Raw genomic sequence first — 287558 nt, forward strand, 5'->3', positions numbered from 1 at the left:
TCTGTCTACACATACTGTCCACACATACTGTTGCATACTGAAACATATCAGACAAAATATGAATATCAGTTCACAGAGACAGTCCTGTCACTCCACAAATACCTCCTAAATTCTAACATACCAGTTCTAGAATTTTAAGTTTCACATATATAAGCTCCTTTTTTCTTATATGCCATTACAAATAACACATTTTGTAGGCAGAATTTTATATCTGCTCTTAAAGATAAGAAAGAATAATTTCACTGAAACAAGAAAATAAATAAAAGTATTGTTTTGTGTCTATACCACCAATACCACCATTGTGCAGAACAGAATAGCCAGCACTATGCTTCGTCATTGCTGAGTGTGTGTTCAGTTCACCAAACATCAGCAATGACACAAAGTACATCATACCCATCAGTAATCTCACACAACAAACCAACTTAATCAGTGGCATCATCTTCTCACCACCTGCCAGAAATAAATACAACACAGCTAAGACAGTGCTATTTCAAAGACTGTCGAAAACATCAGAGCAACAATTATGAGCCTGGTATGGTGAATATTGTGGTGTCCCATTGTATCTTCTCTAAAACTTAGAGCTGCGTTCATTGGACTATCAGTGTGAACTTACTTGAATGCCGGATACAGGCTCAGCTTCCCCGCAGCTCCAGCGTCTTCTGCTTGCGTCAAACTCTTCTCCGAAGATTCTGTATTTTGAAGAAGGTGAAAAATCATCTACTATTCCAAAATCCTATTATCTAGTCCAAATAAAGGCTCTCTCAAAATTCAGTTGCTATTAACATATTCTATATTCAAAATTCAATACACCATTTCACTGCCACATTAAACAGTAAGCCCACACTTTCTTAGGGCATTCGCACACGACTGAATTCAACCAAATTAAATAACATTTTTTTCTCAATGATACAATACTAATATACACGTCTGTCTGCTTGAGACCAAGTCACTATTAATAATAATCTTTTTTTTTTCTTCCGTTGTCTCTCCACAACACACAACAATCACCAATGTTTTTCGTGCATGAAATTCGTCCGTGGAATTCTGAGCCGGAAGTTTTTCTTTTCTCTTTGCTGCAACCGAGCGCGTCACTTGTTGGCCAGGTTTTGCTCTTCTTTCTCGGTTAGCCTGCACAAATAACGTTCTGCGGCAGTGTGTATCTATTCATGCTACAACCCACTACAAAATAACGTGTGTTTCAAGCAGCTGGAACACACGTGACTCCACACTTACGTAAAATTCTGGGGGCACTACATATCCCTCCCCTTAGGTCAAACACTTGTTATTTTAGATACAACATATAATATCTTTTGCACTTATTATTCACACAAAACTTTTAGCACAGAAATAAAAAATACATTTGTCTCATTGCTATCGTTGCCTCAGATGGTCAGTCATTTTACCAATAGACTTAATAGTACAAGCAATTTAAGCTACAACAAATCTTGACCAGTTAATCAAATATAAGCCTTCCTTCGAGGCTATTTTAGGATTGTGCAAAATAAATTCCTCCCCTTAGCCAGTCACAAATTTCAGGTGTTGTTCTCATCAAATAACTCTTTCCATCTTTACTCTACGGCTGCAACAGTAGCCACCTGTTCTTTCAGAATGCATCGTCTCTAGATAAGGAAAAAAAGAATTCAAAATTACCAGGGGAAACTTTTCCACAATAAATTAGAATTACGATACCTCCCATTTCCTGCGGGTACAGTATCTATCAATGACATAAGGTATGATCCTATGAACATAATTTTCTTCCTCACATACAGGTAGGTATGCCCCTTCCACTTACTTAAAACTATGGTGCAGGTCAATCCCCTTCTGGTGCCCCTGCCCGCACAGTATAGGTCACAGCCACCTCCGGGTCTGCCTACCTGTCACTTTCTCTCATTTCAACAATATCAGATGCACCCTCCTTATCCTCTCTCAACAGTGTTCATAGTCACTCCTCTGTCATATACCTCTTCATACAATTCTCTTTAAAATTACCTGGTCAAATATACATGTCCTCCTTGATTTTTTTTTTCTTACAAATTGCTTCCATAGCTTTAACACTTAATTATCCTCCACCTATTTTTTATTACTCTATTGTTTCTTATCATGCTATTCGGGATGCACAATCCTCTTCTTATCCTCAGAAACTTATGAACTCCATCTGTTGATACAGGTTCTGGTAGTGTTTTTCTTCTCTGGCTTAACTTTTATCTTCCCTTAGCTCTACTTATTCTACAAGGTACTACCACATCTAGGAACAGTTTATTTTAATTTACTCTAAACAAATCATAGGAACAGTTTATTTTAACTTACTCTAAATGCATCATTCCTTCTGAGAAGTGCAACCGTCATCCTCATAACCAAGTGCTCTAGTCCTTGACTTTACAACCTTGCTTTTCTTTCCTGTTATTCCGACAATATATACTCCTGTTACAGGTAATACTGGTAAATTATTCTTAGTCCTTAACGTATCAAAATATTCTTTAGAAATTAAAGACACTTCGCTTCCAGAATCAATAAATATTTCTACTTTGTGTTTCTCTATTTCTCCTTCTATTATAGGGTGCGGTGTTGTAGCTATTTCATTCGTTTCCTCCTGCAACAGCCACTCTTTTGAAGGTACTTTGTGCATAAAGGATACCTGTAACCTCCTGTTTAGGCCTCTCGATGAATTTCAACGATCTGGGCCCCGGCCCTGGGTCCAGATCGCTCCATGTTTTCCTCACGGGTAGCAACCACAGGCCTATTTCCAAAGGTCGGTACAGCGTTACCCATACCACAGCTGTTGTTGGGCACAAATTCCTGCGTGGTTACTGGACCGAGGTTAGACGAGAATTGTGCTCTCGAGCCACCCCCTCTATTACCATTTCTCCCTGGTCGGTGAACTCGGGCAAGGTTAGTTTCATATCGTTTTGATTGATTATTATTATTCATGTTACCCCTCCTAAAATTCTAATTTTCTTGTGCATGTAACTTCTCATTTCTAACCTTATTAATGGCATCTAATGCATCTACAAAAGATAGCAGCTCCTCTACTGTCTTCCACCCACTACATAAGATATCTTTCCATGCATAAGTAGGTAAACGTCTTATTAAAATTCTTACTAAACCTTCCTCTTCCATTGGTTTGTCTAAATACTTGGCCCTCATCAAGTGCCAGTCGAAATACTTACGCATTGAACCCCAGGCGTTGCTGTAGTATTTCGGGTCCCACAAATCTGAAATTAACTTCTCTTGTGCACTGGAACACCAATATCTTTCTTTAAATTTTCTTTGAAAGTCTTCCCAGGGCATGAAGTTCTCTTATGTTTACTGTGCCCCATACTGACTCTTCACCCTCCAAATAACCTATCACAAATTCTATTTCCTTAGCCTCTTCCCAACTTTTAGGCATGGCCTGATCAAATCGTTTTAGGAAATGTGTAAGTTGTACCTCCCCGTCTGGTTTAAACCTAGGGAACTGTCTGGAAAAGCCTGAATTTGATCCCCATTGCAAATCGTTAATTATTTTTTTATTTAGAACAAGATTTTGAGACACTGTACTCTTTTCAAGTTTCTCCTGAATAATTTTGAATTCCCTTCTTAGGTTATCTAAGTCTTTTTTAGTTTGATCTAATTTGGAGGTCATTATAGGCGAAGGAACGTCAACGCTTAATTTTTCTTCCACTTTTTATTCTATTAGCTCATCCACCTGTTCCTCTATACCGGTTAGATTGATCAACTCAGTTGTAGTTAACTTTTCTTTGAGATTTTGTTCTACAGTTTCTAAACATGAGCTAACTCCTGAAATTTGCACCTGAACTAATGGGAGCACTTTATCTTGTTTATGTACATTTGTTTTAATGTTACTTAATTCCTGTTTAACCACATGAAATGTGACCTTACAGACATCTTTCAAGTATTCAAAATTTTCGTTGACTCTGGTTTCTAGGCAATTACATTTACACTCGACATCATACTCTAATTTCTGGGCTATTTGCCGTAAATTTTTCTCCTGTCTCTCCTCTAAGCCTTTAAACAAAATATTTACTCTTTCACTTAGAGAGTCAGTCAATTCTTTCTTCAAGTCTAACTTGAGGTGTTGCATTTGAGTGTTCTGCAAATCTAATTTAGACTTTAATTCTGAGTTCTGTAAATCTAGTTTAGAATTTAATTCTGCCTTCAGTTCATCTTGTCTTGTGTTCTGTGACTCAAACTGAGTTTTGATAAACTTCATTAATTCACCCAAATCAGGTCCTGGGTTTCCTATCCCCATAGCCCCAACATGCTCTTCTGATTGTTGATTATCTCCTTCCATCTTATTCTTCTAAGCCTTAAGTCAAGTCAACATTTACAGTACCTCCTACTCACAAGTCTTACACTGCACAATTCAACAAAAGTCAAAGTTCGCTCACCCGGTGTGACTTGACGATCTGCTACCGGCGGCGACGGAGGCGTCATTGTAGACAGTCGTGGTGGCGTTGTAGACGGCGGCGGCATTGTAGACGGCGGCATCGGCGATGTTGAAGGTGGCGTCGGCGTTTGTGAATTAATGGATTGACTGTAGCGTTCATTCTACTTGATTTCCTTGCTTCTATCACCATTAACCAACAGAACAATTTTCGTTAATATCTTCGAATCTTGTTTGCTGTTAATCGTTGCTATGGCAACACTCATCAATCTTTTCAACTTGATTTCATTAATCTTCCGCCTTTTTCACAAGTCCTTTCTTTACCAGTTGCCATGTTATGCAGTGCCCCGTTGTATCTTCTCTAAAACTTAGAGCCGTGCTCCTTGGACTATCAGTGTGAACTTACTTGTATGCCGGATACAGGCTCAGCTTCCCCGCAGCTCTGGCGTCTTCTGCCTGCATCAAACTCTTCTCCGAAGATTCTGTATTTTGAAGAAGGTGAAAGTTCATCTACTATTCCAAAATCCTATTATCTAGACCAAATAAAGACTCTCTCAAAATTCAGTTGCTGTTAACATATTCTATATTCAAAATTCAATACACCATTTCACTGCCACATTAAACAGTAAGCCCACACTTTCTTAGCGCATTCACACACGACTGAATGCAACCAAATTAAATAACATTTTTTCTCAACGATACAATTCTAATATACTTGTCCGTCTGCTCAAGACCAAGCCACTATTAACAATAATCTTTTTTTCTCTTCCGTTGTCTCTCCACAACACACAACAATCACCAATGTTTTTCGTGCATGAAATTCGTCCACGGAATACTGGGCCGGAAGTTTTTCTTTTCTCTTTGCTGCAACCAAGCGCATCACTTGTTGGCCAGGTTTTGCTCTCTTTCTCGGTTAGCCTGCACAAATAACGTTCTGCAGCAGTGTGTATCTGTTTGTGCTACAACCCACTACAAAATAACGTGTGTTCGAAGCGGCTGGAACACAAGTGACTCCAGACTTTCGTAAAATTCTTGGGGCACTACAATACTTCAAGGACAAGTTGCAAGTTTGGTGATATCTATGATCCACAGTTGACAGGAATCTCATGATGAATGCCGCTTTATGGATGTTCTGGATCGTCAAACTGCTACAGCAGTTACAACTGATGTTGGTACCACATGAAGTGAAAGTGCTTGGTTCTTGCTGATAGGCTGATCATGCTATTAAAGCACAGACATTGTATCAGCCAGCTAGCCACATCACTCTACAAATCGACAAGCTGCCTCACACACAGGACAGCTCTGAGTGCAGCTGAATTCCACCAAAGTTGACCAGCACCGGACAATATAACAAAGGTCGCAACAGTCGATTCAGTGTTACTAGCCTGCTGATACCACAACCAGTTCAGCAACACTGTTTGCAAATGGCATAGCTCATGAAGTTTCCCAAACTGCAAGTGTGAGCCATTGGAGACGTGCTGGCTTGCACAACTACATCACCACCACCAACCGCCACATGTGTCACAAATATGCTCTTCCTCATATGATCATCAAGGAGACAGGTTATACATCCTCGATCTCAACCCTGGTGAATACTTCCTCATCAACATCAGTATGGATATCAGTTCCATGTCATGAAATGACTGCTGACTGCACACAGTCACTCCAACTGCATGCAGCCGACAACTCCATGATCTGAGTATTTGGATCCATGACATTTAATTTACACATTGCAAGTCAACACAAACTCCCATGGACATTCTACATCAGTGATGTTACCAGATGCATTGTGCATTAATTTTCTTCACCATTTCCAATTCTTGCCTGACATCCAACCACCTTTACTCATACAGGGTGATACCAGATAATGCATCCCAGGGCTTCTAGCACTGACTGCACCTCAACCCCTTGATTCAGCATGCATCCCTACCTGGCAAATTGAAAACTGTTCTGTGCACACTGACATACTCTGCAACTGTGTCACACGGGGACAGGAACTTCTCGTAAGTCATCAGCGTTACAAGAACTTCCACACAGATAAAGTTGTGCTCTGCACACGAAATGCTTCTCTACTCCAACGCATCAATGAAACTTTTGACTGTCCTCGCATTAGTGCATGAAAAGCTGCCGTGTATTTTGATCAAGCACAGCATCACATATTGTGCAAATGCATCCAACTGCATTTCATTGGTGCCACCATATAGTACAAAGGTTAGTGCTGGATTATCTGCTTCACCTTGTACCACCTTGCACTTTGTCTCTACTTCATTCCCCAGACCTCACATAATTTAGGCATGCATAATCTGTTTGTATGGCATAAAACACACCACCACCACCACCACCTAATCTGCATGCTACTGAAAAAGCAACTGATGAAATGCTTCCAGTTGACATTGTTCATCCGCCTGGTAGCCCATGAATGTTGGCTATCAAATTAGTATCAGAGAAAGATGACAATCTTTGCCTCTGTTGCAATTACAGAGCCCTCAATAATTGTACAGTGTATGACAATTACCCAGTACCAAATATACAAGAGTTTACTCATGTAATGGCAGGCACATCCACCTTTATCGTACTTGGCTGCTAAAAATACTATTTACAAATCCCTGTGCACACTGGAGATACCATGAAAATGGCAATTATCACCATCTTTGGCATGTGAGAAAACTTTTTCATGCCTTACAGATTGAAAAGTGCACAGACTTGCAAAAATTTATTGACAACAACCTCTTCCACCTCAATCAATGTTATACATATTCTGATGACATCCTTATTTTTCCATCATTCCTGAAGAATATGAGACACATCTCAAGCAAGTTCTCAGAACCTTACAAGAGAGTGATGTGTTAGTCAAACATGACAGAATCTCAATTACATAAAAAAGAAACCACTTTCTTTGGATACTTAGTCAGTGTCACAGGCATCAAACCAACACCAGACAGGGCTGACACCATATGACAGTTCCTATTACCACTAACTTACAATGAACTTTGACATTTCCTCAGAAGTTTAGATTTCTGTTAACGCCCACCTGCCACAAGCTGCTGCATTACAAGCACCATTCACAACAAAAACAAAAAAGTAGAGTTGAGTAGATCTAAGACTATTAAATACTTTTGATCACACAAAAGAATGTCCCCCTAATCCAATCCCATCCTGGATGCTCAACTGACTGTTACCACTAATGCCATAGGCATTGGTGGGCAGTGAAGCCCGAACACTCTGGTTTTCCTCTCACAAACTAACAGCTTCCCAATCCAAATGGTCGGCATTAGACAGGGAACTCCTTGTCCTTTATGAGGCAGTTAATTACTTCTGCAAAGACATTGAAGAGCAGAACATCACTGAAGTCATGGACCACAAGCCACTTGTTGATGCTATAAAATACCTGCAAAGGAAGTCATTTCAAGACATTTTCAACATCTGGATTTCACTTCACAGTACTCAACAGATGTATGGCTCTTACACAATGCAGACAATATCATTGCCAATTACCTAGTGAGGGTGCCGTAAATACGACAAATAGCTGTCACCCACAAATTGACATTAGCATTGCTGAACTACAACACAGCAATGACAACAACCCCAAAACTGAAAGACACACAATCCCTGGATGTGGATCACAGATCCTTTGCGATGTCTCTCTCAATGAAATTTGACCAATTGTACCACCAACAATGCGACGTGAAATCTTTAACCCATTGCGCGGCCTTTCACATCTTGGCATTCATCCCAAGTCCACCTCATCACTGAACATTTCGTGTGGCCTAGCAGTAAGAGGGACTGCTGCATCTGGGCACAGATGTGTGAATCTTGTCAACATAGCAAAGTAGGGCGACATACCAAACCACCACTCAGGCAATTCAAGATACCCATGCTCACTTCCACCATCTTCACATTGATCTCGTGGCCCCCTTCCCTAGGTCAGAAGGTTACAAATTCCTCCTTTCCATGATAAATAGAGCTTCACATTGGGCAGAAGCAACACCCTTTAAAGACATTACAACTGAAATGACAGCACATGCTTTTGTTGACACATGGACATCATGCTTTGGCACACCAGAAACCATCACAACAGACCAGGGCTGCCAACTTCAGTCAGCACTCTTAAACATACCCACTCCACAGACAACACCACCTGCAGAGCAACAGCCTGGTCAAGAGATGGCACAGGTCTCTTAAGGCTGCTATCATGTGTCATGGCAGATACCGGACAGAGGCTCTACTATGTGTCCTTCTTGGAGTGTGTTCAGCCTACAAAGAAGACCTACAAGCATTGTTGATGGAAACCTGCTTATGGTGAATCTGTGGTCCTGCCAGCAGACTTCATACTACCAACACAAAACAACAAATATCCAACCCCACAGGACTTATAAAATGTGTCAAAGAACACATCCGATGTTCTCATATACTGCCCCCCAACCCTCAATCTACATCTTGAGTATTTGTACGCAAAGCCCTTTCAGACTGCAGACATGTAATTTTATGCTGTGATAATTGCGGCCTGCACACCAACCTCTTCATTGAGGACCATACAAAGTCATTAGATGAAACATGCACACTTTTGACATCAATGTCAATAATAAAGTCAGTATTGCCATCATCAGTCGACTGAACCCAGTGTAGATACTTCATGAGGACAGCATCCCAGATGATTCCAATAGCCCTGGGTGTCACCTATCTCTAACTATGATGCAGAGGGCTACATTCAAAGCAACACTGTCTCTCATCAACCATCTCAATGTCACTGTCATTGACTCTAATCATGTTTCCGCCAAACCCTTGGACAACGGTATAACAATAATTGTCCTAACAGTGACTCACCTCCAAATGATGCTGCACATATCTGATGACTGGAACAAGCCTGAAGATATGAATTACATTCTCTTCTATACACCTAAGGGGTGCACAAACCTACACGACGTGCTACTTAAGAAAACAGCAATACATGAAGGGGCTTGCTGGAAGAGCCACACGAGCTGCTTCTAACATACAAATCCAAAAGCTAACAACTACAGTAGCATTCAAAATGAGCTAATAGCTCTTAGATGAGGAGGGTCAAGACATGGTGGGCCCTTGGTGGCTTGCAACCTTCATTCAGCAGAATCCACTGGCATGGGAAAAACCTCTTCAGTGGTGCACTTCGTGGTAAAGGAGCGCCAAACAGCTGGGGATAGGATAGTAGTAAATCGGACTGCTAGACTTGGCGAGCACTGCACTTCACTGCACTATTTGCACCACACTACATGGAATACTCCAATTGCTGATAACCAGGGTGATGAACCGGGCATCTGGCACAGGCTTTGTACTCCTGTAGCCAGCTGAATAAAAAAATAGGAGCATGGATAAGTTACTACAAACAGCATAGTGAACACGTTATTGTAGCCAAGATAGACACGAAGCCCATGCCTACCACAGTAGTATGAGTATATATGCCATCTAGCTCTGCAGATGATGAAGAGATTGAAGAAATGTATGATGATATAAAAGAAATTATTCAGGTAGTGAAAGGAGACGAAAATTTAATAGTCATGGGGGACTGGAATTCGATAGTAGGAAAAGGAAGAGAAGGAAAAGTAGTAGGTGAATATGGAATGGGGGTAAGGAATGACAGAGGAAGCTGTCTGGTAGAATTCTGCACAGAGCATAACTTAATCATAGCTAACACTTGGTAAAAGTGGCAGGTCACTATGCGTGGGTAGGTTAGAATTCCTGGAGATCTTGTGGAATTCCAGACAGAGCATTAGGGAACAACTGACAAGAACAGGGGAAAGAAATACCATAGAAGAAGAATGGGTAGCTTTGAGAGATGAAATAGTGAAGGCAGCAGAGGATCAAGTGGGTAAAAAGACGAGGGCTAGCAGAAATCCTTGCATAACAGGAGATATACTGAATTTAATTGATGAAAGGAGAAAATATAAAAATGCAGTAAATGAAGCAGGCAAAAAGGAATACAGGTGTCTCAAAAATGAGATCGACAGGAAGTGCAAAATGGCTAAGCAGGGATGGCTAGATGACAAATGTAAGGATGTAAAGGCATATACCACTAGGGGTAAGATAGATACTGCCTACAGGAAAATTAAAAAGACTTTTGGAGAAAAGAAAACCACTTGCATGAATATCAAGAGCTCAGACAGAAAACCAGTTCTAAGCAAAGAAGGGAAAGCAGAAAGGTGGAAGGAGTTTATAGAGGGTCTATGCAAGGGTGATGTACTTGAGGGCAATATTATGGAAATGGAAGAAGTCGTAGATGAAGATGAAATGGGAGATATGATAATGTACGAGGGGCGTTCAGAAAGTAAGCTCCGATCGGTCGCGAAATGGAAACGACTATGAAAATCCGATAAAGCTTTGCACAGATGTGTTGGGTAGTGTCTCTAGTATAACCCCAGTTAGCATCACGTCGCTCTTCTCATTTCTGAGCTCGCAGTGAGTGCATAAAGATGTCTAGAAAATAGTGTCTGCCGCCAAGTACGAGGGCCTGGTGATAAATTTCGCCTGAAGCTATGCAGCTAACATTACATAACTGTCGTGCTGTTTCTTCTTCAAGACAATTCTCAGCCACATTCTTCAGGGGCAATGAAGATGCTCCTGCATCGTTTTCAAATGGAAATGTGAGATTACCCACAATACAGTCCGTAATTGTCTCCCCCTGAGTTTCATCTCTGGTCACATGAACCGCTGTCTTTGAAGACAACATTTTGACACAGACAACGAGGTGTAGGCCAGCGTGGAGAATTGGCGGAAAGCACTGGCGGCTGCCTTCTATGATGAGGCTATTGAAAAGTTGGTACAACGCTATGACAAAAGTCTAAGTCAGAACGGCGACTACGTAGAGAAGTAGCTGAAAGGTGTAGCTAATTGTTACAAGTAAAACATTTCTGATGTTCACTGTAGTTTCAATTTGGCAATCAATCGGAGCTTACTTTCTGAACAGGCCTCGTATGAAGAATTTGACAGAGCACTGAAAGACCTAAGTCAAAACAAGGCCCCAGGAGTAGACAACATTCCATTAGAACCACTGATAGCCTTGGGAGAGTCAGCCTTGGCCAAAATCTACCGTGTGGTGAGCAAGACGTATGAGACAGGTGAAATACACTCAGACTTCAAGAAGAATATAATAATTCCAATCTCGAAGAAAGCAGGTGTTGATAGGAGTGAAAATTACCCAACTATCAGTTTAATAAGTCATGGTTGCAAAATACTAACATGAATTCTTTACAGACAAATGAAAAAACTGGTAGAAGCTGACCCTGGGAAGATCAGTTTGGTTTCTGTATAAATGTTGGAACATGTGAGGCAATACTGACCCCACGACTTATCTTAGAAGATAGGTTAAGGAAAGGCAAACCTATGTTTCTAGCATTTGTAGATTTAGAGAAAGTTTTTGACAATGTTGACTGGAATACTCTCTTTCAAATTCTGAAGGTGGCAGAGGTAAAATACAGAGAGCAAAAGGCTATTTACAATTTGTACAGAAACCAGATGGCAGTTATAAAGAGCCAAGGGGCATGAAAGGAAAGCAGTTGTTGGGAAGAGAGTGAGACAGGGTTGTAGCCTATCCCCGATGTTATTCAATCTGTATATTTAGCAACCAGTAAAGGAAATGAAAGAAAAATTTGGAGCACGAATTAAAATCCATGGAGAAGAAATAAAAACTTTGAGGTTTGCCAATGACATTGTAATTCTATCAGAGACAGCAAAGGACTGGAAGAGCAGCTGGATGGAATGGACAGTGTCTTGAAAGGAGGATATAAGATGGAACTTCAACAAAAGTAAAATGAGGATGATGGAATGTAAATCAGGTGATGCTGAGGGAATTAGATTAGGAAATGAGAAACTTAAAGTAGTACATGAGTTTTGTTATTTGGGAAGCAAAATAACTGATGATGGTCAAAGTAGAGAGGATATAAAATGTAGACTGGCAATGGCAAGGAAAGCGTTTCTATAGAAGAGAAATTTGTTAACATTGAGTATAGATTTAAGTGCCAGGAAGTCTTTTATGAAAGTATTTGTATGGAGTGTAGCCTTTATGGAAGTGAAAAATGGATGCTACAGAAGAATACTGAACATTAGACGGGTAGATCACATAACTAATGAGGAGGTACTGAAAAGAATTGGGGAGAAGAGGAATTTGTGGCACAACTTAACTAGAATAGGGGATCGGTTGGTAGGACATGTTCTGAAGCATCAAGGGATCACCAATTTAGTATTGGAAGGCAACATGGAGGGTAAAGATCATAAAGGAAGACCAAGAGATGAATACACTAAGCAGTTTCAGAAGGATGTAGGTTTCAGTAGTTACTTGGAGATGAAGAAGCTTGCACAGGGTAGAGTAGCTAGCTGCATCAAACCAGTCTGTGGACTGAAGACCACAACAACAACAACAACATCGTCAGCGTGGACTTTCTGATGAAGAAGTGTTACATCTCTTAGAGAGTTCCAAAATTCAGTTGAAAATTGACATCACTGATGAAGATGATTATGTACCTGACACAAGTGAAGATGAAGACTTGTGAATGAGGAGTGATTAGTGGAAGAGGATTCAGATGCTGATAGATGTCAATCACCACCTCTTTCACCATAGCAGGCACAGTTTAAAGCACTACAAAGATGATTACAAGGGATGGAACCGTGTGGGGGATTGGAAATTATTCATCTTGTGGAAGGTGGTCAGCTATGAATGTTCTGAAAGAGAGAGGAGGTCCCACTGCTTATGCTTGCCAATGAGTAGACAGCTCTGCCTTCCATCTTATTTTTGACGAAGCAATGCTACATCTCATGAAGAAATACACAGAACCAAATGCACAAAAAGTACAAAAAAACAATGACTGGTCTGTGTCACTTCAGGAACTGGAGAAACTGATAGCCATCATGTACATTTGGGGTGTATTTTACACAAAAGGTACGTTTGTGGATGATCTCTGGTTGCACCGTTGGGGGCGTACTTTTGTTAAGGACATTATGCCAAGGGACAGATTTCAGGAGCTTCTCAGATTTCTCCATTTTGATGAAAAATCAACCTGGGCGAATGCCTGGCAGCCAACAAATTCGCCCCTGAACCTGAAATTTGGGTAAAGTTCATTGAAAACAGTATTTGCACTTACCATCCTGGAGAAAATATAACCACTGATGATGAATTCATGTGCAACAAACCAGACAATATATAGTATCAAATTCTGGCTGGCTGTTGATGTAATGACAAGGTACATATGTAATGCTTGCCCATACCTCAGCAAAGAGGACTTGTATAGAGAGCAACAACCACTTGGAGAGTATGTCATTCTGCGTCTCATGGAGTAGTTTGTAAATCAAGGGAGAAATGTGACCACAAACAACTTCTTTACATCTCTTCAACTTGCTAAAAAACTCAAAGAAAAGAAGACTTCATTAGTTGGTACAATGAACAAGATCTGTCATGAAATCCTTGATGAAGTAAGGAAGCCGAATGCTGAAACACACTCCACCACCGTGCTGCACAATAGTGGCAACACAGACTGTATCTTTATGTATACCAATGTAAGAAGAATAAAAATGTCATTCTTCTGAGTATTCTGCATTCTTAAGTAGCAATAAGCAAAGAAGGAAAGAAAAAAACCTGAAATCGTAACATTCTGCAATGCAACAAAGTACGGGATGGACATGGTTGATCAAATGACCCGTAAATATACTACGAAGGTTGCATGTAGGAGATGGCCAATGCATGTCTTCTACAACATACTGGAGATGGTGCCAATAAATGCATGGCTCATCTATAACACAGTATCGAACAAGAAAATGGAAAGGAAGAAGTTCATACTTCAACTGGCAAATGAATTCAAGGGAACGAAAGAGCAAGAACATCAGGATATGCGACTGAAGTCACCTATAAAGTGGATGAAGTGCCAAATCAGCCTCTGGAAAGGCAACAAGACCAGCAAAAACTGTGTAGAGTGCCACAACGCTGTGTGCGCAAAATGTGCGCGTAAAACTGAAATCGCCTGTGCTAAGTGTGCCTAGCAGCTTTCAATGACTTGAGTGAAAAGAAATACAGCTGTTTGTAAAACAAATATGAGAGTAAAAAGGCCCAAATATACTAAATGTGTCTAAAATCTATGGTTAAGAATCTTGTTAGCAGGAGCCACAATACATTTGTATGATACATTGTTGTTCATATAAATTAGTAATTATTATTTATAATTGTAAATAATTGTTGTGGGATGAAGAAACACTAAAAAAAGTACTTGTTTAAGTCATGTGGGGTCAAAATAACCCCTTTCTGTCGTTTTAGGAATGTCAGAAACTCCGCCGTTCTAGTGTTAATATAAACTGGCTTTCAATTTTCTAGGCCATCCTCTAATAATTTAAGACTAAACACATCATCTACACATCATCAGCCAGATTTTTAGCAGTACAGAGATTGTGTTTCCAAAGATATGTGCTCTTTTATGACTATATATCTATACAAGAACACAATAGTAATGAAATTCACAAAGAAGCTATGAACAAGTAAATCTATTACTTTATATTCTAAGATTATAAGTATGAAAATGTGTAAGCCAAATCAGCATACAAGAGAGCATCAGCACAGACTGTGATGTTGTATGGACCAAACAACTGGTTCATCATCACATGATGAAAATGCTAAAAAAGGGGGAGGCAGAGGGGAGAAATGGGTCCATGAAATGTGAGTGGGAAAAATTTTATACCTGTGGTAATTCCAGGTGGCAGAAATGACACCCAAGCAGATTGCAGATTAAGATTGATGGTATTTTATCCATAATATTGCTGAGAACATGCAAAGTACTTTGACACTACAGTAAAGCAACGAACATACTCCTCTCACACAACACTTCAAAAGCACAAATCAACTCAAAGAAAATGTCTGAAAAAGATAATTGCACACAGAGTTTATGCAAAATATTTGTCACTTGGAGATGAGGTCTCCGCATACTATTTACACAAACATGAATTATGATGAAAAAAAATTAAACAAAGAAAAAAGAAGCAAGCATGAATCTAAATGATAACACAACTCAATAATGGTCATTATAATTGCCACTCTCTTAATTGCTAATGTCAAAGCAAGACATATGCATGTTGTAATAGTTCGTCATGAGCTATGAATTGATAAGAGATCTGTTCAACTAACGTTGGTATTGTTATATCATTTTGTAGCCTCAATACTTTGAAGGCCTCTTCCAGCTCTTGACCCTCAACAGAAGGTGACAAAGTCACATGGCAAGAGTTGATGGCAAGAATAACAGGTCCACTACATCAAGAAAATTTAAGAAAGGCAACCATACTGGAAAGTAATTAAAGTAAAAAGTGTCACAGATAATATCTGGGTGACAGGTCACTGGGAAGCCAACACATCTTATTGACTCAGTCCAGCTATAGAACAGTGATGATACATTCCAGTTTGGTGACCACGACAGGACGCAGGTTGTAATGTGCAATAAGCCATTTAGACCATCTATATTCTCAAATTTACAACCTTATCCTTTTTTTGTTCTTACTTGGAATGTTTTAAACTCCACCTGTATAATATGTCATGCTAACACAATTAACCCCTGTGACTAAAGAACTAATTTCATAAAATTACTGTTCTACAAAAAGATATAGATATATTTGTTTATGTGATATATATTATCATAAATGTTCTATTGTATGAATGAGTTAATTTCATTTTTTGTAAATTATTTTTGATTTAATGTTTTATGTTCTATGTTTCAATCTTAGTATGAATATATCTTTACTGATGTAATTTGGAATGAAGTTAACTCAGTGTGGTTGGCTTGCATGTCTATGTGGCGGGAAGGAAGGAAGGAAGGAGAAGTGTAAAGTTTCCTGGAGTTGCATATAAATGGAATGTATTTCACTCAGTGAACATTGTAAATTTGTGGTAGCAAGGCATCTAGGACTATTAAATATGAAAATTACACGCAAATCAGTTTTGTTATCTACATTATTCTACAAACACATTAGCCTATAGGGCTTCCAGACCTACAAGAGAACCTGGCTTCCAGACAGAAGAAACTCAAGCAACAGATTTAAGGAGATCCTCAAGAAACAAGATGAGTACTTTTAATTTAAAACTACCACTAGACCCAGCCAATATTATTTTAACTCCATGAACAATTATTACAAATAATCATTATCCAATGTATGTAACAAAGGAGGTCGTTAAAAGGTAAGAGGTGTGAAGCAAGAAATATGACATTGCCCAGAGAAACAGAGCAAAACATTAAGGATATGTCAGTGATGACATGATTTACTGTTGCCCAAAGTAATTTAAATATTTAAGAAAAAATAATTTCCATTTGGTGGCAGCCAAAGGAAACTGAATTGTTGCATGGAATTGAATAAAAGGAAATAGTTGACCATAGTAACCAGGTCAGAAGCAAAACATGTTCATGTTCTTAAATGAAAACTTCTGTCACTTGAGTCAAGAAGCAGTACACCAATGATACAGAAGAATCCTGAGTGTTGATTTCAAGGCTATGACTGCAGCAGCAATCTCCGAGAGAGTCACTGTGGCAACCAACTAACACAATGGCAGCGCTACTTCACTTCACAGCATGACGGTTGGTCAGCTGACTAAGTGATTATTGTAAATAGCCCACACATGATACATTGGCAGCACAGAATAGCTTCCACCCCTTCAGGTGAGTTATAAAAAGCCACAAGTTGAGTTTTTTGTGATTTGTTATGGGGAATTGTGAATATATATTTTTCTAGACTTGTGCAGTGGTGTCAAAGCTGTGTAATGATATGTCAGTGCTATTTAGCAGATATACTGTTGTTATTATTGTATACTCATAATCACCCACAAAATGGAAGAATTATTAGCTCTTGTGAAGGCTCAAGCAGAAAAGCTAAAGCAATTGGACTAACTGTCTAACAGCATTCAAGCTGCTAAACAAGAGTTTTTTGATAGTATGAAAGCTAATAAAGAAGAATTTAGCAGAATTACCTCAGAAGTTATACTCTGAACTAAATAAATAGGTCTGAAGGTACAAGATTTCCCAGAAGTTTTGTGGTCAAAGTTTTTGCAAATAAATCATTTTATTTACTTAGGGAAAGCTCAAGCTGATTTTGAATATCAGTGAACAAGCATTGTTACCAGAAGATCTGTTCAGTTGTTCATGTAGAAAAACTGTACAGAGGTTAAAAGATTAATTATTTTGTGGGAAGATTTGGTGAGGACATGTTTTGTCTCATGTGTTTTGTTATTTTTTGGGAATATTCTGCATGAGCTTTGTGTTGCCCCAGGACCATTAAAGTGGTGATTGGTGTTATGATGTGTGGAATGAACAACCACAGCAAAGAATCTTCTGCACGAAACATGACATCACAGAATACCAGAAGAATAATAATGTAAATGCTGTTGTGTATACTTTTTTTTAAAGCATGGAGATGGTCATGGTAGATTGTACCTAACTGATTAAGTTCAAATCATGTTTGTAATAAAAGGCATAACAAAAGCCTTCATACAAATCAGAGTTGTTGAGTTCAATAAATCAAATGAATGAACAGTTTACAGAGGTATATGATGAACCTAAGATGTTATACATTCAAAACTTGGATACAAGGAATGGATAGAGCTATTAAAGCCAAATAGAGATTTTAGTGAAATAGTTAATGACCCAAATACTTCAACTAGTTTGGAGGAACACCTGCACAAACTAGTTGAACCAAAAGTACAAAAGACTGTCAATTCTACTGACACTACCACAAATTCTTTCAGAGGTAGTGTAGCACACCAGAAGGAATTTATAAAGTTTAAATGTGATGGTTCTGTACACCCTCTGACATTTTTAAAGCAATGTAAAGAAGTGTTACTGAAGGGTTAGCCAGATATTACCAAAATCAACTTTATTGTTACGCATTTACAACAGGAAGCAGTAGACTCGTGTTCCAAATATAAAATTAAGTTTAAGATATTAAATCTATTTGAAGTAGCATGTAAGAGAAAATTTGTTTTGTCCTAGTGAGAGTACTCTTGAGTTATGTTTGTACGCCTGCTTCTCAAAAGTATATAAAAAATAATGAATATTTAGAGGAAGAATTACACATTGAATGCTGTGTGCTGAGTACTAGTGTAAGTGGTAAGATGTTTATTATTGATAAGCTTATTTAAATGAGTATATGAACATTAAGATATATTTGGGTAGAATATTAAACTATGAATGCACTTTATGTAATGTATTAAGTCATTATAATCAGTTGAAAGAGGAGAGTTTATTAGCAGTGAGCCATGTGCGAGTTCAGGCATTCTGCATTACGTACATGCACAGTTTTTTTTTTTTTTGGATGCAGTGCGCCTCACATTGCTAGTCACATAGCCAGGAAAGGAAAATTTATTTATTTCAAAAAGTTATACAATGATAGCTACTTTAATTACTTACCTGAGGTGAAGTTAGCCTATATTTATTTGTTTCTTAAATTGGTTTGTAAATTATGGGAATTTGATTGAAAAGTTTATAAACTTACACAGCATTATGAACGTATTGTGTATTCATTTGTTGTCATTTGCTAGAACTGAAAGTCTGTTATATATAATCTCTGGATCAACAGGAGAGCATAAGCTTAATTTTGAACAAATTTCTTACAGGTGCTAATGTGTTGCTGTGTATTAACTTTAACAATGGAAAATCAAGGTTGGAATGTAACAATATTGTGAAAAGGAAAGTTACTACACACACACACACACACACACACACACACACACACACACACACACAAAAAAAAAAAAAAAAAAAAAAAAAAAAAAAAAAGCAGTGTGGCTTCAGTTGCCAGTGTGTGTGTGTGTGTGTGTGTGTGTGTGTGTGTGTGTCTGAAATATTACATGTATGATATAAGAGTTGCAGTAGTTTGCACAGAAAGATATTTTACTCTAAACTAAAAGATATAAATCAATAAGAAACATTGTATACTACTGATATGATAAAGAAATTTAAATCCCAGAAAAATTTGCACCCTTTTGTAAGTTTGGCAGAGTGATGTCCAAGTTAATTGTTTCATTACTTCATATTTACTTTTCATGAAGCAATTCCTACCCCTTCAGTTTTCCTGTTGTCTGTAATCCATCATTTACTGTCCTCTCCTAAAGCATGAAAGTATCAGGGACAGCTTGTTATTTGAGCATAAAGAATCCACATAAGTGAATAATGATTATAAGCTTTATTTGAGTAAAACAAACATGATTCTGTATGTATGATTTCATGTCTTTTCTTTCCACTTACGAATAATGGTTGGGATGACTCATATGTTGTTACCCAATCTCTACTGGCTACACATAGAGGTGTAGTTAGGATCACTTTTCAGTGCCTGTACAGAACTGTTTGTTCTGTAGGGTATGACAACCATAATTCGTCCTACAGTGTCTCAACAAATAACTCATGAGGAAGATACCTTCGAGTAACAGCGCCCATGCCAGGGGGGAAAACTCCCATGGAAAGGAAAAAGCATATTGCAGTCAGGTTTTTTTCTTTCAAGAGAAAGATTGAAAAGATGGTATTCTTCAGGCTTTTAACAGTCAGGACTGGAACTTTTTTATGGCTACTTACAAGTTGCCATTCATCTTCCAATAAATTAAAAGTACTCGATGCTCCCCTTCACCCCTGGGGCCCAGGCATAAGCCGCCCCCGCCCCCCCCCCCCCCCCCCCCCCCCTTGTCTAACTATCATATGGGTGGGATTGGAATCTGTCTTTGGGGATCTATCTTCTTATTTATTTGGTTCTAATGCACTTATTCTTTCTATTTCTGAAACCCTTTTTTTTACCCATGCTGCTTCTTTCCTTTGTGTGTACTAATCCAGAAGATCATTTGTATTTTGATCTGAAATACATGTTGTCAATGCCAATTACATGGGGAGGAGGGGAGGGGTTATGGATAAAGAAAGGGAACTAATACTTGTACCTAAAGGACATAGTGACATGCTAGAGTGTAAGTAAAATTAAAACAGTCTGGCAAGCAAAGTATTTTGCCAGTACCACAGTAGATGGAATTAGTGCATGAATTATAAGAATAAAAAAGGGAGAATGAATGTAGAATGAGTAACATGAGAGAAAGAGCTTCAATATGTAATTCAAAACAGGAGTCAATAGGCTATGGAGAAATTTTGTCATTGGAAGCTATAAAGGTAAGGTTCAGTAGCTAGGCATATGATTAAGATTTTTAAGATGGGGTGGACCTGATTTATGTCGGTAAGGGAGAGAGGAAGGATAGCAGCCAAATGAAACAGATGGCCTAATACTTGGTCAGGGTAATCCACAGAAGGAATGACCTGTACCATATTATTAAAGTATTCTAAAATAAAGGGTATGTGGGCCAGGAGAAGGGATGGCCCATGCCTAGGACAGGTAAATCCATAGTAGGAATGACCTGTATTGTTTCTTTTATGTAGGGGAGGGGGGGGGGGGGGAGAGGGGTAAGAAGAGGGATACACATATCACAAACTTGACAATGTATATATACAGTACCTGTGCGAAGGATAAGGTATAACCACAGCTCTTACAGAGGTATGAAGCTGTAGAGTGGTGGTTAGTTATGCTGTCAAAGTGTTCTCAAAAACAGTTAAAGTATAATAGATTTACTTGAGCAATGACTGATTCTTCGAATCTTTGTTGCGGTGCATGGTCACTTACCACAAATCTGAGATTTGAAATTGTGGAAAATAGTGCAGAGTGAAATATCAGCATGATAAGTAAAGACTGAAATGATTTTTATCACAATAAATGTGAGAACCTTGCACTGTTAACGACAACAATTTAAAAAAAAAAACTGAATTCCATTTGAGAGAAACTAATGAAATAATGATTGAGCCTTGTCAAATAGGACAGGCATGTCTCAAGAGTTTTCTTTACATATGAAATAGCATCAGGGTTAAGTCAATACTCGCTAGGAATTTGAACAAATAATGTTAATAAAGAAACAAGGATATTAAGAAAAGATACAATAACTATTTCCCAAGTAAACTGAATTAGATAACAATATTTATCTAACACGAAAATGATGATATTACTATTGTTTAATCAAATACTTATTAGTTAAAATAACTGGTACAAGAAATATAGTCAGACATGTTACTAAGTGTGTAGTAAAGGAATAAAATTAAGTTTAGTCTTGTGATATCTTAAGTTTAATAATGATAACAATTTAACAAAATTTACAGGTTATAAAATAATTGTAATTAGTTATGTGAATCACGTCACATGATGTCTTTCATATGGGCTCTGTGGTGTAACATGGCATTCTTCAGAATACCATGTTCCACTGTTATCCTCTTAGGTCGACAAAAGATGTTCATAGCAGCTGAAAACATAATTTAGATAGTTTGTAAGTGGTGGGACATCCCAATGTGGGGGATATTATAAACATGCATACGGATGAGGTGCGAAAGCCACCAGCTCTGGACTTTGGCAAGGTGTGACAGTGATTGTGTTTCTCCATCTACTAAGGAGACTCACTCGTTCCGTGGACATCATAGCACGATGGTCCCTTGGCAAACAAGGAACAAAAAGAAACATGCAAGAATGTAAACAATAAAACAACTGGATAATTATTACTAAACCTGTCTCTCTTTGAATCGCTACTGTCAACATGAGACATGTGCATGTTGTAATAGTCTGCCATGAGCTATGAATTAATAACACATCTATAACATTGTAATTGTTACATAAGAGCACCAAAATACAGAAGAGTTATTTAAAATGCAGTTACATCATTTTGTAGCTTGAATACTTCAGAGCTCTCTTCCAGCCTTTAACTCTCGGCAGAAGCTAACAGAGTCACATGGCAAGAGCTGGTGGCACTGAATAGTAGTTCATTACATTAAGAAAATTCAAGAAAGTCAGTTGTACTACATCAAGAATTCCAGAAAGTCAGTGGTACAAAAAGGTAATTAATGTAAAAGTGTCACAGATAATATCAGGGTGACAGACTGTTTGGAACACATCTTTTTGGCTCAGTCTGACTATAGAAAAGTGTCATTACATTCCAGATGACAATGTTTGCTCTGCTCAACTTGACAACCATGGACACAAGTTTGATACCTTCCTATTTATGATAACACAATAAATCTGTTTAAAGTTGATCTCCATTATAAATGACAATCTAGATAAATATTTTCAAAGTAAAGTAACAATGGCCACACTAATGTTAGCCAATACATTGTGTCTGCTCACTGAAAGATAAAGATGAAGTCTAAGACACCTTGAATTTGGTACTTACAAACTTACCTCACTAAAATAGGCTGCATTGGCTGAAACATAAGACAGCATAAACAGTTCCAGCAATTCTTGTATTATGCGACCAGGTCAGTAGTTTAAGATTGAGTTACTTATTTTATTTTTAAGTTATACCTGTTTGAAAAACAATGACAGTGGTTCCATTTTTTGGAATGCGAAGGACATTCTTGTAGTTGATGTCATGGAACATGGGTCAACAATTACAGCTCATGTGTACCAGTACTGCAAAATGCTCATCAAATTGAGATATGCCACTGAAAATTGTTGGCGTGGAAAAGAATCATTCAAGATAGCCCCCATCCATGATATGCACCTCCACACAATGCTGATAGTACCACAGATAAAATTCATCCTTTCCATTGGGAGTCTTACAACCATCCACCCTACTGTAATGATTTTGCAATGAGACTATTACCCTCTCTTGTGTCTGAATCAATAGGTCAGTGTACATTGGTTTGAAGATGTTGGGGAACTCAAGACCACTGTTGCCAACTGGTGCAATTCCCTGGTGAAAACTTCTATATCAAGAGACTGAAGATGCTAATGCAGCATTACAAAGAGTGCTTGGAACGGATCAGAATAATTGCTGGAGCCCACCCACGGTCATCCTGCAGACATCTATTTAAGGATCTAGGGATCCTAACAGTAACCTCACAGTATATATATTCACTTATTAAATTTGTTGTTAATAATCCAACCCAGTTCAAAAGTAATAGCAGTGTGCATAGCTATAACACCAAGAGAAAGGATGATCTTCACTATGCAGGGTTAAATCTGACATTGGCACAGAAAGGGGTAAATTATGCTGCCACAAAAGTCTTTGGTCACCTACCAAACAGCATCAGAAGCCTGACAGATAGCCAACTAACATTTAAAAATAAATTAAAAGAATTTCTTTTAATAGGCTTGTAGTGAAATGAAGACAGTCAAAAAGTTTCCCAATAAAGGCATAGGCCACAATATTTTATTTGTTACAACTTCAAAAAAGACAATGAATGACAAACGTATTCCAGAACCAAAACGGTTTCACAGGTGGGTCGAAACTACATGTTGCTTAAACTTAGGGTCAGTTTTACACCTCTCTCCTTGCAGCGTGGCTCAAACTCTTGCTGAAGATCATCAATTATGGATGTGAGCTTCTCGTCATGTGGAAGAGATTCCTGAATGGCGATGCTCATGCGACGCAGACCTGAAAGTTGAAAAGAATAATAATAATAAAAAAAAATTGTGTGAAGTTCAGAATTACTAGTTCATTGTGCTACAATTATAGATACAAATTCTTGAAGTTCTCTCAGATATATTTCTCCAAACAAATAAGGTACCAATTGCTTGTTGAGAATTTCTTGCTTGTTACCCAAGAGAGAGTGGGAAATGGCAGACTCTGCCCGGCACAGTTGACTGGAATCAGTAGAGTTGTGATGTGCAGAACAGGTTTTGCCTTTCTCAAGCAAAGCTGGGACCACACATGAGCTTGTTACTTGATACTAAACATCAACAAAAGTAGCTGTGACCTTGTAAACAACAACTACTTTAAGGTTCATGACTGCAAGGAGAAGAAAACAGCATCCAAGATTGGTTCATACTTGCTTTGTAATTTATTTTTGCACAAAACACAATATTAAATTCACTTCCTAATTATCAACACCATACTTCACATAATTTTGTTATTGTTTGATCTGTGATGTTGGCAATGACTGAACATGATAACATACCATCCCGGAGTCTTCCAAATTCTGCTGATTCAAAAGTATGGAGAAGACCAAACCAATGCATGAGCAGAATGAATTTGGCAAGAGAAAATCCTATAACTTGGTGTTATAATACTGTTTATCAGCTGTTGCCTGTAATTCTGATGGAACTGTGTGCTACAGAGTAATGCATAGGTTTCTGAGAAATTGATAACTAACTCCTCCCATTGCACAATTTTTTTTTCCTGCCTTGTATCCACTCACTCTTCATTTCTTCATTCATTCATCATGTTGTGTAGATCCCATAAATGAGGAAAACCTTCAGGTGAATGAGCTGTGATACACATTAACAAAAAGAAATCATTTCTTTTAAACTTAGTCTGCATGCTGTATTGACAATAAACTATTACTATAGAGCTTATGCTGCCTAAACATGATCTAGTAACTAGCAGGAAAGGCACTACTTTGAAAAAGCTGCTTCCACAGTTACATGAAATATTTGTTGTTTATGTTCTACTGGTAGCTAAGTACTAACTTGAATAAATAACATGTGGCTTGGAGGCTTGAAGGTAAAGTGCCAGACCATAAATCCAAAGGTCTTGGGTTTGATTCCCAGTCAATTGTAGGATTTTTTGGGTGTCACTTATCACTTCTTTTAGAGCCCTCAATGCTTGCTGATGTGAAGAATGTCAATTTGCATCATGGTTCAGAATCTATATAAAAATATAGGCCTCCCTATAAGTGGCTGAGTAAGTCAGTTCAAATGTCGGAGGAATGCAACAGCAAACCACCTCCAACAGTACCATGTATAGTAAAGCTCTATGGTGTTCTGAACAATCTTCAGATTGATGACTGCTTTTACTGTTACATCTAAGAGGCTTGTTTACTGTACACTGTTACCTGCAAAGCTTTAATAAGAACACTCCTTCTTGCCATGTAACTAACATGAATCTGAAATTTTTGAATCTGGATAATCAGATAATTTGTTGAAGAAGGGGATAATGAAGTATGTTTTAATTTTCTTTTCAGTTGGTAGGAATAGCCCATTACGTGCATTACGTTAAGCCTAGTGTGTGGCAAGACAGGTGATTCAATAACTAAAAGTAAGAGATACATGAGTTCTCTTATTCCTTGTGTTCCTGTTGTCTGCCTGAGGAGAAGCCTTCCCCTTGGTCCATGAGTATAAACGTATGCTGTTGTCTTACAGTCATTTCAACAGTGTCATTTCATTCAAGTAATAACAAAGAAACTACTGAACAGATGCCTATCACTACCTTGCACTTGATTCACACAGTTGCCACCTATAGAGCTTGCTCATACCCATAGTACTGTAGGATCTCAAAGATCAGTAGGTGGGTGATCAAGCAAATATGCTGTATGCCTGAAGGCTTCCAGGTTTTTCTGATTTCTGCTGACTGAGGACTGGAGCAAGATGTTATGATGGAGGAAGCCATCAAAAAAGATGTAAGGTATAAAGTAGCAGAATGGGATGACTATTAACGAAAACTGTGATTCTGATTATATCAAAGTACCCAAAACTACCTCATGATGATTATGCGAAGTAGTATAAACACATGAGCACACGCTGTTAACACTGATGTGATTAGAACACCTAGAATGTAATTATGGTGAAATATAACCAAAATTTGACAAAATATATCTACTGTCTGAAAATATGTACAGAAAATGTTAAAACCTGTACTTACAAAGTTCATATACAGAAATCTGATTGTAATTATTGCTTAGCTAAGTGTAAAGATGTAGGATTCATGTTAGTATCAAAATCAAACCCATATTTAAAAAGTTATTAAGATTTGTAAATCAGGTGTTAATGTAGAAAGGTATTTCAAGTAATTTGTCAGCGACCACTGTACTATTTCAGCATGTTAATTATTCTGGAAAAATAGTAACAAATTGTAGCTCATACAAGAAAGGTATTTGCACTTGTGAATATGGACAACCATCAGTTGTATAATGGAATGACGACAATGAAAATTTGTGCCAGATCGGGACTTGAACCTGGATTACCTGCTTATCGCAAGCAGTTGCCTTACCATTTGGCTATCTGAGGACAATTCATGGCCAGACTCCAATTCCATATATCATCAACCATGTGTCTACAACCTATACTCATACATCCATTATGTATATTCACATACAGGGGAGACATTTTACTTAAAAGTCACTTGCTCAGTGTTGGCACAAATTTTCACTGTCAACATTCCCTTATATAGCTGATAGTTGTTCATATTGCCAGCTGTGAATACATTTCTTGTATTTCATAATGGCTGTAGTCACCACAGTGTGTTCCTTCAACATGCATTTGTGTCTGATGAAATTTTGCACATAATAACAACAGCACTGCAGTATTGAATGGTTTTTTATTTGATTGTTAAAACATATATCAGGACCAGCAGCAAGAGCTGTGGGATGGCTAGTACTGTCTCAGATTTTGTAGGACCAATGTCACATCATCCTTGTGGTACAAAAAACAATTTTATTTAAACCAATTAACAATTAAGAGGAGTCAGTCCTGACATACGAAGGGCCCAGACTTTCATTTAGGGTTGAGTTAATTTGTAGTGAAGAGAGCCACACCTCAACTTACGAACTTCAAGAAACATTAAGCTAAGTATCCAGTTCTAGTAGCCATAAGAGGTGGTTACATTTTAAGGGGAAATGAAATTTACTTGCCCCTCCAGCCATTACTTTTGCTGTTCTCAAATGTGAGTTGGTACGATCCGCAGTGTAAATAAAATGAATTCAAGAATAGGCCTTCTGTGGGTGAACAACAATACTATTGGATCTCTTGTGTCTGTGTACAACTAGTCTGTGTTCATCTAAGTTGAACCCTTATGTAAGCAAATCTATGCTTTGTCCTGCCATTCATTATCAGCTGCATTTCCCAAGCGTGTGGTGTCATAAGACCACTAGAAGGGGTCTTTATTCATGTGCCAGGTATTTCACTGTTATTTTAGTGCAAATTCAACTCTGACACAGGCTAAAACATCAACAGTTGTAAATTTCATTGCCGATCACTGGCTAAAACTTGAAGCCAGGTAATTCTTGTATCAAATATCCATTTTTAGATGGTTTTGCTATAACTGAAAGTCATACCCATGTGGATATGTTATTCATGTGGATGAGTGAATTGGGTAAGTTTGGCAGAGCTGCTGCAGGTTAAATGTTTTGATGATTCGTGGATTTGTTTTAGAGATTGGTGGAAAACATAATTTCAGGTAACTGAGGAATCTGTTCCCAAGAATCAAAAGGAATCAATAATTTATCTGAGAAGTAGAGCATCCAGATTTTCATTTATTTATTCTTTTAACAATTCACTCACGTAATTACAATGCAGTTACAGTAGCCCAACTTTTAAATTAAAACATAAATAAATAAAAACATGGTGATCTTCTCAGAATGAATTTCAACAGATTAACCAAACAAATCTTTTACTTTGTCCGTAACCGCTAAACAAAATCCAACTGGTTTAAAGAAACTGAGAAAGACCTAGTAGAATTAAAGATTTCAGAAAGTTCACTTGTCGATCGAACAGCTAAATTAATTACTAAAGATGAAAACATAAGGTTCCAAGACAAATCTACAAAAAAGTCCAAACCCTTCATCTCAGAAGAAGAGAGGAAAAGAAGATCAGAAAGAATGAAGAAATACTGGGCTCTAAGAAAAGAATAACACACAAAGAAATGGTTGATCCAGCATGCCGCAAAGAGGATGAAATGAAGGAAGAAGAAGAAAAACATTACCAGTACATTCATTTTCAATGGTCTTGAGAAGTTCAGGAGGATGTAGGATTAAAATCCAATGATCAGCACATACACCAAGTATATTCTTCAAAACTTTTAGTGCTCCACATTGACAATAAATTAAATTGGTCTTGTGATATTCTGAATTCAACAAAAAGACTTACTTCAGCAACTTATGCACTACACACAAGGTGAGTCAAATGAAAACCTTAAATATTTTTTAAAATATTATTTATTGTGCAGAAGTGGTACAGAGCTGTATCACTTTTCAACATAAAGACTTGCGCCATAGGGTGGTGGGTTTTCGGGTTCTGCTGAATAGGTCAGGAGTTCACTACACTCAGCTGGTGGCTACATGGGTAGCGGAGGCTGTGTGGCGTGAATTGGGCGGTTTTTTAGTTTATAAGGTCTCAGGAAAGTACGGGGTGGGCTGCAATCTCAAAGGGTGCATGGCAAATATAGGACCTGCTTGGATCAAGGAACAGTCAGAATTGTAGCTGTAAATTTGTAGTTGTGCTGGGAAAGTTCCTGAGCTTCAAGCGCTAATAGAAAGCACAGAAGCTGAAATCGTTATAGGTACAGAAAGCTGGCTAAAGCCTGAAATAAGTTCTGCGGAAATTTTTACAAAGTCTCAGATGGTGTTCAGGAAAGATAGATTAGGTAGAATTGGTGGTGGAGTGTTTGTGTCTGTCAGTAGTGGTTTATCTTGTAGTGAAGTCGAAGTAGATACTCCGTGCGAATTGGTATGGGTGGAGGTTATACTTAACAGCCGAACTAAGTTAATAACTGGCTCCTTCTACCGACCCCCAGACTCCGATGATATAGTTGCTGAACAGTTCAGAGAAAATTTGAGTCTCGTAACAAATAAATACCCCACTCATACGGTTATAGCTGGTGGGGACTTCAACCTTCCCTCGATATGTTGGCAAAAATACTTGTTCAAAACCAGTGGTAGGCAGAAAACATTTTCCGAGATTGTCCTAAATGCTTTCTCCGAAAATTATTTCGAGCAGTTAGTCCATGAACCCATGCGAATTGTAAATGGTTGCAAAAACACACTTGACCTCTTAGCCATAAACAATCCAGAGCTAATAGAGAGCATCATGACTGATACGGGGATTAGTGATCACAAGGTCGTTATAGCTAGGCTCGATGCCGTTTCTTCCAAATCCACCAGAAACAAACGCAAAATAATTTTATTTAAAAAAGTGGATAAAGTGTCACTAGAAGCCTTCCTAAGGGACAATCTCCATTCCTTCCGAACTGACTATGCAAATGTAGACGAGATGTGGCTCAAATTCAAAGATATAGTAGCAACAGCAATTGAGAGATTCATACCTCATAAATTGGTAAGAGATGGAACTGATCCCCCATGGTACACAAAACAGGTCTGAACACTGTTGCAGAGGCAACGGAAAAAGCATGTGAAGTTCAGAAGAACGTGAAATCCCGAAGATTGGCTAAAATTTACAGACGCGCAAAATTTGGCACGGCCTTCAATGCGAGATGCCTTTAATAGGTTCCACAACGAAACATTGTCTCGAAATTTGGTAGAAAATCCAAAGAAATTCTGGTCGTACGTAAAGTACACAAGTGGCAAGACGCAGTCAATACCTTCGCTGCGCAGTGCTGATGGTACTGTTACCGACGACTGTGCCGCTAAAGTGGAGTTATTGAACGCAGTTTTCTGAAATTCCTTCACCAGGGAAGACGAATGGAATATTCCAGAATTTGAAACATGAACAGCTGCTAGCATGAATTTCTTAGAAGTAGATACCTTAGGGGTTGCGAAGCAACTCAAATCGCTTGATACGGGCAAGTCTTCAGGTCCAGATTGTATACCGATTAGGTTCCTTTCAGAGTACACTGATACAATAGCTCCCTACTTAGCAATCATATACAACTGCTCGCTCACCGATAGATCTGTACCTACAGATTGGAAAATTGCGCAGGTCGCACCATGTTTAAGAAGGGTAGTAGGAGTAATCCATCAAACTACAGACCTATATCATGGACGTTGGATTGCAGTAGGGTTTTGGAGCATATACTGTATTCAAACATTATGAATCACCTCGAAGGGAATGATCTATTGATACGTAATCAGCATGGTTTCAGAAAACATCGTTCTTGTGCAACGCAGCTAGCTCTTTATTCGCACGAAGTAATGGCTGCTATTGACAGGGGATCTCAAGTTGATTCTGTATTTCTAGATTTCCGGAAAGCTTTTGACACTGTTCCTCACAAGCGACTTCTAATCAAGCTGCGGGCCTATGGGGTATCGTCTCAGTTGTGCGACTGGATTCGTGACTTCCTGTTAGAAAGGTCGCAGTTCATAGTAATAGACGGCAAATCATCGAGTAAAACTGAAGTGATATAAGGTGTTCCCCAGGGAAGCATCCTGGGACCTCTGCTGTTCCTGATCTATATAAATGACCTGGGTGACAATCTGAGCAGTTCTCTTAGGTTGTTTGCAGATGATGCTGTAATTTACCGTCTAGTAAGGTCATCCGAAGACCAGTATCAGTTGCAAAGCGATTTAGAAAAGACTGTTGTATGGTGTGGCAGGTGGCAGTTGACGCTAAATAACGAAAAGTGTGAGGTGATCCACATGAGTTCCAAAAGAAATCCGTTGGAATTCGATTACTTGATAAATAGTACAATTCTTAAGGCTGTCAATTCAACTAAGTACCTGGGTGTAAAAATTACAAACAACTTCAGTTGAAAGACCACATAGATAATATTGTGGGGAAGGCAAGCCAAAGGTTGCGTTTCATTGGCAGGACACTTAGAAGATGCAACAAGTCCACTAAAGAGACAGCTTACACTACACTCGTTCGTCCCCTGTTAGAATATTGGTACGCGGTGTGGGATCCTTACCAGGTGGGATTGACAGAGGACATCGAAAGGGTGCAAAAAAGGGCAGCTCATTTTGTATTATCACGTAATAGGGGAGAGTGTGTGGCAGATATGATACGCGAGTTGGGATGGAAGTCATTAAAGCAAAGACGTTTTTCGTCGCGGCAAGATCTATTTACGAAATTCCAGTCATCAACTTTCTCTTCCGAATGCGAAAATATTTTGTTGAGCCCAACATACATAGGTAGGAATGATCATCAAAATAAAATAAGAGAAATCAGAGCTCGAACAGAAAGGTTTAGGTGTTCGTTTTTCCCGCACGCTGCTCGGGAGTGGAATGGTAGGGAGATAGTATGATTGTGGTTCGATGAACCCTCTGCCAAGCACTTAAATGTGAATTGCAGAGTAATCATGTAGACGTAGATGTAGATGTAGATCTTCTCCACACTCAATGCAAGTCCTCCAGTGCTTACATAGTGCATAAATTCCTTTAGCAAAAAATTCTTTTGGTAGTCTGCACAACCACTCATGCACCGTGTGACGTACCTCTTCAACAAAACGGAACTTCTTTCCTCCCATTGCATCTTTGAGTGGTCCAAACATATGGAAATCACTTGGGGCAGGGTCTGGTGAGTATGGTGGATGAGTTAGACACTCAAAATGCAGGTCTGTGATTGTTGCAACTGTTGTACGGGCAGTGTGGGGCCTTGCATTGTCATGTTGCAAAAGGACACCTGCTGACAGCAATCCACATAGTTTTGTTTTGATTGCAGGCCGCAGATGATTTTTTTAGGAGATCTGTGTATGATGCACTGGTGACAGTAGTCCCTCTAGGCATGTAATGCTCCAAAATGACGCCTCTTTCATCCCAAAAGACAGTCAGCACAACCTTCCCTGCTGATGGTTCTGTTCTGAACTTCTTTGGTTTTGGTGATGAGGAATGGCGCCATTCCTTGCTCGCTCTCTTCATTTCTGGTTCATGGAAGTGAACCCAGGTTCATCCCCAGTAATGATTCTTGCAAGGAAGCTATCACCTTCTTCTTCAAAGTGCCAAAGAAGTTCTTCACAAGCATCAACACGTCATTCTCTCATTTCAGAAGTCAGCTGCCATGGCACCCATCTTGCAGACACTTTGTGAAACTGGAGCACATCATGCACAATATGGTGTGCTGACCCACAACTAATCTGTAAACATGCTGCAATGTCATTCAGTGTCACTCGGCATCCTTCACTATGGCTTCAACTGGTGCAATGTTCTGTGGAGTCACAACTCATTGTGCCTGACCTGGACAAGGAGCCTCTTCCACTACAGTCACACCATTTGCGAACTTCCTACTCCTATTTGTAGATTTGCTGCTGTGACAAACATGCATCGCCATACTGAACCTTCATTCATCGATGAATTTCAATAGATTTCACACCTTCACTACGCAAAAACCGACTAACAGAACGCTGTTCTTCACTGGTGCAAGTTCCAACTGGGGCGGCCATCTTTATACTGATACTGCGATAGTATGTGTGCATCTGCATGATGCTGATACCTACAGGCCATTCTACATGCTGTTTGTAGCATGCTTACCAACATACAGGATAACGGTGTGAAATTTCGATTTGTTATCACATATTTAAGGTTTTCATTTGACTCACCCTCGTATTATAGCACCAAGTGTTGAAACAGATGCTGTTAATGCTGCTTATTTTGGTTATTTTCATTTATTGTTGCCCTTTGGCATTATATTTTGGGATAACCAACCATAGGCAAAAAAGTATTTGTTGCTCAGAAAGGAGAAATCCAGATTATAAGCAGAGTTAGAAATCATTCACACAGAAATCTTTTTTTTTTTTTTTTTTTTTTTTTTTTTAATTAATAATACTCTTAATGACCTCACAGTATATCCTATACCTTACATGCTTTGTAATTAAGAACCACTCCACATTCAAAACCAATAGTGCCTAATGTGACCACAATACAAGATCAAAACACGACTTGGCTATTTACAGTGAAAGCTTCATTCTTCTGCAAAAGGGGTTACATTAGTCAAGCACAAAGGTGTTCAACACACTCTTATCTGCCATAAAATGTCTTGCCAATGTAATGCCATAATTTAAAATTAAATTAAAGGAATATTTACTGGAAAACTCCTTTTACTCTCTCTCCACTGTAGTTTAGGGATGATACATTGTACATGTAATATTTGTTATTATCACTTTGTAAATGAATACTTAGCCTACTACATCACTGAAATTTTTTATGCTAAGTTTGTACTTAATTTTAGTAACTTTGTAACTTAATGTGTGGAAGAACTGTACTGTATGACTTTATTGTTTTACACTTCAGTTTCAGTACAGTAAACGCTCACATTTGCAATTATTGGCACATTTTGTTCCTGTACACATGTTATGTTACTGTTTCTAATTGTTAGCTTATTTAATCCACATGTATGGTTACAATATCTCAATTTTTAATTTTTAATTTTGTTAATTACTACATGTTCCATATACATTCAGTTCTTTTGTTCACTAGATCAACAAAACAGGAATAAATAAATAGTTGTACCCATTTCTGCAGTTAAATGAATGATGTATACCTTCAAGATGTGGTGTTTTGCATGGCTCACTGCACTGCCACCATCAAAATTGTGAAGTGCATTGTCAATTATATACAGTAAACTGCAGCTAATTTTCTGTTCAAAAAATTAAAGATCATATATGCAGTATTCTTAGACAAGTTAAAGATTGTATCCAAGGAATTTGGGTGGAAGTAGTTTCTAGTTAATAAATGTTATATCCATTTATGTCTAATAGGAAGACGAATTTTGTTTGGGAACATGATGGGATAAAACATGTCTTCCGTTTCAGTTCCTTATCAAAAATTATAAAGTGTTTTGTTCATCTGAAAATATTTTCAGAATATTTTATTCAACTAAATTAAGGCATGTTACCAATCAGCTAAGAGGTCCTAAAAATGACTATTTGACACTAATATCAGCCATTTTTTAAATATGCAAGTCCTTTCCTACTGCCACCGCCACTCTCCTCCACCTCCAAATAAGTGTTCTAGGACAGTCTTATCATCACAGTACTTCTGTTCAGAGAGCAAGTAGTCTGGCTAATATTGCTTCAAGCCTTCCAAAGGTACACAGAAATATACACCCACACATTCATTTTAATGAAATTACATATTGTATGCTATGTGTTCTTTCTATAAGCCTCCTTTATACAGATGGATGGAAATGAACACAAGCGAACAAGGACTCACTGATACATTGTCAATGCTCATTGTTAACTATCATTTGCTTGACTCAACATTAAACTCTGTGCTTTCTGAGGCCACAGATCACAACATCAGGCTATCAAGTACCTAGTGCTGCCAATAGATGTTACTCTCAGTAAGTCATTCTTAGAGAGCCTACATATGTAGGGAGATTGGCCAATGCTGCTGTGGCAGCAGTATTTTTGTATCCTTTGTAGTCCAATTTCTTGTCTGTGTTAATGTAGATGGGCCATGTGGAATGGTGTCTTGAATGTACTGCCTCTTCAAATACACTGTTCGGTACTTCCTATGACTCTGCACACAATGTTATTGGTTATAGGAAGCATACCCCTAGACCACAGACGCCTGCTCAGTTGACACATGGTGTCTCCTGGACAGAAAGCAAATCAAACACCATGACATTTCCCAGTGGCTTCTACCCATATTTCCTGGCCACCCACAGAGATTGTTACCACTTCCTATTTCATTAGTTATTAAACATCTTCATTATTTTCATCACAACTGTTTGATTTACATTTTACCTACTTCCATTTTCACAATGAGCTTTGAAAGTTAATGGAACATTTCATTCCGTAGTTATACGTATCTGTTCTTGGAAATATAAAATATTTTACAGACTCTAAGATGCTATGGGCTGTAAGACGCACCTTAATTTTTAAACATTTTTTTTAAAATAACATTTGTACCATTTTTATTACCAACTGCAAAGCCAGAGTAAAAGAAGTTCTTAGTTCATAAAACTGACCTGACCTTTCAAATCCATGAAAATCATCATCTGAACTTTCTTCTTCTTTATCTTCTTGTTCTTACTCATTGTCATCATCACTGTCCGCGCCATATATAAAATGGCCTTGACTGCCATCAAGAGAATTACTTATGCTGCACTTTATGAAAGTTTTAACAATAATGTCTTCTTTCACTCTAGACCATGATTGTCTTATCCACTGACACACCTGTTTGATTGTACATCATTTTGAAACTCCCTTCGGTGTAACTTCATGTTGGGTTTCATCCATCATCCATTTGTTCCATTACTCTCTCTTATATACTTCAAATGGTTTATTTATTGGGACATCAACAGGTTGCAGTTGTGAAGCAAATCCTCCTGGAATAACAGCAAGCTCTGTATTTCCCTGTCACAATTTCTCTTCCACAGAATTTTTCTAATGGCTATTAAACTGATTTAGTATGAGAAGAGAACTTTTCTTCAGTAAACCGCCTTTCCTTCTCTCCCACACTCTATTAACCCACAATTTCATACCAGCCCCGTCCATCCAACCCTTGTCATGTACATGAACAACAACACTTGGAGGTATTTCAGAAGGTTTTGGCATTGTTTTGTGCTTGGGAATGGTCACTGGATTAAGTTTAGTACCATCAGCACAACATGAAAGGACAACAGTGTAGTGCATTTTTTATGTCCACTTGTTTTTATAGTTATATCTAAAAACAAAGATGTTGTAACTTACCAAATGCAAGCGTTAATATGTTGATAGAGACAATAACAAACACAAACACACACACAAATTTCAAGCTTTTGCAACCCACGGTTGCTTCATTACGAAAGAGGGAAGGAGAGGGAAAGATAAAAGAATGTGGGTTTTAAGGGAGAGGGTAAGGAGTCATTCCAATCCCGGGAGCGGAAAGACTTACCTTAGGGGGAAAAAAGTACAGGTATACACTCGCACATACACCCATATCCAGTGTCTGTGTATGTGTGGATGGATATGTGTGTGTGTGCGCGAGTGTATACCCGTCCTTTTTTCCCCCTAAGGTAAGTATTTCCGCTCCCGGGATTGGAATGACTCCTTACCCTCTCCCTTAAAACCCACATCCTTTTGTCTTTCTCTCTCCTTCCCTCTTTCCTGATGAAGCAACCGTGGGTTGCAAAAGCTTGAAATTTGTGTGTGTGTTTGTGTTTGTTATTCTCTCGGTCAGCATACCAACGCTTGCATTTGGTAAGTTACAACATGTTTGTTTTTAGAGATATTTTTCCCACATGGAATGTTTCCCTCTATTATATTCATGTTTTTATAGTTACAGTTTTAGCACCTCTCACGGCAACAGTTCTGTTACTCAGCACATCAGATGTCAGAGTTGTTTCGTCCATATTCCCTATTTGGCTTAGTTCCACACTAGTTTTCTATTGGTGATGAATAATAAAGTGATGGAAAGATAATATCTTCTCTTCATTTTCTATTGGTATTTTCTGAGATATTTTGGTTTCTGTTTGCATGGTAAGTCCATGACTTTTTATAAACATGAAGCACGAACCAACTCCACCATTAAAGTCTGTAGAGTTCCACTGTAGTGCTAGTTTGTGAGCATGTATTTGAATCTTTTTTCTATTAATTCCAGTGCCATTTTGACAGTGTGCTTCAATCCATTTCAATAAGTCATCTTCTAGTTTTGACTTTTTTGCAGTCAGTCCTCTATTTGCACTGTTAGTATTCCTCATTTTTTCATTTCTTCCTTACTAGGCCACCAATCTGTTGGTGGAGGGCTGAAGTGTCACTCAGCTGCTCTGTTTTCGTGTTCTTTTGCATATGCTATTACTTTCAATTTATAGCCCATATCAAAATATCAAATGAATACCTTTTTTTTCCATTACGAAACTAGCTACTAACAAAAGCATTGGACTGTTACAGATAACACCAATCACTGTTGATTCAAGTTCACTGCCATGGCAGACTGCAATGACGTATGACGCATCATGAGCTAGACAGTGTTCTGGGATTGTGGCGAAGGAAAGGGGAGGGGGGCAGAGACAAGGTTAGCAAGCTTGTGAATCCCTGCAACTCATGTCACATTGGTGCACTGCTGCTGCCAGTTGAATCCAATGTTGCCGGATAGAGATAGGTTTCCTGCAGCATTGAATATATGGCCATTTTTAAGAATGGTGGGAATTTTAAATCAAACACTGGACATTTTTATATTAATTTCGAGTATGAGATGCATGTGAATTTTGGAGGCATTTTTTTTTTTTGAAGAAAAAAACTGCATATTGTAGTCCGTAAAATGCTGTGTTGTATGTTTTAATACATATATTTCAGTTCCACTTTATACTTTGTTTAACAAATGAAGAAGTCGATGGCATTCCCCAAATTGCCATTTTAAAGGCAGCAGGCACAAAATTAAAACAATTACAAATCTGAAAATCGTAAACTTCGGTCTTTTATTGTTCAGTGGAAATCAATACACAGGTGAGAAATGAGAAGCAAGAACCAAGAAGTGACAACCTAGAAGCCAGAACAATGAAATGAGAATTAAGAAGTGAGACCCAAAAACTGAAAATATAAAAGTGAGAATTAAGAAGTGAGACAGAAAACAGAGAACTTAAAAGCAAGAACTGAGAAACAAGGACTAGAAAGTAAGAACCAAGATCATCCATCAAGAAAAACAGTAACTTTATTAGAATCAAGAACTTTGTAGTTCCTGGTTTGCCCATCACTATTTGTTTCATCAAGAGCCAGCAATGAGGCTGCAGTGTAAACATCCATAATCCTACAGGAGTAGGAGGAACCATTTGGGCTAGAGTATTTGATAGAATAGCAAGTAGAATGGAAAAGAGAACTCAAATTTTTTGTCACAGGGTTATTTGGTAAGTGTGATAGCATTACGGAGAAGTTTAGCAAACTCAATTGGCAGACTCTGCAAGAGAGGTGCTCTGCATCATGGTGTAGCTTGCTGTCCAGCTTTCAAGAGGGTGCGTTTCTGGATGAAGTATCAAATATATTGCTTCCCCCCACTTATACCTCCTGAGGAGATCACGAATGTAAAATTAGAGAGATTTGAGCGTGCACGGAGGCTTTCCAGCAGTCGTTCTTCTCGCGAACCATACGCGACTGGGACAGGAAAGGGAGGTAATGACAGTGGCACATAAAGTGCCCTCCGCCACACACTGTTGGGTGGCCTGGGGAGTATAAATGTAGATGTAGATGTAGAAATAATTGCACCATTTAATCTGCCTTTAATTCTCTGTTAGAACATGCCATAAATAAAAGCTTATATAGTATCTTGAAAATTGTGCAGTCAGTTTTTCTCAGAGATATTGATACAGTGGAGCTGCTTTCAAGTTCCTTGTGAAAGAATTGATGAAGAGCTTTGACATGGCTTCCCATTTAGATTTTTCAGAGATCTTTCAAAGTATGGACTAAGACGTGCTTTTTTATGATACCAGTGGCTGCACCATCTTTTGAACACAGTTTCAGCAATCACATAATTTGCTAAATCTGTGTACAACAAATTGCAGAGAAGTAATTTTACAGGTCCAGAGGGAGAGAATGGTAAGGGGGAGGGGGCACAGCTTTGGAAGTTCTGTCAAGGCCGTAGAATTACCTCAGTATGGCTCTGTATTCAGTGGGATCCTATTTAATCTCTTTGCACCAGAGTTCATAACTCCACTATGAACACTAGACAAGGAAGCAAAGTCTGTATTAAAATTTATTTTGTGTCTTGTTCTGATAGTGCAAATTGCATTTCAAGTGAAACTGATTTTTATTATCAGTAAAAGACCTCTTTCATGCAAACATATGCTGTCAAAAATAAATCTTAAAAGAGAGTACACACTGAACTATATAAAAAATTCCTAGCTTATTAAACAATGACCTTCATGAAGCTCATGAAGTAATATTATTGATGGTCCTGATGGCAAGCTTTTGAGCTAACAATTAGTCTCAAAGGTAGTGGCATTCAACACCCCTACAGTGTCATGAGAATGTGCCTCATGTGAGCTTAACATGCACTCAATCCCGGAAATATGACATCTTTCTCTTCATTAATGTCACCTTTGTGCAGATACATTAAGTCATCTCATAAAGTATTACACGGGGAGAAACAGAATGTGTTGGGTTTTATTGCAACAGTACACTGGAATTGATTCTGTCTAGTATAAGAGGAGACTTAAAAACATAACTTACACATTATTCTGGCAGGCACAGACACAATCATTGAATGCTGCATTAAATTTCAAAGTGACGTACATACATCACAATCTTTTTCATCATAGTCATGAAGTCTTTGTAAGCAATGGTTTATATCAGTCGTTCACTACCTCAATAACAATAATCATCCTCTGGTCATGAAGACATTTGAAAACGGCTGTGTGAACATCCTCATCATTGGAAAATCTCTTTTCCCACCCCAGATGTTATTACTAAGTACATCACTCTTATTCTTTTCTTCAACATTATCATAAATTTTGTTCATAATTTTATTCTTTATTTCCAAACATTCAGTTTCAGTATCTGCAAAGGCATTACTAACATGCTCTTTAATTACCCCCACTTTCTCAATATTAACAGTAGCCATTTGCTTTGCATTGTTAATTATTTCATTACTGTCATACAAGGAACATTTTTTTCACTACTTCTGTTACATCATCACAACAAGAACTGAGAACATCAACTTCCATCTTCTTATTACACTGGTTTTCAATTATGTGTTTGCTCAATAGCTTGTCAGTACCAAAACTGTTTAATTTTGATGCTACTTTTTTGACATTTCTTATAAATTATTTTCTAAACATGTTTTCACTGAGTCTACCTTTCTGTCCACATTTTAAGGTTAACATTAATTACACCAGCTTCTTGGTTAGTATGGTCTAGTTTTGAACCCAGACTACTAATGTCATTCTTAAACTCCTTTTTAATGTCACTACCATCCTTAATCATTTCTGCCTTTAAACAACTTATGTAATTGGATAGATTAAAAATCTACTTACTAAGCGACAGCAGGAGACACACATATAAAAAAAGGTTTTACTCATGCAGGCTTTTGAAACCAGTGCCGTGCCTCCATCTTCCAGCAGAAGGATTGAAGGGGAAGGAAGAGGGCTGAGGGAAAACGACTGGATAGGTTTAGGAAAAGGGGTAGAGTTTGGAAAAATCCCCCAGAATCCAGGGTCAGGGTAGACTTACTGGATGGGATCAGAAGGAAGGACTATTTCCTTCTCATCCCAACTGGTAAGTCTCACCTGACTTGGGTTTCTGCTGTTTTATGGCCATAGCTTCACAGTTATGCATTTACAACTCAAGGTTCTGGAAACATACCCAAGGCTTTGGATCAGCCAAATCTCTGCAATATCCTTTCTTCCGGCACTGCTAGTCCCGCAAGTCACCCAAAGTGACTTCCACAGCCTCCCTACCAAAAAATCCTTAATCCAGTCACATATTTTGCTTGATATCCCATATGATCCTACTTTTGATAATAAGTGCAAGTGTGGTACTGAGTCAAATGCTTTTCAGAAATCAAGTAATAGTACATCTACCTAACTGCCTTGATCCAAGGCTTTTAATGTGTCATATGAGAAAAGTACAAGTTGTGTTTCACATGATCGGTGTTTTCAGAATCCACGATTGTAGGCTCGAGGAAATATATTCAAAGGTTCTACAACAAATGGGTTTCAAGCATACTGCATGGTATTTTGTGGGTCACTTCTGCAATCCTTCTTGTAGGTGGGTGTGCGGCTTTCTTCCAACTACTGGGCTTGGCTTTTTGTTTGAGGAATATATAAGTATAGTTAAAACAGGAGCTAACTCAGCCACAAATTCAATATAGCATCTGGCAGAGATTCGATTGGGCTCTGGAGCTTTGTTCAAGTTTAATAATTCCAGCTGTTTCACAATGCCACTGACAATAATATCTATGACAATAATACTGACAATAATATCTATGACTGACAATAATATCTGGTATCAGAAATTGTGACAAGACTCCTTAGTTTTCCTTTGTAAAGCAACATTTAAAAACAAGAGTCAAGCATTTCAGCTTTTACTTTGTTACCCTCTATTTCAATTCCTGTCTCATCCACAAATGACTGGATGTTTACTTTACTCTCAGTAACAGCCTTTACAGGTTACCAGAATTTCTTTGGGTTTTGTGGAAGATCGTTTGACAACATTCTGCTATGGTAGTCATTGAAGGTTTCACTCATTGCTCTCCTAGGAGTTAAATAGGTTTCATTTAGCATATCTCTTGTCTCTGTTTCTTTAGAAGTTTTTGTACAGTGACTGTATACAATGGAGGATTCCTCCATCATTAACTATCCAGTTAATGGTCAACTATTCTTTTAAACTTGAACCACAATTCCTCTACATGCTTCTATCCTGTGCTTAAAGTTCCTTTTTCCTCATTGAGATATGAATCTACTGATTTTATTTAGTTTACTGAACATATAAATCTTTCTACTTGCTTTAGTTGTCTTTGTACCTTGGTAGTCATTGTTATATACAACTGCCTCATGGTCACTGATACCAATTTTAATGTGGACATTCTCAAAAAGGTTAGGTCTGTTTGTTGCCATTAGGTCTAATATATTTCCATCATAAGTGGGGTTCCGAACTATCTGTTCCAGGTAGTTTTCATAGCATTTAGTACTGTTTTATTGGATTTCTTGTCATACTCACATCTAACAAAACTGTAATTTCTCCAATTTGTTGTTGAATGACTGAAGTCTCCTCTGATGATTACAGGACAATTGGAAAACTTACATAGTAGTGAACTGGCATTTTCTCTAACATCTTCAGCCATATGAAGAGGTGAGTCTGGTAGTTGATGGAAGGACAGAATTACAATTTTATACCCATCCCTGACACTGAGTTTTTTCCAAAGAATCTTGCATGTAGCATCAATTTGTATCCCTGTGGATTTGAATTCCTTGTCTATTGTGTCAATTACACCACCTTCACTTTGCATCAGCCTACTGTTTTGATATACACTTAAATTTTCCCAAAAAATCTCACTCATATTTACTTCAGATATTTAAACAAGCTTTCTGTACCTATTTCAATGTGAGCTTCACTGCTTTCCAAAAACACTTCAGACTCTGGCAGTTTGTTGTGAATTCTTCAGCTGTTAACTGCTAGGATTTTTTATGCTGTCACCTGGGGGGGGGGGGCATTACTTTAAATCTTACTTTAATGCTTTTGGGTCTCCTACAGCAATCATTATCTGGGCTGGACAGAGAGCTGCCTAGTCTAAAAAACCTTTGTGTGCATTCCACACACAGTCAGCTACCTGGGTATCAGCCTGTGATGTGTAGTGCACACCTGACCCATTTACGGGGACCCTACAGTTCTCAACCCCGTGGCACAAGTCTAGGAAGTTGCAGCCTAGCTTGTGACAGAACTGTCAAAGTCTCTGGTTCAGTCCTTCCACTTGACTCAGAACCAGGGGGCCATGATCAGTTTTGGGGTCAATGAAGCAAATTGTGAGTCTTGTTGAAACTCCACATGCAAGGCCACTCATCTCGATCTGCTTGCAGTCACTAGAATGATCCAACTATTGCGTTAAATAATGATATTGATTTGTTGCAGTGGACTGTTGTTTAACAGAGTCATTTTTTGCTTATGAAAGAAAGCAAGGATATTCCTGATTAATGATTGTATGATGATGTGGTAATGAAGCAATGGTAATGATGTAATGAATCAATGAGTATTGTATGTGAAGCAATAAAATGTAATGGAATATTTGAAGTAATAATGGGAAATATGTGAGGTATTGTGTGAAGTAGCAAGAGTTAGGGACCTTGTCTTTAAAGCAGTTTAATTTGCAAATGCACTTCTTCAGTTAAAGAAAGTATTTAATGAAGATACAGGCATAAGTGAACAATACATCTGGCTGTGTGAAGATAAAGATGGTTTTGATATGGTAAAACATCTGTGTGAACTAAAGCTATATGTGAGCAGCACTGGCAGTTTATAGCACTTTAAAGAAGAAATTGAATGAAATATTAAAGTTCTGACCAATTGCTAACCATTTACTTCTGCATATTTTATTTTTCATTATTCTAAAAATTTGCTGTTTATGTCTTTGGTGTTAATGATTTCAAGTAGCAATGCACTAAGAAAAGTATGCTGCTAATTAACCACAGTCAATAAACAAACTGAATATGTGGCATTCTGACAGAATTAAAGCCTAGTAAAATTGTCATTTCAGAGACTTTCAGTAAAGTTTGGTAAATCCAGTAATTCTGATTTTTGTGTGTAATGACGTTGTGTATGGTATAAATGAGATAAGGCATGGTACAGTAGACTTACATTTTATTGAGTGAATATATACACAAATAAAAGACACACAAATGTTCACCATGGACACTAAGAATGAACTAGAGCCTCTGATCAAGTCACAGATATTACACTCACAACATGTCAGTGATGTTTATCGCAGTGGTTGTCCTCACAAAGTATAGGTTTGACGAACACCTTCCAGGCCCTTTAGACTGATTTATGCATGATAATTTAAAAAATTCAGCAAATATTTGGAATCTATATTTCATACATAGAAAGATTGGAGCCATTATGTTCCAGGTGTAGAAGTAAGTATTATTGCTTTACTTAGAGTGTGTTTCATGTATTTTTCCATATGTCTGAATACCTAGAGCTAGTGAACCAAGGTGTCTGGGATATGGATCCACAGTCTGGACCTTTGAAAGGAGTAGGCAGGTCACAACAAAGTGTGTGTTACGTGTTTTAAACAAAACTGTGAGTTACATAATCAAATTTTCAGAATACGTGTAAGACAAAAAAAGAAAACTATTGCGAAAAGAACCATTTTTATTAATCTTTTTCAAGTGTGAATGTGTGCAGTTGCCTATAAAACTCTACAGCATGTCCTTAATTTTTATATAATGATGATGACCACATGACGTTATTATAGGTGCTATGTCTGTAATGTTTTGGATGTCAGATGATTTAAGTTGTAATTATTTTTATGATTATGGAGAAATGTTTAACAATCACTCATATACCACTGAATTATCAAGTCAGCTACTTCGTAATATCTGTCTGTACAACTCCTTTTTCTGGTGGGTAGAGGGAGGAGGGGGAGGGTGTTATGAATTTCCCAATTACTCTCATTGCACCTCTAATTATAATTAATTTTTTAATTTTACTATTTTTTGATTTTTGAACATTTTTTGAGTAACATTCATGTGACAGGTGCCTAAATATTGCAAAATCTTAAACTCATCATTAAAGGCATTATTTTTAATGTACTGATTCTAATCGTACATGTAGGTTTACTGAAAATTCCATTAATCAAAAGTTATGACTAAGTGAACTTTTTACTACAGTTCCATTCAACTTCAAAATTTTCATGTTAGCTGGTATCTATTTGTGGACTTGGTGGCAAAACTCATTAGAAATACTGGCATTCCAACTTTTCAGAAACATATTTCTGTAAAACTAACTGAAGTTCAGGAGTAGCTGCATTTTCCATTACAGATTTTGCGTCTGTGCATTTTAGATTCTGACCTTTATCACCATATTTTTGCTGAGCTAATTTTTATACAACAGATGGCATACTTTACCGTTTGACTAAGTCATCAGTTAATATTTTTGCATAATTTACCATAATTCTCCATATGGACCTTGTATTCATAAACAGGATATTACCAACGTAGATGTATAAAATGGTTTTATAAACTTTTCTAATTTCCTAGACCACGACATATTTCACAAACAAAATCACTGCTGATAGTCCATTCTGAGTGGCAAGATCTAACTTAGCCATTTTTGAAATGATTACGTAATTTTCGAGATCATAATATGTTCTGTCCAGTCTTTAAACACGATGGGCATTCAATAACCACTGCAACACATTTTTTCTCAACCAGTTTCAGTTGAAAAAATTAAGAAATTTTTGTGGGACATCGTGGAATATTCCCACTTCAGCCCCTGTAGTTTCATGAAGTTCTGACAGGTGGTGGTGCTATATGTAGCCTTCAAAATTGCATCTATAAGGAGGTCATTCCTAGCAAAGAGCAGTCATTGAGTTTCGTTTGGTGGAAAACCGTATCTACACAGATATTCATAAGCACTTGCAGAATGTCTATGGAGACCTGGCAGTGAACAAAAGCATGGTGAGACGTAGTGGGAAACGCCAACAAGGTTGCTCAAAACTGTCCAGTCTCCCACATGTCAGCTGGCCGCACACAGCTATGAAATCGAAGAAATGTCTTCAGCGTGTCCATTGCTACACAAATGCAAATGACCTTCTCCATGCCGCAATAAGGCCTCACACAAGTCTTCGCACCCACGAGGAGCTCACAAAACTTCCTCATCCACCCTACAGCCCACATTTGCACCTTTCAACTTTCATTTGTTTGGCCCAATGAAGGATGCACACTGAAGGAAGTAATACATGGATGATGGGGAAGTTATTGCTGACATTGGCTCTGATGTCAACAAGCAGAGTGGTACCATGCGGGCATACAGGGCTTTCTGGTAAGACAGAATAAGGCTGTTGAATTTCATGGAGATTATGTTGAAAAATAGGGTTTTGTAGCCAAAAGAGTGGGGGAATGATATTGTGTAGTAGGATCCTGAATAAAACCAACCAGCTTTCATAAAAAAAAACCTGTTGTTTTACTTACTGAGCACCTCTCATAGTTAAACACCAACTAAAATTGTGTCTGGCCTCAGACATAGCATCAGTAATATCTAAGTGCAACTAGTCTGTAAAGAGTCTGCAGCTGGGAAGTAAACTCATAACATCTGTGCGTAAATTTATTGCAGCTGTTGGAATATATGTAAGAGTCATGTATTGAAGTTGTAAATATCATGTCACCTCATATATTATATCTTTGGAAAGCTCTCAGTTAAATTTCGATTAATGCCTAAACATTGATAGGGAAATGCTTCAAAGTTATTATCCGTTTATGATGTTTAGATGTTTCCATGTCTAAAAATAATCTCTGTGTTTTACTACCTGCCATCATGCAACTTAAGATGTCCATTAACAAGTAAAAGTATACTGTGATTGTATTTGCCACTGAGGTATTGTGTTATGGATAGTGTAGATATCTGCTTCACAAAAACATTTTATGTGAAAATGAATATGGTCACAATAGTGTTTTTGGTGGTAATAAATGTGGGAAAATAAGCCATATCATTTGGAAACCTGTATAGTGTATTTCATTTGCACAATTCCTAGAAATAAATTTACAGCTGTTTCACCAGACTCTGACGGATTAATGGACAATGCAGATAGGCACTGTCACAACCATTAGCCCATTTAACAAGTAAAAATACAAAAATCATCTTTACCCATTACTGAAAAAGTGTTAAACCACTCAATAACAATACCTACTCACAAACAAAAGGATATTAAATCTATTTTAAAAACTGATCAGAACTAGTAATAAGATCATGCTTACCAGCAATCACGTTACAAAGCAAAATGTTGTCAGTACTTTATAGAAATTTACCAAACTTGTTGTCGGTTCACCCTTACTGGCAAAATGAACTTATTTCAAGAATATCTAACATAGAGCAGATCACTCACAATCGGCCGTGTGGTCTGAGGTGCCACGTACCGGACTGCACGGCTCCTCCTGCCAGAGGTTCGAGTCCTCCCTCGGGCATGGGTGTGTGTGTTGTTCTTAGCATATATTAGTTTAAGTAGTGTGTAAGTCTAGGGATCGTTGACCTCAGCAATTAGTTACCTAGGAATTCACACACATTTGAACATATGAACTCACAATCGCATCGGACACTGCAGGCAAGCCGGCAGAGAAGTCGCAGGTACCGCCTCGGTGCCTGCCTCAGGCAACCATTGAACTCGAGGCAGGCCAGTCGAGGGAAAGAAGCCATGGCCTCCGCCAGCACACCACCCATTGCTTCTCGGTTCCGGAAGAGGTGCAGTGTCAGGCCCTCTGCACACAAAAACACATCATCTGGGATCACATCTGCTTTTCCATTACAACTTTGTAATACGTCAGTGTAAGAGTATGCTTTTCCATTACAGCTTTGTAATATGTCAATGTAAGAGTATGATATCAAGTAGCATTCAGCAGATGTAAAAGGTTAACTGGTGGCAGAGAAGTTATAAGAAGCGACTGAAGTCAATTTTGTAATGTACAACAGAGTAGCAGATGATAAAGCAACTACTGTTCATGCAGCAGCTTCTTTGAAGTGCACTTGAATGTTTTGCTCACAGTGCCATATCCGTACTCTTTAATATGAAAGGTGGGCAGGTAGCATTGTGACATGAGACACAGTGGTATAGTGTTCCAGCACCTCTGGCAACTTCAGGCGGGATGATTCTCATAGCCCAGTCAGAGATGAACACCGATCTTAAAATGGATATCAGTACCATGCAGACAATCATTTCAGCCAGGACCGTGTGGTACTCACCACCATCTCTGAATGATAGGTGACACACCAAATCGCATGGGCAGATAATATGATCCTGAGCTGCTTGAACCCTACTACCAACTCAGCTGCCTCACTGTGTGATTTCATTTCAAATCATACAGGTCAAGTCAACTTGTGGTCATGAATTTCTCTGGAAAAATATATATTAGACCTCTATAACATAAGTTTAAAAAATAAAGTATTTTCATTTTATCTTAATTTTTGTAAATTGTACGGCCCATTGAAAAATGCATATTTTGTAAATAACTCTTAAAGCAGCGGAGAACAAAAAATATAACTAATAAACTAAAAGTACTGGAGACGTGGCAGATGTTTTGCATTAAAGCTCCTTGTTACTGTGTTGAAATTTAGTTATGGGCTTCCTTTGACTTCCAAATTTGAGACAAAAATACGAGATTTAAGTCAATTGTTCCACTTTTTTTTCTAATTTGGAAAGTCACACAATGCTATCTTTTCTGTCATGTTGGCAGATACTATGATGTAATTATAAACAGTATCTTCTCTGCTCCAGCTATCTGTATCATGTAAATATTCATTACTAAAAATGTAAAAAAATTACTTTCTTATGAGTTTTTACAAGTTATTTACTCAAAAAACCCCATCTGACAACTTTTAGGAATCACACAAAATATAGTTTGGTTAGTATGTTAGTAGTAGTGCAAACACAGTGAGCAATATTTTTCTGTGTAAAGTGTTAAAATTTTCCAACACTTCACATATTTCACATCACTGAATTTCTAGAGTAAAATATGCATATTGGAAACACTGTTTCCAGTGCTCTTCTGTTTTTAACAAACGAATGAGAACTTGTACAGAAACCATTCTGCTTCGATTTTTGTGTTTGGTTTGAAATTTTTGTCAGATTCAATGTCAGTGGGGAAATTCAGTAGTGAAAGAGTGAGGTTTGTGGACTATGAAAAAAAGACACAAGATGGTGGTGTTCAAGAAAGCTGAAAAACAGTTCATAGTTGTTGGAAATCTGTCAAGGGTACTGCATAAATATCTTGGTCCTCAAGTATCGGTATTAGCATCACATCCATTGTGTGGGAATTGCTGCAAGAAGAAATTTAGTGACAACCTACCTGAATGATTACCATCACCTAAATGTGAAACTGCAGAAGCCAGTGCAGATATTTATATTCCTGAGTGTGCTGTAGCTCCTAATATGTCCTCCTTTAAATGTCCAGGAAAGGTAAGAAGCACAAGAAGAAAAAAGTATGTAAAAATAAAAGTGGAACAAATTGAAACAAGTTTTACACAAGCAACATCTTCATAACTTTGTGAAGTGTATAATGTAGATGCACTTGATGCAGGACCTGAAGATAGTGATATGGGCACAAAATGTGATGTATGGTTTCAACACCTAACCACTGCTATCTCAGCAGCCACCTATACTGACACAGTTACTGACACTGAAATGAGGTAGCTACTCTAAGCAGCAGATACAGACATACATACCCACTTCTTCATATTATTTGATATCAAAAGCTCGTAAAACAAAGAGTGAGAAAGGTATTTGGACTTGCCCATGTTCTTACTGTGGAAATCTGTTGCAAGATGATATGCTTAATCTTGCTCTGGAATATTACCTAAGTGATGACAAAAGATTGCAGCAGCAAAATCCTAACCAGGCTGGTGTTATCTCTGCTAGAGAAAATAGTAAAAAAGGTAAACAGATATAGGACAAGATCAATAAGAGAAGCATATCTCCTAATGAAAAAGGAGAACTCAAATTTAAAAATTGGTCTCATAAAATTCTACTCCTTATGATCAAAATGGGTAAAATTCCAGCCAGTGAAAGAAATAAGCACATGTATTTACTGCACTAATTTGAAACTTGTTTGTTTCACCATAAGCAGTATCACAGGAAAGAAGTAAACAGAGATAGACCCGATGCTTTTGTGTATATGTCAAGAGCTGCAAGATAAATTTTGGTTGCAGAAGTGTGCAATGTGTCCTGGTGCTAAAGTGATGACTGTTGAAGCAATAAACCTTCAGTATACTGACAGTGACATAACCTATGCATTGTGGGAGGGAGAAGAGTTGGTGAGAAGTTTGTTACAGAGGTTAGGCATTTGGACATGAAAGGAATAGCTCACCATCATATCTGGAGGATTCAGAGATAGGCCATAGCAGAAGTAAAATCAGCCACATCGCAGAAGACTGAGGCATTAGTTCTTCGTTTTCCGACTTTGCTGAGAACTGTCTGTTGCTTTGCAGAATGAAATTCGAAGTTATCACTGGCACATATCACAGGATCAATATTCACAGGTGTTGCCCACTTCCTTGGAACATCACACTGTTTTGCTATTGTCAGTGATGATCTCATTCATGACAGTGCACATGCATGCTACACTGTCAGCATCATAATTGATGACATAGCATCTAGAGGCCATGCATTTCCTAAACATGTGTATGTGACAGACGAGCATCTGATTTCGAAAACCGCTCTCAGCTTTATGAGCTTGGTCAACCCTGTAGTACGGGAATTAAAACAAAAATGGATATTTTCAGAAACTTGTGGTAATTTCCAAGAATGATTGCCTATCAAAGTCCTGGGTTGCATATCAAATGTGCAATCATAAATCGATCATGCGACTCTGGTGGCGGGCGTTATGACTATGTTTAGGGTGGTCACTATGGCAACGACAAAAGAAGAGCATTACAAAAATACTTGTAATTACAAAGGAAACGACTTACCTTACTCGTCGCTGGTGTTGTCATCATGTGACAGTCCATGGGATGTGTATGCTACAGGGACAATTTCCTTTTTGCCGTAGCCTGAGTAAATTCTGCCAATATCATGCAAGAATATGGGTGGAGTGTCACATGCGTTAACTTTTCCCTGAAAATGCGAGTTGTGGAAACAGAGGTACTGAAACAAGTGTAGTTCGTCTCTTTGTCCTGGACACCTTCTCTTTTAATGAGAGACTTCACAGATTTCCACAGCCACTCAAGTGTTCTGTGTGTGCACACTGGGGTCATCCGAAGACATGAACCGTACAGAGTGGTTGACGAACTCGTGGTAGAATCCTTCTGCTCTGAGTGTCTTATAGGACTTAAACCCATCTGCAATGACTTTACTACAAGGTAGTATGAAGTGCTTTATCAGATGCACTAAAGTGACCTCGTCTCTGGACAATACTCTGACAATGAAACACCTCCGGGACTCTTGTTCTCTTCCACCGAATACCCAAATATGATCGTTTCACTCTTTGAAGGTCATCCTCTCTGGTTCTTCCTTCTTGCTATGTGAGAATCGTCCACTTCAACAACTTTACTTGGTCCACCGATTGGTGCACTGTCATCCGTCACTACCACATAACACACTTCTCTGCAAAACCTGAAATAGTCGCACACGGTATTAGCAGATAAGTCAGTTTCCAATGCTGTTGCTTGCAAGGTGTACTCTCAAATCCAGCAAGATAGAAGAATTATGCTAGTCTGGATGGATAATCTGGAAGAGTCAAACCATGTATTCTTCCTGATACTAATTCGTTTTCAGCACTGTCCGCAATGAAATAGTAACAGTATTTCAGCACTGAAACTCTTCTTAAGAAGTTTTACACACTTTGAACCACCACAGTCTATACAGTCCCTACTTTCCTCATCTGGGAGTACTCTATATTTGCGACAAAAAGTCAAACAATTTTCTATGCTGGATAAGCATGGAATTAGATTTGTCCATGTGAAAGAATCCGCTGAAGAAATGTCAAGAACACCAGACATCCCACTCACTACCGGCATAAATCGTCTGGGTTTCGAAAGCAACTCACAAATAATATGTTGTGGAATGTAATTTAGAGCAACTAAGGGAACGATGGAAAACAGATAAAAATGATGATCACAAATAATTGATCATAATGGCCACTACCAGATGATCAATTTACGATCGCACGTTTGCAACCTGTGACATTGATAGGCAATCATTCTTGGAAATTGCCCAACTGGTCGTGGAAAAAGTGCCTTTTATTGGGTAGGCGGTCTCTGTAAACACTTCGCAACAAGATTTAATCTCCAGCATGAAGCTGTTGACACTATGCTACTGGGTTTGTACATACCATATCAACATTAGTAACAATCATATATCTAAAAACAAAAATGATGAGACTTACCAAACAAAAGTGCTGGCAGGTCGACAGACACACAAACAAACACAAACATACACACAAAATTCAAGCTTTCGCAACAAACAGTTGCTTCATCAGGAAAGAGGGAAAGACAAAAAGATGTGGGTTTTAAGGGAGAGGGTAAGGAGTCATTCCAATCCCGGGAGCGGAAAGACTTACCTTAGGGGGAAAAAAGGACAGGTATACACTCGCGCACACACACACATATCCATCCGCACATACACAGACACAAGCAGAATCATGAAACTTTTAATTCTAAATGAAGGGAATTCCATTTAAAAAAGAGAGAAGAGTCATCTGCTATGAAGCCTGTGGTAGAAATTTAATCAAGTCACTACTCAGTTGCATCCCAAAGTGGCACACAAATTGCAAGAATGGTTCACCATGAAATGCAGCCTGTTACTGTGTATGAAATGCAGAGACCACAGAACACATTAAAAGACTTTGTAGTGAACCATTTCATTTCTTATGAGTATGACAATCAGTGGTGGGTGAGACAGATAAAAAGTGTCTCTCATGAGCTACAAGATATAACTGTCTTCTTTTGACACCTCATGGTCCTGCTAATGCTTTCAAATGGCCATCATCAGAAGATCAGTGTGCAGTTCTGATTTCCCAAGTACTGCTCTTGTTGGATCATCCTTGTCTGTGTGCAAATTCAGCTCAGCTATACAAGTTCAATGAGAAACAGATGAAAAAACAAAATGAACTCTTTTCAACAGTCCAGTATTGAGTGTTACATTGTAGGCAATTTTAATTCATGGGAAGTCATGAAGAAGTAAAATCTTGACAGTACACAATAATAATTAGTGAATAATACCATAAAAAGAAAAATGGGTATAAATATTCTATTTTTGTTATAATATGCTTTTGAACAAAATTATGAATTGTTTTCCCACTCACTTATAATGTTGTAAAGTAATTATTTTGATTCAGAAATACCAGTTTTGCATGACATTTACTTAAAATCAGTGATCAATTTAAATATTTAAGAGCCCACACTTTTTTAATGTTGAGAGTGGAGCTAGGTCTACATAAAAAATTTCTCACATTTTGTACAGACAATTATTGCCCACTCTGATTGTACATTCCCTAAGTACAGTGACCAACTAACATACCATGAAATTTTTAGAACGTTTAGGATGGGGGTTTTAGAGAAAATAATTTATAAATAACCAAGAAATTTCAGATTCTTTCATCTTTATGTACAAATATTGTGACTGTTTAAGAATTTCATGCATTAATGTCATAGCTGACAGTTAGCAGTCCTTCCACTTTACCACTTATCAAGACAGTTGATATCCTGTGACTATTCATATTTTCAAAACATAATTTTGAAATCTGTAAAGTTACACATTTTCATAGTTTATTTAAAAAAGAAAAAGAAAGAAAGAAAGAGAGAAAGCTCAGAAGTGTATATGAATTAAATCATGTTTCATAGTATTGGGAACAAAACATTTACTGAAAAGAAATTCAGATCACCATCACTTACTTTTGGTTCCTTTACTACAGTTTTCCATTTTTCACAAACACTCTCATTTAGAGAGGTCTGTAGCGTTTTAACAAATAATCAGAAAATCAAAATAGTGTCATGTGGAACTTCAACACATATCAGAATACTTTGAAATAGTGATGTGACACATTAACTCCTGATCAGTATGATTTGACATGAAATCACCAACTGGAATTTGAAGTCTCTACCAGAAATCCCTTGGACTCTTCTAAATATTGTAACTGCACAAATCTCTATCAGACCATAGACTCTCATTGTATGCCTCATGACAACTTGGCCAATCCACGGATCTGATTGTGAAATTGTGCAGTGACTGTATTTGTTGTACTGTGTAAATGAAGGAGTGTCTAGCAATAACTTCACATGGCAACTGAAATGTAATTGCCACACTAGGATTTAATGCTATATCTGATCCACAATTTTAATAGGTATTTAAATCCCTGCATATTTCATGACCTGAAACTTGTCTTTTTGGGAGTATGGCATATGCTTATGTCACATATGTTGTACACATATTATGTCCGATTCTGTGCTGTTTTACACCATATAACTGCAGGAAGGGTGTTAAATTTATCTACAGTGTTCAGCCATGTGGTACAGTCTTACATTCTGAAACATGTTGTCAAAGTTATTGGCTTTCTACAGAGCTTATTCTCACAACCTGACTGACACAGTGAACAGCACAAATAAAGACAAATTGCACTTTATACTTTCAAAGTATTCCAAGGTGGAAAAAAATTCTTAAGTGTAACCCCCCCCCCCCCCCCCTCCCCCATATACACGCAAAAGTAGGCACAAAGAGGCACATTTAGGCCCAGGCAACTGCCTATGGTGGTGGGAATGCAAATCTAACAGTGAAATGTATATAAATAACATGGGCGACAATCAGCTCAAATTTCATGAATGTTTTGGTAAGGCAGTGGAAAAAGGACAGGTTTTGTTTTAATAATGACATAACAGTATGGCAATGTGTCCAGTATTCGCTTTATTCAATGTCATGTCTTATCAAGTGGTATGTATTAGAAAGGCAAATCTCTTTGCTTGCAGTTAAGCTTTTTGATGGGAGATGCACTAAAACTATCAGAGCAGTAACCAGTGTCAACACTCAACAATGCCCATTCAAATTCCAATAAAATAGTGCCAGTCATTCTAGCAGCCAGCCAATTGGCTGGCAGTTCTCTTTAATTTGAAACTGTGAACAGTGCAATGATTTAGTGTTTAGTTTGTGATTTATAATTCATTGTTAATTAACATGAGTGTCAATCAGAACAGAGTATGTGTTTCCCAATACTGGGAACTTGCGAAAGATAAGGCTTTAAAGAAGGAGGAAATTGTGATAAAGAGTGCAAAAATCAATCTGCTATTTAAAAATAAAACAAAGCCAGTTAGTTTCAGGCTAATCTCAAGTCTAGAGATGCCAGAGTGTACAAAATGTGGAAGTTGTGAACAGTATCGAAAATGGGCAGTGTGTGGTTTACCAGAGCCAGTCATTTCCCATATTTGAAACAATAATGACAATATGGAAACAATCATTTCAGTTGACCCAAATGATGTATATAAAGTGAGCCATGATAATGAATCAGTTTCTGATGATCCTGCAAAATGGATTACAAATGAATTACTTTGTGATCATTTTGCTAAATCAGGACATGTGGCATGCAATATGGATTGTGATTTCAGTAATTCATACAGGCAATATACAGCATTTCCAAGCTACTTAAATAAAGGTTTGTTTTTGAGTACCATGTGTTAAGAAACAACAAAGATTATTTTTATTTTACTCTCAAAGCAAGGATAGTGTATTTTATGTATCATGTTTGTTGTTTAATGGAACATCTTACTTTCCAACACCTAATGAGGGATTTAGTGACTGGAAAAATGGTCAGTTCTGATTAACTGTCCATTTAAATTCAGCTGATCATAGAAAATATGTGTTAACTTTAGAAGCTAGACAAAAAAATCATGGGGAGAAAAGGTAAGAAACTAACATCTCAGCTTGAGATGGAAGTAAAGTACATGAGGTACATGTTAAAATGAGTCGTTGCTGTGGTCAAAAACTTTGTCATACAAGGCATGGCATTCAGAAGTCACAACTATGGGGTTTGGGTCAACATACTGCTGAAATTTCGAGATGGCACTACAGCTAATAGTAGAAAATGACCCTTTTCTAGCTAAAATATAGAACCTTACAAAGAAAAAGGAAGTTCATCATAGCTTTCATTTCAAACATGTGAAGAGTTTATATTAGTTATGGCATTAAATGAAACAACAAGTTTACAGTTACCAGTCACCATTTTGTTTATTTCCATGACGCGTTTCAAAGGTTTAAACCTCCATCATCAGGTGGATTAACATCAGTTAGTCTGACATTTGTGTGTGTTGTGTTACGATTTTTTGGAGGAACTTGTGGCACTGTCTAGTGGAGAAACAAGACACTATTTCAGAACATGGTTTTGGGTTTCTTCTGACAAAAAATTAATTCCTGAGTCAATGCCGTGCAATTAAAAAGCTCGGTGTGGATTTTTATATCATGTGGGGCTTTACCCCCACGTACCAGATATCTGAAAATATGTACGTATGCATGTATGTATGTTCAACATCTCCTCCTTAAATGCTGTATCAATTTCAACCAAACTTGGCATACATATCACCTGTTATTTGGAAAAAAGCACTGCGGGGTAAGAACCACCTACCTTTCAAAGGGGTGGGGGTGAGGTTGACAAAGAAGTGTAACACACCATGAGAAAAGACCCAGACTATATTCATCTAGTATTTGGGAATGTGAGCACTTAGCAACTTGCAACAAACTTTACACATAATTTCAAATGTTAATGAAGCTTTTTTCCTGACACTTCTCACAAATGATGATAAGAAAAGTTTATTGCTTACATCTACATCTACATCCATACTCCGCAAGCCACCCGACAGAGTGTGGCGGAGGGTACCCTGAGTACCTCTATCGGTTCTCCCTTCTATTCCAGTCTCGTATTGTTCGCGGAAAGAAGGATTGTTGGTATGCTTCTGTGTGGGCTCTAATCTCTCTGATTTTATCCTCATGGTCTCTTCGCGAGATATACGTAGGAGGGAGCAATATACTGCTTGACTCTTCGGAGAAAGTATGTTCTCGAAACTTTAACAAAAGCCCGTACCGAGCTACTGAGCGTCTCTCCTGCAGAGTCTTCCACTGGAGTTTATCTATCATCTCCGTAATGCTTCCGCGATTACTAAATGATCCTGTAACGAAGCGCACTGCTCTCCGTTGGATCTTCTCTATCTCTTCTATCAACCCTATCTGGTACGGATCCCACACTGCTGAGCAGTATTCAAGCAGTGGGCGAACAAGCGTACTGTAACCTACTTCCTTTGTTTTCGGATTGCATTTCCTTAGGATTCTTCCAATGAATCTCAGTCTGGCATCTGCTTTACCGACGATCAACTTTATATGATCATTCCATTTTAAATCACTCCTAATGCGTACTCCCAGATAATTATGGAATTAACTGCTTCCATTTGCTGACCTGCTACTTTGTAGCTAAATGATAAGGGATCTATCTTTCTATGTATTCACAGTACATTACACTTGTCTACATTGAGATTCAATTGCCATTCCCTGCACCATGCGTCAATTCGCTGCAGATCCTCCTGCATTTCAGTACAATTTTCCATTGTTACAACCTCTCGATACACCACAGCATCATCTGCAAAAAGCCTCAGTGAACTTCCGATGTCATCCACCAGGTCATTTATGTATATTGTGAATAGCAACGGTCCTATGACACTCCCCTGCGGCACACCTGAAATCACTCTTACTTCGGAAGACTGCTCTCCATTGAGAATGACATGCTGCGTTCTGTTATCTAGGAACTCCTCAATCCAATCACACAATTGGTCTGATAGTCCATATGCTCTTACTTTGTTCATTAAACGACTGTGGGGAACTGTATCGAATGCATTGCGGAAGTCAAGGAACACGGCATCTACCTGTGAACCCGTGTCTATGGCCCTCTGAGTCTTGTGGACGAATAGCGCGAGGTGGGTTTCACACGACCGTCTTTTTCGAAACCCATGCTGATTCCTACAGACTAGATTTCTAGTCTCCAGAAAAGTCATTATACTCTAACATAATATGTGTTCCAAAATTCTACAACTGATCGACTTTAGAGATATAGGTCTATAGTTCTGCACATCTCTTCGACGTCCCTTCTTGAAAACGGGGATGACATGTGCCCTTTTCCAATCCTTTGGAACGCTACGCTCTTCTAGAGACCTACGGTACACCGCTGCAAGAAGGGGGGCAAGTTCCTTCACGTACTCTGTGTAAAATCGAACTGGTATCCCATCAGGTCCAGCGGCCTTTCCTCTTTTGAGCGATTTTAATTGTTTCTCTATCCCTCTGTCATCTATTTCGATATCTACTATTTTCTCATCTGTGCGATAATCTAAATGGTTCAAATGGCTCTGAGCACTATGGGACTCAACTGCTGAGGTCATTAGTCCCCTAGAACTTAGAACTAGTTAAACCTAACTAACCTAAGGACATCACAAACATCCATGCCCGAGGCAGGATTCGAACCTGCGACCGTAGCGGTCTTGCGGTTCCAGACTGCAGCGCCTTTAACCGCACGGCCACTTCGGCCGGCCGTGCGATAATCTAGAAAAGGAACTACAGTGCAGTCTTCCTCTGTGAAACAGCTTTGGAAAAAGACATTTAGTATTTTGGCCTTTAGTCTGTCATCCTCTGTTTCAGTACCATTTTGGTCATAGAGTGTCTGGACATTTTGTTTTGATCCACCTACTGCTTTGACATAAGACCAAAATTTCTTAGGATTTTTTGCCAAGTCAGTACATAGAACTTCACTTTCGAATTCATTGAACGCCTCTCGCATAGCCCTCCTCACACTACATTTCGCTTCGCGTAATTTTTGTTTGACTGCAACGCTTTGGCTATGTTTATGTTTGCTGTGAAGTTCCCTTTGCTTCCGCAGCAGCTTTCTAACTCGGTTGTTGTACCATGGTGGCTCTTTTCCATCTCTTACGATCTTGCTTGGCACATACTCATCTAATGCATATTGTACGATGGTTTTGAACTTTGTCCACTGATCCTCAACACTATCTGTACTTGAGACAAAACTTTTGTGTTGAGCCGTCAGGTACTCTGTAATCTGCTTTTTGTCACTTTTGCTAAACAGAAAAATCTTCCTACCTTTTTTAATATTTCTATTTACGGCTGAAATCATTGATGCTGTAACCGCTTTATGATCGCTGATTCCCTGTTCTGCGTTAACTGTTTCAAATAGTTCAGGTCTGTTTGTCACCAGAAGGTCTAATATGTTATCGCCTTGAGTCGGTTCTCTGTTTAACTGCTCAAGGTAGTTTTCAGATAAAGCACTTAAAAAAATTTCACTGGATTCTTTGTCCCTGCCACCCGTTACGAACGTTTGAGTCTCCCAGTCTATATCTGGCAAATTAAAATCTCCCAGAACTATAACATGGTGGGGAAATCTACTCGAAATATTTTCCAAATTATCCTTCAGGTGCTCAGCCACAACAGCTACTGAGCCAGGGGGCCTATAGAGACATCCAATTACCATGTCTGAGCCTGCTTTAACCGTGACCTTCACCCAAATCATTTCACATTTTGGATCTCCGTCTATTTCCTTCGATACTATTGCACTTCTTATCGCTAGAAACACGCCTCCCCCTTCACTGTCCAGCCTGTCTCTGCGGTATACATTCCAATCTGAGTTTAGGATTTCATTACTGTTTACATCTGGTTTCAGCCAACTTTCTGTCCCTAGTACTATACGGGCGTTGTGACCGTTTATTAATGAGAGCAGTTCTGGGACCTTTCTATAGACGCTCCTGCAGTTTACTATTAGCACATTAATATTGTTATTCCCTGTTGCATTTTGCCTACTCCCAGCTTGCCGCATCTCAGGAGGCGTCTTGTCGGGCCTAGGGAGGGAATTCTCTAACCTAAAAAATCCCCGTGTGCACTCCACACGTACTCCGCTACCCTCGTAGCCGCTTCCGGCGTGTAGTGCACGCCTGACCTATTCAGAGGGACCCTACATTTCCCCACCCGACAGCGGAGGTCGAGAAATTTGCACCCCAGATCTCCGCAGAATCGTTTGAGCCTCTGGTTTAAGCCTTCCACTTGGCTCCAAACCAGAAGACCGCGATCGGTTCTGGGAACGATACTACAAATAGTTAGCTCTGATTCCACCCCGTGAGCGAGGCTTTCCGCCTTCACCAATTCTGCCAACCGCCTGTACGAACTGAGGATGACCTCTGAACCCAGATGGCAGGAATCATTGGTGCCGACATGAGCAACAATTTGCATTCGGGTGCACCCAGTGCTCTCTATTGCCGCCAGTAGGGGCTCCTCCACATCTCGGATGAGGCCACCCGGCAAGCAGACAGAGTGAACACTGGCCTTCTTCCCCGACCTTTCCGCTATTTCCCTAAGGGTCTCCATCACCCGCCTAACGTTGGAGCTCCCAATAACTAATAAACCCCTCCCCCCGTGTGCCTGCTCGGACCTTGCTGAAGGAGCAGTCACATGTCCACTCACAGGCAGAGCGGGCGATGCCACACAGCCAGCCTCCACATTTACCCTCCGCCTCGTGCACCGCGAACACTGCTGAACCCGCCACTCCCCTTGGGGAGAGGGTGGCCCAACCGCGCCCAGTACCCGCAAAGATGTCTCGACAGCAGGGACAGTGGGTGAAGCACGTAACACCTGGGGTGTACCATGCGACACACCAGACTCCCCACTGCCGCTTCCCTCCGAGGCAGCAGCCTGAATACGGTTGACCGCGGACATCAAAATGCTCAACTGTTTGCGAACAGTGGCCAGCTCCTCCTGCGCCCGTACACAGCAGTCACACACCCTATCCATCCTAAGGAATCAATTTACTGAAGAGAGTTAATCAACTTTTAACTAGACTGCTAATTCACTAAAGGCGGCTGATTATTGACTAAACTGTGATTGCTAGCCACTTCTTGTAGAAAACAATGAAAATAGCACTACCTGTCTCTGGACTGTATTGAAAACAAACACTAACACTACTGGCGCTATGGTTGACTAAAGGGACTCTCTCTGACTGTATTCAAAACAAACACGAAATCTATGGAACACTATTAATAGCACTCGACAATTATAGCTTCCTAAAAGCAAAAACACACGGAAGAAGAAGTGACAAGTAAGACAAATATAGTTAATACTTAAATTAAGGTAGCTCGCTGCACAGCAGACGTGAAGCAGACGGTGGTTAGGAAGACACTGACACTACTGGCACTATGGCTGACTAAAGGGACTCTCTCTGACTGTATTCAAAACAAACACGAAATCTATGGAACACTATTAATAGCACTCGACAATTAAAGCTTCCTAAAAGCAAAAACACACGGAAGAAGAAGTGACAAGTAAGACTAATATAGTTAATACTTAAATTAAGGTAGCTCGCTGCACAGCAGACGTGAAGCAGATGGCGGTTAGGAAGACACTATATTTTCTCTGTTCAAGCAGTAAAACTGTGACAGTTATGACATTTTAGTTTATTACTTCTTTACTATTAACGCCATTTACAAAACATTTTTCAGACTGTACGCATATATACCACTGAATGTACTAGTTCAGGAGATATGATGTCATAAAGATTGAGATGCATGAAAAACTACCACATCCCGCATTAAACTTTAATTTATTACGTATTCTCTATTAATTCCATTCCCGAGACAGTTTGCATGCAGTATCCACATATAACACTGAATGTATCTGACAAATTACAACACTGTACAACATGTAGTACAGGAGATATGGTGATGTAAACACTGAAAACTGTGAAAAACTAAGTCTTCTTAATCATCATCCTCATCATCATCGTCATCATCACTAGTGTTCTCCCCTAGGGCAGGTCTTTACATGTAGCTCTCCATGCAGTCCCGTTGTTTGCTACCCCTCTTCATTTTCTCATAATTGATTTCTATCCTTATCATATCCATCATCTGGTATCTTCTGTGTTTTCTTCTTCTTCTTCTTCTTCTTCTTTTTCTTTCATTTACCATTCCTTCCATAGCATCTATTAGTGAAGAATCTATTCCATCCAGTGTCCAAACTTGTTGCGTTTCCTTTTCCTAATTACCTTTAAAATTTCTCTCTACCTCCTCATTTCTCACTTTGGCTACCCATTTTATCCCATCCATCCTCCTCCAAATTCACATCTCATCTCAGAATAAGAATAAGAATAAGAATCTTTATTAGCCGTTCAGTATTTTCTTATACAATGGGCTTCGTCAATAAGTTCAATTACAGTATAGAGATGGTTATATTCTCATAACAATGTATATATAAATCATGTGAAATTTAGTGTAGTACAATAGCACACATTTGGAATTTTATATATTATTAATTTTACAATAAAAAGGAAAGCATTATACAGATTTAAATTAAGCAGGGAGTATTCATGTTGATGACACTGTGTCATTATCATATACATGTTGATAACACTATGTCATTATCCTAAGCTATTGATACAAATTTAGGTCCTACCACAGGCAGAGGTACCTTTCTCTATGTTAAAACAGCAAATCTTCCATTTTACAATCTTTAAATTCATCAACTGAGTAAAATGCTTTACCTTTGAGCCATTGACCCAATGTTGTCTTAAATTTACTTTTAGATACTGTTTGTACAGTTTTAGGGAGCATATTAAACAGTTCGAGGCCTACATATTTATAACTATTATGTACCTTAGACAGCCTAGAGTATCTAAATGATTAATGGAAATCTCATATAAGATGTGAAACAAATACTAACAAAGAGATAGAGGGGCTGGCCAGTACTTACCTCAGCTCAGTACAGCCGATAGATACACATAAAACAGAACTGAAAATTTACATTCCTAGCTTTCGGAACTTTGTTCCTTCATCAGGGAGGAGAGAGGGGAAAAAAGGGAAGAAGGGAAAGTGGATTCAGTTACTCACAACCCAGGTTATGAAGCAACAGGGAAAGGTAAACAGGGAGGGTAGCAAGGATGTACTGAGCTGAGGTAAGTACTGGCCAGCCCCTCTATCTCTTTGTTAGTATTTGTTTCACAGCCTAGAGTATGGCAGATCAATTGTGTGGTTTCGTCTTGTATTGTGGGTGTGGACAGATGACCTAAGGGGATATTGAGCTATGTTTTCTTTTACGTGTAGTAAGCAATAATAGATGTACAAACAAGGAACTGTCATGATGTTAAGTTTTTTGAAATGTTCCCTGCATGTATCCCTGGGAGATAAACCCACTACACATCGAAGAGCCTTTTTTTGCCATCTGAAAATTGATATTGAACTGGGAGAATTTCCCCAAAGCAGAATACCATAAGAAAGATGGGGGTGGATATAAGCAAAATATGAATGCAGCAGTAAGTTTTGGCTGACATTACTCCTAAGCTTATAAAGTAGGAACATAGCACGTGCAAGTTTAGAACAGACGTATGTGATGTGTTTATCCCAGCTAAGTTTCTGGTCAATCATCATTCCTAGCAGTTTAACGGACTTATTTTCTTTGTTTGATACCTTCAAATTAAAGAATATTTCCTCAGTTTTTGTTTCATTTATGAATAGGGAGTTTGCACTAAACCAATGAACTGATTTTTCAAATATTATATTATTTTTTTCTCGTACAGATCAAGAGTCTGTCCTGAATTGATAAAAGTTGTATCGTCTGCATAGAGGACTGTTTTACAGGGTAAATACTGTGGCATATCATTAACATACACTACAAACAGGAAGGGCCCAAGTATGGAGCCCTGTGGCACACCTCTTTTTATTGTTTGTGGGTTTGACAGCTGCCCATTTACACTAACAAATTGTACTCTGTTGCTTAAGTAGGATTCTAATAATTTCAGGGTGTCCTCTTCCATGCCGTAGTGTCTTAATTTCATGATCAAAGTACTATGAGATACAGTGTCAAATGCTTTACTCAGTTCTAGGAGAGTAGCACATGAGATTAATTTATTTTCAAAGCCATCATATATATCACTAACAATATTTTCAACTGCTTTAACTGTGGATAGTTTAGACCTGAATCCATACTGTGAGTTACTTAACAAATTATTCCTCTCAAAATAGTGATTCATTTGTTGGTGAACACAGTCTTCGATTATTTAAGATATTATTGGGATTAATGAGATAGGGCGATAGTTACTTGGATTTGATTTATCTCCTTCCTTAAATATGGGAATAGTTACTGCTATTTTCAAACAGTCGGGGAAAATCCCTTGCTGTAATATATGATTAATGAGAGTGGTTAGAGGGGGCAGAAGATCACTTGATATCTTCTTTATGAAAAAGTTTGACAGACCATAGAAGTCCTGTTTATATTCTTCTTTCTTCCTCTTTCCTCAGTTTCCATGTCTCAGCTCCACATTATGCTATGCTTCATATAAAGTACTTCATGAGTCTTTTCCTCAGGTCCCTATCCATGACCCCATTCACATAGAGGCCTCCTATTTTTATTAAATGCCTCCTTGCAATTGCTATACACATTTTCATCTCCTTATTGCATCTCATGTCTTCTGTAATTATGCTTCCCAGATATTTGAAAGCATTAAATTGTTCCATATCTTTCTGTCCTAACCGTATAATTGTTCTTACTTTTCTTGCATTTATCACCAAACATTTTGTCTTTTTCTTATTAATTCTCATTCTGAATTCCTCACAGGTCTTATTTAATTCTTTTAACATTCCAATCATAGTTCACCCACTCTCTGACAATAACACCACATCATCTGCAAATCAAATACATTCTATCCTACTACCACCAAACTGCACTCCTCTTTTCCATTTCACACATTTCTGAATAACATGTTCCAAATATATGTTAAACAGTACTGGGGAGAGACAGCAGCCTTGTCTCACTATCCTCTCAATCGTGCTTTCCTCCATCATCTCATTCCCAATCTAGACTTGTATTTTCTGTTGTAGCTATAGATTCTTAATCAACCCATCCCTCCAGTCAACTCCATTGTTCCTCAGACTGTCCATTAATTTATTCCACAGTACTCTATCAAAGGCTTTCTCCATGTCAATAAAAACATGGAGTGCACATCACCCAGATTATGTTCAGCCATTGTTTGATAATGAGAGCATTTAATGGCTTCCAACAAAATATAAACATAAGTTCAAACTTTTCCTAACTGTTTCTCACTTACAAACTTAACATCAAATATTTACCTCATTTTGAAGTAATCACAAGTTTGAAGCTGCTTTATACAGGGAGTTCAATTCCTTAAAAAAAACTGGGGTTTACGAGAAACAAGCAATGGGGGGTTAAGAACCACCTACATCATATATGAATGGAAATGGAAAGGTGTTGATCTTGAAGCATAACTCAAGATACTTGGAGCAATTTCAACCATATTTGTTTGGTATTATTTACATTAAAATACTGTGGGAGTAATATTCCCCACTACCACTAAGGGTGCAGGTGCATGAAAAAAAGGTGACGGCAATATGTTCAATGACGTTATGGTACATTTATTTCCCGTACTGAGTTGACTTGGAAAACTTTTATATGTGTGAAGTACAATTTCTCTCTTATTCATGCTGTTCAGTGTGTCAAACAGAATGCAAGAAAGAACACTGAAGTGACCCAGTAATTTTGTCAATGTGTTTTGGGACCTACGAGCAAGTCACACACTGCACACCACACGTGAATTTAAAATCTCCTCTGGGGTTGTATGGTGTAAAACAGCAGGGAATCAGACAAACGTGTGTGATATATGTCACATACGTATATGTTTAACATTTCTTCCTAAGGCCCTGGATTGATTTCGACCAAGCTTGGTGCACATATTTGTTGTTATTTGGAAAGAAATAACTCCCATTAGGGTGGGTGTGGGAGTGATAATGGGGTAATGCACAGAGAAGAGAGGGAGGAGGAATTGGATGGGGGGGGGGGGGGGGGGGAGGAGATGAGCAGACAGAGAGAGTGGGGAGGAGGAAATGGACAGAGAGAGGGAGGGTAGGAGGCACTGAACAGAGATGGGGGATGGATAGAGAGAGAGGGAGGAGGAGATGGACCAAGAGAGGAAGGAGGAGGAGATTGACTAATAGAAGACTGGAATAAATACATACCCATGCAATGAGAGAGATAGATAGATAGATAGAAGAGATTATTTTTTGTAAATGTGGAAGTTGATAGTTTCAGATAAAAATGTGCACGCAGAGGGTACATAGGCACGCAAATGTTAAAAAATGGAAGAAGATGAGGTTCTAATGTCTACATCAAGGTCAGTAGAGATGGAGTATAAGCTCACAATGTTTCAAGGATGGGCAGGGAAATCAACCACGCCCTTTCGAAGGTACCATCATGGGATTGTGAGTGTTAAACCCCTTTAAAAGTGGAATAATTATTATGTTGACTAATAAATTATGAGACGGAACTGCTGGTCATTACATTCAAGAGGCTGAGAGACACATAAAAGTAAAAATGATGCACTACCTAGCTTTCAGAACTAATAGTTCCATCCCCAGGGAGGAAAGAGGGATTGATTGGGCAAGGTTAAAATTAAGGGCAGGACACTGAAACTCCAGGACAGAAGGGACCCCATCAGTAGTGAGGATGAGAATAGACAAATATCCTCATCGACCCTTGTTACTCACTGAACTACATTCTCAAATGTTGCTTTTGTATGGAGGATCCAGCTGCAAAGGTTTAGTTTAATTTTCAGACCACTGCAAAGATGAGTGATCCACATATTGAAGGCAGTGGCACTGAGACTCAGCCAAACTTAAAAAAAAAATTTACACGGTTCCAGGCCATAATCAAATACGTACACAATCTGCAGCTGAATTAGCTCCAATTTTAATCATAGTATACCTAGATCCACTGAACAAAAGTTTTGCTCTTTAGTTGGAAGAAAGCAATGATCACATCCAGCTACAAGAAGTGTAACAGTAGTGATCCATAAAACTATGTAATATCCTTGACATTTGTCTGGTATAGAATTTGGAACATATTCTGAGCTCAAACATAATGAGGTATCTTAAACAGACTGACCTGCATGTTGAACAGAATGACCTGCTCCATTTCAACCAGCACAGATGCTGAAAACATTGCTAATGTGAAGACAACTTACACTTTTCTTGCATGACATGGTGAAAGACAATCAGGCATTTGCAGTATTTTTTGACATTCAAACAGCATTTGACTCAGTTCCACACCAATGTTTGTTAATGTAAGTACAGACATAAGGTATATCAAACAAAATTTTGTGACTGGACTGAAAATTTCTTGGTACGAAGGATTCAGAAAGTTATCTTGGATGTAGTCTCTCTGAGAGAAGTACAAGTACCAAGAGTCATGCATCAGAAATTGTTCTGTTCATGTTGTAAATTAATGACCTGACACAGTTCAGACTTATTGCAGATGGTCAGTTACCTATGTTGGACTGTCTGAAAAAAGCTGTGCAAATATTCAATCAGGTCGATCAGATATCAAAGTAGTGCAATTTTGTAACAATATTATGAAATCAAACAATGAAAAATCCAGGAATATTGTGAAAAGGGTAGCTGCTACTCACCATATAGCAGAGGTGCTGAGTTGCAGATAGGCACAACAAATCACACTGCGAGCAGCAGTACCAGTGCATGATGCAAGTGCAACTGGGTGTGGGTAAGGAGGAGCTGGGGCGGGGGAGAGAGGGTGAAGGATAGTAGGGTAGGAGAGGAGACAATGAAGTGTTGCACGTTAGACAGACGGCAGGGGAGAGGTGGGGAGGAAGGGCTTAGCAGAAAAGAAGTAAAAAGCATTGTTACATTCCTTCCTGGATTTTTCCATTGGTTGATTAGTGCAAATATTGGAAACTTGCTTTAAACATACAGTAACACAAAGTTATTTACTTCACAAAACAAAATAAAAAAATGTAGTCTACAATGACTACAATACCACTGTTTCACAATTAGAAACAGTTGACTGGTACGAATACCCAAGTGTAAAAACTTGTAGGTAAGGCAGCCGGCACATTTAGGTGCTTTGATAGGACATAGGGAAAATGCAGTCTGTCTACAAAGGATGAGGCTAACAAATCACTTGTACATCCCACCTTAGAGTGTTGTCAACTGTGTGGGATCCATAACAAATAGGACTAACAGGAGATATTAACATATTCAAAGAAGGGCAGCACAAATGTTCATGGATTTGACTCGTGGGACAGCATCACGGAAATGTTGAGAAACCTACATACAAACCATGAAGACAAGCTTAGAATAATTACAGCATACACAGAGGCATTTAAGCAGTCATTCTTCCAGTGTCACATACACAAGTGGAATGGGAAGAAACCCTAACATGTTGTTCTATGCCACAGTTCTTTGACTCAGGCTTGTGATATTGCATCTCATTGCCAGGCAAGTGCCCTGTGGAGACCAGCAATGGTTTGCACTGGAGTCATTAGGGCTATTATCTTTCGGCCTTTGGTGTTTCATGTGTAATTATTCACATTTATGACCTGGGAGTGAGCTGGGCAGTTAAGACCCAAGATGTTCCACTGTTTCAGGAACTAGCTCACCTGTAAGGTCAGACATCATGATCTATAACACTCAAGCCAAGTCTATGTGCATCAACAAAACAGGTGTACAAATCATTGAAGGATACATACGGACTACAAGCTGCTGCTGTAGGCACGGGCACTGGTGCAACTATACCTAACCCTTTCCAAAACAATGACAGCCTGGTAATGTGTCCCATGGGCACAGGTGGTGAAGGGAACTGGAAAGTGTGGTGCCACAAGAACAAATGACAAGAACCACTCTCCATGTTAGGCTAGGCATCATCTGTGAATAAGGTACTAATTCTCCGTTCCTGGGTCCAGTCACAGTGAGTTAGACACTATATTCACTGAGCCATGTGATGCTTTTATCAAAGGGGAATGCACCGCCAGGTTTATTCCAAATCCCTCAGGTTGTACTTGATAACAGGCAACATCACAGATATCAAGAACATATATTGTTTTGGTTGAAGAAAACAAATTCTAAATGACAAAACACATGACCAAGCAAAAACTACTATATACTGTTGAAAACTAAAATATCAAAATTTGTGTACACTGTGGACACGTTTTTGAATATGCTTTCTTTCTGTGACTGTCTACCTACCATTATGGCATAAATCCATTCTAACTGACATGGAATGTATTTAAAAAATATCAGAAAGAGACATCAACAATCTTGTTTTGAAAATTTTGAAAGAACTAGCAAAAAATTGGATTAAATAAGTAACTATTGAAATGGGTGAAAGTATGAGCTTATGTTAAAATTATTGATAAGGAGCATTAACAATGTGATGCTTTAGTGGAGTGGCAACTTGAAAATGTTGTAATACAGTGTGATATATTTAAGAATAAATAAACATACGATAACGTGTTTGTTTTATTCAAATCTCAATATCACCTCAAACATCAAATGAAGCTCTGGATGAAATTATATTAACACAGGTAGAGCTCAATAGAGTGGACTTTAAAAGAAGGAAGGAGGATTAGTGTTTAACACTTTATTGACAATGAGATCATCAAAGACAGAGCACAAGCCCAAATTAAGGAAGGAATGGGAAGAAAATCAGTCATGCCCTTTCAATGGAAACATCTCAGCCTTTGTTTCAAGCAATTTAGGAAAATCACAGGAAACCTAAATCTGGATGACCAGATGTGGATTTAAACCACCAATTTCCCGAAAGCGAGTCCAGTGTGCCAACCACTGTTCTACCTTGCTCAGCATAGACTTTAAAGTATTGATGAAGAGAGTTACCATGATACTGATGTCCTCTCAACCAGTCAACTCGAAGAAGACTCTAATGATACAGTAACAGAATGTACACAGTTTTAATGTGTTTGATGATTTTTCTGATGTTTCACCAGCATGAGTGGCTGGCATTGTCAAAGCTTCACCCTCCATTGCTGGTGGTGGACTGAAGTGGAGCTTGCAGCTGCAAGTTATATGTACCTGGCACGCCTACATACAAGAGCTTTTCTGTGGTCATTTCCAGTGTGGTTGTTCTCTTGCTACCTGCAGCAGTTGTTGGCTGCAGCACAGGAATCCAGGATCCATTCACCTTGAGGCTTTCTTCTTTCTTGTTGAAGCTATTCTCATGTTTGTGTGTTTCTATAGCTTCTCAGAATGAGTGGGTGTGATAGCTCTTCTCCACAGCCAGAACTTCCATCTCAGAAAATTTTACTATGAGGTCAGCTTCACATAGCACTTGCTCTGTCACTGCCAATTTCTCCAAACTGCCCCAAACAGCAATGCCGCTTATGTTCTGTGATTCTGGTGTTGATTGATCATCCAGTCATTCCAACATAAACTTTTCCACATGTGCATGGTATGCATTATATTTCTGACATTGCAATATTGGAAATATACCGCATATTCCCAACATAGCAATGTGCTCTACCACTGCCAATTTCTCCACCTGCAATGCTGCTTATGTTCTGTGCTCCTGGTGCTGATTCATTCAGTGATTCCGACATAAACTTTTCCACATGTGCATAATATGTGTTATATTTCTCATAGCCACAAGCTCCTCTTCAGTCCACCGTGAGTAGGGGGGAGCTTTGACAATGCCAGCCACTCATGCTGGTGAAACATCAGAAAAATCATCAAACAATCATCGGCTGAAGAACCCGAGACAGAAGCCAGCAGGCAGTTTGTCAACAAGTGGCCATGAAAGCCTTAACAATTTTCTACAGTTTAAATACTTAAAGACAACTACAAAATTTCCGACTGTATACATTACCCAAAAAATAATTTTAAGTGAGATGTTTCTTCTTATGACTTAAAAGCATGTGATATGTACTCTCAGATTTACACAGTTGGAATAATGTTCTGAAATTGAGTTTACCTATAGCAACTCTCTTGCCTGATTCCACAGCAGTGGTGCTACTTCTGTGTTAAACACTGGCACACTCGCTGCCTAGTGGTAAAAGTTATGTCCGATGAGTAACATACAAGAAACATCTCTATGGTGTGGGCAGTAAATGAAAGATACCTTACCCAGTGAGAAATGGTACCATTTCTGCAAAAGCCGCAACACAAGGGCAGTGTGGCGGTGCTGCTGCGGACCCTTGTCAATACCAGTCGTCAGGTGAAAGCTTTTCAGCGGCATTGATCTGCTCAGGAACAGCCGTATCTGGTCATAGCAAGGGACATTGCCTGGTAATATGAAAGCAGAAGTCACATATATATGTATGAGGCAGAGGTTCTACAGGGTTAAATGAAAAAATGCACAAAATTTAGACTTTCTCATAGTTTTCTAGGATGCAAATCACTTCAAGAAATTTAAGCAGTAGACCATTACAGACATAAGTAAAGATAACACATATGCTCCCTAACAGTATTTGTGGTTGACAATAAGTGATTTTAGGGTGAATTGTGCAACTCATGGCCACAATACCAGAAGTAAATATAATTTCCCATATAGATAAATGACAGAGTAAAGGTAACACTTCTAATATAATTGAAGTGCTGAGTGACTGATAGTCACATAAACAAGACTGAAAAATTGCTAATTTATCAGATATTATTCTCCTTCAGAGCTGACTAATACAGCTACACTGTCTCAGCTGACTACATTGTACTGGCATTGCAGCTTGATTGGGATAAGGATTGTGTTGCATGGAGTATGTGATGAGAGGAAGGACATTAGCAGGGCAGAGGAAGAATGGAGGGAAGAGTGGTTGATGGCTAGGAGGGAAAGGCAGCAACAGCTTGGAGAAGGAATGTGGCACCTGAGGATTGCAGGATCATAAGATGTGTTGTAAGACAGTCATTATCCACACAGTTCAGAGAAGCTTATATTGAGGGGTGGGGTGGGGTAGGGCGGGGGTTTATCCACGTAGCTTGAGCTGTGAAGCAGTCACTGAAGTCAAGTGTATTGTGCTCAGCAGCACATTCTGCCACTGCGTAGTCAATTCTGCTCTTGGCCATTGTATAGTGATGGCCATTTATTCGGGGGTGGACGGAGGGGTGGGGGGGTGGGGGAGGGGGCGGGGGACAGCTGTTTGGGTGTCAAGCCCACATGAAATACATGCAGAAGTTAGAGTTGGTTTATGATACAACTGCTTTCACAAGTGGTCCTGCCTCTGATAGAGCAGTATATGCTTTTGACAGGACTGGAATAGGGTGTGCAGTGGGTATATAGGTAAGGTCTTGTATGTGGGTCTTCCATAGGTGTATGATCTGTGTGTGGCAAGTTGTTGGTAGTAGATGTGGTGTAATGATGGACTGATATATTTTGTAGACTGGGTGGGTGGTGGAAAATCAGTCTGGGAGGGGTGGGAAGGATTATGGATAGGATTTTTCTCATTTCTATGCACAATGTAAATAATCAAAACTGAGGAGAAGGATATGATTGTATCCACTTTCGGCTGATATTGGGTAAGGGGGGCGGGGGGGGGGGGGGGGGGGGGGGGGGAAGAGTTCTTTTTTGCAGCTGGTTCATGGTGGTGGTCAAAAGATTAGAGCATGAAAGATCTTTTTGCAGACTAAGTTTGGAAGGTAATGTAGAGGCACAAGAAGGTCTTCAGCAATCTGGGAAAGGGATCCCTCTTCTACATCTACATCTACATCTACATGTATATCTACAGCTACACTCTCAAAACCACTGTGAAGGGCATGGCAGAAGATACATCCCATTGTACCAGTTATCAGGGTTTTTCCCCGTTCCATCAAGTGTGGAGTGTGGGAAAAAATGATTGTTTGAATTGAATGAAAGGTACATAAGTAAGTCTGTGGCATAGCCATGGACATCCAAATGGCACCTTCCTATGCCAACTTGTTTATGTGCCATCTAGAGGAAACCTTCATAGCCTCCCAAAACCCAAAACCCCTTGTCTGATTCAGGTTGATTGATGATATCTTCATGATCTGGATTCAGGACCAAGTCACCCTATCCTCATTCCTTCACAACCTCAACACCTTCTCTTTCATCTTCTTAAGCCAGTCTTCCTCAATCTAGCATACCAGCTTCCCAGACACTGATCTCCTCATTTCTGATGGCTCCATCCACACTTCTGTTGACACTTAACTCAGAAACAGTACCTGTATTTCAACAGCTGCCATCCCTTCCACACACACAAAAAAAGAAATCGTTCCCATAGAGCCTAGCCACCCAGGTTATAACATATCTGCAGTGATAAGAGCTCCCTTGCCCAGTTTGCTGAAAGCCTTCACATGTGCTATCCCTCAGACATCATCTGCAAACAAATTTCCCATGCCATACTGCCATACTTTCCCAATCTTCCCACCACCCCCAAGAACAAGCTACAAAGGAGTGCCCCTCCATCACCCAATACCACCCCAGGCTGGAACAACTGAATCACATCCTACATCCGGACTAAAATAAGGGTCACCCCACCAAAGACACTTCCCATCACCCCTAAGGTGGTGTTCGGTTGCCCACCAAACTGCACAGATGGGAGTTATCCTTACAACACATACTCTCCTCCTGAGATCATTCCGGTCTCAGCCTACAGTAACCTACTGTCACCACACCCTCCACACAACAGTTTCCACCCCGTTCATCGTATCACCTTCTCCCAATTCATGTCCTCTCATGCTCGTTTTGTACTGCTCTCTGCCACACTCGCACCAGTCTTTCCCCCTTCTCTGCTCCTCTCCTTTTCTGGTGCCTGCTTGCCACATCCCCTCACCTCCGTCCCCTACAGCCCCCAGATGCTGCATCTGCAGCAATATCTTATCACCGTCTAGTCACTACATGCTCCGCCAGGCAGCACTCATTTCTCTCCCTCTCACCCCTACTCCACTATCCCTCCCCACCCCTGCACCTCACCTGAATTGCTGCTTTGTTTGATGCAGTTCCATTCAGGCCAGAGCAGCATGAGAGAGCAACAATGTGTGCATGAGGTGTGATTGCTTCTGTGTGTGTTTCCTTTCTGATGAAGGCTTTGATCTGAATCTTAGTGTGTAACAGTCTTTTCATTGTATCTGTCTGCAACTCCATTTGTCATCTTCTGGTGAGTAGCAATGTATCCTTTTCAAAATAATGTTGGTGTTCCAGTGTGGACTTTCCATTGTTAAGTGAGGAAAATAATGAGTCGAAGAGATGGAATGCGTTGTAAATCTTAGTTCAAGCAGCAACATTTGTTGAACACAAACAACTTGTTTAACAACAACATGAATTGTCAGTTAGTCTGTGAACCAAACAGTAAAAGTCTTGGTAAAATATTCATCTGAGACAACACAAATATCAAAATTATTCCAAGATAACTCCAGAATAGATGAATTATCCGAGTCCACTTAGCAGAATGCCAACAGCCTTGCCGCAGTGGTAACACTGGTTCCCGTCAGATCACTGAAGTGAGTGAGCATCCGGTCTGCCGAGCGCTGTTGGCACGCCAAGTGCACTCAGCCCTTGTGAGGCAACCTGAGGAGCTACTTGATTGAGAAGTAGTGGCTCCAGTCTCATAAACTGACGTACAGTCAGGAGAGCAGTGAGATGACCACATGCTCCTCCATGTCCGCATCCAGTGACACCTGTGGGCTGAGGATGATACGGCGGCTGGTCGGTACCATTGGTCCTTCCAAGGTCTGTTCGGATGAAGTTTAGTTTAGTTATTTTTTTACTTAGCAAAATAACACATATGTTGTAATTGAAGTTCCCTACAAGCAAGAGTTGGCGGGAACCTCAAGTTCATAATTCATAGCACTAATATAAAGTTAATAGTCAGGGAATTGCACATTCCTAATGCAGAGATGAGTTTGGTAATAACCAGCCACCAGGCTGCTTCATATTTGGTTTGCTATGGAACCCCTCAAGTATAGCTTTAAGTGTCAGAAAGTCTTTTCTGAAAGCATTTGTACGGAGTGTCGCCATGTGTGGAGTGAAGTATGGTCAGTAAACAGGTTAGACAAGAAAAGAACAGAACAGAAGCTTTCAAAATGTGGTGCTTCAGAAGAATGCTGAAGATTAGATGGGTATATCACATAACTAATGAAGAGGTCCTGAACATAATTGGCGAGAAGAGGATTTTGTGGCACAACTTGACTAGAAGAAGGGATTGGTTGGTAAGACACATTCTGAGTCATCAAGGGATCACCAATTTAGTACTGGAGGGAAACATGAAGGGAAAAATTCATAGAGGGAGACCAAGAGATGAATATAGTAAGCAGATTCAGAAGGATGTAGGTTGCAGTTGTTATTCAGAGATGAAGAGGCTTGCACAGGATAGAGTAGCATGGGGAGCTGCATCAAACCAGTCTCTGGACTGAAGACCACAACAACAATAACGATAACATGGAACCTCATGTGACTGGCATGTGATGTCAGCCTTGTTCCTTCCGCAGGTACCCTCACCAGACAAATGTGATGTTAATATGTGCTGTTACAAATACTGATACATCATTAGTCTGTATGTTCAATGGGGTTTCTAAAGAATGGTTGGGCACATATTTGCGATGAGTCACTGATTGCTGAAAATTGTAATTGTAGGATGGAAAGAATGAAACAGAGAAGTTGCGATATGAGGATAAAAGGTGCATTACTGTTGATGTAGGATTCATCAGTTGTGCTGAAATGAACGGGATGTCTGACATGTCACAGGAATGTAGAAATGCACCAAAGCAGTCTTAATGTTGAAGAACAAACAACAAAAATGCAAAAAGTCCATCCTTTATATGACTATTCTTTCTTGCTGACATTTCACACTCATACAAGCTGTTGTATCTTTTCCTCATGTTGCATGTTTATACTTGTTCCCCCTGACGCTTTAAGTGCTTGAGACTGACATATGGATCAAGTTGCATGTTTATAATTGCTGCCTCTAAAGCTTCCAGTATTTGAGACCATTACATGGGCCCTCTAAGAAGGCATTGCACATGGAATCACTGCTTAAACTGAAAAGGATGTGGACTCACAGATAATGATCTTGACGGTGAGCTTGGGGCAGCAGCGACAGACCTCCCTCCAGGCGGACTCTGGAATGCGGCAGCCACCCTGCAGGCCTCCCACCTCCCAGACACGCTCGCGGTCTGGAAGGTCTCTCTCCTCACACAGCAGCTGCAGCTCACGCAGATTACCTCGTGCCACAGCCCCCACACACAGCAGCGCCACACCACATGCGTCGCTCACATGTGAATACCTCAGCGACAGCACCACCAGTCCACTCAGGCGAGATAGGGCACACAGGAAGCCTGCCTCCGATGTCATCCGTGTCCGGAAGGCACCTTTGCCTACATTTATACATTCCTCATTTTCTGTATCTCTAATTGAGAAGGAGAACCTTAAGGGATGTGAAATCAACCCACAACACAGATAATTCAATAAAATGGTTAGCATCTGATAAATGTAACGTAATCATGATATGATAGGCAAAGTTACTCCCATCAAAGTAGTATCAAAACAGTGCATTTATGAGCACCAAAAGGCACAAGAAATCTGAGTAAATATTGCTTGTTTTAACATGGGGTAAACTGCCCAGAAAGCACATTTTACAGTTACTAAGAAAATTCCCAGTATTCCTAGTGTTCACACTTACTATGCAAATACTTTGTTTATGTTAGAGTTCAGAGGCATTACTTCAGATGATATTTCCATAAGACAGAACAATGAAGGTCACTTCTAAATGCAAAATACACTCCTGGAAATTGAAATAAGAACACCGTGAATTCATTGTCCCAGGAAGGGGAAACTTTATTGACACATTCCTGGGGTCAGATACATCACATGATCACACTGACAGAACCACAGGCACATAGACACAGGCAACAGAGCATGCACAATGTCGGCACTAGTACAGTGTATATCCACCTTTCGCAGCAATGCAGGCTGCTATTCTCCCATGGAGACGATCGTTGAGATGCTGGATGTAGTCCTGTGGAACGGCTTGCCATGCCATTTCCACCTGGCGCCTCAGTTGGACCAGCATTCGTGCTGGACGTGCAGACCGCGTGAGACGACGCTTTATCCAGTCCCAAACATGCTCAATGGGGGACAGATCCGGAGATCTTGCTGGCCAGGGTAGTTGACTTACACCTTCTAGAGCACGTTGGGTGGCACGGGATACATGCGAACGTGCATTGTCCTGTTGGAACAGCAAGTTCCCTTGCCGGTCTAGGAATGGTAGAACGATGGGTTCGATGACGGTTTGGATGTACCGTGCACTATTCAGTGTCCCCTCGATGATCACCAGTGGTGTACGGCCAGTGTAGGAGATCGCTCCCCACACCATGATGCCGGGTGTTGGCCCTGTGTGCCTCTGTCGTATGCAGTCCTGATTGTGGCGCTCACCTGCACGGCGCCAAACACGCATACGACCATCATTGGCACGAAGGCAGAAGTGACTCTCATCGCTGAAGACGACACATCTCCATTCGTCCCTCCATTCACGCCTGTCGCGACACCACTGGAGGCGGGCTGCACAATGCTGGGGCGTGAGCGGAAGACGGCCTAACGGTGTGCGGGACCATAGCCCAGCTTCATGGAGACGGTTGCGAATGGTCCTCGCCGATACCCCAGGAGCAACAGTGTCCCTAACTTGCTGGAAAGTGGCGGTGCGGTCCCCTACGGCACTGCGTAGGATCCTACGGTCTTGGCGTGCATCCGTGCGTCGCTGCGGTCCGGTCCCAGGTCGACGGGCACGTGCACCTTCCCTCGACCACTGGCGACAACATCGATGTACAGTGGAGACATCACGCCCCACATGTTGAGCAATTCGGCGGTACGTCCACCCGGCCTCCCGCATGCCCACTATACGCCCTCGCTCAAAGTCCGTCAACTGCACATACGGTTCACGTCCACGCTGTCGCGGCATGCTACCAGTGTTAAAGACTGCGATGGAGCTCCGTATGCCACGGCAAACTGGCTGACACTGACGGCGGCGGTGCACAAATGCTGCGCAGCTAGCGCCATTCGACGGCCAACACCGCGGTTCCTGGTGTGTCCGCTGTGCCGTGCGTGTGATCGTTGCTTGTACAGCCCTCTCGCAGTGTCCGGAGCAAGTATGGTGGGTCTGACACACCGGTGTCAATGTGTTCTTTTTTCCATTTCCAGGAGTGTATATTGAACTGAGCTTCCTGATTCATTTACCTGTCATTACTCTTTATTTATGGAACTTTAAAAGCTATTTTCATTTCTTTGGAAATGAATGGGTCTTTGCTGGATAGCCAGCTGTAGGACTATTTAGCTGTCATCTAAGTTAAGTCTGGTCAAAAATGATTTCTTGTTACTGGTGAGGTTTTGTTTCTTTTCATTTATAAAGTATATGTCACAGTTCTCAATGATGAAGAGACTTAAGGCCGATTTGCAATGGATGCCAAAGGAACAGCATGTAAAGGAAGGTAAAATGATGGCATGTTTGCACTATATGAAACATCAACAGCGAATCATGCTATCTACACTACCCAGTAGTGAATACTGAAAGTGATGAAATGAGCATCTCTCCATCACACTAAAAGTCAGAACATAATTTCAAGTACTAAGCATAAATTCACAAAAGGAGCACAGTTAATGTACAGTTGACTGTCAAAGTGCTCCTCTTCCTTTTTGATGAATGGGCCAGCAATCTACTTTTTCACTGGTTTTTTTTTTTTTTTAATGAAGCAAACTTTGTTGAAAAATGATATACTGCTTTTGGCTTTTGCCATTTTTATCTGTCATCAATAAACTCACAGAAAAAATCCAATTTAAATTTTAATAATACTTGTAAAATAGTGTCTACAGTAAGTGAGACTCATGCACTGCAGCTCACCGCGGTACTGGAGAGGCGTCTCATCCAGGGTGAGAGGATTCTGGTCACGTCGTACGAAGTCCCACAGGAACAGACCACGCAGTGTCTGTGCTGAGCCTTCTAAGGCATCCAAAAGTGCCACAGCCTCTTGACGTTCCAGTCGTGCTCCCTCCAGGCTCACTGATACCAATTCGCATTGCTGCCTGTACACACAGCACTCATGCAAATGCTATATGATTTTGTTTCCCTCACAACAATGTCAGTTACTTTAATGACTATACGGGACTATCGAAATCATGAGAATACCCGAATTTGGTCACTTCATTACTGTTTCAGAATGACTCTCTTAGTCATATATGCCAATCAGAACTTGACCCAAACCTTGTCTTTTGCAGGCAATATTTTTACCATATACGCTTGGAACTATACCAACTTGTTTTGTGCCTCATATGCGTCATCAGTTCTCATCTTCACCAATATTTTTCCAGTGATTGTTAGGTGCTTTAATCAGTGAATAATGATTAAACGTAACACTGCCAAGGTTACTTTTCATTTGATTTATACTCACTGCTTTTAAACACTTGATGATCAGATTGTTTCCAATGAATTATATAAATTTAACACCACTGGTTGGTGATCTCCATAGGCTATGAATGGTCTAAAAAACTTCACAAGAAGCACAGAAAACTAACATAGTAACTTTGTTCTATAAGTGCTAGTTGCCAACTGGCTGACATAGGATTTTATGTATTGAATGACAGGTGGTGACTGACTGACAAGTAACTTGATATGCTGAATGATGGGTGACAGCTAACTTTGTTTGGAGCACCTATTTTAAAGACACACATAGGACAGATGTTACAAAAAATTAAAATACACATTATTATGTTTTAGACATTAACATAAAAGACAGGAAAAGATGCACACATATTAGACAGTGAAGTAAATTTGTTTTACCATAAGCTGTATCCTCTTACATAAGTATAATTGACGCTTCTATTTTATCAGGTGAAAGTTTTGGATCAAACTGGAATCTACAAAAGCCCACCAGAAATTACTGGAAAATTACAGTTTCTGATTTGAATATTTCACAAAGTAACATGTTATTTTAGTAAATGTATACATTTTTAGAATCAGAAAAAATAGGGCTACAAGGAGATGACACTTAAATTTTAAAAGGATTAATATTGGAACAGTCTAGAATAAGATAATTTTGAACAGGAATAACTTCTGAAATACTAAATTTTGGAAAAAGTAAAATGTTTGTTCAAAAGAGGATCATGAGGGATTTCAAATAATGTAAGTCAATCTTAAAACCAACAGATTTTTGGGGGTTGGATTTTAAAGTGCTTTTTGTTTATTTGACTTAAATTGTGAATATTTCTTTAAATAAAATGTGCCCTCAAAAATAATTACACTATACATGTAGAATAAAAAGGTTTTGAAAATTACTGCCTAAGTAAGAACTTGGAGCTTTCACACATTCAAAGTACATATTTTATGTGTGGAACAGAAAACTGAAAAGAAAAACAATATTTAAGGAATGGGATTATAGCAAATGGAGCTACCCCATCTTGCTTCGTTTCACTCTGCCAGTTCATCTTAAAGCTCTCATTTGCCACTACCTGCAATATCCATTTCAGGATCTGTGCGATACATCCTAAAGTGTGCTCTAACAGTCCAATCTGAAAGATCATAGCCTACAAAATGCAAAGATGCAGGTTCAAATCCTGGTGTGGCATTGTCATTCATGACAACTTAAAATTGGGTGTCTCTCTTACAATCCTGATGAACGTATGTATGGATCATTCAGTACAATTAAGCACATGTCCAGCAAGATCGCTAAGTGTTTCACAGAAGGATAAACCTGATGGTATTGGTCATATGAAAGAACACACGTGGTGCATGTAAGGACTACCACTGACTGCCATGATTTCACTTTTGACTCAGTCAATGTTTACAGCAAGTTGTTATTATATCTACTGATGATGACCCTGTGTTGCTTGGATTCCCACTGAACTGTGCTCTGGATTTTGTTGTTTCTGACTAATCATGTTTGACTAACATACAGATTTGCCTGTTTGCCTAAAGCACGAATGTCTTCATTCCAACCATTGTGTTTTCAGTGAACAAACCTGTAGCACATCACTCTACCAAGAGCATGGTTTGTAACTAAGTGTTTCCCAATCCAACCTACAAAAAGTGTTCTCCAGAACTGACTTGTAAGTTATTCAGTAAACATTCAGAGTACTGTACTGGCCACGAGGTATCTGCCTCCAGAAGTCTTTTGTGTATTTCCAGAAGAGTCTGTTATTTCATTAATGATAAGGTGAATTTAATAAAATCTGTGTTGTTGAAGAAGCAGGCTCACAAAAGTCTCAAAGCCAAATCCCAATTTTCTGTGGATGGCATGCAACAAATTTCATTATCTAAGCATGCCTCACAGATTGACCCAAAGCTTCAACTTATCTCTAGTTTCTCTCCATAGCCTCCAACCCCTACAGAAGTGCTCTATAAAAGACCAGGGATCCAAGTTCAAGTCTCAGTTGACACACTTTTTTAACTTGTCACAAATGTTAATTGTAATATGTAGTCCACTCAAGACCCTCCCAGGGGGCACCACCTTAATGGGGCGAGAGGCTTTGCATGCTTCGATGAAGTCAAGGGCTATGCCGATGGTAGCGAAGCTACCAGTAGGGCCACCCGAGTTGGACAGGCCTTGACAGAGGAGCCAGACAAAGCGTGTCCCACAACATAGGGCAGGGAGGGCTCTAGAGGCATAGAGAAGCCAGCTTTCCTACGGTAGTAAACCCTTACAAGAAAATCAAGTATGTTGGAAGGCTTTGAAGTGGCAGCCCCACTATCCAACTATACTTTCACAGCCCCTGGAAGGTGGCCAGGTGAAATAAAAAGTTACTGGGAAGCTACATAGGGAAAGCCGGACAGAAAACCATACAACAAACCAGAAAAGGAAAAATGTTAAAGATTTTGGTATAGCGGAACATGTAAACTTAATAATGTGGAACGTCAGAGGGATATCAACAAAGGAAGGAGAACTACATAAAATATTAGAAGAGAGGAGTTGTGATATAGCATTTATCACAGAAACTAAAAAGAAAATGAAGGGAACTAAAGATATAGGAAATTATACTATGATATACAGTGGAGTAGAACAGAGCAAAAGAGCACAAGCTGGCATTGCCATAATAATAAATAAAAATGGACAAACAGATTGATAAGCTATGCATGGATAAACAAGCAGATACGCAGCATAAGATGCAAAATTTCTAGAGGATATCTAACCTGTATAGCAGTGTATGCCCCAGAGGAAGGGAGGACTAAGAAAAGCGAGACATTCTATGGAGATCTACAGAAAACATTAGACAGGATAAATAAGAATGACTATATTGTCATTGGTGGAGACTACAATGCAAGAATAGGAAGGGAAAGATAATTAAGTTGGCTATGCTAGAGAGTCTACAGTCACCAGCAATGGAACCATGTTAAGGCTTTTTGCAGCTCTCAACAACTTCAGGATATTAAACACTTTCTTTAAACACAAATACATACACAAATACACATGGCCAACCAGAGGATTTAGAACCATAATTGACTACTTCATAGCAAACCAAAAAACAGCTGTTCTGATTCAGGATTGCGTGTATATAGAGGGTATGACATTAACACAGACCACTTCCTGCTACAAGCAAAAGCTGTCCTAAAGCAGAGATGGCATAAAACATAAAAAATCCCCAGAACAACTACGGGAGGTACATAAAGTCTACTTACTAGGACATGAGTCAATCAGAATCTTTATCAAAAACGCTTTGAAACAATAATAGGCACAGCTCCAGAATCAGAGAGTATTGAAAATGAGTGGGAACAGATTAAGATAATGTTAAGAACTGCTGCCAGTGAAGCTTTAGGTAAAACAAAACACAGGAAGAAGAAAAAAGGCCGCATGATTAGGGCAAAAGAAATTGAGGAGGCTGTTGAAATAAAGAGCAAACTATATAGAAAATATCTACAACACTCAACTCAGGAGAATAACTAAGTAGACAAGAAGCACACAGCAGAAGTGAAAAAACTAAGCAGAAGTGAAAAAACTAAGCAGGAAGCTCCATCAAGACAGTTGGGATAACTTTGTTACCATGATCAAAAAAGATGTCCATGGGAGACAAGCACTTGCATATAAAATGGTAAGACACTTGAATAACAGTGAAAAGGATGTGGCAGATATCAATGTAATAAAGAACAAAGACTGGCTGCACAGAAAATGATGGATTTTGAAACAAATCCAGATCATCTAGAATTCCAAGAATTAGAACATATTCTCAGATATAAAAAGAACCAAAAGACAGTAGGAAGTGATGGCATTAACAGCAAACCAATAAAATATTCTTCAGTAGCATTTAAAAAAAAGTTCCTCAAATTTTGAATCTTTGCTGGATAACAACGGTAATACCAAAAGAATGGAAGATCTCACTTATAAAACCAATACTTAAAAAAGGAGACAGATCAAAACCTGAAAATTATAGAGACATATCACTATTAAATACAGCATATAAGATCTGTGCTACAATAATAAGTAAAAGACTAAAACCCATAATGGAGTGCCTGCTGCCAGAAGAACAAAATGGATTCAGAAAAGGGAGAAGCTTTACAGACAACATATTTATGCTACAGCAAATTATAGAAAAACATTGTGTCTGTATGTGTGGATGGATATGTGCGTGTGTGCGAGTGTATACCTGTCCTTTTTTCCCCCTAAGGTAAGTCTTTCCGCTCCCGGGATTGGAATGACTCCTTACCCTCTCCCTTAAAACCCACTTCCTTTCGTCTTCCCCTCTCCTTCCCTCTTTCCTGATGAGGCAACAGTTTGTTGCGAAAGCTTGAATTTTGTGTGTATGTTTGTGTTTGTTTGTGTGTCTATCGACCTGCCAGCACTTTCGTTCGGTAAGTCACCTCATCTTTGATTTTATATATGAAAGATAAAATAACGTTACAAGCCAATGAAATGAAATTCCTCAGGTAAATAGCAGGATATACCAAGCTAGACTACAAAAGAAATACAGATATCGGGAAGGAATTAAATATTTTCGATATAAACAGTAAGGCTGACGAATACTGACAAAAATGGATATCCCATCTGTTACGAATGGACAAATCAAGATTACCACTATATTTTTGGTGATGTACTCTGCAAGATAAAAGATGTATTGGAAGACCTGCAAAATGATGGAAGGACCAGGTGTAGCTGCAATGGACTGAGGGAAAGCCTAATGCATGACGGAAGAAGAGGAGGAAGAAGAAGAAGAAGAAGAAGAAGAAGTCCACTCAAGAAAAGTCATCTCCGTGTTTCATCTCTATTCTAACTTAATTGTTTTTCTTTCTATGACATTACAACAGAATTGTCCTGACCATAAGTAGATCTGAAGTCACTGTTGTGCTGGATTCATCTGTCATCACGTCAAACATTACAGGCTCCCAATATGCATGCAATTCAGGCTGTCTTCTTCTAATTTTGAAACAAAGTAGAATTTATTTCTTGGTCTGCACAGTCATATCAAGGTTTTCAGTGAGTTCCATGGTCAAACTGAAATGGAAGTTAACTAGTAAGTTCTGTGGAACAATCTGAGGTGGTCATGTTCATTCAGTGGTGCAGACATTTGTTCTCAGCTGAAGACTTCCCAAGCAAGGGCATCATCCATACCCAGGTGGAAAGGGCACATCCATACCCAGGTGCAAAGGGGGCACCATCCCCCACCTTTCTCCCCCCCCCCCCCCTCCTTCCTAGCTCTCACGGAAAGGAAGTACAGTGCCATCAGGTGTTTTTCATTCAAGAATATGATTTGAAAGTCATTAGTACACAGGTTTTTTAACAGTGCTGGAACTGGAACTTTGTTATGTCTACTTACAAATCACCATTCTTCTTCCAAAATATTAAAAATACTCTATACCCCAGGATTAGCGCTGCCCCCCCCCCTTTCCCCAATAAACTATCCTATGGGTGCCCTTGTTTCCAAGATGCTGCTGATGGGCATGTAGGGCAAATAACATGCCTCCAAGAGCTGTGTCATTCAACAATGGCAAATCTGAATAGACTGAATCATTGTTATCTGTACTGCAAAACAAATTTAGAACCAGACACTTTCCTTTCATTTTCTCCCAAGAAACTGGAGCAAATTCTTTGTTATGGGTTGTACAAAATCCCATTGACTACTATGCATGATATATGTAGTCCTCAACCCCTGGAGAATTCAGAATTCATACTTGTCAGTATGACTTATTCAGTAAATATGATGATGTTGATTGTTATTATTATTATTATTATTATTATTATTATTATTATTATTATTATTTTGTTCATTCTCTACATCTGTCAAATAAATTCCACTCAGTCTTACTACTAGAGTGCACAGTTACCTTAAGAAAGTGCTATATTAAAATTTAGTAGTTACAAGGTCACGTTGTCTGTGGTTAGTAAAGAACTGAATTGGGACTTCTTTTACATGTATAATGTAGTACTTTATCCATCTTCAGCAGCTGTAAGTGCATTTGTTGAAAATTACCAGTTGCTGATTTTTTCAACAAACCTGTAATGTACTTTGACAAATCCCTCTAGCAATAAGTTTCACCTCACAGAAAGCACAGTGCCAGCTGCGAAAGTGTTCATGTAGATGGAACTTCCTTTCAACCAATAAGGTTCTCTGATACATCTCTCTAGCCATAAGACTCACCTTAAAAGATGCACAGTTCCGTCTATGAATGCGCAACGTGCAGGTGCATCGGCCTTGTCCAGCTGGAAGAGTTCATTGCACCAGACAACATGTTGTATAGTATGCGGTGGACGGATAGCTTTGGCAGCACTGATTGTAGCAGCAGCAGCAACACTGACATAGCGGCGGTAGGTGGACTGAGGTACAGCACGTGCTGCGTGCGCCCACCACAGATGGCGACCCCTGGCTGATGGTAGTGCCAGTACGGGGTACGGCTGTGGCACAAGCAGCAGCTCACAGTGCCCACGTAATCGCCAATGGCACCGCACTGTGTCTTCAGACCATGGCTCTGGGCTGGATGTGAAACAAGAGAAGCTTAAAGGTGATTGGCCAGCAGTGGGGAAGGTTAGTTTTGTTGTATTTTCTTTTTATACCTAATTAATTTAATTTAATTCTTAGTATAGTTGCATAAATTTTTTCTCAAGCACCTGTAGCTGGCACAGCTATAACCAATGAAAGTAGCAACTGATAACTGAAAGTAGAGTGCTCTTGCAATGAGTGTGATTATAGAAGTATAGATCCCTGTTCAGTTACAGATAAACTTCAGAATGCATGGATATGAAATGAACAGATGCATTGGCATAACAAGCAATATTTGAGAGAAGAATACAATGCAATGTTTGTGTGGTACACACCACTTCTAACAAACACCGAACAACGCGCTCCAGTACGCGGCCACCAAATACATCGCTGGCCGTCTTCACACGCACACTCCCTTACGTGGCCGAGAAATACATCACTGGCCGCACTTCTCCGGCGGCTCGTGGCTACCATTGCTGGCCGCCTTCGCGCGCGCGCGTTTGTCAGCACACAGCAATTGGCTACGCCAGGAAACATTGCGATTGGTTTTCCCTGAAAAACAGCAACCCCAGCCGACGGCTCCATTAACTAGCAAGCCTTATATAAACCCAGCCGCCGCCGCCGCAAATGACAGTTCTCATCGGGAAGTCCAGTACACCGTGTTCCAGCTGCTTGTGGATGACTCGCCGCCCACTCGAGGTTACCTGGCTGCTCGGCAGAAATCTTGCGACTTCACTCGGAGAGACTGAACTTCACTGGACTTGGGAATAATTACGGAATGTGCACCCCACCATGCACATTTGGACATTGGTATAACCAAAATTTAATTATGCATTACTTCTGAGTGTGAGCCTGGGTAGACGCTTGGCTAACATAATTGTTAAAAAGTGATTTGTGATTTAATAAAACAGACTGAAGAGGTTATTGTGTTATTCCTGGTTATAACAGTTTGCAAAGGGGAAACATGTTCCAGTGAGCCACTGAGAAGGCCTACAAATAAATAATTATGTAAATTGTGAACTAAAAACTTACTGATAACATTTAAAGTAAAATTATTGAATATTGGCAGGTTAGACAGAGATGGAAAATTATGTCCATTATGTCCAGCTTCAGTCAACTCACAATTTGGAAATTTCACACCAGTTGGTCTTGATGTAGTAAAGCTGTCTTCCAGTATACTTTAAGCTCAGCTGTCTTTTAGGAGTGTATATGTTTCAAAGTGTGTGTGTTTAAACATGTTCTAACCTTTTACCACAAAAAGTAATAAAAATTATATAACTTTTGTTTTATTTCTAAATACTGTAATTAAATCTGACATAAATATTAACTCTGTATTGCTAGCTACTTACAATCTCTGATAGCTGGCTCAAATCAAACTTGCTAGTGTTGGTTTCTCAGACTGTGGCAGTTGTTCACACATGTAAATGTGTTAAGACCAACTCTAGGGCTTATAGCAGGAGGTCTTAATAAAGTCTATATCTTATTTAAAGTGCTTTCCCTGTATTCACCTCTAGCAGTTTAGGTAAAACCAAGGAAAGTATAAATTTGTGACATCAGAGTATTGTAGTGCCAGTACCCAGTATTGGAGCAAAAGTTATGTCTTTATCAAAAGTAATAAAAAGTAGTGAGGAAGCTGCTGTAGAGCATGGCATTAGCAGCCACAATCTAATACCCAAAATTGTGATGACATGTGACTCACATAAAGACACACAGAGGATTGCAAACCAAGGATAGCTGACAGCAGTGAGCTGCACCACACAGCGGGAACCTGCAGCAACTGGGATGGTGTCAGCACATCAGGGCAATTCTCTTGTTATGCGTCACATGACTAGGTACCAGGTTTTAGTGAAACAAATGTTCCCCAGAGCCATATGAATAAGTTTGGGTTTTGAGGCAGGGGGCATTTCTCATTTCCAGAAACCAGACACATCACCATGATGTCAGAGCTATGTTGGGCAGCATGACTATAGGGCACCACCAGCAGCAGCCATGGGTTCAAAACTGGGCTGCAAGCTTGAGACCGGACTGTGACTGGTGCCAGCAATACGTTCTTCATAGGACTTGGCACCACAGCCCTGCTGACCTGCCCTCCATGTCTACTGCTGCTGATGCTGAGTTCCTAGTGTGACTCAATGCCACAGCACCATCAGCCATCTGACTCCTGCCAGATGGCAGTGAGTCATTCTCCACAGCCATTTTCAAGCACTGCAGTGGAGACCTGAGAAGAGTGAGGGACTAATTGAAAAAAGCAGTCCACTGCTGATGTCAATGGCCATGGTCTCTAAAGGCTGCTGACTTACCACAAGCCTTCCACCAACATCACAGAGCAGTGGCTCAGCAGTTTGGGCAGGAAACACCACCCACACATCAGCACTGACTAGGGACAACAGAGAAAGGCAAGTTTGCCTTGCTACATCATGTATTAGAGTTAATACAAGCCATTCTTAATTGTCAATGGTGTTCCCACTGGGCCCACGAGCTCACCACTCATCTTACAACCCCTTCAGTATGAATTCAGTATCTTCCTCTCTGCACCACTATATAATAGAGGGAAACATTCCACGTGGGAAAAATGTATATAAATAACAAAGATGCTGTGACTTGCCAAACGAGAAAGCGCTGGTAGATAGACACAATAAAAAACACACAAACAAACACACCCTTAAGGTAAGTCCTTCCGCTCCTGGGATTGGAATGACTCCTTAACCTCTCCCTAAAACCCACATCCTTTCGTCTTTCCCGCTCCTTCCCTCTTTCCTGATGAAGCAACCTTGGGTTGCGAAAGCTTGAAATTTGTGTGTGTGTGTGTGTGTGTGTGTGTGTGTGTGTGTGTGTGTGTGTGTGTTTTATTGTGTCTATCTACCAGCGCTTTCTTGTTTGGTAAGTCACAGCATCTTTGTATATATATATATATATATATATATATATATATATATATATATATATAGTGTGTGTGTGTGTGTGCAAACTAGGAAAAAAAAAAATCATTAAATTGAATGCAGACTTTGTGAATTATTTCTAGGTGAACTACTGAAATACTAAAACACTGTTACACCACCTTTCCTCAGCAAAGTAAATCATGTGTCGTCATTCATCACTGTGTTCTGTAAGTGCCAACAAGAAGGAAAACCTTCAGGAATGTCAAACAAGTCAAGGTATACATTAACAAGCGATAAGAAAATCACTGAATCCTAATCTGCATAATGTTTTAACAACAAAATATCACTACACTGCTTAATGTAGTCACAGTTATGTAACAATATAATAAAAAGGATAGTTGCTACTCACCATATAGCGGAGATGCTGAGTCGCACAAAGGCACAACAAGAAGTCTGTCAGAAAGTTAGCTGTCGGCCAACAAGGCCGAAAGCTAAATTTCTGACTGCCTTTTTGCTGTGCCTTTCTGCAACTCAGAACCCCAGCCAAGATGCTTCTAAAGACAAAAAGACACTGAACAACCCATATTGTTTCTGCTTTGTTCTTGAAGTGTGTTATTTTTTGAGCATAGTGCATCAATTTTGCTTTTTCTAATAACAGGATGGAAGGTTTCACAATATCAGTGGTAATGACATTTCAACTCTTGACTACATCTTGCCCTCTGAATTAGATGGAGCTCTTTCTTTCTGGAATAAGATTAATCCCAGGAGCTACCCATCCCTTATCCTTACTTTTGTTTGATTTTATACCTAGTTGTTTTAAAGGAAAATAAGGCTCAAAGAGCTATAACAATATTTTTAAGAAAGAGCTCAATTTTTCATCTACGCTGTCTGCTTTATAAATTTCTCACCCGCATTCTTCATCTATTTTCTCTCTAAACACTGTAATCAACTCTTTTTGTTATGGGCCTGCAATTCAGTACTGTTCTTCTACGATCTGAATAAAACTGGAAAGTATATTCTATTGTTGCATTTCAGTATCACGGTCAGATAAGGTATTGACTAGTGATTTTAGAGCTAAATCATTGCAAGTTATTGCACTTAAGAACAACTGTCAGTGGCTTTTATACCATGTACTTCAATCCATATAGGGAACTTTAACTTCATTATGAAAAGGATCCAGATGGCACAGGCTGTAAAGCAGTCATTGAAATGAAGAACATCATGTTGCGCAGCTTGCTCAACAACAGTGTGGTCCAGCTGTTTCTTGGCCACAGAACGTTGGTGGCCATTCATGTGGACAGACAGCTTGTTGGTTGTCATGCCCACGTATAGTGCTGCATAGTGGTTGCAGCTTTACATGATTGGTTTCACAGGCAGTCCTGCCTTTGATGGGATAGGCGATGTTTGTGACTGGACTAGAGTAGGTTGTAGTGTTAGGATATGTGGGACAGGTCTTGCATGTAGGTCTATTACAGGGATAACAGACATGAGGTAAGGGGTTGGGAGCAGGGGTTGTGTAGGTGGGTTGTTTGGGGAAGGAGACCAGACAGCGAGGTCATCAGTCTCATCGGATTAGGGAAGGATGGGGAAGGAAGTCGGCCGTGCCCTTTCAAAGGAACCATCCCGGCATTTGCCTTGGAGTGATTGAGGGAAATCGCGGAAAACCTAAATCAGGATGGCCGGACGCGGGACTGAACCGTCATCCTCCCGAATCCGAGTCCAGTGTCTAACCACTGCGCCACCTCACTCGGTGGTTGTGTAGGGATGGACGAGGATATTATGTACGTTTGGTGGGTGGTAGAGTACCACTATGGATAGTGGGTATACCTGTGAAACTAGTCATGTGATCTCCACATTAAGCTGCATCTTATATGGACATGACAACCAACAAGCTGCCTGTCAGCATGAATGGCTACTGACAATCTGTGGCAAAGAAACAGCTGTTGCTGAGCACACTGCCCAACGTTACGTTTTCCATTTCAGTGACTGCTTTGCAGCCTGTGCCATCTGGATCCTTCTCACTAACATCAGCTTTTCAGAATTGTGCAGGTGGGACTCTCCCTGAAATATATTCTACATTCCCGTAACACTCCTTACCTCAACATTCGTTAGTCATTGTCCTTACCCATCTAGCCACTTCCCTGTTCCCATTCCAGCATTACACAGCCCTCTATTCCACCAATGCACCCAGTTTTTCTGCTTCTCTCCTTTTCCACTACCCCTGCTCTCCCTAGCCCTCCATCTAACCTCCCGATTGCACCTAGCTGCCCTAGCCTCTCTCCACCTCATCCCTGCTCGCTCCCACAAGCAGCACTTCACTGTCGCCCACCCCTACCCTATTATCCCTTCCCTCCCTGCCCCAGCTTTGTCCTTACCCCCACCACCCAGTTGCCCCTCCCATCATGTGCTGTTGCTTGCAGTCTGGCTTCAGCTGGAGAGACAGTGGTCATGTGCATATGAGTTGTGTTTGCATGAAAGAGAGAGAGAGGGAATTTGTCTTTTTTTAAAAAAAAGGCCTTGTTGGCCAAAAGCTCACTTTCCAACAATCTTTTTATTCTGCCTTCCTGTGACTCAGCATCTCTCCTATATGTCGAGTACCAATTATCCTTTTCATAATATTGTTATATTCCATACTGGATTTTCCATTGTTTGAACTTTAACTTTAATATGAAAAATAATCCGAAGCCGGACATCAACAAGTGCCCTCTATCAAAACCATCTGACATAAAGACAACATTTATATGTCTACATACAATGATAATCTAGTTCATTCTGCACAATTTCATTAAAACTGTTTCTATCTGATTTACAGTGGTTAAGATATTTGCTGCTTGTGGCCAGTAAAGTATCCATACTTCAATGTTGAGTGTTCCCTGATTCACTATTGTCGTGCATCATTGAAAGAGTTGTCCAAGATAATATTCAATAACCTGAAGGGACTGCGTACTACCTCCATTTTTCAAACAATGAAAACTCTTGGGAATATCAACAATGTAGGAAAAAATAGATTGGTACTTACCATAAAGACGACATGTTAAGTTGCAGACAGGCACAATTTAAAGACACACATAAGCTTTTGGCCACAGCCTTCATCAGAAAAAGAAAGAGAAACACACACTATTCATTCTCAGAAATAAGCACACCTCACGCACACATGACTGCCCACTCCAGCAGCTTGGACCAAGCCAAATTCTTGTGTGTAAGTGTATTTTAATTGCATCTGCCTGCAATTTAACATATCATCTTTATGATTAGTGGCAATCTATCCTTTCCTACATTGTTACAATTCAAACTCCATTTTTTGCATGTAAATCCACTCCCCTTTCTTCCTATTGGTTCAACAATAATATGATGTTAGCTTCTATTCAACAAGGTGAGTATGTTCAATTTCAGTGATGTTCTGACATGCACAACAAGCCTGGTGGAATCGCATATGTTCCTCCATTTGGCTGATTGGATATGAGAAGTTAACAATGTTTATTAATGAGACTTCTGATGTTTTCAAGGAAGACACTAAATGAATTTTATTTAATATTTATAGTTCTGTCCAGACTTTTGTATTTAGTTTCATTACTAGCTGTTTGAACCAACTATTTATCCTGTAGCTCTCGCTTTCTGACAGATTTGCTATATAAAAGGCCTAGGGAACAGACTGGAAATCACAGTGATAGGACTGAATGAAAGGTTCATGGGCTTCCAGCTCCGTCAAGTGGTTAAAATGCAATTAGCTTTTGACCAACCACTCATTGGCCATTCTTAAGTGGAATGACTGCTGATGCAGTGGTGGTATGCCCTTACATGCGCCAGCTGTTGCTGTGCTGTCACTGGTGCTCACGACATCACCATATATAGGCATACATTGACGCCACCTGCTTCAACCTCATGATCACTGTATGCCAGGCCGTGCTGAGCTGCAGACCACTGTCTCTATTAAGGATGTTATTACTGACTTTAATTTCAATGGCTTCTTTGATTTCACAGTCCCAGAAGCTGCTAGTACCCCAGTTCTCTGAAAGTGCCATGTTTGAGCTATTTAAGTACACACTTCATTTTATTTTCTGTACAATGGCCAATATTATGATCAGCCAGATTGCACTGTGAAGGGAAGCACATTAGCTCCAGCTCTCACAAACCTTTTTATGAAGAATTTAGAGTATTGCCTTAGACGTGACGTAATTAAAACCTAGCTCTTTCTTATGTTGGTGATAATGTTCATCATTTGGACCCACAGACATGAAAAATTTGGTGAGTTCTTGGAACATCCCAACAGCATTGACAGTAACATCCCTTTCACTATGGAATTAGAAAAAGACAATGAATTGCTCTTCCTTAACATGTTTGTCTGCTACAAATGAAATTGATGCCTTGACCAAAGCATGTACAGAAACCATAAGCACACTGATCTGTTCTTGCAACCATCAGCCTTCATCATCATCCTGCATAGAAGTGCAATGCCCTAAAAACATTGATACATTGTACAAAGACAATATCAGACGCCAATGACCCCCCGCCCACCCCCCCCCCCCCCCACCCCCCCCCCCCCAATGACCTGAGCCTCCTACGAAAGGTCTTCTGGAACAATCCAGAATGAAATTTTCACTCTACAGCAGAGTGTGTGCTGATATGAAACTTCCTGGGAGGTTAAAACTGTGTGAAAGAGTGAGACTCGAATCAAGACCTTTGCCTTTCATGGGCAATTGCTCTACCGACTGAGCTACCAAAGCACGACTCATGACCCATCCTCACAGCTTCAGTTCTGCCAGAACCTTGTCTCCTACCTTCCAAACTTCACATCAGTTCTTCTGTGAACCTTGCAGAACTAGCACTCCTGGGAGAAAGGAGTGCTAGTTTCTATCCACCATGTGATGTGATCTTCTGCATTTACTATAGTTGAATTCTTTTATCTTGGCGGCTCGCGCATGCCCGCCCAGACGTGGGAGATTGCTGCGTTGCCAGTTGCACACGACGCACGCGCCAAGAGAAGCAGCGCCATAGTATAGTATAGTTCGCAAGCTTACGTTTAGGGGGGAGCGCGCAGTTTATGAAGTAAAGCCACCACGGCCGCATTAACCCTTTCGCTGCTACAGAGACGTGCTCCCCGCATTCCACGCTGTGCGCGATTTTGTCACTGCACTGCTCGCCTGTGCTGACACATGGTGTTTCCGACTGCTTTCACACACTTATCATTCGATTCCACAAAAACTATTTGGCCCAAAAATTAGATTTTTACACATCTTCTTGACTGATACCTTCCCCCCACTTCCTTTGACTGATTGAAGTGCTTTAAAATAAAGCCAAACGCGCCCAGTGTAAATAAAACTTTTATTACAGTCGCGAAAGACGGAATATTTCTCAATATTACATACTATGTGGTACTTAAATTAAATGAGATATTGTTATACGGTAAATTTTATATGAAATTTAGGTACCTTGTCCACATTTCATTCTCAACATTGTGGCAACTAAAATCGACCATACGGGAAGTATATGCTATGGACTTTTACCTCTGCAAACTCTTCAGAATTTCGTGCAATGGTTTACTAGATTTAATGCTGCACAATAACTGGGTTGAACATCGAAACAAAATTAAGTCATTTATGGGGGGAAGGTATCAGTCAAGAAGATGTGTAAAAATCTAATTTTTGGGCCAAATAGTTTTTGTGAAATCGAATGATAAGTGTGTCAAAGCAGTGGGAACACCATGTGTCTGCACAGGCGAGCAGTGCAGTGATGACAAAATCGCGCACAGCGTGGAATGCGGGGAGCACGTGACTGCAGCAGCGAAAGGGTTAATAAAGAGACAAAGCACTAGAAATTAAAATTCGTGAAGTAAGACACTTCGACATTGTTTTTAAATAAAGAAAATATTTAGCATAGCACAAGGTTTGAACTCGTCACCTTACGCTTACTTACCCAACTCCTTAACCGTTACGCTAGCGCAGCTCGTCCTGCGATATCTCACCATAAGGACTCTAACAGGTCACGCAAAATTCTGACAAACACTGTTGGTATGTCTATGAATTACTTGCACTTCGTTGAAGTACAATAGGAAACAAACAATTACCGCTGTTCTCTATTGCGACAAAGCAGTTCGTGAAATTGATACAAACACCTTTCCTTGCTATCGCCTGAATTAAGAGTCTTATTGCTTGTTTGGTTTAATTAATTAATAGAAAATGAAGCAATTGGTATAAAGAATGGTTTTTCCAAACTTTCAAAAAACAAAGTCTGCTATCAAGACATTGCTTTTGTTCTATTACTTTATTTATGACTGAACGTTTCTAAAACTGAAGACACTCGTCCGTGCTCTGCTCTGCAGTCGAGATCTGGCAACGTCGTTCTCTGTTCATTGGCTGACTGTATTTTTTGATGTCAGATGCGCAGAACGAACCTAAACTCGGCCGCCAACATAAATGACGTGCACTTTTAGTAGAGTGGATCTATGTTTGCACCCAAAATCCACCATGGTAGCCTATCTGTTGTTGGGAAAGAAGATGATGGGAGTGTTGGGGGGAGGGATGGAGGGGGTCATCATGTGCACTCATTGTGTAAACTCCCCATGTATGCCGCAGAGCAGGTACCTGTCCAACTGGGGCAGCGGGACTCCAGGCAACAGTTACTACTCTGGGTAGCCTTTGCCTTGCTGGGGTGGCACCTGTGGGGAGAGCCTCCAACAGGACTGAGTGGCATCATGATGGATGATCCACAATGAAATGGATAAAATTCAGCCATACCAATAGCCGTGACAACATAGCCATCTCAGCAGATACAAAACCAGATGTTATCACAGAGGTTTACAACCCCATAGTGTTTCTGTCTTTGGTCATGCCATGGGATGAGAGTCAGGTAAGGAGAAATAGAGGTGGAGAGTTCACCCGGTTCCTAGTATCCTCTAGAACTCAGAGAATCACAACAATGAAGCCACTGTTTTCATTGAAAACATTAAGTGTTGGTTCAGGGACGTCACTGGAAAAGAGAAGGTGAGAAATGGATCTTTATTGATCAAAACTTTGAATGCTAACCAATTAGTATTCAAGATATCATCTTCCATTGAGACCTAATGCTACAAACAGACAAAGAACTACATGCTAATACAGAGTGGCCTAGAGTCCATTTTGTCGATCACATCCAGAAAGGACCTAAGGATAATAGGATGGTCACTGGAGCTTTCATCCTTGCCTTTGATCTTCTGATGTAGAAAGTTAATGTCATGGTATACAGCTGTGATATCAAGCTCTATTTTCCTCCTCCTATGAGAGCTCCATGTGAATGTGGTTCTTTCTTGGTATTACAAGGCTTGACCTCTGGGGGGGGAGACATGCTGTGGAAAGGGGTGGGGGGAGCAATCTAAAGCAACAGCAGGCCAGGAATTGCTGTATGAGACCTTGCTGTCATACCATGTGCAAATTTGACACAATGTTTGCAAACTTAGTTATCATATCTAGCAAGTGGAGTCATTTAGAGTTTTACTTAGCACCTTTATAAAACAGGTGGTCAGGTGTTTTATATTCCTGGATTTTCTTCTTTCTCTTGAAAACTGAACTGGTCAGTGGATGAGGGGAATGATGCTCTGGGCAGTTTACACATTTACGGGGTTGTCTACAATGGCTGCCCTCATGTATTGTCCTGCCATATGCCCCACAAACAGGCTCATTAGTACAACAGGACATGTGTCCCAAGCCTAGCACCAAAAGCATCTCATAGGAGGAGTAAAATAGGGCTTGATAGCACAGCTATAAATCTTGACATTAACTTTCTCAGGTAAAATATTTCCATTGACGGGTAGGATGAAAGCTCCCGTATCCACCCTATTATCTTTAGGCCCTTCCTAGATGTGATGAACAAAATGAACACCATGGCGTCCTATATTAGCATGCAGTTCTTTGCATGTTTGTAATGATAGGTCCGAATGGAAGATGATACCTTGAATCCTATTGAGTTTGTTATGAAGAGAGCCGGTTCATATCACTCGAGCTTAAGGCAGGCCTGAAAGTTTGTCATTGGTTAGCGTTCAATCTTTTGATCAACAAATATGCTTTTCTCATCTTCTCTATTCCAGCAACTTCCTTGAACCAATACTCAATATTTTCAATGAAAAACAGTGACCTCATTGTTGTGATTCTCCATCAGTTCTGGAGGACACCAAGAACTGGGTGAACTGTCCACCTCTGTTTCTCCTTAACTGACTCTCATCACATGGCATGGCGAAAGACAGGAACACTACTGAGTTGTAAACCTGTATGGTAAAATCTGGCTTCACATCTACTGACAGCGGTATGTTGGCATGGCCACTGGTATCAGTGAGTCTGATCTGTTTCATTACAGATTATTCTCCCTGATGCCACTTGCTACTGTCAGAGGCTCTCCCCACACGTGCCACACTGCCATAGCAAAGGCTACCTGGCATAGTAACTGTTGCCTGGAGTCCCAGTGTTTGAGACTGGACAGGTGCCTACTCCAGAGCATACACGGGGAGGTTACAGCTCAGGCATCAGTAGTACAATCCCTGCATTTGGGTGCAAATGTAAATCCACTTTAATAATAGTTGCAAAAGATCATAGCACATTGTGGACAGTCTATGCACGACATAAGGTGCTCTCCAGCAAACAGCCCATACTTCAGTGAAATTTAGAAAAGTGCAGGTCAAACCCAACAAAAAAAACCTAAGTAATTAAGCCAAAAAGGTTGAGGGAAAGATTATGAAATGACCTGAAATGGATGGGTGTCATAAAATGGCTGAGTCAGCAACATAAAAGCTCCACTAGGTGTAAGACTCCTTTTAGTTGGCTCTAAGAAGCAAGGAATAACTACAGGTCTATTCTAGCCCACCAAAACCACAGAGGCATGATGGAGTGGACAATCAGAGAATGGAGGACATCATGCCAGTACATCTGCCCCATAACAGATCCCTGTTATTTGTCAGGTGCCACTGACAAAGTAGAGTGTGATGATGCTACCTTGAGAAAGAAAGGCAGACACATCATCCACATCCTTTGCACAAAGCCCTTTTACAGTCCTAGTGTATGATTAACATCAGGGGCTTCCAATACATAAAACATAAAGATTTAGTTCCACAATGGAAGTAGCTTCATCTGAACATCATAACCAACATGAATATGCACTATTGTTGTCATGTGGAACACTGACTAGACCCAGATCCATAGAGCTTTAGTCTGCTTTGAAACAGTGGGTTGTTTCAAGAGGAAGGAGAGCTGTGTCACATGCTGTACATCACCCGCCATAATGTAATAGATATAGTTACTGACTGGAGATGTTTGGGCCACTAGTACAGTTCTTGTCTCCCACAATTACTAATCATTTAACAAAGGATATTTCTGGAACGTTTTGGGACTGACTTATCTGTGGAATATCAAAATTTATTAGAACATTCTATGTATGTAAAAAAGGAAGTAGGAAGTTCAGCTCTGTATATATTTTTGTGTTCGCATAATAATTGTGTTTTCAGTGTGAAGTTTTAGTTCATTTTTTATGACTATGCTCTCATAACTGGTACTTTATTTTAGATTGTACAGCACAATATTAAGGCCTGAAGTCATCTAAAAGTTAACTATATATTTTCAGAAATGCATGCGCACACAACTGAAAGCAACAGGTGGAAAAACTTATCTTTTTGATCAACAGAAAGAAAAAATGTATCTGTTGCAAAATGACTATACAAAAAAAGAATGGAAACGTGATGGAACTGTCATGCAGTGACAAACTACCAGTACTTGGAAGTTGTGGGGTTATTAGACATTTAATAAAGATAAATACAGTAAGAATGTTACCACAGTTTACAGAGATAAATGGGCTTTTTCTCTGTACTGTAACTAGACAATGACCATTACACAACATATTTGTGTGCAGGCTCTTGGGTGGAATGAAGTCTTGTGTAAGGATTACATCCAAGTTAGTGGCCCTTAAGAAGATTTCATTTTCATGAACAGTTTGAAAAACAGGTAACTGAAACTAGTTCCTTTGTTTCAGTTTGTTCAATGCAGCTTTCCATTTATGAATTCCTGTCCTTCCACTGAAGTACATCTGTCTCTTTCCCATGGATTCCTGCAATTCATAGTTTCCATAAAAATATATTTCCTCTCTTTAACCAACAGAGCAGTGTTCTCAATGTGCTGGGTGGTTTCTCATGCAAGCCATGTGAACTGTGAGGATATAGCAATGCTTAAATGTAGATCAGTTCACCCAGTGAAACTACTGATGCATACTGGAATTCCTGTTCTGAAGGGAAATGCAGTAATAAAAGTTACTCCTGTTCATAAGTACAGTAGCCCCTGAAGTTGTCGCAGTTACAGGCAGGTGTCAGTACCACCTAAAGTAATTGAAGTTGTATTGAATACACAAATTGTAAACTACTTCAAATAGAACAAGATCTTCAATAATAGTTTGGTTTGAGATCAGGTATGAGTAAGTCGGATGCGAATGTGGGATGCAATATATAGGACAGACGCAGTGAACACATCAGGGATGTACACTTGGGTCAGACCAACAAATCTGCTGTGGCGTAATGTAGTATTGGCGAGAAGCACACCTTTGATTTCGATGACACAAAGAAAATATGCAGTACAAACGGATTTTGGGACTCAGTAATCAAAGAGTCCATAGAATACGGTTACACAACAACCTAATCAACTGCAACAGTGGCTACCATCTCAGCACAGCCTGGGAGCCTGCAATCAGGAAAATCAGAGAAGAACGTTCCATTCCACCAAGGGCCATGCACGGAGCAGACAGAGACGACCGCTGGGACTCGAACCCTGCGCACACGTCCCCCCCACCTCCGGCCGATCCAGGCACATCGGACGATTCCGCGGGCGCATGATTGGACGGCCGCGGGAAGCAGAGAGCGGTCCAGCAGAGATATAAGCCCGCGACCGAAGATATCCCGACACTTCGCCTGAAGATGATGGCAATGCATTCCATCGAAACATTGCTACGAGACAACAATGCTGCTCGGCTGACAACCCGTGAAGACTTCATGTTCCATGAGGCATTATTTAATAAACTGCAGTTCTGTGGTTTTACAGAATATGCTTTTCATTTAGTGAAATCTTATTTAAATAGTAGAATACAGAAAGTGATTGTCAATGGTATAGAATCTAGATACTTGCCAGTGCACATGGATATTACTTACGGTTCGTACTGGTTCCTGTCTTATTTATATTAATGACCAGCCATACAACATAATGCAACCATTTACATGGAGTTATTTAAATGCTGATGATCTATCAGTCTGTATGACACCAGTGACAATAGAGATGTTGAAATATGAAATAGATGTAATTGCTGATAATGTTGAAGTGTAGTGTAAAGCAAACTGCCTTATCAAGATAAAGTGCAAGACCTGCGTATTATATTGAATCATGACACACATTGTAACAAGAATCAAGCATTGCTAATTTCCTTGGGATAACAACTAATTTTAAACTGTCTTGGGGATAACAACATTATGAAAGAGGCATGTAACATTAGAAAAGGTATATGAGCTCTGTAGAAACAGCTCAGTATTCCAGGGCTGGAAGTTGTCTATTATTCCTTCATACATAATAATATAAAGTGTCAATATTGTGAAAAGGAAAGTTGCTACTCACCATAGAGTGGAGACGCTGAGTCACAGATAGGTACAACAAAAAGACGTCACAAATAATAGCTTTTGGTCAGTAAGGCCTTCATCAAATTATACGCCCCCCCCCATTCCCCCCCCCCCCCCCCCCCCCCACACACACACACACACGTGCGCACGAGCAGCAGCACCAGTGCATGATGGGAATGGCGACTGGGTTGGCCAAGGAGGAGGCTGGAGCGGGAAGGGGAAATGATAGTAGGGTAGGTGTGGTGGACAGTGGAATGCTGTTGGGGAGTACAGAGGGATGGTGTGGAAAGAGGATAGGGCAGCTATGTGCAGTCTGCAGGTTAGATGGAGCAGAGAGATGGGGGTTAGCAGAAAAGGAGAGAAGTAAAAAGACTGGGTGCAATGGAGGAATGAGGGCTACATAGTCCTGGAATGGGAACAGAGAAGGGGTTGGATGGGAGAGGACAATGACTAATGACTAACTTTGTTAGCCATTGTCCTCTCCCATCCAGCCCCTTCTCTGTTCCCATTCCAGCACCACGCCGCCCTCATTCCTCCATCACACCCAGTCTTTTTACTTCTCTTCTTTTCTGCTATCCCCACTCCCTCCCCCGCCCCCCACCCCTCCCCACCTCACCGCTCCCTCCGTCAAACCTCCCAACTGCACATAGCTGTCCTGCCATCTTTCCACCTCGTCCATCCATGCTCCCTAACAGCATGTCGCTGTCCACCATGCCTACCCTACTGTCCCTCCCCTCCCTGCTCCAGCCTCCTCCTTACCCCCACCCACACACCACTCCCATCATGCACCAGTGCTGCTGCTGCTCGCAGTGTGGCCTAAGACTGCAGTCATCTGTGTGTGAGTTGCATTTGTAGAAGTGTGTATATGTGTGTTTGCTGTCTAATTCTGATGAAGGCCTTACTGGCCGAAAGCTATTATTTATGACAGTCTTATTGTTCTGCCTATCTGTGACTCAGCATCTTCACTATATGGTGAGTAGCAACTTTCCTTTTCACAATAGTGTTACACTCCATTGTTTGATAATATAATGCATGGTACTATAGTGGGCACCCATCAAAAGGAAGCAGCTGAGTATTTAAACAACAAAAGAAAGAGATGAGAATAATATGCAGTCTGGCACCCACAACTCACTGTACATCTTGCTTCAGAAAACTAAAGAATATGACTCTGGCATCATTGCATACATTTCAATGTGAAATGCATATAGAGAACTACTGTAGATACCAATGGTACATGACTTTTGTCACAAGTACAGTACTTCAGGCAAAAATGATCTGGTATTATGCCACTGTAACAAAAACAAATTATTTGTACATAAATCAACTAAACTCTTCAATATTGTACCTTAATGCATCAGGGAACTACCAGATCGACAATTCCAAAGAAGGAAAAAAATCAAAGATTTTCTACTAGAACTGAGACATTGTGAAACTGACGCATTTTTAATTGAAGACATGAAATGACCATAACATATTTATTATTGTGCTTGTAGTATTACAAAGTGATACATCAGTGACCAGTAATATAATGCACATTTATTTGAGATATATGTATCTATGCTGACACTTGTAATGCCTAATATGAGCTCTGGTGTCTCCACAATACTAAAAATTTAATTCAGTTCAGTTTGATAATGAGAGTATCTAAATAAATTATCTAACAAATTTATGCTGTAATTATTACTTGTTAGTTTCATTATTCTTCATATAAATAAATGGAGAATCACTGAACATAAGAACCTGAATTCTGATTTGATGCCAGTGCTTATTATCAGCATGTAAAGCTATTATTGTTTTTTGTTGGGTCCCACTCCATTACTATTAATGGATATAAAAAGCACGCAATGTGGCAGCCATCCACATTACTTATTTCACCATGATAGTGAAAAATCAACCACCAAACTTGCTCATCAGAAAAAATTTAGTCAATGAGGACAAATTTTATGAAAGAATACAACATAAGTTACAAGATTTTGAATTTTGCCATAAATTGTCAACATTGAGAGTCATTCATAGATTGATATGTGGTACAATGGGATGCATCCTCTGCCCTGTACTTCAAATAGGTTTGTAGCATATGGGTGTACATGTAGATGTAGACCATTTTTATGCTGCATATTCTACCATTAAATTTTGTTTGAAGATAAAAACAGTGTATTGCATGACATCTTGAGATGGTAGGTATTCTGCTGGATATCAGCATATTTCTTGCATGATAATTTGATGATGTGACTCATTATGAAGAAGTCACACTGTCCAAATATCAAGCAAGAATGACACTGATAACTGGCAGAATACCCAACATCCCACGATGTCAACAGGCCGCTAGGAAAATCTGAAGAATTACAGTATACTGCATCTTCAGGAGATCCTAATTAATAATAAGGTTAATAGTCTGTTGAGTCATATGGTGCTTCAAAAACCACACACACTAGTACATATTTAAATGGTCACAACTTTGATTTTAAATATAAAGAAAAGAATTATTGGTTCAAATGTTAATGCACAGGCTCATGTCAGCTTCAGATGAGGATCTTCTGCAGACTGAAGTAAAGTACTTGAACAGAGTTCAAAGTAACAGCTCTAGCCTACTTGAGTTCTGAGTGAAAGTGACTGTGAAATCTAGCTACAAATACACAGTCTGTTGGACATAGAAAGAGGAAAACCGAGGTGTTAACCTCCTCTTTTGGTATTCAGTGACAGCCAATGTAGTATTCATATCAAATAAACCCTGCATCAAAGTACATTTTTATTCTCTCTTTAAATTAAGAAATACACTGCTGAAAAAGATGATTTGAACTATGGAATGCTAGATTTTTACAGCGTTCCTTGCAGACATGGGCCAAAGAGCACAGGCAGTGCAGATAATTACACTGAACATTCCCAGCACATTAACCCTTCAACTGCTCTGGACATGTTAATGTGTGCATCTTTGTACCTGTCCCTGTGTGCCCTGAACATGTTTATGCACGCCACCAGTGCTTCTACCTAGTACTCTGAATATGTCACCCATAAAGGAGGACTGGTGGCGCGCATAAACACGTTCAGGGCACACAGGGACAGGTACAAGGGCACGCGTGTTAACATGGCCAGAGAAGTTAAAGGGTTAAATACGTGGAATGGACAAGTCTGGTCTTGTGAAGCATGCTTTCACGGCAGATCATGAAGTTTGTGTGGAAGGGAGACCTGCTTGTTTGTGTTGGTGAGTGGGGGTGGGAGGATCTTTTACATGTGGTTAAGTATGCCCCCAGCCTTCATCTGCAGGAGTTTTATCCACTGTCAACATTTTTTAAATCTTTTTTTAGGATGCAAAGAGTTTTCCTTTAAGTAGGCAAAACATATAACGAATCAGTTACAGATGTGACTACACACTGAGAAATGCCAGCACCACAAGACTTTTTTCACAGTTCTCTGAAGACAGGTAAAAGTTTTTCAGTAAAATACAATAACATATGTGCTTCTGAAACATGATTTAAATGAGACTGTCTGACCTTGTACACATGTAGCAAGTACAGATGTCCTGCCAGCCATAATCTTTCAGTTCAATAAGCACTTTAATAGCTTGACCTTGATGTTTAGCATCTTCACATTCACATATGTATGGACATTCACATACAGTTTTCAAGGAATGTACATCTGATTGTTCTGTCTGCATAATTTTCTCTAAGTGTGGGATCTTTATAAAAATTGAGGACTTTGCAATTTTAAACTACTAAAAAATTTGTTGTTTCATTTCCATGGAAACCATTGAAACAATGAAGGGTTGTAGTTGTATCTTCATATTAGCTTTCTGTCACTTCCATGAGAGGAATGCAATAGTAAAACTGTGCTATCTGTCTGAAAGTAGGACATATGATGCCACTGGAACTAATGCATCACAATGCAACACATTTAGTTATTTGTGTATGGGTAGAGAATTAGTGTCTACATCAACTCATTTGAGGAGAATTGTGTTATTATCAAGCAGGTTAAAATAGGCAAATACTGATGATGATAATATAAAACATATAATAGAATATACAGTTGGTTTTGCTACCTGGGGACAAACTGCAAAACACAACCCTTGAGAGGATAAACAGGAATTGCAGGTAAGGGGGCCAAGTGCTGGAACAGATTCTGCCCATTTGCTTTGACTGGGGATGTTCTGTGTGATGTTTTGAAGTAAGTGGTGTAAATTATGCTGTTTGTACCAAATACCTTATGATTTATGAAAGTGTGGCATGAACCTGAGAGCACTCCTTAAATAGTTGCTAGAGAATTGAGTAGTGACCACATTTACAATTTCAGTTCTCACAAATATGTTTTTGTTTCTTTATGTATGTGTCATGATTTATGAGGGTAAGATTAGGCAGGAACCTAAAAGTACTTTGACTGCAAGTGAAAAAATTAGTGATTACATTTATAACCTTGTTTCTCACAAACATTTTGCTGTTTTTTAATTTGGCACATTTTTTGAGGGGTAGGTTAGGCAGAAAGCTAAGAGCACAGCTTTGATTGGAGTGAGTGAAATGAGTGGTGATCATATTTATAGTCTTTTTTCTTACAAATATTTGGCTTCTTCTTTTTTTAATGAGACATATTTGAAATGGAATGCTTTTGTAGGGGGTGTGTTGTTGTCCAGTTAAATTTGAGATAATGATTAGTACGGTTCTTTGTGGAGGGGGGGGGGGGGGGGGGAGGGGGGGGAAGTGGGGTGTGCGGTGTAACGACGTATTTGGGTTTTCGTTTGATATATGTATGACCATGTGCAGACTTCGTCACCTACGTCAGTTACAACCCACTTCAAAAATGATTCATATTCTTTTTAAATTGTCATAGAATGGTTCTTGAACGAAACTGTAAAACATCAGTTGAGTCGTGTGCAGAGAATTACATCACTTGGGCCAATTGGTTTTTGTAACTTTTCCGAATTTAAAATTCGTTTGTTTCTCCTCAGAAAATTATATCGACACACGTTATCTTGATCTAATCGATATCAGAATCACACATTAAATAAACTTTTTAGATTCAAAGTTTCGGCCAACGCTGTCTGAATCAATAATCTTGTCAAATATATTATTAATCCATTCACATAACTCTTCATAAATAAATCTTCAAGACACGTGTTTCACCTTTAGTAACATACACTATTTTATTAGCTTCCTACACATACAGATGTGAACTTGAGCGTTGACAGACAGTGACTAACATTTCAATAAGACTAAGATCTATTTGATGTCATTGTTGTACAAAAAGAGTATAAAAATTCATTTTTAATTTTTTTAGAAACACGACGCAACAACTCGGTTCCAGGATCTTCTGTTGCTCCTTGGCTGTCGACCCGCGACGTATAGCGGCCAGCAATTTCCTCTCTGGTCGCGGCAACGAAGATGCTGTCCCCGTTCGTTGCGCCGATCTCTCCGTACATGAAACACATAAAAAAATACAAAACTTTTAGATAATTCACATCTATTATAAATAATAAGAAAACACATAAGCAAAACTAAATTAAACTTATAGTCACCTGCAAACTGGGCTGACTTTGGTGGATGGGTGACGCTTAATTTCGTCCCACTACAGGTGTCTCATAACACTATCTTCATTTGAACTATATAATTCATTTGAGCTCTATAAGTCAAGCAAAGTATTTGGTTCCAATTGTGTGTTTCTGTATTTATTTTTGTCCCGTTAGTTTCATTTCATTACGTGACTGAATATATTGAATGTTTTATTTGTTTGTGCCCATAATTGTCATCTTGTGGTCACCATCTACCAGGATGTAAGTGACTTGTTATTAAACATTATCTGTGATTGCCTTAATAGCTGTTATGAACTATGCGGGTCAAAACAGATGGAACAATCAGACCATTCACTACTCTGCAGATAAGCATCACCTTTGAGGTACTGTGTAAGGATGACTGGTCTCACGAGGTGGTCACCAATAATTCCCACCTATACATTGAGGTTGAACCAGTAATGATGATTCACTGCCACCATGCCGTAGGGATTCCTTCCATAACCCACAGTTGGGTGTTGTGAAAGTTGACATTATCAAGCCTTATTAAGGTGGCCTCATATCTGAATAGTATGAATGACAGAAATCCCAGCATCATGGTGGTGTTTGCAATGAACCAGCAATAAAATTGTTAATGCAGAGACAAGTCACAGATAATAAGGCCTGCATGCATTGGAAAAGATATGGAGAGTGGCAATTGTCATGGAGAATACTCCACATTGTCATCTGGCTTAATTCAAACTGGCAAGCCACTTGCTTGGTGATGATACCAGGGTCATAGTCTAAACCAGTGGCCCTGAAAATGCTGCCTGTGGGGTTCATGCAACCCGAATATAGTATTCAGGTGGCCCATTGTTCTCAGCTGTATTAATTAACAATAAGAGCTCTTAAGTGGGTAATTTTCCTGCTCATTAACAAACAAAAATACTTACACAGGCAGCAAAAATTTAGGACATGCTTAATTTTAATTGACATTGGTGAATTCAACCAACAGATAAGTTAAATTGGCCACTTACTTCAGGTGCAGAGCCTCTAAGAGATTAGAGGATGTCAAAGGGGAAGGCTGAAACGTGAAGTAGAAAGCTCTGAGATGTTTAGTGAGTCATGGATCGTATATCGAAAAGACAGATTAGACACCCACAGAGCGGCGGTGTTCATTGCAGCTAACAAAAATACAGCATGTGGCAATCAAACCTGCATTTATTATTAGTGTGCAGAAGCGGTGTAAGTATTTGGGGGGGGGGGGTAGGGGGGGGCGAGTAATCAAGGTCACCACTGCGTTCCCCAACACAAAGCATTTCAGCAGCCAAGGAGCTATGGACTAAGCAATAATGGTTGTTTGCAGTGAAAGCGTTCTACCAAAGTGGTAGCTATGTAGCCACTCAGCGTCATTTCTGGGCACATTTTCAAATTAATCGTAACAGGGCAGTGCCTTCGGTTAACTCAACAAAAACTTGGGCCGAAAACTTTGAAAACATCAGTAAAACAACAAGGAAAAGAGATGGCAGAGCGAAGACTGTGCGTACTCCCGAGAACGTAGAACGTGTAAGAATTGCTGTGGGAAGAAGTCCCCAGAGATCAGCGTCTAGACAGAGTGTTGGGCTTGGAATTTCTGATGGGACTGTCCAAAGGATTTTGAGGTTAGACTTACATCACCACCCATACAAAATCCAATTGGTTAATGCTTTTAATAATAACGACTTCATGGTCCAACAGAATTTCTGTGGAAGTCTTTTTGCAAATTATTGAAGAAAATGAGCAGCTTGTTCACAACCTCTGGATGAGTGATGAGGCAGATTTTCACCTCAATGGATTTGTGAACAAACAGAACTTTAGATATTTGAGTGACCAGAACCCTCACCAACTCCGTGAAAAACTCCTGCACTCAACCAAGGTAACAGTTTGGGGTGCAATGTCTTCATCGGGAATAATAGGCCCTTAATTTTTGGAGAACGAAAGAGGGCAATCTGTTACTGTGAATGCTGAGCTCTATTCAACAATATAACTGAGTTTTAAACGACTTGCATAGATAACTGTAGTTCGGGTGGGCAATTGCAGTTTAACATTGACTGGTGACGTGATCTCAATAATTTGATAAGAACCTCTGTAGTTTGTTACAAATTTCTTCATTTTTCCTTTCGCAATGTATGGGGTTGACAGCATCACCCACTGACCGATTTTGTAATTTGGGTATTTAGCTTGGGCATTACCTAATCTTTCCTGTTGTTCCAAAGCCTTTGTATTAGATTTCTGAACCTTTTTCCCTACATCCTTCATCATTCGACAGAAATCTTTTACTGTTTCTCCGACTTTTCCGTTTTTCTGCCTGATTACATCAAAAGGGGACGGCATTTTTCTCCCATAGACCACTTCATAAGGTGACATGCCAGTTGCTTCATGCATTTTGGCGTTGTACACCGACACGATTATTGGTAAATACATATCCCAATTAGAATGTTGTTCGTTAATATAATAACTAAGCATCTTGCAAATTGTCCGATGAACTCTTTCTGTGCGTCCGTCGCACTGAGGGTGTAACGGAGTTGTGCGTAATTTACGTATTTTTAGTAAGTGGCATACTTGTTTCATTAATTCAGACATAAAATTAGATCCCTGATCTGTGATAATAGCTTCAGGTACGCCAAATTTAAGTATCCAGTTGTTAACTAAAGCTTGGGCAACTGTATTTGCTTGCTGATCTGGAAGACTCACCATAGCTAGATAGCGTGAAAAGTGATCTATAATCATAAGAACATACTTATTACCAGCAGGTGTTTTATGAAATGGTCCGTAGAGATCCATTCCACAGATTTGAAATGGGCATGAAGCCTCGGGGAGCCTCTCTAAGGGTATTTTTTAACGAGAAAGTTCAGCTCGTTGTGCGCACACAATACAATTAAGAACGTACTGCGTAACATCCTGCTTTCTGGTTTGCCACCAAAATCACTCTGCTATGCGTCTTTCGGTTGTCCACTGTCCACCGTGTCCTGCAAGGATATGATCGTGGGCCTCTGCCATTAATTCTTGTCTAAGGTGTTGGGGAACAACAATTCGCGGTCCAAGTTTTGTTTTATGTCATAATACACCATCTTCAAAACAAAATAGTTTTTGAGTTGCGTATTTTTTGCATTCTGTATCCTCATCTTGTGCCTTTCTCCAGTCCTCAGTATCTCGGCCTGTTGCTTCCAAAAGTGCTATTTTCATACTTAGGCAATCTGCATTTGTGTGTTCTTTGCCTGGTTTATGGATAACTTCGAAATCCATTTCGGAAAGACATAGGGCCCAACGGGTGAGACGACTAGACGGATCCTTTAACCCAAGCAACCATTTTAAAGCTGTGTGGTCTGTAATAACCTTGAATTTCCTACCATACAAGTAGCATTTAAAGTATTTGATGCCATAAATAACACTTAACAATTCCTTCTCCGTTGTGGAATCATTTGTTTCTGCCGTTGTTAGTTGTCTCGAAGCGTAGGCTATGGGGTGTTCCGCGCCATTAATATTCTGACTCATAACAACTCCTACTGAATGACCACTTGTGTCACAGGACAAAATAAATTCTTTATTATAATCTGGGTAGGCTAATACTGGACTGTGTGTTAACTTATATTTAAGAGTTTGAAATGCTGATTCACAATCTTCAGACCAATGAAATTTTGCACCCTTTTTCAATAATTGGGTTAAGGGTCGGGCAATTTCAGCAAAATTTTGAACATATTTTCAGTAATACGATGCGAGACCAATGAAACTTTGTACTTCCTTAACGAGTTGTGGTGTTGGGAAGTCCTTAACTGCCGAAATTAAACGAGGACCTGTTTTAATTCCTTTTACACTAATGACATGCCCTAGGTAGGTAACCTCTGTCAATGCAAAACTACGTTTTTCCATATTTAATGTTAATTTCTCTCTTCTAAGTCTCTGAAAAACGTTACACAGATGCACAGCATGTTCATTAATGTCTTTGGAGAATATAATAATATCGTCTAGATACACACAACATTGCTGAGTTTTGAGTCCTCGCAATACTCCATCGAGTAGTCTTTGAAAAGTTGCTGGTGCATTTTTCAACCCGAAAGGCATTCTTTTAAATTGCCAGTGGCCTCCAGGGGTAGAAAATGCTGTTTTATGCCTGTCTTCAGGTGCAACTTCCAATTGATGATATCCACTACGTAAATCAATTGTTGAAAAGTATTTACTGTTACCCAAACTGTCAATGATATCTGTAATGTTTGGAAGAGGATAAACATCTGAGATAGTTTGTTTGTTAAGGTGTCTGTAGTCACAACAAAATCTATATCGTTTCATACCGTCGGGAGACTTCTTTGGAATAATTACAATATTTGAATTATAAGGCAAATCAGAATATTCTATAATTCCATCTTTTAGATGCTGTTCTAAAAATTCATCCAGGACTGGCTGTAAATGATGCGGAACTCTATAAGGTTTCCTATAAACTGGGGGCTATTTCCTGTTGGGATCCTATGCTGTGTGATATCTGTTGCTGGCAGTGGACCTTCTGCATTAAATAAATCTTGGAACTCAAATAAACTGCTTATATTGTGTGTTTATAATTTCCTTTCAAATGCTCAATCTTCTGGTGTAATGCGGTTTTATAGGCGTCTGGTTTCTGACCATCAGTAATATCTGACCAAATGAAATCTTCTTCTTCAAACGTACTGACTGTAGCTACGAATATTCCTTTATGCAACTCTTTGTCCTCCACTCCGAAACTGTCAATATGTACCGGTACTTTTCTTTCACCCTCAACGTCTTGAACACTTCTACATACAAAACAATGTGATACATCTAATTCCTCATTTTCCTCTAATGGCTCTATTAGACACACTGTATCTGTAGGTACCTCGGGGTCAACGGTCATCCAGAAAAGTTTTCCTGAGCCAAATGGTATCTTATCCCGCGAATCAACCTTAAAGGACGTTGCACGCAGTGTAGTTGATTTCGCCTTCCGGTTGGGGAAATCTTGCGGCAGTGGGCCCTTTGCAGCAGTGTCACCTAGCTGAAACACTATTCCACTAAGTTCTACAGTTTGCTGTCTGAGGTTGATCTTAGTGTGATGTTTAATTCAGGAAATCCAGCCCTAGGATCGCGTCGTACCCGTCAGCTACCTTTGTTACCACTTCTATGTCTTCTTGAAATTGTACACTGTGAATATAGAAAATCAGTGATGTACATCCTAATGACTTCACTGTACCTCCTCCTACCCCACTCAATCTATACCTTGGAGGGTCGTATTTCTTTTCTCCAATGCATTCATTACTCACTACTGATACGTTTGCGCCTGTATCCACCAGTATCCTTGCCTCTTTATCCTGTATGGTGGCAGATAATCAGCATTCCGCCTTCACATTCGCCTTAATGGCATGAAATTTTATTGGGAACGCCTGGCGGCGGCTCCGACATTCCCGTTTAAGTTTAACTGATTTCTATTTCCAAAAACTTTCTTAAACCTGCATTTCTTGAATGTGTGACCTATTCTTTGATAATTAGTCCACTGAGGTTGTCTGCAGTTTTTTGCTATATGTCCCTGTCAATCGCACTTAAAACATCTTTATATCTGGTGGCAATTTCTATTTCTTCGAAGGCATCGCCACAGATACAGCTTCCGCTAAATTTTTAGGAAACTCTGCCCTGACACGACGGGATGTTTCAGGAGGTAACCCACATAAAAATGTATCCAGAGCTCTATCTTCTGCCTCTTGTAAAATAACTTTATTTGCTTCATCACTAGTTGTCAACTGATAGGTGTTAATATTAGCTTTTCTAATCCTATCTACAAAGCTTTCTAATTACTCGTTTTGCCTCCGAGTGATAGTGTTTCATTTTTCCCGATAAAACCTACAGCTGTTCTGTTTTTTAAAACATTTAAGTAATCCTTTCTTCAATTCCTCAAATGTTTGAGCATTCCGTAATTCTTCATGGTATAATACGTGTGCTTTAGCCTCTCCTATCAATCTTAACTTTGTCATTTGTAAGAGCTGTTCATCTGACCATGATCCTAACTTTGCAGCTGCTACTAAATCATCAAAAAAGGCTGTTATGTCCTCACCAGGTTTACCTGAAAAAGGAGTTACCAAGGCTGCTGCTGAGGAATCTAGGGTGGGAGGGATTGAACCGGGTTGCCTAATCTCACACAATTGTTTAAATAATGCATTATCATCATTTTTAAGCTGTGCTATTTGATTAACTAAGCTCTCAATAGCTTCCTCAGTAGAAACCGCTTGTGGTGCTGACTCTGACTTTGTATGATTTCGTGTCATCATTTTACAACTATTAGTTTCACAATCTTACTACACTGAATTGAAAAGATGTTTAAATATTTTCGAAAACTCTTCAAATTATGAGAGAAAATACACTTCTAAATAAAGAAAATATTACGACTGCTATGCAAACCTCTATCCTTTCACACATTAAACAATACTAACTGTGGACCTTTAGTGACTGTCATTCACACCTCATATTGAGCCAAGGGTTTTTTCTCTGACACCAAATGTAACTGGGTTTTCTCTTTTGATGCTAGTCAATTGTCAGGATGAGCATTACTGCAAAGGGCATTTAATTCTAAAGCATTATGTCAGGGTGAAAAACACTAAATAAATTACTTTATCTTTCTTAACAACATGTGGGCATGGTGGGTTCTTCCTTGGCTCGGATATGAGGTAGAATGAAACAGCATTTTTACATAAGATAACTTTTATTGAGAGTTTTGTGCAACTGTTTCCTTACTCAATTGTTCTGGCTGGGAGAGCGGCAGCTGTGTTGTCTGCGAAGCCTCTGCTGCGGCAGTGGCGGCGTCTGATTACGCCTGGTGGTGTGTATCTCGTGTCACTGTCTCGTCCAGTTGACTGGAGATGCGCCTCGTGTGGTGGCCCGTTTAATGATTGAGAACGAAGTTGTGAATCGGATACCTTGGATGTGGCATCCCAGTGTTTCTCTTCTCTAAGCGGCCGCGTGTGTTGTGCCTCGGCCAGTGGAGCGGCATGCCAGGGGAAGGCCAGTGTCCCGGACTCGAACAACGGACTCCAGCTCGCCAGTCTTCGGCTGTCCGATCTTCATTCCAGCTCACAGGTGACCGCTGATGTGAGGCCGTCTCCTTCCCATCCTCATGAGTCACCCTGGTACGTAGAAATCAGTCTTCAAATACCTTATAACTTCTGTCTTCTGGCGGTGAGGCTGCTGCTTGCTAGTCCATCACAGCAGCGGACTTGGTACTTCTGTGTACGGTGTAGTCTCTTCCTGCATGACGATCTTCAGCTCCGAAACTGAACTGAAAACTACTCTCTTGTCGGGCGCACTGCGTCTCACGTATTTATTCACTTCAGCTCGCTGGAGGTGAACGACTTCACGGTCATTGCCTCTTCTGTCATGTTGAAAAGCTTCTTGAAGAATCTTCTTAACGTCGGTCATTGGCTCTTGCATTGGAGGCGAGGGCCTTTGATCACATGTGACAATTGAGAAACACGGGAGCCGGTCAGGCAATGCCCTGACGGCTGAATCGACAGCTTCTGCTTATGTGGGGAGGGCGATGGCTTCTCCTGAACATGCTGACTTCATGGTCATTGGCTCTTCTGTCACTGCTGCTCTGCCCGCTGTTTGCCAGTATGTAATTCTTCTAAAGTAAACTAAGATTTTCATTTATTTTCTAATTTCTACTTCACTTCACATTGATTTCACTAATTTATTTACCTATCTTAAGTACCACTCAACAACAATGTTAAGGACATTCTTCATACCTTAGCTTCGTCAATATGCACTGAATGACAAAACCTTATTTCAACAAGATGGAGCAACAAGTCATACAGCCCGCGTGAGCATCAATGTTCTTCCTAACCAGGTGATCTCCAAGAATGGAGCGATTGCTGCACCCCCCCCCCCCTCCCCCCATTCACCCGACCTTACAGCTTGTGATTTTTTCTTAGGGGGCTACCTTAAAAGCAAAGTGTACAAGGAAAGACCTCATAACGTTGGTGATCTCAAAGCAAGAATCTGGCTGGAGATCACTTAGGGTATACTCCATCATGTGATGGACAGCTTTGTAAATCGCCTGCATGAATGCCGTGATCAAGAAGGATGCCATCTTGCTGATGTTATTTTCAAACAATGAAAAAAAATGTGTCAATGTTTCTTAAATGCTTTTTAACCTAAAATAAAATTGTATGAATAAAATTTTGATACCTGCATCTGTGTTTATTTTACACTCATTTAAAAAATGCAGGTTTGACTGCTGCACTCTGTATTATTTCTATTGAGGTTGAAAGTGAGTTTGACAGTGAAGTTATCCAATTGTATATAATGGCCTAGGTGAAACCAAATTAACTGTTGGGCCTTTTTTGCAGTCCATTCAGTTCTATTTTGACAGATGTAGTGTCATTCGAAGAAAGTCTACAGTCAGTAGTGTGTAACTACCAAGATCATACAGTACTAGTTGGAGGCAACTTTAACTGCCAGTTATGGAATGGACGTCTATGGATTCACTAAAAGGTGTCCAGACAGACAGTCTTGCAAATTACTTTTGAAAACATTTTCCAATAACTGTCTTGAGCAGCTAGTGTGGCAGCCCAGATGCAATGGAAATACCTTAGAGCTTGGAGCTGCAATAGGCTACACCTTATCAGTGGCATCAGTACAGAGATGGGGATTAGTGATCACGATATCATGGCGACTGTGGTCACAAATGTCAGTCAAAAAGATCAGAACAGTGTTTGTGCTAGAAAGAGCAGATAAGGAGTTGTTAGCATCTCACTTACAAGGAACCCCTTGAGTGCGAGGTCGCAAAAGGCTCATGATGCTTAAGGCATTTGACACCCCAAATAACATTTACCATGCAACCACAATATTGGCTGTTAATCGCAACAGGGGACAGGACAGAAGATATCTAATGATGAGCACTGTCTGAGGTTACAGAGCGAAACTGAACCACTTAGTCGATAAGTGACTTACAACAGTGCTACAATGCAAGTGGTGTTGATACAAAGCAGGTCAATTGTAATGATAAACAAAGCAGACATTGGATTATACCTACAACAATTGCCAAAGTTGACATTCCATCAGAAAGGAACCAAAGAAATTTCACAGAGTGAGGAAGAAGTGGCAGAGGAAATATTAGTGTTCCTGCAAGAGGAGTCAGTGGAATGTGTGGTGACGTATAGTCTCGACTGTGCAGACATTGTACATGAGGAAAACAATCATTATTATACATGCTTAACAAGCGAAAGTGATACTGAAACAGGCATCAAGCCTTGTAGTTCACTAGTTCCCATCTCCAGTGAAACATAGTAAAGAATAATCATCACCCTAGGAGAGGGTACTAAATGTTATTATATACAGAGTGATTATAATTAAACTTTCAAAATACTGTAGAAATAACACCCATGGTCAGAATGGCGTCAAATTGCAATGGAACATTTTCGGAGGAGGAAAATGTATGGCACAAGAAAAAATATAGTGTGAAAATTGATCAATAGATGGTGCTGTATGTGTTAGAATATGTAAATGAAAACACCCGTCATGCGCACGACTCATTGAAGTTGGTATAAACATGACGTGTACATGGCTTTTTCTCCTTTCGCATCTGTGACGTTCGCCATGACTGTCTCAATGCACAATCATGCTCTGCTTATAAAGCTGTATTACAAGAAAGATTATGGTGCTTATGTCGCTCTGCACAAGTTCCGGACACTGAAGGGCTAAAAAAAAGGCATTGGTCCAATGACTGCCATGGATCTGGAGAAAATGATTTGGAAATCTGAAAAGACGGGTTCTTTTGGTATGCGACCTCGTAGAGGGAGGAAATGAATTGATTCAACGTCAGTGGAAGCAGTGGTCACAGCAATACAAGAGGAGACGGACGGTGGTGTGCAAACTTGTAGTGCACAGAGACTTGCCCGAACATTGGACATACCCGTGAGCATGGTGCATAAAATCCTAAGAAACATCCTTCTTTGCTATTCATTCAAAATTACGCATGTGCGTGAGCTGCTTCCTGTTGAGCTGCCAGCAAGAGATACCTCTGCTTTAGAATGTCTTGCTCGTATGGAAGTGGACAATGATTGGCTGTGGAAGAGTTTATGGACAGGCAAAGCGCACTTCCATCTGACAGGATATGTCAATACACAGAATTGTCAAATATGGGCAATAGAAAAACCACACGCAAATCAACCATTACCATTTCATCTTGAAAAGGTCACTGTGCAGTGCGCGTTTTCACTGTGCAGTGCGCGTTTACAGCATCATTTATGAAAGGGCCATATTTTTTCAAAGAGACAGGTTTTTACGATTCTGTTACCTGTACCATCACTGGTAAGCACTACAAGTGCCTTTTGCACAACCCCATCATTCCAGCTCTCCAACAATGTGGATGGGATCATTTTTATGCAAGATTGCGCACTTCCGCACATTGCAAATCAGTTAAGCAGCTGCTGAAGCGCCATTTTGGAAATGCTAGAATTATCAGCCGCCATTTCCCTATAGCCTGGCCATCCTGATCACCTGATCTTAATCTGTGTGACTTCTGGTTGGAGGTTATCTGAAATATGTTGTGTTTAGTGTTCCAACTGCAAACTTAGCTGCATCGAAGGCATGCATTGCGCAACACATTCTGAACATGACCCTGGAAACACTTTGATCACTTGTGGAACATGCTGTTTCTTGATTTCAACTTGTTGCAGAAAAAGGTGGACAGCATATTGAAAATGTTTTGCACCAGTCACATAGAAATTAATAATCCAATTTGATTTTGATTGATACTTTTTATGAAGTTTTGGGCCTTGGGACGATTAAAAATCTATGTGATTGATGCTTTTAATGTGGTGTTTGGCCCCAGGACAATTAAAAACCGATATGAGTGATGATTTTTATGCAGTTTTTGGCCCCATGACAATTAAAAACCGATTTTTCTCATCCGATGTAATATGGCCTTGCCGCGGTGGATGGTCTTACACGACTAACAGTATCACACCTGTATACCCATGCACACTGAGTAGTACAGTTTAACATCAGACGTACATCTTAGACATTGTTGTACGATTCATTTGTCATTTGTAGTTGACCACTATTAAACTGTTATGCTTACAGCACAATCTGTTACTACATTTTGTAACTATTTATTTTTCTTCTGCCACACATTACCTCCCCCCCCCCCTTCTCTGATTGTATTCTACTGCAATTTGAGGTCATTCTGACCAGTGGTGTTATTTCTACAGCTGTTTGAAAGTTTAACTTTATTATAATCATCCTGTATCTGGAAAATCATCCACAGCATAGTAAAGGGTGCTTGATACAATTTACAGGATGTGCATCATAGTGACCTAATACATTATACACATCAAAATGAGAGTGGCATAGATTACAGTGATTTCAAGGGAAGCAGAGGATGCTGCATAACTTCAAACAGTGCTACAGAATTGGAAGACATAAGATATGGAAATTTCAAACAAAGCATCAAATTGATGATTCACAGCAAACTGCGGAATCAGTCCAAAAATTTGTAGATGAAATAAAAAAAATTATCCCATCACTCAGTAAAGAATTTGTTTTCAACTCTGATCAATCAGAATTTGAAGAGGAACTGCATGTGAAAGGAATCCCGGAAATTAGAGATACCAAGAGAGTTGTATCAAAATCAACTAACATTAATGCCTTAATGCATTCATGTACAATTACTCTGACAGTTAATCTGAGTGGTAAATTGGCTGTAAAGTTACTTATTGCACTGTGAGAAGTTGGAGCTGCTCTGCCCCCTACAATTCTTTCTCATGTGATTGATCTTGCAAGGGCAGTAGGGAATATCTATGTCACAGAAAGCGAGATTGGAAAAATGGGCATAAGAGAAGTACAACTACGATATAAACACTGCTTCTGACCAATAGCCGGTCAAAATAATTTGATTTTGCTTAATTCCTGGTCGGTGCATTAAAATTATACTCCTTTAGAATAGCCTATACCACCTGAAAAGTGAGTGACTTTGCGATTCACACCACCTGGAACCACTGGACAAATTCAGCCTCCAGATGTTTGCTTTTTCCGTGCCTGTAAAACATATTACTGGACTGCCTGCCACTACATCTTAAGGGATATCCAGTTTTACAACAAGCTCCATGAGAGTCTGTTTCACATTCAGTTACATGCCATCATATTCCATCAGTTCTTATCACCCCATTACACCACTATGTTCTATATACATTCTTTAAGAGTGGATACCTAGCTAAATGTCCTGTACGGTTTGTAGCTCCCAAAGAGTTCACCTTCAAATTTGATGGTGCGAACCTGTGTGTTCACTGTGGCATGTCATTTTTCATCCAGTGCTATGGTGCAAGTTAATACTTTATTTTGAACACTGAGTGTTGACAATGTCCTTTTTGTCAAATGTAATACATATATCCCATAGAAAGTTGATCTCTGCACCTCCCAGACACCCATTTTCTGACACCCTTCTCCAATATTTTTCTTGTCATAATTGTTAACACAACACTTTTAAATGACCCTTAGTAAATATTGAACTTGTGACCTCACATTCAAGGGGTTCCTTGTTAAATAATGAATTGACCACATTTAGTTCTAGGGTGACGCATTACATGAATTATGGATAAACTGCAAACAGGTCATAAATCATGCTCTTGAGAAGTATGTGCTTACTAAATAGATTAAGGGTGGGAAACACCCACTGTGGTTTAGCAACAAAATTCGGAAAATGTTGACAGAACAAAGGCTGTTGCACTCTTGGTTCAAAAACGAACATGCAAATGATGACAAGCAAAGGTTAGTAGAGATGCATGCATCTGTTTAAATATCTGTGTGCAAAGCCCACAATTACTGCCACCATCACACCGTCATACCTCAGCAAAAGATCTTGCCGAGAACCTGAGAAAATTTTGAGCCTACATAAAATCACTAACTGCAGCTAAGGCTTCCATCCAGTCAGTCATGGACCAGACAGGTGCAATATGGAAGATAACAAAATGAAAAGTGAAGTTTTAAATTTCTCTTTTAAGAAATTGTTCATGCATGTGAATCTTACAACCATCATTTGATGATTGCACAGGGTCCTTGTGGATGACATAGCAATAAGTATCCCTGGCATAAATAAATAAATGAAAGAATTGATACAAATAAGTCACCAGGTCCAGATGGAATCCCAGTTTGGTTTAATTCGGTTTGGTACTTTACAGCATTTGCCCCTTACTTAGCTTGTATTTATCATGAATCTCGTGCCCAGTGCAAAGTCCCAAGTGGCTGGAAAAATGCAAGGGAACATATTGTGAGTTTTATTATATTAAATTTCCTTGAGACTGAAAAGCTTCTGTCCATGAATCAGCACAGGTTTAGAAAGCATCTCTAAGGTGAAACTTGCTTGACTTTTTCTCACATGATATACTGTGACCTATGGATGAAGAGAAACAGGCAGAATCCATATTTAAACGTTTCCAAAAAGCGTTTGACATGATGTCCCATTGCAGACTGTTAATGTAGGTACAAGCACATAGAATGGATTCCCAGGTATGTAAGTGGCTTGAAGTCTTCTCAAATGATAAAACCCAGTATGTTGTCCTTGATGGCTAGTGTTCATCAGGAGTGCCACACAGATGTGGGACAGGATTGCTATTATTTTCTATACACACAAATGACCTGGCAGACGGGGTAGGCAGTAATATGTGGCTGTTTGCTTAGGATGCTGTGGTGCACAGGAAGGTGTCAAAGTTGGGTGACTAAAGGAGGATACAAGATGACTTCAACAAAATGTATAGATGGTGTGACGAATGGCAGCTACAGCTAAATGAAGGAAAATGTATGTTAATGTGGAGGAGTAGATAAAACAAATCCATAATGTTCAAATACAGCATTAGTAGTGTACTGCTTGACATAGTCACATTGTTTAAATATCTGGGTGTAACGTTACAAAACAATACGAAATCGAAGGGCATGTGAGGATTGTGTTAGGGAAGGCAAATTGTCGACTTTGGTTCATCAGCAGAATTTTACAAAAGTGAGGTTCATCTGTAAAGGGCACTGGATATAGAATGCTAGTACAACCTATTATTGATTATTGCTCAAGTGTTTGGGATCCCCATTAAGTTGGATTCCATTGAAGCAATTCAAAGGTGGGACGTAGATTTGTCACTGGTAGGTTCGAACAATGCACAAGTGTTGCGGAGGTGTTTCGGGAAGTGAAATGAGAATCCCTGGAGGGAAGGTGTTATTCTTTTTAGGAACACTATTGAAAAAAACTAGAGAACCAGCATTTGTAGCTGATTGTAAACAATTCTACTGCACCAACATACAAGAGTAAGTAAAAAAATTATCCACATTGTTGACATAATTATTCTTACCTTGTTCATACTGACCTCTGCCTTCATTTACTTCACTGTTATGCTGTTGTGGTCCTGCGACGCAAGTTTGATCCTAATTCCTCCATTTGTCTTCCTTTTGTCGCAGACAGATCATGGCCACTCCATTAAAAGTTTGCACCACACAATAACAAAGAGCACTGAACTGGTTTTTGTGATCAAATGGTGTATTGGGGGCTACAATCCATTAAAGACTTTTGGCGCAATACAGGAACAGTTTCTTGCCACAATAGAGTGTCTATGAACGGACTGCAAACTTAAAAAATAATCACACAAGTGTTTCACATGAGGAAGGAGCCGGACAACCATCCACTGTCACAAATGATGACAACATTGAGCGTGCATGTGACATGGTTCTGGTAGACAGACAAGTGACTATTGATGAAGTGACACACTGTCTGCAAATTACTCATGGTTCTGCCTACAAAACCATCCCCAACAGACTTTGGTTTCATACAGCTTTGCATGATGGGTCCCAAAACAATTCACAGTGTTGCATACACAAATGCATTTGGACATATGCCAAAAACATTTGGACTGCTGTGTTAACAATCATGACTGCTTCTCAGACAGAATCATGGTGACAACATGTGGATCTACAACTATGAGCCAGAGAGTAAAACAGCAGAGTATGCAATGGAAATATCCACAATTGCCAAGCAGGAAAAAGTTCAAAACCCAACCATCCACAGAAAAACTGATGCTTGCCATTTTTTGGGATGCACCAGGCCCAGCACTGGAAAATAACAGAAGGAAGGCATAAAAATAAACAGTGTGTGTTACCATGAGAGTCTTACTGAAAGGCTAAGGCCTGCAATTCTAAGCAAACACTGAAGACTACTGTTGTGTTGTACAACAATGCCCGTTAACATACCACTACCCACACGGTTAAAATGCTCCAGAAACTTAGAAACTTAAGTCTGAAGTAATGGTTCATCCTCCATAAAGTCTTTATCTTGCCCCTTCTGACTACCACATGTTTGTTCCCCTCAAAGGGGCATTAAGGGACTGTCAGTTCACCTTGGACCAAGAAGCAAACGACACGCTGCATGCGCGGCTTGCAGCCCATCCAAAAAACTTCTTTTCCAAGGGCATCAAGAAGCTTGTTCATTGATTGACCAAATGCATTGGGAAGCAAGGGGGTTGTATTGATAAATGATGTTAATTTGTGTGTCCTATTTGTATTCCAATAAAAAGTTACAGCTATAGTGCATATAATTTTTGGATTACCCTTGCATACTTTATGTAAGGACCACAAATATAAGATACGAGAAATTAGGCCTCGAACTGAGACACATGAAAGCCAGTGGCATATAGCATCTAACAGTATGAGTGTATTAACACACCAGCCATCAAAAAGTAGCTAGTTCTCACAATGGCACTTCAGCCCTCTTTAGCAGCTTTGTTCCACACCATGTAAGTGCAACGTCTGGCAAGTGGTGTATCACAAGAGGACCAATTGATTGATCACAAAGATCACCAGATTTAACACCAGTGTAATTAGTTTCAGTGGCCCCATGTGCAGAATTTGATGCATTTCAGACCTATGGAGAGAGTGGAAGATCTCATGGTTTGAATTTCAATGGCTTTCAAAATTGTCTGTCAGTGGGTTTGATTATAAATAACTTTTCTCTACCAGGTACGATTTTCTTTCATTCGTATTTTACACGAGATGTTTTGGGAAGTGATTCCTATTTTCAAGTGTGTTTTCTCCTTGTACCATGCCTTTTTCATGAAATGTTTTCAGTGTGTGAGGTCCTGCTTTATTTTTAAATGCGAACATTTTTAGGTTAGGCTTTACCGTGACTGTTACTGACATTAAATGAAACAACAAGTTTACTGTTACCAGTCACTGGTAACAGTAAACTTGCTGCTTTATTTTGTTGACTGTACGGTAATGTATAGTAAATTCACTATTTTTTGTTAGTTATTGATGTTTATGCAGTTAGTGGTGAAATTTGGAAGAACTTGTACTTACTGTTTTCTTATGGTCAATTTGTGCAGAGTCTCACACATATTAAACACCACACACAATTTTCAGTGCACAGTGTACATCGAGAATAATTTACATAAACAAACAGTTACAAAGATGTTTTTAGAAACAGTTGACAGGGATAATGTTACAGGTTTTCCACAGAGTATGATACACTTTCATACAGAGGATATTTATCTTGACAGTATGGATCATAATTCTGTCAGTACCTCTTCTTCTACCTTCCAAACTTTACAGATGCACTTGTCCGGGAAAGGCAAAGGTCCCGAGTTCGAGTCTCAGCCTGGCACACAGTTTTAATCTTCCAGGAAGTTTCATATCAGCGCACACTCTGCTGCAGAGTGAAAATCTCATTCTGGAAACATCCCCCAGGCTGTGGCTAAGCCGTGTCTCCGCAATATCCTTTCTTTCAGGAGTGCTAGTTCTGCAAGGTTCACAGGAGAGCTTCTGTAAAGTTTGGAAGGTGGGAGATGAGGTACTGGCAGAAGTAAAGCTGTGGGGACAGGGCGTGCGTAGTGCTTGGGTAGGTCAGTTGGTAGAGCACTTGCTTGCGAAAGGCAAAGGTCCCGAGTTCGAGACTCAGTCTGGCACACAGTTTTGATCTGCTTATATCTATTTTAGAGTGCTGCTTATTTCTACATGTTAATATTTTTATTTAAGTATATTGTCAAAGCATCTGAAGAAACTGACTCATTCACCTAGAAGTTTTTCATTTAACATTTTGTCTTCATATTTTCTGTAATGTGAATGTATCTCCAGTTCTTTTAACAAATCCATTTTGTGCCCTTTATTTTTTGTACACTGCAGTACCGTCAACAAAACAAAGTAGAACCTCCCACATCGAAAACATTTATAAAAAAAATGGCAGGGTACAAAGGGAAAACATTTGAAAATGAGAGTAATTTCCCAAAACATGTCATGTAAAATATGAATAAGAGAAAATCATGACTGGTAGCAGAAAAGTTATTGATAAACAAACCCACTGTTTTCACAGCCACAGGCTTTCTCAAAAACCATTTACAATGGACAAAATCAGATTGTGCATCACATTTCAGATATCTTTGGTTGATTCTAACACTACATATTCAGCAGATGTAATGCCCATTTGCTAGCTGAAGATAGAGACATTGCAAAGGAAAAGGGTATATCAAGGCCTTACATCCACTGCACAATGATGTAAACAACACAATCCTTTCAAAATTATGTGTTTTGCCTACTTACAGGGAAACTCTATGCCTCTTTTAAAAAAAAAAAAAAAAAAAAAAATATATATTTAAAATAATGACAATCAATCATACTCCTGCAGATGAATGCTGAAGGCATACTTAACCACACGCAAGAGATCAATCCCCTCCTCCCACCCCCATACGCCAACACAAACAAAAGAGTGTCTCTTTTCCACCCAAACCTTGTGGTCACAACAGCAAACTTGCCCATTCCCCTAATTTAACGTGTTGGGAGAGTTCAGTACGATTATCTGCACTGCTTGTGCTCTTTGACCCATATTTGCAAAGAAATGCTGTAAAAGCCAGCAGTCTGTAATTCACATCGTCTTTTACAGCAGCGTACTTCTTAATTTAAAGAGAGAATAAAAATTTTACTTGACGCAGGATTTATTGAATATGAATACTATATTGGCTGTCACTGAATACCAAAAAGGCAGTTTAACACCTTGGTTTTCCTCTTCCTATTTCCCGCACACTGTGTTTTTGAAGCTAAATTTTACAGTCGCTGACATTGAGAACTCACATGGGCTAGAGCTGTTACTTCAAACTCTGTTCAAGTACTTTACTTCAGTCTACAGAAGATCCTCATCTAAAGCTGACATGAGCCTGTGTACTAACATATGAACCAATAATACTTTTCTTTATATTTAAAATAGAAGTTGTGGCCATTTAAATATATACTAGTGTGTTGGGTTTTGAAATATCATATGACTCAAAGACTATTAACCTAATTATTAATCAGGATCTCCTGAAGATGCAGTATACTGCAATTCTTCAACTTTTCTAGTAACAAGAAAAATGTTGAGTCATTACTGCTGTGGCAATGTCTTGGGAAATAAAAAAAATAATAAAAAAATTTACAAAATAATGTATATTCAAGATGCAACAGTCATTGACAATATTTAATTTTCTTCTTCCACTCTGACATTTAGGTTCCTGGGGGCAAAACTGTTGGTTTATACCACTACTTTCTTATCCAAGCAGGTATTTTTGACATACTTTAGCATCATTTGAAGTTTGTGAAAGCAGTTTTGCTGTATCCTGTGCGATGAAAGAGTAATATGTTAAGTAGTAAATAGTAAGAAAGTGATAGAATTGAACAAGTCAGATTTTCAGTGAAAGTAATTATTTATTCCTTGATTGTACTAAACAACAAGCAACTAGTGCTTGATAAACTTTGTACTACACATAAACAGCAACTTGGTACTTCATGTAGGATTTGCAGGAAGTAAACATATAAAATCCCACCTGTTCCTCTGATACCAGCATCCCTTCTCCCCTCCCGCCACAAGAAATACCAGGTTATGGTACACACATACTTACAATAATGTAGTCATGCCTATTATGATTCTCTTTAAAATGACAATTATTTCCAAGAAGGCATCTATGCACACTACACAAATCAACATTATACACGTACAACAACACAATCTCACCATTGTTAGATCACACAGAAATTCCCGTTGAATTTCCTTTCTAATGTCTTTCTTAATTTTCAAAGTAAGATGAATATTTGTGTGACACTTCCAAAGCTTCATAAAAGGCACTGTTCTGAAGCTTTTAATTACTTTATTAAAAGGCAAGCTGTTGAAAGCAGATATTATATACATCTGTCACTGCCCTATTTTACAGTCACCAGTTTAGATTTTTATCACTGAAATTATGAAAAAATACATCGTTCTCATTGCTAACTTTAAATGCTGAATAGTCTCTCCTGAACATTTTTTTTCTTTCTTTTAATTCAGTAATCCCTGCCAACATCATATAGCAGAATTTGGCAAGAATTTTTGGGGGAAAGAGAGACCTTATCACTTAAAGTAATACAAGCTATCTCTTTGGATATGTTCTACATTTTATTAGTAACAATTATGTAACACTTTCTGATGAAAAAAAAAAAAAAAGCAAAAATCATCGGCTAACAGTAGGCAGATTATACTTATCTGACTGCATACAGTAGTTTCAGTGAGTACACAACATCACGATATAGGCACAAGGCTGAAGACTAGTTATGGAAGATGAATAAGTATTGCAATTGACACTCGTGGGAACATGGGTTTTCAGATTTTCAGCTTGGTCATCTACCCAAAGCTCTTAAATTCTAATTTTCTTGCATAAAACACAAGCACAGGTAATTTTTCTGGTGGGGTACCTACAATTTTCATTTAGCTGTGAGTAGTGTTGGAGGAATTGCTGCGTAAACATCTTCAGGCTGGGGTCTTTAGAGACGGACTGCAAGGTTGGATTGGGAAAGGATAAGGCAGAAAATTGGACACTGATCTCTTTCAGGAAAGCATCCTGGGCTTCCTCCTGATGTGATACAGGACAACTATGGAACATCTGTATCTGCATGTCTGCACTTGCCCCCTTGATGTGTTAAGAGTGTAGCCCTTCTATATACCATGGCATTAGGAAGTACAATTAGAAAATGGTGATGATAAAAAAGTATCTGGCTGCAGACTAAATTAGTGCACTTACGCAGAAAAGTGGCGAAAGGTACAACTTACATAATATCAAACACCATTGTTCTTGTTAAATGTTATTTACCATTACCTAAAGACTCACTATCTGTGTGATTTTCACATAAAGCTTGTATTACAGCTATCTCTGCATACTGTGAAAACCATTAGTAGACGTAACCTTCTGGTCCACAAAGACAACTAAACTAAATTATAAGACAGCTACAATCGTAATAAATGCTATATGACGGTCTCATAATTTTGTTTGTTAGTGTTGTTCTCAATAATCAGCATGTCTTGTTTCTTTAGGCACAATAGCTAAAAAGTATAAACTGCATAAAAGCAGCAAGTCTGTCAGAAAACCAGTATATAAAACTCTAAAAATGAAAAACAGACATTATCTGTTGCATTCATAGTTTAGAACACAATATGCTGTACTTTTAGGTCCGCTTATTTTATGTTCTATGTTGAGAATATTAAATGAAGCTACTATTTCAGATGCTGTATAGTACATTAAATAATTTTCTTATGGCCATTGTATTAGACAGTTACATTTAAGCAAAAAATGTAAATCTCGTATGTATCCACTAGTTTTTTCCACACTGGCATAGAGTACCTTATACACCCCAGTATTAAGCTAAATACAGCATTCTACTTATTACTTATTAGCATAATCATTAGTACCCTTCACTGATACTTGTTTCTTTTTCTTGTTTCCACATTGTTGGATAGTCTTCTGTTAAGTATAATCCAGCCCAGAATAATGACTACAGCAACTGATGTTCAATAGTCAAAAGTGCACGACCCTTCTTTCTCTCTCACTTTTTATATCAGTCACAAAAATGTTTAATATGTCAACAATGATGAGCACATAATATTGCATAAATTTAGGTTAGAGCCAAGTTCATACACCTGAACAGGAAACAGACATAACTTGTAGAGTTGTCATTTATAATTCTTGTCACAGTGGACAAATCCACTTCTAATATTTGCCAAAATTGCTTAATGTCTTGTGTGACAGACATAAGTAACATTTTCTACAAAATACAAATATTACAAATCATTCACACCTGAGACACTAAAAAATTCCCACAAAATAGCTCTATTACAGTAGCAAATGTATGTATAATGTATTGACATTACCACAATTCATTACAGAGAACAGTAGATATTTAAGGTGCTTGCTCATTGTTGGACTTGGCCTCAGGTAACTGTTTGTGATTTGCTTTTTCTTCAGCTGAACTGACGCTGTTATCTCCTTCTTCAGTTTCCTCAAACAGTTTTTCAGACAACTGGTCAGCCTTTAGTAATTCAACTAGTTCTCCAAAAGTGAGAGCTTGACGTTCTGGTGCAAGACGACGGAATAGGACATTAGAATTGTTTAGAGGTGCATCCAACAAAAGATCTTCAGCTGAATGAGTAGTCCCTTCAGATAGCAGTCTCACCATACAAGATTTGTGAGTTTCATCCAAAGACTGAACCAGGTCTTTCTTTGTTCGCTTCAGCTTCAATCTAGCTAGTTTACTCTCTGAAATCAAACAAACATGTCATAAGTTCAAATATTTATATGTGTACAATATGCCACAAAGTCTTTCATAATGGTTTCCTTTTTAATTATTGTAAATAACTTTGGTCTCCTACTGCTGAACTATTAAATGGAAGACACAGCAATCAACATCCATTAGTTGGTAGCAATGCCACTTTTAGCAGGTGAGCAGTGTGTCCATGCATGCAGGAGTTCCAGTTTTGACGGTAGACTGAATGACCTCATTTCTGCACTCTTCAAAGTAAACATATCATTCAATGTTTTTTCAACAGGGCACTTAGTGATGGAATACAGAACAATGGAAAATTTAAGAAAATTATTATAATTATCTTTTACTGTTAGCTGGTAGGATTTGATTAACCTTGTAGCAAATGTAAGTAAATGTGCTATTAGAACTGTGTTTATGAGGGCACTGCACTAAATGTTTGTCTGCTGGCTAATGCAACAATGTTTTATAATCTTACAACGCTATGGATTCTTACTTTCATTTTGTTTTCAAAAAAGCTTCAGATACCCACTCCTCTTAGTTTTATCACCCTACTTTTATTGCTGCAGCTGTTAGAATCTAGGCAACAAAGGGCAGTAACAATGAAGAACTGAAAGTACCGTTGCAGCTGACAGCACTGTTGGCTGCACAATGGAAACTTGTTTGGAAATGTCAGATGCAAATGAATAATTGGTAAATAAGGAAGTAAGAAGGATGATTAATGTTTTAGGCCATGCAAAAACATATTACACTGCATAACACTTCTGTACTGTTTTGTTTCAATGCAAATTACAGCATATTTGTGAACATTGTAAATACACAGCAGTGCTAAAAATATTATTATGACAGACAGTTACACATATCAATAAAAATAGTATCCCAATCACAACTAGCTTGGGCATTTCATTGCATATTTAATTACTTGTACTGGATATCATTGTTAGTTGCTATAAAATGTAGCAAGCAGGTGACTACGAACCCAGAACCAGGACTGCCTGAAAATAAATTAATAATCAGTGATAGGATTTTGCTTTCAAGGTGCTTTTATGTGTACAGATGTTTATACTGTTATTATATGACTCTGAATTTGTAGAGTATTATTTTGTAGTTGACTCTCTTTACAACAAATGCAAACAACAGTAAAAGGAGTAAGGCCTTATACATTTTCTTTGCATATGTATAAAATATATGCTCTTAATTTTAAATTCTAGCATCTACAGGCCTTCAACATAAGCCAATAAAAATTCACTCTGCACAGTGCATCAACCATAGCAATAATACAAACTTGATGTATGACACATTGTATTCCATCTTCATGGTCAGCTTTGCCACATATAACACAAGTTACTTGCTTCTTAGTGATCAAAGATTTTTGACTTGAAATGTTAGCATTTATAACACCACATAGAAATGCAGTTGGAAGGTTGTATATTTGATGCAGAGTCAACATGCTTTAATACATTCTGACAGTATTGACATGCTAAACACCATTAAGAATGCAGCTATTTCTTCCAGATTCTACTGTCTCATTAGTAGGTGCCACAATGCAAACCATGATGAGTAACAAAATGTAGCACTTTCGAGATAAGTCCTTCATACAGAGTATGTCAGGTAGCCATAAATAATCAGTAGCATGTCAATACCTAATATTGCCATGTTGCCAGAGCTACTTCACATATGTGAACTGTCTAACTCTGCTATCAGGTGGAGAATTGTAGAGTGCTAATCTATAGATATGTGTGCACTACACAAAGGAAATGGTTATTCTGGTAACATAGTATGCGTGGTGAGCACATTGGGGCTATTTAGTTAAAAGAACCTCTCCTTAGTGTCAATACCAAATTACCTGCTAATATCAAAGATGGATTAGCCAGATTACTCTCAGAAGAAAACTTTATTCCTTGCAGATTGGGAAAAAAAAGTTAATGTGGTATTAGTAAACTGCAGGAGCATCCACGTTAAAAGTCAGTGAATTAATATCACTTATTAAAGGTAATGAAACCCTCATAGCATTAGCACCGATTTGGCAGAAACCAGAAGTAAATCCTAAATTCAAAAATCCTAATTTCAAATTGGAAGTTTCCTGATTATGCTGTTGTAATAGGGGAAGACTTCAACTTGCTATTCATACAATGGGAGAGACACACAATTGAAACTGGTGCTGGAAGTAGCAATTAGTGAGAAATTGTTCTGAATGTCTTAGGTGAAAATTACTTCGAGCAGAAAGAGTGCCTCCTCATGAGGGCAAAGTCTTAGACCACACAGTATGAATCAGATGATGTAGAGAAGGGCGTCAGTTGTTACTAGGTTGTAATAACATCAATGACTACAGGTGTAATAAGGAATGTTAAGAATGGTAAGGAAAATATTTTACTTTAGTAAGATGGACAGGATACACACTGCAGAGTATTTAAGTTGTCAATACCAAATGTTTACCTCTGAGGATGAAAATGTTTAGCACAAAGAGAAAAAGAATGAATAAATTAATTGGTTTTAAAGTACCAAACTTCAAGGGTCATTGGTCCCTTCATACTGGATATGTCACAAAATTGAGACATGAATTAATAAAAGAGTCATGGGATTAAAGATAATAAGGTAAGGCAAACATCAGGCAGAAACAGCTGTAGACTCATCACACAGTTTGTCATGGGGTGGAAGATTGGGGCCATACTGAGGGCATGGCAAGATAGACCTCTGCAATGGCATACGCACATAGGGGGCATAAAAACTTACCTGGGGGAAAAAAAAGCTCTGAGAGAGTCCTCACACTGCTGTCATAGTGTCTTTCCTAAGGTGCAATTTTGTCATAACAGCACAATACAAAAACGACTTAATCATAAGAGGTCTATTGCTAACACAGTTTATGTGGCAACAGTTCATTTCGGCATGCTGTATTGCAGCATACTACTTGACCATAGAAGGCTTCTGACTTGTCAGCTTCTACCAACTGAGGACTGGAGTGAGAAAGAGACAGAATGCTTCGTTGTATCTGATTGATATGAAAAATGGAATAAACAGATTTCACATAAATCACACCATTACACCTGACTAATTTCCTATCATGAAGCACATTAAATGTAGCTCTATATTATTTTCAGAAATGTGCAGCTGACTTTGATGTCAAATATAGTACAGTTATTGGTACAGCAGAGCTAATTAATGAAACAGCTTATTTCAAATTCTAGATGAAAGAGTTGCTGAAGAGCAGTGACACAGCTTCCCATTTAGATATTTCAAAGAATTTTTCCAAGTATGGGTTAAGAAACACATATGCAAACACTCAAATGGCTTTGAGGATATTTATGAGAATGCCAGTGATTGCCGTTTCAGCAAATTAAAGGTGATAAAAGACTACTTATGATCAAGTATGGTTGGAAGCAGACACTCAAATTCAGCTCTCTTGTCAGTAGAACACAACAAAGTTGGCAAATGTTGCTTCGATGACATAATCAATGAATTTGCTTCGCTCAACAAAAGAAAATACAAAGTCAAATTTATAATTTAAAAAAAATCCTGGAAAGGAATATTTTCTAAGCTCTTAATTTTAGCCTTTTTCTTTTATTTCTAATTAGTAACTTGAACACTCAATTACTGACAAAATTATTTAATTGGATAGATAAAAAAAATTTCACCAAGTGGCGGCAGAGCACACACTTAAAGGACGGTTGTAATTGGCAAGCTTTCGGAACCAGTGGCTCCTTCTTCAGGCAGTGGCTCCTAGCCCTTTTCCTAGACCTCTCCAGTCCTTTTCCATCAACCCTCTTCCTTCCTCATCTGCCTGAAGGAGTCACTGGCTACAAAAACTTCCTATTACAGTCATCTTTGATGTGTGTGTTCTGCCGCCGGTGGGTAAGTAGATTTTTTTTATTTACCAAATTAAATAAAGATATATATTTTGTTTTATTTTCCATTTTTTAGATAGTTTATACAACTTTCAGTTTATTTATACTGTAATGATACGTTTAATTTGTTTTTTACAGTATTTTATATTAAAACAGTTCATTTACTATATGTGATATTTTTCAACAATGTTTCATTTTTATTAAACCTTACAAAATTTGTCAAATCTGTGAAGATGAAATGGATTAATGTAGTTTTATGTGGGAGGTGGGGGGGCAGCTTTGGCAATTTTGACAGGAGTGCAGGATCCCATTCGTAAAACTCGGCAAAAGACCAACCTCCACACCAAAACAGCCTCCCTCACCCATTGTACCTATGCAATAGAGTCAACAAGTAAGCTATCTAATATGAAGAGCACAAAACAATTTTTAAAAGCAATTAAAACTCATGGCGCTATTAATGTTGAGTAGATGTGTCATGGTCCATATCAGCCTTCTAGTCTTCCGCTTGGGACAGCCAGAGGTCCTCCAGGGCTAAAACTGCACCAGAAAATGACACGCCACCACTGTCTAACAGCCAGCAGGACCATAACAATGAAAGGTTCAGATGAAAGTATACACTCCATTCTGGTGGATGAAATTTAAAACCTGACTCACCACCTCGACATTATCACACAGGATTTCGGTAAGTGACTCAGTCAGTTGTGAAACACTACGCAGCAACAAAGGTGGGACACCCAACAGGACACAAGCGGCAACCACGGGAGTGTCTCAAGTACAACAAGGTGGGGTAGCTTGTCACGGAATAGATCAGATTGGTGTGATCAATACACAGACAACAGAGGATGGTGGACACACAGCAAGATGATCATAGGGAAAAACTGCCACAAATTCATAGACTCTTTTATAGTCTGTAACTCTTTGTGACCCTGAGACTCCATTCTCTGTTTCATCCTGTCAACAGTCAGTGATATAATGTCGTCTTCATGTCAGATCCTGGTATCTTTAATTCCAGAGCACCCTGTCCACTAGCTTTTTGCAGTGTGGCAGGCTTGTGGTTGGGGATAACAATCTTCCCAGTAGTGGATGCAATAAGGCATAGAGAGCATCTTCTTGCAGTGGTCATCTGCAGTTATCACATTCATACACTTAGAAGATAATGTGGCCAAATTTAATACCTTGAAGCACCACAAGGTGAGTATTGCATAGGATTTTATGTCACACAGTTTACTTTATTTGGCAATAAGTCACCCTCAGAACTCAACATAAATGCTTTGGTGTCTACTTTGCTACTTTTAGGCCCTAATTTTGGACCAGATGGATAAAATGGACACCACTTCCTTCTAAATTTGCATATATCACAATGCCTCATCCATTTGAAGTATATATTGACCATACTTAGATTCCTTGGGGAGGCAGGGAGATGGACAGAGGGGGGGGGGGGGGGGGGGAGGGATGGGGGGAGGATTTAATTGTGACTGAGACATCACAAAGCTAGTCACAGGTTAGCAAAGGGCATGACCGATCAGGGACACTGTTTTAATGAGCATGGATCCATCCCGTAGTCTTTGTCTTCCATTACCTCCGTAAAAACTTAATGGCTCAAACGGCTCTGAGCACTATGGGACCTAACTTCTGAGGCCATTAGTCCCCTAGAACTTAGAACTACTTAAACCTAACTAACCTAAGGATATCACACACATCAATGCCCGAGGCAGGATTCGAACCTGCGACCGTAGCGGTCGCGCGGTTCCAGACTGTAGCGCCTAGAACCGCTCGGCCACTCCGGCCGGCTAAAAACTTAATGGCTTAGTATTTAAGAAGGGTTCACCATCTGTCCTGGTACAGACCACAAATCAAGGCACGTATCTCTCTCCTTTAATAGGTTGCTTTCCATTATGATTCTTATCTAATAAGGGAAACATATTGAGGTTATATCTATCTGTCTTAAAGTAACTCTATTGCTCTGATGAGACTGCTGGGGAAATGCAGCCACCAGTGTGGTTCAGTTTGATTCTGTTCATTGTGACTAGTTAATTCATCACGGTGCCACCCACTCAACCAGGAACTCTCCACATAGGTGCCACTTCACATAAACAATTGGCCACTGGCATGGATGTCAGTGCCTGGATTGCTTGTGCTCCAGAAAGTTAGACACATTTTCCTGTAGTGCAGGTACCAACAGCGTATTCCCTGCATAGTCAGGACACCACTACCATGCATATATCAGGTGACGTATCCTCCATCCCCCTTCTGCCTGGGTGTTGGAGTGACATTCCCTACATAGCCTGCCCTACTGAAAATTTTTGAAAATAAAGTGGAAGTCAAACCCATTAACGGGCCCTTTGTAGGTACTGGTCATCCAAAAGAGGTGCAGGATTTAACAGAAAGAAAAGAAAACTGAGTAACCGTAAGCAGAAACTGGAGGTACGCCTGAGCTGACATTAACATCACTTGTTTGTGAATCCGCAATGAAAAATCAATTTTTTGTTATTCATCTTACACCAAAGTTTAACGTGTTTTGAACAAATTCATAGTTAAAAGAATTGAATTGGACACCAGGAAGTTGTTTAAAAACCAACTTGAAAATCCCTTGGTGTGTGGCCACACATGTTTCCGGTGCTTCCACACGTCAAATGTCGTCCTTGGACCCCCATTGGAGTTAGATATACTCTACATCTACATTTACATCTATATCTACATGGATACTCTGCAAATCACATTTAAGTGCCTGGCAGAGGGTTCATCAAACCACCTTCACAATAATTCTCTGTTATTCCTATCTCATACAGCACACGGAAAAAACAAACACCTTTATCTTTTGGTGCGAGCTCTGATTTCCCTTATTTTATTATGGTGATCATTTCTCCCTCTGTAGGCTGGCATCAACATAATATTTTCACTTTCAGAGGAGAAAGTTGGTGATTGAAATTTCGTCAGAAGATTCCACTGCAACGAAAAACACCTTTGTTTTAATGATGTTCACCCCAAATCCTGTATCATTTCAGTAACACTCTCTCCCCTATTTCACGATAATACAAAACATGCTGCCTCTTCTTGAGCTTTCTCAGTGTACTCCGTCAATCCTATCTGGTAAGGATCCCGTACCATGCAGCACTAGTCCAAAAGAGGATGGACAAGCGTAATGTAGGCAGTCTCTTTAGTAGATCTGTTACTTTTTCTAAGTGTCCTGCCAATAAAATGCAGTCTTTGGTTAGACTTCTCCACAACATTTTTCTATTTGTTCCTTCCAATTTAAGTTGTACTTAATCATAATTCCTACATATTTAGTTGACTGATTTATCGTGAACCTAAGTTTAATGGATTCCTTTTGGCACTCCTGTGGATGACCTCACACTTTTCGTTACTTGGGATCAAATGCCAATTTTCATGCCATACAGATATCTTTTCTAAATCATTTTTCAATTTGTTTTGATCTTCCAATGACTTTACTAGTCGAAAAATGACAGCATCACCTGCAAACAACCTAAGACAGATGCTCAGACTCTCTCTCAAATCATTTAAATAGATAATAATACTAAATACAAAAAGCAAAGTTGCCACTCACCATATAGAGGAGATGCGGAGTCACAGATAGGCACAAAAACACCCTCTCACAATTATAGCTTCCGCCCGCTAAGGCCTGCGGGTCACACAAACGCAACTCACACACACAATTGCTGTCTCAGGCAAGTGAAACCACTCTACAAGCAACAGCACAAGTGTATGATGGGAGTGGTGACTATGTGGGGCTAAGGAGGAGGCTGGAGTGGGAAGGAGGAGGGATAGAATGGTGGAGGTGGCTGACAGCATAGTGCTGCAGGTTAGACTGAGGGCAGGGAGAGAGGGGGGGGGGCAGTGGAGAAGGAGAGAAATAAAAAGACCGGGTGTGATTGTGGAATGGCAGCTATATAGTTCTGGAATGGGAACAGGAAAGGGGCTGGATGTGGGAACAGGAAAGGGACTGGATGGGTGAGGACAGTGACTAATGAAGGTTGAGGCCAGGAGGATTACAGGAACGTAAGATATATTGCAGGGAAAATTCCCACCTGCACAATTCAGAAAAGCTGGTGTTGGTGGGAAGGATCCATATGGCACAGGTTGTGAAGTAGTCATTGAAACGAAGGATATGTATTGCAGCTAGTTCAGCAACAGGGTTGTTCCCTTGTTTCTTGACCACAGTTTGTGGCTGGCCATTCATGGGGACAGAGAGCTTGTTGGTTGTCAAGGCTACATAGAATGCAGCACAGTGGTTGAAGGTTAGCTTGTAGACCACACAAGTGGTTCACAGATGGCCTGCCTTTGATGGGATAGATATAGGTGATGTTAGTGACCAGACTGGAGTAGATGATGGTGGGAGGATGTATGGGACAGGTCTGAGCCATTGGGAGCAGCAGATGGACGAGTATATTGTGTAGGTTCGGAGGATGGCAGAATATCACTGTGGGAGGGGTGTGAAGGATAGTGGCCAGAACATTTCGCATTTCAGGGCATGACAAGAGGTAATCGAAACCCTGCCAGAGAATGTAAAATGACAATTGGGTAAGGTTAAGGAATGTGTGTGAGGCGTTGTCCTTTAAGATTTCAAATTGTTTCTTTCCTCACAAGCAGATCCACAAGTACACATGCAAGAGTTCTTCCAGATCAATAACAGACCATATTTTTGCAAAGAAAACTTCCAGTGTAAGAACAAATGATGTTAGAGTCTACAGGGGCACAGAAAGTGGCTCAGACCATATCCTGTTAGGTGCAAACATGATAGTAACATCCACGGCCCAAAGACAAATTAAAGAGGAAAATATTCCCACAAGAGCAGTGGACACTATGAAATACAACTTCAGATAGCTCAAAACAAGAGTCTGTACAATATCTTTATAAATTATGGTTGTATAACAAAGTGAGGCACTTAGAAGAAGTAGTAGTGGAGCATATGTACCAAGGAATTAGAAAATGCATACAAGAAACAAAATTTGAAGCACTGGAGAAGCAAGAAGAAAAACTTGTGGCTCCCACAATGGTGGGCTCAAACCATCGAAGAAAAAGTAACTCTAAAAATAACGTTCTATAATAATCAGCTGAGAATACGGCACAAACATGATTGACCTTTGTATGTGAGAATGAATAGAGAAGTAAAAAAGGACATCTGCAAGAGGAAAAATCAAATCTGGGAGAATAAATGCGAGCAAATCGATCAATGCATGGGTGGCACAAAAATTGGCGGCAGCATGGAAAATGGTTGCAGAGCCAAGGAAAGAAGTAAAAGAAAGAGCAACTTGCTGATCATGAGTTTGACAGAGGAGGGGAAGCATTTTAAAGGCCTACTAAAAAAACAAAGGCCAAAATACAGGAGAACCAGAATGGTGAAGAGGTAGAGAAAAGAGGTACAGATGGCAGCTACACAGATAAAAATTGGGAAATCACCAGGGCCTGTAAATGCACCAACAGAATTAGTTAGGTATCACCCAAACATTCTATATGAATATCCAAGCAACTTATTTAATAAATGTATCTGGTATGGGGAGCAAATTCCAGCAGAGTGGAACTTGGTGTATCTAGCCCCCAACATAAAAAAGTAAGCAAGAAAGTGTGTAGCACCTATATTTTCAATTAGCAGGCTGCATGGGAGGATTTTAAAATCAAGAATGGAAATGTATGTAAATGAAGTCGAAGAATGAAGTGGCTTTAGAGGACATAGATCGTGTAGATAATGTCTTTACTCTAAGACAGACCATGGAAGAGAGATTGAAAAGGAATCTAAGCAGTCATTTGTTCTTCATAGATCTTGAGAAACCACACAACACAGTGCCACTAGAACTATTGTTTAAGGTGCTTTGATCAGGGGAATTGCCAAAAATTTCTGTAAGAAGTACTATAAATCGCAACAAGTTGGCAGAATGTGTCATGAAAGTGGGGAAAGAAATTTTTGAAGAGACCTTCAGAGTAACTGCGGACTGAAACAAGGAGGCTGCCTGTCTCCCACACTCTTTAAGATGTATGTGCACAAGGCACTGCTCTATGGTATAGAAAGTGCAAGAGCTTGCGGACTGAGGTAGGAAGCCACAGTATGCACACACTTTCCTATGCTGTTGGCCTGGTTGTTGCAGCAAACAATGAGGAGGATATACCTTACATGCTTAGGAAGTTGTTGGAAGAGTATAAAAAGTGGAGTTTGAAAATTAATTCTGAAACGATAGAATATCTACATCATGGAGAAGAGGGAAGTAAGAGGGTGGTTTGAAAAATTCTTAGAATCACCACAAGAGGGCAGTGCTATGCAATGAGTTGTTCACGTGATATTCATTGGACTGTTGCCTGTAAACACGTGTCACGCCAGTGCTCTTGGAAGACAGGTGTGGCGGTGACATGGCTCTGTTGTTGTTGTCGCATAGTGATTTGCAAAGACGGGGGGGGGGGGGGGGGGGGGGGGGGGGAGATTTGAGCAGTGATCAAGTACTTCATAAAGAAAGGTATGAAAATGAAGGACATTCACACCGATTTGCTGAATACACTGGAGGATTGTTCTCCTTCATATTCAACTGTTACCAAGTGGACAAATGAATTTAAATTTGGTCGGGAGATCTCAGATGATGATCCGCGCAGAGGTTGGACAAATTTTAACTGAAGAATTGGAAATGAAAAAAAAAAAAATATCTGCAAGATGGGTGCCACGACTCTTGATGCTGGATCAAAAATGCATGAGAATTGACATGGCACAAACTAAGGTATGAATTTTTGCCACACCTGCCTTACTCATCTGATATGGCTCCGTCAGACTTCCATCTCTTCACAAAACTGAAAATTTTTCTTGGTGGATGAAGATTCACTTCAAACAAAGAATTGATAGCCAGAGTCAACAACTATTTTGCAGGCCTGGAGGAAACTCATTTTCTCTACAAAAAGACTACCATGAAAAATAAAAAAGCTTCTATGATGTGAGAACTTTTTTTCTAAAGTGTGTAAAGAGTTTAACTACCTGGGTAGTATCCTTTCGTGCGATGGACAGTGCGACAGAGATGCCCAACAATGGATCCAGCAGTGAAGGGCAGCTACACAAAAATCTTGTGTTCTGGTCCTCAAAAATGAGTCTAAATGTTAAAAAGCATTTACACAAATCCATTGTGGAACCAATAACAAGCTACAGAAGTGAGTGCTGGGCAATCAGAGAAAGAAATACAAAGAGCTTTTGAAATGAACCACTTAAGGAAAGCATGTAGATTTTCCCAACTTGACCACATAAGAAATGAGGCAATAAGAAAAAGGATGCACACTCATTACTGTATTACAGACAGAATTGAAGAAAGACCACTAGGATGGTTTTGGCATGTCAAAAGAATGGATGAAGACAGATGGCCCAAGAGAGAATTTTCATGGAGAAGAGGAGGAAGACCACAAAAAGTGTAGCTAAAGACTATCCAGGCTGGGGCGGGGAGGGGGAGCGATAGTACGATGGGAGTGGCGGACAGTGAGGTGTTGCATTTTAGACGGTGTGCAGGAGAGAAGGTGCGGAGGGGGGAGGGGTAAGTAGCAGAAAGGAGATAAATAAAAATAAAATGAAAGACTGGGTGTGACAGTGAAATGATGGCTGTGTAGTGCTGGAATGGGAACAGGGAGGGGGCTGGATGGGCGAAGACAGTGACTCATGAAGGTTGAAGCCAGGGAACGTATGATGTATTGCAGGGAAAGTTCCCACATGTGCAATTCAGAAAAGCTGGTGTTGGTGGGAAGGATCCATATGGCACAGGCTGTGAAGCAGTCACTGAGATGAGGGGTATCATGTTTGGCAGTGTGTTCAGCTACAAGGTGGTCCACTTGTTTTATGGCCATAGTTTGCCGGTTGCCATTCATGTGTTGTTAGACAGCTTGTTGGTTGTCATGCCTCCATAGAATGCAGCACAGTGGTTGCTGGTTAGCTTGTAGATCAGACGATTGGTTTCACAGGTAGCCCTGCCTTTGATGCAATAGGTAATGTTAATGACCGGACTGGAGTAGGTGGTGCTAGGAAGTTGTATGGGACAGGTCTTGCATCTAGGTCTATTACAGGGGTATGAGCCATGAGATGAGGGATTGGGAGCAGGGGTTGTGTAAGGATGGACGAGTATATTGTGTAGGTTCGGTGGACAGAGGAATACCATGGTAGGAGGGGTGGGAAGGGTAGTGGGTAGGACATTTCTCATTTCAGGGCACAACGACAGGTAATCGAAATCCTGGTGGAGAATGTAATTCAGTTGCTCCAGTCCCGGATGGTACTGAGTTATGAGGGGAATGCTCCTCTGTGGCCGGACTGTGGGAGTTTGGGAGGTGGTGGGAGACTGGAAAGATAAGGCACGGGAGGTTTTTTTTTTTTTTTTTTTTTTTTGTACAAGGATGGGAGGCTAATTACGGTCAGTGAAGGCTTCAGTGAGACCCTCGGTATATTTAGAGAGGGACTGCTCATCACTGGAGATGCGACGACCATGGGTGGCTAGGCTGTACGGAAAGGACTTCTTGGTATGAAATGGGTGGCAGCTGTCGAAGTGGAGGTATTGCTGGTGGTTAGTAGGTTTGATATGGACAGAGGTACTGACGTAGCCATCTCTGAGGCAGAGGTCTACATCTAGGAAGGTGGCTTGTTGGGTTGAGTTGGACCAGGTGAAGCAAATGGGGGAGAAGTTGTTGAGGTTCTGGAGGAATGTGAATAAGGTATCCTCTCCTTCAATCCAGATAGCAAAGGTGTCATCAATGAATCTGAACCAGGTGAGGGGTTTAGGATTCTGGGTTCTTCGGAAGGATTCCTCTAGATGGCCCATGAATAGGTTAGCATAGTATGGTGCCATGCAGGTACACATAGCCGTACCATGGATTTGTTTGTAGGTAATGCCTTCAAAGGAGGAGTAATTGTGAGTGAGGATTTAGTTGGGCATAGAGACTAGGAAGGAGGTTGTTGGTTTGGAATCCACAGGGCATCTGAGATTCTTTCAGTGGGGGCACAGTAACTGGCCACAATGGGGTGTCCTGGGTCGTTGGGTTTATGGACTTTAGGAAGCATGTAGAAGATGGGAGCGCAGGGAGTGGAACTTGAGCAACACCACCTCAAAACGCTCTCCATCCTGCTCACTTCCTACTCCCACCTCGGAGTACCACTGCCCACCACTTCTACAACAAGCTCCAAACCTCCCCCACACCCCCTCATAGCCAACAAAACTTGTCTCGCAGAATTACTACACTTACCCCACCCTCCGAAACTCCCTCTCACCACCACAAAGAACTCAAATCCTAAACAGACCCGCAACACAGTCATGAACCTTTCCTCCAGAAGCCTTATTCCTACAGAAATATCAGTCCTTTCCAAAGGCCTCACCTTTTGCCCCACTCCCAAATTCAACCATGCAGGACTAGTTAAAGACCTGCTCTCTTTCTCCCGGCCCCTACAGTGGAAACACTTATTCGCCACTAACCCGACCAATCAGACTCAACCAAAGACCAACATTGAACCTTGCCTAACTCAGTTCACTCCTCCATCCAACCATGATCCCCCCCCCCCCCCCCCACTGCCCCCAAACCACCCCCTGTTAACTTTCCCGCATTTCTTATCCTCGAACCTTGCCTCACCATCATTCCCCAAATCCCTCAACATGCACACTAACCTCACATCCGCAGAAAGAACCACAGTCCACCATCTAAAAACTGATCCCCATCTTATAATCCTACATGCAGACAAAGGCTTCATCACTGTAGTTTTGAATCACAAGGATTACGTTGCAGAGGGACTCTGTCAGCTGTCAGATACTTCCACCTACAAAACATGCCACAGTGATCCCATTCCAGCAATCCAACTACTCAAATCCTTAGGCCCATCCCAGAACCTCTCCCCAGAGTCCATCTCTCTATTTACCCCTACCACTCCCCGCACTCCCACCTTCTACATGCTTCCTAAATTCCATAAACCCAACAACCCAGGACGCCGCATTGTGGCCGTTTTCTGTGCCCCCACTGAGAGAATCTCTGCTCTCGTAGACCAACACCTTCAACCTATTACCCAGAACCTATCCTCCTATATAAAAGATACCAACCATTTCCTCGACCGATTCTCCACAGTTCCTCTCCCTTTACCACACGGTTCCTTCCTCGTCACTATTGATGTCACCTCCCTGTACACTAAAATTCCTAATGCCCATGGCCTTACTGTTCTCTAACACTACCTTTCCAGACGCCCTATGGATTCCAAACCAACAACCTCCTTCCTAGTCTCCATGACCAACTAAATCCTCACCCACAATTACTTCTCCTTTGAAGGCATTACCTACAAACAAATCAACGGTATGGCTATGGGCACCTGCATGGCACCATACTATGCTAACCTATTCATGGGCCATCTAGAGGAATCCTTCCGAAAAACCCAGAATCCTAAACCCCTCACCTGGTTCAGATTCATTGATTACATCTTTGCTATCTGGATTGAAGGAGAGGATACCTTATTCACATTCCTCCAGAACCTCAACAACTTCTCCCCCATTTGCTTCACCTGGTCCAACTCAACCCAACAAGCCACCTTCCTAGATGTAGACCTCCGCCTCAGAGATGGCTACATCAGTACCTCTGTCCACATCAAACCTACTGACCACCAGCAATACCTCCACTTCGACAGCTGCCACCCATTTCATACCAAGAAGTCCCTTCCGTACAGTCTAGCCACCCATGGTCGTCGCATCACCAGTGACGAGCAGTCCCTCTCTAAATATTCCGAAGGTCTCACTGAAGCCTTCACTGAACGTAATTAGCCTCCCATCCTTGTACAAAAAAAAAAAAAAAAAAAAAAAACACTCCCGTGCCTTATCTTTCCAGTCTCCCACCAACTCCCAAACTCCCACAGTCCGGCCACAGAGGAGCATTGCCCTCATAACTCAGTACCATCCGGGACTGGAGCAACTGAATTACATTCTCCACCAGGATTTCGATTATCTCTCGTTGTGCCCTGAAATGAGAAATGTCCTACCCACTACCCTTCCCACCCCTCCTACCATGGTATTCCGCTGTCCACCGAACCTACATAATATACTCGTTCATCCTTACACAACCCCTGCTCCCAATCCCTTACTTCATGGCTCATACCCCTGTAATAGACCTAGATGCAAGACCTGTCCCATACATCCTCCTACCACCACGTACTCCAGCCGGTCACAAACATAACCTATCACATCAAAGGCAGGGCTACCTGTGAAACCAGTCATGTGATCTACAAGCTAAGCTGCAAGCACTGTGCTGCATTCTATGTAGGCATGACAACCAACAAGCTGTCTGTCCACATGAATGGCCACCGACAAACTGTGGCCAAAAAACAAGTGGACCACCCTGTAGCTGAACACACTGCCAAACATGATATCCCTCATCTCAATGACTGCATCACAGCCTGTGCCATATGGATCCTTCCCACCAACACTAGCTTTTCTGAATTGCACAGATGGAAACTTTCCCTGCGATACATCCTACGTTCCTGTAACCCTCCTGGCCTCAACTTTCGTTAGTCACTGTCCTCACCCATCCAGCCCCCTCCCTGTTCCCATTCCAGCACTAAACAGCCGTCATTTCACTGCCACACCCAGTCTTTTAATTTCTTTTATTTTTATTTTTATTTATCTCCTTTCCGCTACTTACCCCCTCCACACCTTCTCTCCTACCCTCCGTCTAAACTGCAACACTTCACTGTCTGCCATTCCCACCATAATATCCCTCCCCCTCCCCACACGAGCCTCCACCTTACCCCCACCCAGTCGCCACTCCCATCATGCACTGGAGCTGATGCTCACAGTGTAGTTACAGCTCTCTGAGACTGCAGATGTGTATGCAAGTTGCACTGGCGTGAGTGTGTGTGCGCGTGCGTGTATGTGTGTCTACTGCTGACAAAGGCCTTAATGGCCAAAAGCTATGATTGTGTGAATCTTTTTATTGTGCCTATCGTGGTTCAGCATCTCCGCTATATAGTGAGTAGTAACTTCCCTTCTCTCGTATTGTTGAAGACGAAGAATGGCAAGATCAAGGATTTGGGCAACAGAGATGCAGTATGAAGCAACAGCTGTAGGATCCCCACAACATGAAGTAGTAAAAAAATATGCATCCAACGGAAATAACCAAGGGCCTGAATTAAGAACAGAGAAAGGAAACTGTAGAACTATTACACATGTGAAACTAGGGAATGCCCAGAAGAATTCCTGGTTACACTAATTATCCAAATACCAAAGAAACAGGGCATGGTACCAGAAAATTCAGTGAGAACAAAAATGTCAGTTCCTTAATCTTATGCTGTCTACATAGTGGTGTGGATCATAAACAAAAAATTGGAAACATTGACTATACGTGAAATTGCCTTTCTCACTGGCAGAAATGCTACTCCATGTTGTGTGGAAGTACAAACAACAGTGGGTGACAGGATATTGCCCTTCTGAACAGCTGTACACTGGGTGGAGGCTTTCCAATGTGAGCACACAGCAAAGAAAATGGTGTTATCCAGATTCACCATGTTGACACACGGTGTGACAGACCCCATCGCCTCTTAAGGTAATATCCATTTTGCCACAGGACAGTCAAAGTTTTCTAGAGTGTCACTCTTTTATGGACGGCCACACCATCAATGTCCAATACTACCACAACTTTGTGCTGTACCATCTGCAACATACTCTTCGGCAAAAACATCCGGGTTTACTGCACAATACACTCTTATTCCATGGTAATGCTACAGCCCACACTGCAGACATCATCAAGAATTGTGTGTAGTGGTGGAGGTGGGAAATCCTCTCTCACCCACCCCATCCACCAGACCGCAACCCATGCAACTCCGACCTCATTCCACAACTGAAGAAACCATTGGTTGGCAGGCACTTTGCAAACAGAGCGGATATCCTCACAGCATTTTGGTGACAGGTGGCACACACTGGTGGTAGTGGTGGTGCCAATAGCACTCAATGCCTTTCCCACTTCCCCATAGTTGGCAATGTTGTGCGGATGCACAGTGCGACTAATTTGAAGGACAGTAGTTGATTCATTCTTGTTCCATCTGTATTTGTACACAATAAATTCACATGTAGTTCCAGTGCATTTATTTCTTTTAACTCTTTGCCATGACCTACTGTACTAGAACCCTACTGTAATCGTACATTGGCAGATACACTATGCGCATCATGGAATTCCCATCTTTTTGCATTAATGCAAGATATACCACAGTTGCCATGAATTATGGGCTGACCCCCTTATATTGAAGGAAAAATGAATGGACTGGAAAGACACACAGCATCTGTCAGTAAGGGCAATCCAGGAAATAAAGCAAAAGAATACATGCAAGAATCCATGTTGCATACACCTATGCGGACAGCAATTACTCCCTGCTATGCCTAAGAATTTAGCAATGTAATTAACTATCTCACAACCAAAAAGTGTCAGAGTTTATAATACCTCACGTAAAGTACTAAAATCCTATTCTTCATACATGGAGTAATCATAAAGTTTCAATTATCACCTCAAGAAACTCAAGTTTCATCCACAAAACTTGGTAATGAGTTTGTCCTTCTCCAGATATTCAATCTTCAATGTGACACTTTTTTTCCCCAATGATTGCTGACTTGTTTCAAATGACTCTGAGCACTATGGGACTTAACATCAGAGGTCATCAGTCCCCTAGAACTTATAACTACTTAAACCTAACTAACCTAAGGACATCACACACATCCATGCCTGAGGCAGGATTCGAACCTGCGACCATAGCGGTCGCCTGTTTCCAGACTGAAGCGCCTAGAACTGCTCGGCCACACCAGCCGGCAAGGCTGACTTGGTCAAGGCTTTGGTTGGAAGTACGTGCATTTGGCTGTTCACTTGAACTGTTAGTCTAATCAGCTCATGTACATTTGCTTTCCATTTGTTTTACTTACAGGAGACATGAAAAATTTATATTACAATAATTTTTACACTAATAAATAATAATATAACAGTAAAATGATACTTCTATTAACTGCTATATATTTTAGTGTGTTATAACAGGTTTTACCTGGCTCAAATTACCAATTTGTCCAAAATGAATTCATATACTGACAGCATTTAGTATCAGTGCCTCATGTAGCTTTCTTTTCAATAAACCTAAATTCATCTGCATTGACATGTTCACTTTTAATTTATAATAAATTTTTGTTCCCATGTATTGAGGAGCCTGGGCATACAGTTTGAACTGGTGGGTAGCAAGCATGAAGTTTTCTTTCTTTCTTGAGTCGTGTGTGAACAAACTGATTATCTTTGAATAATTCCTGTTTTGTATGCATAACGATAATAATCTCATAAGTATATTAGGATGAGAAAATTAATTACTGTAGTTTTACAAATAATGGACAAGATGGTTCTTTATGACGTAAGAACATGTTCCAAAAGATTTCTTTTCTGAATCTTTAATATGCACACTATAGTCAAGTTTCCACAAAAAATATACCAGACCTAATAACAGATTAAAGGTAAGCTGTATATATGTTGCTTTTAGTGTGTCCATGTCAGTTGCAGTTGTTAATATTTGCATTGCAAATGAAAAGGTGCTCAATTTGTTAGCTAGTTCAATGTGTGCCTGCCATCTCAATTTTTTATCCAAATTTAATCCTAAGCTTTTAACCAAGTTAATTTCTTTTATATCTTGGTTGTTGCAAATAGTCTTATTATGCTCGCATTTTGACTGTTTGGTCTTGAATTTCATCATGTGGGTCTTAGAAATGTTTAGATTCAATCCATTTAGCTGAAACAAAGCTTCTAAGGCACTATGGATACTGATCAGTCACACAAGAATCCTCCCTGCATCCTGATTTTCAACACAGTAGTATTACCTGCAAATATAACTGACAGGTAGCTGATATTTAAGGGTAAACCATTCACATAGAACAAATAATACTGGGCCTAGTATGAAGGATTTTTGGGGGGGGGGGGGGGGGCACAGCCAATACTTTCCAGTCAAAATAATAATTTGACCATTTAAAGAAATGCTAATTCTTTCCTTTCTGTTCCATAATGTTTGTTTTGTTTGTAAATAAGGAAGGCATGGTTTACAGAACCAAAGCCTTTGTGCTGTTGCCGAAGCTTTCTCGCACCTTACTGTTTTTGGCCAATTATGTACTCATTTTCCAAGCAAAAATGGTTAGTGTATGTAGTGTATTTTCCCTGGCTGAAAACCAAAGCGATTATCTAGGATAATAGAATATTTTGAAATTAAGTTTTGGATTTTGGTATCACCAACTTTTCTGAAACATTTTAGATATCACCACTGTTATGGATGCAGCATGTTGCTTAGTTGGGAGACCATATTGAACTCACAACTTTCTGACTGCTTAGAGAGCCATTTTCTCACCTGGTGGCAAAAGGCAGAACTATTTTTTTTCTGCATACTCCACAAGCACACCGATTAATGAACAAACCTACAATGTTTCAGCATCCTGCAATGTATACAGCACGTACTGCAGCACTCAGTACCCAATCAGTTTAACTACAGCCTCCCGACATATAACTTAACTACCATCGTACATCCAAAATGAAGGAATGGTCCTCTTTTCTGATGAAGCTAGTATTATAATGAAGCTTAATGGAGAAACTTCACTACTTGGAAATAAAAATATTTTCTTTAAAATTAATAACCAATTTCCTGCAAATGGACTGTCAATGAACTTGGATAAATCACAATAAATATGATCCTCACTAGTGTGATGCATCTTAGGATATTTCTCAAGTGTGTGGGACCTGTACCAGATAGGACTATCAGGGTATATTGAATGAATACAAAGAAGCAGCACGAATGGTCACAGGTTTGTTTGATCCATGGGAGTGTGTCACAGAGATAACGAAGGAACTGAATTGGAAGCCTCTTGAATACAAGTTTCCAGAACCGGCTTTAAATGATTACTCTATGGATATACTACAGCCCCCTACATATCATACACACAGAGATCATGAGTATAAGATTAGAATAATTATTGCAAGTACAGAGGCATTTAAACAATCATTCTTCCCATGCTCCATATGTGAATGGAACGGAGAAACACTTAATTGGTACAATGGGACCTACCCTCTGCCATGCACCTCCTATTTGTTTACAGAGTATAGATGTAGATGTAGAATAATTCAATAAATGAAACAATGCTCTAAGGTCTTAGGTGTTTATGTTTATAAGAACTAGAAATGTAAGTCACACATTACAAATGCTCTTAAACATCCAAGATCCGCAATTTGTATGTTATGGATGGTATTTAGGAGGTGAAAAATGTCAAAAATTTGATTTACTTTTCTTATTGTCATTCACTAATGTCTTATGGCATCATACTCTATTTAATTTCCCAGTGACGAAAAAAAAAGTTTATTGCACAAAAGTGAGTGGTATCCACTCTAGAACCTCTTGTACACAGCTCTTTATACAGTTATGCATGCTGGCAACAGCCTCACAATACACTTACTCCCTTATGAAGTATATTGTCAACAACCAACCACAGTTCAAACCAACAGTATCATTCATCAATGTAATGTAGAAGGAGAAATGAGTTACACTATCCATTACTTTGCATTAGTGTAGCACAGAAAGGAGTGAACATTCGCCCATAAAAGCCTTCGGGTCAATTGAATCTATCAATAACAGGCTTTGGCTTTGATCCGTGATGTAACGACATTGTGGCATGTGACATTGTGCATGTGCAAACAGAAACAGAACAGCACACTGACAGTATTTGTTTTTGTGTTTACGTTATTTTTTTTACTATTTGTGTAGATGATAGTAAGCTTTAGTGTACCCTGATGTCTAGGTTAGGCAGAAAGATGAAAGTCTGATTGGGTTCTGGCAAAGCCAAAGAAAGTGAAAACAAAATCTTAGTTGGGATGACATACTGATCTGTAGAATAGTGTGAGGTCTAGTTTAAGCTGAAAGATGACACGTTGGTTTTGAGATGGTTAAGCAGTATCAAAGAAGTCCAATTATGATCCACAGAAAATGCAACCAACCAACCAACCAAGGGTGTCTGCAGAAATGAATCATAGCGGGGGGGGGGGGGGGGGGGGGGGGGGGAGAGATTCTAAAACTAACGGTTCTGATATAACTGACTTGGTAAGTTTAAGAATTTGCAGTACCCAAGTACTAAATTTGACAAGAAGTACATAAAACAAATAATAGATAGTTTCAAGTCAAAACTGTCTGAAGAATCATGAAAGAAGGTTCTATACATGGAAGAATCCTGGAGATACTAGAAGGTATCAGATAGATTATATAATGGTAAGACAGAGATTTAGGAACCAGGTTTTTAATTGTAAGACATTTCCAGGGGCAGATGTGGACTCTGACCACAATCTATTGGTTATGAACTGAAGATTAAAACTGAAGAAACTGCAAAAAGGTGGGAATTTAAGGAGATCGGAACTGGATAAACTGAAAGAACCAGAGGTTGTACAGAGTTTCAGGGAGAGCATAAGGGAACAATTGACAGGAATGGGGGAAAGAAGTACAGTAGAAGAAGAATGGGTAGCTCTGAGGGATGAAGCAGTGAAGGCAGCAGAGGATCAAGTAGGTAAAAAGACAAGGGCTAGTAGAAATCCTTGGGTAACAGAGAAAATATTGAATTTAATTGATGAAAGGAGAAAATATAAAAATGCAGTAAATGAAGCAGGCAAAAAGGAATACAAACGTCTCAAAAATGATATTGACAGGAAGTGCAAAATGGCTAAGCAGGGATGGCTAGACGACAAATGTAAGGATGTAGAGGCTTATCTCACTAGGGCTAAGATAGATACTGCCTACAGGAAAATTAAAGAGACCTTTGGAGAAAAGAGAACCACTTGTATGAATATCAAGAGCTCAGATACAAACCCAGATCTAAACAAAGAAGGGAAAGCAGAGAGGTGGAAGGAATATATAGAAGGTCTATACAAGGGCGATGTACTTGAGGACAATATTATGGAAATGGAAGAGAATGTAGATGAATACGAAATGGGAGATACAATACTGCGTGAAGAGTTTGACAGAGCACTGAAAGACCTGAGTTGAAACAAGGCCCCGGACGTAGACAACATCCCATTAGAGCTACTGATGGCCTTGGAAGAGCCAGTCCTGACAAAACTCTACCATCTGGTGAGCAAGATGTATGAGACAGGCGAAATACCCTCAGACTTCAAGAAAAATATAATAATTCCAATCCCAAAGAAAGCAGGTGTTGACAGATGTGAAAATTACTGAACTATCGGTTTAATAAGCCACGGCTGCAAAATACTAACACGAATTCTTTACAGACGAATGGAGAAACTGGTAGAAGCCGACCTCGGGGAAGATCAGTTTGGATTCCGTAGAAATATGGGAACACGTGAGGCAATACTGACCCTACGACTTATCTTAGAAGAAAGATTAAGGAAAGGCAAACCTATGTTTGTAGCATTTGTAGACTTAGAGAACGCTTTTGACAATGTTGACTGGAATACTCCTTCAAATTCTAAAGGTGGCAGGGGTAAAATGCAGGGAGCGAAAGGCTATTTACAGTTTGTACAGAAACCAGATGGCAGTTATAAGAGTCAAGGGGCATGAAAAGGAAGCTGTGGTTGGGAAGGGAGTGATACAGGGTTGTAGCCTATCCCTGATGTTATTCAATCTGTATATTGAGCAAGCAGTAAAGGAAACAAAAGAAAAATTCGGAGTAGGTATTAAAATCCATGGAGAAGAAATAAAAACTTTGAGGTTTGCCAATGACATTGTAATTCTATCAGAGACAGCAAAGGACTGGAAGAGCAGCTGGATGGAATGGACAGTGTCTTGAAAGGAGGATATAAGATGAACATCAACAAAAGCAAAATGACGATAATGGAATGTAGTCGAATTAAGCCGGGTGATGCTGAGGGAATTAAATTAGGAAATGAGACACTTAAAGTAGTAACGGAGTTTTGATATTTGGGGAGCAAAATAACTGATGATGGTAGAGAAGATATAAAATGTAGACTGGCAATGGCAAGGAAAGCGTTTCTGAAGAAGAGGAATTTGTTAACATCGAGTATAGATTTAAGTGTCAGGAAGTCGTTTCTGAAAGTATTTGTATGGAGTGTAGCCATGTATGGGAGTGAAACATGGACGATAAATAGTTTAGATAAGAAGAGAATAGAAGCCTTCGAAATGTGGTGCTACAGTATAATGCTGAAGATAATATGGGTAGATCACATAACTAAGGATGTAGTATTGAATAGAATTGGGGAGAAGAGGAGTTTGTGGCACAGCTTGACAAAAAGAAGGGACAGGTTAGTAGGACATGTTCTGAGGCATCAAGGGATAACAAATTTAGCATTGGAGGGCAGCGTGGAGGGTAAAAATCGTAGAGGGAGACCAAGAGATGAATACACTAAGCAGATTCAGAAGGATGTAGGTTGCAGTAAATACTGGGAGATGAAGGAGCTTGCACAGGATAGGGTAGCATGGAGAGCTGCATCAAACCAGTCTCAGGACTGAAGACCACAACAACAACAACATTGTCTAAAGGTAAGTTACTTTAATACCTAAAGAATACATATGCTTCACTAATGTATGCAAAATAGGCCCCACCTTTTTGAATTTCAGCATGAATAGAAATGTTCCCTTCACGATTGGAAATTAGATCCCTATATGATTAAATTCAATGAACCCAAAAAGTTAGGAAATAAAACCAGACAAAATTCAGAAAAGATATTTTTGTTTATATACCAGTCTGTTTTGGTTGACCATGAAAATTAAAAATGTGGAAAACAAAACCTTCAGAAAATGCTATTGTTAGCAAAAGAAATGGCTTGTTCAACTGATTCTTGAGTATTGTTGATCAATCTTACCAGGTTTATTTAATATGAGAGAGAGAGAGAGAGAGAGAGAGAGAGAGAGAGAGAGAGAGAAACTCCAACAAATATCCATGCAAATTTAGCAAGAGCAAGGGAGAGCAACAATTAAAATCTAAGTTTCTGGCACAGGTTCATTTAGTCGGTGCGTGAGCTTTACAAAGGCACTCAACAGACTCCAGTAGCAGGCACTGCAAGAGAGATAGACAACACAGTAAGGTTTACTATTGAAGTTCTGAGACAGTATGCTCCAGGAGAGTTGTGTAACATATTATGTCTTACAACATACATCTCTTAAAATGATCACAACAAGAAAATCAGAAAAATTAGAGGTAAACGGAGGTTTAACACAACAATCATTACTCCCACACATCATTCATAAATAGAGACAGGGAGGGGAGAAAGAAGAGTGGTACCAGAAGTACCCCCTTCACACACTGTAAGGTGAGCTGGAGATTGTAGATGTAGATGTCATCGGAAAAACTGCCACTGATTAATACGTGTCATAGTTGGGTAACAGAAAATAAATTTTAAAAACATTTATTGAACATTGGACAATAAATAACACCCTCCTTGCTCACAATATTTGCATCTTTGCATCTATGTTTATGGATTTGTTGCATATTTTCATGCTTTTTTTAAAATTTTACTGCCATAGCTAAAGTTCAATACAATATGTTTTGACAACTACATTTGTTTTGGGTTACTAGAGTACACTGTAACATAGCCCAGCAATGGATGAGATGCAGGTGGAGAAAACTAGCAAAACACCCCCAAATGTTGTTGTTGTTGTTGTTGTGGTCTTCAGTCCTGAGACTGGTTTGATGCAGCTCTCCATGCTGCTCTATCCTGTGCAAGCTTCTTCATCTCCCAGTACCTACTGCAGCCTACATCCTTCTGAATCAGCTTAGTGTATTCATCTCTTGGTCTCCCTCTACGATTTTTACCCCTCCACGCTGCCCTCCAATATTAAATTGGTAATCCCTTGATGCCTCAGAACACGTCCTACCAACCGATCCCTTCTTCTAGTCAAGTTGTGCCACAAGCTCCTCTTCTCCCCAATTCTATTCAATACCTCCTCATTAGTTATGTTATCAACCCATCTAATCTTCAGCATTTTTCTGTAGCACCACATTTCGAAAGCGTCTATACTCTTCTTGTCTAAGCTATTTATCGTCCACGTTTCACTTCAATACATGGCCACACTCCATACAAATACTTTCAGAAATGACTTCCTGACATTTAAATCTATACTCAATGTTAACAAATTTTTCTTCTTCAGAAACACTTTCCTTGCCATTGCCAGTCTACGTTTTACATCTTCTCTACTTCGACCATCGTCAGTTATTTTGCTCCCCAAATAGCAAAACTCCTTTACTACTTTAAGTGTCTCATTTCCTAGTCTAATTCCCTCAGCATCACCCGACTTAATTCGACTACATTCCATTATCCTCGTTTTGCTTTTGTTGATGTTTATCTTATACCCTCCTTTCAAGACACTCTCCATTCTGTTCAACTGCTCTTCCAAGTCCTTTGCTGTCTCTGATAGAATTACAATGTCATCAGCGAACCTCAAAGTTTTTTATTCTTCTCCATGGATTTTAATACCTACTCCGAACTTTTCTTTTGTTTCCTTTATTGCTTGCTCAATATACAGAATGAATAACTTCGGGGAGAGGCTACAACCCTGTCTCACTCCCTTCCAAACCACAGCTTCCCTTTCATGTCACTCGACTCTTATAACTGCCATCTGGTTTCTGTACAAATTGTAAATAACCTTTCGCTCTCTGCATTTTACCCCAGCCACTTTCAGAATTTGAAAGAAAGTATTCCAATCTACATTGTCAAAAGCTTTCTCTAAGTCTACAAATGCTAGAAATGTAGGTTTGCCTTTCCTTAATCTTTCTTCTAAGATAAGTCGTAGGGTCAGTATTGCCTCATGTGTTCCAACATTTCTACGGAATCCAAACTGATCTTCCCCGAGGTCAGCTTTTATCAGTTTTTCCATTCGTCTGTAAAGAATTTGCGATAGTATTTTGCAGCTGTGACTTATTAAACTGACAGTTCAGTAATTTTCACATCTGTCAACACCTGTTTTTTTTGGGATTGGGATTATTATATTCTACTTTAAGTCTGAGGGTATTTTGCCTGTCTCATACATCTTGCTCACCAGATGGTAGAGTTTTGTCAGGACTGGCTCTCCCAAGGTTGTCAGTAGTTCTAATGGAATGTTGTCTACTCCGGGGGCCTTGTTTCGACTCAGGTCTTTCAGTGCTCTGTCAAACTCTTCACGCAGTATCATATCTCCCATTTCATCTTCATCTACATTCTCTTCCATTTCCATAATATTGTTCTCAAGTACATCGCCCTTGTATAGGCCCTCTATATACTCCTTCCACCTTTCTGCTTTCCCTTCTTTGCTTAGAACTGGGTTTCCATCAAAGCTCTTGATATTCATGCAAGTGGTTCTCCTTTCTCCAAAGGTCTCTTTAATTTTCCTGTACGCAGTATCTATCTTAGCCCTAGTGAGATAAGCCTCTACATCCTTACATTTGTCGTCTAGCCATCCCTGCTTAGCCATTTTGCACTTCCTGTCAATGTCATTTTTGAGACGTTTGTATTCCTTTTTGCCTGCTTCATTTACTGCATTTTTATATTTTCTCCTTTCATCAATTAAATTCAATATTTCCTCTGTTACCCAAGGATTTCTACTAGCCCTTGTCTTTTTACCTACTTGATCCTCTGCTGCCTTCACTACTTCATCCCTCAGAGCTACCCATTCTTCTTCTACTGTACTTCTTTCCCCCATTCCTGTCAATTGTTCCCTTATGCTCTCCCTGAAACTCTGTACAATCTCTGGTTCTTTCAGTTTATCCACGTCCCATCTCCTTAAATTCCCACCTTTTTGCAGTTTCTTCAGTTTTAATCTACAGGTCATAACCAATAGATTGTGGTTCTTCCATGTATACAACCTTCTTTCATAATTCTTAAACCAAGTATTAGCTATGATTAAGTTATGCTCTGAGCAAAATTCTACCAGGCGGCTTCCTCTTTCATATCTTAGCCCCAATCCATATTCACCTACAATGTTTCCTTCTCTCCCTTTTCCTACTGACGAATTCCAGTCACCCATGACTATTAAATTTTTGTCTCCCTTCACTACCTGAATAACTTCTTTTATCTCATCATCATACATTTCATCAATTTCTTCGTCATCTGCAGAGCTAGTTGGCATATAAACTTGTATTACTGTAGTAGGCATGGACTTCGTGTCTATCTTGGCCATAATAATGCGTTCACTATGCTGTTTGTAGTAGCTTACCCGTACACCTATTTTTTTATTCATTATTAAACCTACTCCTGCATTACCCCTATTTGATTTTGTATTTATAACACTGTATTCACCTGACCAGAAGTCTTGTTCCTCCTGCCACCGAACTTCACTAATTCCCACTATATCTAACTTTAACCTATCCATTTCCCTTTTTAAATTTTCTAACCTACCTGCCCGATTAAGGGATCTGACATTCCACGCTCCGATCTGTAGAACGCAAGTTTTCTTTCTCCTGATAACGAAGTCCTCTTGAGTAGTCCCCGACCGGAGATCCGAATGGGGGACTATTTTTCCTCCGAAATATTTTACCCAAGAGGACGCCATCATCATTTAATCATACAGTAAAGCTGCATGCCCTCGGGAAAAATTACAGCTGTAGTTTCCCCTTGCTTTCAGCCGTTCGCAGTACCAGAACAGCAAGGCCATTTTGGTTAGTGTTACAAGGCCAGATCAGTCAATCATGCAGACTGTTGCCCCTGCAACTACTGAAAAGGCTGCTGCCCCTCTTCAGGAACCACACATTTGTCTGGCCTCTCAACAGATACCGCTCCGTTGTGGTTGCACCTACGGTACGGCTACCTGTATCATTGAGGCACGCAAGCTTCCCCACCAGCGGCAAGGTCCATGGTTCATGGAGGGGGGACCCCCAAATTAGCTGGTACAACTGAAGATCTTTTGAAATTTTACACTTTCTTCTGCTCTTACAGCACAGAAACTAGTATTTTCTATTCTCAGTTGATGCATTTGCTTCCACAGATGGAGGACAATTGTACATACCTATGACATGACAAGACCATGGTCTTCAGAGTCTACTACACTTACTCTGTCATTTGAATACTCAATGCCTTCTCAGCAAGTGATGACAGATTTTCTTTGGTAAACTACTGCTGTGATTAATTCGTGTGCAGCATGAATGGACATTGGGAATGGATGTAAGGCAGGTATACTGCAGTCATGCATATTTTGTAGTTGGAATACTTTTATTTATTTAATCTGATAGATGACAACATCCATGCTCCAAATTGGAATGGTCACTTTTAGCAGCTCAATAAGTGGCGTCCGAGGTAGGGACAGAGAACAGGTTGGGGATTCTATTTTGGAAATGTTCTATAAATCTTCGTATCAACGATGAGTGCCAAAATCACACACAGGAAAGAAGAATAATTACCTGCGAACAGCTGTTATTCAAACAAATCACAGTTACATCGTAAACGCTCAGCAACAGTAGATTGTGGTTTAGTACACAAACAATGTTAATCGTAACTGAAATGTGTGAGAGTTTTGTAATAAATAAAATGTCTGTAGCAAAGCTTCCACGAGGGGGCATGTGTCCTTTGTTGTCCTCCAGTGCAGACACCTATGTCACTGACACTCACAGCTTATAACTTCACTATATCCATACAAATATGCTTCAGTAAGATAACTGAGAAAACAGCAATATGGCAGAAAAAAGAAAAGGTTTGAGACTGTTATTTGTCTCCTACAGCCTTAAATATATATTCAGAACATTTGACTGAATGTTGTTACTATTGGACAAGGGGAGAAAGGGGGGGAGGAGGTAATTGGTTAAAGCAATTAGCATTTAAGGTTTCCAGACAATGTGGTTCTTCTAGCCAGGTATGGAAAAAGATCTCAAAAAATGGCAGTGCAGATCAAAACTACTAGGAATCAAACTAATAGGATGAAATTAATTGCAAAGAAAATAAAAATAATGACAACAGGAGGAGATGAAAGGATAAAAATAATCTTGTATGGATTAAGAGCATGCTGTGTTTTACACACACACACACACACACACACACACACACACACACACACACACACACACACACACACACACACACATTCATAAAAGAAGTGTGTGTAACCTGGGGGAGGAGAGATTTATCAATGATGGGAAATAGTTGTTGCAATTGATTTTGTTATTGCAATATATTCCTGGGATGATGGTCTTACTGAAATTATTCCTGTAATCCTGAAGCTAAATAAGTGACTGATACATGTGATATAAATATCATGGACTTCCTTTGCATCTGGTTAGTAAAACACTATTATACCCCACTACACTGTCTACTCTCTCAATGAAGTCCGTATCTCTTAGAGATCAAGCCCCAAAGTGGTAGGTCAAGAAATGTAGCTAAAGAAGATGCACGATGAAGTCAGACAGAAAAAAATTACACAAGGAAAAGGAAACACACCTCAAAATTTTTCAAATGAAATAATCAAGGCAGACATGCCTGAGAATGTCAATGCTGGAGTAGGCTCACGCAAAGAATCACAAAGGTCAGAGAGCAATTTCTGGGATACGTGAAGGGAAAAATCACAAAAAAAGCATAGATCAAACAAACAATTATTTCACAAATGGAAGACAGAAGGATCTACGGAGAGAAAGTGAGCAAGTTAAAAAGAAGTGTCTTTAACAAGACTGCAAGAAAACTGGACAACTTGTAAGGAAAGGAAGATATGATATTCTGTATGAAATAATAAGGAATAATTATGGCTTACAGAAAGATAAGGGACTTTAATAGGCCTATATAAATTTTCAGCAAAGATGAACTGAAAATGTCAAAAATTGTGAGGAAGCCTGAAAAGAAGGGAAACAGCAAGAGCCAGAATTGAAGGATACTGGGCACAAACCCAGAATTTGAATCTCTAGATGATGTGGATACAGATGACAGGGCCATCAACATTCGTAGAGGAAGTACAGACTGCAGTAGTTCCAATAAAGATTGGAAAAGTAGTAAAACACCTTCTTAGGAGACACCACATTACCGTAGTACCGTCTGTGTGGGCGAGAGGGTTTGCATGTTTCAAAGAAGTAGCATCAGCGTAGCTGATGGCAGAGTCTTCCAAGCTGGCCTAGTCTCTGCAGACAAACCATACGAAGAGAGTCTCACAATGTCCCATTTTTCCCACTTCCAGTCTTCGTGTTTACTTTCCCTGTTCTATCAGGTGTGCTAAGCTTAAGGCCCTGGGGAGATACTGTGGCTAGGGAATTACAACCTGATATATTGCCCGGTCCTACAGGGTGAGAGTTGAATCAGTGGGCCAGCTCCTCAGCATCCGTAAAAAATATTTTCTCAGCTTAAGATCTCAGTCAAAAACATCAGGAAAATAGCCAGAGTGTATCATCAGAGAGACAAAAATGGCTAAGGAAAAGGACTATGCATGTAACAACATGGAAAGTGCACAGTTTGGGTACAAAGAAAAGAGACTGTATTCCAGGAACTAGGGAGGTTGAAGGTAGATGTGTGTGTCCTCAATGAAACAAAACTCAAAGGTATGGGAAATAAAAACATAACAGATTTTTACAGTGGCATTAAAATGGAGGAAAAGATAGGATAATGACAATAGAAATTTCAAAATATGGCCACAAAGTTAATATTGTCGGTGCTGATTCGCCTACAAATGATGTTAACACAAAAATCAGTTGAGGTTTACAGAAAATATTAGAAACGGGGCTTAGGAGCCGTTGGAGGTTTTTTAAACGTGGACATAAGCGAAAACAGAAAATCAACAATACCGGTACACAAAGGGAGAAACGTAGAAAACTAAATTGGATTAGGCGTGTACTGAAAAAAAACATGACAATTTAGAAAGGCTTTTAGGATAAGAGATGAAGCGTCACGTACCGAAGACGACACAGATATTGGCGATCTGATTAATGGGTTTAAACAAAATCCAAGGACTTGTTCCGAGGGCATAAAACTGATGATGATGTCTAGTAAACAACCACACAATACTTCAATGTCACTGTATACACTAAACATTGTCATTCGAGTCAAAATAATTTCAGATTGTTTTACGCATTTATGTGGCAGTTGCTATTACATTGCGCGTAGATACGGGCGAAATTACCTAGATTGGCTAAATATTCCACAGAGTCGGGCAGCTTGCCGTCAGGCTCAAAATTATCTTCGAATGTCATAGGGCTGTTCTCCTGCGACTCTACAGCTGGCCACGGATCCATAACAAGATGTTGACAAGCGGAGAGGCGTACTCTTGTCAGTACGCACGTGTCACAAATTAAACAGAGTGTTCTTTTATCAGTGCTACCAGTAGAAGTTTACGATTACAGGCTGTCACAGGAGTTTAAGTGTGGAACATTTAAAATAGTTTGAAAGCAGTTAAGAGACTGTATTACTTTCAAAATACTTCGGCATCTGCATTAAACCCTTTCATCAGCAGTGTTATCCTAAATGTAGTTCGAAATGGCAGTGTCAGGAACGGAGAAAAGCCACAACGCATCCGGTTCGTCGTTTGCTGTTTACCTGTGTAATATTAACAGGTAACGTTATGTAAACATTTTATACATTATTAAAAAATAAATTGGGACATAGACGATGAAATCAGGGTGTTTCTAATCATAGCGCATTGTATTTTTTAATTGGTGGAAAACATTTTTTTCTTAGAATGTTGGCAGAATAGACTAGTTCTATACTGTATGTCAAACAGATTACGATGCGTGAACTATTAAAGAAGTCCTAACAATTGTTGCGAATTACGTCATTTTGCCTCATATAGCTGTCACTTTTTCCTATATTTGCGTATGCGGTATATAAAAACGGTAATAATTGTAGAATTTCCTTCGTAGAACATTTTTGAAAATGACTGAAGTTCATAATTGTACAATAGTATTCAAAAACTGATAGCTGCAGGCGGCATCAAATCTTTCAAATGTGATGTACATGGTATGCCATTAGTACTGAACTTCAGATTTCAGTCATTTCTTGGGATAATGATAGCGACTATAATAATGCAAGTATTTTCCACATATCGTGATGGAATACACCAGTAGTCTTCCAATTCTGCCCATGTACCCTCCACGTAAGTTGATAGCTGTTGCCTGTGAGAAAAATCAAAATACGTCACACACAATATGACAAAAAAATCGTATAAAAAGAGTTAAAGTGCATCTGTGAAATTTGTAATTAACCATCTTAATGTAGGTCCTATAGACACTGTAAATGACAGGTGTTCAGTCTAGAATCTAATACACAGCAGATACTTAGCAAGTCATACACAGTGGATGATTACAGACAGCCATTATTTCGACAAGGTATCATCCACATAATTTCCACCGCATTGAGAAAGGCATTTCTCCAGCTTCCACCTGTAAAAAATATAAACAGAGAAAAAACCCAGGCATTACTTAGCATGATACAACTGAATGTGTGCAGTACCCTTGAAAGAAAATCAGTATCTTACAGGTATTTGTAAACAAGCATTCGCCACAAGTGTTAGTATTAATTGAACATGGTCTAAAATGTAATGAAATTGCCCATTATAAACTAGGTGGTTATGTCCTGGTAAACAGTTATTGTAGGAAACAGCTTAAGGGTGGAGGTATGGCAAATAATAGGCAAACTAGTCCCAATGACCTTACTGTACTTGGACACCTTAACGTTGGTGCAAACTCCAACAACATAGCTAACATGAAACTTGTAGATATATCAGCTTAATACAATCTTAGAAATGTAGTTACCAGAGTCTTGCATTCTAGTTCTACCAGGATAGATTATGCAATTATTAACAAAACTGCTGAAGACACTGTGAAGTATAGTAACAGATTTTCATTACTCAGATCACCGTGCACGACAGATAGAGTATAGAAAAACAATTCCTAAAATAATACCAAAAACTTTTGAAAAGAAACAAGCCAGAAGCGATAATAACATCAACTCTCTGAAAATTAAACTAGCTGAGGAGAAGTGGGATAGGCTCTAACAAGTGGGAGGATCAGATAACAAATGGGACGAGTTTTATATCATCATTTTGAGACACTTTGATTAAGAGTAGAAGAAATAAAAAACTCGGACCTCCAGCCAACTTTGTTAAACTCGAAGGCAAAATATTCATGACGTGTATGTCCCGCACAAATGAACAAGACTGGACATTTTCAAATGAAAATATAACACAGCTAAGAAAATCTTTAAAGCGAAACATTCAAACCTTAGAAAACAATATCCATCTTTTGATTTGCAGCTCCTTGTATTGGCCATGTTTGCAGTTAAATGTTTTTTGGATTTGAGGTCTGCCAGTTATGCAAAACACCATTGTTCTCTGTACCCAAACATGTTTCGGCACCACTGTGCCATCATCAGTGGGTTTTCGTTTTTATTTATTCTTTACATTTGGTGAGCATGAATTTTCTGGACCACTTTTGTGTTAATTATTACAGATAGCTTGTCATGTTTTCGTGTGGCAAGCACTTCCATTCTCCGCATCATGCTGAGATGTTGTGATGCATACGTAGCTATAACAAGTATTTTCCACAAATAATGTAGTAAAACACTTTTCACTACACCAGAACACAGTGTGATTCATGTTCACCAAATGTAAAGAATAATTAAAAACGAAAACCCACTGATGATGACACAGTGGTGCCAAAACATGTTTGGGTATTGAGAAAACTGGTGTTTTGCATAACTGACAGACCTCAAATCCAAAAAATTCATAGAAAACAAATCCGCGGTAATGAGATCTCACAATCTACAAATGTAAGCAAGTCATTGTGGAAACTGATAATAAGTATCAAAAAACCTCCACAACTAGGGACAACAAAACCGCATGCATTACCCAGCGTGTTAATGTTATAAGAGAACCAAAAGCATTATGTAACCTTTTTAATAAACATTTCATATCACCAACAGGAAATCAAACACACCCATTAGAAATGTACTGAGAGATACTGAATCACACCCTTCAAGCAGTGAGTTTGGAATTTGATGAGGTTAAAGAAAATGATAGCAGTAAGAAAATCCTCACATTAAAGAACAAATACTCAGCTGGGTGGGATGATATGCTGAGTGTAGTAGTTAAAAAATGTATAATAGTTAAATCACTAATGTATCTCATAAACTTTAGTATTAGAGAAAGCACTTATCCTAGTAGTCTAAAAATAAGCATTGTTAAACTAGTGCATAAGAAGGGGACTACAAAAGAGGTTTCAAACTACTGCCCAATATAATTGATCACTACCCTTAGAAAGGATTTTGAAATGGTTATCCTTTCTCAGTGCTCTGCTTATTTTACAAAAAACAAATTGTTAACAGAAACACTGTATGGCTTTAGGAAAGATCGGTGCACAACTACTGCAGTTGCTGAATTTCTCCATAAAGTGTACACCCACCTAGACCAAGATATGAAGACAGCAAACATATTCTTAGATCTTTCCAAAGCCTTCAACTCAGTCAACCATGGGTTGCTCATTAAGAAACTGAAGGCTTACAACATAAAGGGCTCATCTATGCAATTACTTACTACATACCTGACAAATTGCAAACAGTGTACTAAACTTTCATGTAAAATACATAATAAGGTAATAGATTTCCAGTCTTCTAGAGATACAGTAATCCAGGAGGCACCACAGGGATCGATCCTTGGCCCCTTTCTCATCTAGGTTTATGTCAATGCCATGACAGAACCCTTCAACTCACATCTAGTAACCTACACTGATGACACCCACTTATTTTATGATAAAGACTCAGCTGCAACTAAGGGTGTGACAGAAGGGACCACACGTTTTCTGGATCACCAACATCAGTAAATCCAAGCTGTTGTTGTTGTTGTTGTTGTTGTAGTCTTCAGTCCAGAGACTGGTTTGATGCAGCTCTCCGTGCTATTCTATCCTGTGCTAGCTTCAACATCTCTTAGTACCTACTGCAACCTACAGCCTTTTGAATCTTCTTAGTATATTCATCTCTTGGTCTCCCTCTACAATTTTTACCCTCCACTCTGCCCTCCAATACTGAATTGGTGATCCCTTGATGCCTCAGAACATGTCCTACCAACCGATCCCTTCTTCTAGTCAAGGTGTGCCACAAATTTCTCTTCTCCCCAATTCTATTCAATACCTCCTCATTAGTTATGTGATCTACCCATCTGATCTTCAGCATTCTTCTGTAGCACCATATTTCGAAAGCTTCTATTCTCTTCTTGTCCAAACTATTTATCGTCCATGTTTCACTTCCACACATGGCCACACTCAACACAAATACTTTCAGCAACGAATTCCTGACACTTAAATCTATACTCGATGTTAACAAATTTCTCTTCTTCAGAAACGCTTTCCTTGCCATTGCCAGTCTCCATTTTATATCCTCTTTACTTCGACCATCATCAGTTATTTTGCTCCCCAAATAGCAAAAATCATTTACTACTTTGTGTCGCACTTCCTACTCTAATACCCTCAGCATCAACCAATTTAATTTGACTAAATTCCATTATCTTCATTTTGCTTTTGTTGATGTTCATCTTATATCCTCCTTTCAAGACACTGTCCATTCCATTCAGCTGTTCTTCCAGGTCCTTCGCTGTCTCTGACAGAATGACAATGTCATCGGCGAACCTCAAAGTTTTTATTTCTTCTCCATGGATTTTAATTCCTACTCCGAATTTTTCTTTTGTTTCCTTTACTGCTTGCTCAATATATAGATTGAATAACATCGGGGATAGGCTACAACCCTGTCTCACTCCCTTCCCAACCACTGCTTCCCTTTCATGCCCCTCGACTCTTATAACTGCCATCTGGTTTCTGTACAAATTGTAAATAGCCATTCGCTCCCTGTATTTTAACCCTGCCACCTTCAGAATTTGAAAGAGAGTATTCCAGTCAATATTGTCAAAAGCTTTCTCTAACTCTACAAATGCTAGAAACGTAGGTTTGCCTTTCCTTAATCTGTTTTCTAAGATAAGACATAGGGTCAGTATTGCCTCACATGTTCCAACATTTCTACGGAATCCAAACTGATATTCCCCGAGGTCAGCTTCTACCAGTTTTTCCATTCATCTGTAAAGAATTCGTGTTAGTATTTTGCAGCCGTGGCTTATTAAACTGATAGTTTGGTAATTTTCACATCTGTCAACACCTGCTTTGTTTGGGATTGGAATTATTATGTTCTTCTTGAAGTCTGAGGGTATTTCGCCTGTCTCAAACATCTTGTTCACCAGATGGTAGCATTTTGTCAGGGCTGGCTCTCCCAAGGCTATCAGTAGTTCTAATGGAATGTTGTCTATTCCTGGGCCCTTGTTTCGACTCAGGTCTTTCAGTGCTTTGTCAAACTCTTCATGCAGTATCATATCTCCCATTTCATCTTCATCTACATCCTCTTCCACTTCCATAATATTGTCCCCAAGTACATCGCCCTTGTATAGACCCTCTATATACTCCTTCCACTTTTCTGCTTTCCCTCCTTTGCTTAGAACTGGGTTTCCATCTGAGCTCTTGATATTCATACAAGTGGTTCTCTTTTCTCCAAAAGTCTCTTTAATTTTCCTGTAGGCAGTACCTATCTTACCCCTAGTGAGATATGCCTCTACATCCTTACATTTGTCCTCTAGCCATCCCTGCTTAGCCATTTTGCACTTCCTGTCGATCTCATTTTTGAGATGCTTGTATTCCTTTTTGCCTGCTTCATTTACTGCATTTTTATATTTTCTCCTTTCATCAATTAAATTCAATATTTCCTCTGTTACCCAAGGATTTCTACTAGCCCTCTTCTTTTTACCTACTTGATCCTCTGCTGCTTTCACTACTTCATCCCTCAGAGCTACTCATTCTTCTTCTACTGTACTTCTTTCCCCCATTCCTGTCAATTGTTCCTTTATGATCTCCCTGAAACTCTGTACAACCTCTGGTTCTTTCATTTTATCCAGGTCCCATCTCCTTAAATTCCCACCTTTTTGCAGTTTCTTCAGTTTTAACCTACAGTTCATAACCAATAGATTGTGGTCAGAGTCCACATCTGCCCCTGGAAATGTCTTACAATTTAAAACCTGGTTCCTAAATCTCTGTCTTACCATTATATAATCTATCTGATACCTTCTAGTATCTCCAGGCCTCTTCCACGTGGAACTTTCTTTTATGATTCTTGAACCAAGTGTTAGCTATGATTAAGTTGTACTCTGTGCAAAATTCTACCAGGCGGCTTACTCTTTCATTTCTTACCCCCATTCCATATTCACCTACTACGTTTCCTCCTCTTCCTTTTCCTACTGCCGAATTCCAGTCACCCATGACTATTAAATTTTCATCTCCCTTCTCTAATTTCTCTTGCCTCAACATACATTTCATCAATCGCTTCGTCATCTGTGGAGCTAGTTGGGATATAAACTTGTACTACTGTGGTAGGTGTGGGCTTCGCATCTGTCTTGGCCACAATAATGCATTCACTATGCTAGTTGTAGTAACTTACCCACATTCCTATTTTCCTATTCGTTATTAAACCTACTCCTGCATTACCCCTATTTGATTTTGTATTTATAACCCTGTATTCACCTGACCAGAAGTCTTGTTCCTCCCTCCACCCAACTTCACTAATTCCCACTATATCTAACTTTAACCTATCAATCTCCCTTTTTAAATTTTCTAACCTACCTGCCCGATTAAGGGATCTACATTCCACATTCCAATCCAGAGAACACCAGTTTTCTTTCTCCTGATAACAATGTCCTCCTGAGTAGACCCCGCCCGGAGATCCGAATGGGGGACTATTTTACCCAAGAGGACGCCATCATCATTTAACCATACAGTAAAGCTGCATGCCCACGGGAAAAATTACGGCTGTAGTTTCCCCCTTGCTTCCAGCCTTTCGCAGTACCAGCACAGAATGGCCGTTTTGGTCAGTGTTACAAGGCCAGATCAGTCAATTATCCAGACTTTTGCCCCTGCAACTACTGAAAAGGCTGCTGCCTCTCTTCAGAAACCAAACGTTTGTCTGGCCTCTCAACAGATATGCCTCCATTATGGTTGCACCTATGGTACAGCTATCTGTACCGCTGAGGCACGCAAGCCTCCCCACCAGCGGCAAGGTCCATGGTTCATGGGGGGAAGCTACTAACATTTAAAACAACTGGTTATCACGAGACTGAAATAAACAATATTTGAGGTATTACATCAGCAGAACAGATAACATTAAATTTCCTGGTGTCCACCTAGACAAAAATCTCGATTGGGTAAACTACATTACATCTATGTTATCTGAGGCTTTCCCCTGGTGTCCTGTTTGAAGGGTTCTCATGTGTCCAGCCAAATATGATCATCAAATGCCCATGATGTTTCGGCGAATAACCATTCTGCCATCATCAGATGGTGCTGATGCAATGGTCTGTGTGCTGCCTGCTGTTAGTATTTATGCCTCATGGGTGTAGATGCAATTCAGTGCACCAACAGCACATGGTGTGTCTGGTGGTGGGGGAAGCAGAGGCTGTGGTAGGTGGTGGGTCTCGCGTCTGCTTGCACCGTTGCTTCTTGATAGAGCTTAGTATTGGTTTCCAGGCCTCACAGAGTTAGTAACAAGGGCCCCTATTGATGAAGTCATCTGTTAAGTAAATTTCCATGGCTTCTTTGAAGATGCTGTCCCAGTAGTTATTTGTGGAGGCCAGTACTTCTGTCTCGTCAGACTTAGCTGTGTGTGCGGTGTTTATGCTATGTTCTCCTTGCGCATAATGGTGTGGTTGACGTAGGTGTTTGTAGTGTGGTGTTCTTTCCATCAATCTTCCACCATATGAACTGTTTGGCCAATACACCTATAATAACATACAGTTCACTGTGGAAATCAAGGTAGATGCACAACTACCTTTTCATGATGTCCTGGTTAAGACGTGTGCCTTACTAGGAATGGTGAAAGACAATGTTGAAACCAAGCCAGTATGCTCAAGCAGAACATTGCATGAACACTGGACATACAGCGAATTATGATAGACAAAAGTACTGTCCTCCACAAATAACTACTGGCACTGCATCTTCAAAGAGGCCATAGAAATTTGCTTAGTGGACAACCCCGTCGACAGGGGTGCTGGTGACCAACTCCTGGAATCCAGTACTAAGCTCTGTCAAGGATCAACAAAATAAGCACGCATGGGATCATTCCACCATGGCGGTCAAAGAGAGACCGCGCTCCCCCTCACCACCACCACCTGCCGCAGCCTCCGCATCCCCCACCACTGGACACACTGCACACTGTCGGTGCATTGAATTACACCTGGATCCGCAAGGGATAAATACTAATGGTAGAGAGTGGACAGACCATGGCATCAGCACCACCTGATGACGGTGGAACAGTTATTCACTGAAATATCATGATTGTATCTGGCTGGACATCCGAGAACCCTTCAAACACAGAAAATTAGCAGTAGCTTGTATGTGGTAAGTCAGCTGACAAAAATAGTCCCAAGTCAAACACTAAAAGTTTTGTTCTATGGAACAGTATATCTATTTCTTAATTATGGTACTGAACTGTGGGCTAGGCAGCAGACCTGCACCTGAATAGGATAATAGTATTGCAAAAAAGAGCCATTAGGTTAATGCATGGACTAAGTCCAGAGAGTCCTGTCATGAAACCTTTGTCCAACATAAATATTTAACAGTATGGTCCTTGTATTTGTATAAACTTATAATATTTTTTCTGAATACTAAAAACAAAGTAAATAAGTGCAGCGATACATATAATTATGATACTAGAAGTAAGGGTAACTACTTCAGGCAGAGGACAAAATTAAAAGTAACTGACAATAGTCTTTATGTAAATGGGCAGAAATTGTTCAACAAGCTGCCACATGATTTGAAAACTGATGAACAAAAGCTGCTCCACATGGAGTTAAAAGCCTTCTTAGTAAATAAATTTTTATATTCACTCAGTGAAGTCTAATCAACTTGCCCTCTGTTTTACCATGTAATATAGTTAGAATATTAAGATGAATGTATGTACCACTATTGTATGTAAGTATTCTCTGTATTAATCTACTCAGCCTGATGTTTGCAGAAGTCATCAGCTTGATGGCCTATATGCAAAAAATGTAAATAAATAAATAAATGTAAGTTGGTTGGAACCAAAGTCATTGCACTTAGACATAGATGGATTTTTTTGTGCTGAAAATTATCTAATAAGAGCAGTTGCTTTATAGGAGTATTCTTTATGGACCAAATAATCAATTGGTAAGCTCACTACCAGTCTCTAGGAACTGATATACTAATATTTAAAGATCGTTTACACGAGCTAATGACACCGTGGATACAAGTATCTCAGCTTAACCAGAAATCTAATGTGGCTCCCAACACATGAACTTGGGATCTTACTGCAGTTAATACATAAAATCTACATTTCATTGAAGTTTGATGGAAATTGTTGATTTGTGAGTGGGACAATGGATGACTTCTCTAGTGATATTTGTGTACCGTAAGAGTAAAGAATCCCTTCAGTATTTTCAGTGGTCCTGCAGAGTGTGATATGTTATTGTATTTAGTGAGATATCATCTGGATATTGCAACATCTACATCTATACTCTGCAAACCACCATGAAGTCCATGGCAGAGCGTGTGGTGTCACCACCAGACACCACACTTGCTAGGTGGTAGCCTTTAAATCGGCCACGGTCCATTAGTATACGCCGGACCCGCGTGTCGCCACTGTCAGTAATTGCAGACTGAGCGCCACCACACGGCAGGTCTAGAGAGACGTCCTGGCACTCGCCCCAGTTGTACAGCCGACGTTCATAGCAATGGTTCACTGACAAATATGCTCTCATTTGCCGAGACGATAGTTAGCATAGCCTTCTGCTTCATTTGCTACGACCTAGCAAGGCGCCGTACTCAATTGATATTTATTATGTGAAGCATGTATCATCAAGAGCGATGTTCTACAATTGTGGATTAAAGTTAAGTATTATATCAACTACATACTTTATTTGCAATTCTCAAGATATTGTCCTGTTCCAGACCTCACGCCAGTCAGCGTGTAATTAAACGCGTGCATTTCGGCCTCCTCTAAAAAAAACAGTGTTGGCTCTTCTGCCAACACTACAGAGGGTATGTCCCTTTGTACCACTTATTAGGATTTCTTCCCATTCCATTGATGTATGGAGTGTGGGAAGAATGATTATTTGAATGCTTCTGTGCAGGCAGTAATTATTCTGATCTTATTCTCATGGTCCCAATGTGAGCGATATGAAGGTGACTGTAATATATTCGTAAAGTCATCATTTATAGCTGGTTCTTGAAACTTTGTTAATAGAATTTCTTGGGTTAGTTTATGTCTGTCTTCGAGAGTCTTCCAGTTCAGTTCCTTCATTACCACTGTGGCACACTTCCATGGATCAAACAAACCTGTGACCATTCTTGCTACCCTTCTCTGTATACATTTAACATCCCCTGCTAGTCCTGTTTTTTACTTTTGGTGAAATATTTCATTCTAGAGGACACACATATAGGAAAAAGTAATGAGCACAAAATTATTCCTCGTTGTATAACAGTCTAAGCAACTAAGGTCCAATTACTTCTCTTTGAACTATACTTTTCTCTTAAGACCAGATAGTATTCCATAAGGAATTCCAATCTCCTAAATTTTGCAGTAACATTAGTACTGGTACGTGAACATTAACATACACCCATTGTTCCTTTGCTTTTTCGAAAATCAGACTTTGCAGTTGGAAGTAGTTTTCTTGATTCAAGCCACCACTGCATATGTTGTTTGATAAGGCAATCTAATTTGTGAAGATAGTGAAGTTCTGGAAGTTTTGGTAAAGATTTTCAATGTGAGGTTAAGTGCAGCTTCTGGAAGATTTTATCATCATGCGGTAATTTGGTCTATCTACTTCAGTGAGTTATTTGTCACTTACTGAGTGATTTCCTTAGTTCCTTGTATGAAAAAGGAATTAGAAGGGAGTGATCTCTTTTCATTTACTTTGCCACTTCAAGCCCCTTATTGTAAGTGGTCATTGTTGAAGTTTTGTCCGGTCCGTGAATTGTTCAGTATCTGTTGAAATCAACCTTGGGCTTATTTATTGTTCATGAGTGACTTTGTTTCACTCCATATCTAAGTTGAACTAACCAACTTATTTTGCAAAGAACAGAATTGTTTCCAGTTTCCCCTCTCTTTTAGAGCTTTTATTTTTTTTCTTGCTTGAATGTTTGTTCTCAAATAATTTTTTTAAAAAAATCTACATTTTTATGTTTATGTATTGACTGGATTTTCCTCACAGCTGCCCACATATGCATTTGCCACATCTCCTCCTCCCCTTCTCTGTGTCTGCCTCTTCCTTCCTCTGTCTGTCCATCTTACTCTCCCACCCCTCCCTCTGACCATATCCTCCTCCACCTCCTCTTTCCATCTCCTCCCCTCTCTTTCCATCTCTGTCTCCTCCTCTTCCTTTATCACCTGCCCACCACCCCTCTACACCTTCCACCTGCCTCATACATTTCCCTCTCCTCCCCTCTCTGTTACATTTCCTCCTCCCTCAATCTGTATGTAACCACCTCTATTGACATCTACATTTATACATACATGTGTCTGTATATGTGTGGATGGATGTGTGTGTGTGTGTGTGTGTGTGTGTGTGTGTGTGTGTGTGTGTGTGTGTGTATGTGTGTGAGTGTATACCCGTCCTTTTTTCCCCCCAAGGTAAGTCTTTCCGCTCCCGGGATTGGAATGACTCCTTACTCTCTCCTTTTAAAACCCACATCCTTTCGTCTTTCCCTCTCCTTTCCTCTTTCCTGACGAAGCAACCGTTGGTTGCGAAAGCTAGAATTTTGTGCTTATGTATGTGTCTGTTTGTGTTTCTATCGACCTGCCAGCGCTTTCGTATGGTAAATCACATCATCTTTTGTTTTTAAATATACATACATACATACATACATACATACTCCCCCACCATACAGTGCGTGGCGGAGTGTTACCCGGTACCACTACTAATCTTTTTCCTTCCTGTTCAACTTGCAAATAGTGATGGAAAACTCACTGTTTGTAGGCCTTTGTATGAGCCCTAATTTCTCGTATCTTATCTTCGTTGTCCATACACGAAATGTGTGTTGGTGGCAGTAGAATCATTCTGCAGTCAGCTTCAATTAAATTTTGTCAACAGAATTCCTCAAAAAGAAAATCACTTTCTCTCTAGTGATTCCCATTTGATTCCTCAAAGCATAATCATGATACTAGCATGTTGTTCGAACCTACTGGAACAAACCTAGTAGCCTGCCTCTGGATTGCTTTGATGTCTTTCTTTAATCCTATGCAGTACGGATCCCAAATGCTCAAGCAGTGTGCAAGAATAGGTAGTATAAGTGTCCTATAAGCAGTCTCCTGTACAGGTGAGCCACACTTTCCCAAATTTGTCACAAAAAACTGAAGTTGGTCATTCACCTTCCCTACCATCTCAGCATGTCTCCAGCTATGCACATCAGCACTTGTAGACTCTGGAATGCAATTGCAGACTGACATAATTTTTCCAAATTTTTGAGACAATGTATTCTAGAATAGTATCTCACCTTAGCAACAGCAGTATTCTCAGCAAATCAGTTTGGTTCTCAGAAGGGTTTCTCAACTGAGAATGCCATTTACATGTTCACTCACCAGGTTTTACAAGCATTAAATAATGAAATAACACCAGTTGGTATGTTGTTACTATCTACAACATTTGTCTGTGTGAATGACATTATCCTCACAAAGATATTGAAGTTTTATGGGATTGATGGTATATGCAACCAATGGATAATGTCACATTTAACCAGAAGAATGCAGAAAGTTGTACTTAGTAATTCAACCATTAGTCGGCACGTTAGCTCAGCATGTTCATTCAGAGGGATTGCTGCCCTCTGTAAAAAAAAAAAAAAAAAAAAAAAAAAAAAGAAAAAAACTGAGTTAATGGATCAACGATAACCTTGAACAAGTGTCATGGGATATCTGCCCCAAACAAATACCATGAACACCAAAAGGGAAGAAAAAATAGTCTGGGAAGATAATTCTGACTGTGGAAAAATCACATATGCTGTTCCACAAGGTTCAGTCTTATGTCCTATTTTCCCTCATACCATCTTCCATCTAATATGTATATTAGAATTGGTTCTTTTTGCAGATGTAATCGATCTAAGCATACATATAGAAACAGAAGAAATGGTAAACAAAGCTCTTAAAAGTATCATTGGCTGTTTTTATGTGACTGCTCTCGCTCTCAATTTTCAAAAGATATAACGTATTCAGTTCTGCATATACAGGAGTACTACACCAGTGGTAAGTGTAACACATGGTGAGGAAATGATAAATAGGTTGGAAACTTCAAAATTCTTAGGTGTCCATAACAATGAGAATTTAAATTGGAAAAATCACATTTTGTAACTCCAGAAACAATTCATTCAGCCATATTTGCACTTAGAATCAATGCAAATCATGGGGAGACACAAATCAGTAAGTTGAGATATTTTGCATATTTTCATTCTCCCTAATGTCATATGGAACAATGTTCTGGGGTAACTCATCTTTAAGAAAGAGAGTCTTCATTGCACAAATATGTGCTGTTAGAATAATATGTGGTGCTCACCCTCAATCATCTTGTAGACATTTGTTTAAGGAGTTGGGCATTCTGACTTCTACTTCACACTATATTTATTCCCTTATGAAGTTTGTTGTAAATAATCCACTACATTTCAAAAGGAACAATGATGTACATAATAATAATACCAGATGGAAAAGTGACATTCATTACTTCATACTTAAGTATGTTTTTAGCACAAAAAAGTGCGCATAATACTGCATCAGAAATTTTTGTCACTTACCCAGTGATATAAAATGCCTGAAAGATGGCAAAGTAAAATTTGAGAACAGTCTGAGAAAGTTTCTCCTTGACAGCTCCTCCATTCTGTAGAAGAACTTCTATTGATGTAATGTGTAGAAGGTGGTGGGAAGGATTTACTAATGCATAACATCTGTATATCTTTTTTCTTTATGGAAAAAAATTATAAATTTTAAGATCGACATACAAATTAAATTACAATGTGAACATAAAATGATTTATTCCACATCATTACAATGTGTTGTGCAAAATGATCCCTAGAAGTAATTAACTGACTAATCAATACTAATCCCACAGCACACCTGTCATGCAGGGCAGACTACACATCAGGGGCTTGAAAATCATTTAGTTGCCTCTGACGTATAAGCCACCATGCAAAGCAGGTCAGTAAAACAGGCTGATACTATTCCATCACAACACCCCTGTCACTCTGAGCAGCCTATATGTCGGGGCCCAGAAAACCATTTCTTGCGCCTGATAAGTTTTTTGGAAATTTGTGGTAAGGTCTTAATGGAACCAAACTGCTGAGGTCATCAGTCCCTGCTGATGAGTAGGTTGTCCTGCAAAGCAGATTGATTGGGCAGGCTGGTACTGTTCCCACACAACATACCTGTTGTACAGAGCAGCCCAGTATGCCAGGGGCTGGAAAAATGAGTATTTTCCTGTGCCTCGCTCCTATTTATGCGAGGATATTATGAATCCTATAGTGCTTGTACCTGTGAAGCCTACTGTTTCTGTGCCAGATTTGTTTTAACTCAATCTAGGCATATGTGAGAGTAGGTCCTGGCCATACACTCAGCTTTATATATATATTCATATAACAGATTAAATGTATTTTTTTCTCTTAGCTACAGCTTGTGAGTATTAAAAATTTCATTGTATGGAGGAGGTTAATAATAACCAGATGATTTCATTTTCCTGGACTGCAGCTCCACAAATTATTGTTTTAAATTAATGCTTATTGAGTTTTTATTATATATCTGAATACCTTATTTTCTCCTGGATAACATCAGTACACAGTGTTTAGTCTGCATGCCATATCCTCCATTTGCTGCTTGGGTATTCAACATTAGTGGATTCTGTGGGCATATCTACTTTAATTTCTGCCCCAAGATGGCCTAAGCCCAGTGAACGCTGTTTAACTGACCAGTTAGTTATTTGCATGAAATCAGTCAAACACATTGTGGTATCATTAGTTTTTGTCTTTTATGCATACTGGTGATTATGCTTGCACTTCCATCATGCAGTACCACCAGGTTGTAAGTATCCATGAGTGCCATCAGTATCGTCCCACCTGCGTCATTTGTTGCAGAACCCTAAGTTGTGTGATATGTTTGAAATCTCCACAGATGATAAATGGAAACAGTAACTGTTGATAAGTTGATGTGTTAATAGTACGTCATTAATACTGGGGGTGGCTAGTAAACAGAAACAATAATAAAATTGCCTGTAAATGTAATTACTTCTATGGCTACTAGTTGATATGTCACTGCTTACAATGGCCCAACATTTTTATTTTTTATTTTTATTTTTTATTTTTGTTAAGGCCAACTGTTCAACTGTTTTTCATGTTAACACTGCAGCAGCACCTCTTCTATCAGATCTATCATCCCTAACTGCACAAAATCCTTTAAAAATTGATTTATTTCACATTCAAACCAGGTCTCAAGAACTGGTACTACTGACATTTTTTCAGACATAATTACTTTGTGAAACTTTCTCATGTATTCCACTGCACTATCTTAATCCTCATTGACATCCTTTTATCAGCTAATGGAGCTTCTGATTCCTATTGTGAATTGCAGGTACATTTATTCTCACAATGAGTGACTGAATGTAGATATAGTAGGCCAAGAAGTTTTGATTACTGTTGTGAATCTATGCTGCTTATTTTGTGATGGTGGGAAATCATGTGGCTGATCCAGATCCCTATTATGGTCTCCTGCCACTGCTGCATAAGATCCGCATCTTGTACATTTCTCCACTTTATTAAACAAAATACTGTGGGTAGCTGCCATTTTGTTAACTCAGTACTGTTTGAGGTATTCTGGACAGTTTTCATCCCTCCATGCATGGTTTTTCTGTTGCAGTAAACACAGTGTAATACTTGACTTTTAAAGTGAATTGACTCGTGGCTACTTTCATACTTAAAACATCATAATACTTGCCAAGATTATCACATCTGAGATATGAAAGCAGTGGCAGAATGTTACGTTCTACGGCAAATCGCATACCATGTACATTGTCCAGTGGCATTAATACGATCACCTGTCCAAAGGCTGAATAACCCACCTTTTGCAGTGGAGACCACTGCGAGATGTGTAGCAAGAGGTTGAATGAGGTTCCAGAAGGTATCAACAGGGATATGATGCCATGCCGATTCCAGTGCCATCACCAGCTCCATTATGTTTCTCAATTCAGGATCCATTGTGTGAACGGCCTGTTCCAGGTGGTCCCACAAATTCATGATTGGATTTAAATCTGAGAAGGTTGATCAACAGGGGCTGCAGTAAACTCATGCTGGTGCTCTTCAGACCCCACAAGTATGGTGCATGCATTGCCCTGCTGGTAGATGCATCATGCCGAGGAGAAACAAACTGCATGTAATGGAGGACACAGTCCTTAAGGATAGATGCATATTCCATCGTGCCTTCCAGAATGATGAGATCACCCAGGAAATACCATTAAAACTTTTCCCAACCATACTGCCCTTTCCTCTGGCCTGGCCCCTTCTTATAATCCAAGCCCGTCTGTTCAGTGGCACATAAAACGTGATTCATCTGGAAAGGCCACTCTGTGGATGTCAAATTGCAGTACTGGCATGCACATTCCAGTCTTCATCACTGACAAACAGCTTTCCCAGGGGGCTCGCCACTCTTTGGTGGGCTCGTGCTTGGCTACCACAGGGGCCCCAGCTTGTGCTGCATTTTTTCCCTTCCGCTGATGCAATTGCTGGCCCTGTAAAATCCTTCTCTCGTTTACGGAATGACACTTTGCTTTTGGAGACCACTTCTGATGCTCAGGCACAGCAACTGCTTGCTGCCTCGCTTCTCGGTGGTTACCCTGTTCTTGTTGAGGCCCATAGAACTTTGAATTCTTCCCGTTCTGTAATTTACATCAGGCTGCTCAACGGTCTAACCGATGCCAAAATCCAATCTTACCTCTCTGATCAGGGTGTCATTGCCATCCATCGTGTAATGAGAAAGGTTGATTCCTCCTTAGTGCCCACCTGCGCTCTCTTTCTCACCTTTGGTGAAGTGGTGTTTCCGTCCGAGATCAAAGAAGGCTATGAAATTATCACAGTCCGGCCGTACACTCCGAACCTGATGTTTCAACCACACTATAACGTCTTGTCGATGCCCAGCCAAATGTGTCACCTGTGGTAGGGATGCGCATGAGGGCGATTTTCCACCTCCTTCTCCATGCTGTATCAATTGCAATGGCGGCCATGATGTCACCTCTTGGGATTGTCCTATGTATCTTGACAAGCGGGCTGCTCAAGAGATCCGTGTAAAGGAAAAGGTGCCTTACACAGTCCCTCGCAAGTTACTGGCTAGTCGCAAATCCTGCGTTCCCCCTCTGGTACCTATCCTGCATTCCCCCTCTGGTACCTATAGTTCTGTTCTTGGTACCCCTTGCTCCATGAAGGACATGGCCACAGAGACATGTGACCTCCAATTCAGATCTGAGGTTGTGAAATCGCCCAATGTCAAGGTAGCATCACCATCCCCCCGTCCAGCTGTGCAACAAGCTGTCAACTCTCACGTCAAGGGCTGGCCTCAGTATTGCCAGTGCACACCACCAACCGTCTTTCAGCATTGGACTCCACAGACTGACCACACAAGCATGCCGATGCTTCTGTGGAACCCGTGGAGCAGGATCCTCCTGCTTCTGTGCCCTGTAGTAGCGATTCTACACTGGCTGTCACCTGGCGGCCGCCCTACATCTCTTCCTCCTCAAGACTGTCCTCCAATGGAACGTTTGTGGTGTTCGGTCCCACAAAGAAGATTTACAGCTGCTTTTAGCATTGCAGGATCCCCTTGTACTCTGCCTTCAGGGAAACAAAATTGCGCCCTCATGACCGGTTTGAGTTTTCACATTACTTACCGGTTCGTTTTGACCTTCCCCCTGAGGTCAGCATTCCATCTCATGGGAGCGTCATGCTGCTCATATGGGATGACATCCATAGTGAACCCATCTCCCTGAGTACCCGTCTTCAAGCTGTTGCAGTTCGCCTTTTCCTTCCCCGTCTGACTTTTTCCCTCTGTACCATTTATGTCCCTCCATCATTTGATGTCACCAGGACAGACTTCCTTCAGCTTATTGGGCAGCTGCCTCCCGCATTTTCGCTACTCAGTGACTTTAATGTGCATCATCCCCATTGGGGTTCTCCCAGGAACTTTCAGAGGTTTGCCCTCTTGGCTGACCGTCTTAACCAACTTAGCCTCTTCTGCCTTAACACTGGAGCACCCACATTCCTTTCCAACTCCTCACACACCTATTCCCATTTGGGCCTATCCTTTTGCCTATTCCCATTTGGACCTACCCTTTGCACTGCCCAGCTTGCCCATTGTGTTGAGTGGTCCATTCTTTCAGACACCTACCTGAGCAACCACTTCAAGTGTGCTCTCCATTTGCTGACTCCTACCCCATGCACTCCCAAATGACAGCTTACTAAGGCTGACTGGCAGCTTTACTCCTCCCTGGCGACCTTCGAAGAACAAGATTTCCCCTGTTGTGATGACCAGGTGGACTGTCTCACCAAAGTTATCCTTACTACCACAGATGTTCCATTCCTCACACTTCCTCTTTACCATGTTGTGTCCCCATGCCTTGGTGGACTGAAACATGCCATGATGCAATTCGTGCACGGAAACGTGTTCTTCGCATTTTTAACCATCATCCTATGGTGGCAAAATGCTTTCGTTATAAACAGATGCGTACAAAGTGTCGTCGCATTCTTCGGGATAGCAAACAAGCTAGCTGGATTTCATTCACTAGCCATTTTAACAGTCCCATCCATTCCTCTGTCTTGTAAGCCAACCTCCGACAGCTCTCTGGGACCAAAATCCATTCCCCCATTTCCAGCCTCACAATAGCAGCTGATGCTATCGTGGACCCTATTTCTATCTCCAACAACTTGGGCCACCATTTTGTGTAAGTTTCAATCTCTTCCCACAATCACCCTGTCTTCCTCTATTGGAAACGAATGGAGGAGGCTCGGGTGATAATCTTCTCTTCTCTGAATCATGAGTGTTACAATGACGCCTTTACTATGAGGGATCTCAATCATTCTCTCAGTTCATCCTGATCCCCGCTCCAGGGCGGGATGCCATCCACATTCAGATGTTGCAGCACCTTCCTCTTGTGGGCAAGCACTTTCTGCTTAGTACGTACAACCACATCTGGGCAGAGGGCGCTTTCCCCAACATTGGTGTGAAACCACCGTCATACCCATAACTAAGACCGGTAAGGACGAAAACCTTCCTTCGAGCTACCACCCCATCTCCCTTACCAGCTGCGTTTGCAAGGTGATGGAACGTATGATTCATGCCCAAATGGTATGGTGGCTCAAGTCTCACAATTTACTGACAGATGCACAGTGTGGATTTTGAGTGCAGCGTTCAGCAGTTGACCATCTCATTACTTTGTCCACGCACGTCATGAATGATTTTCTGTGGAAATCCTAGATTGTGGCCGTGTTTTTCGATTTGACGAAGGCCTACGACACCTGCTGGAGAACTGGTATCCTCCGTACTCTTTACACATGTGGCTTGCATGGCTACGTGCCCTGTTTCCTTCAGGCATTTTTAAAAGATCAAGTTTTTAGAGTGCGTGTGGGTTCTGACTTGCCTCGGGGCTCCATCCTGAGTATCGTCCTCGTTGCTATCACCATTAACCCTATCATGGCCTGGCTGGCCGTTGTGGCCGAGCGGTTCTAGGCACTTCAGTCTGGAACCGCTGCGACTGCTACGGTTGCAGTTTCGAATCCTGCCTCGGGCATGGATGTGTGTGATGTCCTTAGGTTTGTTAGGTTTAAGTAGTTCTATGTTCTAGGGGACTGAGGACCTCAGTTGTTAAGTCCCCTAGTGCTCAGAGCCATTTGAACCATTTTTCTATCATGGCCTGTCTCTCACCGGGAATCTCTGGCTCCCTTTTTGTAGATGATTTTGCCATTTATTGCACTTCTCGACAGACCTGTCTCACTGAGCAGCATCTTCAGCAATGTCATGGTTATCTTTACTCCTGGAACATCGACAATGGCTTTCGCTTTTCCATTGACAAAACCATCTGTATGAATTTCTGGCTACGCAAGTGATTTCTCCCACCATCTTTACATCTTGAGCCTGTTGCCCTTCTGTTCATTGAAATTACGAAATTCCTGGGGCTCATGCTTGATAGGAAACTCTCTTAGTCGTCCAGTGTGTCTTACCTGGTTGCCTGCTGTACGTGGTTCCTGAATGTCCTACATGCCCTCAATGGTACTTCCTGGGGTGCCGGTCGAACCACTCTCTTCCATTTGTTCCAGTCCCTTGTCTGTTCTAAACTTGACTATGTGTGTTTTGTTTATGTGTCTGCACACCCATTGCTCTTATGCCATCTCAACACTGTCCACCATCGTGGCATCCGTTTGGCGATGGGCGCCTTTTACACCAGCCCGGTTGAGAGTCTGTTTGCTGAAGCTGCTGAACTACCACTGTCCTACCACTGTGACTTTCTCATCAGCAGGTATGCATGCCGTTTTTGCGCCATGCGTGGCCACCCATGCTATGCCTCCTTCTGTAATGATTCCTTTGATCATCAGTATGGGTCTCATCCTTCTTCTCTGTTACCTCCTGGAGTATGCTTTCGGCACTTGCTACAGTCACTTAACTTCACACTACCTGCACCTTCCCCGGTGGGTGTGAACCTCTCCCCACCTTTGCTTGGCCTTCATTTGCTTCCTAAGGACACTACTCCAGCCTTAGTCTATCGGCTTCAGTTTCACGACCTTCGCATGGAACTTCATGACAGTATCTTTGTATACATTGATGGCTCTCGGACTGACTGTGGGGTTAGATGTGCTTTTCTCATTAGCAACCGTGTCTTTTATTATCATCTTCCAGCCCACTCCTCAGTATTTACAACCGAGCTCTTCGTCTTGTATCAGGCCACACAGTACATCCGGCAACACAGCCTTTTCAATTGTGTCCTCTGCACAGACTCACTCAGCGCCCTTCAAAGTCTATCTGTGCTGTTCTCCGCCCGCCCATCCCTTAGTGCAGCGGGTCCAGGAAAACTATCACTTGCTCACTCTTGGTGGAGCCAGTGTGATGTTTCTGAGAGTTCCTGGTCATGTCGGTCTGCGAGGCAACGAGGCTACTGATGCTGCTGCTAAAGCTGCAGTTCTCATACCTCAGCCCGTGAGTACCTATGTTCCGTCCGATGATCTTTGTGTTGCCATCTTGTCAGGAGGTGGTGCCCCTTTGGCATCGCCAATGATCCTCCCTTCCCGGGAATAAGCTCCGGCTGATTAAGCCTCTCCCAGCAGCTTGGACGACCTCCTCTCAGCCCTCCCTCCGGGAAGAGGTTATTTTAACTCAGCTGCGTATTGGGCATTGCCTTTTTAGCCATTGTCATTTGATAAGTGGCGCTACCCCACCGCTTTGTACATATTTCACCCAAGTTTTAACTGTCTGCCACTTCCTGATGGAATGTCCATTTTTTAACCTTTTACATTTCCATTTGGGTTTGCCGTCTGAGTTATGGGCCATTTTAGCAAATGATGTGCGGGCTGTTGACCAGGTTTTACTTTTTATGTGCCAAAACAATATGGCAATGACCATTTAATTTTTAGTTTTGGACCTCTGTTTCTGTATGGTGTCTTTTTTAGCCCTTTTTCCACGTGCCTGTTTTTAACTGTCTTCTATTATGTCAATTGGGACTGATATATAGTCGTTTTTCATCTCCTCTCTGTCTTCGTGTTCTATAGTTTTGATTTGAGTGCATGTGACCCCAGTTGTTTTTGCGCCGTAAAGCATAATGGAACCAAAACCAACTGACAAACAGCAGTCAGCATGGATCGATGAATGAAGTGCCTGCTCCAGAGACCCATACAAAGCAATGTTCACTGCATGGTCATTGAGGAGACACTGATGGTAGCCCCTTGGTTCATCTAAGCAGCCAGTTGCATATTTATTCATCCACACACATCTCTGCAGCTACTGTTCACTCATGTCTTCTATGGGTCATGCTGCACCAGTTGCCTTGGCACTAGTTTTGGATACTTTAACCATGGCGCCATGCAAACAGTTTATAAACCTAGCCATTTTGGAAATACCTCCACTCTTGGGCTGAATGCCAGTGATCATGCCCATTTGGAAGTCAGACAAATAGCTCTATTTCCGCATTACAACAACAGCTGCACTATTTTCCACATCCCCCCCGATATGCTTTATATATTCTCAATAACTAGTGCTGCCTTTTCTTGTCCATGAGCGGTTATTCCATGTTGACATCTAACATAGGTGGTGGTCACATGAATATGACTGGACTGTGTATATTTTTAGATCACTCTTTGAGAAGCATAGGACAACAGATATTAATATCTGCAATTATAAGATTCTCAGTTTGTCACAATTTGGCATATATGTTATGGTTTGGACCCTTGATCAGTATTCTTGTCATCAGCTAACATTACAGTTTTTGTGTTGCCATGTAAAGTCATTGGATGATCATTTATGTAGGATAGAAATAAGAGTGAGCCAAGTACCAGTCCTTGTGGCCTTTTGCATGTTATGTTTCTCAATTCTGAGATTAGTTTCATGCCTGAGAGACAGCCTGTTACAGAGAACCTCAAAGGCTTTGACAGTCGCAGAATAATTTTTCTTTTCTTTTCATTTTTATGGTCTGTTAATACTTTTCTGGGGAGAATCTTTTATGAATGTCAGAGTGAGAGTCAATTAACAAATTCTGAATTCTGGTCAGTTACATGAGTCAGTATTTTTATAAAAAAGAAATAAAGAAAGAAAACGCTTTTGAAAGGATAGGAAGAAGTGAAATATGTCTAAATTTTACAATTAGAAGTGATTTGTTTATCTCCACCTTTGTCGATGGGTGGTACGACAGCTTATTTGTCTGTCTGTCTGTCTTATTTGTGTATCTCTGGGAATATTTTCAGTCACTGATTGATTACAAAAACGGCTTAAGGATAATCCTAGCAAATCAACACACAGTTTAAAATTGTACTAGAAACACCATCACATCTAGCATAATAGTTGGTTAGTTCCTTGTTTCATAGATGAAATTCACAGTAAACATTCCGATTTGGAATGTACCAGTAGAAAAAGTATGGAACAGTCATATACAACTTAAAAAGATATAAAAAATAATATTTATATGGCTACGTGCTGACCATAGAAAACTTTTTTAGTGACTCATTATCTCTATCCAGTTAACCAGTACTTCTTATTGATGTGATGAATTTTTTAATCTCCTTTGCAGTTGTATATTTGAAACTAACACCTGTTGGTGATGCATGCACTGTCTGCACACATAGATCTAATACCTATATGTTTGTTTGTTTATTACTGGGTGCAGTGCAAGAGCACACATGCCTGGGGGCTAAGGAGGGGGGAGGATGCCTCCCCCTCCCCTTCCCATCCTAGTTCTCTGCCAAAGGAAAAAATAGAGTATAGTAAAGTGTTTCTTCTTTTTTCGAGACAATGATTTAACAGTCGGTAATAGAAAGGTTTTTTATTGGGTCATATCTCTAATTTTTTTATGTATGCTTAAAAATTGCCATTTGTCTTCCAAAAATTAAAATGCTTCATACCTCCAGGTGTAGCATCCTCGCCTCCTTACAAACTGTAACCATTCCTACCAGGGCCATTTTGTTCTAGTAGCTTTTTCAACTGTTCAAGACTTGATGAGAGCAAGGCACCTGCCAGATTTGGGCACCCTGGAGTGGATAAATTTGAGGGAATGATAAAATACAACAATGGATTGAATTTCAAAAACTGACTGTTGTGCCAGGTTTATTCCAGAAGTCTACCTCTAAGGGATACAAGTGGTGACTCAGAGGACACTAACAGACTGAGGGGCATACTGCTTGATGGAGGGATGGAGAGAGAGGCACTTCTGATCAGGTTGAAACTTGGCTGCTAAGAGAGTGCCAAGTTGCTTCTGGCTTACTGTCATCAGCCTGCTCTGCAGCTCCCACTTGACCATTCGCTCCCCTTTGGTTATTGGTAGAGGGTATGTTGGAAGTGTATCTTCATCAGCGATGTCCATCTAAGCATCACATCATCAGCCTGTGCATGAGAACAAGGCAAGCATTGCTCACAATATCCAGTGGTAACCACTGCCGAACCAGCCCAAGTCTTGGCACAGATCTGCATTGAAACACAGTTCCTTAATCTAGCTTCTAAGATAAGTCGTAGGGTCAGTATTGCCTCATGTGTTCCGATATTTCTACGGAATCCAAACTGATCTTCCCCGAGGTCGGCTTCTACTAGTTTTTCCATTCGTCTGTAAAGAATTCGCATTAGTATTTTGGATCTATGACTTATTAAACTGATAGTTTGGTAATTTTCACATCTGTCAACACCTACTTTCTTTGGGATTGGAATTATTATATTCTTCTTGAAGTCTGAGGGTATTTTGCCTGTCTCATACATCTTGCTCACCAGATGGTAGAGTTGTGTCAGGACTGGCTCTCCCTAGGCTGTCAGTAGTTCTAATGGAATGTTGTCTACTCCCAGGGCTTTGTTTCAACTCAGGTCTTTCAGTGCTCTGTCAAACTCTTCACACAGTATCGTATCTCCCATTTCATCTTCATCTACATCCTCTTCCATTTCCAAAATATTGTCCTCAAGTACATCGCCCTTGTATAGACCCTCTATATACTCCTTCTACATTTCTGCTTTCCCTCCTTTGCTTAGAACTGGGTTTCCATCTGAGCCCTTGACATTCATACAAGTGGTTCTCTTTTCTCCAAAGGTCTCTTTAATTTTCCTGTAGGCAGTATCTATCTTACCCCTAGTGAGACAAGCCTATACATTCTTACATTTGTCCTCTAGCCATCCCTGCTTAGCCATTTTGCACTTCCTGTCGATATCATTTCTGAGACGTTTGTATTCCTTTTTGCCTGCTTCATTTACTGCATTTTTATATTTTCTCCTTTCATCAATTAAATTCAATATTTTTTTCTGTTACCCAAGGATTTCTAGTAGCCCTCATCTTTTTACCTACTATATCCTCTGCTGCCTTCACTACTTCATCCCTCAAGCTATCCATTCTTCTTCTACTGTACTTCTTTCCCCCATTCTTGTCAATTGTCCCCTTATGCTCTCCCTGAAACTCTCTACAACCTCTGGTTCTTTCAGTTTATCCAGGTCCCATCTCCTTAAATTCCCACCTTTTTGCAGTTTCTTCAGTTTTAATCTACAGGTCATAACCAATAGATTGTGGTTAGAGTCCACATCTGCCCCTGGAAATATCTTACAATTTGAAACATGGTTCCTAAATCTCTGCCTTACCATTATATAATCTATCTGATACCTTTTAGTATCTCCAGGGTTCTTCCATGTATGTAACTTTCTTTCATGATTCTTAAACCAAGTGTTAGCGATGATTAAGTTGTGCTCTGTGCAAAATTCTACCAGGCGGCTTCCTCTATCATTTCTTACCCCTAATCCATATTCACCTACTATGTTTCCTTCTCTCCCTTTTCCTACTACCGAATTCCAGTCACCCATAACTATTAAATTTTCGTCTCCCTTCACTGTCTGAATAATTTCTTTTATTTCATCATACATTTCTTCAATTTCTTCGTCATCTGCAGAGCTAGTTGGCATATAAACTTGTACTACTGTGGTAGGCGTGGGCTTCGTATCTATCTTGGCCACAATAATGCGTTCACTATGCTGTTTGTAGTAGCTTACCCGTATTCCTATTTTCCTATTCATTATTAAACCTACTCATGCATTACCCCTATTTGATTTTGTGTTTATAATCCTGTAGTCACCTGACCAGAAGTCTTCTTCATCCTGCCACCGAACTTCACTAGTTCCTACTATATCTAACTTTAACCTATCAATTTCCCTTTTTAAATTTTCTAACCTACCTGCCCGATTAAGGGATCTGACATTCCACGCTCCGATCCGTAGAACGCCAGTTTTCTTTCTCCTGATAATGACATCCTCTTGAGTAGTCCCCGCCCGGAGATCCGAATGGGGGACTATTTTACCTTTGGAATATTTTACCCAAGAGGACACCATCATCATTTAACCATACAGTAAAGCTGCATGCCCTCGGGAAAAATGACGGCTGTAGTTTCCCCTTGCTTTCAGCCGTTCACAGTACCATCACATCAAGGCCGTTTTGGTTAATGTTACAAGGCCAGATCAGTCAATTATCCAGACTTTTGCCCCTGCAACTACTGAAAAGGCTGCTGCCCCTCTTCAGGAACCACAAGTTTGTCTGGCCTCTCAACAGATACCCCTCCATTGTGGTTGTGCCTACGGTACGGCTATCTGTATTGCTGAGGCACGCAAGCCTCCCCACCAATGGCAAGGTCCATGGTTCATTGGGGGTGGGGGGTGTTCTTACAGTGTGGAAGGATATCACTGAATAAACTTGACCCACAACTTCAAGAGTAAAAGACAGATCAACCCTTTGGAATGACAAGGTTCCTGCAGACAATTGTGAAGAAAATAAGTTGTTAGTCTGACAAGGTTATATCTGACATCTGCTACAAGTATTATGTACAGATTACTGCAATTAGTGGAGAAACAGTTACAAAAATGCCGAACTTGTAACTGAAATCACTTTGTTAGATTCGTTGGGCAGATGGAACCTAAATTTTTATTATTTATGACAAATAAAGTTGAACATTTGTACAATTATTAGTTTTCATTAATCAAATCTTATCACTCTAACAAACATTAGGATTTAAACAGGGAAAATTTCAACCATGTAAATTGTTCGTTTTTGGGAGAAGAAAAAACAAGAGAAAGGAAATTTGCTCTTATAAACTGACTGAAGAAACAAGAATAGAGGCAAGTAACATGTGGAAATGCATGAGATGCTTGAATAACACAATAAGATGCAAATTTCATATAGTTTTCAGAGGTCATTTGCAGCAGCAGTTTTATAAACAAAGTGGTAGGGGAAAGCTTAACACAATTATGTTGTGTTTCTGTAACATTGCTTTTGTAAAAGTTATTTACAGTTCATTATGACAGTAATTGACTAGTACAATATCAAAAAAATCATGACTATAGGTAAAGAGACAACTGAATAAAGAGTTCATAAAATTTTGATATCGATATATGAAGCAAATGAAATTTTAGTTGGCATATTGCCATTTTATTGGGTTGAGATGGTGACTAAATAGCTTATCATAAAATGGAAACTCGGGATAGGATAAATGGTTTTTAGTTTTTACTGTAACTGGTTAGAAGCTGTAATGTCTCTAATAATTTTTAGACCTTCAGAACAACAGAATGTATTTGTTCCAAAATATCTCTTTCTATAGTACTCTGATATGCGTTTTGATGCTAGAGACTAGTTTTAATGTTGTCCAATATTAACAAGAAATCCTCTTGGAATCTTATTTTGAATTGTTTAAGTGTTTGCTGGGAAGTAAGCGGGTATGCTGAAAAGTAATGCCTCCAAATTTTTTATGTAAACACTCCTGAGTGTGTGTGTGTGTGTTTTTTTTTAGCATGACAATGGTAGACTACACAGAAGTGCTGCGACATCTGCAAAAATCCAACACTGGGGTTCATTGTCATCGATCGTCCTCTATACAATTCTGACTTGGCCCCATCCAATTTTCATCTGCTTCCAAACTTAAAGAATACCTTCGAGGTCTTTGCTTTGCTAGTGATGAAGCGGTGCAAGCAGAGGTGGGGTTATGGCTCTGTCAACAAAGTCAAACATTCTACAGTGACAGTGTCAACAAACTGGTCTTTTGTAGGGAGAAATGTGATCGTCACCATGGTCACTATCTTGAGAAATAAATATGTAGCCGTGAAGAGTAAACGTGTGGAAAGTTAGTAACATTTGTTTTGCGTATAAAGGCTTAAGAGTTCGCACATAAAAAATTTGAGGCATTACTTTTCAGCACACCCTTGTAATCTGATTTTGCAATGATAAGTAAGTCATTGACATGTGCTAGAACTACAATTTGGGAGGAAGATTTTTAACTTAATTAAAGTGTAATATAAGTTTCCTTTAATTTACATCTATGGTCACAATATTTTCTGTTTAACAGATTACCAGTTTCGGTCTTTAATGACCATCATCAGATCTGTCTCATAAAAACAAAGTCCTAATGCACTGCAGTCATAGTGGCATGGTCAACTGTTAAATGCAGAATCAGCACCAGCATCGTCAGATACATATAAATCACATCACATGCACGAGTCATGTTGTCAGTAAAACATTAGGACTTTGTTTTTATGAGACAGATCTGATGATGGTCATTAAAGACCGAAACCGGTAATCTGTTAAACAGAAAAGATTGTGACCACAGACGTAAATTAAAGGAAACTTATTACATATACGGGTCACTGTGTTTTGTCGCCACAAAGTCGCAGCTTGTGGAAGTGTAATATGTTCACAAACAAATTTTTACTCTTAATTAAGGAGCATGTAGTATTTTAAAAATGAACATCAGAAGAATATTTGTAAGTGTCTTGAACTGGAAAGTAATGACCTTATTCTTTGTTGCAGGGCAAATGCAACATCATCATTATTGTCATCATCATCAGCAGCAGCACCAGGCAATATTCAGGAAGGAACATCACAAATTAGTACAGAGGAGGAAGCTTTTGGGTATGAAAATTTGATAATTTAATAAAACTACATAAAGAAGGTTTATTCATACCTATTACCATTTTTTATCTTTCTACTATTGCATCTCCATTTTCTAGAAACAAGTTTTAATTTCAATTACACTGTCAGCAGCAGCTTTTCCCATTGGTACAAGGTCTAAGGTTTGGAGTGTGAAGAGCTTTTGACATGCCGGTATATGAAATATGTTAGCTAAAATGTAGGATTGTACATGTGCATCTGTTCTCTTTCTCTCTCCCTCCATCCCTCCCTCCCTCCCTCCCTCCTCCCCCCCCCCCTCCCCCAAACACACACATCCTTCCTCCACAGTTGTATGTTTCACCTTACTGATATATCACTGACAGATGCAGAGAACCAGTCAGCTTAGACAATGAGATCAAATGTAGCAACAGTTGTAGTGTTGTAGAAACATACAATAGAATCACAACAGATGAGTAGGACACAACAGTAGTGTACTGAATACACAAATAACAATAGAACTGGTGAAGTAAGAAAGTGTTGATAACTGAATAGAGATGTAGCAGAAATGATTGTCATGAATAATTTAAAAGAAAGAAATTAAATGTCATCAGCACTGTAGATATTATTTATCATATCAAAAGCGTCTCCTTTGTTGCAGGGGTTAATTACATCATTGGTGCAACTACAATGGAAGGGTATTTTTTGAGAGGCCAGACAAACATGTGGTTCCTGAAGAGAGGCAGCAACTTTTCAGTAGTTGCAGGGGCAACAGTCTCAGTGATTGACAGATCTGGCCTTGTAACATCAGCCAACATGGCCTTGCTGTGTTGGTACTGTGAACGGGTGAAAGCAAGGGCAAACTACAACCGTAATTTTTCCTGAGGGCATGCAGCTCTACTGAGGGCATGCAGCTCTACTGTATGATTAAATGATGATGGCTTCCTTTTGGGTAAAATATTTCACAGGTATATTAGTTCCTCATTTGCATGTCTGGGCGGGCATTACTGAGGAAGACGTCGCCATCAGGAGAAACAAGACTAGCATTCTATTGGTCAGAGCATGGAATGTTAGAGCCCTTAATCGGGCAAGTAGGTTAGAAAATTTAAAACAGGAAATGGATATGATGAAGTTAGGTATGGTGGGAATTAGTGAAGTTTGGTGGTAGAAGGAACAGGGCTTCTAGTCAGGTGCATACAGGGTCATAAATACAAAATCAAATAGGAATAATGCAAGAGTAGGTTTAATAATGAATAAGAAAATATGAATGCAGGTAAGCAACTATGAACAGTATAGCCAGTCTCAAGTACCATTTTCTGTTCTTGATTGTTATCTTGTACAAGGGCAGAAGAGAGTCTGCTTTACCTCCTTCTCCCATCAATTCATTGTCACTCTTTTTTTCTTGCTGGCCCATTCATGGGTATCTTCTCTTTCTTTTTGCAGTAATTCCTGCTGCATGTCCCAATCAGCTGAATACCTGTCTGATTTGACTCCATATGTACTGGACAATTATCATTCCATTTGACAATGATGAACTTTTTATCACTATCAATGCAGTTATTGTAAGCTACTCTTCCAGCTTATTTTCAAATTGCTATTGCAAAAAAAAAGGTCATCCTCTGATCTTAGTTTTGTTGAGTGTTCAGGATGCATAAATGTTCATACTCAACAAATGGGGTAATCAGTTCAGGAGAAGAAAAGAACTATCAAAGAAAACTTTTAAGTTGTAGGTGAATCCTGTGTAAGTTGAAGATTCCTTCTCCCAAAGGAGGTATTCCTGGTGGAGGTCTACTTGCCCTTCCCATCAAACATTTAATGCCTGTGAACATAACCACTAGTATCTGGCCTGCACCAGCTCTAGTGATAGCTTGTGCAAAATTTTGCCAGTGTGCTGCGATATAAACAAACAGATTGTGTTTCACTGTATCAACAACTTAATATTGTTGCGATATTAGCTTTACCTTATGCACTAAGATCAAGTTTATTGTTTATGTGTTTATGATTTTGGCCATGGTTTTCCAGCAATGCTTTAACATTTCCTAGGTCTTTCACACCCCCTTTACCACACACAACAATGACAACAGTAACTGCCACATTGCAGGACTTTGATACATCCTACGATTACTCATTTTCACAATGTTCATAAACAAATGATTCTTATAAATTTCTTCCTTTCTTTCCCTTCAACAGGTCAGATATGTTTGCTAGTGGTTTTCTGTCAAATGAAAAGATTAATTTGAAGTATTGAATTTATCTGAATGTCACTGGCCAGCAGTTTTCATAGAATTTTATTGGAGAAGTAGTCAGTGTAAGATTTGGGTCACTAGGTTTAATATTCATAACATCACTAGAGTGAGGTCGTTCTGGAATATCTCTTTCTGCCAATGTCATACAATGTTCCTTTTACATGTAGGTGTTTTTCCACTAACAAGAGAGTTGTTTGCTTCAGGCTGATGGTCATTGTGTAATCAGGTTTGGTTTAATAGAGCTGAATGCTAAAACTGGCCTAGAGGATGATCTATTGGTACTTTCAGATTCATTATTTTCAGTCTCAGAAGAGTCACTACTTTCTACTTCATCCTCCAGTGTATATTCTTCACTAGAGTCACTGGAATCCTCCAAATTATCTTCACTATTCCTATTTAGAATTGGACCTAAAGTTCCCAGCTGTTGTACCATAAAATGGCCTGCAAGAGAATACTAGTTTCAGATCAACTGATTGTATAAGACAAAAGATTGACTGAGACTGACAGTAAATGCCTTATGTCTACATTACTAGCTTTCAAATATGACACCTGATTTCTACCACATTTACACTGTTTGCTTATCATCTACAATGAAAGACATAAACTTTAGATCATGATTTTTCACCTAAAATAGTGAAGCTGCCGAACTACCGCTTACGTACCACCTTGACTTTCTCCTCAGCAAATATGCATGCTGTTTGTCTGTCATGCATGGCCGCTCATGCTATGCCCCTTCTTTGATGACTCCTTTGATTACCAGTATAGGGCGCGTCCCTGTTCTCTGTTACCTTCTGGAGATCGCTTTCAGCTGTTGCTCCGGTAGCTTAACTTCACGCTATGTGCAACATTCCCGGTGGGTGTAAACTCTTCACCACTTTGGCCCATGTTCACATTGGCCTTCATTCATTTCCTAAGGGCACTACTTCAGCCTCGTTCCATCATATTCAGTTTCACGACCTTCGCGTGGAACTTTGTGATAGTACCTTTGTGTACACTAACTGCTCTCAGACTGACCGTGATGTCAGGTGTGCCTTCATCATTGCCACCAATATTTTTCAGTATCAGCTTCTGGAACACTGCTCAGTATTCACATTAGAGCTCTTCGCCCTGTGTCAGGCCATGCAATACATCCATCAACACAGGCTTTTCAGTTGTGTCTTCTGCTCTCAAAGCCTCTGTGTGTTGTACACTGTCCATCCCTTAGTGCAATGGTCCCAGGAAAGCTGTCACTTGCTCACTCTTGATCGAGCCACTGTGATGTTTATGTGGGTTCCTGGTCATGTCAGTCTGACAGGAAACTAGTTCGCTGATGCTGCTGCCAAGGTTGCAGTCCTTATACCTCAGCCCTTTAGTTCTTAGATTCCCTCCGGTGATCTCTGTGTTGCCATCTGCCAGCAGGTGGTGTCACTTTGGCATCACCACTGGTCCTCCCTTCATGGGAACATGCTCCAGGTTATTAAGCCTCTCCCAGCAGCTTGGACAACCTCCTCTCGGCCCTCTCACCATAAGGAGATCATTTTAGCTAGGTTGCGTATCTGGCACTGTCATTTTAGCCATTGCCATTTGGTATGTGGTGCTCTCCCACCACTTTGTCCTCATTGCACTCAACTTTTGATGGTCTGGCATTTCCTGATGAAATGCCCTTTTTTTTAATATCTTTCGTTCTCGTTTGTGTTTGCTGTCTGAGTTATTGGCGACATGCAGGCTGTCGACCGTGTTTTACTTTTTATCCATCGTAGCAGTATGGCGAAGGCCATTTAATTTTTAGTTCATCGCCTCCGTTTGTCTATGGCATATTTTATAGACCCTTCTCCATGTCCCTGTTTTTAACTCTCTTCTCTTTTGTCGATTGGGATTAATGTGTAGTCTTTTTTAACTCATCTATTTGTCTTTGTATTCTACAGTTCTGATGTGGGTGCATATGACCCTAGTTGTTTTTGCACCCTAAAACAAAACAAACAAACAGAGATGTGTTAACCTGTTCTGTCCACAGTTTAGTTGGAGTCCAAACAGCAAGCAACAAAATATGCACTCGACACATAATGAAGACTGCTAGGGGAGTTGTTGAAATATTGCAGAAAGAAAATGACACCATTAACTCTGCTGCAAACCCAGAAACTTTATGAATGATGGAAATTCTTTCTGTGTCTTCAAAATGAGCATTTTGCACTTGCGCAAGCAACCTCTTCATTTGATGAACTGCTCTGTATATAAGCTTCAAAACGTCTTAAAAGATATAATGAAACTTTAAAGATAAATAAACTCAAGTGTTCGTGGGCCTTCAAAAACAAGCTTAAGTACTACACACCTTTATTATTTTGCTTTCAGGAAAGAGCACTAAATTGGAAGCTTCAAATGTAGAAGATTGTAAGATTTTTACAGAAGTCAGACTTCAAGCTTTTGTTCAGCACAAGTAGTAACCAATTACAAAGATGATTTAGTCCTGTGCTTTCTGCATATCTTAGACATCATTTGTTTTTTATTCTTGAAATACTTTATGTGCAAATAAGATTATTTCTTGGACAAACCTTCACTTTAGCCAATTCTCATGTAGTCTCGCATAAGGACTAAAATAAAAATAACTTTTGTTTTCAGATTGAAACTCCTCTCATCATCACTTACATCAGAGCAAGAATGTCTGCTGCAATTATTCCTGATAAGACGTCTGAAGAAGGGTGCTATATACACTGGGACAGGGAATTTTTCTGGAATGGAGTTTAGGTAAAGACTAGTGCTGCTTTTTTCCAAAATCTGCTTTGTACACAGATTTATTTGCCAATAAACACAATATGAGTAATAAGTGAATTGTAATGTAAATAAGAATTAAATTTTGAGAGTCATTAACTTAGTGTATGAAAAAGACATCTAAATGTTGGAAAAACTGTGACAGAGGTGTTTTTTTTTTTTTTAACATTTGCAGTCAGTTATATTCTGTTGCTGCAGCATCTATTTCAATACAAAGAAAATAAGATGAAAAAGCATGTTTTTGGGGACATACTTGTTGAAAATAGTGATTTTTTTTCCAAACTGGATACTTAAGTTCAAGAATATCTTGAAGAGCATAAAGCTTTGGGAAGTGCAAAACACTGCTCACCTTGAAGAGTAGGTGCAACCCAAAAGTAAAAAATGCTCTTACTTTGTCATAGTGGGAACCAATGCATAAATTTATATTGCAACCACACTAAATATCACCACCAGAAATGGAATAGTACAAAAAATAGAGACATGGAATTAGTTAACATTCTAGAAGAAGAAAAAAATTAATGTAAAAGTTTTCTTTCTATGGAAATTCCAGGTTGGAATATGAGCAATGTAAGTAAAAGATAGATTGCTACTTCCTTTAAAGGTGACATGTTAAGTTGCAGATAGGCTTAATAAAAGACACTTACACATTAGCTTTTGGCCACAGCCTCCATCACAAAAAGAAACACACACACACACACACACACACACACACGAGGACCATCTCTGGCAGCTCGGACCAGAATGGTATTGTGGTCTGAGCTGCTGGAAATGGTATGGCAGTTATGTGTGCGTGAGGTGTTCTTACTTGTGTGTGTGTGTGTGTGTGTGTGTGTGTGTGTGCGTGCGTGCGTGCGTGCGTGCGTGTGTGTGCGCGCGCGCGCGTGCACGTGTGTTTCTCTCTCTCTTTTTCTGACAAAGGCTGCAGCCGAAAGCTAATGTGTAAGTGTCTTTTAATTGCGCCTGTCTGCAACTTAACGAGTCATTTCTTTCATCCACACCTGTCAACAACTCAACACTTCTGCTTCTCTGTGTCTGGTCTCCTTTACTACAAAAAATTGATTTAGTTAATATAACACACTAAAAATACACTAAAGTGGCTCACAATACATGATTAATAAGATATTGAGAAACATTTAGAGTACTTTTAAAATACAATCAACTGTACATTACAAACATGTTTTTTTTAGTAAATGTGACACCCATAAATACACCTGCTAAGCAAGAACTACGATATCTGTTACTGAATACATCATAGTAAAACTAAAGCTGAAGAGCCATGTCAGAGATATAAGTGTTTTCAGAGGTTATAATATAATTTTGACCATTCTGTAGTCATAACAATATTACCATTTTTTAGTTTACAAAATAAAAACATTACCCAAAAACCTTCAAAAGTCTACTTGATAGAAGGACAAGGAATGATACATCTTTATCAAAGGCATCAGTCAGCTAACCTGTCAAGTTCAATGATGGTATCAAAGTAGAGTGGTGAAATTTGGACAATCTATTGGAAGGAGGCTGCTTAAGAAATTGTTGAAACAAGAAACTGCTGTCACGAGCAGAGGTCTCTAAAAATTTGAACAGGCTACACAAAAAACTGTATCCAGCAGCTACCAACCTTAATTGGGAAACATGCAGAAGAACAAAAAGTGAACCAAATGTGGTTGTAGATTTAGTACACCACAAGTCACAGAACAGATCCATTAATAATATTGAGAATTACATACATCACACCCTATGAAAGTATTGAACTCTGCAGATCAAGAATGAGTAAAATTGGATTGTGTCAGAGTGACTGAGTGCCTTATATGTTATGGAAAGCTCTGATCTTATGCTAATGCAACAGTGTGTAGCCTCTAGGTGACTAGGTAATATTGCTACAGTGATACAACAAAAGAAAAACTACAAGTAGTCACAAGAGTAACTGAAAATCATAAAACAACATAATGTAGAACTTCTAAAGTACAGTATACCAGCATTTAAGTACAAACTTTTATTTCTATTTACATCCAATTAAGTTCCAAAGAACTGGAATAGGATAGTGATTTCCCTTTTTTAAAAAAAGAAAGTAGAATGAATACCGAAAATAAGCCTCTTAGGCACTGGCTACAAATTATATAGTGTAGGTCTAAACAGCAGTCTAAATGCTATAAAAACCGATTTAATTATAGAGGAGCAAATAGAATTTAAATTGGAAAAAGCATGCATAGTGTCAGTTTTCACCCATACACAACTGATCAAAAGATATAGAGTTCAATTGAAGGCTTTGATATGCCATTTATAGGCTTCTAAAAATCTTCCAGTAACATATCGAAAGCAAAACTATGAGCAGCAATGCAGAAGAGAGTGTGTGTTGCAGCATTTCAAAGCCACACCATAATACACCAATAACTTTAAATCTAGATGGGCATACAACTAAAGAAATTATGACTAGCAAAAGAGTTGTCACACTGCTTAATGTTATACAATACAACATTGTGTACACCGTAGCTGTGCAGAGTGCAAAGCTTCATAATGCAGAGTTCCCCCACCACCACAAAAAAAAAAAAAAATCTGCATTATGAAGCTTTGAACTCTGCACAGCAACAGTTATCTTGTATTTCACAAAATAATAAAGGTATATATTTGTAAAACCCAGAAGTAAAAAGTAATTTATAACATTGACACTCAAACAAACAATTAAATCATAGAAGACATTTTTATTTGACTGAGTACTGTTGTTAACTTATTGTTCATAATAATCTGTACATTCATTCTGATATGCTATGTATTTCTGAATAATTTTTCATTGTGTATATGTAGTAGATAATTATCTCATTTTCTTTTGTAAATACATTCCAGCTTGACAGAGAAACCAAGCTCACCAGCCGTTTGCTACTACATCCTGTTACCCTGTGGTTCAAGGAATACACAGTCAGAGCAAGCTTTAATTTGTCTGCTTGCAGACACTGACACAAATCTGGAAGTATTCAGGCCAGAACTGACTCTATATTGTGAAGCATTAGCTCAAAGGATTCCACAAAATGCAGTATGTATGTTTCAAGCATGACTGTTCTGGTAAATTATTTGTTTAGAGTTTTGGTATTGTTTGTAGGCTCACAAAATACTGTAAGTCAAGTGTGTTCAATATTTGGTTTCTAGATAAAATATGACAAGGTCCAGTTTGGACTTTGAGAAACAAACAAAATGAGTACAGCTTTCAGCATTTTACACAAGTGTGCTGTACCCATACAGAAAACAGTTTGTCAATAAAGAAATCTGACATCTGAAAGCAGATGAGGCTGTTGTCTTTTCCAACTACATTCCAGTGAATTAGAAGTCATTAATACTGAGGGAAGTTCACTAGAAGATCTTTTCAGCTCTCCGATGTGACCTGCCACTTTGTGTATACACCATGACTAGGTGACTAGTGGTGCCCCCAAGTTGCATTTAGTCGCAAGCATATAACAGCCATTTCTAAAGATGAAACTGTTCGCAAGTGCAGTTCACACCATTATGGGAAACCACATTAAAGTAAGGAATTTTTTCTTTGTGACTAATCAAACTGAAAAATGAGAAGTAAATGAAAATACAACTGTCACAGAAGAAACTAGTCTGCCGTGAAGAGAAGAAAAGTGCTGCAGATTCTGGTACTCATTACTGCAGCTCATCAGTCAAAAATTTGTAGTGCCTATTTAACTACAGAAGGCTTCAGTATTCTTCAGTACTCTCTATTGAGTTCCTATAGTAGACTTTTTTTTTGTACAAAAAAGGATCAGCTGATAATGTGGTGATATTCTACAACTAAAGAGATCAATGGGGCATGGAATGACATGTTATTGGTTCAAACTAATGATGAGAGTCATTGAGTGCAGAGAGATTATTACGGAAAAGTAAATTAATGGGGCTGTAATTTGATGCCCCTAGTACTCTTTGTACTTCTTGAATATTAGCAATCATTGAAGGCTTTGTGAAATTCATATAAGGTTTCTACTTCTGGCAGCACTAGGCTGCAACGGCTGATAGACTCCTGGAACTTGGGGTTCCATCATCTGCCAAATGTTAGAAGGAAAATATGAAGTATATGAGAATATTCTGGGATTAGGCACAAAAGGTACATATTTATGATAGATGGAGAGAAATAGAAGAGAAAAGCATAATGAATGATATTGTTATTAAAAAGTTTCCTCCTCCATCTCTGAGCCTGTCATTCCACGTCACATTTTTTTCCAGTTCTTGTACAATTTTCTCATCAGATTCTCGAGTGTTTCCATTAGCCTTCAACCTTTCATTGTTCTTTTGCTGGATGAGGCACCCCAAAGTTTCAACACTAGAGTCCTTCAGTTTTTTTGTCTGTACCTATCCTGAAAAATGAAAATCCACAATCAGCTTGTGATTTCTGGTCAATCAACATCTTAACCACCCCATCCAAAGCCCTGGAATATATTTTTCGTGACCAAATTACTGAATACTTATGGAAATTCAATTATCATGACAAATATCAGTCCAGCTTTAGTAAACTCTGTAGCACAAACACTGCGTTAATTAAGAGTAACTGATGACCTGAAATATGCCATGGACAATCATGAGGCCCCAATATTGATACTGCTGTACTTCAGCAAAGCATTTGATACTGTGAGCTGTGACATACTGCTCAAAAAATTATACATCTAAAGAAATCAAAGTCTTGTGTGTACGAATTTTTTCCTCAAATTAGATTGTTCTTTTACTTTGTTGTCACAATTGCTGTTAACTTTACATTCCAGCCACTCATGTGAAAATTTAAGTGCTACATCCCTTTGTGTTCCCATACAGGTGCACTCATCTCATGGCATATGCAAAATCTAAGAAATTTGTTTTTCACTTCAAGTCAAGAATTTTCAGAAGTTAAATATTGGTACTGTTCTTTGTTCTAACAAACAGGAAAATCTGTAGTTTCAAAATTCACCACATTTGCATAACTTTCATCATTAGTCACATGGATTGAACACTGATTTTCAATAACTTGTGCACTATTTAAGTTCTCAACATACTGCTTTTTACATATAGTTTCATCTATCTCTTCTGTGGTTGGTCTTTTCTTCAGCCAATTCATCAAACTCGTGATGACACAGTAAGTACATGATATACAAGTAAAGTTACGTGTCCTTTAATCAGCACATAGGCCACTTCACAAATGCACATACTAATTCCGTTTCCACCCTCCAACGAAAATGGACTTAATACTTACGCTAATAGTGTTGCTCCCATGTAGCTGTAGACTGTAGTTGTGGGAAAACAGACTTGCACTCAATGAATTTCATAATTGTTGATTTCAATAAAACTTACATAGATATGCTTTGGGATAAAGATTTCCAGGAATGCCATTCTCACTCGTCCTCATTCAAATAAAGCACTATCTGTAGGGAATAAAAGTGTTGCTGGAAGCATGTTCCCTCAGGAATGCAATGGGGTTCAATTCTGGACCCACAGTTGTTCAAATGGCAATGGTATCTCATGAGATTTGTGCTCCTATATCATTTCTATGCTGACAAACTCCAGCTTTGCCTAAATGCCAGACATGAAGACATCAGTACTGTGATTTTTCAAATGAATGATAATCTGTCTTCATTGGTAAGATGAGCACAAAATGTGGGACCAAAACTAAATACAAAAAAGTCCCAAATACTTTTTAGTATCCCATCATAAATTAATAAGTTATGAATTTAAAGAACAGTTACATCCAATTCAAATACCATATCAAAAAATAGTGGAGAACTTATGGTGCAACTTTAGATGAGCATTTCAACTGGATGTAAAATACTGTCACCTCACGTAGGAAGACTTCTTCTTGCCCCTGTGCTCTCCAGAAGCTTTGGAAGAGATTTCCACAGAATGTGAAACATGGACTTGTGCCATCATTTGTTCTACCAGATCTCCACTATTTCGATGTAATGCAACACTGGGAGCAGTGAGAACTTTAGATGGTTAGAACTAATCATGCATGGGTGTGTGCAATATATCTGCAACATCTGTCAGATTGACCATGTCTGTGCTTCATACACCCTGTTAGGTTGGTTGCAAACCAGACACATTACTTGACTACTATACAATATGTTTAATTCATTGCCTTCTCAGTGTGCAAGTGCCTCAGAATCTCATGTCAAAAGTTAAGCATCTTTTATCTCATCATAATCATAACACAATGTCTGACTTACCCAGTAACTAAGCTGCACCTGTCCTTAAAACAAAAACAGTAAGAAACTCCTCCTCTGTAGCTGCAGTTGTAAAATTACAAACTATCAGAGCCACAATGAAATCAGAGACTATAGTTTTGTCTGCTGCTTCTTTGAAATAATGACACTGAAATTTTCACAAATTGGATAACATTGGTAGTTGCACGTTACTAAAATCTATACATATTATAAATTAAGATTCCCTGCTGTGTTTTTTCTGTCTGTATGTTTGGGCTGATCTCAAGAACTACTGTAGGGATTTTGATACAGTTTTCACTAATAGACTGATTCATGAGGAAGGTTTGTGTATATTATTTATTAGTGATATCATATGCCAGATAATTTTTCCATCGGTAGATACTTAGTGCTATGTATGTGAAGCCAGAGCATCTCTCTAATAAAAAATAATACTCATCTTGCATGTCATCATTATGTTAACAATGGGGGTTACCCCTCTCCACTGCAGCCTCTGCCTATCTGAGTTTTTAGTACGTGGAATGTAATGGCGACATTCTAAATGGAAAACTGGTTCCACAAATGTCATTTTTTTAGATTTCCAGAAGGCTTTTGACACCGTTTCTCACAAGTGACCTCTAATCAAATTGTGTGCCTACAGAGTATCATCTCAGTCTTGCAACTAGAGTCATAGTTTCCTGTCAGAAAGATCAACTGACATAAAGTCGTCGAGTAAAACGGAAGTAATATCTGGCATTCTCAAATGAAGTGTCATAGTCCCTCTGCTGTTCCTGATCTATATAAATTATTTAGGAGACAGTCTAAGCATCCCTCTTAGATTATTTGCAGGAAATATTGTCATTTGCCGCCTTTTAAAGTTAGCAGATGATTAGATTAGATTAGATTAATACTTGTTCCATAGATCATAAATACGACACTTCGTAATGATGTGGAACGTGTCAGGTTAATAAAAGATGTCTGTACAAGATATTACATTACACAAAATATTGCATGACACTAATGTTTAAGTTGGTTCCCCCCCCCCCCCCCCCCCCCCTTAATTTATATCTAAAAATTCAGCCAATGAGTAGAAGGAGTTGTCATCTAGAAATTCTTTTAATTTATTTTTAAATGTTGGTTGGCTATCTGTCAGGCTTTTGATGCTGTTTGGTAGGTGACCAAAGAATTTTGTGGCAGCATAATTTACCCCTTTCTGTGCCAAAGCCAGATTTAACCCTGCATAGTGAAAATCATCCTTTCTCCTGGTGTTATAGCTACTTTTGAACTGGGTTGGATTATTAACAACAAATTTCATAAGTGAATATATATACTGTGGGGTTACTGTGAGGATCCCTAGATCCTTAAATAGATGTCTGCAGGATGACCGTGGGTGGGCTCCAGCAATTATTCTGATTACACGTTTTTGATGAATGAATACTTTTCTACTCAACGATGAATTACCCCAGAATATGATGCCATACGAAAGCAGTGAATAAAAGTAGGCATAGTAAGCTAATTTACTGAGATTCTTATCACCAAAATTTGCAATAACCCTAATAGCATACATAGCTGAACTCAGACGTTTCAGCAGACCATCAATGTGTTGCTTCCAGTTTAACCTCTCATCAATGGACACACCTAAAAATTTTGAAAATTCTACCTTAGCTACAGACTTCTGTTCAAAGTCTATATTTATTACTGGAGTTGTGCCATTTACTGTACGGAACTGTATTTACTGTGTTTTATCAAAATTTAAAGAGAGTCCGTTTGCTGAGAACCACTTAATAATTTTGTGGAAAACATCATTTACAATTACATCACTTAGTTCTTGGTTTTTGGATGTTATTACTATACTTGTATCATCAGCAAAAAGAACTAACTTTGCATCTTCATCAATGTGGAATGGTAAGTCATTAATGTATATCAAGAGCAGTAAAGGACCTAAGACCGAACCCTGTGGGACCCCGTACTTAATAGCCCCCCAGTTTGAGGAATCGGCTGTTGTTTTAACATTACATGAACCACTTATTTCAACTTTCTGCATTCTTCCAGTTAAGTATGAATTAAACCATTTGTGCTCTGCCCCACTCAAACCATAGTGATTTAGCTTATCTAAAAGAATTCCATGATTTACACAATCAAAGGCGTTTGAGAGATTACAAAAAATACCAATGGGTGATGTCCGGTTATTCAGAGCATTTAATATTTGATCAGTGAAAGCGTATATAGCATTTTCTGTTGACAAGCCTTTCTGAAAACCAAACTGACATTTTGTTAGTACTTTATTTTTACAAATATGGGAGGCTACTCTCGTTGGATACATTACTTTCTCAAAAATTTTTGATATAGCTGTTAGAAGAGAGATTGGGCGGTAGTTGTTGACATCCGATGTATCCCCCTTTTTATGCAATGGTTTCACAATGGCATATTTCAGTCTATCGGGGAAAACACTCTGCTCCAAAGAGCTATTACATACATGGCTGACTGCACAGGTATGGCCTCTTCTATTAGTAGCCTTGCCTCTTCTAGTGAAGATCTAGATCCTATTTTCTCCACAACATTTAAAAAATGATTATTGAAAATATTTTCAATTTCTGATTGTTTGTTAGTACACTTATCATTCAGTTTTATGGCACTAAAGTCTTCCTGTGCTCTTGGTTGCCCTGTTTCCCTTTCAATAATATTCCAAATTGCTTTAATTTTATTATCAGAGTTACTGATCTCAGACATGATACACATGCTTCTGGACTTTTTAATAACTTTTCTTAGTACCGCACAATAGTATTTATAATATTGAACAATTTCGGGGTCAGTACTCCCTCTTGCTGTTAGATACAGTTCTCTTTTACAGTTGCAAGATATTCTTATTCCTTTAGTTAGCCAAGGTTTTTTGTATGTTTTCTTGGAATTATGTTTAACTATTTTCTTGGGAAAACAGTTTTCAAATACCCTTAAAAATGTATCGTGAAATAAGTTGTATTTCAAGTTTGCATTGGGTTCCTTATACACTTCATCCCAGTCTAGCTGCTGTAGGCTTTCCCTAAAGTTTGCAATATTTATATTGTTAATTGAATGCACTGCTTTGAAAGTCTGATTTGATATACTGCATGGAGCTATGTCATGTATTGTAACTAGCTGTGCACCATGATCTGAAAGACCATTCTCAACAGGATAAGCATTTATGCCCTTAAACTTATCTTGGTCTATAAAAAGTTATCTATCAATGTACTGCTGTTCTTTGATATCCGAGTAGGAAAATCAATGACGGAGCTCAAATTGAAAGAACTGAGTAATACTACAAGGTAATTCTTCCTATTACACTCTTTCAGGGAATCAACATTGAAATCCCCACAAATGATAATTTGCTTCCCCCTGTCTGACAGATAGCACAACAAAGCATCCAAGTTTTCTAGAAATAGCTGAAAACCAATTGTAAAATGATTTAGACAAGATATCTGTTTGATGTGAAAAGTGGCAGTTGCCTCCAGATAATGAAAAGCGTGAAATCATCCACATGAGTACTAAAAGGAATCTGCTAAATTTTGTTTACACGATAAATCACACAGATCTGGAGGCTGTAAATTCAACTAAATGCTTAGGGATTACAATTATGAATAACTTAATCTGGAATGATCACATGGAAAATGTTGTTGGGGAAAGCTAACCAAAGACTATGTTTCATTGGCAAGATACTAGGAAGATGCAATAGGTCTACTAGAGAGAATGCCTACACTACACTTATCTGTCCTCCATTAGAGTATTGCCATGTGATATTATCTCCTTACCAAGTAGGATTGATGGAGGACATTAGAAAAGTCCAAAGAAGGGAAGCTCATTTTGTATTATCACACAATAGGAGAGAGAGTCACAGATATGATATGCAAGTTAGGGTGGCAATCATCAAAACAAAGGCTTTTTCGCTGCGGCATAATCTTTTCACAAAATTTCATTCACGAGCTTTCTCCTTTGAATGGGAAAATATTTTGGGAGAAAAGACCATAGTGATAAAATAAAAGAAATCAGTGCTCGCACGCAAGTACTTAATACTTGTTTTTGCCGTGCACCATTCAAGAGCGGAACGGTAGGAAAACAGCTTGAAGGTGGTTCGAAGAACCCTGTGCCTGGCATTCAAATGTGAATCACAGAGTAATCATGCAGATATAGATGTAGATGAAATTTGTGAACACAACTCTCTTAGTTTTGACTGAAATAGTCCTTTAGAAAAACTAAGTGATTTTTCCAAACAATCTGAACAGAAACTATATTGTACAGTGTGAAATGAGGTGCCTACATGCACTGTTGTGGGCTGATGTGTACTGATTTGGTGGACCCAGCCACCATCTGTATTTATCTTTTTAAAAATCAAAACCCTTACACTTTTTATGATATTACAAATTTAATAATGTTATAATTACTAAAATTAATTACAAATAAAATAGGTCACACTGTGGCATACGTAATAAAGTACAAAAAGACTGGCCACTCATGAGAATAAAAAGTGTAACATTTCAGTTTCACATTTACAATATATTTTTTAACAATCTCAAGTTATTAGTTCTTAATTTAAAATATTTCCTTACATTATTTGCTAATGTTCCTGGCACAATATAAGATTGGATATTTCCATTTGGTTTGCTTGTTTTTTGGCATCTAATCGAATTTAATCTAATCGAATGAATTTGTGTGTAGCCTGATAATATAATAATGTTTACGTAACAAACACATATAACTTTATCATAATTCATTAATAACAGCATTGTCTGTATTCAAACACAGCTTATTGACCGAAATTAGCAGGAATAAATAAATAAATAAAGCCATTAGTCAATATTTACAAATGTAACAAAATGTAGCTTGACTGGTATACTTTGTGTGTTATTGAATATTTCAAAATATGCTTTTGGGTCCATTACATTACACTGTCCACCTTTAAGACAAGCTACACCACACTCTATGCACTGTTCAATACCATGTTGCTTTTAAGGAGAAGCTGGACAATTTTCTTCTATCTACCTCATAAAATTTCCCCAAAAATTATTGTATGTGGCCAGTTTCCCCTCTCATCTCCTCCCAGTTACACTTCTTTCTCTGTACATTTCTCAGTCAATCACTCCACTTTCTTTCTCCTATCTTCAGTGTTTTTCATCACTTTCCTCATTCTGTATGTTATATGTAGAATCCAACATTTAGAGATTACAGTAGTGCAGGAGAAAAACACACACACACACACACACAGCTACAGTCATTTATGAGAGGAACAGAGACAAAGGCAAATGTACAGGCAGGTAGGTTTAAACTTCGAGCTCTAGCAGCAATGCACATGAGAGAAAGGGAGAGGGGGAAGGCGGCATGGACCTTGCCATTGGTATGGTGGCTTGCATGCCTCAGCGATAGAGATAGCTGTGCCACAGGTGCAACCACAGCTGAGTGGTATCTGTTGATCTGTTGAGAGGCCAGACAAACATGTGGTTCCTGAAGATGGGTGGTGGGCTTTTCAGTGGTTGCAGGGGCAACAGTCTGGGATGTTTAACTGATATGGCCTTGTAACATCAATCAAAATGGCCTTGCTGTGCCCTTAATCGGGCAGGTGTGCTAGACAATTTAAAAATGGAAACGGATAGGTTGGAGTTAGGTGACGGGAGGAACGGGACTTCTGGCCAGGTGAGTACAGGGTTAAAAATATAAAATCAAATAGGGGTAATGCAGGAGTAGGTTTAATAACGAATAAGCCTTTCAATTATATAACAACTCCCCTAATATGAAATTAATCCTGTGTTTCAAAATTATTATTTTAACCATGATTGCTTTTCTCACGTACATATTTGTCCTACTCGTGATGGCTCTGGTGTGACTTGCTCACTCTTCCATGCCCAATGATCTCCACCTGCAAATCTATCCCTTCTAGGACTATGGGTCAATTCCCATCAGTGATGCCACTGTGCTGTAGCGAAGAAGCATAGGGGCGAGTCATTGTCACATACAGGATAAATACTTGTAATCTTACAGGGGCCAAGTTAAAGTGTGTGATCTGCAGGTAGACAGGTGGCAGAGGTAGCAGTGAAGAAGACAAGTCACTAAAGATATGGCAATGGATTCTTAAGGGGAAAATTAACACAGTTGTGAACTTTGCCTGATGAAAATCTCACTTGAAAGATCCATTCCCAATCTCAGTACTTATTCTGTACTTTATTTTTCTCTCATTGGGAGCTTTTGAGACCCATTTGTCAGTGCTGCTTTTCATCAATAGCACTGTTCAATTTAATTTAGTTTCTTCTTCCACTAAAGAACAGTTCGAAATTATTTATGCTAGAGCATTTCTATTTTCCGAAATAAAAAAGTGTGTTTTACTTTACCTTGAAGACTGATGTTTTTGGGAGAGTGACCCTTAACAAGGCAACACTATAGGTAATGTTTGTAAACATCACTAAATTTAATGGCAATCAGGCACTTGTTATGACATAAAATAATGAATTGATTTTTTTCTACTCCAGCTGACTACAAAATGGTATTTGAACTTGTACAGATATATTCTGTGATCATGCTGTTCTCCACATAAATACTTGAGAATGATTCATAACGAAGCTGATCCAGCTAGTAGATAAAACTACAACATAATTAGCAACTGGAGAATTTGATTTCAATGAATTCTGTAACATTCTACATTTATTTGTACATTTTGTTGTTGTGGTCTTCAGTCCAACAAATGATTTGCTCCAGCTCTCCATTCTAGTCCATCCTGTGCAAGCCTTTCCATCTCTACGTAATTACTGCTTCAAACTTTCAAGATACGGCTTGGATGATAGTTGAACAAGCATACAATGGATTCACACCAAATGGTTCAAGACTTAATCTCACAAAGACTCTTAACAAGCAGTTTCAGACAAGCAAGAAAGATCCCATTTTCAATGCAGACTGCCCCTTTGTTTGCGACTCAGAGTGGAGTTACATACGCTGGTGCAAATGTATATAGCAAGCTCCCATTTAACATAAAGCAAGAAATAGGAAACTCTACCAATCCCAAAGAAAATTAAAAACAACCCCATTAGCCACTCATACAAATTATCTGATTATCTAGATGCAGGGGCTGAACATCTTTGTTTGGTGAGTGGGAAGTTGAAGTGTTCATTGTAGAGCTGCACGACTAATCATTGTGTATTGTAAACTGCTCTCAGTATTTATACACTGATTGGCACAAAAAATGCTACACATGATAAGAGATGTGTAATTTGCCTGAATGATACAGACAGTGATAGCATAGGAGCAACTGCAGTGGATGGGTATCTGTGCAGAGGTCAGACAAGCATGTGGTTCCTGAAGGAAAGAAGCAGTCTTTTCGGTAGTTGCTGGGGCAGTTGTCTGGATGACTGAGTGATCTCTCCTTGTAACATGCCTTCGTGGCCTTGCTGTGCTGGCACTGCTAATAGGTGAAAGCAAGGAAAAACTATAGCAATTACTTTCCCTGAGGAAATGCATCTGTGCTAGGTGGTTAAATGGTGATTGCCAGGTGGGGGCAGGGTTATAAATACAAAATCAAATAGAAGTAATGCAGGAATAAATCTAATCATTAACAAAATAAGAATACAGGTACACTTCTATGGGCGGCATAGTGAACACATCATCATAGCCAAGACAGAAACAAGCCAACACCCAACACAGTACTGCAAGTTTATACACCATCTAACTCCGCAGGTGGTGAAGAGATTGAAGGAATGTATGATGACATAAAAGAAATTATTGAGAATGTTAAGGGATTGGAAAATTTAATTGTGATGGATGACTAGAATTGAGTAGTAGGAAGAGGAAAAGAGGGGAAAAATAGTTGGAGAACATGGACTGAGGGAAAGGAATGAAAGAGGAAGTCATCTAGTAGAATTTTGCATAGAGCATAATTTAATCATCACAATCACTTGGCTTAAGAATCATGAATAAAAGTTGTGTGTGAAGAAGAGCCATGGAGAAACTTCAGGTTTCAGATTGTTTATATAATGGTAAGACAGAGATTTCAGAACCATACCATAAACTTTAAGACATTTTTAAGAGCTGTGAGCACTTGTTCATCTTCAATAATGTGTAACATCTCCCTTCTACCATAAGCTCTTTGGTTTCCATGTTTTTGGAGGAGGTAGTGTGAACCAAAAGAAGGCGGAAAAATTGGCAAACAAGGGCTCTAAAGTGAATTGTTTTGGTCCATCTACCTCCTCCAAAGATATGGAAACCAACTTGTAGTCGAAGAGATGTTTCACAGTACTGAAGATGAAAAAGTGCTTATAGCTCTTAAGGTATACATTTTAGATCCCATGTTTACCAGACATATTTCTTGAGTTTTGGTCCATACTACCATCTCTATCATGCAGTGAGATACCTGTTAAGAGTGAGAGAATATCTGATTATTCTTTGGAGAAGTATCCCTGACTTTTTGATATGTGTAGTTCTGTGACGAGAAACAAAGTTTGTTGCGGATCTAGCACACTGTTGTTACTGTATTTTCACGATACAACATTTTTTGGTCCCTAAACCCAAGATAAAGTGACATGAGAAGAAAAGGACAGAACTAAAAGGATGAGCTGAATGACAAGAAAAGGCAAACCTTTCTCATACAATACTGATATGTTGTTGTTGTTGTTGTTGTTGTTGTTGTGGTCTTCAGTCCTGAGACTGGTTTGATGCAGCTCTCCATGCTACTCTATCCTGTGCAAGCCTCTTCATCTCCCAGTACCTACTGCAACCTACATCCTTCTGAATCTGCTTAGTGTATTCATCTCTTGGTCTCCCTCTACGATTTTTACCCTCCACGCTGCCCTCCAATATTAAATTGGTGATCCCTTGATGCCTCAGAACATGTCCTACCAACCAATCCCTTCTTCTGGTCAAGTTGTGCCATAAACTTCTCTTCTCCCCAATCCTATAACATTAGTTATGTGATCTACCCATCTAATCTTCAGCATTCTTTTGTAGCACCACATTTTGAAAGTTTCTATTCTCTTCTTGTCCAAACTATTTATCGTCCATGTTTCACTTCCATACATGGCTACACTCCATACAAATACTTTCAGAAATGACTTCCTGACACTTAAATCAATACTGGATGTTAACAAATTTCTCTTCTTCAGAAACGCTTTCCTTGCCATTGCCAGTCTACATTTTATATCCTCTCTACTTCAACCATCATCAGTTATTTTGCTCCCCAAATAGCAAAACTCCTTTACTACTTTAAGTGTCTCATTTCCTAATCTAATTCCCTCAGCATCACCCGACTTAATTCGACTACATTCCATTATCCTCGTTTTGTTTTTGTTGATGTTCATCTTATATCCTCCTTTCAAGACACTGTCCATTCCATTCAACTGCTCTTCCAAGTCCTTTGCTGTCTCTGACAGAATTACAATGTCATTGGCGAACCTCAAAGTTTTTATTTCTTCTCCATGGATTTTAATACCTACTCCGAATTTTTCTTTTGTTTCCTTTACTGCTTGCTCAATATACAGATATACTGATATGTACAACTACAAAACAGTGATACTTCTGGATTACTATACATGCTCTGTGGCAGTAAGAAGGTAATTTGAAGCTTGGAATGTATGTGAGATCTGCATACCATTTGTGTGCTTCTGTCATGTTTAAATAAAATGGTTGTCTTGCTTATAACAATAACAGACACTATTTAGAAATGCTACTGTGAAGGTGCAAATGACTAGTGCTGCCACCTGGCTGTTTATTGTACTAACTAGTGCTGTATTTAGAGGGTTGTTGACTATACTACTGAGACTTGTGATCCTCAGGTAACACTGATTGAGAAACAGTTCGTTGCAAGCCGCCACTGCCATACGTTTCCAAATAACGTTACAGATGGACATGATGGATGACAGTTCGGAAGCACAATTACATGGCCTAAAGAGGAAATGCATTTTGGAACATGGAAGGCTATACTGCCCTACGACTTATCATAAAATATAAATAAAAGAAAGGCAAACCTATGTTTATAGCATTTGTAGATTTGGAGACAGCTTTTGACAATGTTTACTGGAATACATACGTTAAATTTTTGAAGGTAGCGGGGATGAAAGGTTATTGACAACTAGTACAGAAACCAAAAGGCATTTATAAGAGTTGGAGGGCATGAAGGATAAGCTTTGATTGAGAAAAGAGTGCAGCATGGTTGCAGCCTATCCCCAATGGTTTTCAATTTGTACATTGTGCAAGCTGTGAAGAAAAGCAAGGAGAAATTTGGGAAAGGAATTAGAAGTTCAGGGAGAAGAAATAAAAACTTTGAGGTTTGCCAATGAAATTTTCGTTCTGTCAGAGACAGCAAAGAACTTGGAAAAGCAGTTGAATGGAGTGGACAGTCACTTGAAAGGAGGGTATAAGATGAACATCAACAAAATCAAAACAAGGATAATGGGATGTAGTAAAATTAAACTGGGCAGTGCTGAGGAAATTAGATTATGAATTGAGGCACTAAAAGGAACTGACGCATTTTGATATTTGGCCACTAAAATAACTGATGGTGGCAAAACTAGAGAGGATATAAAATTTATATCAGAAATGGCAAGAAAAGTCTGTCTGAAAAAGAGAATTTTTTTGAGCATTGATTATACATGTTTAAGGGGTATTCCGCCATCCACCAAATCTATACAATATACTCTTCCATCCCTACACAACCCCTGCTCCCAACCCCTTACCCCATGGCTCATATCCCTGTAGTAGACCTAGATGCAAGACCTGTCCTGTACATCCTCCCACCACCACCACCACCACCACCACCACCACCACTCCGATCACAAACATCACCTATCCCATCAAAGGCACAACTACCTGAGAAACCATGTGTGATCAACAAGCTAAGCTGGAACCACTATGCTGCAGTCTACATGGGTATGACAACCAAAAAGCTGTCTGTCCGCATGGATGGCCACCAACAAACTGTGGCCAAGAAACAACTGGTCCACCCTCTTACTGAGCATGCCACCCAACATTACATTCTTCATTTCAATGACTGCTTCACAGTCTGTACCACATGGATCCTTCCCATCAACACCAGCTTTTCTGAATTGCGCAGGTGGGAACTCGCCCTGCAATATATCCTACGTTTCTGTAACCCTCGTCGCCTCAACTTTCATTAGTCATTGCCCTTACCCATCGGCCCCATCCCTTTCCTATTTCAGCATTACACAGCCCTCTATTCCACCTCTGTACTTTGTACTTGTCTGCTTTTCCACTACCCCCACACCCCACCTCTCTCTGTCTAACCTCCAAACTGCACCTAGCTGCCTTACCCTCTCTCTGCTTTGTCCCTGCACTCCCCCCAACAGCACTTTATTGTCCCCTACCCCTATCCTGCTAGCCCTCCCCTTCTGCGCCCCGGCCTCATCCTTACCCCCACCCAGTTGCCTCTCCCCATCATTCACTGCTGCTCCTACTCGTAGTGTGGCTTCAGCTGCCACATACCGTGGTCATGTGTGTGTGAGTTGCACTTGTGTGTGTGTGTTTCAAGTTCGGCCTTTCAGTGCTATGTCAAATTCTTCTTGTAGTATCACTATTCCACATAACATTTTCATTTACTTCATGTTCCCTTTCTATAATTTTGTCTTCACGTTTGTTTCCCTTCAATAGTGCTTCTATAAATTCATTCTACCTTTCAGCTTTCCTTTCTTTGCTTAGCACCAGCATGGCATCTGAGTTCTTGATATTCTTATAACTGCTTTTCATTTCTCCAAAATTTCCCTCAGTTTTTCTAAATGCAGTATTTATTTTTCATGAATGCTTCTACAGCTTTGCATTTCTCTTGTAGCAGTTCCTGCTATGCCATTTTGCACTCATTAGACATCCGTATTCCCTTTTTCCTGTTTCATTTTCTGAATTTTTAATTTTCTTCTTTTGTCATTTATTTTAATGTCTCACACATAATCCAAGGATTTTTGTTGGGCCTTGTCTCTCTGCCTATTTGAGCCTCTGCTATTTGTTCATATGAAACATAAGCACTGCAGGAGGATTGCGAGTTATACAAAATTTATCTTGTGCTCAAACCATTCATGGGAGTCTTAACCGGACTGAGAGTACATGATGTTACGCTACAGGAATGTAACTGTAAAAGTCACATACAAGTCGGTGAAGAAATTGCAGAATAAATTTTTAAAAAAGTCTTATGAAACAAAGTTTATTTCCTGTAGAAAAACAGAGTCACCCTTAAATGGAAGAGAGCTCAAGAAAGAATGATTTCAAATGTTATAAAATTGCACTGACCCATTTCAGTGATAGAGAAAATATAAGTTAAAGAAAATAAACTTAAAACTAGTAACATACTTTTATTCATTACACATTATTTAGCTCTATATTTTAAATTGTGGATATCAGTATGAACATTTATTTTCTATTAGATATACTTTTCATTCATAAAAGCTCTTTGAGATTTTACAGCAAAAGGTAATGCAGATCTATAAATCAAACAACTTGTTAGTGAACTACAATAATATCCTTTCTGTACATAGTTTTTTTTCCTCTAAATTTAGTGTTTATAATATGAATACTAACAGTTGATTGGTATGGTGAATGTGTGCTTTTTGTCTTTTGTTGCAGACAGAATTTTCCAAAGGACTGCATGCAGAATTATCAACATGGCTGGCAGACTGTGTTTATTATGTGTGCCGTGTACTTAACACTATGGGAGAAGAAGTTGCAATTCTTCTTCAGCTGGTATATATTATTATCTTCGGATGTCCTTTTTCATTTTGTTTAAATGCTCCATTTGACATTGTATAAAAAAACTCTACCTTTACAAGTAATAATATATGTGTTATTCTGCGGTTCAGGATTTACATTCAGTTGGAGAAATATTTAGCACTGGAGATTGACACATGTAGAAATACGTGAGACTATCATAGCTTTCAAAATTATTAGTTACTTTCTTAGGCGAAAGGGAGAATAAGATGGGGAAGGTTAGAAGGAGGGCGGGTCACTCAGACATTAGGATGAGAGGGATCCACTTTTAGTGAGGACGGGGGTAAACAAAGGTAACAGAGGATGCATCAGAGAAAGTAGGTCAGAGATGGTGGATTGATAAGTACTCTGCATGCTTCAGTTTATGTGACTTGTAAATGACATTTTATAATGAATAGTATAAATAAAAAAAAAGGAAAAAAAAATACTTAGAGAATCGATCATATTCTATCTGGTTACCAGGTATATTGATGGCGTAATATATGTTGAGTTGGGTGCAGATAGAGATGTATTTCAGATACCATCCAATTATCTGTGTGACAATGAGGGCAATCTTCAGTAGTTATGGCTGTCAAATACATCTTGTCTCCAGTTGCCATTAGACTTCACATTGGCTTGTGCCCTGAACTGGTGTAAAGCTGTGCATAAAAGCACATTGTAATTTTATCATCAGTTTGTTTGATCTCAGTATTCATGTTACAACTTAAGGACCCAAGCTCTGTGGCTTCAGATGTGGCAGACAGCTCACCCTTGATTTGTTTAATCTTTGCTGAGACAAAAGAAATAGAAAAAAAGTAGCAGAAAATTAATCAAAATAGAGCACAAAAGCACAATATAAAAATCAGAAATTGGTTACATAGAAAAATTACGAGGCTTTATGGGACGCAAATTCCTTAGAGAAGGAGAGGAGGGGGGGGGGGGAGGGGAGGGGAGAAGGGATGGGGATAGAAACAGATAAAAATACGAGGTATTTTTCTGGTATGGCGCTTTACAGAACAGTAGTGAAGGGTGTACTTTGGAACAGGTGATGGTAGCTGGACGACAGATAGAGAAGGAATCATTAGCAGCTTTTTCACACCCTACCTTTTCTTGCCTTAGTTCTCAGGTGGCATGTATTGGAAGTGTTCAAGTAAACAGTATATTTGCTTCAGTAGGCCACTTTATGGTTTTTAATAAAGGGTATCTACATCTACCACTGCCATTTCTCCCCTTTTATATCCATTTATAAGTAGTGTGTAGGAAGAAAATCGGTCAGTGAAGCTTCAAATGAACTTGAATTGTTCTGATTTTTACCATAACAATTATTTTGGGAGATATATTTATGTGCAGGTAGTGAATTATTGCTTGACTGTTTCTGGAATCTGTGCTCTCAAAATTTTAACAAGTATGTGTGGTGCACAAGAGCTTGAATGAGCATCTCTGTGATGTTCTTGCACTTTTTTAAAAGGACATGTAACTGTAACAAAAGATACAATGTAATGGCATACAGTTTTCTTCTTTAGATCTTATCCATTTATGCTATTAATCTGCACTAGTAATGGTCCTAGGCTGACGAGTAAAACTTAAGAAACCTTTAAGAGAGAAGTATGTAAGATACACTATGTGACCAAAAGTATCCAGACACCTGGCTGAAAATGACTTACAAGTTCGTGGCACCCTCTGTAGGTAATGCTGGAATTCAATATAGTGTTGGCCCACCCTTAGCCTTGATGATAGCTTCCACTCTCACAGGCATACATTCAGTCAGGTGCTGGAAGGTTTCTTGGGGAATGGCAGCCCGTTCTTCATGGAGTGCTGCACTGAGGAGAGGTATCGATGTCGGTCAGTGAGGCCTGGCATGAAGTCGGTGTTTCAAAACATCCCAAAGGTGTCCTATAGGATTCAGGTCAGGACTCTGTGCAGGCCAGTCCATTACAGGGCGTTATTGTTATGTAACCACTCCGCCACAGGCCATACATTATGAACAGGTGCTCAGTTGTGTTGAAAGATGCAATAGCCATCCCCAAATTGCTCTTCAACTGTGGGTAGCAGGAAAGTGCTTAAAACGTCAATGTAGGCCTGTGCTGTGACAGTGCCACGCAAAACAGCAAGGGGTGCAAGCCCCCTCCATGAAAAACATGACCACACCATAACACCACCGCCTGCGAAATTTACTGTTGACACTACACTCGCTGGCAGATGACATTCACCAGACATTCGCCATACCCACACTCTGCCATCAGATCGTCACATTGTGTACCATGATTCATCACTCCACACAATGTTTTTCCACTGTTCAATCATCCAATGTTTACGCTCCTTACACCAAGCGAGGTGGCCTTAGGCATTTACCGGCGAGATGTGTGGCTTACGAGCGTCCGCTCGACCATGAAATCCAAGTTTTCTCACCTCCTGCCTAACCATTATAGTACTTGCAGTGGGTCCTGATGCAGTTTGGAATTCCTGTATGATGGTCTGGATAGATATATGCCTATAACACCTTACGACCCTCTTCAACTGTTGTTGGTTTCGGCCAGTTAACAGACAAGGCCTGCCTGTACATGTCCCTTCATGTGTCCACTTCACTATCACATCAGAAGCAGTGGACCTAGGGATGTTTAGGAGTGTGGAAATCTCACGTACAGACGTATGACATGAGTGACAGACAATCCCCTGACCACGTTTGAAGTCCGTGACTTCTGCAGAATGCCCTATTCCACTCTCTGATAATGTCTAAGAACTACTGAGGTCGCTGATATGGAGTATCTGGCAGTATGAGGCAGCACAATGCACCTAATATGAAAAACGTATGTTTGTGGGGGTGTCCGGATACTTTTGATCACATAGTGTATCTCCATCACTGACTAATTGAATTTCCTTTCTGGATGTTTAAAGATTTCCAATGATTGATCGCCAATTTTGTAATCAAACAATAATGAGTTTTCCATTTATTTATGTATGGTACAGTAAATTTGTTTATGTTGAGTGTCAACTGCCAGTCCTTGCACAAAGCATCAATCTTCTGCAAGTCTTCCTGTAATTCACTAAATATCAGAAATGCTGAGTCACAGATAGGAACAACAAAAAGACTTTCACAGTTAAAGCTTTCTCCCATTGGCCTTCGTCAGCAATAGACACGCACGCACGCACACACACACACACACACACACACACACACACACACACACACACACACTCTCATGCAAATGCAACTCACACATACGACTGCAGTCTCAGGCAGCTGAAACCACTGAGACTGCAGTCGTGTGTGAGTTGCGATAACATGTGTGTGTGTGTGTGTGTGTGTGTGTGTGTGTGTGTGTGCGCGTGTGCGTGACCGCGCGCGCGCGTGTGCGTGTGCGTGACCGCGCGCGCGCGTGTGCGTGTGCGTGACCGACCGCGCGCGCGCGCGTGTGCGTGTGCGTGACCGCGCGCGCGCGTGTGCGTGTGCGTGTGCGTGACCGCGCGCGCGCGCGTGTGAACATGCGCCCGTGCGAGCGTGCAGGCGCACGCGTATGTGTGTCTATTGTTGACAAAGGCCAGGCTGAAAGCTTTAATTGTGAATGTCTTTTTGTTGTGTGTATCTGTGACTCAACATCTCCGCTATATGGTCAATAGCAACTATACTTCTCATAATATTGTTACATTCCATCCTGGATTTTTCATTGTTTGGAATTCACTAAAATTTTCTGGCATTGCAGCTTCCCTGTATACATTGATATTAGATGTGATTAACCTCACTGAGCTTTTGATATTTAGAACAACGAACAGTAATAGCCCCCAAAAACACTGTTCTAGCACATTTAAGAATTTCTGCCTATTAAGAATGTTGTACTGACAAGGGGAGGCTGCCAATTGTGAAATTCAGATTCGATTCATACTGCGCATAAAAAAAGCTCACGGCCAGAGGTGTAATGTGGCAAAGCACCAAGATGCACTTCTCAGCCGTTGTCGAGAAAATCGACAGTTAAAAGAAACCGTTGCGGTGAAATACTCTCGACGATTAGTAATTTTCTACAGCGTCGTGGCGCAGCGGTAAGCGCTCAGGTTCGTAATCCGAAGGTCGCCGTATCGAATCTCGCGTCATGCAATTTTTTTTTTTATTATTAGTTTTTTGTAATTCATATATATATATATATATATATATATATATATATATATATATATATATATATATATATATCTAAAAAGAAAGATGATGAGACTTACCAAACAAAAGCGCTGGCAGGTCGATAGACACACAAACAAACACAAACATACACACAAAATTCTAGCTTTCGCAACCAATGGTTGCCTCGTCAGGAAAGAGGGAAGGAGAAGGAAAGACAAAAGGATACGGGTTTTAAGGGAGAGGGTAAGGAGTCATTCCAATCCCGGGAGCGGAAAGACTTACCTTAGGGGGAAAAAAGGACAGGTATACACTCGCACACACACACATACCCATCCACACATACACAGACACAAGCAGACATTTGTAAAGGCCAATGTCTGCTTGTGTCTGTGTATGTGTGGATGGATATGTGTGTGTGTGCGAGTGTATACCTGTCCTTTTTTCCCCCTAAGGTAAGTCTTTCCGCTCCCGGGATTGGAATGACTCCTTACCCTCTCCCTTAAAACCCATATCCTTTTGTCTTTCCTTCTCCTTCCCTCTTTCCTGACGAGGCAACCATTGGTTGCGAAAGCTAGAATTTTGTGTGTATATATATATATATATATATATATATATATATATATATATATATAATGGAAGGAAACATTCCACGTGGGAAAAATTATATATAAATACAAAGATGAGGTGACTTACCGAACAAAAACGCTGGCAGGTCGATAGACACACAAACATACACACAAAATTCAAGCTTTCGCAACAAATTGTTGCCTCATCAGGAAAGAGGGAAGGAGAGGGGAAGACGAAAGGAAGTGGGTTTTAAAGGAGAGGGTAAGGAGTCATTCCAATCCCGGGAGCGGAAAGACTTACCTTAGGGGGAAAAAAGGACAGGTATACACTCGCACACACTCACATATCCATCCACACATACAGACACAAGCAGACATTTGAAATATGTCTGCTTGTGTCTGTATGTGTGGATGGATATGTGCGTGTGTGCGAGTGTATACCTGTCCTTTTTTCCCCCTAAGGTAAGTCTTTCCGCTCCCGGGATTGGAATGACTCCTTACCCTCTCCTTTAAAACCCACTTCCTTTCGTCTTCCCCTCTCCTTCCCTCTTTCCTGATGAGGCAGCAATTTGTTGCGAAAGCTTGAATTTTGTGTGTATGTTGGTGTTTGTTTGTGTGTCTATCGACCTGCCAGCGTTTTTGTTCGGTAAGTCACCTCATCTTTGTATTTTTTTATATATATATATATATATATATATATATATATACACAAAGTATTAATGAATTGCTTATGCATGTTGGTGAAGGCGGATCGCTCTCCAATTGTACCGCCTCCATTTTTCCATTTTTTTTAACATTGTGTACCAAAGCTCTCCCGTCCGCACTGATTTTCGACAATGTTATAAGTTGTGCTAGGGACCGCATCTACCTTCTTTCGAAGTTAGCAGGCAACTACGCTGTTATGCGGCGGCTTGTTTCGGCCCATTCAACATCTGTCATTCAAGTGTAACGAGCGAGTAACAGAGTTTATATTTCATACCTGCCACAGCAAATTTGTGTTCGTGGGGTCTCTATTCTAATTCGAACGTTTGACTTACACTATACGTATTCGTTTCGGAATATCGTTTCTATGTCTTCCGTTAACTATGCGTGGTTAACATTATGAAGACAATTAATAACATTTGTGAAATACAACTTTGTTTGCGGAAAACATAATGCTGTTCGAAGTCGCCAGTTTTTCCACGACAAACAACTTTCAACAACTTATTATATGCATAATTGTTGCAACTGATTGCCGGGAATTTTTTATATATATATATAAAAAAACAAAGATGAGGTGACTTACCGAAAGAAAGCGCTGGCAGGTCGATAGACACACAAACATACACACAAAATTCAAGCTTTCACAACAAACTGTTGCCTCATCAGGAAAGAGAGAAGGAGAGGGAAAGACGAAAGGATGTGGGTTTTAAGGGAGAGGGTAAGGAGTCATTCCAATCCCGGGAGCGGAAAGACTTACCTTAGGGGGAAAAAAGGACAGGTGTACACTCGCGCACACACACACACACACACACATATCCATCCACACATATACAGACACAAGTAGACATATTTAAAGACAAAGAGTTTGGGCAGAGATGTAAGTCGAGGCGGAAGTGCAGAGGCAAAGATGTTGTTGAGTGACAGGTGAGGTATGAGTGGCGGTAACTTGAAATTAGCGGAGATTGAGGCCTGGTGGGTAATGGGAAGACAGGATATATTGAAGAGCAAGTTCCCATCTCCGGAGTTCGGATAGGTTGGTGTTGGTGGGAAGTATCCAGATAACCCGGATGGTGTAACACTGTGCCAAGGTGTGCTGGCCGTGCACCAAGGCATGTTTAGCCACAGGGTGATCCTCATTACCAACAAACACTGTCTGCCTGTGTCCATTCATGCGAATGGACAGTTTGTTGCTGGTCATTCCCACATAGAATGCATCACAGTGTAGGCAGGTCAGTTGGTAAATCACGTGGGTGCTTTCACACGTGGCTCTGCCTTTGATCGTGTACACCTTCCGGGTTACAGGACTGGAGTAGGTGGTGGTGGGAGGGTGCATGGGACAGGTTTTACACCGGGGGCGGTTACAAGGATAGGAGCCAGAGGGTAGGGAAGGTGGTTTGGGGATTTCATAGGGATGAACTAACAGGTTACGAAGGTTAGGTGGACGGCTGAAAGACACTCTTGGTGGAGTGGGGAGGATTTCATGAAGGATGGATCTCATTTCAGGGCAGGATTTGAGGAAGTCGTATCCTTGCTGGAGAGCCACATTCAGAGTCTGGTCCAGTACCGGAAAGTATCCTGTCACAAGTGGGGCACTTTTGTGGTTCTTCTGTGGGAGGTTCTGGGTTTGAGGGGATGAGGAAGTGGCTCTGGTTATTTGCTTCTGTACCAGGTCGGGAGGGTAGTTACGGGATGCGAAAGCTGTTGTCAGGTTGTTGGTGTAATGGTTCAGGGATTCCGGACTGGAGCAGATTCGTTTGCCACGAAGACCTAGGCTGTAGGGAAGGGACCGTTTGATGTGGAATGGGTGGCAGCTGTCATAATGCAGGTACTGTTGCTTGTTGGTGGGTTTGATGTGGACGGACGTGTGAAGCTGGCCATTGGACAGATGGAGGTCAACGTCAAGGAAAGTGGCGTGGGATTTGGAGTAGGACCAGGTGAATCTGACGGAACCAAAGGAGTTGAGGTTGAAGAGGAAATTCTGGGGTTCTTCTTCACTGTGAGTCCAGATCATGAAGATGTCATCAATAAATCTGTACCAAACTTTGGGTTGGCAGGCCTGGGTAACCAAGAAGGCTTCCTTTAGGCGACCCATGAATAGGTTGGCGTACGAGGGGCCATCCTGGTATCCATGGCTGTTCCCTTTAATTGTTGGTATGTCTGGCCTTCAAAAGTGAAGAAGTTGTGGGTCAGGATGAAGCTGGCTAAGGTAATGAGGAAAGAGGTTTTAGGTAAGGTGGCAGGTGATCGGCGTGAAAGGAAATGCTCCATCACAGCGAGGCCCTGGACGTGCGGAATATTTGTGTATAAGGAAGTGGCATCAATGTTTACAAGGATGGTTTCCGGGGGTAACAGATTGGGTAAGGATTCCAGGCGTTCGAGAAAGTGGTTGGTGTCTTTGATGAAGGATGGGAGCCTGCATGTAATGGGTTGAAGGCGTTGATCTACGTAGGCAGAGATACGTTCTGTGGGGGCTTGGTAACCAGCTACAATGGGGCGTCCGGGATGATTGGGTTTGTGGATTTTAGGAAGAAGGTAGAAGGTAGGGGTGCGGGGTGTCGGTGGGGTCAGGAGGTTGATGGAGTCAGGTGAAAGGTTTTGCAGGGGGCCTAAGGTTCTGAGGATTCCTTGAAGCTCCGCCTGGACATCGGGAATGGGATTACCTTGGCAAACTTTATAAGTGGTGTTGTCTGAAAGCTGACGCAGTCCCTCAGCCACATACTCCCGACGATCAAGTACCACGGTCGTGGAACCCTTGTCCGCCGGAAGAATGACGATGGATCGGTCAGCCTTCAGATCACAGATAGCCTGGGCTTCAGCAGTGGTGATGTTGGGAGTAGGATTAAGGTTTTTTAAGAAGGATTGAGAAGCAAGGCTGGAAGTCAGAAATTCCTGGAAGGTTTGGAGAGGGTGATTTTGAGGAAGAGGAGTGTGTGTGTGTGTGTGTGTGTGTGTGTGTGTGTGTGTGTGTGTGTGTGTGTGTGTGTGTGTGTGTGTGTGTGTGTGTGTGCGCGCGTGTGTGGTTATATATATATATATATATATATGAATTATAAAAAACAAATACTAAAAAAAAAAAAGTTGCATAGCGCGAGATTCGATCCGGCGACCTTCGGATTACGAACGAGAGCGCTTCCCGCTGCGCTGCTGGAGTATTTCACTGCAACTGTTTCTTTTAACTGTCGATTTTCTCAACAACGGCTGAGAAGTGCATCTTGGTGCTTTGCCACATTACACCTCTGGCCTTGAGCTTTTATTATGCGCAGTATGAATCGAATCTGAATTTCACAATTGGCGGCCTCTCCTTGTGAGTTATATTTGCTAAAAAGTCATCAATCCAATGAGAAAACTGGTCCAGTATTTGGTTTATTGTGTACCAACCTTCGCTGTCCAGCAATACAATAGCAAAGTGCCCTACATCACAACAAGCAGACATAGGGGATTCAATGTTGCTGTTGTTGTGGTCTTCAGTCCAGAGACTGGTTTGATGGAGCTCTCCATGCTACTCCATCCTGTATAAGCTTCATCATCTCCCAGTACCTACTGCAACCTACATCCTTCTGAATCTGCTTGTATATTCATCTCTTGGTCTCCCTCTACGATTTTTATCCTCCACGCTGCCCTCCAATACTAAATTGGTGATTCCTTGATGCCTCAAAACGTGTCCTACCAACCAATCTCTTCTTCTAGTCAAGTTATGCCACAAATTTCTCCTCTCCTCAATTCTGTTCAGTACCTCCTCGTTAGTTATGTGATCTACCCATCTAATCTTCAGCATTCTTCTGCAGCAACACATTTCAATAGCTTCTATTCTCTTCTTGCCTAAAATATTTATTGTCCATGTTTCACTTCCATACATGACTACACTCAACATACACACTTTCAGAAACGACTTCCTGACATTTAATACTGTACTTGATGTTAATAAATTTCTCTTCAGCAATGCTTTCCTTATCATTGGCAGTCTACATCTTATATCCTCTCTACTTCAACCATCATCAATTATTTTGCTCCCCAAATAGCAAAGCTCATTTAGTACTTCACGTGTCTCATTTCCTAATCTGATTCCCTCAGCATCACCTGATTTTTTAATTCGACTACGTTCCATTATCCTCGTTTTGCTTTTGTTGATGTTCATCTTATATCCTCCTTTCAAGACACTATCCATTCTGTTCAACTGCTATTCCAGGTCCTTTGCTGTCTCTGACATAATTACAATGTCATCGGTGAACCTCAAAGTTTTTGTTTCTTCTTCATAGATTTTAATTCCTACTCCGAATTTTTGTTTTGTTTCCTTTACTGCTTGCTCCATAGAAAGATTGAATAACATCAGGGATAGACTACAACCCTGTCTTGCTCCCTTCCCAGCCACTGCTTCCCTTTCATGCCCATCGACTCTTATAACTGCCATCTGGTTTCTGTACAAATTGTAAACAGACTTTTGCTCTGTATTTGACCCCTGCCACCTTCAGAATTTGAAAGAGAGTATTCCAGTCAACATTGTCAAAAGCTTTCTCTAAGTCTACAAATGCTAGAAATGTAGGTTTGCCTTTCCTTAATCTATCTTCTAACATAAGTCGTAGGGTCAGTATTGCCTCACGTGTTCCAACATTTCTATGGAATTCAAACTCTTCCCTGAGGTCAGCTTCTACCAGTTTTTCCATTCATCTGTAAAGAATTCATGTTAGTATTTTGCAGCCATGACTTATTAAACTGATAGTTCAGTAATTTTCACATCTGTCAACATCTGCTTTCTTTGGGATTGGAATTATTATATTCTTCTTGAAGTCCGAGGTTATTTTGCCTGTCTCATACATCTTGCTCACCAGATGGAAGAGTTTTGTCGGGGGTGGCTCTCCCAAGGCTATCTGTGGTTCTAATGGATTGTTGTCTACTCTCGGGGGCTTGTTTCGACTTAGATCTTTCAGTGCTCCGTCAAACTCTTCACGCAGCATCATATCTCCCATTTCATCTTCATCTACATGTCCTTCCATTTCTATAATATTGTCCTCAAGTACATCACCCATATATAGAGCCTCTATATAGTCACCACCACTATGAAAACTATGAGTTAATAAATATAAAATTGAGGAACTAAGGTCAAAACTGGAAACTGCAATAAGAAAGTAAAATCACCCAGCTTGAGTAGTGCTTGATGGTCATCATGTAGCCAATTACAACTAAAGGTGGCACTGAATTTTAGGAGTGGTTGCACCAAAGCAGTATGAGGGGAAAGTTAGTCAAAAACTTGATCAAAAGAGTTGAGTTTGGTATTCTCCACTGTAGATAGTGGAAGTTGAATGGTAGCACTATAATAAAGATATCCAATTTATGTTATTTGTCTGTCCCTCACTTTGATTTTATTTTTAGTTTAATGATGCATCTCACCAACCTTTGTATTCTGAGACTGAATTGTGCTAGCACTCAACAGCCCTCATTAGTAATTTAATTGCAATAGCTGGGACAAGTTAGTGTATTCAACAAGCATTGTAGTGACATGATATTATAATTGCAGTAATTATTGTTTGATTACAATTAGGAATATGCATGTAGTAGGTCAGCTAATGAGCTTGTCATATTCTTCAGAAAAATTAGTTTTTCGTTAATATGTTTTTGTCAGCTGACATTGTCAATGCTTTGCCAATTATATATTTGGTCAAACAGTATCAGGCACTGTCATCTACATTATTGGCTATTCAATTTTGTGTTTCTTGGGTAAACAAGAGTCTAAATTCCATTTACATTACATGAAGCACTGTTTGTATTTAATGATTACATTTATATGTATGTAAGTTTTTGTTGTTTAGGCACAGCAGAATAGAAAAGTAATGGGGAGTGATAATGTGGGTCCAAAAGCAGTAGCTGATGTTCAAAGATTCATCTCTTCTTGTGCTGTTGTTCAATACTTGGGCTCAATTAATAAAGCTGAATCTACTGACAATTCACCGGTCTTTTTGAAAACTGGAAGTCCTGGAGGAAAACTGAGAATTGATGAAATTAACTGTAACTCATACTGCATGGACTGGGCACAGCGTCTGTTGTCTTTGGGTGAAAACTGTGAACCTTGGAAAATCAGGAAAGTGCTAGAAGCATTCAAATTAAAGGTAATTTATGCAACATCTACTTAAAACTATCTCAGTTTTTTTTTCAACTGGTCTGATGAGTTACTAATTGACAGTGTGTAACAAAATTAATAAATTTAGTTTTTAGTAAGTATGTCTATTATTCAGTTACAATGTTTAGATAAATTCTTACACCCTGTTATCTTTACTAAGGATCCAGGTAATACGTTATTTATACTAAGAGTGATAATAGTAAGATTGCAGTAGGAATTACATTGTTAAATTCGTGTTAGAGAGCAGAAAGGTGTAAAGAATATATTGAAGGCCTCTATGAAGTGGAGGACTTACCTGATGACATGATAGAAGGAGAAATTGGAGTCAGTGTGGAAGACAATAGGGGATCCAGTATTATCAGAATGTAAAATAGCTGTGAAAGACTTGAGATCAAATAAGGCAGAAGGGTTAGATAAAATTCCTTTGGAGTTTATAAAATAATTTGAGGAAATGGCAATCGAACGACTATTCAAGTTGACAATAATCTATTAGACTGGTGACACTCCATGAAACATTCAGAAAAATATCATCCACACAGTTCTGAAGATAGCAAGGGCAGATAAGTGTGACAGCTACTATACAATTAGCTTAACAGCCCATGCATCCAAGCTACTGACAAGAATAATATGCAGAAAAATGTAGAAGAAAATTGAGGATCTGTTAGATAACGATTGGTTTGGCTTTCGGGAAGGTAAAGGCACCAGAGAGGCAGGTTTGATGTTCCATTTGATAATGGAAGAAAGGCATGCTATAGTATTGGTCATCCTAGGAAAACAATGCAAAATGGTGGCAAGTTGTTTGAAATTCTGATAAAAATAAAAATAAGCTATAGAAAAAGACTGGTAACATACAATATGTACAAGAATGAAGAGGGAACAATAATATTTGAACACCAAGAACAAAGTGCTCTGATTAAAGAGGATGTAAGATATGGATGCAGTCTTTTGCCCCTACTGTTCAGTCTCTATATCGAAGAAGCAATAATGGAAATAAAGGAAAGATTCAAGAGTGGGATTAAAATTCAGAGTGAAAGGACATCAATTACAAGATTCATTGATGCCATTGCCATCCTCAGTGAAAGTGAAGAAGAATTACAGGATCTGTTGAATGGAATGAATAGTCTAATTAGTGCAGGATAAGCATTGAGAGTAAACTAGAAAAAGACAAAAGTAACGAGGAGTAGCGCAATTGAGAATAACAAGAAAGTTAAAACCAAAATTGGTGATCACGAAATAAATGAAGTGAGGAATCTTGCTACCTAGGAAGCAGAATAATCCATGAGAAATGAAGCATGGAGGACATAAAAAGCACTGTAGCGTACACAAAAAGGGCATCCCTGGCAAAAAGTAGTCTGCTGATATCAAACATATCTACATCTACATCTATATGAATACTCTGCAAATCACATTTAAGTGCCTGGCAGAGGGTTCATCGAACCACCTTCACAATTCTCTATTATTCTAATCTCGTATAGCGCGCGAAAAAAACAAACACTGATATCTTTCCGTAAGAGCTCTGATTTCCCTTATTTTATCGTGGTGATCATTTCTCCCTATGTAGGTTGGTGTCAATAAAATATTTTCACATTCAGAGGAGAAAGTTGGTGATGGGAATTTCGTGAGAAGATTCCATCACAAAGAAAAACGCCTTTAATGATGTCCAGCCCAAATCCCTTATCATTTCAGTGACACTCTCTCCCATATTTCATGATAATACAAAATGGGCTGCCCCCCTTTGAACTTTTTTGATGTACTCTGTCAGTCCTATCTGGTAAGGATCCCACACCGCGCAGCAGTATTCTAAAGGAGGATGGACAAGCATAGTGTAGGCAGTCTCCTTACTAGATCTGTTACATTTTCTAAGTGTCCTGCCAATAAAATGCAGTCTTTGGCTAGCCTCTCCCCCCCCCCCCCCCCCCCTTGCCACACACACAACATTTACTGTGTGTTCCTTCCAATTTAAGCTGTTCATAATTTTAATTTCCAGGTATTTATTTGAATTTATGGCCTTTATGTTTGACTGATTTATGGTGTAACCAAAGTTTAACAGATTCCTTTTAGCACTCATGTGGATGACCTCACACTTTTCATTATTTAGAGTCAACTGCCAATTTTCACACCATTCAGATATCTTTTCTGAATCTTTTTGCAATTTGTTTTGATCTTCTGATGACTTTATTAGTTGATAAACAACAGTGTCATCTGCAAACAACCTAAGATGACTGCTTGGATTGTCTCCCAAATTGTTTATACAGATAAGGAACAGCAAAGGGCCTATGACACTAACTTGGGGAATGCCAGAAATCACTTCTGTTTTACTCTATGACTTTCCATCAGTTACTACAAACTGTGACCTCTTTGACAGGAAGTCACAAATCCAGTCACATAACTGAGATGATATTCCATAAGCACACAATTTCACTATAAGGCACTTGTGTGACACAGTGTCAAAAGCCTTCTGGAAATCCAGAAATACGGAATCGATCTGAAATCCCTTGTCAATAGCACTCAACACATGCAAATAAAGAGCTAGTTGTGTTTCACAAGTATAATGTTTTCTAAACCCATGTTGACTGTGTGTCAATAGACTGTTTTCATAATGTTCGAACACAATATATGTTCCAGAACCCTGCTGCATATCAATGTTGTAATTAAGTGGATTACTCCTGCTACCTTTCTTGAATATTGGTGTGATCTGTGCATCTTTCCAGTCATTGGGTACAAATCTTTCATCGAGCAAATGGTTGTATATGATTGTCAAGTATGGAGCTAATGCTTCAGCATACTCCGAAAGGAACCTAATTGGTATACCGTCTGGACCAGAAGACTTGCTTTTATTAAGTGATTTAAATTGCTTCACTACTCTGAGGATATTTAATTCTATGTTACTCCTGTTGGCAGCTGTTCTTGATTTGAATTCTGGTATATTTACTTCGTCTTCTTTTTGAATGCATTTCGGAAGGCTGTGTTTAGTAACTCTGCTTTGGCAGCACTGTCTTCGATAGTACCTCCATTGGTATTGCACAGAGAAGGCCTTGATTGTTTCTTGCCGCTAACATTTTTCACATACAATCAGAATCTCTTTGGATTTTCTGCCAGGTTTTGGACAAAGTTTCATTGTGGAAACTGTATAAGCATCTCGCATTGAAGTCTACGCTAAATTTCGAGCTTCTGTAAAAGATCGCCAGTCTTGGGGATTTTGCGTCTGTTTAAATTTGGCATGTTTGTTTCGTTGTTTCTGCAACAGTGTTCTGACCCATTTTGTGTACCAAGGATGATCAGCTCCATCGTTTGTTAAGTTATTTGGTATAAATCTCTCAGTTGCTGCCAATATTATTTCTCTGAATTCAAGCCACATCTGGTATACACTTACATAACTAATTTGGAAGGAGTGGAGATTGTCTCTCAGGAAGGCGTCAAGTGAATTTTTTATCTGGTTTTTTGAATTAATATATTTTTCCTTTATTTTTGGAGGATTTGGGGGTTACAATATTCAATCTCACTACAACAACCCTGTGTTCACTAATCCCTGAATCCATTGTGATGCTCGTTATTAATTCAGGATTATTTGTTGCTAAGAGGTCAAGCGTGTTTTCACAACCATTTACTATTCGCGTGGGCTCATGAACTAACTGCTCGAAATAATTTTCAGAGAATACATTTAGCTTAATTTTGGATGATGATGTATGCTTACCTCCGGAATTAAACACATATTTTCGCCGACATATCAATGGTAAATTAAAGTCACCACCAACTATAATTGTATGAGTCTGGTACGTTGTTTCACGTTATTTGTATTCCTATGCACTTTCAATCTAGTAACCATTTAAAAATTCACTCTAAGTATAATAAGTATAACAACTACATGAGTACACTTCACTCAACAGTTTATCCAACTTTACACTCAAACAATAAAGTACTGTTTTATGCTCATCCAGCATAGAGTTTAGGCTGGATGTTGTTTTCTGCATCTGCGTCCTCGCGATGCATGTGAGAGCTGTCTACTCCCCACATCAGATCTTCTTAATCGAATTGTTCTCGGCGTATCTCTTCTTAGTCTAATACGTTGAGATCTTATCTCCTTTCTTTTAACATTATGACTTTCTTACGTCTTCCCTTTTGTTGCATTTACTAATTTTCTTCATGTGATTTTTTAGGCGTAGTCCAGTTTCTCGCAATGGTACTCTCGTCTTGTTATACTCAGTTGCTAAGGCCACACATATCATCTTCTTATCTTGTTTTCGTCTCAAAATTCCTGTTTTCTTCTGTGACCTTCAAAGGTCGCCAAGTTCTAACAGTTTGTGATGTGTTTGGCAAAAAAATAATATTTTCTTATCTTTGTAATCTGATGATCACATATACAGATTTTAGTGTCACCATACTCATCGATTAACGATGTATTTGACTCAAAACCAAACAGAATTGTCTGCAGAACGTAGGTATATGACTACCAGAAACCAACTAAATAACATTTATAAGAGAGTTGGTTTAATAACCATTCCTCTTCTCACTATGAATCTCAATACATGTCTTTTCCTTTCCAAGTCCAAAACAAGCATTAATTAACAATACTTCAACTGTTCTTTTTTTTTTTTTTTCACTACAATCGTCAAAGTTATAATACAGCACAGAATGCATAAACACTCCTTGTTCTTTCATTATTGCTTCCATGGCATGACTGGCAAACACTTGTAGGTGCTGTTCGACCGCCACATCTATAGTCGTCTCACGATAAACTTCAAACCTGCACACACAGACAGGTGATGAGCAGTAAATAGGCTCTCTCACACTTATATTTAAAATATTGTGTGTTCAAGATGGCAGAAGGCCAAGTGGTTCTAGAATTTACACAGAAATTCTCAAAACACTACAAACTTTGGAAACAGTATGTATTGAAAACTGATACACGCTGACTGATGTGTGCATAAACTGTCAAATCATCACTGAAGCTAGAAAAGAGGGATCATTAATGTTCTCATAGTGCACACAAGATGAATGTGTCAGCCACAGTGCCTCATACACAAGATGAAACACCTGGAATACGTTCTGAGGAGCAAAGGGTACTCCATCAGTTGCATAAGAAATATCATGAAATATAACTTTTAGTAAAGTGACACATTGGAAGAAGAAATGTGGTGTAGGGGCTTTCTGCCTTACATTCCCAGGGTGATGGACAGAATTGATCATACATTGTGCAAACGTGATGTAAATACTATTTACAAACCAACTGAGAAAATCAAAGAGTGTCTCAGATCAACAAAGGACAAAAGGAACTCACTTTCAGTGTTGGGAATATACCACATGACTTGTACATGAGAATAAGTCATTGTTGGAATGCCTGTACAATCCATCAACACCAGGATAAATGATATTGTAGGTTGAGACAGGTGGCAAAATCAGCCATGGTGAGTGTGCACTGTGTGAGACAGACCACATAATAAAATTTGCTGATGCTGAAGTTGTCATTGTGGAGAAGACAAACCGTTTCTCCAGGCCAAAAGCTATCTTCTCCCACGCGATCAATGTCTGAAAATGTGGCTCCTTACTAAACCATTCTCAAAACCCATCTGTCACCTGTGTCTTGCTAATGGCCTTACTACATTGGATACAGCAGTTCTTGCCAGATTACCAAAGTTAAGCAGTGTTATTATTATTATTATTATTATTATTATTATTATTATGCTTTCATTTATGGACCCACTCATTTTTCACTAAGTGTTCCTCCAAAGTGAAATCACTGGTATCTGCCATTGTCCCTTACCAAACACAGAAAGGCGAATAATGAACTGGTCAACACACAGGCTTTATTCTCTTCCCCGAGCAGTCATATGACAGTTATGTTGCAATTCACAAGAGGAGCACTTTAGCTGTTTTGGTGATGAGGATGAGAGGTTCAAATGTTAACTGTCTTATCAACTCCTTTCATCTTGTTGTGCAGGTGCTGAGTCATCTGCCTTTCCTGCTCCTGCCTCTCAGTATCCCACTAGCCTCTTCACACATCATGTGTTCTATTCCCTCCTCTCCCACATCCATAAGCCCATGCAAATGCATTCTAATAATCTGTGTAACCACTGTGGTACCATATGGCTAGCACTTATAGTTCAACTTCCCTTCAGACAGGTAGCAGAAGTGACCTGCAATCCTTGCCTCTTCATTACACAGACTCTAACAATCAGAAGGAAACAATCCAATCCAAATGTAAATCTGCAGGACTGTTTTACTCCGAGTCTCCAGAGGTTGCCATCAGAGGTTGCCACTCGTCTTGGGATCGCAAGTTTTGTCACAGGTGGTGCTGCCAGTTCTGGCACTACCTCACTACTCCCAGTGCTGGTCCCAGCACCCATCCATGAACCTGCTGTAAAGGCTGCAGTGCAGCTGAACTACGGAAATTGCACATCAGGGCAGCTCCATTGTTCTTCAGCATGGAGCTCTCTTCAATAAGTGCAGCTCATCTGTAGTAACGCTATGGCCCACTCACTACAGTTCCTCAGTTTGGAGCTCCCATTGCTGAGCATTCCTGACTCACCTGATTGACATCTGCTCACATTCACAGTCCAAGGACCATCTCACCCACTGTGTCCAAACTGCTAGCTGTAATTGAGTGCAGCATCTGCACCATGTCACAGGATGTCACCACTGTCTTCATCATTAAGCTTCCAATCTCGCAGGACATCAGTTACAACCAGGCCAAGAACATTCTACTACACTGTGATGGACACTGCACTCTCACCAAGCCAAACGCCAAAGAAGTATTGTTTTGTTATTCACAGAGAATCCAGAGACTACTGTTCAGTTTGTTCATATGCTAAATCAGCCTTTTCCCTGTGATTCACATCCATATGCATCAACACCTATATTGGACGCACCTCCACAAATGGCTCTGAGCACTATGGGACTGAACTGCTGAGGTCATCAGTCACCTAGAACTTAGAACTACTTAAACCTAACTAGCCTAAGGACATCACACATATCCATGCTCGAGGCAGAATTCGAACCTGCGACTGTAGCAGTCGCGCGATTCCAGACTGTAACGCCTAGAACCGCTCGGCCACCCTGGCCGGCACACCTCCACTTCCCCCTCTCTGTGTCCACCTCTTCTCCCTCAGTCTGTCCACATCTATTTCTCTTTGGCCATTTCCCTCACATCCTCTCTCTGGCCAACGTAAAACACCTGCCCTGATCGGCTGCCAATATGTCGGAACCTGGAAAACTATTTCTTGCTCTCAACATATTGGCTGCTCTGCAAAGCAGATTGATTGGGCAGGCCAGTACTGTTCTCACAATCATATATGTCGTGCAGGACAGCCTATATGCTAGAGCCTGGAAGAAAAAAACGTTTTTGGCTAAATATCCACTTCTGTTGAAGCTAGGAGGTTATAAACTACACAATGCTGTTACTTGTAGACCTGCTGCTTCTGAGCCAAATTTGATATATGTACCAAATTTGGTTGAAATCTGTCCAGGGGCTTGGGAGGAGATCCCAGACATACTCACATACATCCTGCTTTGTATACATAACTGATGAGCATTCATATTGCCTATATCTGTCCTAATGTTCATTAGAGTATCATATAAGACAATTGAAGTAAGTTGGTCAAGAACTTTTTGAGACTTCTGCTAACAATGTTTCCCCCTTAGTATTCACATTTCGTATTTTATATTTCATATGTATTTAAAAAAACATACAGCCTACATCTGTCCAAATGTTCATTAGAGTATTGTGTAAAAGTCTGAAGTAAATCAGTCAAGTACTTTTTGAGATTTTTTGGTAAATGTGTTAAAAAATGACTTCTCTGTATAGTAGTGTATCTGGATTCTTCAACTGCAGTAGTGTGTGTGTGTGTGTGTGTGTGTGTGTGTGTGTGTGTGTGTGTGTGTGTGTATGCTTTGTCTGTGTGCCACACATCAATTGACTAAAGGTGAGTGGTTGCCTTTATTTTATGTATTGTTCCATCAAGGAATTTCCATTATTGTCACTATTTTACACCGTTACATGCATTTAGTTCAGGCGATTAGGGACTTTCTAGCCACACCATATAGTTTTACTAACTACAATCTCTAATTTTTCCCCCCATTTTACACAAATGAAAGTGCTCCAATCAATGCTGAAAACTAGAAAAACAACATTTGTTTACACGATGATATGCTGTTTCCTGATCTTATGACATTTCTGTTGACATATTTTGTTCTGTAAATCAGTTATTATTCTTAGCTCCACCACTCAATAATTAGTGTTAAGTTGAAAAAAAACATAATCTGAAATACATGTACATGTAATAATGTTACATTGTATCATGATGTGCAATAGAGAGACATATTGTGTATAAACACTATTTCTCAGTGTTTTCAGATACAAAAACCACATTTTTCGACATGGTCACCCTTACTTCTCCAATATTTTGTCAACTTTGTAATGTTATTCAGAAGGGAAAAACTTTACAGTTATACTTTGAGCCATTAACACAACACTTCTTTCATAACACCATTACACAAAAAAGTTTTTATATGCAACTGTTTTCCATAATCCCGACATGTGAAAGTCAAATTGTGTGTAATCCAAGTGGTGTTTTGGTTGTGAAGAACGTGCACGTATGTTTATTACATTAAATACCCAAAGCTGTTTGGAAAAAATTCATATTATGACAGACACTAGATCACAATAAATTCATAAACTCAGTGAGTGGGTGGGTTTCAGGTGTCAATACGCAAATTATTTTGTTGAAAAATGTAAACGCACAAACTGTTTCGTCAAGACAGGTGCCATGTTTCTTTAAGATTCATGAGTATTTTAACACATGTGTCTGTGACTAGTGACTTCCAGTAAATTATGGGGTAAATTTTTAGCTGTTAAGTAACACTACCAGAAGTTCAGATTAATGGGTGTACACTGCATGATGCACCATGTGTGAAGTTCCTGGGTGTCCAGATTGATAGTAAACTGTCGTGGATACATAAGCCAAAAGCTCAGTTCTGCCCGCTTTGCGCCCAGGAATCTCTCACTGTGTAGACCTCGAGACAAGTTTGCTAGCGGACCTTCACTGAATTCTGTCCTGCAGCATATGGCATAAAAAACTTTCTATTCTATGGATGTTTTCAGTAACAATACTTGTAAAGTTGATGGCTAAAAATGTCTCGAAATCTCTTCAGGGAGCTTACTAGTATATATAGTCTCTAATAGCAGATGTGGTTAATAACCATAGAATGTAAATGAACTCAGCAATTCACAAGCACAATACTAGAAGTAGAAATAATTCCCTATAGACTAACCATCCTTCTCTAGGGTTCAGAATGACTTTTTATATTCTGGTGCAAAAGTTTGTGGCAGGATACCAGTGTACATAAGATAGGAAATTGAAAATGCCTAAATATTTAAACACAAAGTAAAAGAATACAACTTTCACCCAAAATATACAGCACACTGAGGTGACAACAGTCATGGGGCACCTCCTTTTGCTCAGCACATTTGCAGCAACTCAATGTGACATGGACTTAACAAGTCGTTAGAAGTTTCCTACAGCAATATTGAACAATGTTGCCTCAATAATTGGGAAAATGTTGCTGGTGCAAGATGTTGCGGCCAAACTGACCTCTCGATTATGTCCCATAAATGTTCTATAGCATTCATGTCAGGTGGTCCAAGTGGCCAGATAATTCACTCAAATTGTCTAGACTGTTATTCAGCTGCTCACTAACAATTATGTCCTGGTGACATGACATCATTGTTTGTGAACATGAAGCCCATGAATGGCTGCAAAACAGTCTCCAAGTAGCCGGATATAACCGTCTTCAGTCAGTGATAGGTTCATTTAAACACAGCCCACACCATTGTGGAGCAACCACCAGTTTGCACAGTGCCTTATTGACAATTTGGATCGATGGCTTTGTGGGGTCCGTGCCATACTCAGAACCTACCATTAGCTCTTACTAACTGGAATTGGGACTTGTCTGGCCAGGCCATGATTTTCCAGTTGCCTAGGGTCCAACTGATATGATCATGAGCACAGGAGAGGCACTGAAGATGATGTCATTCTGTTAGCAAAGTCACTCACATTGGTCATAAGCTGCCATAGCCCATTAACACCAAATTTTTCCACACTGTCCTGACTGATATGTTCGTTGTATGTTCCACAATGATTTCTGGAGTTATTTCATGCAGTGTTGCTTGTCTGTTAGCACTGACAACTCTACACCAACACCTCTGTTCTTGGTCATTAAGAGAGAGCCTTCGGCTACTGCCTTGTCCATGGTTAGAGGTAATGGCTGATTTGGTATTCTTGGCACATTGTTGACACGGTGGATCTCAGAATATTGAATTCCCTAATGATGTCCAAAATGGAATGCTCCAACTATCATTCTGCAATAAAAGTCTGTTAATTCCTGTCATGTGGCCATCATCATGTTCCTGTCATGTGGCCATCATCATGTTGGAAACCTTTTGATGTGAATCACCTGAGTACAAATGACAGCTCCGTCAAAGTGTTGCCCTTTTATACCTTGTGTATGCAATACTACTGCCATGTATATTTGTGCATATCACTGTCCTCTGACTTTTGTCACCTTAGTGTATATCTGAATATCTGAACTCAGGAATGTAAATTCTACATGTCTCCAATAATTTATCAGACAGATCCTGATTTTGTCAGTATATAAACACCTAATTGCAGTCTGGGTAAAATTTGTTTAAGTATTGGATGATAACAGCAGCTGAGTAGTATGGAGGAGGTGCAGTGGCTGTTTTTAAAGTAACTGATTTTCTCCTAACATGCATACATAAGATAATCTAGAAGCACTTACCATAATTATCAGTTGAGAAAATTAGTGCTAGTCATAATTTATTGTTAGTATTCTTATAAATTTGCCTTGCCTAGGAGGCTATTTACAATTTGTACAGAAACCAGGTGGCAGTTATAAGAGTCGAGGGACGTGAAAGGGAAGCAGTGGTTGGGAAGGGAGTAAGACAGGGTCGTAGCCTCTCCCCGATGTTCAATCTGTATATTGAGCAAGCAGTAAAGGAAACAAAAGAAAAATTCAGAGTAGGTATTAAAATTCATGGAGAAGAAATAAAAACTTTGAGGTTCGCCGATGACATTGTAATTCTGTCAGAGACAGCAAAGGACTTGGAAGAGCAGTTGAATGGAATGGACAGTGTCTTGAAAGGAGGATATAAGATGAACATCAACAAAAGCAAAACAAGGATAATGGAATGTAGTCTAATTAAGTCGGGTGATGCTGAGGGAATTAGATTAGGAAATGAGGCACTTAAAGTAGTAAAGGGGTGTTGCTATTTGGGGAGCAAAATAACTGATGGTGGTCGAAGTAGAGAGGATATAAAATGTAGGCTGGCAATGCCAAGGAAAGCGTTTCTGAAGAAGAGAAATTTGTTAACATCCAGTATTGATTTAAGTGTCAGGAAGGCATTTCTGAAAGTATTTGTATGGAGTGTAGCCATGTATGGAAGTGAAACATGGACGATAAATAGTTTGGACAAGAAGAGAATAGAAGCTTTCGAAATGTGGTGCTACAGAAGAATGCTGAAGATTAGATGGGTAGATCACATAACTAATGAGGAAGTATTGAATAGGATTGGGGAGAAGAGAAGTTTGTGGCACAACTTGACCAGAAGAAGGGATCGGTTGGTAGGACATGTTCTGAGGCATCAAGGGATCACCAATTTAGTATTGGAGGGCAGCGTGGAGGGTAAAAATCGTAGAGGGAGACCAAGAGATGAATACACTAAACAGATTCAGAAGGATGTAGGTTGCAGTAGGTACTGGGAGATGAAAAAGCTTGCATAGGATAGAGTAGCATGGAGAGCTGCATCAACAACAACAATTCTTATAAAAGTTGCTCATAGCAATTGCTTCTGCCTGTTAATCTATAGCTAAGCATGTTCACACCCACCTGAAGGCTGCCCTTTTTGACTGGATTGAGAGAACACTATTGTTGAATGAGTGAATGAACAGATGATGAAACACATACAAAATATCTCACAATAAACACCTGGAAAAGAAACAGTACAGGGATCTCTAATAAAGTTGAGATTAGCATTAACAGTTTTTAACAATCTTATTTGTGTAATGAGGAAGAAGAAATAATCAATGTCACGGTCACCTAGACTGACAGAAAGGTGGTCAAGAGTACTGACATTTGGTGAAAAGGGAAAAACCCACCAACACTGGTAATTATCAGTGTAACAAAGATCAAAGCTCAAGAGCCATAGCCACAGGACCACCATCAATACAGCCCCAAGGAATGTCATGTATTTGCTATGGATACATATTTCAGCAAATATTATTATGTGAACATGGCCTTTGGGTCTTGTGGTAGAAATACAGCTACAGCATCACAACACCCAATGCCTCAGCATCTTGACACTAAAATGTTCCTTGCCTGGCTTCTTGTATAAAGGATTCTGATTAGGTTTATCACATGCATATTGAAAGAAAATGTAATCAACCTATCTCCTGTACGAATGGATGCTTTTGCGGCGATATCTGTTAATAAAACATTTTCGAGTTTCAAGCTGCGTCAAGTGGTTTACTGCCCACAAACTTTCAGCAGAGATCTCCTCTGCCATTGTCAAGTGGATGACAATGGCAGAGGAGATCTCTGCCAATAACTCATGGGCAGTAAACCACTTGATGCAGCTTGAAACCCGAGAATGTTTTATTAACTTGTTTCCTCTCTTGACATTAAGGATTTCATTGTTGATATAACAGATAATGAAGCCCCAACATCTGTGCACCAAATATTGAGGTAGATGGGAATGATCAAGCCATCAGTTCATCAGATTCTTCAAGGAATGATTTCCTACCCTTATTGCTAAACCATTGTGCAGATATTGATTCCTAATTAAGTATGCTGAATGAACTTGTCCATGATTGCTGACATGAAAACATATAGTCACCCTTTTTCCTCCTTTGAGTATTACAAACAGGTAAGGCAACTTTTTTCCAAGGTGGAATGTACACTTTTTAGGTATAATTTTTGATGAGTAGAAGTGTACATGGCCAGTCTTCCTAACACTGTGTGATGATCAAAGCCCAGGCAGTTACAAATGATAAGTATTTTCTTTGCTCATACTGGCTAGCTGAGAAGACTGATATGTCTTTGTACCCCTTGTTCTTGCAATATGTGCTAGCAGAAATGCAGGATGATGTGCCTGAAAATCACCAATATTTAACTACTGGATGATACGCTACCATCTCGCAGGGAAGATGTACGTACATTTTTAGTAGATGTATGACCAAATCAGTAAATTGGGCAAAATATCATATATATATATATATATATATATATATATATATATATATATATATATATATATACATACATACATATCAATATAATGGAAGGAAACATTCCACGTGGGAAAAATTATATATAAATACAAAGATGAGGTGACTTACCGAACAAAAACGCTGGCAGGTCGATAGACACACAAACAAACACAAACATACACACAAAATTCAAGCTTTCGCAACAAATTGTTGCCTCATCAGGAAAGAGGGAAGGAGAGGGGAAGACGAAAGGAAGTGGGTTTTAAAGGAGAGGGTAAGGAGTCATTCCAATCCCGGGAGCGGAAAGACTTACCTTAGGGGGAAAAAAGGACAGGTATACACTCGCACACACGCACATATCCATCCACACATACAGACACAAGCAGACATATGTCTGCTTGTGTCTGTATGTGTGGATGGATATGTGCGTGTGTGCGAGTGTATACCTGTCCTTTTTTCCCCCTAAGGTAAGTCTTTCCGCTCCCGGGATTGGAATGACTCCTTACCCTCTCCTTTAAAACCCACTTCCTTTCGTCTTCCCCTCTCCTTCCCTCTTTCCTGATGAGGCAACAATTTGTTGCGAAAGCTTGAATTTTGTGTGTATGTTTGTGTTTGTTTGTGTGTCTATCGACCTGCCAGCGTTTTTGTTCGGTAAGTCACCTCATCTTTGTATTTATATATATATATACATATATATATATACCCCCCCTCTCTCCAAATGTCAGATGTCCGACTGTGTAATACTGCCTGCAAATGCTGAGAAGACTATATAGTAGCAATTATTATTACAGACATGTTGTGGGATATCACAGGCAAATTATTTCAGTGAGTTGCTGCATGAAGTTTGTTCCAGGAAGTTAATTTTGAGTAATATCTCTAATATGTATCTTCTGTATATGACATGTACACATTTTGATTGTTGCTGTGTAAATGAGTATAATAACGTGCCACTACTCATTCAGTTCACTTTATTTGTGCCATCTCTGCAGTCACCTTAATAAGTAGGCCATTCCTTTTTCACTGTTTTTATATCTCATTTGCCCTATTCCATGACCTGCAAAAGAGAGACTATACAAGATGGATATGGAAAGATATATGTGACTATGATTTTTTGATACATACCAACCTGGCATTGCGGAGAAAAAAATATTGCTTCTCTGTAAAATCTAGTATGAATGATATTCTCCTGATGCTTTCTTCACTAATTCAAGCCTCCTGTGACTACATGTATTGATCAGTTCTGTACTCCTTTGTTACTGTCACATGTCTTCCTTCCTGATTTGTTACCAAAGTCTCACACTAAAATTATCTTTGCAAACAAAAAACTTGTCATTAATATTTTTTATGCTGGAGAGTTCACACTCTTATTCTGGGACCATTTATACCACTATCTATCCCACAAATACAACAGCAGTAGTATTGAAACTGTATTATAAAATGTCTCTTATCTATATTATTTTGGAAATTTCTAAATCTTTGACTGTTAGTTGTTTTAAAGTATAAAGTGGATATCTTCAGGTGTCGGATTTTACCAAATTATAAAGCAAGAAGCGAAGGAATAGTAGTAAGTCTCCAGTAAAAGACAGTTATGCTAATTTTGTCACCAAATATTATTTAAGCTTTTATAATAAGCATGTCTGTCCTAAAATTCAGGTGTACAACCTACTTCATAGAATGTTAACTTTTTTTCAGACAATTAAGGACATGAACACACTGAAAAGATTCCTGAAACAATCAGAAACAGATCACTATTCATTATACAGGTAAGTTAACATATGACATTTAGAATATGAATTCTAAATTACTTTATTTCTTTGTCACATACACACATTTATTTACGAGTCTATGTCTATAATATCAATATTTACAGTATTGATCGCCTTCTCACATCAACTTGCATGTGCTTTAAGTTGAAGTATATCTGTGTTATTTATTCATCATCAAATGCTGCAATAAGTTTGATGAATATAAGCTGTATATATTTGCTGTGTAATAGTGTGAAAGAAAGATCATATAGTTTCATGGTGATCACATCTGGAAAACATTTTCAGATGAAAGGATGATATTTAAGATAAAAAGAAGGTGGAGAGCATGTATTAGGTGCTGAAACCAGAACAGAATTCTCAGAAAGATACAATTAAGAATAAGGAATCTGTAAGCTCCTAAGGCAGATTTCATGCAAGAGGTGTGGTAATTATCTCTAGGGATGACTGGTTATAGATCTGTTGCTGATCTACCCTGGATTGGTCATGGCTTAATTCATTATCACTCCAGGCTGGTGTATTCTTGCTGTAACTAATTAAACTGGTATTTAATGCAATAGCAGCATCAACTAGCCAAGACAGGAGCACCAAGAAGGAAGTAACTGATTGTGTGACTTCTATGAGTTCCTAACCAGGAGCGAATTGCATAATTTTATCTGTGCGCTTTGATAGTTTAGTTTCTTGAGTTCCTGCATATTAATTTGATATCTGATGCACAGTTCTCGCATTATGGTTTGCGTCGGAAAGTAAACTGCTTTTGTGACATACTACAAGTTCCTAATCAGGGGGAAAGTATTTAGTCTCACATGAGTGCTTCGGTAGTTCAGTTTTTGAATCTCTGCATATTAATCTAACTTATTAGACACAGTTCTTACATTTTTGTCAGGGTCTATAGTAGAGTTCTCTACTCTACAAAAAAGGAAACACCACAGATGTCAATCATTACTGGCCATGATACTTGCTTACAACATTTTCAAAAATAGTCAAGAAAGTAATGTACTCGAGTGGTTAGCCATCTCAACAGTAATGGGATACTTAGTAAACCACAGTTTGGATTTCAAAGATGCTGTTCCACTGAATCAGCAATATGCAGTTTCACTGCCAACATAACAGAGTCCTTAAACAGAAAAATGACATCAATAGGAATTTTCTGTGACTTATCCAAAGCATTTGATTGTGTGAACCATGAATTTTTGTTACAGAAATTACAATCCTGTGGTATAAATGGAACAGTGTATGAATGATTTAAGTCATATCTACAGAACAGGAAGCAAAAAGTTTCTCTATGTGCTGTAAGTGATTTAAGGAAGTTTCCCACTTCATCTAATTGGGGTGAAATTACATTAGGTGTTCCAAAGGGTTCAATCATGGGTCCCCTTCTGTTCTTGACATATGTGAATGACCTCCCTTCTTATCTGGAACAAGAAGCTAAACTGACACTGTTTACTGATGATACAAGCATCATTATTAATCCAGTGAAAGAAATTCCAATAGAAATTTATACAAATACTGTCTTTGGAAAAGTTATTGATTGTTTTTCTGCAAATGGGCTTGCTGCGAATTTCGAAAGAAAAAAAAAGTGCATCCAATTTTCTACTACAAGGAGTACAGTTCCTTCTATAAATATAACACAGTCAGTAGCCAGGGTAGAGCATCCTAAGTTTTTGAGTGTACATGCAGTATAGATGAGAATCTTAATTGAAAAATTCATATTATGGATCTCCTAAAGCAATAAGGTTCGGCAACTTTTGCAATCAGAAAAATTGCTAATTTTGAGGGTATAGAGATTATCAAGCTAACATAATTTGCTTACTTTCACTCTCTGATGTCATACGGAATAATATTTTGGAGTAACTCAACACTTAGGCAGAAATTATTCACTGCTCAAAAGAAAATTGTTAGAATAATGTGTGGTGCTCATAGTCGCACGTCTTGTAGGCATCTGTTTAAAAGGTTAGGAATCCTTATAACAACCTCACAGTTCATTTACTCAGTAATGAAGTTTGTTCTCAACAACATGGACCAGTTTATAAACAAAGGTGACATTCATGATTATAATACCAGAAGAAAGAAGGATTTACACTATCCTCTACTTAACCTATCTTTGGCACAGAAAAGCTGCTGTAAAACGTTTTTATAAATTACCAGATGAAATAAAATGTCTGACAGACAGCAGTAATAGTTTTAAAAATAAACTAAACTCATATCTCTTTGACAACTCCTCCTATAACACATATTAATTCTTGAATAGGAATAAATAAATCTATAGGTATAAATAAATAAATCTGTAGGTATAATAATATGCATTTTGTGCCATTTAAGGGAGTGGGGAAGGTAATAAAAATTTTAAACATTTATTATTATTATTATTTTTAACAAAAGAAAGAAACCTTGATTCATGTGTGCATTTCTTATGCACTTGACACATTACCGTGAGATTGAGTGATGGAACATGTAACTAATTAACTAACTATGCTGGCAACAAGACACAATCAATAACATCTCTGCACAATAGCATTGGAAATACTATAGACAACAGTGCTGTCAAAGCAGAGTTACTAAACACAGCCTTCTGAAATTCCTTCACCAAAGAAGACAAAGTAAATATTCCAGAATTCGGATCAATAACAGCTGCCAACATGAGTAACGTAGAAGTAAATATCCTCGGAGTAGTGAAGCAACTTAAATCACTTAATAAAAGTTAGTCTTCTGGTCCAGACTGTATACCAGTTAGGTTCCTTTCAGAGTATGCTGATACAATAGCTCCACAGTCATATACAACCATTCGCTTGACGAAAGATCCATATCCAAAGACTGGAAAGTTGTAAATGTCACATCCATATTCAAGAAAAGTAGTAGAAGTAATCCACTAAATTACAGGTCCATATCATTAAGATTGATATGTAGCAGGCTTTTGGAACATATATTGTGTTCAAACATTATGAATTACCTCAACAAAAAAAAGTCTATTGACACATAGTCAACATGGATTTAAAAAACATCGTTCTTGTGAAACACAACTAGCTCTTTACTCACACAAAGTGTTGAGAGCTATTGACAGGATTTCAAGTTGATTCCATATTTCTAGATTTCCAGAAGGCTTTTGACACTGTTCCACAAAAGCAGCTTGTAGTGAACTTGCGTGCTTATGGAATATCGTCTCAGTTATGTGACTGGATTCATGATTTCCTGTCAGAGAGGTCACAGTTTGTAGTAACTGACGGAAAGTCATAGAGTAAAACAGAAGTGATTTCTGGCATTCGCCAAGGTAGTGTTATAGGCCCTTTGGTGTTCCTTATCTATGTAAACCATTTAAGAGACAATCTGAGCAACCCTCTTAGGTTGTTTGCAGATGATGCTGTCATTTATCGACTAGTAAAGTCATAGGAAGATCAAAGCAGATTGCAAAATGCTTTAGAAAAGATATCTGTATGGTGTGAAAATTGGCAATTGACACTAAGTAACAAAAAGTGTGACATCATCGACATGAGTGCCAAAAGAAATCCATTAAACTTTGGTTACATGATAAATTTGTCAGATATAAAGGCAGTAAATTCAACTAAATACCTAGGAATTACAATTACGAACAACTTAAATTGGAAGGAAAACAGAAAAAGTTGTGGGGAAGGCTAACCAAAGACTGCGTTTTATTGGCAGGACACATAGAAAATGTAACGGATCTACTAGAGAGACTGCCTGCACTACACTTGTCCATTCTCTTTTAGAATACTGCTGTGTAGTGTGGGATCCATACCAGATAGGCTTGAAGGAGTACATCGAGAAAGTTCAAAGAAGGGCAGCATGTTTTGTATTATTGCAAAATAGGGAAGAGAGTGTTACCGAAATGATCCAGGGACATTATTAAAATGGAGGCGTTTTTCATTGTGGTGGAATGTTCTCACAACATTTCAGTTACCAACTTTCTCCTCTGAGTGTGAAAATATTTTGTTGAGGCCGACCTACATGAGGAGAAATGAACACCATAATAAAATAAGGGAAATCATAGCATGCACCTAAAGATATAAGTGTTCATTTTTTCCATGTGCTGTATGAGATTGGAATAATAGAGAACTATTATGATTGTGGTTCAATGAATCATCTGCCAGGCACTTAAATGTGATTTTCAGAGTATCAATGTAGATGTAGATGTAGGATATGTGTGTTGCAATGTGACACAGTTAACTTCTAGAAGAAATACACTTGCATGCATCAAATGGAAAATGTGTGTACTCAGTAATGATTATAATTAAAGTTGAGGCCCTTATAAAGGTAGCTGTCTAGTCAGAGATAAATGCTGTGAGGTGTAAAAAATTTAGAGAAATAAATAAAGATTAAATGAAATTAAAAGATGAGGAAACTAGACTGAGAAGAAGGAGAAAAAGGACACTGAAAAGAAATGATATGAAAAAGATTAGTTAAAGACCATGTAAAAACAGACTGATGCACGGCCATCGAGATAAATAAGAAAGGAAGGAGAGACATCAACAAAGACAGAGAGGTCATACTAGAAGTGAGATGAAACACTTGCAAAATGAACTCATGTAAATGGGAAGATGTTGATGTGTATTAGAAAACATGTATATAAAGGGAGATGTACCTGTTGGAAGGGTAATGAGGCAAGCAGACCAACACATTGACTCGTAGTGTTTTGTTGACTGCAACATAGAGGAGAATATTTGTAAATGGGGAATGAGTAAATAGATACACTATCAGAGGAAAAACAGTTCTTTTAGTATGTACATACATGCTGTCAAGAATAATTGTTATTGTAGTCTTGTTATAGAGTTATTGAAGGACATTGTATTTGCTGAGTGAGTGGTGTACTGGATTCACATTAGCAAATAGAGTGTTCCAAATTTCCATTCAGCAATGAGATTTAAGATTTTTGTGGGCTCCCTAAATTAGTTAAGGTGAATAACACTATGCAATAGTAAGATCCATGAGTAATTACCTTTTCCGTCCTTCTGTGATCCAAGATTTTGCTCCATTTCTAATGTCCTTAACATTGACAGGGTATCTAATACTAGTGTTCCTCCCATATTATTTACAAGATTTGTAAATAGGTACATAATTGATCAGATTAGCAGAAAGACTTCCATTGTGGAAGGATCCTCTCCTTTCCCACTAAGGCTAATCAGTCAGTTTATCACTAGAACTACATTATTATATGGATATATGGAGTTAATGATGCTTATTGATCAAAAGTAGTCATCTATGTACTGTAAGAATAAAGGCATATTTTGTGATGTGTGTTATTTTTTTGCACAACTGAAGAGCAAGGTTAACACCTGTTACGATATGTGAGAGTATGTTCTATAGGCAGGAAATGCCAGAAAAATTTATATGTCTCTGTGGTAGTTGATCAAAGAATTTGATTTTGTAATAGTGTTGGCTTGTAATAAGAATGCAAGTACCAGAATCAATCTGTCACTCCCCAGCAGAGTGTGTGCTGCTTTGAAACCACATGGCAGATTAAAAGTGCATGCTGGTCCCAGGACCTTGCATTTTGCAGGCAATGCTCTCACTGACCAAGCTCTGGAGGCATGACACATGACTCACTTGCATAGCTTTATTTCTGCCAGTTTTTGTCTCTTACCTTCCAAATTTGGATGTTTTATCATGTACATTTGTTCATTCGTTGTTGAACATATACAACCTTCTCTCCTTTTTGTTGTTCATTATTGCATCACAATACACTTCCTTTAGTTAAAGATAAATTTCTGCAAGTTTCATCTTATGAGCATTCGAAAATTGAATGACACTTCTGACATTAGTCTGGGCAATTTTGTATCCCACAGTTCATGTTAAAAATCATATAATGCACAATAAAAAGTTATTTTTATTGCCACTCATGTAACATTGAAACAAAATCTCAAGGAATCTATTTGATCTCAGATGGATTGCTGATGCCTGCACAGAATTGGTCTGCACAGTAGAAATGTGCATTAGGTTATTGTTTCTTGGATTGTCCTTATACTTCTTTTTACCAGCATGACCAGTTTTGAATAGGACTGCCTGAAATGAGCTTATGATGTAGAGTGCTGTTTTCACAGTATGACCAGTACAGGCTTCATATTTGAACTGAATATTTTAAGTTAAACATATTGACCGTATACAAAAATTTTGGTTATTCTTTCTTTTCTAATTAGCTTGAGTATGAAAATGATTCTTATAAATGTATCCATATAATGAAAGTTCATCTCTTATGGCATAACAGTGCATGATGGAGGCTACATATAATGATTTTATGTTTTACTCAGCATATTATATACAGCACACAGTTTTAATCATCTCTGTTCTATATTTTAAATAAATAGTGTTAGTGTATAATTGGCATTGGTAATTCATGTTACAGAAACATTAATTTTGTGCTAGAAATGTAATTTGTGTTAAGCAGAAATCTATGAAAGCTAATTGTTTAGCTCTGTGCTATTTTAATATTTTGTTTAATTTCTAAAATGGAAATTTATGTTACAGAGCATATACATTCCTCCTCTCTTCGGGCAACAGTGATATTCTACTGAAGCAAGTTAAAATGGAAGGGTCTTCGGCAGGGGATGTAATAGACGTACTCGAGCAACATTTGAATGAAATGAGGCCAAGGCATACTCCTATACATACTATTACCTGAATCTAATGTGCACCATGCACAAAATATTTAGGAAGATAAGGATTACCTTAGTTTTACTTTTAACAAAAAAAAAAAAAAAAAAAAAATCAGATGTCACCAATACTTTTGCGTTTCTTAAGAACTGCTCATTAGTAGCATTAAAAGACAAAATGTTATATATTTTGAGGGAGAAACCTTATAGCTGTGGAGGAAGTCAAGACATACATGATACCAGGTATGTGACAAAAATCTGCTGTCAGTTGTAAACCACATAAACAGCTGACAATAATTAATTATAGGGAGCTTACATTACTGATGACACTTTCCATATTCTATTTGCTCTTAAAGATGCTGTTAACTAGTGTCATAAGTAACTAATATAATCGCTGTTACTTAGCTGCTATTATGTACAGTAACAGCTGTTTCTGTTGTGTAGTAGTAGGAGTAGTCAGTATAATGAAACTGTAAATAATGTATAAAGTAATGTATAAATAATACAGATATAAAATATAAATATAAAAGTAATGTATAAAACCAAATTTAAAATATCCAATGTGAGTTAGATTTTTTTAATAATATCTTTGGTTGTTGTTGCTGTGTATTTGCATATTTGGTATTTGATGTTTAATACCAAGATCATCATACACCATCAAGAGGATGGCAAAGATAATATGGAAACAGTAGTATTAACACCTCATTCCTGGAGTTTGTTTTATAACTTATCTGCAATACAGTGGTGATGTATTTTTACTTTTCATTTGGGCAACATCATCTCTAGAATGTTCCAAGCTGCTACTACACTCTGAGTATTTAGGTGTAACATTGACAAATGGTCACACACATACAAATGCATTTATATTGAAGTACATGAGATGATTCATAGGCTACTGCATCAGCAAAATAGTCTACAACCCTTCATATGTAGATGACATTACTGCAGTGAAGTCACTGAAGAGATATGTTTTATGTAACACTCACATTATTTGACACTTGGTTCTACTAAGTAACTTATCAGTGGAAAGAGAGAGCTGGCCATTAGTAAATCAAAACGCAGAGAGTAGACGGTGTCTGACATGAATTATCAAATTGTGTGGTAGACACATTATAGGAAAAAGAAGCTGTTGCTGCAGATGAACGTTCATAGTAATTTTCAAAAATGAAATAAAAATGGATTCACTAGCTACAGCAAAATTTTAACAGTGATAAAACTATTTTATTTTGGTAGAGGTATTCAGAATGGAAGTAAAACATGTGAGTATTAGTACCCCCAGAACAAAGCTATCGAGTATGAGTCAACATCATTATTAGCAACAAATGCAAATGAGCATTGAACTAAACCTGCTAGTTTTATCACTCAAGTAATGCATAAAGTATTGGTGTAACGATCATGAAGTTCAAAATGTCAGGCTTGTAGAAAAGCAATATAGAAACTAGAATAGTCCAGAAAGTTTCTAATGAATCAAATTTTTGGGAAGCTTGGCCAATAAATTTTGAATAAGTTTTTGTAGATAACATTTGCCCTTAAAATCAAGATCCTTTGCAAAGGCAGTGGCTACTCCAAGAAATTTTGAAGCATGTTCTTCCTGTTGTACACCAAAACACCATATTTCGCTTATAAAATGATTCAAGAAACAGCATACTGAAGCTTTATTCAGAAAATTTGTGTGTCAGATTCACTTTTCTGGCAGGACAAGAGGACTAAAATCAGTATTTTAAATGCAGCTTCCTTCATCATAAATGCCAGGGATGGAATAATAAACAGCCCTTTGTGTATCACGTAAGAAACTGATTTCTTTGTTTTCTTTAAGTATCAACAGGTACCTTCCCAGCATTTTATAAAAATCACAGAAAACCTGAATTAGAAAAAGTGGTGCTTGTTGTTATAAAGATTATTTCAATCTGATGTATCATAAAGATTATTTCAGTTTGATAAGGCTTGCGTGTAGGAACTTGTTTGAAGTCATTATAGTAAAATCAGTCATTATAGTAAAATCTGTCTTTCTGACATGTTCCACACCCATGAGAATCATCTCAGTTTCTGGGTCTAACTGAATGTAATCTAATCTAATCTAAGAATCTTGAGTGCTGTGAAGCTTTAGAAATGTTCATATACATGGAAATGTACATGGAAAATTAGGCCAATTGTGCCAACTGAAGTTAAAGAAATTGTATTCCATTGGTTGAATGTGCAGTATGATTAATCAGAATCTCATCCCAACACTACTGATTCATTGTAATCATGTCATCTTATTAATTAATTGTTTGACAAAAGCTGCACTGTGGTTGTATTTTATTTCACCAGACTTGTTTCGGGTATTGCCCATCATCAACAGTATCTGTATTATACAAAAGCTGCAGGACACTGAACATACCCAGACATTCTTACTACTGATTCAATCTGTTCAAAAGTTTGTGGTGTTCTAATCCATCACTTCAAAACACATCAAGGATGGAGAAAGAATTTAGTATGAGCTCATCATTAGGAGGACAAATAACAGGATAAAGGAAAGTCTGTTTATTATTATTATTATTATTATTATTATTATTACTGGTTTGAGGAACTAAACTGCATGGTTATCAGTCCCTCTGTTGCTGTGTGCTTAGCTGCTAATTATTGTGTGTGCGACAGAGACGCCAGCTTTCCATTGAGCTGAAGGTATTGTTTCCAGCATACATCAGTGCTGCAAGTCGAGTATAGTATGTGATAGGTGAAGGAGAATCTTAATATCTAGGGCATTGTTTGAGCTACAACATTGGTAGTCTCAGGGTAGGGATGGAACATGGGGATGTAGTAAGGACTAGAACTTAACTGGAAGCCCTCCAAGTCAATCTCGATGAGACCATCAGCTGCAAATGGCTGCTTGGTACTTAATGTGTAACCGTGTCATTTCCAATGTTTTTACCTTGTGAGTCATTTATATCAGTTGTATTTGCCTGAAACACAATAAATCATAAGATCAGTTAAATAATGGAATGTTTGGAGATGTCAAATTTAGAGGAAGGTCCTACCTCTGTTATTATGGCAGATCCTTGACTAAAGAAAATATGGAAGTCTTACAAGTACCCCTAGTTCCTTTGATCATTCTTAATTTATTGGTAGCTGTTGGAGTTTGCCACATCATTTCCCATATCCTTACAATGAAGTGCTGTAGCTGTGCTCTCGTGTCAGTACCAGGGATTCCAGTATCTAACAGCTCTCTTGTTGTAGACTCCTTGGCCCTTTGATTGAAGGATTCATTTCATAGAAAACCAATGTAATTTGGTATCCTGGTAAAGAAGATTAAGATGCCAGCATTGTAAAGCTCAGAAGCAGGTTTTTTATACCTGTCTTTCCCATTCATAGCACTGATCAGTTGTTTGTAGGCAGCTCATTGCATCACAGCACACAGTAGAACGTTCTTATTTTCTTGGATTTTGATGCATTGTATAGTTTGGGTACAGGCTATCAGCTCAGCAGTGAACACATCGCAATCACCTGATGGGGATTGTTGTTTGTTGTGCTATAGAAGTATGCAGCAATCATTGACTTTAGTAGTGTCAGTATAGATGGTTGTAGAGTTGAGATACTCATGGAGGACTGAGACAAACAATTATCAGGATATTGGGGAATTTGTATTCTGCTTGTGCTCACAATGTTGAGCAATAAGTATTGCAGGGCAAACTACTCACCATGGTGGTTGTAACATGACAGACCTAATCGTTCCATTATATTGCAGTGCTATGCTGCAGGTAAAGTAATTGAGTTATATTTTTTGGTTTGACATGATACATTTCTAATGCATTTCTCCCCTTCTTATTTCTGTGGTATTATTACCATAATGTAACATAGTATAACATACTTAAGGGAGTATACAAATATGGAACACTAAATCCTCAGATTACATGCTGAAGTATTCCTTGTTTGTGGAGAATAATATTAATTCTCTGTGCTAGTGGAAGAAAATGAATGGCAGAATTATTGCAAAAAGATATGGGAGAAAAACAGCTAAAAATTAATTAAGCTATGATACAACAGCTACAACTTAACAAGACAGTATTGTTTAACAGTGCTTTAATAAGTGGCGTAATCCCACAGGAAGAGGAAACAAAGACAGGCAATTGTCAAACAACTTCACAAATGCCAGATAAATTAACACTGTCAGTAGAATACAAAATTTACTAACGTTGATGACACTGAACAAAACAATCTGGTGTGAAATTGTGTTCTGCAGCTACCAAAAGAATTTATTTACACACATGCAAGAGGGAATTATGCGTCTCTTTTTTAAATACAGTACAGCTGCTGTGGTACCAGGTGCCCACATGACACACAAGAGGGAATTACCTCTTTTTGTTTTAAATACATTACAGGTGCTGTTGTACAAGGTGCCCAAAATAGGAATCTTTGTTAGCAGTCCAACTTGTGAATTTGGACTTAAGCTCTCAATATCTCTATAGTTCTTACTCTGGATGACCTTGTTCATTGAGAGTCTAAGTTCTTAGCTTTGGAATCAGGTTACCATAGGTGTTTGAGTATCTGTTGGATCAAGGCTGCATTGTTTGCAAACAGCTGCTGGCAGTGAACTTGTTGCTGTGCGATGCATGCTACTTTAATGTGGCTGTTGACTAGGCTCATACCAGTTTGATGTATGGGATCAGGTAGGGATCAAACTGGCAGCACTGTGAACTCATCCCTCAGACATTTGTATTCTGCGTCATCATATTCTAAAGGCTATGCCTTGTCACTGCAACCACTTTTTCCTGTTTTGTGCTGTCCTGTAATTTTGACACTTTGTTACTTCCAGTAGATCTTTGACTGTTTCCTTTTCCAAAATTTTCCATGCCTGTTTGTCTTATATAAACTTATTGTTCTTAAATAAATATCCAGAACATTTTTCTTTATTTGGATAGTTGCTATCATGTTTTTCCTCACTTTGATCTCATTCAGAACTATAGTTATATTCCTCCTGTCTGGCTGGTCCTGACACACAAACATACACACAAAATTCAAGCTTTTGCAACCAACGGTTGCTTCATAAGGAAAGAGGGAAAGACGAAAGGATGTGGGTTTTAAGGGAGAGGGTAAGGAGATATTCCAATCCCGGGAGCAGAAAGACTTACCTTAGGGAGAAAAAAGGACAGGTATACACTCGGACACACACACACATATCCATCCGCACATACACAGACACAAGCAGACATTTTCCTTTTTTCCCCCTAAGGTACGTCTTTCCGCTCCCGAGATTGGAATGACTCCTTACCCTCTCCCTTAAAACCCACATCCTTTTGTCTTTCCCTCTCCTTCCCTCTTTCCTGAGGAAGCAACCGTTGGTTGCGAAAGCTTGAAATTTTGTGTGTGTGTTTTTTTTATTGTGTCTATCTACCACCGCTTTCCCGTTTGGTAAGTCATGGAATCTTTGTTTTTAATGCAGGTCGATAGACACACAAACATACACACAAAATTCTAGTTTTCGCAACAAACGGTTGCTTTGTCAGGAAAGAGGGAAGGAGAGGGAAAGACGAAAGGAAGTGGGTTTTAAGGGAGAGGGTAAGGAGTCATTCCAATCCCGGGAGTGGAAAGACTCACCTTAGGGGGGGAAAAAGACGGGTATACACTCGCACACACACACATATCCATCCACACATATACAGACACAAGCAGGCATATTTAAAGACAAAGAGTCTGGGCAGAGATGTCAGTCGAGGCGGAAGTGCAGAGGCAAAGATGATGTTGAATGACAGGTGAGGTATGAGTGGCGGCAACTTGAAATTAGCGGAGATTGAGGCCTGGTGGGTAACGGGAAGAGAGGATGTATTGAAGAGCAAGTTCCCATCTCCGGAGTTCGGATAGGTTGGTGTTGGTGGGAAGTATCCAGATAACCCGGACGGTGTAACACTGTGCCAAGATGTGCTGGCCGTGCACCAGGGCATGTTTAGCCACAGGGTGATCCTCATTACCAACAAACACTGTTTGTTGCTGGTCATTCCCACATAGAATGCATCATAGTGTAGGCAGGTCAGTTGGTAAATCACGTGGGTGCTTTCACATGTGGCTCTGCCTTTGATCGTGTACACCTTCCGGGTTACAGGACTGGAGTAGGTGGTGGTGGGAGGGTGCATGGGACAGGTTTTACACCGGGAGCGGTTACAAGGATAGGAGCCAGAGGGTAGGGAAGGTGGTTTGGGGATTTCATAGGGATGAACTAACAGGTTACGAAGGTTAGGTGGACGGCGGAAAGACACTCTTGGTGCAGTGTGGAGGATTTCATGAAGGATGGATCTCATTTCAGGGCAGGATTTGAGGAAGTCGAATCCCTGCTGGAGAGCCACATTCAGAGTCTGGTCCAGTCCCGGAAAGTATCCTGTCACAAGTGGGGCACTTTTGTGGTTCTTCTGTGGGGGATTCTGGGTTTGAGGGGATGAGGAAGTGGCTCTGGTTATTTGCTTCTGTACCAGGTCGGGAGGGTAGTTGCGGGATGCAAAAGCTGTTGTCAGGTTCTTGGTGTAATGGTTCAGGGATTCCGGACTGGAGCAGATTCGTTTGCCACGAAGACCTAGGCTGTAGGGAAGGGACCATTTGATGTGGAATGGGTGGCAGCTGTCATAATGGAGGTACTGTTGCTTGTTGGTGGGTTTGATGTGGACGGACGTGTGAAGCTGGCCATCGGACAGGTGGAGGTCAACGTCAAGGAAAGTGGCATGGGATTTGGAGTAGGACCAGGTGAATCTGATGGAACCAAAGGAGTTGAGGTTGGAGAGGAAATTCTGGAGTTCTTCTTCACTGTGAGTCCAGATCATGAAGATGTCATCAATAAATCTGTACCAAACTTTGGGTTGGCAGGCCTGGGTAACCAAGAAGGCTTCCTCTAAGCGACCCATGAATAGGTTGGCGTACGAGGGGGCCATCCTGGTACCCATGGCTGTTCCCTTTAATTGTTGGTATGTCTGGCCTTCAAAAGTGAAGAAGTTGTGGGTCAGGATGAAGCTGGCTAAGGTGATGAGGAAAGAGGTTTTAGGTAGGGTGGCAGGTGATCGGCGTGAAAGGAAATGCTCCATCGCAGTGAGGCCCTGGACGTGCAGAATATTTGTGTATAAGGAAGTGGCATCAATGGTTACAAGGATGGTTTCCGGGGGTAACAGATTGGGTAAGGATTCCAGGCGTTCGAGAAAGTGGTTGGTGTCTTTGATGAAGGATGGGAGACTGCATGTAATGGGTTGAAGGTGTTGATCTACGTAGGCAGAGATACGTTCTGTGGGGGCTTGGTAACCAGCTACAATGGGGCGGCCGGGATGATTGGGTTTGTGGATTTTAGGAAGAAGGTAGAAGGTAGGGGTGCAGGGTGTCGGTGGGGTCAGGAGGTTGATGGAGTCAGGTGAAAGGTTTTGCAGGGGGCCTAAAGTTCTGAGGATTCCTTGAAGCTCCGCCTGGACATCGGGAATGGAATGACTCCTTACCCTCTCCCTTAAAACCCACTTCCTTTCGTCTTTCCCTCTCCTTCCCTCTTTCCTGACCAAGCAACCGTTTGTTGCGAAAGCTAGAATTTTGTGTGTATGTTTGTGTGTCTATCGACCTGCCAGCGCTTTCGTTCGGTAAGTCACATCATCTTTGTTTTTATATATATATATATCCCCATTGCCTTTACAAATGTCTGCTTGTGTCTGTGTATGTGCGGATGGATATGTGTGTGTGTGCGAGTGTATACCTGTCCTTTTTTTCCCCTAAGGTAAGTCTTTCCACTTCCGGGATTGGAATGACTCCTTACCCTCTCCCTTAAAACCCACATCCTTTCATCTTTCCCTTTTTCCTAATGAAGCAACCGTTGGTTGCGAAAGCTTGAATTTTGTGAATGTATGCTTTCCCGGCATATACAGCTGGCGAAGAGTTCTCAGGCTTCCAGCCGGGTGGCGGTGTCTTCAAACTGCGACGTTTCAACAAGTGACATACTCATCATCTTCGCCAGAAGATTCGATGGCTGTGTGCGTTTTCCATATGCCGCTGTGTAAGGCGGGTGACCTTGAGTGGGACTTAGCCTCTGAGCGAGGCTGTTGCGCAACACGGTCCCTAGTTTTACTAGGACTGTGTTGCAGAAAAACTCAGTTCGGTTGCGCAACGGCGCCGATAACTGCCGCTCGGAGCTCTTATCAGTGGCGTCATCCGGTACTGAGGCAGCTGCAGGCTCATTTGCGTCGAGGCAGCCGCACGCTACACATCGCCATGCCGTACAGGAGGAGAATGTATAGAAGAAGGAGCAGACTTCCAGTGTACAAGACAGTGGATACGTTTTCAATTACACCAAATGAAACTGGTCAACAGGAGTTACTACAAGGACGTATTACTTTTCTTGGTTGCAAGATTCAAATTTCATGTACTACAACAGAAGTAGTTAGTGGCAATTCATGGTTAACAATTGCTATTTTGAGCTTGAATTTTGTGTGTATGTTTGTGTGTCTATCAACCTGCCAGCGCTTAAACCAAACGAAAGTGCTGGCAGGTCGATAGACACACAAACATACACACAAAATTCAAGCTTTCGCAACAAATGGTTGCTTCATCACGAAAGAGGGAAGGAGAGGGAAAGACGAAAGGATGTGGGTTTTAAGGGAGAGGGTAAGGGGTCATTCCAATCCCGGGAGCGGAAAGACCTACCTTAGGGGGAAAAAAGGACAGGTATACACTCTCGCGCGCGCGCGCGCGCGCGCGCTCACACACACACACACACACACACACACACACACACACACACACACACACACACACACAATCACCCGCACATGTATAGAGGGAAACATTCCACGTGGGAAAAATATATCTAAAAACAAAGATGATGTAACTTACCAAACGAAAGTGCTGGCATGTTGGTAGACACACAAACATACACACAAAATTCAAGCTTTCGCAACCAACGGTTGCTTCATCAGGAAAGAGGGAAAGACGAAAGGATGTGGGTTTTAAGGGAGAGGGTAAGGAGTCATTCCAATCCCGGGAGCGGAAAGACTTACCTTAGGGGGAAAAAAGGACAGGTATACAATCGCGCGCGCACACACACATATCCATCCGCACATACACAGACACAAGCAGACATTTGTAAAGGCAAAGAGTTTGGGCAGAGATGTCAGTCGAGGCGGAAGTACAGAGGCAAAGATGTTGTTGATAGACAGGTGAGGTATGAGTGGCGGCAAATTGAAATTAGCAGAGATTGAGGCCTGGCGGATAACAAGAAGAGAGGATATACTGAAGGGCAAGTTCCCATCTCCGGAGTTCTGACAGGTTGGTGTTGGTGGGAAGTATCCAGATAACCCAGACGGTGTAACACTGTGCCAAGATGTGCTGGCCGTGCACCAAGGCATGTTTAGCCACAGGGTGATCCTCATTACCAAGAAACACTGTCTGCCTGTGTCCATTCATGCGAATGGACAGTTTGTTGCTGGTTATTCCCACATACAAAGCTTCACAGTGTAGGCAGGTCAGTTGGTAAATCACGTGGGTGCTTTCATACGTGGCTCTGCCTTTGATCATGTACACTTTCCGGGTTACAGGACTGGAGTAGGTGGTGATGGGAAGGTACATGGGACAGGTTTTACACTGGGGACGGTTACAAGGGTAGGAGCCAGAGGGTAGGGAAGGTGGTTTGGGGATTTTATAGGGACGAACCAAGAGGTTACGAAGGTTAGGTGGACGGCGGAAAGACACTCTTGGTGGAGTGGGGAGGATTTCATGAAGGATGGATCTCATTTCAGGGCAGGATTTGAGGAAGTTGTATCCCTGATGCGCACAGTTATCAATGGATCTAACACCAGCAAGCAATCTAAATCACTGGATTGTCATCACGCAATCGTCGACACCATATCACCACCAGCTTGCAGTGTGACTACAGTGAGCTACACCAGTATTTCACTTCAAAATTGTTTTTATGGGTATAGTGCGATGATTCAGTAATATTTATGAGTTTGTTTATGCTGGTGATAACAAGGGAAAATCAACAGAGGTTAATATGGGAATGTTATTACAAAAACTGAGAGAGATATAGAGACATTCAAATGAAAAGTTTTCACAAGTAATAAAACAATTTAATGAAAAATTTTTGAAGATCGATGAGATATTCATACAGGTAATAGAGTATTAATGGTAAGTTTGTACAACTATGTCAAGACTTAGGAAAGTCAAGACTTAGGAAATCAGATTAAGATTAAAGACACTCATAAGCAAGCAATGAAAACCAAAACAGACTGCAACAAGAATTACAAACTCAGATTAAAGACACTCTGAAGTATTAGAGGTACATTTAGGACATAAGCCAGATCAAAGACTCAACTTGTTAAGAGAAGAAATACATAACGAAGTCTTGAAACAATGGGGCTTAGTTCAGCAGGGGATACATGAACATATTAAAGATTTGCCTACAGACGTAGATAGTTAATGTAACTTTTCAGAACCAGAATGTAAGCTGGTAAAAGATCAGATGTCAATGCACAAACTCATATAGAAATTTTAGAACAGCAGCAACAATACAGATTCCGTATATTCGCATGAGATAAATTCAGGTTCGGAGGAAGAAATACAGGCATTGTTAAATCAGAAATTTCAGTAGACTTCATGCACTTCAGGAAATGAGCAGCTTTCCAGAGAGGAAGCCTCTAACGACACCAATGAGTTCAAAAGACTATGGGACAAATTGGCAAAAACTAGAAGGAAATTAACAGAAGGTCAATCTTTTGATGCGACAGCACTATTAGAGGAATTGCAGTTGGGAAGTGGAATGAACATTTTCCAAAGTTTAAACCAGATTGGAAAGTATATCCAACATATTTTCTGTGAGTGTTTTCCAGGATATTACTGCAAAAATGGGAAGACTCTAGAAAGATAGATTTTGTTTTAGAGTTATTTGCAGGGGGATGTTGCTGAGTGGGGAAACACCTACTCACAGGAGTTTACATCGTGGAATGTTTTTCAAGAGAAATTCAAGCATTAATATTGGTCTAAAACAACACAAGAGAGATTGTCACTAGAATTATTGGACCCAAAACATTTTAACAGTTCATGGGGTAGTTTCAAAAAGAATATAGAATGGTATCTAACAAGATCTAAGTATTTTGATAACGCAGTAGATGAAATATAGCTAGCTAAGGTCTTGGTAAAATTATTTAATAGGATTGACAAATTTGCGAATAAATCAGTGGAAGATGATCGGGAGAAGGCCATGCAGTGTAATGAACCAAAAATTGTTGTATGCAGATTCGTAAATAACAATGGAATTATTACATGCAAATAAAAATGGACCCATCCACAAGTACGGAAATCAGTACTAGAAAAGATGTAGGGTAAAGTGTTGATTAATCTTGGTGATACAGATAAATAAATGAATGGATTAGCACATAAGGCAGAAAATAGATGAAAGTTTGAACAACAAATCTTTCACCAATTTATTCACAAATTTGTCTATCCTATTAAATAATTTTGTCAATAATTGAAAGGTATTGGTAAGGTATTTGCTGTACTATGGAAGAAAGGAATTTTTATATAGAGTTTAGTGTACCATGAATGTATTGCTGTCATTTGTTGAAAATCTAGTATGATGAATAATGGGCGCAATAATCTGTTGCGGGGATATGTGCCAGAAAAAGAGGCAAATTTAAATACCAGAAGAAACAAGAGGTTAATTATTGTCACGTAAGTAAAGTCACAATAGTAAATCTAAACAACAAAGATGAGGCATACAAAATGTTGATACACAAATGTTTGCAAGTAGTTGCCTAAAGGAAGGTGCTAGAATAGTGCAGCCTATTTCGACAAACCAAACAACAATAGTAATGGAAAACGATCGATGTCCTGGTCAAGGGGTCATAATTCAGGATGCGTCCAATTAAGTGTAAGCCCATATGAAAAAAAGTTAGTTGATTTTAGTGAGATTACACCACTATGAAAGTGGTTACTTACTGAAGAAGACAAAGAAACAGGTTGCAGGTTTTCTAGACCAATAGTTTAGGGAACAACTGACAATCAGGAAGTGAGTGTGTACACAGATTCAGGAAGTGAAATTGTTGTTGTTACCGAGTCCTTGTTCAAAGTATTAAAACATGAGAGAGCGCATCCAGTACTGCCTGTTACTAGAGTATATGTAGTAGGAATAACTGGAACCAAAGCAAGACAAATTAAACACGAAGTATGGTTACCGATAGCATTACACAATTTTACATATATATGAAGACATGCGTAGTAGCACCTAATTTAAATTTGCAGTTGTTACTAGGTATTGATTGACTGATAAGATTTAAAGTAATACTGGATTTTTCAGCACATGTACTTATCAAAACCAAGTATTTGTAGTATCATTTAGTTGGAAGATTACTGGTAATACCAAGACCTATAACATCTGCTTTGTAACAACGAACACTGTGATGGATTTAGAGAACACTTTGGATACACAAAGGATGCTGCAAGAACTAATTATGATGAAAACTTATTAATCTGATCTGTTAACTGAGTTTCATAAAAACTATGTCGTAAATATTGATGAAGTGTAGAACAAGTTTCCTCAGATAAACCTGGAGTACTTGGAAGCTATGTATGTAAGATCAAAGATGAATCACCTATTTTCTGTAAACCCTATCCAGTAGCGTAAGTGGACAACCTGATGTAAAAGATTAAAAAATGTTAGAAGGTGGAATAATAGAAAGGAGTTCTAGTGTGCTCAATAACTTATTATTGGTAGTGTGTAAATCAACTGGGGCCATATGTCTGGTGTTGGACACATGTACTCTAAATAAGCATATAGAACCTAAAAGAGATGAACCAGTTGATATAGATGAAATACTGATGAAATTCAAGCAAGCAAAGTATGTTAGCGCAACAGATCTTACATGTGGGGACTGGCAAGTCAGACTTGATGAGAAATCAAAGAGATGTATTGCCTCTTTGTATGAGGGTAAGTCATACCAATTTGATTAAATATCTCAGTGTTTGTGTTCATAACAGCCTTGGATGCTGTGCAGTCTAAGGATTTATTGAAAGAACTGATAATCTATGCAGATAACCTACACCTAGTGTCCAAGACACAGGAAGAATATTGTGATTTACTGGTTAGAACCATAGAAAGGTTTTACCTTAAAGGTATCACCACAAGACTGTCAAAGTCGATTTTGGGGAAAGGAGAACGTAAGTTTCTTGGCAACTTGGTAGCATAAGTGGAATAAAAGCGGATCCAGACAGGGTAAGAGCCATAAAAGAATGTTCAGAACCTAAAAGTATGAAAAAATTGAAAAAATTTCTGGGACTAGCAGAAATCGATAGGAAATATATTAAAGGTCAGCACATGGATAAGCTTTAATTATTAAATTTGTTAAAGAAAAAAAAACTAAATAGCTTTGGGAAGACAAAGAGTCTAATGCCATTAATGAGATTAAAGTTGCTCTAGTAGAGGCACCCATTTTAAAACACTTAAAGATGGACAAACCTCTTAAGTTAGGTACTGGCACCTCAGAGTATGGAATAGCATGTGAGTTGTTTCAAGGAAAGTGGGATATTAGCTTGGGAGAACATAATACACTAGCTTTTGCAAGCCGAGCTCTAACCAAATATGAGTTAAACTACACAGCAACAGAAAAAAGAAAAAGAAATACTGGCTATAGTGTGGAGTGTTAAAAAATTTCAAACTCTAATTTGGGGATCTAAAATAATAGTGTATACAGATCACATAGCACGAACATTCCTTGTGAAGAAGTATACTACTACATAGCAGGTTAATACATTACGTACTATTTTTGCGAGAACTAACTGCGACTGCGACTCCCACTGGGCTGCAACTGACGACTTGACCCATTGACTCACTGGATGACTGACTGACTGGGCACTCTGGTCTACAGTGGTGATCTAAATACTGGCAGCCAAGAGGACATTGGCAGCGCATTTATTGCGAGTGTGTCTTTGGCCTCAATCGATCTTCTTGCAACCTCTTTGCCACCTCGTGTGCTAGCAACAGCTTATGCCAGTACATAAATATTTATAGTAGTGGAGTGTTGATCCAAGTATCCTATCCTATTAAGCATGCGAATAGGGAGACAGTGATTGGATATCTACAAAAATATTTCTCGGAGATAGGAAAGCCATGTAGATTGTTGATAGGCAATGGCCCACAGTTTGTGAGTAATAGTAGGGGAGCTGTTAAAATGTAAAACAGCCAAGTTAATGAAAATTCTAATTAGAGGATATGTATGTTTGTAGTGATTGATTGTTATGTGTATGATCATGACATCTTTTCTCTTAGTGGAGGGATATGTAGTTATCCATGCCATTCACAGAAGCGCATGTATCATGTACATCAAATGTAGAGCTCAGATTAGATATCTGCATGATTGCAGTTAGTTTGTAAATATCCGGCCACATACTATGGGAAAGTATTACTCAACAGGTGCAGAGTCTACCTGATGGAGGGCATTTGTAATCTTTGTGGAGCAAGAAGAAATGAAGGAGCTCTGGTACCGTGAGAGATTTCTGACATCAAGGAAGACAAGTATGATGTATACAGGGTGTCCCATTTATCTTGACCACCCTAAATAACTGTTTGCCCAGATGCAAATTACAAAATGTTTCAAGCAAATGTTCTTAAGCTATCAGGGGGACATCAATCAGCCTGATTGCATTGTTGTAGCTTTGTTTTTTACATAGGTATGAACAGCGGCATGACTTTTTTAAATGGCACCCTGTATTTTTTCTTCGCTAATTCATTTCCTCTCCTAAAGACCTATTCAAAAATGTATCACAGTGTACCATTCACTGAAACACAACATTATTAATTACATAACACAACATTGACTTTGAGCCCAGGATCACAAACTCGTCCACTTGCTGAAGTTGTCAGAAAACAAATGAATCCCAAGTAAAAACATAACACAAAATTGACTTTGACTCTCCTGTACCATTGCCCAGGAGTAGAACATTCAAAGGTGCTCAAAATGGGACACAGAGCACTGGAAAAAAAGTTGGGAGAGGCCTTTGAACAGGACACTGAAACATAACAAAGAAATATAGACTAATAAATGAATATACCACTTGACATCACTTCTGATGCTCTGGGTTCAACTTAAACCATTGACATCTAGCTAACTACTGTATACCCATGGTGTTGACTGTGGATGGGTAACTCTAACCAAGGGTTGTCAAAAGGGTTTATGACTTATGTCAGATACAGCATATTGATCTGATGTTGATTTATCTGTGTCTGATGATATGAAGGGTGTTTAAAGCAAATTTTCTTAGACCTTAAGACCTGTCCAGCATGAGCCTATCTGAAGCCACATGGGATTTAACAAACACCTGCAGTCTGCAGACAAATTGACTTGCCACCAATGTGTGTCACATATCTGGCACATTTATGGGATTTTAGGTATCCTGCACCTACACAACAGCTATTAAGCAGCAGTAACATTTATTGTCACATCTATACCAATCCACCTAAAGGATGTCTATGCAAATGAAAGTTATCTGTATATTAGGTGACTGGGGGGAAAAATATCACCCTGTGTGATGGTTGGAAGCTCAGAATGTCGAGCTCTATTCCTAAAATCAGGCTCTGTAGCCAATAAGGGTATGGTATTCAGGACAGCCAACAACTGCCTTACATACATAACAGATATATCAGCTGTAGATATTTCTCTTTTGTTTAAGAATTTGATATTGGACAGACACATTACAATGGTTCATATTCTTTAAATGGCCTTTTGACAATCAAGCCAAACAGCCATTCACTGTGTTTTATCATCTTCATTACTCTCTAAGTATGCAGAAAGACAGCAAAAACACTGTACAAAAACCAGCGAGACTTGGATCCAATTCAAACGGATGACCGTCTTACCACCTTAGTTCCATTTAAAAAAGAGGTCAGCCAGACAGACTTCATAGCTTTATTTAGATATGTACGTTTTAAAGAAGCTGACCTTGGACACATGGCTGCTTTAACCACTAACTGCTTGCATTTAGCAAGTTGACAGTGCAGATGTCAATCATTTTTCAAATTTAAGAAAGTTTCATAAGAACAAGTTCAAAAATTTTTATTCAGGAATACAATAAAACAATATTATGAAAAGGAAAGTTGCTGCTCACCATATAGCAGAGATGCTGAGTCACAGATAGGTACAACAAAAAGAGACTCACAATTGTGAGTCTCTTTTTGTTGTGCCTATCTGTGACTCAGCACCTCCGCTATATGGTGAGTAGCAACTTTCCTTGTCATAATATTGTTACATTCCTTCCTGGATTCTCCATTATTCAGGAACACATACAGACATGCATAGAAGAAGACAAACCCAAAACAAAATCATCCACATTATGGCCTGGATTCGAATCCACAACCTCCAAAAAAGCATCTGTATCTTTGCCTACATGACCTTCACGGGCTGGAGCCTCATGGGCTTACAGGCAGACTCAAAGCCGCAAGAAGTTTCGAGAGTGTCATGCTTCGTACTGTCACCACTGATGCTTCTTTTGATGGTAATGTATTTGCTTCCTCCCCACGTTCAGCATAATAGTGGCAAGCAAAAATCACATCATGGACATTCAGCTGCAATGGCACACTGGCAGCATTCGTTTGAGAAAGAGTCATCACTTTGACTGAAGATTGCAAGTTTTCACTGAAAGATGCTGGTAGGAGGTATGGCACGCAATCTACTAGCATCTCTGAGTGAAAACTGAATGGTGGAGGAATTATGTTGAAAGAGGCACTATGAACAGAATTACTGGCTTGGGTACTAAGAGACTGACAGTGTGTGGACATGCCAGGAGAAGAGAGATCTTGAGGGTAAGAGCCCAAGTTCCCCAGTTCCAGAGACACAGTTTGCCAAAGGGTGAGGGAAGCTGGAATAGACACACAAAAGTCCACTTTGAAACAGAACCCAAAGAGGAAAATGTTTGACAACAGCTACCTTTTGTGTGCCTCCATCTGAATATGGTGTTAGGGAATGTAATTTTGACTGGAGGAAAATTGACATTACGGGTAGGTCTTCTTCTGTGTGTAAGTCCACATTCATTCAGCAGCAGCTGTCCAACATGAGCATCAGTGTCATGGACTGGCCCCCACAGGCAGCTGATATGAATCCAATGGTGAACATGTAAGCTGAGGTAGCACAAACACTGTCAGATAACTGGCCACAAAACCAGCTGGCTATAGCTGATGCCCTTCAGGGCTAGGTTCCTGAAGTGTGGGAGGAAGTTGCCTGTTCTGGCAATTACATTTGATGCCTCATAGACTCTATGCCAAGAAGTACAATTGATGTTTGAAGTAATGAGGGTTTTGGACAAGACGAGCTCTGATAAAATGTTATTTTCTTTACTTCCTATTTTGGTCAACTTTCTGTCAGTGGGAGCAATTGGAAGACTATTTGGTGATGGAAAAAATATTGAACCTGAGACAATAAAATATGAGTTACTTGTTCTTTATGTGACTTTTTTAACTGACAAGTTTTTTTAATATATTTTTTTTACTATTACAGTTCGCTTTCATTTGCTCCCTGCCTACATGCTTAAAAAGTAATAAATTAAAGGGGACTTTCTTAAGGCTATTTTTTGATATTTCATATTTGTCTCTCTCTTTCCTTATATACATACTATCTGGATTCCCAAAAAATATGTAAAAGATTTCATCTAATATTTATTCATTTTTAATTTCCACGCATACCATTATGACTGGTTTAAGATATAATGAACACTATATGGCTTCAAATCAAATAATTTTGCTATCTACCATGAAGCATTTCAACTACACCTCTCCACCAGAGAGTTTTGCTGAAATGGAGAATGTCATTCACATAACACAACATTAGATTAGGTCCAGGAACATACATACACTCAATTCACTCAATGATAGGTCACGATGGGGTGATCATCTTAAACTATTGTTTATTGCTTCCATGATAAGGTATGAGTCTACTAAAGACAAAAGTAAGTTCAATGCCACCCAGTATTTTATCAAATAATGTATTCACAAAGAAATTTTAAATTTTGTTGGCCAAATCAGAAAAATTCTGGTATTAACAAGTCTATAATTCAGAAATTACCTATTTTCAGTCTGGCAGTGTAAAAAAAGAGGAAAAATTCAAATGCAATATAGTATTCCTCTAGACAACTTGGAAGCCATAGCTGATACACCTATCACTTCAGACGGCTGTTACATTACCACTGATCTAGTGAGTCACTGCCATGATCTCTGTTCTGTCATTGTCATAGTGTTGGCCAATATAGATAATTTGTGATGTAAAAGTTGAGAGTAGTATATTCTCTCAATGGATTGACCTTCCTGGACTCAAAATCATATAAGTGATAGCTTTGTGTTACATTTTACATGAAAACCACTCAGGTTATTTAATGAAAAGAATGCGACAATATCAACTGAATTTAGCGAGACGAGCGTCATATCAAAAACCTCGCATTATTATGCATGCTTGTATAGAGAGGCTATCGAGATTGATAAACATCGTAATAATTTTAACAGGAAAGACAAAGGTGTTAAACCGGACAAAATTTGGATGTCAGCGTTGCGCCACAAGCGTGACGATCGATTACTTCAATCGAGAATGTTGGCATTACCAGAGACAATCTCATAGCTGACGCAACGTGATCAACAGTGGCGCCCTCTGTACTGCCTATATAATCAGCACTTCCTCGAGTTCTCTTCGCAGTTCGCTGCTTTACCTCCGAGAATGTCTCCCGCAGTCGGAGACGAAACGTCAGGAGACAGTTTTATACTTCGACCACGGCCTATCAGCCTGGAAGTTTTAAGTGAAGACAATATTGGCCATGAAAGTTTACATTGTATGATCAAGCTGATATTGTTAACAAGAAATGATGTTAAAGAAAATATGTATTGAGAGGCCAATGTCAGGATACCCAGACTAATAAACAGCGGTAGACAAGAGGTTTGCGAACTTGCACCAATTATTGCCTGAACCGCCTATTTCTGAACTAAAAATTCTGTGAAATTAAAATGTCCGGTTCTGTTGAACTCTGTGTTATAAACTGTAAAAATGGAGTCGTACTGTGATTTAGCATTAGTTTATTTTCTACAAGCAATGAATTTGTGTCATGGACTGCAATATTTGAAACAGTGCCAATGTTGCACACATCATCATTTATTACCAAACTAGTGTCATCAGCAAACAGAAATATTTTAGAATCACCTGTAATACTTAAGGGCATATCATTTATATAAATATGGAGCAGGAGTGGCCCCAGCACCAATTCCTGGGGCTCCCCCCATTTGACCATGCCCTACTCGGACTCCATATCACAGCCATTCTCAAAACTGTGCTTTCTGTTGTTAAGGTAAGAGGTGAACCAATTGTGAGCTACTCCCCGTATCTCATAATGGCCCAACTTCTGGAGCAATATTTTGTGATCAACACAATCGAATGTCTTACTTAAATCAAAAATGATGCCTAACATTCGAAACCTTTTGTTTAATCCATCCAGTACCTCACAGGAAAAAGAGAATATATAGCATTTTCAGTTGTTAAACCATTTCTAAAACCAAACTGTACATTTGATAGCAAATTATGTGAAGTAAAATGATCAATTATCCTTACACACACAGCTTTCTCTATAACTTTAGCAAACACTGATGGCATAGAAATAGGTCTAAAATTATCTACCTTGTCCCTTTCTCACTTTTATAAAGCCACTTTTTTTACTGAGTTCTTTAATCATTTAGGAAACTGACCATTCTTAAAGAAAAAATTAGAAATATGGCTAAGTACAGGGTTAACATGAGCAGCACAGTACTTTAATATTCTGCTAGGCACTCCATCATATCCATGAGAGTCTTCAGTCTTAAGTGATTTCTCCTCCTTGTCAGTATTACAGAAGAGTATTTCCGACCATCAATCTTGGAAAGCCACTTCCAAGAGGGTTATATGATTCCCTGAAGAAACTAAGTTTTTATTTAATTCACTGTCAATGTTCATAAAGTGATTGTTAGATACAGTACATCTATCAGACTTATCAGTAACAGGAATATTGTTACTACGAACTGACTTTATATCATCAACCTTGTGCTGCTGACCAGATACTTCCTTCATGACTGACCATACAGTTTTAATTTTATCCTGTGAATTGCCTATTCTATTTGCATACCACATACACTTTACCTTGCTAATAACATTTTTAAGCACCTTACAATACTGTTTGTAATGCGCTACTGTAGCTTGATTATGACTGCTTCTAACATTTTGATATAATTCCCACTTTGTTCTACATGATATCTTTATGCCAATAGTCAGCTGCCCCTGCTGCCTTTTACTGCTGGTGTCCTGTTTAGAACTTTCTAATTTGAAAGTAACTTTCAAAAAGCATGAGAAATGTGTTAAGGGAAGCATTATATTTGTCATCTATGAATCGGCACTATAAATATCCTACCACTCTTGTTCCTTAATGAAGTTTAAAAAACTATTGCCACTGGATTAGCTTTTCTATGTAGTTTGTAATTATATATAACATTTGTTTGAGTACAAAAACTTTTTAGTGTTAAAATTGGGCAGCATTGTCCGAAAGGCCATTCACCCTTATACTAACAGAATGCCCATATAGTAATGAAGTATGAATATAAATATTGTCTATGGTTGTACTGCTGTTCCAGTGTACTCTGGTTGGAAAAAATACATTCTGCATCAGATCATATGAATTTATGAGATCTTCCAACATCCTTTTCTCGCACAAGCACATACAAAATTAATGTTGAAGTCGCCACATATAACTAATTTTTGGTACTTCCTATAAAGTGATCCAAGAACCCTCAATAGCTAGAGCAGAAATGCTCTTGAAGTCAGAGTTTGAGGATCTATAAACAACAGCAATTAGAAGTTTAGCTTCACGAAATTCAACCACCCCTGCACAACATTCAAATACTTGTTCAGTGCAGTGCCATGATTTGGCTATGGACTCAAAAGGAATACTTTACATGGCCACCACTCCACTCTGTAAAGAACTCCTTGAAAAACAGCCAGCCAAACTGTCATTCAGTCTATTATAATCAGATTAAGAAAAAGTAACTTCTACCCATAATGATCAATCTGCAGTACGCAGATGAACATGGGGCACATTTGCAATGCAACGACTCGTAGCCATTGCATTTTTTTCTCAATTTATTGCTTGATGGTTTCATATTAATGACTTCTCTAGGCCATCACAATATTTATTTGAGAATTGTCAAGGATTTATTGGTAGACAGACTGCTTCATTAAGCGGTAATTAGTTAAATATTGTGATGCCCATTTTGCTAAAGGACTGTAATGAAACCAAGTCCTTAAATTAGGTAGTTCCTGTGAGCTAGTATGGGTGGAGGTCATTCTTGGCAACCAGAATAAAATAAAAATAGCATCGTTTTTACTGTCCTTGCAACTCAGATGACACAATTCTGAAAAGTTTCAGAGAAAATTTGAGTCTAATTTCAAACTTGTGCCTGACTCATACAATTATTGTTGGTGATGACTTCACTTTACCCATGATATGTTGGCAAAAATACATGTGTAAATCCAGAGGTATGCATAAAACATCATCTGAAATAGAGCTAAATGCATTCTCTGAAAATTTTTCTAAGCAATTAGTTCATGAGCCCACTCAAATAGCAAACGGTTGTGAAAACACACTTGACCACTTAGCAACAAATAGTCCTGAGCTAATAATGAGCATCAAAATGGGTATGGGGATTAGTGAATGCAGGGTTGTTGTAGTGAGACTGTGGCAAAAATGTGTTTGCGAAGTTTGGGATGTGTAATGTTGATTAACATAAGAAAAACACTGTATAGTATACCACATTTTGCCACACACATTCCTCACCAATTATATACGAGGCCTGTCTAAGAAGTATCTGACCTGTGATTTTCCTGCGTAAAATAGAGATGATAGTGCAGTGCCGTCATATGCAGCAAAGGAAGAGACCTTCATGCACATGCGTGAATTTTGTCCCTGCCTTCCAGCACATCAGTCACTGCCTGTCGGTCACTGAGTGAGGTGCTACACAACGTGTTAGTCGGATCTCCGATTCTCTCAAGATGACTGAATGTGTTGAGCAAAGATACTGCATCAAATTTTGTCAAAAGCTTGGTGATTCTCAAAGTGAATCAGTTCGTAAGATTCAGCAGGTGTTTGGAGAAGATGCGATGGGTATAACACAAATTAAGGAAAGGTTCAACTAATTCAAAAATGGCTGCACATCGGCGGAGAGCAGACTCCAGACTGCTCGGAGTGCAGTTGTTGTTGAGAGGGTGCAAAATTTGGTGGTGGCAGATTATCGTTTGACTGTGCAGGAGATTGCCGAAGAGGTTGTAGTGAGTAAAGATTCTGCACATGCAGTTTTATGTAATGATTTAAATATGCACTGAGTGACTGCAAAATTCGTGCCCAAGTTGTTGTTGCCGGAACAAAAAGACCTCCGTTTTGACTTTGCACAGGACCTTCTGGACACCACCAACATTGATCCTGGGTTTCTGAACACCGTGATAACTGGAGATGAGTCATGGGTGTAAGGGTATGACCCAGAGACAAAAAGACAGTCACCGCAATGGAAGCATCCTGAGTCTCCAAGGCTGAAGAAAGTGCGACAGGTGTGAAGCAAAATCAAGGTGATGCTGACTGTCTTCTTTGATGTCCGTGGAATTGTGCATCACAAATATGCACCAGAAGGACAAACAGTGACAAAGGAGTACTATCAAGATGTTCTCCGTGATGCAGTTCAGCACAAAAGACAGACATGTGGACGGCGAAAAACTGGCAACTGCATCACAACAATACCCCCACGTTTTCATCCCTTTTGATCCAAAATTTCTTGGCCAAACATGAAATTACAGCCATTCCAACCTCCCTACCCTCCAGATGTGGCTCCTTGCGACTTCTGCTTGTTTCCAAAATTGAAAACGCCACCGAAAGGATCCCATTTGAAGAGTAGAGAAGACATGATGCAGAATACGATGACAGAGCTGAACACCATTCCAAAAGAAGACTTCCAGAGGTGTTTCCGGTGGTGGAAGGATCGGTGGGCTAAGTGTGTGCAAGCACAATGGGTATACTTTGGAGGGGATTAGGGTCGCAACCCCGTCAGGTATGCGAAATAATTTTTCTGGCCAAAGGTCAGATACTTTTTAGATAGGTCTCGTATGTATCTTGTGTAATACGGGGTGCTGCTTCTTGATTCTGCCATAGGTTTGTTTTCATGTTACTGCATCATCACATGAAATTTATGTAAAGTTTAAATAAGTTTCAGTGCTTCATGTTCAAAACAGATTTTATTTCGCACACTAGATGTTTGGTGGCATACGTAAAACTTACGAAGTCTGGGTACATGCTGTTGATACAATTTTCGGTCTAAGACTGAAGTTGGATGGCATACAAATCACCTCTGTTTTTGTTTGGTTTTAAACAATTATTGTCATTGTTACATATTGAATTTTGCATTTATACAGGTTTTTCTTCTCAAATTACATAGAAATTTACATAGAATAAAAGTGAATAATTTCATACAAAGACAGGAAACAATCTGTTTGCATTAAGACTATAAATTACATGTTTCATTGTCGCAACAATATATTTTGTTGTTTTGCATATATTATTTAACTAACTTACAGAAAAATCATACTATCATTTACAGGTGAACAGAGCAATAAGTTTTATTGAATGAAAGGCCTAGACACAACTAATTAATTTTTGTACAAGCAAAATTTAACATTTCTATATGGTCATAATTACAGTTCTATTAACTAATGCCAATTAAAATGTGTGCTTGATTCTGACTGAAAAATCAAATTTTCATTAGGGATTCAAACAATTTCTGGTTTTTTTAAAACATAAAAATATCTGTGTCTCTTTGAATTTGAAATATCAGAACTTTAATTGTTAATTACCCCATAATTACAATAGCAAAATCATTCATATGATGTTCCTGAAATTTATATTGTGTGTAAATTATGATAGTACATTAGCTTTTAATCCAACATGTTTCTGTCATTCTATGTACTGGTGAGGCCCAATGTAAACAGTGTTAAACAACTGTTTAAATTAGTGCAACTGACTAATATTATATGTACACCCTCTTCAGGAGGGTGGAGATGAGACTGGAATAGAATACAGGATCCCAAGGGGTTGTGGTATTACAACTGAAGACCGTAACTCCCAAATGCACCAAAAATAAATGAAAAAAATGTCTATCCAGAAAAGCAGACAAAAATTCACTTGACACCTTCCTGAGAGATAATCTTCACTCCTTCTAAATTAATGATTTAAGCATAAATCAGACATGGCTTGAATTCAAAAAGTAGTACTGAAAGCAATTGAGAGATTTATACCAAGTAAATTAACAAATGACAGAGCTGATCCCCCATAGTTCAAAATACTGTTGCAGAAACAACGAAAAAAGCATGACAAATTTAAACAAATTCAATTAGGTTCCTTTCAGAGTATGCAGATACAATGGCTCCACATGACTCCACAGTCTTTCCCAGTGGAAAAAGTCTTAAAAGTCTCTTTGGGTTTGGTGCCAGATACTAAAATCAACTCAATTCAGTATTTCAGCGATCCAACTGTTCACTATCATTAGGAGAATGCTGCTTCTGCAGATGAGTCCAGCTGAGAACTGATGCCAAGGCTGCAAATCAACATCCTTTATAGGCCTCCGTTCTGTACATGGCACGTATGCCACTGATCATAGATGCTGCACTCTAAGACTTGGCATGTGGTGCTGCCCTTTGTAGAACACAGGTGGCAATGATATATCGCACACAGAGACGATTTCGAACACTCAGACTGGTCGCACAAAAGAACGTCCTGTTTTGATGTCGGTTAATACAGGTCTCCACGTCTTGCTAAGAGGGAACCCATTGTCTCTATTAATCAAATTATCCACCAACCTAATTTCAATGCCTCTTTATAAACACTGTTCTGTAAACCAGAAGTGTTGGCAGCTACCATAGTTTCATCAAATTTCATATTGTGTCCTTCATTTAAGCAAAATTCTGCTAGCGCTAATTTTTCTGGCTGTTGTAGTCTCATATGATGGCGATGTTCCATGAACTTGTCAATGAACTAATGAACTGTGCAAATCAAATGGCTGACGTAAACCTTCCCACACGGACACAGAAATTTGTATATAACGGGCGTCCTAAGCCCCAAATCATCTTTCACAGAGCCAATTAGTGACCTAATCTTGGAAGGTGGATGAAACTCACTCTTAACTTTAAAACTCCTTAAAATTCTTCCAATCTTAAATGAGGTGCCCCTGGCATAAGGAATAAAGGTACCAATCTATGCTCCTCTTCATGCTCCTCCGGAGATGGTCCAAACTCCATAGCCTGATGAATCTGCCTGTCAGGGTATTAATTTTCCTTAAAAACCGCCATCATTGGTGCAAGCTTTTGGGTCAAACTGCCTGCATCAGAAATGGCATATGCTTTGTATACTAGGGTCCTAGGGATGCCTCTGCGTTGGTATGGTGGAAGACAACTCTAGGCATGCTGGTACCGATCAGTGTGCATTGGCCTTCGGTAAACACTATGTCCCACAGTACCATCTGGTTTTTTGTAAACCATAACATCCAAGAGTGGAAGCATCCCATCACTTTCAACTTCCATGATAAATTTAATGCTGGAATGAAGAAAGCTGAAGTGGTCCAAAAATCTTTGAGAGCATCATGTTCATGTGATCAGGTAAAAAAGTATCATCTACACACCTCCAGAAAAACATTGGTTGCAAAGGCAAAGTCCTCAGTGCCATATCATTGAAGTCTTCCATAAATAAATTGGTGACTATGGGTTATAAAGGACTGCCTGTAGCTACTCCATCATTCTGTTCAAAAATTGTCCATTAAATGAAAAATATGTGGATGTCAGCACATTGCGACAAAGCCTCACCAACTCTTCATTCAGTTTTTCACTGATCAAACTAATGGATTCTTCCAGGGGGACTCATGTAAACAGAGATACCACATCAAAACTCACTAGTAAAAATGAAGGACCCAGTCTCAAAGACTTCAGTCATCAAATAAAGTCCACCAAATTGGAGATATGGTGTTCACACTTGTCAACATATGGACAGAGAACAGATGTTAAATACTTCACCAGGTTATAAGTGGGTGCAGCCAAATTACTAACAATAGGTCATAGAGGGACCCCTTGCTTATCTAACTTAGGCAGACCATAAAACCTAGGCAGAACAGCAGCACGAGGATGAAGTTTTTTACTTAAATCTTCAGAAAATGAACTCTTTTTTCAAAAATGAAAGGGTCTTGCGCTTAATCCTGTCTAGACTAGATAATCTTTTATAAGCATATAGGAGCACCATTACCAGACAATCCTTGAAATTTGAACAGCTTCTTTCTCATCCTACAGCATCAGAAGGGGATAAACTTCCACACACTGCGGTTAATTTTTCCAGGAAGGCATTGGATGGGCCCACAGTGGTGGTGTTAGAGGAAGGTTTAAATTTTGCTCCCTCCCCAAAGAAACTTCCTGTCACAGAATTTATCTGCTCAGTTGAACAAGCAGTCCACAGCCTCCCTGAGCACCAGGTGGAAGAAATATGACAAGATGTGTCCCACACATTATGTCAGACTCAGCCACCATGGGATAACATCTCTTCTGCAGAGAGAGCAGCCAATCATTCCCTTAAAAATGATGATGAAGTAGTAGCTTTACGAGCTGACAAGGAGAATGCCACGATTGTAATGACATTGGATGATTATGTCCTTAAAATGGATTTACTACTCAATGTCCTGGCTTACAGAAGACTATCTAGTGACTCCACAGAAAGGATTAAGAGCAAGACACTTTCACTTTTGAAAAAGATTTATTAAGAATCTTCATCCTGGTGCTGCCTTTCCACCCAGGATGTATGGCCTGCCTAAGTTACATAAGCAAGGGGTGCCTCTATACCCTATTGTTAGTGATTTGGGTGCACCCACTTATAACCTGTTGAAACATCTGTTTTCAGTCCATTTTTTCGCAGGTGTGAACACCACATCTTCAATTTGGTTGATTTTACTCAGTGATTGTAATCTTTAATGCTAGGTGCTTCAGATTTACTAGTGGGTTTTGATGCAGTATCTCTGTTTACATGTGTCCCTGGTAGTGTTATAAACAATATAGTGTTATATATAAATACAAAGATGAGGTGACTTACCGAACAAAAACGCTGGCAGGTCGATAGACCACAAACAAACACAAACATACACACAAAATTCAAGCTTTCGCAACAAATTGTTGCCTCATCAGGAAAGAGGGAAGGAGAGGGGAAGACGAAAGGAAGTGGGTTTTAAAGGAGAGGGTAAGGAGTCATTCCAATCCCGGGAGCGGAAAGACTTACCTTAGGGGGAAAAAAGGACAGGTATACACTCGCACACACGCACATATCCATCCACACATACCATGTGTGGATGGATATGTGCGTGTGTGCGAGTGTATACCTGTCCTTTTTTCCCCCTAAGGTAAGTCTTTCCGCTCCCGGGATTGGAATGACTCCTTACCCTCTCCTTTAAAACCCACTTCCTTTCGTCTTCCCCTCTCCTTCCCTCTTTCCTGATGAGGCAACAATTTGTTGCGAAAGCTTGAATTTTGTGTGTATGTTTGTGTTTGTTTGTGGTCTATCGACCTGCCAGCGTTTTTGTTCGGTAAGTCACCTCATCTTTGTATTTATATATAATTTTTCCCACGTGGAATGTTTCCTTCCATTATATTGAAACAATATAGTGTTGAAGATATAATGAAATTTTGTGTGTAACTTGGCAACAGAATCAGAGGTTGATTGTACTGTCTTATAGTAACAAGTCACTGTAACTATTATTTCACCTGATAAATATTTTTTAAATACCTGACATTCTTTGGACTTAGGGCAGCGGATTAATTTATGTGACATTGGTAGGAAGCAATATTATCATTTCCATGCATTTTCATTACAGTGATGCAGTCATACCCAGATCAACTCTAAGGGACCAAATGATTTACTGACTTTAAAAGAAAAACAACACTACACAATGAAAAAGGATTGATTCAGAAGTGATAGGAAAATGATAATGTTCCTCCTGCCTCAATGCTGCATTCGGTCCATCAGCATGATCATAATTTCTGGAGATAAACTGATACAAAATGATTAACATTCAAGTAATGAGGAGATGGAGATACTTAAGGATAATTTATCTAAATAAGCACACTTTATATATAACATACGATTTTAATGCTAGGTACCTTTTTATATTACAGTTACAATAGCTGATGCGTATTAACAAAAGCTTTGCATGTAACTGGCAATATTTGAGATTGATGTCCTCTTGATGGTGCCTGCTCATAATTAATTACATAAACATATATTTTCTCTGATTGAGAAGACAATTAGCACATTTACAGAATATTTTCCACAAATTACAAAATACAGATTGCAAAACGAAGCAAGTCTGTGTCTATCTTTCTTGGAATAGAAATAGTAAAAGGTGAAGTGCTCAAAGCCTCATTTGTCTTGAAACAACAGAATTATTTTTATATCATTAATCGATATGTTTATATAGAGATTTACAACCACCGCACAGGAACAGAAAAGATAAAGAATAATAGATTCTCTCACTGCTGTGCGATGGTTCATTTCTTTTACATTACAATTGTTTGATAATGTCAGTCCATCAGGCATTTACTATTGAGCATATACTAATATTTGTGAGGCAAAAATTACCAATCTTACACCCTCTGGAAGAATCCCTCAGTTTGATTAGTAAAAAACTGCATGGAGAGTTGGTGAAGCTTTTTCATCACGTGCTGACATCCTTGTGTTTTTCATTTAATGGCCAATTTTTGAAGAGAATGATGGAGTGGCTATGGACAGTCCTTTATCACCCAAAGTTGCCAGTTTATTTATGGAGGCCTTCTGGGATATGCGACTGAGGACTTTGGCTTTGCAACCAATGTGCCTCTGGAAGTATGTAGATGATACCTTTTTTGTCTGGCCATGTGGCCGTCATGCTCTCAACAGATTTTTGCACCACTTCAACTGACTCCATCCCAGCACTGAATTTATCGTGGAGGTTGAAAGTGATGGGATCCTTCCACTCTTGGACATTATGGTTTAGGAAAAGCAGATGGGACTCTGGGACGTAGTGCACATTGATTGGTACCTGCATGCTAAGAGTTGTCATCCACCATACGAATACAGTGGCACCCTTGGGACCCTGGTATGCGGAGCATACACCATTTCTGGCACGGGCAATTTAACCCGAGAACTTGCGTCATTTTAAGGAAAATGCATACTCTGAGAAGCAGATTCATCAGGCTATGGAGTTGGGACCATCACTGGAGGTGCACCAAGAGAGGCATAGAGTGGTGGCCTTTATACCTTAGGCTGACAGTGTCTCATTTAAGATTGGAAAAATATTAAGGAGTTTTAATATCAAGAGTGTGTTTTGTCCACCTTCCAAGATTAGGGCACTACTCGGCTCTGTGAAAGATGATTTGGGGCTTAGGAAGCTTGGTATATACAAAATTCTGTGTCCATAAGGGAAGATTTACATTGGCCATTCGATTCACACAGTTCATGACAGGTGCATGGAACATCACCATCATACGATACTACACCAGCCGGAAAAGTCGACCATAGCAGAACATTGCTTAAACGAGTGACACAGTATGAAATTTGACAAAACTGTGATAGTTGCCAACACTTCCAGTTTTTGGAACAGTGTTTATAAAGAAGCAATTGAAATTAGGTTGGTGGAAAATTTGATTAATAGAGACAGTGGGTTCCCTCTTAGCAGGACATGGAACCCTGTACTAACCCACATCAAAACAGAACGTTCTTCAGTGCAGCCAGTCTGAGTGTTCAAAAATCATCTCTGAGTGTGATATATCATGGCCACCAGTGTTCTACAAAGGGTGTGCCACCTGCTGAGTCTTGGAGGGCAGCAACCGTGATGAGCAGCGCATGCACCATGTATGGTACGGAGGCCATATAGGATGTCGTTTTTCAGCCTTGGCATCAGTTCTTAGCAGGACTCAGCAGCAGAAGCAGTGTTCTCCTGAAGATGACGAACAGTTGGATTGCTGAAATATTGAATCGAGTTGATTTTAGTATCAGGCAGCAAACACAAAGAGACTTTCAATGGCTCCATACTTGACAATCATATACAACTGCTCACTCGATGAAAGAGCCGTACCCAGAGACTAGAAATTTGTACAGGTCACATCAACATTCAAGAAAGGCAATAGGTGTAAATCAATAAATTGGAGACCCATATCAGTACATTGATATGCAGCAGGATTTTGGAACGTATATTGTGTTCAAACATTATGAATTACCTTGAAGAGAATGGACCACTGACACAGTCAACAAGGATGTAGAAAGCATTGTTCTTGAGAATCACAGCTCAATCTTTAATCACACAAAGTGTTGAATGCTATTGACAAAGGATTTCAAATTGATTCTGTATTTATAGATATCCAGATGACTTTTGACACTGTATTTCACAAGCAGTTTGTAAGAAAATTGTATGCTTATGGAATATCATATCAATTATGAGACTGGATTCGTGATTTCTTATCAGAGAGGTCACAGCTCTTATGAGCTGACAGTAAGTCATTGAGTAAAACAGAAGTGATTTCTGGCATTCCCCAAGATAGTGTTAGGTACTTGTGATCCAGCAGTTTAGTCCTTTCACTCCCCAAACCAACCAACCAGTCAACTAATAGGTCTTCTGCTTTTCCTAATCTACGTAAATGATTTAGGAGATAATGTGAGCAGCCGTCTTAGGTTGCTTTCAGATGACACTGTCATTTATCACCTAGTAAAGTTATCTGTAGATCAAAGCAAATTGCAGAATGATTTAGAAAAGATAACTGTCTGGTGCAAAAATTGACATTTGTGACTCCAAATAATGAAAAGTATGAGGTCAGCCACATGAGTGCTAAAAGAAATCAATTAAACTTCAGTTACGTGATAAATAAATCAAATCTAAAGGCTGTAAGATCAATTAAATACCTAGGAATTACAGTTATGAACAATTAAATTGGAAAGAACACATATAAAATGTTGTGAGGAAAGCAAGTCAAAGACTGCATTTTACTGAAAGAACAGTTAAAAGGTGCATCAGACCTACTAAAGAGCCTGCCTACAATGTGTGTCTCTGTCCTCTTTTGGAGTACTGCTACATGGTGTGGGATCCTTACCCGATAGGATTAATGGAGTACATCACGAAAATTCAAAGAATTTGTTTTGTATTATTGAGAAACAAGTGTCATGGACATGATACAGGCTTTGGGGTGGATATCATTAAAGCAAAGGCATTTCTCATTATGGCTGGATCTTCTCATGAAATTTCAGTCACCAATTTTCTCCTCCAAATGCTAAAATATTTTGTTGATCCTGACCTGTATAAGAAGAAATTATGATCATAATAAAATAAAGGAAATCAGAGCTCACGTGGAAAGATATAGGTGTTTGTTTTTTCGATGCACTGTTCGAGGGTGGAATAATAGAGAACTGTTGTGAAGGTGATTTGATGAACTCACTGCCAGGCACTTAAGTGTGATTTTCAGAGTAGCCATGTAGACGTAGATGTAGACTAACATTTTAAATTTGAGTGGCATTTGTGCCCAGCTTCATAAGGGAAGACAAGTGGAACAATTCAGAGTGGAGTCAGTGGTGGAATGTGTGGAAACTTTCCATATAATATTAATTGATTATGCCAGATTAGTGTCATTTTGTAACTGCAGTCCTTTAAGCCAGATTATAACCTACACTTACTTTCTGCCACTGATGGAATGGCTTAACACTGTGTGAAGAGCATCTACAGTTCTTTACTCAATACATAACACAGACAAATCATGTGCTAGTTATTCACAGAAATATGCCAATGCCAAACATTTCTGCAAACGATTTAATTTCTTATACAGCTGACAATCACCTCATTGTGGAGGTGTTAAACAAGAATAACAGACTATCGCACTACCTTACATCCTGTCTGCACCCATTCGTCCACCCACCCAAGCTGTCACTTCTCATACATTATGATCCTGGATGCAATATAGTATTCTGTTATTTGCATGTAAGTCTCCATTTTAGCTAAGCCTCATCGGTAAAGAGATATTGCAAAAAGGCTTACCACTGCTTGATAAACAAAACTGTTAAGTGGCAATCCTAAAAGTGTTTGACATGTTCCAAACCAGTCAAAAAGCCTCCAGATAGCCCTTGGACATATTCATGATTGTCCACCTATTATTGCTCACTGGCTTGTGTTCAATTGAAAAGTTTTGCAGTTATACAAATAGAGCAATCCCAGAATGACAAATAATCATGGAGACTATCTATCTCACAACTGACATCACTTGAAATTCATGAAAAGCCATTGGGAAATCACAAAATAGTACAGCAACAGATTTAGATGATATGGAAGAGAAACAAATTAAATTTTTTGGTACCAAAACAAAATGCATTGCTTCCGTAAGTTCTCCTGTGTTAATTTGCCCCAAGATAATTAAAGTACTCTCAGATGTGTCACTGATTTCTTTTCAAAACTTACTGCAATAACTCGGGTTCATGGTTGTGACTAACAATAGCGGCTGCAGTGGAATATTGCATGATGCACAAATGGGTGACAGTGCAAATGGGCAGCTGATACTGCAATGAGGGGAGACTAACCATATGCTGCTCATTTGTGATGTCAAACTATCACACTTTTTAACAATGTTTCATAATTATAGACATTTGTGGCTGTTTCACTTGAAATAAGTAATCACTCTAAACTAAACTACTCAATTATTCATTCATTACAGATTTTCTATCACTTATTTTCACTATATTTTGAATGGTGAATTTGGAAGAATGGAAGCATCTTTTCCACAAGATATATCCATTTCACTGTCAGAGCAGAAGGAAGACATCCAGTCAGAATAGAATAGCTGATAGCTGATACAGGAAGCTGGTAATACAGGTACTGATCTACAACCATTTCAGATAATTTATCACCATGATGAAAAAGCAATTCACTTTGGAGATTGTTACCCAACTATTGAATGAGTAACACAAGCTACCAGAAAGCCATGAATGGGTGGTCTTGAATAGTCTGTAACATATCAATAATGTTTTACTGTAGTGTCAACTGCTGGCTCCATTGTTTTAACTGAAAAGAGTAGACCTGGTGCTGAACTTATTAGGTATCAAAAGGTCAAAATACAAAGCACTTCATGCTTTTCAGTCAAACTATCAGAGTCACAGACTGCAAGATTTTCTTGTGACATAAGATACTGAAAATTAATCATAAGTGCCCTGGCAGCTTTGATTGAGTATTTTGATTGAATAGTCACAGTTGAATGCTATGGTAATATTGATCTAGTTTGCAAAATTTAATTTATGAGCCTATAGTAACTAAATTGTAGAGGAGTAATGTGTTCCAATCAATTTCTGATGTATAGTTGAAATAGCATGATTACTCTTAACAATGGGAGAATCCATGGGAGCTTCATAGAATTTAACGAGCTAGGGCCTGAGGTTGATAGGTAAGTTGGATGCCTCTGTGTTTACACAGACATTAATGATGATATTCCAATTGTGTCAGCTGACCTGGACTTGATGAGATGGTTCTCATTCTTGTTCTTCTTCTTCTTCTCTTTTTCTTCCAGGAGGTTGCCATGAAAGTACTCACTTAGGCTATCTATCTTCTTCCACTCTTTTGACATGCCCTAACCACCCAAGCTGTCTCTCTTCTGTTCTGTCTGTAACTGTAAGATAGATACTGCCTACAGGAAAATTAAAGAGACCTTTGGAGAAAAGAGAACCACTTGTATGAATATCAAGAGCTCAGATGGAAACCGAGTTCTAAGCAAAGAAAGGAAAGCAGAAAGGTAGAAGGAGTATATAGAGGGTCTAGACAAAGGCAATGTATGTGAGGACAATATTATGGGAATGGAAGACGATGTAGATGAAGATGAAATGGGAGGTAAGATATTGTATGAAGAGTTTGACAGAGCACTGAAAGACCTAAGTCGAAACAAGGTCCCGGGAGTAGACAACATTCCATTAGTACTACTGATAGCCAGCCCTGACAAAACTCTACCATCTGGTGAGCAAGATGTATGAGACAGGCGAAATAAGCTCAGACCTCAAGAAGAATAGATTAATTCAAACCCTAAAGAAATCAGGTGTTGACAGATGTGAAAATTACCGAACTATCAGTTTAATAAGTCATGGCTGCAAAATACTAACACAGAATGTAGAATGCAGATACCCCAGGCTGTCCCCTACCAACCAATCCCTTTTTTAGTCTAATTGTACCTAAATTTCTTGTTTATGCATTTTGATTTATTTGTTACGCCATCTACCAAATGTTGTTGTATAGCAAGAAATTTAAAAACTTTTTTCTCTTCTTGTCTGAATTGCCTTTTGGCTACATTTTACTTTCATATAAGGCTACATTCCAGATGAGTACCTTCAGAAAAGACTTCACATAAAACTTAGGATTGTATTAAATGTTAACAAATTCAAATTTTTCATAACAGCTATTCTTGCAATTGCCAGTCAGTACTTCAGTCTTTTTGTACTTCAGTCATCATTAGTTATTTTGCTGCCCAAATAACAAAACTCATCTATTACTTTCAGTGTCTCATTCCATAATATAATTCCCACAGCACTGCCTGATTTGCTTTGACTTCATTCCATTAACCCTTATTTACTTTTATTGATGTTCATCTCATAATATCTTTTCAAATATGATCTGTTCAACTGTGCTTCCAAGTGATTGGCCATCTCTGACAGAATTACAATTTCATCAGCAAGCTGCAAAGTTCTTATGCCTTCTCCTTGAGCTCAGATTACCTTCCAAAATTTCAATTTGGTTTCTTTCACAGCTTCCTTCTTTTGCAGATTGAATAACATTGGGGATAGGGTACAACCCTGTCTCACTCCCTATTCAACTAATGCCTCCCTTCCATTTCCTTTGAGTCTTATAACTGCATTGTCATTCCTGTTCATGTCGTAAATTACCTTATGGTCCTATATTTTATCCCTGCTACCTTTAAAAATTTTATTGAGTGTATTCCTGGTCCAGTCCAGGTTGTCAAAAACTTTTGCTAAATCTACAAATGCTGTAAACTTCAGTTTGCCTTTCTTCAGCCTATATTCTTGGATATGTCATAGGGTCACTGTTGCCTCACACGTTTCTTTTGTTCCTCCAGAACCCAAATTGTGCTTCCCTAAGGTACGTCTCTGCCAGTTTCTTTCTATTCTTTTGTAAATAATTCATGCCAATATTTTAGAATCATGACTGATGGTCCGATAGTAGTATTCACACCTGTCAGCACCTGCCTTCTATGGAATTAGAATTATTACATTCTTCCTGAAGTCTGAGGTATTTTGCATGTGTAATATATCTTGCATACCAGTTAGAATAATTCTGTCATTGCTGGCTCTCCCAAGAATCTCAATTACTCTGAGGGCCTTGTTTCCACTTAGGTCCTTCAGTGCTCTGTGAAATTCATCTCACTGTATCATATCTCCCATCTCATCTTCATCTATTGTGTCTTCCCTTCCTATAACATTGTCATGAAGTTCTTTTCCCTTCTAGAGGTCCTTTATGTATTTCTCCCATCTTTCAGCTCTCCATTCTTTGCATAGCACTGGATTGCTACCTGAGCTCTTGATGTTCATACAGTTGCTTCTCTTTACTCTAAATGTCTCTTTTAATTTTCTTATAGGCAGACACACATTTTTGCTCTAATTATGTATACTTTTGCAACCTTGCATTTGTTCTCTATCCTGCCCTTAATATTTATGCACTTTCTGTCAATCTCAATTTTTAGGTGTCTATTTGCTATCACTTACTTCGTTTGCTGTATTTTTATATTTTCTCCTTTCATCAGTTAAATTCACAATCTCATGCAGTATCCAAGGATTTCTGCTAGGTCTTGCTTTTTACATATGCAGTCATGTGCTGCCTTTGCTATTTCATCTCTCAAATTTACCCATTCTATGCAGCAGAGACGTTGAATTGCAGGTAGGCACAACAAAAAGACTGTCAGAAAGTAAGCTTCCAGCCAACAAAGCCTTCATCGGAAAGAGGCCACCCACCCACCAACACACACACACACACACACACACACACACATACACACACACAAATGCAACTCACTCACACATGACCATAAACAGCCGAAGACTGTAGTCCTTTGTGTGTGTGTGTGTGTGTGTGGGGGGGGGGGGGGGGTCTATTTCTAATGAAGGTCTTGTTGGCCAAAAGCTTACATTTTCTTGTACCTATCTGCAACTCAGCATATCCACCATATAGTGAGTAGCAACTATCCTTTTCATAATAATGTCATTATTTCATCCTGGATTTTCCATTGTTTGGTAAAGCTATCAATTCATTTTTATTGGATTCTTTTCCTCTGTTTCAGTCTAATACTCCCTCTGAAACTCTCAACAACCTCTGGTTATTTCACTTTATCCAGGTCCCATCTCCATAATTTCCTACCTTTTCCAATGACTTCAGTTATAGTCTCCAATTCGAAACCAATAAATTATTGTCAGAGTTCACATCCAGCCGTAAAAATGTCTTAGTTAAAATTTGGTTTCTAAATCTCTATATTAGCATTATATAATCAATCTAAAATCTCCTGTGGGCCCAGGTCTCTCCACTTATAAACTTTCTTACATGGCCGGCCGGGGTGGCCGAGCGGTTCTAGGCGCTACAGTCTGGAGCCGCGCGACGCTACGGTCGCAGGTTCGAATCCTGCCTCGGGCATGGATGTGTGTGATGTCCTTAGGTTAGTTAGGTTTAATTAGTTCTAAGTTCTAGGCGACTGATGACCTCAGAAGTTAAGTCGCATAGTGCTCAGAGCCATTTTCTTACATGATTCTTAAACCAAGTGTTGCTGATGACTAAATTGTGCTCTGTGCAAAATTCTACTAGCTGGCTTCCTCTTCCATTAATTTCTGCCTGTCTTCCTTTTACTACTATTGAGTTCCAATCATGCATCACAATTAAATTTTCATCTCTCCTTTAACTACCTGAGTAATTTCCATCATACACTGCATTACCCTATCCCAAATGTGTTGGTATCCTTGTAATGACCTGACCAGAAGTCTTGTTCTTCCTGCTGTTGTGCTTCACTAGTTTCCATAATTTCTAACTTCAAACTATCCATCTTCCTTTTCAAGTTCTCTTACCTACCTACCTGATTAAGGGATCTAACATTCTGTGTTCTAACTCATAGAAAGCCAGTTTTGTGTTTCCTAAACATGACATCCTCCAGAGGATGGCACAACACCTCGAGGATGCAACAGCTCTGCTAAAGAGACTACCTACACTACACTTTTACAAAAAAGTTCAGAGAAGGATAGCTTGTTTTGTGTTATCACAAAATAGGCATTTTTTGTTGCAACATAGTGTTTTCATGAAATTTCAATCGGCAACTTTCTCCTCCAAATGCGAAAATGTTTTGTTGGCACCCATCTACATAGGGAGAAATGATTATCTTAATAAAATAAAAGAAATCAGAGCTTGCACAGAAAGATTTAAGTGTTCATTTTGCCCATGCACAGTTCAAGAGTGGAATGGTAGCAAAATAACTTGAAGATGTTTCAATGAACCCTCTGCCAGGCACTTAAGTGTGAAATTCAGAGTACTCACCTAGAAATATTTTTTTCCTCCAATATTTTACCCAAGAGGATGCCATTATCATTTACTCATAACTATACAGTAAAGCTGCATGCCATCAGAAAGAAAAGTCATGTCTGCAGTTTACCCTTGCTTTCAGCTGTTCACAGAACCGCACAGCGAGGCCCCGTTGGCTAATGTTACAAGGCTGATCAGTCAGTCATGTAGACTGTTGCCCCTGCAACTATTGAAAAGACTGTTACCCCTCTTCAGGAAACATGGGTTGGTCTGGCCTCTTCATAGGTACTCCTCCAGTGGCGTTACACCTACGGTACGGTTATCTTTATAGTTTTGTCTGTTAGGGTCATTCAAAAAGAAATGAGCTGAGGGCTGTAAAATGAAAACTCCTGAAAGGATCTTGATGCTGTTGCCTATGGAAGAAGGTGTGATCTCCCTAGTAGCACTGAGGTCCCAAACTTGCCCCTACGAGGAATGGGGCATACTCCCATGTGATTACAACGCGAGCTTGTGCGCATGGTGACTGTCCATAGTACTCAATGGCTCTGAAAAAAGAGAAATGAAGGCTTCAACAGAAGAGAAAAGGGGGGTAGTGTGATTCCTGACATTGGAAGGAGTGCAGGGAATGGAAATTCATCAATGAATGGCACAAGTGTACAGAGAGCACTGAATGTCTGTGTCAATTTTGGTACTCAGTCAGACTTCAAGGACAATGACTGCCACCATAACTCACAGTTTGTGAACAATGAGGGCATCCACCTGCTGTACATTGGTATCAGAAATGTGGTATGGTGTTTCAGATAATGCACCATCTGCCAACAATATCTGTCATTCCTTGAACCACTTATACCACACCTTGTTCCTTGCAACAGACGTGCTGTGCACTTCATACTCTTCTGCCAGTCTTCAGTAAATTTCCATTCCTCACACTCCTTTTACTGCAAGGAAATCCATTATACCATTTGTTCTTCTTTTGAAGCCTCCATTTCACCACTTCCAGCACTACTGAGTCCTGTGGACAGTCGAAACGTATAAATGCCTGCTCTATCATTACATGGGTTTGTGCCCATCCTCAATGGTGGGCCCCATTTCTTATAGGAACAAATACTTCTTCTGTAGACAATAGCTTACAATATTACAATATCTTTAATGGCTTTCATTTTACAGTCTCTGGCTCATTTCTGTGTGAATAATGCTAATGCATATCTCATTTAAGTAATATTTTTCCATAATGCTTAATTTTTACCAAACGTACCTTCCAAGTTCTGCAAATCTGCATGGAAAAAATTTCAGGAAGGTAGATTAGTGGGGGTTCTGCCAAGGGTGCAGGACTGCCACGGTATGGCTCTGTGCCATTGTGGTAAGGTCTGCAGTCTCTACATGAGGCAACTTTCCCATTGCGGGAAACATTTCTCAGTGGACCCATATCATCTCAACCACTGGAATATTAATGAAAGTGTAGACAAGGGTCACCTGCCTCACCTTGACTTGTGAAATGAGGATAAAATGTTACCATCTATTTATTACTATCATCTCTGTTGTTGCTGTTATTGTTGCTGTGCTGCTGTTGGTGCTGTTGCTGTTGCTGTTGTCTTCAGTCCAAAGACTCGTTTGACGCAGCTCTCCACGCTACTCTATCCTGTGAAACCCTCTTACTCTCCGAGTAACTAGTGCAACCTACATCCTTCTGAATCTGCTTCGTATACACACAACACACACACACACACACACACACATCTGTCCAGTACTAAATTGGTGATCCCTTGAGGTTCCAGAATGTGTCCTACCAACTGATCCTTCTTCTAGTTGTATTGTGCTACAAATTTCTTTTCTCCCCAGTTCTTTCCTGCACCTCATTAGTTACATGATCTACCCATCTAATCTTCAGCCTTCTTCTGTAGCAACACATTTCAAAAGCTTCTATTCTCTTCTTGTCTAAACTATTTATTCTCCATGCTTCACTTTCATACATGGCTTCACTCCATACAGATACTTTCAGAAACAACTTCCTGACACTTACATCAATGTTAACAAATTTCTTTTCTTCAGAAACACCTTTCTTGCCATTGAAAGTCTACATTTTATATCCTCTCTACTTCGACCATCATCAGTTGATTTGCTGCCCAAATAACAAGACTCATCTACTACTTTAAGTGCCTCATTTCCTAATGTAATTCTCTTGGCATCACCTGATTTAATTTGACTACATTCCATTATCCTCATTTTGTTTTTGATGATGTTTAATGGTGTATCTTATATGCTCCTTTCAAGACACTGTCGATTCCATTCAATTGCTCTTCCAAGTACTTTGCTAATTAATGGAATTACAAGATCGTTGGCAAACCTCAAAGTTTTTATTTCTTCTCCATGGATTTTAATTCCTACTCCAAATTTTTCTTTTGTTTCCTTTACTGGTTGCTAAATATACAGATTGAATAACATCAGGGATAGGCTACAATCCTGTCTCACTCCCTTCCCAACCACTGCTTCCCTTTCATGCCTCTCGACTCTTATAACTGCCATCTGGTTTCTATACAAATTGTAAATAGCCTTTTGCTCCCTGTATTTGACTCCTGCCATCTTCAGAATTTGAATGAGAGTATTCCAGTCAACATTGTCGAAAGCTTTCTCTAAGTCTGCAAATACTAGAAACGTAGGTTTGCCTTTCCTTAACTGATCTTCTATAGAAGTCATAGGGTCAGTATTGCCTTGCATGTTCCTACATTTCTCTGAAATCCAAACTGACCTTTCCTGTGGTTGCTTTCTATCAATTTTTCCATTCTTCTGTAAAGAGTTCATGTTAGTATTTTGCATTCATGTTAGTATTTTGCAACCGTGACTTATTAAACTAATAGTTCAGTGATTTTCTTCAAAGTCTCTTTAATTTTCCTACAGGCAGCATCTATCTTTCCCTTAGCCACATACGCTTCTATATCTTTATATTTCTCCTCTGGCCATTCCTACTTAGTCATTTGGCACTCCCTGTTAATTTCAATTGTTAGACCTTTGTAGTCCCTTTCACCTGCGCCATACCTGTTAATCTCATTTTTGAGACGTTTGTACTCCATTTCATCTGTGTCATCTCTACAGAACCTGGCTGAATTATGGTAAGTCCTAAATTCCTATCACTGAACTGGAAACATACATCACTACAAGTCTCCACTTAACTCCCGACTAGAACACTATGTCATGAAAAATATACAAAAAGAAGAAGTCTCTAAACCACTATCAACAGTGCAACTATTGAAATTTATTTTGAGAGCAAATTTTTTTAAAACTCACTATATAAGCTGTCATAAAGCAAAACCAACTGCCGAAAATCTAGTCTTGAACATCAAAGATACCAACCACTGCCTTCACCGACTTCACACCTTTACCTCCTGGATCCCTACTCTTCATTGTTGACACCACTTCCCCATACACCAACATCTAAAGAACGCAAAATCCCCAAGACTGGCAATGTTTTGCAGAAGATCAAAATATAGCACATAATTCAATGTGAGATTCATTTAATAATTTCCACAACGAAATTCTGTGTTGAAATCTGACAGAAAACCCAAAGAGATTCTGGCCATATATAAAGCACACCAGTGGTAAGACGCAGTCAATACCTTCACTGTGCGGTAACAACGGTGAGGTCACTGATGACAGTGCCACTAAAGCAGAGTTATTAAACACAGTTTTCCGAAAATCCTTCACCAAAGAAGACGAAGTAAATATTTCTGGACTCCAATCAAGAACAACTGTCAAGATGAGAAACATAAAAGTGGATATTCTTGGTGTAAAAAAGCAGCTTCAATCACTTAATAAAGCCAAGGTCTCTGGTCCAGGCTGTATACCAGTCAGGTTCCTCTCAGAGTATGCTGATACAATAGCTCCATATTTAGCAATTATATACAACTGCTCGCTCACAGAAAGATCCGTACCTAAAGACTAGAAAATGGCTCAAGTCACACCACTACCCATAAGGGAAGTAGGAGTAATCTGCTGAATTACAGGCCCATATCACTAACATCAATTTGCAGTAGCATTTTGGAACATATACTGTATTCGAACATTATGAAGTACCTCAAAGAAAACAATTTATTAACACATAGTCAGCACAGATTCAGAAAATATCGTTCTTGTGAAACACAGCTAGCTATTTATACTCAAGAAGTAATGAGTGCTATTGACAGGGGATGTCAAATTGATTCCATATTTTTAGATTTCCAGAAGGCTATTGACACCGTTCCTCACAAGTGTCTTCTAACCAAACTGTGTGCCTATGGAATATCACCTCAGTTGTGCAACTGGATTCATGATTTCCTGTCAGAAAGGTCACAGTTCACAGTAATAGATGGAAAGTCATCGAGTAAAACAGACGTAATATCTGGTGTTCCCCAAGGAAGTGTTATAGGCCCTCTATTGTTCCCGGTCTATATTAATGACATAGGAGACAGTCTCAGTAGCCGTCTGAGATTGTTTGCTGATGATGCTGTCATTTACCACCTTGTAAAGTCATCAGATGACCAAAACAAATTGCAAAATGATTTAGATAAGATATCTGTATGGCGCAAAAAGTGGCAACTTGCCCTGAAGAAAGAATAGTGTAAAGTTATTCACACGAGTACCAAAAGAAATTCAACTAAATACTTAGGGATTACAGTAACAAATAACCTAAACTGGAATGATCACATAGATAATGTTGTGGGTAGAGCAAACCAAAGACTGTGATTCATTGGCAGAACACTTAGAAGGTGCAACAGGTCTACTAAAGAGATTGCTTTCACCATGCTTGTCCACCATTTTCTGGAGTATTGCTGTGCGGCGTGGGATCCACCTCAGGTGGGACTGACGGATGGCATCAAAAAAGTACAAAGAAGGGCAGTTCATTTTATATTATCACAAAATAGGGGAGATAGTGCCACAGACATGATACGTGAATTGGAGTGGCAATCATTAAAGGTGATTTTCGTTGCGACAGGATCTTCTCATGAAATTTCAATCATCAGTTTTTTCCTCTGATTGTGAAAACATTCTGTTGGCAGCCACCATGCCCATGGTCTTGCCATTTTTCCAATGTTGTTCGGACTCCAAGCCCACTACCTCATTCCTCATACACATTACTAACTTTATCCTAATCCACAACTACTAATCCTTGTTTGTGAAACAGCCATTGAAATCAAGCATATTACATTCAGCTGCATGCTGTACCACAGGTGGTTTACTTTGCTCTTGGCCACAGTTTGGCAGTGGCCATTCATCCTGGTAGACAGCTACGTAGTTAGTAGCCATACCAATATAAAAAGCTGTGCAATGACTGTAGCAGAACTGGTATATGACATAGCTGCTTTCATGGTTAGCCTGGCCTCTAATAGTGTGGGACAAGCCCGTGACAGGACTGGAGTAGAGAAATTGCCATTTCCCCACACACTCCCAAACAAATCTGCGGTACTGCCATAGGCACACACACGGCACTCTCTATGGCAATCTGTTTATGGGCTATCTAGAGGAGACCTCCATAGCCTCCAAAAACACCAAATCCCTTGTCTGGTTCAGGTTTATCAACGATATCTTCATTATTTGCACTCATGGCCAAGTCATGTTCTCCTTATTCCTTCACAATCTCAACACCTTCTCTCCCATATGCCTCACCTGGTCCTCATCAACCCAGCATCCCACTTACCTGGACATTGACCTCCTCCTCTCTGATGACTCCATTCACACATCTGTCCACATCGAATCGACCAACCACCAACAGTTCCTTCATTTCAACAACTATCATTCATTCTGCACCAAAAAGCTCTCCCATACAGTCTGGCCACCTGGGAAAGGCATATCTGCAGTGACAAGAACCCCCTTGTGCAGTATGCTGAATGTCTCACCAAGGCCTTCACAGACAGGCACTATCTTCCCAGACCTGTTCCACAAACACATCTCCAGTGCCATTTCCTGACATATCCCCAATTGTCCCACCATCCCCAAGAACCAGTTAGAAAGGAATGCCCCCTTTGTCACCCCGTACCACTCCAGACTGGAACAACTGAATCACGTCCTTTTTCAGGGCTTTGATTATCTGTCATCATGCCTTGAAATGAGGGACACCCTACTAAAGATCCTTCCCACCCCTCCTAAAGTGATGTTCCATTCCCCACCCATCCTAGTCCATACCTATGCCATTCCCAATCCCAACCCCTTGCACAGGGATTATATCCCTGTGGAAGACCCACGTGCGAGATCTGCCCAATCCACCCCTTCCTACTCCAGTCCTGTCACAGGCTTGTCCTACCCTATCAGAGGCCAGGCTAACTGTGAAACCAGCTGTGTCATACACCAGTTCTGCTACAGTCATTGCACAGCTTTTTATATTGGTATGGCTACTAAATACGTAGCAGTCTACCAAGATGAATGGCCACTGCCAAACTGTGGCCAAGAGCAAAGTAAACCACCTGTGGTACAACATGTAGCTGAATGTAATATGCTTGATTTCAAGGGCTGTTTCACAACTTGTGCCATCTGGATTGTCCCCCCCCCCCCCCCCCCACACACACACCAGCTTTTCTGAAATGTACAGATGAGAGATGTCACAGCAACACATTCTCTACCCCTGAAATTATCCTGACCTACTGCCCCACAGTTTCTGCCCCCTCTGGACTATCATCTCCTCCCTATACATGTCTTCCCATCCTCATTGTGTGCCACACTCTGCCAATGCACTTACATGTCATTCTCCTCCCTTGCTCTTCTCCTATTCCACTCCCCATACCACCTGCTTACCAACTCCCTGTACCTGGAGGCAGTCTTGTCACGCCTCCATCTAGTCCCTGCATGCTCTTCTCTCCTGCCCCCCATAAACCTGCTATCCCTTCCCCTTTCCCAATCCCTCCAGATTGTCGATTTTCTTCTATGAGAGAGTTGCATTCCAGTCCAAGCTCCCAGAGATGGCTGTTGTGTGCGAGAGGTGTGCTTGCTTGCGTGAATGAATGTGCATGTGTTTCCTTTTCTGAAGTATGCTTTCGGTGGAAGCTAAGTGTGTAATGGTCTTTTCGTTGCACCTGCATTCAACTCAGTGTGTCGTCTTTCCTTATATTATTGTTATTCCAACTTGTATTTTCCATTGTTTTATGAATGAAGGTACATTGCCATTAACTTATTTAGGGTACTACTAAACTGGGCTTTACTGAATGGTCCTCAGTCTGACAGTGGTACACTCACCAAGGTCAACCCTGTCCAACTCTCCCATTCACACTTGTTTTGTCTACATCTTTTCATTCATCCTTCCTATATGTCAAAATCATCTCAACATATGTTTCTC

General features: G+C 39.4%; 3 protein-coding genes across 3 annotated transcripts; 1 reads left to right on the top strand and 2 right to left on the bottom strand.

Annotated features, from left to right (window-relative positions):
* Positions 1-23552: 23552 nt before the first annotated feature.
* On the bottom strand, positions 23553-70713 carry LOC124803101. Its single transcript, XM_047264259.1, has 3 exons — positions 70038-70713; positions 46682-46855; positions 23553-23807 (listed from the first exon to the last, which is right to left on the bottom strand). Exons 1-3 carry the CDS (start codon positions 70147-70149, stop codon positions 23662-23664), a joined length of 432 nt encoding a protein of 143 aa, XP_047120215.1. The 5' UTR covers positions 70150-70713; the 3' UTR covers positions 23553-23661.
* Positions 70714-123219: 52506 nt separating this feature from the next.
* LOC124802502 lies at positions 123220-157443 on the bottom strand. The gene is made up of 2 exons (XM_047263321.1): positions 157196-157443; positions 123220-126351 (listed from the first exon to the last, which is right to left on the bottom strand). Exons 1-2 carry the CDS (start codon positions 157305-157307, stop codon positions 125996-125998), a joined length of 468 nt encoding a protein of 155 aa, XP_047119277.1. The 5' UTR covers positions 157308-157443; the 3' UTR covers positions 123220-125995.
* On the top strand, positions 157308-243223 carry LOC124802501 (protein Njmu-R1-like). The gene is made up of 8 exons (XM_047263320.1): positions 157308-157625; positions 185621-185722; positions 190540-190665; positions 193531-193717; positions 209412-209528; positions 220715-221011; positions 235995-236065; positions 242543-243223. The coding sequence occupies exons 1-8, from the start codon at positions 157549-157551 to the stop codon at positions 242694-242696; spliced, it is 1131 nt and encodes a 376-aa protein (XP_047119276.1). The 5' UTR covers positions 157308-157548; the 3' UTR covers positions 242697-243223.
* The last annotated feature ends 44335 nt before the right edge of the window (positions 243224-287558 follow it).

The sequence above is a fragment of the Schistocerca piceifrons genome, chromosome 6 (genome assembly GCF_021461385.2).
Source record: "Schistocerca piceifrons isolate TAMUIC-IGC-003096 chromosome 6, iqSchPice1.1, whole genome shotgun sequence".
Taxonomy (NCBI): Eukaryota; Metazoa; Arthropoda; class Insecta; order Orthoptera; family Acrididae; genus Schistocerca; species Schistocerca piceifrons.

Excerpts from the sequence above, each read along its gene's own strand:
- LOC124803101 (XM_047264259.1), bottom strand. The coding sequence starts at position 70,149 with ATGCCGCTGAAAAGCTTTCACCTGACGACTGGTATTGACAAGGGTCCG. Across the intron at positions 46,856-70,037 it reads ATGGTACCATTTCTCACTGG|AGGGCCTGACACTGCACCTC; the intron begins GTAAGGTATCTT and ends TTTTGTGTGCAG. Across the intron at positions 23,808-46,681 it reads CTGCAGTGTCCGATGCGATT|GTCTGCGTCGCATGAGCATC; the intron begins GTGAGTTCATAT and ends TTCAACTTTCAG.
- LOC124802502 (XM_047263321.1), bottom strand. The coding sequence starts at position 157,307 with ATGGATCCGTGGCCAGCTGTAGAGTCGCAGGAGAACAGCCCTATGACA. Across the intron at positions 126,352-157,195 it reads GGAATATTTAGCCAATCTAG|AGAGTAAACTAGCTAGATTG; the intron begins GTAATTTCGCCC and ends GTTTGATTTCAG.
- LOC124802501 (XM_047263320.1), top strand. The coding sequence starts at position 157,549 with ATGGCAGTGTCAGGAACGGAGAAAAGCCACAACGCATCCGGTTCGTCG. Across the intron at positions 193,718-209,411 it reads AAAGGATTCCACAAAATGCA|ACAGAATTTTCCAAAGGACT; the intron begins GTATGTATGTTT and ends CTTTTGTTGCAG. Across the intron at positions 236,066-242,542 it reads GATCACTATTCATTATACAG|AGCATATACATTCCTCCTCT; the intron begins GTAAGTTAACAT and ends TTTATGTTACAG.